Below are 286,080 nucleotides of genomic sequence, written 5' to 3'. Positions count from 1 at the left end.
TGGCTAGGCCAGTCTTAATAGAATCCTGGCTAGGCCAGTCGTGAAAGAATCCTGGCTAGGCCAGTCTTAATAGACTTGTTACCTTGTCGAATCCTTTTAATTAAGAATACGAACGGCTCTTTTTCTTTCCTCATCAGGCGAACTCAAGGGAATTTGTCCTCCAAACCAAGAGATATGTCCCATCTCATAGTTAACCTTAAAAGGTTCCAAAGCGTCCAAGCTCGTAGTTTTCCAAAAGAATTATATATTCAAATCAATCTCTCCTCAATGTCTGAACCGAACGGAAACCTTTTTATCACTGAACTTAAGCGTCTCCACGGACAGTAGAGAATCGACCAACAAGGATTCCTAAGCAACGATACACGTTTGTTTTTTTTTTCAAGAGAGGATCGCGAACAGAAGCCGACTCGGCTTAGCGGGACGTCGAAGGAAGAGGCTAGCGCCTCAAGCGTTCGTCTTAGGCACTAACGGCCTCTCGTAGCGCCTCTTCTTCCGGCGCGCTACGCGTCACTCGCGGAGGCGAATAAGACGCGAGAATTCAAACGTCAGAGAGTTTCCCAAACAAATTTACATTATAATTTTAAGCTGCACTTTGTATTTTAGACGTTTTGGAATTAACAACGCCGCAGTGGATCAATAATAGCGAAATAGGTCGTTATTTTCTTGAATTTAAAGGTACACATTACGTACCAAATAAAAGGCTGGCAACCATTTATCCTCACGATTCTGCTATAACTGCCAAGGAATAGAAGTTTTCCTGATTTAATCATCGGTTGGCCTTCAACTTCCAGTGCTGGATAAGATACATTTAAAATGTATCTCGATACAGATACATATACGTTTAAAAGAATATATGTAGATACAGATACAGACATACAAATTAAAATATGTATATGGTTACAGATACTCACGGAGACTTACGGAAGTGTAACTCACCGAATTTAATGAAACTTTGCATACTTGTAGAACATCGAAAAATAATCGACACGTATTTTTTTATTTCGGCAATGGTTCGGGTTTAAGGGTAAAAACTACCCTTTGACGTTAGCGGTCTCCAAGCATAAACAGAAAGCAATCATTTAATTTAGAAGAAAAAATACTTCCAGGGAGGTTTTAGTACAGTTGATTCCGAATCTGATGTCAAAATTACAAAATTTAAAATGGCAGATCCAATATGGCGATTACATCTCATGATAAAGGGTGATTTTTAAAATAGAAATCAGAAAAAAATCTCTCACTATAAATCCCTTGTAGAAATTTATCACTAGTAACACTAATTAATCACTTATTTCAAGTACTTAAAATACTGATATACAGTAATTTAAGTACTCGAAATAAGTAATTAAGTACTCGAAATAAGTGATAAATTGGCAATTTTAATGCAATTTTAATTTTCCACTGGTACAAGTTTCTACTTTCACTTGTCGCAATTTTTTTTTTATTTCATTACTTTTGTTACGATTGTACATGGGTTTATAATCAATAATTTTTCATACAATTTTATTGTACATGGGTTTGCAATGTAGGATTCTACATAAGTTTGCAATGGATAATTTTTAATACAATTCTACATGGGTTTGCAATGGTTAATTTTTCATAGGATTCCACATAGGTTTGCAATGGGTACGATTCTACATGGGTTTGCAATGGTTAATTTTGCCTAGGATTCTACATGGGTTTGCAATGATTAATTTTTCATAGGATTCTACATGGGTTTGCAATAGGATAGGATTCTACATGGGTTTGCAATAAATAATTTTTGTTAATGGTTTAAGTACTCGAAATAAGTGATGAAGTACTCGAAACAAGTGAATTGGCTTTACTAGTGACAAATTTCTATAAGGGATGAGCACCCCGAATAGTGAAATGTGAAGAGACTTACTTTAATCAAGCATCCCATTAAAATACGTACAGAAAGGGGTTTAAAATCGGTCTGCAGTAAACTCTGAAAACTATAATTTTTCTTGGCTAACTGCAGAGCGTTTCAAACCAGAAGAATTTTTGTAATTTTAATCATTATGTTGAATCCGCCATTTTAAATTTTGGACTTACACTTCCGTAAGTTTCCTTACACACTTACACACATATATATATTGTGTGTAAGTGTGTGTATGTGTATAAACAGGCCTATCTATAATAATTATAATTGATTATAAAGTAAATAATTCTTTGTAATAAATGATTTATATAAAAGTATTTTAGAGATTGAATACATAATAATGCTATTATTATCAAAACAGAGCAGTAGTTAGATAAGAATAAATCATATAAATCATTTATTTATTACAAAAAATTATCTACTAAAACTTTGTAATTATTATATTCATAAAAGATTTTTATATATTTTTAGATTATAAATTTAATTATTTTTACTTTTGTAATGTACAATATTTTTAAAAAATTATTATATACGTGTGCATATATAAAAGAATGCAATGTAGAAAAGAGAGAAGAGACAGATAGATCGATAGATAGATAGATAGATAGGTTGATCGATATATGATAGATAGTTCGATAGATAGACAGGTTGCAAAATAAATCAATAGGTATGTGTATATATTATATATATATATATATATATATATATATATATATATATACAGAGTGTCCCAAAAAAGATCGGAACACTGAAGAATCTCGAAAAGTATACGTTTTACAGAAAAAAGTCTCTTTTATATATATATATATATATGGTAGATTGTATATTTTCTTTGAAAAATACATGAAAATATGCATATATCATCAAAATATATAAAAGAGCAATATTGAAATTGTGTTCAACTATGTCATAAAGAGACACATTTATATATGTATGTTTTACTGTCATTGACACGCTTAGATGCGTATGCGAGATGATTCGACAGTAAAAATATATTATATTGTCTGATTTCAATATGTTGAACATACTAAAGCGGAGGTTCTGGTCCAAAGGCCCGAAAATTAACGTAATTTCAGGAATTTTTTTTGAGCGAACGTAAATCTTTTTTGAAAAAACTGTTTGTGGCATTTATTAGTACATATTTGACGAATCATACAAAATTTTGTCGAACAAAAATAATTAAAAATGGTGACTCCAGCCCTCACTGAAGAAAGCCGTGCGCGGCGATAGTGAATGTGCGCGAAGCACTCTACAGCCCTGCCAAGTGATTTGAAACGTAAAAACGAAAAATATTCTTAAACTGGATGAAATTCGGGGGGCCTTATAAATTTCCGATTTTTACAAAACCCTTTAAAAAAAAAATGGCGGCCATTTAAAAAAAAAAACCTGTTTTTCCTATTTTTTTTGGCTTTAACGTTAAAAAAAAAATATTTAAAAATTTTTTTTTGAAAAAAACGCTTTCTGAAGGCCCCCTAAATTGAATAAGCTTTAATTTGAGCCGTCAAACATCAAAATCGGTTTAGTCGTTGAAGCGGAATCGTGCTTCGCGCGCAAAAAAAAGATGTTTCGAGAAAAACGCGTTTAAAGTTTGACGAAGAAAAATAAATAAATAAATAAATTAGATATGAAAATATCCTTTTGCCTACACATTTTCAAGACCCAAAAAATGAAAATAAAGCAACAAAAAAAATTCTTTTTTGATCGATTTTGACCAGAACCTCCTTTAAAATGGCTTTTTGACATATATACAAGGTGTCCCATAATTCGCGAACTACCGCGAATGGGCAGATAGAGCGTGTTGAACTGAATAGAAAAGTCCTGTATTATTTTGCGATATTCGCAATAATTATTGAGTTATTTATTAAAATATCTAAACGAATAAGCAGGTAGAAAGCATTATTTGATCGAGAGGCGGCGTCATGCAGCAAGCGGCGACCAATGTAGTGGTGCCAAAAAGTAAGATGATACTTTTGATACTAAGCGGCATATAAAAAATAAGTCATCCGACATGCACACCGAGTCCGGCCTACCGCTTTCTACCCGCTCATTTGTTTAGATATTTTAGTTAATAACTCAATAATTATTGCGAATATCGCAAAATAATACAGGACTTTTCTATTCAGTTTAACACGCTCTATCTGCCCATTCCCGGTGGTTCGCGAATAATGGGACACCCTGTATATATTACTGTCGATAATAGCAAAATTAAAATTGTCGGTAATTATCGACAATCTTTTTGAAAAAGTTATTAAAGATGACACAAGACAAACCAACAATATAAAAAGACACCTCATTTTAAACTCTACTTGATCGAAGAGTGTGCGTGTTTATATATGACCTAATATCTATGTTTAAACCGTTAATGTTCTATTTGTCTTATTATTATTTATTGTTCGCTAATTTATCCAAAATATCAAAATACGACTCGCTGAGTAACTCAGTATCTTTGTTTAAATTTAGCCCATGTTTTTGTTCATTAATCTCGACACTGAATAACTAAAATTAAATTCGATATTATGTGAATTTTTTTTATGATTTTGTATTTTAATAATTATACTGAAGAAAACCGCGTGCGGTCGAAACGTTTATTTAATTATTTTAGAATAACTGTATTTTTTGCGTAAGTTGTAATATTAATTGATTGTAACTTAATAATTTATACATAAAATAAATAAATAAATATTTATACAAGATTCTTTATTTAATATTGAATTAAAACGAGAGAATTACATGTGTTTTTATCTGTTTTATAAACTACGTATTTGCCGTCAATTGTTTCCAAGAAAATTATTTCAAAGAAGACATTATTTAACAAACTTTTTGTAATTTTTTTATAAATTTGTAATTTTTAAATGATAAATTTTACAAAAAAAAACAGCATCTTGACATAGAGGGTTTATTCCTGAGTAAGATAATTTTATGATATATACAAAATCTGAATATAATTTTTAAAAAATTTTAGTCCTTGTCTATTATTTATTACAAAAATTTTTTATTAAAAAAAATTTATTTATTAATGAATAAAGTTGATATAACAAGTATTAATAGTAATAATATTGACTCATCGAACAAAAATTTTATATTAGTCGCACGTTTGCATATCTAAATTAATAGAGGTGTGCAGGGGAGAATCTCTTTCTGCTTTCTCAACCTGAAAAAAATTTAACTCAATTCAAATATAATTTTAATTTTAATTTTAAATAAAAAATAAATTAGAGATATGTTAAAATTTTGAAAGTGGCGACGCAGGAAAAGAGAAAACTCACTCTTCCGATCATGCATTAATTTTATAATAAAAATATAAATAATAATTTAGTGCTTATAATTAATACGATTTTATATCATTTTTATGTTATGGTGATATATACAGGGTGTCCGGTAACTAACGGACCAATGATTAAGGGCGAATTCTCTGGCCAATTTGGAGACGATTTTTCCTTAGCAAAAAATGTAATTTTCGAGTTATAAGCGATTGAAAGAAATAGATTTTTTGAAAACTAAACGTTTTGGAGTTAAAAGTTTAACATAATTACAATCTTCAGTTAATTTTAAGTAGAGTTTATTATAATAAAATTTTTATTTGAGGCTTAGTTATAAAAATACATAATGACAAATATTGGAAAGTTGTAAAAAATGATGACCTTTTTCGACATTTTCGCTGAGGAAAAATCATTTCAAAATTGACTAAAGAATCCATTTATATTCGTTGGTCCGTTAGTTACCGGACACCTTGTGTATACACAATATATATGATTATATACAATATATATGATTTTTTACGACGAATAAAATATATGTTCTACTCATTTCTGAAATTTGTGTAACATTCTAAGGCACTATCAACAATTCTCGATATTAGTTTTAGCTATACATACATCTATAATTTAAAATATCACAGGAATTATAAGAGAGCGCAGCCTAATTTCGAGCGTTTGTTACTCAGGATTGAATCCTCTATATGTAAGTTTTTGTACAGATTTATCGAAAAAGAGTTACAACGTGCATTTATTTAGAAAATTAAATATATACATATAAAATTAAATTAATAAAATAAATTAATCTCATGAATTTCGCAACGTGTCAGCTTATAAAAATTGCGTAATATGTATTATGATTTCTCAAGGTATTAAACATTGCGATAATTGTTCCAGATCTGAGATCAGCACGCTTGTCTTGGATAAATTGGGAGAATCTAGGAGTGAATCCAAATCGGCGATCGGTGCTTACAACCCTTGCGCTGACAACCGATAACATGAATTGAATATTCAACAAAAGACTTTTTCGTAAAAAATCGCACGGCAATTCCTCTTTTCTTTGTAAATACATTCGAGTTAAGGTATAGAAAGAGGGACGGAGAAAGAGACAAAATTTCAAAAACTCTTCTGCGATTTTGTTTAAATTTCACGTGCAATACAAAAGAGACGAGTATTGTATTCAGTATATCTATACATGTGTAAAAGAACTAGTTAGTACAATTTATAGCATTTGCTTTGGAATGAAATCGATGCTATTTGCGACTCTTGCCTATCTTTATTCTTTATTATTATTATTATTATTATTATTATTATTATTATTATTATTATTATTATTATTATGATTATTTTTATTATTATTCCCTATTATTATTATTAATAAATCTATTTTTAGGTCTAAAAATGAGCCGTTTCCGAGTTATAGCTACTTTTATGTTCAAAAATTGTAATTTAGAATCCGCTTGGCATTCCTCTTTCTTAATTATTTCTAAAGTAAAAAATTTTTATTTTTTAATTTTTATTTGTTATTTTTATTTAATTTTCAATTTTTAATTTTTATTTTTACCTTTTTAAATTATAATTTTTTGGGATTTTTTCAACTCATTTCCGGAGTAGGCGATTTTTCGGACACTTTGTATATAAAAGCGATCTTTTGACTGCTGCACTGTTTTAGGGCCAAATTGTCAGACCAAATCAAACTCTTCGATTCTCTGTTTAAAGCCCTTACACAATGCCATGCAATAAGCGATAGAAATATGGAAAAATATAAAAAATAAATAAAACAAACTAGGACATAAAATATATAATAAATACATCAAATAAATCAGAAAATAATATCTATTCTCTTTTCCAATTGTTGGACACTTTTTATTCCCTGTTCCTATTATTGTCTCTGTTGCCTTGTTGTGCAAGGACCTTTAGGATCTTATTCTAACGATCTATTCTTATACACATATCTGAATGAGTGCAATAGAATCGACAAATTGTCATTTTCCGACCCAGGTAGCACGTGTACGTTTCAGAAATGTTTCCTACGAATTTCTTGACTGTTTAATTTAAGAAACATTTCTTTCACGTTTAAATTATACCTCCACGGCACGAAATATTGCTAAAATATTGCAATAAAATAAATATTTCAACATTGAGCTATATTAAAAATATTGCAACAATATTATGCAAATATTATAAGTTAATATTTTATAGGAGACATTGCAAAATTTTATTGCTATATTATAATGCAATCACATAGTTCCTTTATTTACCGCTATGCGCTGCAAACTGAGCTATCTATCTCGCTATTAAGTTTTAATCAGAACATTATATAAAAATATAAAGCATTCAAAAAGTAACTATTGTATTACAATCATCAATTTTTATCAGTTTAATTATTTTGATACAATCCCAACAGATTAAATTGATTATTTAAAAACTGGACAAATAATTGAAGAAAATGAAAAATAAGAAATATTGTGCAATATTTCATAAATGTTATATTAACGTTGCAAAAAATATTTTACAGCATTGCAAAAATTATTGCTCAATATGCGATTTAAAACAAACTCTAAAATAAACGGTTTCTTAAACATTTTTGAGTGAAAATTTTATCCAATTAATAAACGTTTCTGAGAGCTGGTTATGAAACGTTTCTAAAACGAATTACTGTACTACCTAAGAAGTTTCCTTTTTTTTTGTAGACCTTTTAAGTCTTAGGGTTTTGTTCAAAATGACAAATATACAGTTGAAATATGTTTAGGACACCCTGTACGTATATACATATACAGGGTGTCCCAAAAGTCTGGAAACGGTTGAATATTTCCTATTTCTATACAATGCATTTTTACCCTCTAGCTTTCCACAGATCTGAACGTATAACAATACAACTGAATGAAAATATTCTCGTCTTATGAGTTTCTTTTTGCTAAAGTTACATAAAACATCAAAATTGCACATTAAAAAAATTTTTAATTACATATAAAAATAATAATAAGAAGAGAATATTTTCGAATTAATGTAATAGTTTATAATAAGGGTATACGATTCTTTGATGCGTTGTAAATACACCAAAGATATTCTTGGTCAACGTTTTTTTTTCTTGAAAAAGAAATAGAAGAAGAAGAACAGTAAAACACATAAGAATAATATGTTGCAGTAGATTAGTCTAAATAATAAATTAATTATACGAGAACAATTTGATGTAAAAATCGATTTAATTTAATTTTTTTTTACATTCTACTACACATAATATCACCATCAAGGATATCAATAACTTTAGACGCACGTGCACGAAATTCCGAGAGGCTGCCAAATATAATAAGCATAAAAAAAAAAGTTTTATCAGAGATAATTTTCACTTTGTTTGTATTTTGTAATTTGTTTTTATTAATTTATCTTGCAGTGCATATAACTTATGCAAAAAATTTATTGTATAAAAATAAAATAAATAGAAATATTAAAAATTAAATATAATATAAAAAACAAATAAATAAAAAGATTCTAATAATAAGAGATAAAATCAATAAAAAAAGAATAAGAAAACAAGCTAATAAATATATACAAGGTGTTATACATAAGATGTCACATCGAAATTATACAAGTGTAGTAGATCTTGTTATTTGGAAACGATTTTTCTTCAACAAAAATCTCGAGGAACGCCATCATTTTTGGCATGTTTTCAATTTTTGCTATCATATATCTTTATAAGAAAACTTTAAATTAAAATTTTATTAAAATAAACTCTATTTGAAAATTATTGGAGAATGTGGATTTTTAAATATTTTATTTTCACAAGGCTTAGTTTACAGAAAATTCTTAATTTTCTAACGCTTATAACACGAAAATTATTGATGCTTTAATATTTTTGCTAAAAAAAAAATTATCTTCAAATAACAAGATCTATTTGTATATTTTTGGTGTGTTCTTTCCGAGTGTTTTTCCAATTGACACCATCCAGGAAATGGCCAGTTTCCAAGATATCAAATCTAAAAAGTCCTAACTCTTTTGAAGAAACCAGGGTCGCTGTAATCCGTAATGAACGTTTACCTGAAGAACGTTTTTTTTTTCGTCCATTCTTAAATTCTTTAGACGAGGAGGGGAAGAATTGTTCCGTAGTCCCTCATCCCGAGGGATCCCTAAATTTCCACCTCGGCATTTGCTTAGTCTATAAGTTAAAAGTAGAAAGCCTATAAATTAAAAGTATCTTCTCCAGAGTAATTCTTAAATTATTTGTTACCTTATTAATAATAATATTCACACAGTTACATTATATTGGGTCTCGGATATCAATTCTAATTTGTTCTGTCGAGCAGATTTTTGAATACAGAATACAACATCATTGAGTTTTCTAATGATTTTATAAGGTCCTTCCCAATAACTTTGAAATTTAGGAGCCTTTCCTATTTTCCTTCTGAAATTTTAGGACATTCCGAACGACATTGTTCATGCGTTCCACAATGCCAACACTCTATTTTATTTTTTCTATTAAATTCCTTTTTACTATAATTTTCCTGTTCTTTATTCTTTTCTTTACTTTGAATTTCTGAATTTTTATTTTTACCGTAAAAATTCCGCTTTGAACTATTATCATTATTATATTTCTCTTTTTTCTGAAAACTATTCTCATTAATTATCTTGATGGCCATTGCTCTTTCTATTGCCATTTTAAAAGATGAAACCCCCTCCAATTGTAACGTTCTCTTCATGAAACCCTCATTAATAGCATTGATAAATTGCGCGCACGCTATTTTTTCGAGGATCTCTTTTGCGCATTCGGGATAAGCCAATTGCGCTAAACACTCGATATCACCTCCCAAAGTTACAATTTCTTCATCGAATTTTTGTCGCCGATTTGTAAACTGTGTATAATGAGTTCCCGAAAGATGTCTCTCCCCGAATCGCAATTCTAATTTCGATTTTAATTCCTCAAATTCTAATTTTTCTATCTCTTTTATACAATCTAAAACCGATCACGCTTTTCCTCTCAGACTAAATGCTAATATTACAGTTTCTATTTCATCCGTCCATCGATTCGCTCACGCTATCATTTCAAACTGAGTAAAAAACTCCCTCAACGACCCTGTCACATCAAAAATATCCGGCTTTAAGGTAGTTCTATCGTTTTTCACAATTTTTACGAATTTTTAGAAATTTTAATATGTTGTAGACGGAGTTAATATCCATTCATTACAAAATTTTGAAGTCGATTCACCGTTTAGTTTAACGATTTTAATAAAAAACCAGTGGGGTATACAATATGAGTGTGGGATTATTTAAAAAAAAATTAAATTTTTTCCACCGTTTAGTTTCAAAGATATTACTTTTTAAGGAAATGAATTTTTTTCCAAACGGAACATGGAGAGAAATTGCGATAATGATGTGTATTCATACATGAGCTGTTTTTATGTGATGAAGTTTAGACTGTACAGACTCAACTAAAATTGTTGCTACGGTAACATTGTATAAACGATGAATTTCCTTATCGATTAGAGGCGAAACTTTTAGTTGATATTGTAGCGATAGAACTACCTTAATTTATACCTTAAATTAATATTCGGCTGAATATTTAATCGTTCCGGAACATTCATACGCTCATTCTCGACATTCACAATACGCTCGTTTTCGGTATTCGCAATATTATTAGAGCGACTTATTTGGGCGATTTCCTGCTCTAATCGGTGTAACGTTTCATTTCTCTGACGAAGCTCCTGTTGCATCAGCTCTCACTCCATCTTCTGCTTCTCTCTCATCTGTCCTATCCTGAAGAATTGTCCGCAACGGATTCATTTCTGTCAAGTTCGCCGCCGGAGTTTGTGTTTTTCTTGGTGAATATACCGTCGACATCCTGCTGCTCGTTTCCTCTCGTTGATCCCGGACGAGCCTTCAGATTTCTCGAACGGTTCGCAAAGAAAAATCCGCACTCACTCACTCTCTCACACGCGTTCGGTACGAATAAACTCACGAAATGAAAGCCATAAACTTTAATGTTAAAATCCAATACAATGAAACGATAACGAACAATATAATTGATACTAAATTTGAAACTCTAAAGGCGCGTAAAGTGGAAATGTGCATTCTGCATTTTTTCTTTTTACATTTGATGCAAAATGCACTTTTCCTTTTTTTTATTAAAATGCAGATGAAATCTTTAAGCAAATAAGCTTGGAGAATTTAAAAAATACTTAAAAATAAAAATAATATTATCGCGCTATTTTTCAGAACTTTATTTAATATAAAAATAGTTATTACATATTATTGAAATCTATAGAGTGACAAAGAAATATTAAAAAAAAATTTATCTCAAATTTTAAGAATACAGTTTAAATTTTAAACTTTAAAGGCGCATAACGTGAAAATGTGCATTCCGAATCTTTTCTTTCTACATTTGATGCAAAATGCACTTTTTCTTTCTTTTATTAAAATGCAGATGAAACCTTTAAACAAATGTACAAAATAAACCTAGGTAAAAACGACCCTTTCATGGGCGTCCGCAGGATTTTTTCCAGAAGAGAACATATGAAATTTTTAAAATTTCTTGTTCTTGATTTTTTTAAATTTGATTTCTTTATTATTTTTTTTTTTTTTATATTAAATGTGCAAATAAATTTTAGTATTAATTACTGTTGTCAAAAAAAAGCAAATGCTTAATTTTTTTACTAATTTTAAGGGGGAGAGGCAAATGTCCTTTTTGCTCCCTTATGCGGACGTCCATGGACCCTTCCTATTTTTTGACCTGACTTGTTTCTATTTTGAAATTTGCATGTATCGAATTGTCTTAAATATTTCTTTATTACATTTTATCATATTATGTGACAAAAACATTTTGGAGTTTTTTAATTTGTATATGCAATCATTGTCTACAAATACACTAAGAACGAATCAAGCAAATATATATACATATATACATGATGTCTCAAAAGTCTTGAAATGGTTGAATATTTTTTATACAATGCATATTTACCCTCTATTCTTCCACAGGTCTGAACAGTACACCTGAATAAAAATATTATCGTTTTCTGTGTTTCTTTATTTCGTTTCTTTTTGCTAAAGTTGCATAAAACTAGACACTATATAAGTTTATATAAATTAAAATTAATGTAATATATAGACATTTTTATTAAAACATATTTTATATGCCACTAACAATACATGAACGTACTAGTTCATAAAAATATGCGTTTTTATGATATTAAACTTCTTTTAAATTCATAACTCAAATAATACAATTAAATTTCGTATGCGATAAGTATTTTTTTCGCTAAAATCTATATATTTTATTTTTACGTATAAATTTTGTTTTCAAAATAAAAGTTTATCTAAATAAAAATGAAAAATGCTTATTCATATTCAGGAATCGGGTTTGTTTAGAAACCGATATGTTTAATTTTAATTTCAAAAACTTTTATTATTAAAATAAACTTTTTACAATAAATAAATTTGATGCTATTTTTTCACGAAAAAACTTTCAAAATTCTTAATTTGTCAAATCAATTTGTACGTGCGTACAATTAACAGGCTATGATGAGGCTTTCGAAATACGACTTTATATAATAATCTATCATAGACTAAAGTGTGATTCATTTCTTCGCGAAAAATTATTTAGGCCGCTCATGCATTTTCATTAATTATTCTCAACTGATATCGACCATCTCGATCAATCTACATAATTTTATTTAATCTTGAATATAGATTACAATACACTTTAAAAATTAATCGAAATTGATCCCCTTTAAAGTGAATTTTATGTTTTCTTTTTCGTTTGAAAAATATATTCGGTAAATAAAATTTCAATAAGATAATTGAGATTCTGTCAAAGACTCTTTAGGAAATCGTAAAGAAGATTGAGAAAGTAAGGTATGTATATATTTTCGTAATTTGGTAAGATACTACATTAATTTGCAAATTTATTTCTATTTTTTTATCGTTCATAATTAATAATTATTTGTTTTAGATGCAAGAAGTATAATAAAATGTAATTAATAACATAAGTTAAATAAGAGTAAATTTGCAGTATAAAGGTCTTTAATAAGCAAATAATTAACGAATAAAAATAAAAAATTTTTTAAGAAAATAAAATTTCTCAAAGAAGAATAAGCAGAGATAAGTGTAATTATATTATTGTAACTTTAATAACTGCAAATCTTAACATGTTTTTATAAGCTTAAACAACTTGACTACGACGTAACTAGCAATTTTATTTGATTATTTCACGACGTTTCGACCATTTGGTTGTGGTCCTTTTCAAGTGAAATTTCATCAATTAAACCGAGGTTAACATAACATCACACCGGTGTTATTTGAAATTGAAAGTTAAACGTTAAAAAAGGAACACGGAAGTCGTTGACGAAACATCATAACGATGGGACGTGTTCCTCTTTTAACTTTTAACTTTTAACATCATAACGATGGGACGTGTTCCTTTTTTAACGTTTAACTTTCGATTTCAAATAACACCGGTGTGATGTTATGTTAACCTCGGTTTAATTGATGAAATTTCACTTGAAAAGGACCACAACCAAATGGTCGAAACGTCGTGAAATAATCAAATAAAATTGCTAGTTACGTCGTAGTCAAATTGTTTAAGCTTATTTTCACCACTAGCGACAAATATTAATTTTGATTAATATTAATTTTAATTGATCATGTTTTTATAATATTAATTGAATTCTCTTTCTCTTTAATATACTTTTATTCTTAATAAAAAAAGATATATAATTTATAAATTTAGATACTTCTTAAGAAGTTACAATAAAATATATCAAATAATGATAAATTTTTCTTAAAAAATAAAACAATAATTATTCAAAACTACAAATTCGTTAAAGAAAATGCTTCATTATTTACGATGTCTTTTATATAATCTGTTTCTTCTTCAACCTGGTGTGGTACTAAAGTATCTAAAAATAGATTTTATCAACCTCAACAGATTATTTTTTCCCATCGCGCTTCAAATGTTTCGCTTGTCGATTAAAGGCAGTTCTATCGTTTTCACTTCTTACGAATTTTTTGAAATTTTAATTTGTTGTAGACGGAATTAATATTTATCAATTACGAAATTTTGAAGCCGATTCACCGTTTAGTTTAACAATTTATTTATAATTAAAAATAACTTTTGATGGATATTGTAGCGATAGAACTACCTTAAAGCCAAAAAAAAGAATAACTATAAAAGATAGAGATTTGTCGTATGCCAAAGTTACATGGAACACTTACTTCCATTACGAAAAAAACTACAAGAATAAAAGAAGTACTCATTTAACAATAGTTTTTCAATAATATATTATTGTTATACTAGTAATTTTTTCGTATTCTTGTAGTTTTTTTTCGTAAGAGTTGTCCAGAAATAACACATCCTTGCTTAGGAATTCGACTGCGAAATCGAGCGGCGAAGAATCCGCAGCAAAAGACAGCTTTAATTCAGCCAATTTGGAAGACTAAAATATTTATATCAATCTCAAAAGGAGCGTTAATCATTGTCATCAATTTGCAAAAAATGGATTTTGCTGATAGACCGGCTTTAGACCACGAGAAATTAGAAGTTCTCGAGGGAATGCAACAATAAAAGAAACGTCTAGAGAATCGTTGGACAAATGAGAAAATTGTCCAGACCACAAAAGAGAAAGTTATAAAATAAAGATTATATATTAAATTATAACAGAAAGACAATTTTATTTTAAAATAAAACAAGAATATCGTTTTTTTTTAGAGATATATGTAGAGAATTTAAAAAATACTTAAAAATGAAAATAATGTTTTATAAAAAATTATGCTAAAAAGTGTTTAAAGATGATTGCCCCCCCCCCCCCTCTTCCCCCCCCCCGACTCTTCAAGAAATCTATCGTCATCAAGAAATTTATCGCGCTATTTTCAAGAACTTTTTTTAATATAAAAATAATTATTACAAATTATTAAAATCTATAGAGTGATACAAAGGAATATTAAAAAAAAATATATCTCAAGTTTTAAAGATACAGTATAAATTTTAAACTCCAAAGACGCATAGAATGGAGAAATGTAATCTGCATCGTTTTTTCCTACATTTTATGCAGAATGCATTTTTTTTCTATATTCGCAGGAAAATGCAGGAGAAATACAGAACCTTTAAGCAAATGTCCAAAATAAACCCAGGTAAAAACGACCCTTCCATGGGCGCCCGCAGGATTCTTTCCAGGAGGAAGCATTTTAAATTTAAAAAATTTCTTGTCCTTAATTCTTTTAAATTTTATTTTTTTATTTTCATTCTTTTATATTAAATATGCAAATAAATTTTAGTAGTAATTAGTGTTGTCAAAAGAAGAGCAAATGCTTAATTTTTTAAAATGTTTAATTCCAAGGCAAAAGTCCTTTTTGCTCTCTTATGCGTACGCCCATGGACCCAATCCTATTTTTAGAACTAACGATTCGATTTTGTACCCTTACCAATGGGAGTAGTGTGGGGCGAAGGCAACTGCAGGTTGTAGAAAAATTTATGGTCTCAGTGTCATGGTCTCAAGGTCAGTGTCTCAGTAGTTTTTCTTCTGAAATGACATTTTTTGTTAGATTATTGTAAATGCACTAAAAATCGTGGCGATTGTTACGAGGACCACCTTTATAACATTAAAATATAAAATATATCGTAAACTATTCACTTTTTGACTACCTTATCCTTATAATTTTTTATGCTGAATATTGTGAGAAATCAATTTACTTAAAAAAATATAATGGTTTCATTTAAAAAATTCAAAGTGACATTAATTTGTTAAAAAAATTTTTTTGTAAATTTTATTATTGCATATTATAGCTTGCGTAAAGTAGATAAAGTTTCACTGCATAAACTTTTTTTTAAACTGGCGGAAATGTCCCAAAAATCGTGGCGACCGTTACGTGAGTCACCCTGTATACTGCATGTATATATATATATATATATATATATATATATATATAATTTCTCTGAGAATTCTCTCTGATAATTACATACATTTACATACAAGTTAAAAATATGTATAATTAAGTGTTATGTACTGTAATTTGTGGTTGTGTAACGTGTGGTTAATGCCGATAAATTACTGTCGTAATTATCAAAAGCACGAAATATTTTACATAATTCTAAACAACAATAACGAACTTTGTTATATGGGAGAAGGTATGAATATCATTTAAATATGTCTTTATCTAAGTAACTCTGTATCTTTTTTTAAATTTATACCGTTTTCTTGTTCTATTATATCCCATACAGCACCGTTAGATTGCAAAAACATTACAACAATCTTTCACCGCAATATTGCAATATTGCAAATTCACTGCAAAATGTTGCTACATCATTGCTGTTGAATTGCAGCAATGTTAAAATGTCCGCTTTTTGGAAGATAATAAAATTATTGATTATCGTTAACATCTTTTATTGTACAATATTGCAAAAAATTATTTTATTACAGTATTATACCCAGCAAATACCAAGTTACAGTTATATAATTGTTAGTTGTAATTTTCCACTCAACAATATAATTGTTATAATACACGTATTATATTTTTGAGTGGGAAATTACAACTAACAATTATATAGCTGTAACTTGGTGTTTGCTGGGTATATGTATATATATTACAATATATAAATTATAGAATTTGGATTACATGCAATATTTCCGAATATTAATGTCATGTTGCTACAAGTGTGCTGAAAATTTTGTGCACCTATATCTCTACAATGTCTTTATAATGTTGCATTGCAAATTGCAACATTGCAACGTTGCTGCAATATAATTGCAATAATCTGTGCTGTATGGGATGTAGCATTTCGGAAATCAATCTTTTTTGGTAATTTATTTCATGATCTAAAATTTTAACTTTATTCCAATTGAATTGTATGCTGTTCCCTAATTCTATGTTCAGAGATAACAGAGTGTCTCTTTGAAACCAATTTGATGTTATTCATATGTTGTTTTATCCTTGTCTGTAATTGTCTCTTTGTCTGACCCACGTATGTTGCATTGCAATCTTTGCAACTGATCTTGTAAACCACATTGGAATTATGTGAGACTTGATTCTTATCTTTATGAGTTTTTATGATTTTATTGAGTTTGTTTAAACATCGATATCCTATCGTTGTATTAGATTTATTTATCGAAGAGACAAACATTTCTGAAATCTTGTAGATATAGGGAATAACTATAATTCTTTTTTTTGTTTCTTCTTTTTTTCCCCGTTATTAATTTGTGTTGTTTTATGTTTATATTTGTCCAACATAATTCCATTGGAAATGAGATGTTTAATTCGGTGATTAATGCTGCTGAATATCATATCAAGAGGATAACCGTTACTTGAGAATATATTGACCACTAAGTCAAAATTCTGGCTATAAAATTGTGGGTGTGATAGAATCAAACACCTGTCTGTTAAATTGTATATTATTCTGACTTTTTGGCAATAAGGATGATTGGAAAAATAAGATAAAACTCTGCCTGAAAACGTTAAAAATATGGATGAATAAAGTCTATATTAACAAAAAAGAATATTACAAGTTATCCTCGAGCGATTCTCTCCTACCAAAAGCCTATGGACTGCCGAAAATCCATAAAGAAAACACCCCTTTCAGAATCATAGTTTCCTCAATCAACACAACATTACATTCTTTAGCATCCTTTATACATAAAATTCTACATTCCAGTCTCCCACGGGCAAAGAGCCATATTAGCAATAGTTGTGAAATGTGCAGTATCCTATCGGGGAAAATGATCGATGATAATGAGGAAAATTTTATTGCTATATTATAATGCAATCACATAGTTCCTTTATTTACCGCTATGCGCCGCAAACTGAGCTATCTATCTCGCTATTAAGTTTTAGTCAGAGAATTATATAAAAATATAAAGCATGCAAAAAGTAACTATTACAATCAATCATTTTTATTAGTTTAATTATTTTGATACAATCCCAACAGATTAAATTGATTATTTAAAAACTGGACAAATAAATGAAGAAAATGAAAAATAAGAAATATTGTGCAATATTTCATAAATGTTATATTAACGTTGCAAAAAATATTTTACAGCATTGCAAAAATTATTGCACAATATGCGATTTAAAACAAACTCTAAAATAAACAGTTTCTTAAACGTTTTTAAGTGGAAATTTTATTCAATTAATAAACGTTTCTGAGAACTGGTTATGAAACGTTTCTAAAACGAATTACTGTACTATTTGAGAAGTTTCCTTTTCTTTTGTAGACCTTTTAAGTCTTAGGGTTTCGTTCAAAATGACAAATATACAGTTGAAATATGTTTAGGAAACCCTGTACGTATATACATATATAGGGTGTCCCAAAAGTCTGGAAACGGTTGAATATTTCCTATTCCTATACAATGCATTTTTACTCTCTACCCTTCCACAGATCTGAACGTATAACAATATAACTGAATGAAAATATTATTGTCTTATGAGTTTCTTTTTGCTAAAGTTACATAAAACATTCGAAATTGCACATTAAAAAAATATTTAATTACATATAAAAATAATAATAAGAAGAGAACATCTTCGAATTATTGTAATAGTTTATAATAAGAATATACGATTCTTTGATGCGTTGTAAATACACCAAAGATATTCTTGGTCAACGTTTTTTTTCTTGAAGAAGAAAAAGAAGAAGAAGAACAGTAAAACACATAAGAATAATATGTTGCAGTATATTAGTCTAAATAATAAATTAATTATACGTGAACAATTTGATGTAAAAATCGATTTAATTTAATTTTTTTTACATTCTACTACAAGAAGTTTAGACTGTACAGACTCAACTAAAATTGTTGCTACGGTAACATTGTATAAACGATAATTTTCCCTATCGATTAGAGGCGAAACTTTTAGTTAATATTGTAGCGATAGAACTACCTTAATTTATACCCTAAATTAATATTCGGCTGAATATTTACTCGTTACGGAACATTCATACGTTCATTCTCGACATTCACAATACGCTCGTTTTCGGTATTCGCAATATTATTAGAGCGACTTATTTGGGCGATTTCCTGCTCTAATCGGTGTAACGTTTCATTTCTCTGACGAAGCTCCTGTTGCATCAGCTCTCACTCCATCTTCTGCTTCTCTCTCATCTGTCCTATCCTGAAGAATTGTCCGCAACGGATTCATTTTAGTCAAGTTCGCCGCCGGAGTTTGTGTTTTTCTTGGTGAATGTACCGTCGACATCCTGCTGCTCGTTTCCTCTCGTTGATCCCGGACGAGCCTTCAGATTTCTCGAACGGTTCGCAAAGAAAAATCCGCACTCACTCACTCTCTCACACGCGTTCGGTACGAATAAACTCACGAAATGAAAGCATAAACTTTAATGTTAAAATCCAATACAATGAAACGATAACAAACAATATAATTGACATTAAATTACACAAAATTACACTGTGATTATATAATACGTTTGCGTAGTTTGACGAGCGTCAAACCAAACCGGAAGTCGCGCTGTTTTTTTAAAACAAAACCCTAGCAACGCGCACAGAGACGATACTCTTTCCACAGATGACCGATGACACTTGACATAACGGATAATGAAATAAGAGGTAATCCAAAATGACACATAACGGGTAATCCAATAACGCGGGACGTTACAATATATATATATATATATGCATATATACATATAAATAAAGGTTTTACATCAAATATATATGCATATATACATATAAATAAAGGTTTCACATCAAATATAATATACATATATTTAATGTAAAACCTTTTATGTCAGACACTCTATATATATACCAGACACACACACACACACACACACAGACACACACACATATATATATATATATATACGGTGTCTGACATAAAAGGTAAATTATATAAATGTAGATCTTGTTATTTGGAAACAATTTTTTTTCAACAAAAATTTCGAGGAACGCCATATTCTATATATTTGTTTATTTTATTATACATTGGTTATATATTTTGTTATTATTTTATTTCGTTTTTTTTTCTTTTTTAATTTAGTTATTTTATTTGTTATATTTCTTATTTTATTATATTATTTTGTTTATCTTAGATATTATAAAAATTACTCATATAACAGTAGTTCTTCAATAATATATTATTGTTATAACTTTTTCGTATACTTGTAGGTTTTTTTTCGTAAGAGTTGTTCAGAAAAGACAGATTCTTGCTTAGGAATTCGACTGCGAAATCGAGCGGCGAAGAAACCGCAGCAAAAGACAGCTTTAATTCAACCAATTTGGAAGACTAAAATATTTATATCAATCTCAAAAAGGGCGTCAATCATTGTCATCGATTTGCAAAAAATGGATTTTGCTGATATACCAGCTTTAGATCACGAGAAATTAGAATTTCTCGAGAGAATACAACAATAAAAAAGACGTCTAGAGAATTGTTGGACAAATGAGAAAATTGTTCAGACCACGAAAAAGAAAGTTATAAAATAAAGATTATATAATAAATTATAACAAAAAGGCAATTTTATTTTAAAATAAAACAAGAATATCGTTTTTTTTTTTAGAAATATGTAGAAAATTTAAAAAATACTTAAAAATAAAAAAATTGTTATTGCGCTATTTTCCAGAACTTTATTTAATATAAAAATAACTATTACATATTATTAAAATCTATAGAGTTACAAAGAGATATTTAAAACAAATATATCTCAAATTTTATAAATACAGTTTAAATTTTAAACTCTAAAGGCGTATAAAATGGAAATGTGTATTCTGCATCTTTTCTTCCTACATTTGATGCAAAATGCACTTTTCCTTTCTTTTATTAAAATGCAGATGAAATCTTTAAGCAAATGTCCAAAATAAACCCAGGTAAAAACGACCCTTCCATGGGCGTCCGCAGAATTTTTTCCAGAAGAGAGCATATGAGATTTTTAAAATTTCTTGTTCTTGATTCTTTTAAATTTTATTTCTTTTATATTTTTATTCTTTTATATTAAATATGCAAATAAATTTTAGTATTACTTAGTGTTGTCAAAAAAAGAGCAAATGCTTAATTTTTTTACTAATTCCAAGGGGGAGAGACAAATGTCCTTTTTGCTCCCTTATGTGGACGCCCATGGACCCTTCCTAATTTTTTACCTGACTTGTTTCTTTTTTGTATCCTTACCAAGGGAGTCACGTGACAACGGCAGGTAGTAGGAGAGCCTAGATCAGTGGCTCAGCAGAATCCAGAGCATGAATTTAATGCAAAGTGTGAAACGCGAATAAAACGTCTCCAGCTGAATTTTAAAGTTAGGAAAAAAGAGAACACAAGATTACTATTACAGTGATGTGTCAGAAAAAAGTAAGAAATTTGTCAAATAACTTATACGCGAATAGTGTTATCATCGACTTTATTTAATTCGTTTTTATTTTTTTGCAGTTAGTAGATACGAACTTACTTCTCGAGATGACCGGCATTTTAGGTTGCAAAAGTGGTATCCTATTCGCTAGAGACGCATTAAATGACGAAAATAAAGAAAAAAAGTATTCTAAGAGGTAACTCTCATTTTGTTTATAAATATTTTGTAACTTTTTTCATTAATCTATCACTCGCAATATATTACTTTTACAAAAAATTTTATAAGAATTCTAGAAAAATAAAATCGTTATAAAATATTAAAAATATCATATAAAACAGTAATAAATTCAAATAAAATTGATATAAAAAACGAGTAGGAAAATAGAAATACGACTAATGAGAGATAAGAGAAAATAATATATTCGAGCAGTCGAGATCTTATAAAATTTTTTTCAATTGTTCAATTTAAAATTTACTTTACTTATATGTTATTAAATTTAGTTAAATTTATTTTCTTTAATAATTAAAATTTTTATAAATAACATCTCGCATATTCCTTTTTTTATATTTTGGCTTTTATTTTTCTATTTATTTTAATAAAATAATGTTTTTTGTTTTTTTTAATTTATTTACTTTCAGTTTTATTTTTCTCATACATACATAAAATTTCAAAAAATTTATTGAAATAATTTATTGAAAATTCATTACTGCTGCGATAGTATTTTATTACAAAATGTTTTGATTCAATTTTAGATGGCCGTCTCCAAGAAAACTAACTAACAAAGAGTCTACTGCTAGCTTTATAATCAGAAGCGTAAATTCTATGATAGAATTACGAGAAATTGTGGATGATATGAAGAAAAAATTTTTTCCAAAATCAAGTATTTTTGATCATAATCAATATATTTGTCTAATAGATAATTTTATAAATTTTACAGACATATTTGATGTAAATGATAGTTTAAGTTTAAGATATTATTTGTCTGAAATAACGACTGCGCCTGAAAAATACCCTTATATCATTAATGAGCTTAAGAACATGCTTACAAATACTTCACGGTAAGATACCATTTTTCAATACCATTATATATAGTCCTATTCATTTTATAAATTAATGTACTTATTGCACAGTATTAATTTTTTCAGAACTGATTGCGATTTAACCGAAAGATATTGCATTTTCAAATTATTTCGCCATTTAAAGCAACTTTTCGCGGAAAAAATGTTTCTTAAAGAAGGTATTTTCGAAAAGATTGCTACTGCTCTGGCACAATGGATTAAACCCGAAGAGGATGTCCTTTATGAGTCTATAGAAACATCAATTGATAATATGGTTACGAATGTGCTGAATTCTCTCAAAAGAGAATATCCCGTACATTCGATACACTCGACAGCCAATGAAATTTTTTTCCGTTGGAAAAATAAAAATCTTATGGTTTTTGAAAATCATTGGAACGAAATAGAATCAATGGAGATTATGAATACAATTCATGAATATATATTTACCAAATTAAACTTTCAATTATGCGGCGAACACTCCGACATAAAATATTTATGTATAGATAATGTTAGTTTTATATATATAACTTTTATAATATATATTTAAATTAAAGGATCTAATATTTGCACTCTAATTAATTTCTGTATTTTGTGATTTTTGACGCAGGTCTTAGAAGCAAAATGTGGCGAAGAAATAATTGTATTAATAATATGTAAAAGTGTGGCCAAAAGACTTGGTATAGATTGTATAGTACTGAGAGACGACAAAAATTGCAAGTTTCTTTTACTTTGGAAATTGTAAGTGTAATATTAGATTTGAAATTATCTATACCTTCCAGTATTTCTCTTATTATATACACACATGTATATATACATAATTCTTTATTGTTCGCAAAACCAGAAACCCGGACCAAATAAGGTGCTTTAACAAATTTTCTAAGAATATCCAAAATTCTTTTTACAGTCAGCCTTTGACAAATGACAATTCTGAAAATTATAACTTAATTGTAACATCTAAAGAGGTAAAAATTACTATATCATACATATATAATTTCTATTAATTTTAACACTAATTTAATTAATATGTTCGTAAAAATGTGAATCAATGAGACACGCTTTATACGTAGGCTGAAACTGCTGTCTTCTTTAATTTTCATTTCTTTTTTATTATTTTCAGATAATGGTAAAATTGATGAAAATATATATGAATATAACAAAAAATTTCTATTTTTGCATACATCCTTTGTCTAATCCGCATAAATGGAAATCCTGCGAAAAAATTACGGTATGTTAAGCACTATATAATACATGTATACATACATACAATGTATTTATATATATATATATATATATATATATATACATTGTATGTATATATACATGTATTATATAGTGCTATATATATATATATATATATATATATATATATATATAATTTATTTGAGAACTCTCTCTGATAATTACATACATTTACATACAAGTTAAAAATATCTATAATTTAAGTGGTATGTACTGTAATTTAACGTGCTATAAAAATCTGTTTAGGAATTAAATGACAAGAAAAATCATTTAAAATCGAATATTATATTTTCCAGTTCCAAATACACTTCAACAAACAAATGAATATAAGTCGGGAAAACGTAAAATTTGCGGTTGGAATGATAGTAAAACATACAAATGGTGTTAATAGTTGTACAGGTGTAATAATCGGATGGCATCGACACAAAGATGAACATATTAAGTTCATCAAAAAAGAAACAAAAAGACTTAAATGTAAGGTTGGATTCTGCTTGACACGTGAGCACAAATGGTTAATGCCGATAAATTACTGTCATAATTATCAAGAGCACAACACATATTACATAATTCTTAACAACTATAACGAACTTTGTTATGTGGGAGAAGGTATGAATATCATTAAAATATGTTTTTATTTAAAATTATATTTAGTTATTCTACGAACTCATGCATCCCCTGGTAGCTTTTAACTTATTTATTTCTATTTTTTATTTTATTATCTATATTTTACTGATTATGTTGTTTATATCGTAGTTATTAAACTGTTATTAAAAATTTTGAAATTTATATATATATATATATATATATATATATATTGAATAGAAATTTGAATTTAACTTATTAAAAGAGTGTAAGCAGATAATAGTGTCAGTGATAACGAAATAAATTTTTTGCTGTAACTGAATAATTGTGTTGTACACATGAATTTTGCTTGATACGATGCTAAGAGTTACTTGGAATTAAACCTCAACTCGAGACTTAAATATCATTCATATGTGCGGCTTCTAATCAATTAAAAAGAATAGATTCTAATTTACATAATAATTTTAAGCTGCACTTTGTATTTTAGACTTTTTGGAATTAACAACGCCGCAATGGATCGAGAATAACGAAATAGGTCGTTATTTTCATGGATTTAACGGTGCACATTACGTACCAAATAAAAGGTTGGCAAGACTTTACCCTCAAGATTCTGCTATAACTGCCAACGTATAGAACAAGAATTTTTCTTGTTCAACCGATTGCCCTTAAACTTCCAATGCTGGGTAAGATACATTTAAAATGTATCTTGATATACATTTAAAAATAATCGACACGTATTTTTTTATTTCGGCAATGGTTTAAGGGTAAAAACCACCCTCTGACGTTAGCGGTCAAGCATAGACAGAAAGGAATCATTTAATTTAGAAGAAAAAATACTTCCAAATGGAATCTAGTACAGTTGATTCCGAATCTGATGTCAAAATTACAAAATCCAAAATTGCGGATCCAATATGGCGATTACATCTCATGATAAAGGGTGATTTTTAAAATAGAAATCAGAAAAAAGTCTCTCACTGTAAATCTCTTGTAGAAATTTATCACTAGTAATACCAATTAATCATTTATTTCAAGTACTTAAAATATTGATATACCGTAATTTAAGTACTCGAAATAAGTGTTTAAGTACTCGAAATAAGTGATAAATTGGCGCTACTAATGACAAATTTCTATTAGAGATAAGCACCCCAAATAGTAAAATGTAAAGAGACTTACTTTAATCAAGCATCCCATTAAAATATGTACAGAAACGGGTTTTTCGGTCTGCAGTAAACTCTGAAAACTATAATTTTTCTTGGCTAACTGCAGAGCGTTTCAAACCAGAAGAATTTTTGTAATTTTAATCATTATGTTGAATCCGCCATTTTAAATTTTGGACATACACTTTCGTAAGCTTCCTTGCCAGATACACAAAATGTATCTAGATACTGTATCTAGATACTACCCAACACTGTCAACTTCGAAACATATATATAATATCTGAAAACTAACATAATAAAGATAAATATATTACATGTAATTCTGAAATGTGTGTGTATATATTTAGGTATGTATACGTAAATGTCTCTATTTTTCTCAAGAATTCTTTCAAAAAATTGCAATACAAAATACCTAAATAGAATTTCTCTAAAAATTACACATGTACAATTATTACTGATTTTACAGTTAAATATTATTGCCACAATCCGTTGAATATACTTGAAACACAGACATTGAATTTTAATATTTTTATTATCGATTATAATTTGTCATCAAAATATATTAATATATTTATAAAACTATTAATATATTCATTCTTATACAGGTTGAACCAATAATTTGTCCACTTGGAGTATCTTCGTTATTTTTAAAGATACAAAAATAGCGTACAAGGTGTTTCTAATTAAATAAAAGAAAAAATTGCGATAAGATGTATCCGTTGAAAATATACAGATGAAGTCTGCATGTATCAAATTGTCTTAAATATATTTCTTTATGACATATTATCATATAATGTGACAAAAACATTTTGTAGTTTTCAAATTTGTGTATACAATAATCGTTTACAAATACACTAAAAACAAATCAAGCAAATATATATACATATATGCAGGGTGTCCCAAAAGTCTGGAAATGGTTGAATATTTCCTATACAATCATTTTTACCCTCTATTCTTCCACAGATCTGAACAGTACACCTAAATGAAAATATTATCGCTTTCTGTGTTCCTTTTCTTCGTTTTTTTTTTGCTAAAGTTGCATAAAACTAGACGCTAAATAAGTTTATATAAATTAAAATAATGTAATATTTAATCATTTATATAAAAATTTTATATTTATATGCCATTAAGATACATGAACTAATTCATGAATAAAAATATGCGTTTTTATGATATTAAACATCTTTTAAATTCATAACTCAAATAATACAATTAAATTTCGTATGCGATAAGTATTCTTCTCGCTAAAATCTATAAATTTTGACGTATAAATTTTGTCTTCAAAATAAAAGTTTACCTAAATAAAAATAAAGAATGCCTATTTTTATTCAGGAATCGGATTTGTTCAGAAACTGATATGTTTAATTTTAATTTCAAAAACTTTTATAATTAAAATAAACTATTTAAAAATCAATTGATACAAAGTTTCGCTCGTATATTGAAATACAAAAAGTGATAAATGAAAAACCAACTTATCGAGTAATTATTAGAGTTGTTCAGTCCAATAACATTTATTTCATGTATAAATTATTAAGCTACAATCATTCAATATTACAACTTACGCAATAAGTACAGTCATTCTAAAATAATAAAATAAACGTTTCGACCGCACGCGGTCTTCTTCAGTATAATCATTAAAATACAAAATGATAAAAAAATTCACATAATATCGAATTTAATTTTAGTTATTCAGAGTCGAGAGTTTATGAGCAGTTAACGCGTGTTTTAATCCGTCATGTCCAACAATGTTCGCCTCGATATGATCTTTGATTTTAATCAGATCTCGAAGAGTTTCATCGTTAATATGCGAGAAATTAAAACGTTCTGTAGGCGCTGCGATTAATAAAAAATTAACGATTAACATATGTCAAAATTACAATATATATCCCCAACAATTAGCAATATGCTTACTTGACATTGTCCTTCTTGACAATTTTAACCACGTTATTTTGAAAAAGTTATTGAAGATGACACAATACAAACCAACAATATAAAAAGACACCTCATTTTAAACTTTACTTGATCGAAGAGTGTGCGTGTTTATATATGATCTAATATCTATGTTTAAACCGTTAATGTCCTATTTGTCTTATTATTATTTATTGTTCGTTAATTTATCCAAAATATCAAAATACGACTCGCTGAGTAACTCAGTATCTTTGTTTAAATTTAACCTATTTTTTTGTTCATTAATCTCGACACTGAATAACTAAAATTTAATTCGATATTATGTGAAATTTTTTTATGATTTTGTATTTTAATAATTATACTAAAGAAGACCGCGTGCGGTCGAAACGTTTATTTTATTATTTTAGAATGACTGTATTTTTTGCGTAAGTTGTAATATTGAATAATTGTAGCTTAATAATTTATACATGAAATAGATAAATAAATATTTATACAAGATTCTTTATTTAATATTGAATTAAAACGAAAGAATTAAATGTGTTTTTATCTGTCTTATAAACTACGTATTTGCCGTCAATTGTTTCCAAGAAAATTATTTCAAAGAAGACATTATTTAACAAACTTTTTGTAATTTTTTTTTTAATTTGTAATTTATAAATGGTAAATTTTACAAAAGAAACAGCATCTTGACATAGAGAGTTTATTTCTGAGTAAGAAAATTTTATGATATATACAAAATCTGAATATAATTTTTTAAAAATTTTAGTCCTTGTCTATTATTTATTACAAAAATTTATTTATTAATGAATAAAGTTGATATAACAAGTGTTAATAGTAATAATATTGACTCATCGAACATAAATTTTATATTAGTCGCACGTTTGCATATCTAAAATTAATAGAGATGTGCAGAGAAGAATCTCTTTCTGCTTTCTCAACCTGCAAAAAATTTAACTCAATTCAAATATAATTTTAATTTTAATTTTAAATAAAAAATAAATTAGAGATATGTTAAAATTTTGAAAGTGGCGACGCAGGAAAAGAGAAAACTCCCTCTTCCGATCATGCATTAATTTTATAATAAAAATATAAATAATAATGTAGTGCTTATAATTAATACGATTTTATATCATTTTTATGTTGTGGTGATATATACAGGGTGTCCGGTAACTAACGGACCAATGATTAAGGGCGGATTCTTTGGCCAATTTGGAGACGATTTTTTTTTAGCAAAAATGTTGAGAAGTCAATAATTTTCGAGTTATAAGTGATTGAAAAAAATAGATTTTTCGAAAACTAAACGTTTTGGAGTTAAAAGTCTAACATAATTACATTCTTCAGTAAATTTTAAGTAGAGTTTATTATAATAAAATTTTTATTTGAGCCTTAGTTGTAAAAAATGATGACCTTTTCGACATTTTCGCTGAGGAAAAATCATTTCAAAATTGACTAAAGAATCCATTTGTAATCGTTGGTCCGTTAGTTACCGGACACCTTGTATATATATATATATATATATATATATATATATATATACAATATATATGATTTTTTACGACGAAGAAAATATATGTTCTACTCATTTCTGAAATTTGTGTAACATTCTAAGGCACTATCAACAATTCTCGATATTAGTTTTAGCTATACATCTATAATTTAAAATATCTCAGGAATTATAAGAGAGCGCAGCCTAATTTCGAGCGTTTGTTACTCAGGATTGAATCCTCTATGTAAGTTTTTGTACAGATTTATCGAAAACGAGTTACAACGTGCATTTATTTAGAAAATTAAATATATACATATAAAATTAAATTAATAAAATAAAATAAAATAAAGTAATCTCATGAATTTCGCAACATGTCAGCTTATAAAAATTGCGTAATATTATGATTTCTCAAGGTATTAAATATTGCGATAATTGTTCCGGATCTGACAGCACGCTTGTCTTAGATAAATTGGGAGAATGTAGGAGTGAATCCAAATCGGCGATCGGTGCTTACAACCCTTGCGCTGACAACCGATAACATGAATTGAATATTCAACAAAAGACCTTTTCGTAAAAAATCGCATGGCATTTCCTCTTTTCTTTGTAAATACATTTGAGTTAAGATATAGAGAAAGGGACGGAGAAAGAAACAAAGTGTCAAAAACTCTTCTGCGATTTCGTTTAAATTTCACGTGCAATACAGAAGAGACGAGTATTGTATTCAGTATTTATACATGTGTAAAAGAACTAGTTAGTACAATTTATAGCATTTGCTTTGGAATAAAATCGATGCTATTCGCGACTCTTGGCTACCTTTATTCTTTATTATTATTATTATTATTATTATTATTATTATTTCCTATTATTATTATTATTATTATTATTATTATTATTACTATTATTATTAATAAATTTATTTTTAGGTCTGAAAATAAGCCGTTTCCGAGTTATAGCTACTTTTATGTTCAAAAATTGTAATTTAGAATCCGCTTGGCATTTCTCTTTCTTAATTATTTCTAAAATTAAAAACTTTTATTTTTTAATTTTTATTTGTTATTTTTATTTAATTTTTAATTTTTAATTTTTATTTTTAATTTTTTAAATTATAAGTTTTTGGGATTTTTTTAACTCATTTCCGGAGTAGGCGATTTTTCGGACACCCTGTATATAAAAGCGATCTTTTGACTGCTACCCTGTTTTAGGGCCAAATTGTCAGACCAAATCAAACTCTTCGATTCTCTGTTAAAAGCCCTTACACAATGCCAAGCAATAAGCAATAAAAATATAGAAAAAAATTAAAAATAAATAAAACAAACTAGGACATAAAATATATAATAAATACATCAAATAAATCAGAAAATAATATCTATTCTCTTCTCTAATTGTTGGACACTTTTTATTCCCTGTTCCTATTATTGTCTCTGTTGCCTTGTTGTGCAAGGACCTTTAGGATGTTATTCTAACAATCTATTTTTATACACATACCTGAATGAGTGCAATAGAATCGACAAATTGTTATTTTCCGACCCAGGTAGCACGTGTACGTTTCAGAAATGTTTCCTAAATTTCTTGACTGTTTAATTTAAGAAACATTTCTTTCACGTTTAAATTATACCTCTACGGCACGAAATATTGCTAAAATATTGCAATAAAATAAATATTTCAACATTGAGCTACATAAGAAATATTGCAACAATATTATGCAAATATTATAAGTTAATATTTTATAGGAAACATTGCAAAATTTTATTGCTATATTATAATGCAATCACATAGTTCCTTTATTTACCGCTATGCGCCGCATACTGAGCTATCTATCTCGCTATTAAGTTTTAATCAGAGAATTATATAAAAATATAAAGCATGCAAAAAGTAACTATTACAATCAATCATTTTTATCAGTTTAATTATTTTGATACAATCCCAACAAATTAAATTGATTATTTAAAAACTGGACAAATAATTGAAGAAAATGAAAAATAAGAAATATTGTGCAATATTTTATAAATGTTATATTAACGTTGCAAAAAATATTTTACAGCATTGCAAAAATTATTGCTCAATATGCGATTTAAAACAAACTCTAAAATAAACGGTTTCTTAAACATTTTTGAGTGAAAATTTTATCCAATTAATAAACGTTTCTGAGAGCTGGTTATGAAACGTTTCTAAAACGAATTACTGTACTACCTAAGAAGTTTCCTTTTCTTTTGTAGACCTTTTAAGTCTTAGGGTTTTGTTCAAAATGACAAATATACAGTTGAAATATGTTTAGGACACCCTGTACGTATATACATATACAGGGTGTCCCAAAAGTCTGGAAACGGTTGAATATTTCCTATTCCTATACAATGCATTTTTACCCTCTAGCTTTCCACAGATCTGAACGTATAACAATACAACTGAATGAAAATATTCTCGTCTTATGAGTTTCTTTTTGCTAAAGTTACATAAAACATCGAAATTGCACATTAAAAAAATATTTAATTACATATAAAAATAATAATGAGAAGAGAATATCTTCGAATTATTGTAATAGTTTATAATAAGGGTATACGATTCTTTGATGCGTCGTAAATACACCAAAGATGTTTTTGGTCAACGTTTTTTTTTCCTGAAGAAGAAGAAGAAGAAGAACAGTAAAACACATAAGAATAATATGTTGCAGTAGATTAGTCTAAATAAGAAATTAATTATACCTGAACAATTTGATGTAAAAATCGATTTAATTTAATTTTTTTTACATTCTATCATAATGTTTTTACCCGACGAGGTGATAGACGTCATTATTGGCTACAGTGGTATCACCATCGAGGATATCAATAATTTCAGACGCACGTGCACGAAATTCCGAGGGGCAGCCAAATATAATAAGCATAAAAAAAAAAGTTTTATCAGAGGTAACTTTTACTTTGTTCGTATTTTGTAATTTGTTTTTATTAATTTATTTTGTAGCGCATATAACTTATGCAAAAAATTTATTTTATATAAATAAAATAAATAGAAATATTAAAAATTAAATATATAATGTAAAAAACAAATAAATAAAAAGATTCTAATAATAAGAGATAAGATCAATGAAAAAAGGGTAAGAAAATTAGCTAATAAATATATACAGGGTGTTATACATAAGATGTCACATCAAAATTATACAAGTGTAGTAGATCTTGTTATTTGGAAACGATTTTTCTTCAATAAAAATCTCGAGGGACGCCATCATTTTTGCATGTTTCCAATTTTTGCTATCATATATCTTTATAAAAAAAAACCTTAAATTAAAATTTTATTAAAATAAACTCTATTTGAAAATTATTGGAGAATGTGGATTTTTAAATATTTTATTTTCACAAGGCTTAGTTTACAGAGAATTCTTAATTTTCAAACGCTTATAACTCGAAAATTATTGATGCTTTAATATTTTTGCTGAGGAAAAATCATCTTCAAATAACAAGATCTATTTGTATATTTTTGGTATGTTCTTTCCGAGTGTTTTTCCAATTGACACCATCCAGGAAATGGCCAGTTTCCAAGATGTCAAATCTAGGAAGTCCTAACACTTTTGAAGAAACCAGGGTCGCTGTAATCCGTAATGAACGTTTTTTTTCCGTCCATTCTTAAATTCTTCAGACAAGGGGGGGAAGAATTGTTCCGTGGTCCCTCATCCCAAGGGATCCTTAAATCTCCACCTCGGCATTTGCCCAGTCTATAAGTTAAAAGTAGAAAGCCTATAAACTAAAAGTATTTTCGCCAGAATAATTCTTAAATTATTTGTTACCTTATTAATAATAATATTCACACAGTTACATTATATTGGGTCTCGGATATCAATTCTAATTTGTTCTGTCGAGCAGATTTTTGAATACAGAATACAACATCATTGAGTTTTCTAATGATTTTATAAGGTCCTTCCCAATAACTTTGAAATTTAGGAGCCTTTCCTATTTTCCTTCTGAAATTTTAGGACATTCCGAACGATAATGTCCATACGTTCCACAATGCCAACACTCTATTTTATTTTTTCTATTAAATTCCTTTTTACTATAATTTTCCTGTTCTTTATCCTTTTCTTTACTTTGAATTTCTGAATTTTTATTTTTACCGTAAAAATTCCGCTTTGAACTATTATCATTATTATATTCCTCCTTTTTCTGAAAACTATTCTCATTAATTATCTTGATGGCCATTGCTCTTTCTATTGCCATTTTAAAAGATGAAACCCCCTCTAATTGTAACGTTCTCTTCACGAAACCCTCATTAATAGCATTAATAAATTGCGCGCACGCTATTTTTTCGAGGATCTCTTTTGCGCATTCTGGATAAGCCAGTTGCGCTAAACGCTCAATATCACTTCCTAGAGTTACAATTTCTTCACCGAATTTTTGTCGCCGATTCGTAAACTATGTATAATAAGTTTCCGAATCGCAATTCTAATTTTGATTTTAATTTCTCAAATTCTAATTTTTCTATATCTTTTATACAATATAAAACCGATCGCGCTTTTCCTTTCAGACTAGATGCTGATATTACAGTTTTTATTTCATCTGTTCATCGATTCGCTCACGCTATCAATTCAAACTGAGTAAAGAATTCCCTCAACGACCCTGTCACATCAAAAGTATCCGACTTTAATTCATATTAATTCCAAATTCCCAATTCCTGAAGAATTGCCCGCAACGGATTCATTTCTGTCAAGTTTGCCGCCGGAGTTTGTGTTTTTCTTGGTGAATGTACCGTCGACATCCTGCTGCTCGTTTCCTCTCGTTGATCCCGGACGAGCCTTCAGATTTCTCGAACGGTTCGCAAAGAAAAATCCGCACTCACTCACTCTTTCACACGCGTTCGGTACGAATAAACTCACGAAATAAAAGCCATAAACTTTAATGTTAAAATCCAATACAATGAAACAATAACGAACAATATAATTGACATTAAATTACACAAAATAACGCTGTGATTATATAATACGTTTGCGTAGTTCGACGGGCGTCAAACCAAACCGGAAGTTGCGCTATTTTTTTAATCCAATAACGCGGGACGTTACAATATATATATATATATATATATATATATATATATATATATATATGCATATTATGGTATACATATAAATAAAGGTTTCACATCAAATATAATATACATATATTTAATGTAAAACCTTTTATGTCAGACACCCTATATATATATATATATATATTCTACACAAACACACACACACACACACACACACACATATATAGGGTGTCTGCCATAAAAGGTAAATTATATAAATGTAGATCTTGTTATTCGGAAACGATTTTTCTTTAACAAAAATATCGAGGAACGCCATATTCTATATATTTGTTTATTTTATTATACATTAGTTATATATTTTGTTATTATTTTATTTCGTTTCTTTTCTTTTTTAATTTAGTTATTTTATTTGTTATATTTCTTATTTTATTATATTTTTTTGTTTATCTTAGATATTATAAAAATTACTCATATAACAGTAGTTCTTCAATAATATATTATTGTTATAACTTTTTCGTATACTTGTAGGTTTTTTTTCGTAAGAGTTGTTCAGAAAAGACAGATTCTTGCTTAGGAATTCGACTGCGAAATCGAGCGGCGAAGAATCCGCAACAAAAGACAGCTTTATAATTCAGCCAATTTGGAAGACTAAAATATTTATCAATGTCAAAAGGGGCGTCGATCATTGTCATCGATTTACAAAAAGCTGAAATTTGCCGATAGACTGACTTTAGACCACGAGAAATTAATAACAAAGAATAATCTATCTACTTTAAAGATTTCACGAATTTTTCGAGCAAATACAACAATAAAGGAGACGTCTAGAGAATTGTTGGACAAATGAGAAAATTGTTCAGACCACGAAAAAGAAAGTTATAAAATGAAGATTTAATATTAAATTATAACAGAAAGGCAATTTTATTTTAAAATAAAACAAGAATGTCGTTTTTTTTAGAGAAATATGTAGAGAATTTAAAAATACTTAAAAATAAAAAAATTGTTATCGCGCTATTTTCAAGAACTTTATTTAATATAAAAATAATTATTACAAATTATTATAATCTATAGAGTGATACAAAGAGATATTAAAAAAATAATATGTCTCAAATTTTAAAGATACAGTTTAAATTTTAAATTCTAAAGACGCATAGAATGGAGAAATGCATTCTGCATCATTCTTTCCTACATTTTATGCAAAATGCATTTTTCCTTTCTATATTCTCAGGAAAATAAAGAAGCAACCTTTAAGCAAATGCCAAAAATAAACTCAAGTAAAAATGACCCTTCCATGGTCGTTCGCAGGATTTTTTCTAGAAGGGGACATATTAGTTTTTTAAATTGTCTGTTCTTAATTCTTTTAAATTGTATTTTTGTTATTTGTATTCTTTTATATTATGCAAATAAATTTTAGTATTACTTAGTGTTGTCAAAAAAAGAGCAAATGCTTAATTTTTTTAAATGTTTTATTTCAAGGCAAAAGTCCTTTTTGCTCCCTTATGCGTACGCTCATGGACCCTTCCTATTTTTGGAACTAACGATTTGATTTTGTACCCTTACCAATGGGAGTAGAGCGGAGGACAGGCAACTGCAGGTTGTAGAAAAGTTTATGGTTTCAGGGTCAATGTCTCAGTAGTTCTTCAGAAGTTAAAGAAAATGGCAAATTGTGAAGAACGTGTAAAGCTACAGTGCTCTGTAACAAAGTTAAGCAAAAAGAGAACAATAGAATACAATGACAACGGTGTTTCTAAAAAAGGCAAGAAATTTGTCAAATAACTTATACGCGAATAGTGTAATCATCGACTTTATTTAATTCGTTTTTATTTTTATGCAGTTATAGTAGATACGAGCTTACCTCTCGAGATGACGGACATTTCAAGTTGCAAATTTATGGAGAATATCATTTCCCAATACAAGAATACCCGATTCGTTCGATATGAAGAAAATATAGAAAAAATGTTTTCTAAGAGGTAACTTTTTTTTGTTTATAAATATTTTGTAACTTTTTTCATTAATCTATCACTCGCAATATATTACTTCTACAGAAAATTTTATAAGAATTCTAGAAAAATAAAATAGTTATAAAATATTAAATATATTATATAATATAAAACAGATAAAAAATTCAAATAAAATCGATATAAAAAACGAGTAGGAAAATAGGAATACGACTAATGAGAGATAAGAGAAAATAATATATTCGAGCAGTCGAGATCTTATGAAATTTTTTACAATTGTTCAATTTAAAATTTACTTTACTTAAATGTTATTAAATTTAGTTAAATTTATTTTCTTTAATAATTAAAATTTTTATAAATAACTTCTCGCATATTCCTTTTTTTACATTTTGGCTTTTATTTTTTTATTTATTTTAATAAAATATTGTTTTTTGTTTTTTTAATTTATGTACTTTATAGTTGTTTTTCTCATAGATACATAAAATTTCAAAAAATTTATTGAAAAGTTTATTGAAAATTCATTACTGTTGCAATAGTATTTTATTACAAAATGTTTTGATTCAATTTTAGATGGCCGTCTGCAAGAAAACTATATGACAAACAGTCGATTACTAACTTTGTGATCAAAGGCATAAATTATTTGATAGAATTACGGAAAATTGTGAATGATATAAGGAAAAATATGTTTCATAAATCAAGTATTTCTGATTATAATCAATATATTTGTGTAATAGATAATTTTATAAATTTTACAGACATATTTAATGTAAATAATAGTTTAAACAATTATTTGTCTGAAATAACGACTGCGCCTGAAAAATACACTTATATCATTGATGAGCTTAAGTACATGCTTGCATATACTTCACGGTAGGATACCATTTTTCAATACCATTCCCATAATTCGCGAACCACTGGGAATGGGCAGATAGAGCGTGTTAAACTGAATAGAAAAGTCCTGTATTATTTTGCGATATTCGCAATAATTATTGAGTTATTAACTAAAATATCTAAACGAATGAGCGGATAGAAAGCGGTAGGCCGGACTCGGTGTGCATGTCGGATGACTTATTTGTTATATGCCGCTTAGTATCAAAAGTATCATCTTACTTTTCGGCGCCACTACATTGGTCACCGCTCGCTGCATGACGCCGCCTCTCGATCAAATAATGCTTTCTACCTGCTTATTCGTTTAGATATTTTAATAAATAACTCAATAATTATTGCGAATATCGCAAAATAATACAGGACTTTTCTATTCAGTTCAACACGCTCTATCTGCCCATTCGCGGTGGTTTGCGAATTATGAGACACCCTGTATATAGTCTTATTAATTTTATAAATTAATGTACTTATTGCACAGTATTAATTTTTTCAGAACTGATTGCGATTTAACCGAAAGATATTGCGTTTTCAAATTATTACGCCATTTAAAGCAACTTTTCGCGGAAAAAATGTTTCTTAAAGAAGGTATTTTCGAAAAGATTGCTACTGCTATGGCACAATGGATTAAACCCGAAGAGGATGTACTTTATGAGTCCATAGAAACATCAATCGATAATATGGTTACGAATGTGCTGAATTCCCTCAAAAGAGAATATCCCGTACATTCGATACTCTCGACAGCCAATGAAACTTTTTTCCGTTGGAAAAATAAAAATCTTATGGTCTTTGAAAATCATTGGATCGAAATAGAATCAATGGAGATTATGAATACAATTCATGAATATATATTTACCAAATTGAACTTTCAATTATGCGACGAACACTCTGACATAAAACATTTATGTATAGATAATGTTAGTTTTATATATATAATTTTTATAATATATATTTAAATTAAAGAATCTAAAATATTTGCACTCTAATTAATTTCTGTATTTTGTGATTTTTGACGCAGGTCTTAGAAGCAGAATGTGGCAAAGAAATAATTGTATTAATAATATGTAAAAGTGTGGCCAGAAGACTTGGTATAGATTGTATGGTGCTGAGAGACGACAAAAATTGCAAGTTTCTTTTACTTTGGAGATCGTAAGTGTAATATTACATTTGAAATTATCTATAATTTCCAGTATTACTCTTATTATATACACACATGCATATATACATAATTTTTTATTGTTCGCAAAACCAGAAACCCGGACCAAATAAGGTGCTTTAACAAATTTTCTAAGAATATCCAAAATTCTTTTTACAGTCAGCCTTTGACAAATGACAATTCTGAAAATTATAACTTAATTGTAACATCTAAAGAGGTAAAAACTACTATATCATACATATATAATTTCTATTAATTTTAACAATAATTTAATTAATATGTTCGTAAAAATGTGAATCAATGAGACAGTGAAGTAATGATACATCACAGCGAATTTCTGTGATGCCCTTGAGGGATGTGTCAGTTTGTAAAAAAGGTTATAAAAGAAAATAGACAAGTAAAAAAATAATGAAAATAAATGAAGAAAATCACAAAATATTAACAAAAAAAAAGGAAAATAAGTTATGAGCAAAATAAAGGTCAGGTGTATGATTTTGTAAGTGTAATGAGACATCACAAAGAATATCTGAAATGCCCTTGAGAGATGCTTTATACGTAGGCTGAAACAGTTATACAATCTTACATTTCTTGTTTGTAATTAAAGCTGTCTTCTTTAATTTTCATTTCTTTTTAATTATTTTCAGATAATGGTAAAGTTGATGGAAATATATGTGCATATAACAAAAAATTTCAATTATTGCATATATCTTTTGTGTAATCCGCATAAATGGAAATATTTCGAAGAAATTACGGTATGTTAAGCACTATATAATACATGTATACATACATACAATGTACATATATATATATAATTTCTTTGAGAACTCTCTCTGATAATTACATACATTTACATACAAGTTAAAAATATCTATAATTTAAGTGGTATGTACTGTAATTTAACGTGCTATAAAAATCTGTTTAGGAATTAAATGACAAGAAAAATCATTTAAAATCGAATATTATATTTTCCAGTTCCAAATACACTTCAACAAACAAATGAATATAAGTCGGGAAAACGTAAAATTTGCGGTTGGAATGATAGTAAAACATACAAATAGTGTTAATAGTTGTACAGGTGTAATAATCGGATGGCATCGACACAAAGATGAACATATTAAGTTCATCAAAAAAGAAACAAAAAGACTTAAATGTAGGGTTGGATTCTGCTTGACACGTGAGCACAAATGGTTAATGCCGATAAATTACTGTCATAATTATCAAGAGCACAACACATATTACATAATTCTTAACAACTATAACGAACTTTGTTATGTGGGAGAAGGTATGAATATCATTAAAATATGTTTTTATTTAAAATTATATTTAGTTATTCTACGAACTCATGCATCCCCTGGTAGCTTTTAACTTATTTATTTCTATTTTTTATTTTATTATCTATATTTTACTGATTATGTTGTTTATATCGTAGTTATTAAACTGTTATTAAAAATTTTGAAATTTATATATATATATATATATATATATATTGACTAGAAATTTGAATTTAACTGACTAAAAGAGTGTAAGCAGATAATAGTGTCAGTGATAACGAAATAAATTTTTTGCTGTAACTGAATAATTGTGTTGTACACATGAATTTTGCTTGATACGATGCTAAGAGTTACTTGGAATTAAACCTCAACTCGAGACTTAAATATCATTCATATGTGCGGCTTCTAATCAATTAAAAAAAATAGATTCTAATTTACATTATAATTTTAAGCTGCACTTTGTATTTTAGACTTTTTGGAATTAACAACGCCGCAATGGATCGAGAATAACGAAATAGGTCGTTATTTTCATGGATTTAACGGTGCACATTACGTACCAAATAAAAGGTTGGCAAGACTTTACCCTCAAGATTCTGCTATAACTGCCAACGTATAGAACAAGAATTTTTCTTGTTCAACCGATTGCCCTTAAACTTCCAATGCTGGGTAAGATACATTTAAAATGTATCTTGATATACATTTAAAAATAATCGACACGTATTTTTTTATTTCGGCAATGGTTTAAGGGTAAAAACCACCCTCTGACGTTAGCGGTCAAGCATAGACAGAAAGCAATCATTTAATTTAGAAGAAAAGATACTTCCAGGGAGGTTTTAGTACAGTTGATTCTGAATCTAATGTAAAAATTACAAAATCGAAAATGGCGAATCCAATATGGCGATTACATCTCATGATAAAGGGTAATTTTTAAAATAGAAATCAGAAAAAAGTCTCTTACTATGAATCTCTTGTAGAAATTTATCACTAGTAATACCAATTAATCACTTATTTCAAGTACTTAAAATATTGATATACAGTAATTTAAGTACTCGAAATAAGTGATGAAGTACTCGAAACAAGTGAATTGGCGTTACTAGTGACAAATTTCTATAAGGGATAAGCACCCCGAATAGTGAAATGTGAAGAGACTTAGCATCCCATTAAAATGCGTACAGAAAGGGGTTTAAAATCGGTCTGCAGTAAACTCTGAAAACTATAATTTTTCTTGGCTAACTGCAGAGCGTTTCAAACCAGAAGAATTTTTGTAATTTTAATCATTATCAGATTCCCCCTTCAACGACTTTTCGGACCTATATTTTTCGCGCCAATTTCTCTATATGTAAGTTTCGAGATTAATTTATATATGAAACTTTGTAATCACGTACCAAGAGATACAGTTCCGAATAATTAATTTTTATTGATATATACATGTATATACATATACGACTTTTGTAGATAAATACTATGCTCTATTTTTGTATGCAATGTTAATTGAGAATCAACGACGAATAAAATATATTTATTTTTCTCTGCTATATTTATTGTATTAATTAATATAAACAATAAAATAAGAAAAATTGTGATTGTAAGAATTTGAATTAGTGCAGTAGAATTTATAAATTTAAAAATTTAGAAAAATTAATTAATTTATGAACTTCTTTTTAATACTTTAAGTATATGCAAAGTATGACATAATTAAAATTTACTATTTATTAATATCTAATATTTTGAAACTTTTATAAACGATAGTGTTGCATTTGTATAAGTAAAAACAGGTATATTAATAAAAGACAATGATTTTTATATTTTGAAATATATATAATACTTTTGTGTTGAAGGAGACAATAAAAACGTATTAATGATATTAGATTTTGTATGATATATTGTATGATAATTGCAGATATTGAAAATTTGTGCAAGACTTTACAATTTGACTAATTCCAATAACTTATATCTCTCTTTTATATAGAGGATTTCTTCAATGAATAAGGCAATATTTTAAGAAATATAACAAACTACGTTAAATATATATTAAAATATATTAACATGTAGGTAATTGTACAAAGACTTATACAAAAAAAAAATTGTTTATATATCTGAAAATATAAAAAACACATAATTGGAGAAACACATGTTTAGTGATGAGACAGCAAATGTACTTCGCATTTGGGCACAGAACACATTTAATGTCATTAAAATGTAACACTTTAATTTCCGTTTCTTTTAAACTTCTGTTAAAACACTCATCTTGTATTTAATTTTTTAAAAATAAATTTATTAATTTTACAAATATGTTTCTTCAGTGATCGAGCGATTTAAACAATATATAATCCTCTATATCACGTTATATAATTGTTTACACCCTGTATATACGCGCGAGTAAACTACATAAAATTGTCGAAATTCTTAAAATTTGTACATTATTTATTAAAAAGAAAGAAAGATAGACAGAAAGAGAGAGAGGAAGAAAGATTGAAATATATTTCATATTATAAATAATGTCGTAACGATACTAATAATTTGTATAAATATTCGTATTTATAAATTGAAATAAGTTTAAACAAATTTAATTAAATTAAGATTAAAAATCTGAACATTAATTTAAATGTCTGTGCTGTATTTTTTAAATTTATAAATTCATTCTTTGATTTTATTATGCGGCGCATTTATCATGATGTGAATTGAAATATTTTAACTAATTTCGTTAGACAATCAAAGGAAGAACATAAATTTAATGGAATAAAAATTATAACAAAATTTAACATAACTATTAACGAAGAATGTTTTCATCGTATCATTTATGCAGAGAATCTCTTCAATGGATGTGGCATTATTTTAGAAGGTATAACAAACAACGTGGAGCATGTGATATTTGTGATAAAAATTTCATCTTATTATCTATCGATACATTTCTGATATATCATATAAGAATAAAACATAAAGAAATTTATACATAATGTTTCAAGTGTGCGGCATTCTTATTCTATATCAGGAAATATATTAAAATCCGATAATTGTACAAAGACTTATACCAAAATTTTTTATATATATCTGAAATTATAAAAAAACATAATTGAAACACACATGCTTAGAACAGCAAATATATTCCACACTTGGATATAAAACACATTTAAGGTCATTCTGAAACGCAAGATTTGCGACAAATTTAATAAGATAAATAATTCTTTTAAATTAATGATATTTATTTCAACTTCATAATATCTCTGCACCTCTCCAAATGCTACCAAAGAAGTAAGTGAAAACCCGATAAATATGAATATTACTATTTAGTTGTTTTTTAGTGATTAATATAAACTTTTGAAAAATAAATGAACAAATATACTTAATGAATAAGAAAGTTAGTCTCGAAATAAACAAGGGTATGCGAGCTGAACGCGAAAGTTTATGTTTTAGATAATAAAAATAAATTTTTCCCTTATGTCTTATAATTGTGCACAAGGCACGAAACTTGCTTAGCATAGTGCTAACAATAAGCCTATTTAGGAATAAATCTCAACTTGGTTCTCAATTTTAGAATCTTTATTTAAATTCCTGAGTTCCCGATTCAGCAACTTTTGGACCGATATATTTTGCTCCTTTACATCTTTTTAGGAGGATCAGAGGGAAACATAAGAACTAAAATCTCGAATTGAAATTTATTTATCCGCGTTGAGTTCGCATAGTCTGTTCATTTTGAATTTGCATTTAATCCATGGAGTTTTTATATTCTTATAAAGTTTAGATTTCTAGAATATGTACACCCCGTATATACGCGCGAATATAACTACATAAAATTGTAGAATATTCTTATATAAACTATGTACATACATCAATTATTAAATATTTGTATTGTAAGTCGAGGATTTTATTTTAGCTGAGAATTTTATCTGTAAAGATTTGAAGAATGAAAAATGTAAATCTCTCTCTTTCTCTTTCTCTCTTATCGAGAAAATTTGACAATTCACAACACTGGAGTTTAAAACTGTAAAATATATATACATGAATATTATTGGTAAAATTTAATAAAATAATTGATAATTTGAAATAAAATTAGTTTAATTAAGTTTAAATAATACATAATATAAATACATAGAAATTAATAAAATTTAAAATAACTGATGAATTTGTAAAAATATATTATATTAATTAAGCTTAAATAAAGAACAATAAATAAATAAATAATAGTAACAAAAAACTAATAATAAATAAATAATTTATCACGTTCTATCTTTCAAGTGCATAGAAGAAAATGGTAATTTTTGCTAGTTCTAAATTTTATTTTCTGCGCATGCCGTGACAAGTCCTTATATTTGTATCTCATTGTTAGTGGGAAGAAGCAATAAGGCTTTAGAATCTAAGGTCAAATTTCATAATACAGAACAGACCGTCTGTAGTGTGGAAACGTTTCTCGTCTACATCAAACACATATTTGTGCTCTTTGTAATCGGCAGATTCATTTCGTGTACTGTGAAAAGCAAGGACTTAATTACGCGAATAGTATATTGCAATCACTTTAATTTATATTCCTTTCTTGTGTTTTATTTTTCATAATGTCTAATATAACGAGCTTACCAAAAGAGATAATAGCCACCATTCTCGGCTATAATGTTATCACTATGGATGATATCATTAACTTTCGATGCGTGTGCAAGCAATTTCGTTATGCAGCCAAATATGACAAGTTCTTGGAAAAAAAGTTATCTCAAAGGTAATTCTTGTAGTTTGTAAATCTTTTTGTTATTTTGTCTCATTAACGCTTGTCGCACAATGTATATCACTTCTGCGAAGAACGTATATCATAAATATAAAATAAATTAAAAATATTGAAAATATAGTGAAAAAAATAAAAACTTAAATAATTTATAAACAGATAGAGAAAAATAGATTATATATATGTATAAAAGAAGACAAACGCACAAATTTTATTCTTTATACTGATTCAATTGATAAACTTATTTATTTATAGTTTATAGTAATTAAAAGTAATTCAATTTTTTAGATCTTTTAGTTCACATTAGCACATTGGTTTATGAATTTTATTGCATTATTTATAAAAATATAATATAATATGTAATATAATATATAATATAATTATATATAACATATATAGTATATTAAAAAAATGTATATATTAGAAAAATTAAGTATGTAAAATTTATGTTGCATATTAAATTACTGTACTTTCATTGAATCACTCAAATTTAAATCTTTTATTTTATTATTGTATTTTATTTTATTTAATTATTTCTTTTATTGCTCAAAAATAAATTTGAAAAACTCTACCATTATATATACATAAATACATATATGTATGTTTGTTCGGAATGTAAACATCAAATAATATACTGATAAGAATTCATAATTTTCGGCTGTCAAAAATTAAAAGACTAAATATTTTTCGACCGATACTTGCCAATTGATGTTTGTCTCATTAATCACACACCGTTTCGACCACGGTGTTTCGACCATAATTTTGGTTCTTCGCACACTTGACAGTACACTTGAGAACGACAGAAATTCTATGAAACGTTGTGTGATTAATTAAATAAATATTAATTGGCCTGTATCGGTCGAAAAAGATTTAATCATTAAATAATTTCTTTTAAATTTTTAATTACTAAAAATGTAACGTAAAATTAACTTTGTTTATTTATTTTAATGTGTATTCTTCAATATATTTAATTGTATTTCAAAAATAAAGATTATATTTTTGATATATATTCGTGATTAAAACAAACAGGATTGATATTTTTTTATCTGTTTTTTTAATAAATAACACTAAAATTATAATAAAATCTTCATAAAAGTAAAAGCATGCCAAGTAACATTTATAAACACAGTCAACATTGTATGTAAATATGCTTTCGAAAAAATTGTTCTAAAATTAATTTTTAAAAAATTTTAATATATACACAAACGCACATTAGAGTTTATTAATAGCATATAGAATACACATATAAAATTACGCAATATACATATTAAAGTCAAAATGAAAATATAATTTTAATATACTTTTAGGAATATGTAGTTCAAAAATAAATATTTACATAAACAATTACAAATTTAAATTGAATATTATATATTTTATTTTTCTGATTAAAGTATAAAAAGAAGTGACATATATATATTCATACTTTGAATTGTATACTTTAAAAAATTTATTAATTTGAAAAATTACTTGTGCAATCACATTGTTTACTATTATCAAAGTTTGCTGTGTGTTATCTAAATAAAATTAAATGAAAGAACTACTGGCGTCATCTTATCTGTATATAGATAATAAAAATATGTATTATCTTTATATCTGCATTTTACAAGTAGATAAGAAAAAAGTACTCTTTACTATATTATTTATCTAGAGTAATTTTCAGATAATTTTGGTTTAAAATCATAGCACATAAAAATACTTAAAGTAGACGGTAAACCGATAAAAATTTATAAATATAAATAAATATATATTATTGTGTCCTTTTTATAATTAACATTTTTTTATAACTATGTTTTTCAGATGGCCCGATGTAAAGAGACAATATAAAATTTTTAAGGAAACAAAGGATGGAGAAAACATGAACTTTCTTGCAAGAGGCCTAACTTGTGCGACACAGGTGCGAAACTGTATTAAGTAGTTAGTATAAACTAATTAAATAAATATTAGTTGGCTTGTATCGATCGAAAAATATTTAGTCATTAAATATTTTTTTTTAGATTTAATTGTTAAAAATAAAATTTAAAAGTAACTTTGCTTATTTATTTTAATGTGTATTCTTCAATATATTTAATTGCATTTTTAAATATAAAAATTATATAGATGATATATATACGTGATAGAAACAGATTTGATATTTTTCTATCGGTACTTTTTTATAAATAACATCGAAATCACAATAAAATTTTTATAAAAGTAAAAACATGCCAAGTGACATATATAAGCACAGTCGACATTGTTTGTAAATATGCTTTCGAAAAAATTGTTCTACAAAATATTAAAAAAAAACTTAATCTATACACAGAACTGTGGCGTCATCTTATCTGCAAATAGATAATAAAAATATGTATTATCTTTATGTCTGCATCTTACAAGTAGATAAAAAATGTACTACCTTTACTATATTATTTATCTAGAATAATTTTAAGATAATTTTGGTTTAGAATCATAGCACATTAAAATACTTAAAGCAGACAGTAAAACGATAAAAATTTATAAATAAAAATATGAATACATATATTGTTGTATCTTTTTCATAATTTATATTTCTTGTATAACTGTGTTTACATAAGCAGTCTTAAATATTATTATTTAAACAATTATCTAAATAAATCGTCATATAATTATATCTTTTATCTAGATATACTTAAAACAAAATCATCTTTATCCTATCTAAGATGAATTTATATACTTTTATTTCATCTTTATCCAGCTAATTTTAAATTAATCTTGACACAACACTAAGTATCATTATCAAAAATTTATTACAATATTTTATGGTCGTATTTTAGATGGCCCTATGCGAAGAAAAGATATGAAAGTCTTAAGGAAACAAAAGATGGAAAAAACATAAACTTTGTTACAAAAGGCATAAATTCTGTGATTCAATTGCGAAATTATTTGTCTCTAATTCTTTTTTATGATTATTATTATGACTATAATGAATCAAATGAAAATTACTTCCACTTAATTGCTAATGTATTAACATTCAAAAATGTCAAGAAATTCAGCGGTAATATTGATCAACTTGTTCCTAAACGTACACAAAAGCATATAGATGTGCTGAAATATATATGTTTTATATTGAGGAGGTTAAATGCTTGTTAACACAATTTCCACAGTAAGATCTTTATTTATATCATAATGCTACTATTATTACAATTTAATGTATTTATTCATTAGTTAATACTTCAATATATAAATTTTTTAACAGAATTGAACGCAAATCAATCGAAAGATATTGCAATATAGAAATGTCTCATTATGAAAAGCTATCTTTGATACGAAATAAATTGGACAGATATATAGAGAAACCTGAAAAAAAACAGCTTTTAGAAGAAATTTGTACTTTCATAGCACAACGTATTCAACCTCGAAAAGATGTATGTTACACGAATGTAAGTGCATCATTGGATACAATCGCACAAGAAATACTGAATTCTCTTAGAAAGAAGCATCCGAACCATTCGATATTCTCCACGTCTGATGAAACTTTTTCTTATTGGAAAACCAACAATATCAAAAATAATCATTGGAATGAAACAGAAAGTACGCAGATTATGGATACACTTCAGGAATATATATTTAGCATCTTAAACTTTCGAGCAAATATCACCCCATGTTCACCCCAAGATATCAAATGGATTTGTATAGAGCATGTAAGTTATTAGAGATTATAATATATATAATTATGGGCCATATATGTATATATTATATATTGTTCTTAATATTCTCTCGCTTTGATCAATTTGTTCTGTATTATATTTGGCACAGGTTTTACAAAGTAAATCTGGTCAAGATATCATTGTATATACAATATTTCATAGCGTGGCTAGAAGACTTGGTCTACGTTGCGATGTACTACGAGTTTCTAATCAATTCTGTGTATTTTGGAAACCAAAATAGTAAGTACAGATTTATTAGAATCGACATTATCATTATTTCTCGATAATCTTTCTTTTTTTATTATACGCATACATATATAATTTTTTATTATAAAAATTTTCATATGATTAAGGTTTTATTTTAATTGTTTACAGCGTCACGAATAATTTAGAAAATACACGATGTTTTTATATAAAAGATTATCCGAACAATTACCCGAATTGTCTTCATGATTCTCTACCATATTACAAGCGTATTGAAACACATCGTGACGTCACCAAAATAGGAACTGAAAAGGTTGAAACTTATTTATTACTTCTATTAATTTTAAGTTATTAATATGCTTGTAAATTGACAAGGAATTAATAAATTACATTATATGTGTATAGAAAGAAGAGAAATGTACATCTCTCATTTCTTAATTTATAATTAGATCCTTGTATACATTTAATCTTTATTCATGTTTAATTAATTTTTTAGATGTTGGTTTAACAAAAAATACCGTTGTAGATTTTATAGCGGAACATAAAATGAAAGCTTTGCGATTAATCGGAATTAATTGTAATAGGTAAAGAACATACTCGCACTAACAATCGCATATTAGTATATAATATATATACAATTGTAAAAATATTGAACTTTGTGAGATTCTTTTAGATAACAATATGTATAATTTACAATTTTTTATAATTTAACGTGGTTAAGTGTTTATTGAGACATTTATTCATAAAAAAATCAATTAAAGTACAAATTTTACAGTTTGTGTCTTAGATTTCGTTTTAAATAGTAGAACAAATAAATAAAAACGTAAAATATGCCGTAGTTGCATAGACCAACATAATAGACAGATGTTATATTGATATATACATGTATATACATATATATGTTCGACTTTTGTAGATAAATACTATGCCCTATTTTTGTATGCAATGTCAATTGAGAATCAACGACGAATAAAATATATTTATTATTCTCTGCTATATTTATTGTATTAATTAATATAAACAATAAAATAAGAAAAATTGTGATTGTAAGAATTTGAATTAGTGCAGTAGAATTTATAAATTTAAAAATTTAGAAAAATTAATTAATTTATGAACTTCTTTTTAATACTTTAAGTATATTATGCAAAGTATGACATAATTAAAATTTACTATTTATTAATATCTAATATTTTGAAACTTTTATAAACGATAGTGTTGCATTTGTATAAGTTAAAACAGGTATATTAATAAAAGACAATGATTTTTATTTTTTGAAATATATATAATACTTTTGTGTTGAAGGAGACAATAAAAACGTATTAATGATATTAGATTTTGTATGATATATTGTATGTGATAATTGCAGATTTTGAAAATTTGTGCAAGACTTTACAATTTGACTAATTCCAACAACTTATGGTATATCTTTCTTTTATATAGAGAATTTCTTCAATGGATAAGGCAATATTTTAAGAAATATAACAAACTACGTTAAATATATATTAAAATATATTAAAATGTAGGTAATTGTACAAAGACTTATACAAAAAAATAATACTTATTTAATTTAAATTATTAATTTATATAAATAATTCTAAATTAAATATCTCGATAAGAAACTTTTTCTGAATTTCATTTATTGTTGTAAGATTTAAAATGTATCAACGTTTCGAACCTACTTTGCATAAATATATTTTTTTTATTACTTTTATTACTTAATAAATTATTTAGAGTTGTGAAGTTCTTCATTTTTTTAAAATAAATTTATTTGTAATTTATACAAAGTCTCATGAAAATTTTAAATTTTGTTCCAATATTGTTTCTATCAATTTATGCTAAAATGCTTCAAAATTATTTACCTCTGCGATCATCTCCGTTTCAAAGCTTTTATTAAAATTAACAGTATCTATCAAGTCACATTTTTCCGAGACTTCCGTTAAAAAAAGGATTTCTTTTAAGTTCTTTTCGATAACACCACTGGACGTAAGATAAGCTAAAAATAGTCCTTTATATAAGTTATATGGACTGAAGGCAAAACTGTTTTCCGAATTGTAAAACTCATATTTATGTAGACCTTTGATCGAGAACTTGAAAAGCGCCTCCGTGACTATTTCTTCTTTTTTTTTTTTAACAATAAAATTCGTCAATCTCAAGTTTTGCATAATTAGTATTTTTAAATATAATAGCTGGTTCTTTTCATTTGTCATGTATTGATCGATGTTCAAACGTAGCAGTGTTGTTAAATATTAATAACAGTATACACACATTAGTTATTTTACTATTTTTTTATAGTCCCGGGTGTCTTCACATATATATTATTGATTTTAATTTTAAAATTAAGCGTGAGTTATAATAAAATTTGATTTTACGCGTTTAAAATAATTATCGAAACATTTCATTATATTATGCTTTTGATTTTACACATATGTTTACTTACATAAATTGTTAATTTAAGATATTTATTTATATTTTTTATTGTAATTTAATATAATTAAATTACTATAGCTATACATAATATTCGTTTTTTTTCTTAAGTTTATTATTTATTCTGTATCTATTCTATTCACTGGAAGAAACAATAAAGAAAGGACGTTTTTCTTTCGCGATGAAGTGTCTGCATAAGATTTTGGGTGCCAATCACAATAAAAATTTTGTATTCAGTCCGTCTTGCCTATATGATGCACTTTTTCTGACATATTTCCTGATTAGAGATGCAATTTCGGAGCGCCTAAAAGAGATTCTTTGTTTAGGGATTCTCAGCAAAACATATTTTATGAACTATTGTTCTCATAAAAAAGACAGAGGGGTAAATATTCTTGACACATTTTTGCATTATATAATATATTCCGCCATAGAAAAAAGTAAAATTTGCAGTTGATGCATAAAATATATTATGTAAACACCGTCAATCTGAATGATTATTAAAAGTTTCATTGCATTGACAGAAAATGTTTTAGCGAAATTAAAATTCAACGCCTTGTCACAATTTAAATTCGTCAGTGACCAATTTTTGTAACAATAGATTCTTCAATTTTAGACATTTTTCTTATCCGAAAAATCTATAATTTTGGCCTTTTCATGTTAAATATATATACTGTAAAAATATGTATACTAACATATAAATACAATGATTGCAAACAAAAAATAAAACTCGAATGAAGCGATTTATTAATAATTGCTGTCTATTATGTAGAAAAAGTGAATATGTAACAGACATTAATTCTATATATTTGGTTTCAGCAAGCATGGATACCCTATTCCGAGAATTGCAATAATGACGTTAGATGTTGGATTGACCTTAACAAAAAATATTCCAAATACAATAGCTAGGACAATATCTTATTTCTTTGACAATCCAATGATCGACTCAAAAACATACATAAATTGTGAGGCACAAATAAAACACGTTAATAAATTATTAAACAGATCGGTAGAAGGATTAATTAATGAGCGCATATAACATTACCTGATGACAAACAAGATTTTATATTGATGACCTCTATCAGTGACAAATTCAATTATGACGAACCAGCTGCCGCACAGGCAAATCGATCTGTTAGCTGTAAGTATCACATATATCTTCATTTTATTTAACATATATAATCTATATTGTGCTTAGATAATTTTATAAAATTAGCTAAATAAAGATGAGATAAAATATTAACTTAGTTTAGATGTGTGAAGATGATTTTGTTTAAAATATATCTAGAAAGAAGATAAAAATTATATGGTTGTTTATCTATAGATAACTTGTAGATAATACTAGTTTTAGACCGCTTATGTAATCGTAGTTATAAAAAAATGTAAATTATAAAAGGGATACAAAAATATTTTTATATTTTAAATTGTAAGTTTCTTACAATTAAAGTGATTATCACACATTTTCATTTTATTTGACATACATAGTATAACATTTTTTATAATGTAACCTTTTTTATTATCTATAAATAAAATATATTATGTTTTCTAAAGGAAACACCACCTCCAAATTTAATATTCAATAAACTTCTGTCCGGGTACATTTTTAATGAAAGTTAAAATATTAGTAATATACTTCGTAAAATTTTGTCGTCTCTGACATAATATGATAGAGATGTTCGATGCTTAGCAGCTGCTGTAAGAAACATGTAACAGTTGGAATTTGTCAAAAAAACTCAATTGATATCTGGATATCATTGCATTAAAAAAAAGGAAATAATTATTGTATTGAAACATTATATATGAAAGAAAGAATATAGAATAAATATAATTGTAATTAAATGTTTCTCTCTCTCTCTTCAAAATTGTTCAAAATATATTTCTGATTTTTACTTCTTTGACAATTACTCCATTTTTAATTATCCACCGTATAATCAAAATGTGTTTACGTAAAAAAACATTTTGTTCGAAATGTAATGCTATCGTTATTATAAAAAACAGAAGAGTAAATATTCCTGATGCATTTTTTGGATTACATATAATATATTCTATCATAGAAAAGAGTAAACATTTACAATACTCGTATACTAATTAAATGCTCTTTAATTCAAATAAAGTATTACACATATGAAAGGCTAATAAGAGCAGAAGTAATATTACGGTTATAAAAAAACTAATTTATTACATTTAACCAATATGTAGCTGATATAAACAATAAAATTAATCTAAAATTATAAACTCGAAAGTTAAAACAAATGAGAAAGCGAACCAATTTTTGATCCAATTTTTCGGATCTTCTTCAGCGCAGTACAAAAAGCAAAATTAAAATCAACAAAATCTAAATGTTTTTAACGTATAAACGTCTAATAAACATATTTAAACGCGGTTACATCAGTAAACGAAATAAAACGTCGTAAGATTAACATTAATATGACTCTCACTGAGCCATCACATTTACGTTACTGTGGGAAGCGATTCTCTCTAGTTTTCTGACTACGAGGTTGGCAGGTGTTAAAATATAAATCGCATTTTATAAAATAAAATAATTTCCTCAATACATCTCACTAATTATAAGATCCAAAATCAAATGCGTTATAAAACAATAATCAAACACATTGTATAAAAAAAAAAAAAAAAATGCTAATAAAAACTTACATATATTTATGATGTGACAATATTTTAGTTGTAACAGTAACAAAAGTGACGCTAGTGTAATCCTCATGTCAGTAGAACGGCTTAGAGAAAACTGAAGCTCAGTTGGAAACGAAAAGTGACAAACAATCATAATCATTTTGTATTTGTTATTTAATCTTAGAGTTTAGGTAGTCTCTCTATAGCTTCGATATAAATATCAGATAGATTTTCAGTATCAGTCTGTAGATTGAGACTATTATTTTGTCTTTTTATGTATATCATTTATGATACTGATCTTTTTCCGTAATATATTTTTTTATCTAAAATATTAATGTTCTCCCAATCAAATTCATGGTTAAAATTAATGCGGTGGTCCGTTATTACTGATTTAGCATTACTATTTCTAACTAATGTGTTTTTTATGTTCAGAAATTCTTGTGGTCAGTCTTCTACTAGTCTGGCCCACGTAAGAAGCGTCACAGTTTGAACAATTAATTTTGTAAACAACGTTGGTATTATTCATTTTAGAAATAGTACCTTTATGTACTCGTATATATTTATTTAATTTATTAAAACTAAAAAAGGATAATTTAATATTCATGTTCCTAATAATATTTCCAAATTGTTCTGTCAAACCGGGAAAAAATGGTATAGTGAAAAAAGACGTTTTTTATACACTATGACGTGTTACAGTAAGACGTCTCTTCTCGTCGCGCGCATCTATTCGCGTGGATTGGCCGATCTTTTTTATTTAATAACTCAATAATTATTGCGAAAATCGCAAAACGGTAGAGGACTTTCCTATTCGGTTTAACTTACTCTACCTGCACACGACGGTTGAGGCAACACTTACCGGACACCCTGTATATATGTGTATATGTTGCATATTTGATATACATATAATAATAATAATAATATCTCTGTGGTTTCTCTATGATAACGCACGTACAATTACTACAAATTATATATTATTATTATTTATTATTTTAATGTTATGTACTGTAATTTAACGTGCTATAAAAATCTATTGAGGAATCAATTGACAAGAATAATTATTTAGTCTAATCTTGCACTTTCCAGTTCCACCTTTGCTTTATAAAAACCAAGAAATTAAATATAAGTCACGAGAACGTAAAATTTGCGATCGGAATGATCGTAAAACATAGTGATAAACATCAAAATAATTGTAACGGTAGTGTGATAATTGGATGGTATCGATCAAAAGATTTATTATGTACTACATATTTCGAAGAAGGAGAAAATCTTAATATCAATTTTACACAATTAAATAATATAATGCCATTAATTTTATATCGTAATTATACTTCTGCAAAACAACAAATAATAAATTACATAATTCTTGCCGAAAATAATGAAATGTGTCTCGTGGAAGAAGGTATATGAATATCATCATTAAGACGTGCCCTTATTTAGAATTATATTTGTTTATTTTACGTATCCATCTTAGGGGGATGTGGGCTAGTGTTAAAGTGAAATCAAGGTAGGGGTATGGAAGTATGGTACGTTGGGTGGTAAGGGTGTTATTCTATCTCTTTAATGTTTTCCTTTTTGTCCTCTCTGTCTCTCTTGGTTCTCTCTTTGTTTTTCTTTTTTTTTTTTTCTTTTTCTTTTATTCCTTTCTTTCTCTTCTTTTCTCCCGGCTGTTCCCCCCCTGGCCGCCCCGCATTTTCCTGGACGCTTTTTCTTTCCCCCTTCTCTTTTGCCCTACTCTACCTCTTTCCTCCTTTGCCCACTCCCTCGGGCCTCCGCCCTCGCCTTTCCTTTCCTCCTTCCCTCGCTCTTATTCCTCCCCCTCCTTCTCCGTTGGATCGCATCTCCCCCTTCCTTTCCTCCGCCCTTTCTTTTCCTCCTTCTTTTTTCTCTCGCCCCCTTTTTTTCTCTCCGTCCTCCTGTCTCTCCCTTTCCTCGTCTCCTGCCCCCCCCCCTTCCTCTCCCTTTTTCTTCGGCCCTTTTGCCTCTTCCCCTCCTTTATTAACTTCAAATAGTAAAATAATATGATAATAATAATACGACTAAATTTCATATATGGTAGTATTTTTATTGGAGGTGTATTTTTTCGCTAAAATCTATATATTTCATTTTATTGTATAAAATTGTATCTTTAAAATATTTAGTTTAATTTAAAAAATGCATATATATTTTTAGAATTTGTCAAGTTTACGAATCTATATATTTACCTAAAAAAAAGTATCAAGATTTTTAAATTAAAATAAATTATTTACATTCTAATAAATCTAACTAGAGCTCTAAAAAAATTCTAACAAAAATTCTTATACATTTTGAGGACAATTTTAGGACATTGATAATAAACTTCTTTTCAATTTAAAGTAAAAAAATATGATATTAATAATACAATTAAATTTTATATGCGAGGTATTTTTTTTTGCTAAAATCTAGATATTTTACTTTATTATGTATAAATTTATATCTTTAAGACATAAAAGTTTAATATAAAAAAATGCATATCTTTGCTCAGGATTTTATCTAGTTCACGAAACTGTACATTTACCCTAATTTCCAGATTTTTAAATTAAAATAATAAAACATATTCACGTTTCCCGATAAATATGACGCTCTCCTTTCACGGGGAGAACCTTCAATTGTCGATCTGTCAAACAGGCCTTGGACGAGACGAGACATCTGAAAGGCGACACTACCGTGATAGCTGACGTGGACTAAACTGTGCTCCGTTTCGTTTTGCTCCGTGTTTTCCCTTAATTATTCCCGATTTATATGGATCATCTCTCGCTTAATCTGGATAATTTTACACTCAATCTTGAGTGTACATTTCGAAATACTTACAAGAATTAGCCGGTGTCGGTTGCTTTCCAAGTACACGAATTTCTCGTTTTGTTGTAACGAAAGATGTATATTCGGTGAAGCAGAAATTTTACTAAGCTTATTGAGATCCTATCAAGGAAATCGAGAAGAAAAGTGAATAAAAGTTAACAAGGTATATTTTAACACCTTTTTGAGACTGATTTATTTAATCATTATATTATATTTGTATATAAAAATTGTATATAAAATTTCAATGTTTCTTCTTCTCTTTCGTTGAGTATTATTTTTTGATATTTTTAATAATTTTTTACATACTTTACATCATAAAACAATTATATATAAAAAAATGTAATTGTATAATTTATAATATTTCTCAAAAATATATCTAAAGTTTAATTGCATTATTTTATTAATTTATTTATTGCTTACGAAGAATTTTCTTGCTCTAAATGCAAAAAATATATTAAAATGTAATTAATAGCATTTTACATTTTACTTTCTATATTTTTAATTATCTATATAAATACACACAAGATAAAGAATTTTTTTAAATAAATCTAATTATAAATTATATCAGAATGAATGTTGCAGAAAAGCAAACTCTATCATGAATTATTAATCTTATATATAATTTTAATCTTATAAAATAATAAATCTTATATAATAATTAACCTTATAATAATTTAGGTTAATGGACGTATCGCCGAAAAATTCGCACGAACAGTGCTTCTCCCAAGGAAAAGAGGAAATCTCGAAGAACATTGGTTCATCTGTGGGGAAGAATCAAAATGAAAATATCGAAAATGCAACATACATTCCGTATCGTAACTTAACTTGATCTCGAGTTTAGCGTCGATTAATCATATCGGGAAGAAAATATCTGACAGAAAGACGGAGGTGACTTTATTGAAGCAAGAACCAGCTGGTCGTCAGCTGATCGAGCTGAGTGACAGCGATTCCAAAATGATGCTGCGACAACAATTTGGAGGAATGGCAGAGAGTGAATTTAATTTGCAGCACGACGGGTCGCATTATGAAAATATGGAAATTCTACGAAAATTACCGCCTGATACGGTCGTGATAAGACAGGAAACAAGGACAAGCAGGGAGGATAGCGATTGCAGGGAATTGATGGAAACAAACAGCAGTGGAAGCAGCTCGACTTCCGGTTGCATAGCTGCTAAAGCAAAAAGATTTATCCGGGCCAGGAAAAAAACGTGAGCATATTAAATATTTAATATTAAAAAATATTCATATTAAAAGATATTAAAAAACATGAAAAGATATTAAAAAATATTAATATTAAAAGATATTAAAAAATATTTAATATTGAAAGATTTTTATAATAAGTCGATGTAAAATCATATTTAAAGTAACAAATAAATTTACACATAAAATTACCCAGGTAGCAAGCTGATATCAAAATGACGTCATTCGATGTCAAAATGTCATTTTGACGTTTAATGTTGTCAGCTTGCTACCTGGGTACATTTTCAAAACTGTAATTGATTAAAATATAATTATTGATTAATTATAACAAATTTTTTATTCATAGAATTTTTTCTATTTTTAATAAATATAATACTTGATTTTTTAAAAATTCTATTTAAAATTAAATTTAATAAAGAAAATAATTATATATGCGTTATATATATGGAAAAAAGCATAATATTATATAGAATATATAATTAATTTTCTATTAATTTTCATGAAAATTTAATAAATAATATTTCAATATTTTAATTAATTAGATTTTAAATCATTTTATCGTACGCGTTTTAAATTCTCAAAATTGTTTTTATTAAATTTTTTATTTAATACTTTTATTAATTAATTTTAACACCTTTTTGAGATTGATTTATTTATTATCTATATAATAAACTTTAATATATTCAACATCTTTTTTTTTAAGTATTTATTTAATTTTTTAAATTTTTAATATTTTTTTACATTATTTACATTATAGAGTAATTATATATAAAAAATCTAATTTATACTACTTGTCAAAAATATTTCAAAAACTTAATATTAAATGAATTAGAATATATCTCTATGCATTTTTAGTCGTGATATTGTAGAAGTGAGACGAAATCCCATGCGAGTATCCAAGAAGAACAAGAAATTTCCTCCATCAAAACAGCGATTATTAGTCAACAGTAGGAGAGAAATTTGCGCAAATTATGAATCCGCTAAATATATTAAATCAGTCACGATGCCATACATGAAAACCAGATCCGTCACGCGAAAAATGTATACTGTGGGTGCTACTTATCAGGCACCTACCAAAAAAGATGAGACCGAATGGAAAGAATGGCCTGCGCATGGAATGCACGAAAGACCAGCTTTTCATCCCCAAGTAAGAAAGATCTTTTCTAGCAATATATAATATTATTATCAGGGTAGGGTAACAACTAGTTGATTAGTTAAAAGTTTTTAACTTTTAATTTAGCTTAATTAATTTAAAATGTATTAATTTTTAACTTCAACTATATATTTTTCACCTTAAACTTATTAATTTTTTTCCTCAAGTTCAATTTTTTTACCTCTGAATACCATTATTGTTTTTTTATAAGTTATAAACGTATTAGTTTTAAATTTAAGTATTATTAATTTTTATATTTATTTGTCATCAATTGTAATTACAAAAGATATATTTCTATATAAAAATCAAAATTTCTTTGTTATTTGTAATTATAAATTTTGAAAGAATTAACAAATAAATTCTAATTTAATATAATGTTTTTAAAAATTAACTTTTTATTCAACTTTAGTTAATTTATTTTTAACTTTAACTTTAACTGAGAGTTAATTTTTTGTTCATGCAAACTTTTAACTTAACTAAATTAATTTTGTAATTTTTAATATTCCTTCAATTATTGTTTGTATCAAATTATAATCTTAAAAGGCTTGTCATCTAGATGAAATGTTATGATTCTCATTGAAATAATTAGTCTTGAATCTTTAAAAGATTGATATTTTCCAGAATTCTATACATTTTTAAATTCGAAAAATCTTAAATCGTAATATTTATTTTATAGTAAATTACCATTATATGATAGATAATTTAATTATAAAAGTCTCTATTATTAACAATAATTAATGGATAAAAATAGAAAAATCTTTTTTAATAGGTAAAATACTCCATTATATAATCAAACAAATAATTTATTTTAAATATTCTTACTCTTTATTAGTAATAAAAGGTAAAGAAAATTTACTAAAATTTCTCAAAGAAAGAAAATAAAAGTAATTGTTATATAATCTTAACAGCTGTAAATTTTAAAATCTTTAGATACAATTAAAATTAAATATACTCTGTTTCTCTTTAATATAATTTATAATACGCTTTAATAGAAAAATTCTTAATAGAAAAAAATATATAATTTATAAATATTTTCATCAATAATTTTTTCTTTCAATAAAAAAAAAATGTTCAATATAATACAAATTAATTTTAAAAAAATTAAAAAAATCTCATTAATTTAATTTTCCAGGCTGGTCTGGCAGTGGAGTACCTAGGAAGATATTTCACCAGCCTCGACGGATTTTCCCTCTGCGAGATAATCGACGAGCCGGAAATCGAAGTGGTCGCGGTCGATCCGCATCGCGATCGACGGGCCTCTTCCGCCGAGAAGAAGCCGAAGGGAAGGACGAGGGTGAAAGGCAGAGGTTCGTCAAACCCCAAAGTTACGTGGAACGCTTACTTCTCCGGGAAAGACACCTCTTTCGAGACGTGCATGCACGGAAGTCTTCACTGCGTGCTCGGTTATTGCTCGCAAGTGATGGCCCCAGCTTATATTATAAGCAAGCGGTAGAGGAGCAGCTGAAGTTGACAGGTCCCGCATTTGCGGAAGCACCGGCAAGGATGGCAAATTTCAAGCCTAACCAAACCGCGAGTTCCTCCGAAACGGCAAAATTGATCGAAGCCATCGCTGTAGCTCGGAATAAAAATATTCCGAACCGTCGAAGACCCGTCGCGACTTGTCCATCGTCTTCGGCAACGTTTACACCGGAAGCACAGAACAGCTCGAAAATGATTCCACAGAGCCGAGAGACAATCGGGATGAATTTGAAACGTATCCTGCGAGACGCCTCGAGCAGCTCCTTGATCCTGCTGAGGAATTCGGGGAAAGCCAGCTGCGAAGACTCCTCAGCGAAGGACAGCTTCGATCCAGCGAAGTTGGAAGACGTCAAGACACCAAGTGAGGTGTCGTCGATCTATAAGAACCTGGTTTTTGCCGGCAAACCGGTTTTGGAGCACGAGGAATCGTCGACGAGGAATAATCTGTATCTGTACACCTTGAAAAGATATTCCGCGAATACGACGAAGAAGACCTTTCTGGATGACCAGTTGGAGAACGAGAAGGCTGTCCAGGTCGTGAAAGAGAGCCATAAAGGCAGAAGCTTTGATAAAATGAGGATTGTTAGAGAATCGGCTGATGAAGTTCTGATGATGAAGAACAGTACGAACGAGGCTTCGGAGATCGCCAGAATTCTGTCGGAATACAACAGTGGCACGTTGAGGAAGTCCGCGATACATAATCGGATTTACGATTCGAGTGCCAACAAAGCTTTGCCGAAAAACATCTGGCAGAAAGGTGCAATAACAGCGGAGGAAAATCCAAATTTCGTGATTCCGGATGAAAATTCGGACCTCGATCTCACGCAGGAAAAGTGGAAGAGATACAATTTGATTTTAGGGGAAAAGATCAGAAACAGTGAACTGCCTAGGAGTGTTCAAAATAGCCAAAACAGCTGTTCGATGTCATCGGACCAGGGTTGGGTAAGTTGATTTTTTTAAACCAAGTTAGTTGCTTATAAAATTAATTTAGTTGCAGGAACAAAAAATTAACTCACACAGTTAATGTTCAGTTAAAATTAAATTAACTGAAGTTAAACCAAAAGTTCATTTTTAAAAACATTATATATATATATATATATATATATATATATATATATTCAATTAGAATTTTATTTGCTAATTCTTTTAAAATTTATAACAATAAAGAAATTTTGATTTTTATATAGAAATATATTTTTTGGTAATTACAATTGATGACAAATAAACATAAAAAATTAATAATACTTTAATTTAAAAATAATACATTTATAACTTGTAAAAAAACAGTAATGGTATTTAGAGATAAAAAAAATTTAACTTAAAATTTAAGTTAAAAGTATTATTAATTTTTTAATTTTTTTAACTTTTGACTAATTAACTAGTTATTATCCAACTCTGCATCGGAGAGTAACCAAGTCCCTCTCGTTGATCGGCAAATGAGCTTAAACAAATACATAAGAGAGAAGTCCGCTGTTAAATCTTGCAAGGAGCGCAAAATTGTTGTGACTGAAGCAAAACTGGAGCAGAAAGGGACCTCGTTCGAAGACGAAATCGATATGTCGACTACGGAACCATTGCAAGAATTACTAGAAAACACTGCAATTTTGTATTGTGCTGCCACTGGGATTCATCAAGATGACCTGTCAAATTATATTGACACTCTTGATAGCAAGCAGAGCATTCAGTGGCTGGAGAGTTGGAATAACTCCGTCGTGTAAAACGTTGAAGATAAAATAATCTTTTACTATATGCGCGTTATGTTGAATTTAAAGTTATGTTTACTTATTATAAAGAATTTTTTTTATCTACAAGATAATTTCGTAGAGCAGTTTACGCACTAATAAGTTGCGATTTTATTCCATTTATTTTATTTTTCATCTATAAAACAATATACATGAAATATATATTGATATACATATATAAAATATGGATAATATATATATTAATAATTATATAATATATATTTATATTTTAGTTGTAACAAGTATGTCATTATTCTCTCTTAAAACGTTTTATTGAATAACATTATGTTGAACTCTTAAGATTTTTGCAATTCTCTGTTTTTGCTGTGTGTAAACTCCTTAATTATAAGAGTATATCTTAGTACTATATAAAGTTACACTCAAATTAAATTTTTAGGATAAATGTCTGTAGATATGCCACCAAGATTTAAAATTGTGCTGGACAGTTCAACACTTGTAAATATTTGACATATATAAAAGGATATAAATAAATAAATATAGAGTATAAATAAAATTAATTAATAATAAAAAATATATATAAATCATACAACAATAAATTATAATATAAAACTATATTTTTATTTATATTTATCTATGTATTTTTATCCTTCCTTCTCTATGTCTCTCTTGTCTATCTCTATCTCTATCTCTCATCTCTATCTCTCTCTCCTTCTCCCTCTCTCCACCTTCTCCCCTCTTCTACGTTTCTCTTTTTTTTCCTCCCATTCCCCTGCTGACGCCATCTCTCCAATACTTTCTCCCAAAAAAGAACTAATCTGGAAATAAAAAATAATAAGACTTGTGCATTATAATTATATGTAAAATTTGCAATTAATAATAATAATAATAATTGCGAATATTTTTTTTTTGCCAAGGCACAATCTGATAATATATTTTTTTATACAATCAGATAATTGAAAGAAAAATTTAAAAAAATCTTCTCTATATATTTGTTATTCAAGATATTCATTAATAAATACAAGTAAAGATTCATGTTCTATTACTCAGAAAATACTAAGCAGCTATATAAATTTCTTTATTTTTATAAATATTTTTAATATTATTTAAATGTTAAATCTCTCAGGATAAAACTGTCTCGTTTTCGTAATTAGTATTATACCGTCATTAATTCCAGCGTAAATGAAGAGAATATAAATGATAAAAATCGCAGAATAAATAAACAATATTATAATACTCAAATTCCGTTGTCAATCTCTATCCTGCCTTCGTTTTCGATGTGTATATTTACGAGCACTGCAAATGTTAAAAAACAAATTATTTACATAAAGATATTAAAAATAATGTCATACTTTGTAACGAAGAGAATACAAAATTCTAAATATTTTAAAAATATATTTCTAAGTTTTTTGTTTTAAAAAAAGTTTGCGATGATTATCAAGTGCAAATAAAATATACAAATAAAAGATTTAATATTAAAACAATTTTGAAAGAAAAATGAATTGATTAATATTCTATATGTATATATATGTGTATTAAAAACATGTATTTATATATATAAAATATGTTATCAAAAATTAACTTCAAATTTTTGAAAATTGAAAATTACTCTTTCGAAAAAATGAAACAAATACTTAGTTTCTGAAAAAGTAATCTAACATTAAAAATATATAACGTATATTAAAAAAATGGTTATAATAGAAATATAAAGTTAAAAATTCATTAAAAGCTCTCCCTTTCTCTCACTACTGTAAAATATATCTTTTTCTTTTTAATAATTCTTTACAAATTTATATTTTTTAATTTCGTAAAAATTTAATAATATATAGAAATTAAAATATTGCTTTTATTGGTAATCTATATTAATATGTTTTTTACCTGTTTCTGTCAAACTCCGATTCGCTATCTTTACTGATAGTCTTACTTTCGGTCAGCTCGCTGGAGGACTCATTTTCGCTGTCAAACTTCCGATTGGAGCTTTTACCGGAAGCATCATCAATCTTATTCTTTGACTTTCTCTCGCTTCTTTCGGAAGATTTCTTGTCCTCTCTTCTCTTACGTCTCTCCTCGTCAGAAGAATTATTGTGTCTCGTCTCTTCTTTACGCGACAATCTTTTCTTCCCTTCGCGCTTTTCCGATTTACACCGTTTGCTAGAATTACGAGAACTTGACGTGGAATATCCAGTATCTTGACGACTTTTCCTACAATCACATAATAAATATAAAATATATATTCTATATTAAATATAAAAGATATATTAAAAACTATAATAAATATAAAATAATATTCGGACAATAATTCTTAAGGCAAAATGTACAATTTCATCTTTTGCAAATTTTTATTTCTCTTTTAATTTACTATTTTTTCTTATATAAAATTTATACAAAACAGTTTGTTAAAAAAATGTTTAAGCTATATATTGAATCTTATATAATCTATCATTTATTTAATCTTTGAATTTAATAATTTAATTATATAGAAATAATTTGAAAGTATGCTAACCGTTTGGAGCAAACAACATTTTTCGGGGATAAATCAAATTTATCGATATCCTCCGTCGAGTTTTCAGTTTCACTGTAATTTGCCTCTACGTCCTTATCTCGTCGCCTTTTGTGCCTATTGTCATCTCGCGAATGTCTCACTCTTACGTCTTTATACATATCGCCTCGAGAAATAATGCTGATATTCGACACTTCGATTTTGTTATATTTCTTGTTCCGTTTGCTTTTATTTTCGCTTTGCACCACGTAAAGCCGATACAACTGCAGCAGTATAACAAGTGTGTTTTTGCATGTAAAAAATATGTTCATGTAACTGACAATCTGATAATGAATTATCAGGATCAAGCGAAACGCCAGAAACGGTCCGTCCTGCAAGATAAAGAATAAAATATTTGTTAAATAAAAATGATCTTAAAATTATGAGACCCCTTTTTTATCTTTTTATCAGAATTATATTTATTTTTAAAAAATGGATAATTTTAAGTATAAAACATCTCCTTCTCATATTATTAATAAATTGTATACAAAATGTTCTAATAAAAAAAATTTATTTACGATTATTTACTTATATTAACAAAAAAAATTAATCAAGATAGCCAGTGTATAAAGTAATGTTCTTTTATAAATTTTATAAATACTACTTTTATTAACTAAAAATATTGACATAGTATATATATAAATAATAATAATATTAATTTATTTATTAAGAGAAAATTAACAAAGAAAATTAATCAAAATATTATATAATATTAACATATAAATATGAATATAAATGTAAATACCTGAAGAATCATGTTCAGAGCGATTCCCCACACATCGATACTGCAACAGCTAGTTTCCGACCGGGTCTTCTTCCTGGCGACGCTGCTGGACAGTCGGGACTTTCTTGATTTAGTAGCGGTCAACACGACTGTAAATTGCATCAGGGACCATGCCCAGATGCTTAGAGTCAAATATACAAGTACAGGTTCCCGCGCTATCCTGTCTTCCTTGAAGGAATCGAAGAACTCGATGATATCAGCTGCGGTCCCGATGTAGACCAACAGAAGCTGGCTCAGCTGATCGCGGGTTAAATCACCCTTCGGTAGCATCCACCGACCGATTATTAGAACTAACATTAAAAACTGCTCGATCAAAGTGACCCACGTTTCCGTGGAAATCTGAATATCCGGTAATTTAATATCGACCTGAAGAATAAAAAAACGTAAACTTTGTGTTTTAATAAATCTTGGACTGTCGCTGCAAATTAATTATTATTGTGTATTTATTCCTTTCTAAAAATCGTGAAGATTAACAGTTTGACGGTTGTAAAACGAAAAATAAAAATAATATCAATAATGCGCGCGAAGCGTACGCTTGTGTTGTCTGATACATAACAAAAATTCAGAAATTAAAATTATATATACATAATTAAAATTCGGCAAATTAAAATTATCAGACATTCGAGAATTAAAATTAAAACATAAAATATATAATAAAAATTATTATTGCAATCAATGCATAAAAAATATATTAATTATGCAACGCATAAAAATTCAATATTTGAGCGCGAGACTCTACACCCCACACATCCGTCACGCAGCGCGGTTCGCGCGAAACTGATTTTTATGCGAGGTACTGTGAGTGCGAAGCCAAGATCACGTGACCACTAATCATGTGACCATCGGTTCCGCGCTCGCGATAGTCGCGATACCTCGCATGAGAGTCAGTCCCGCGCGAGCCGCGCAAGGTGATAGATGTGTGGAGTATATAAACGTTTTGCGCTGCTTATTGATGTTATTTTTATTATTATTTATTTAAGAACTGTCAAACTGTTAACCTTCACGATGACAGTTGCTTGATGCTATATTAATATAATATTAATATAATAATTAATATAATAAATTATTATAATTAATTTATATAATTTATTATAATTTAATGCAATCATTTATTAGAATATTAATATAATAATATTAATATATAATAATTTGCATGCTTTTTTTAGAAAGGCATTATTATTAGCCAAACACTTACATTTTCCCCCATCAGTTAATTTTTATTTATTTTTTTATTATAAATATTATAAATATTATAATTATTTATAATAAATAAAAAGTAGATGATCAACCATTCTCTAATAAAAAAAAGTATGGTTTCTCATCTAGTTTTATAAAAAAGAGCGATAAAAATCACACGTACGCCCAAAGCTTTTTCCAGATGCTTTAAATCACTGGCTGCTAAATTGGACAAATCCAAATTCTCGGAAATGTTGATATCCATTTCACGGGGTTTTAATCTTCTATCCACTTTGTCCAATTCCAATAACCAAATTGCAGGTACCACACTACTGAGATATAAAAATACAGATGGACAAAACCTGAAAATATAATAATAAAAAATAAAAACTTATCGAGTTATGCACACATAGACACATATGCATATATCTATTTTATACATCCATTCATTTTAATTTATTTTAATTGTTAATTTATATTATTTATTTTATACATATACATCAAAATTAAAACCAATATAAAAATAACAGTTATATCATTAAATTAATATATAATATTATAATTTGTGTTATAAAAAAAAAAATTTATCCCAAAAAATATCATCTTTTATCTCATATTTTTTTAATTATTTTTATACGTCTTATATTTTAATATTATTTATTTTATAAAGATTCCAGACAAACCTATATTTTTTCATATATAAAAATAATATTTTTATTTTATTGTCACGTTATAATACTATTTTTTATATCGAAGAATTTTTTCAAGAAGACACAGATATGCTCAGCGATGCAAAAATCTACATCTTTAACTAACAAAATTGATGAATCAGCATAAACGCAATCGGGTTTATTGCGGTTTGCTTTCGAAGATGTCAATTTTTGACATTCCGGTTTGCATACAACACACACATCTTTAATAAAGTGGATTCTCTTCAGCGCGCTCATGTTACTAATGTTCCAATTTCCGTCTGTCAAATCAAAACGTTCTCACAATATACACACCCTTTCCGAAAGCATCCCTTTACACTAATTTCGCAATGACACTCCTGTATTTAATGCAATGTTTGATCTATTTATACTTCCTATATATGCATAAAATAATCCTTAATACATAAAGCTAAATCGAAGATTAAAAAAGATAAATTAAAAGAGAATAATTATAAATAAAGATAAATTAAAAGAGAATAAAAATTCTTATATCTTTTATATAATAATAAATAATTATTAAATTATAATAAATAATTATATTAAATAATTAATTGATTAAACAAAAATCAGAGAATATCTTTATTATATCACTTTATCTTTATATTAAAGTAATTACTTTTAATTATACTTTTCTATTTTATTATATCACTTCATCTTTATATTAAAGTAATTACTTTTAATTATACTTTTCATATACTTTAAATTTTAAATATTACAGAATTAAATTATTAACATTAAAATTATAGCATTAGAGTCATTAATTTTATTTGAATAATTCTTTATAATTTATAAAACAAAAATAATTATAAATATGTTAAGTATATATTACATATCAGTTATTTATTTTATCTACTTGATTTTAATTTGTTATTACATAAAATTTTATTTATAACAATCACTACATATAGGAATAAAATATGTAAAAATAAAATAAATGAATATATATATATATATATATATACATTTATAGTTTATATGTAATTTAAATTATATTAACATTGTAAAATTAAATAATTTAATAATTGAAAATAAATTGAAATTAATAGTTATTGTTTATTTAAAAATAAATAAACAATAACATTATTTATTCTTTCTTTTTGCCTTTGTTTCGTAAAGTCAAATAAATTTTATTTAATGTTATATCTTTTTCGTACAATGAAATATTTCTCAAAAATAAGTTCGCATCGATAATGATCGACTCACCACTTCCATTCTTGACTTTCTTTTATAGTCAGCGTGAAAACGCCTTCGAAAATCAGCAAGACGATCGGAGAGCTCAGGTACCAAAAATATGGATTCTTCTTGAAAGTTGTTACTTGCCAAATAGCGATGAAGCCATGCGAGGCAAACACCAGGCGCGTAATTATTGCTTTAATTGTCGCCAAGAATTTTGTCATAATTAAAATTGTTACTTTGTACTTCGATAAAATAATAATTTCAAAAACTGACTCTTTAGCATAGACACATACACGTCACTCGTTTAATTTGTATATATATTTATTTAAACATATTTAATTTATCTTTTTATATACTTTATATTATATTTATTTATTTAAACTTTTTCTTATACACTTAAAGAAAAATTTGCAAAAGTTGAATATAAATTTTCGAGTATAATAATCGAAGAAATATACACGAAATACGAGAAAATAATCGGAGAAGGAACAGGATCGAAAGACGACTCGCTAAAGAGCAGTGCGAACTATCTGCTAAACGCGATGCGCACATGCGCTCTTTAAACAGGAACAAAGTCGTGACCTTCTATGAATCTTCTCTCCCTTCAGGATATGTAAAAAAAAAAAAATTCTGCAAGAAATTTTCTATGCAATATAATTTTATGCTTCATATATTAACATAAAAATAAAAAGAAATTATTTTATAAGCTAATGTTATATAAGTTTTAATCTCCGCTAACCGAGAGTTCGAGTTTCTATATTATATAGTATTTTTATTATAATTTTAACATTTTAGAGATATAGTATATGGAATGAAACATATGTACATATTACATATATATATATATATACAGGAAAAAATAGAGAGTACCAGCAGTCTTTTAGTACAATATTTTCATAATCCATTATCCATTCATAAAAGTAACATTATATAAATCGTCGAAATGTATAAATCTTTTTCCTTTTATTTTAAATTATATATATATGTATATATATGTGTGTGTATGTGTGTATGGGCGCGCATGTGTATGTGTACATAAATATATATACTCACAATTCAATTGTTTAAAAAATATACCACGAGTTTTTTATACTTGATAAAAAGTATATTTAACAAAAAAAGGCGAAAATAAATTCTCATCTGCTACTTAATAAACGAGATACATGATCATATCGCATTGCAATTTTCTTGTAACATCATCTAATGATCGAGAAATAAAGAAGAGAGACAGAAAGAGAGTAAGAGAAAAACAAAGAAAATGAGAGGGAGTAACAAAGCCTCTTCTTTGCTTTCTCAAATATATATGATCGAAAATACTTCCTAACAAAAATTACTTTGGCCTCAAACTATAGGTAGATGCGGACAATGACGAAGGAGTTGTCGGTATACACGTGAGAGAGGATGTTTCGCCTATGATAGAATTTACGGAAGCGCTCGTCTCGCTCTTGTAACGAATATTAGTGTATTCTCTCCCTAACTGAAGTGATTTCTGAAAAGAGAGACGCTCGATTAATCAGAATAAATCAATTATTTATGACATCGGCACACGATAATAAATTATTTATATTAAATTCCGTACCTGTTCTGCTTGCATTCGCTGAGATACAGTCTCGATATAATGCAGAACGGCGAGGTAAACAAATTTATATTGTGCTTCCGTCTGGACCATTCCTGATCTTTGCGAACGTATTCTTTGTATCGTGCGTTGAATGTCAATTTCGCAATCGAGACCTAAAGAAAATATCACCCGCAAAATTATTAATTGAAATTAATTAAAATAATATACTATAATTTTAAATATATATATAAAATTAAATTATATATTATCATATATTAAAATTATTAATAATAAAATTAATATATTAATTAATTAAAATATACAATATTAATATATAAAAATATATTAATTAATTAAAATATAAATTGATGAAAATTTAATAAATTGATTAAAATATTTTCTAATAAATCGTAAAAACTGTTATAAACTATTATAAAATTATGATTTGCTATGTATATAATTTTAGTAATATTTAATTGTTTATTCGTTTTCGTTATTTTACTTACCATGACGTTTGATTTGATCTAAAATCATGTCAATAACGATGAATGTGCCGGTCCTGCCAATTCCAGCACTACAATGAACAAGAATGGGTCCTATGCATGGTACATTCTGATTATTGGACGCCAAAGATGTAGCGATCGATTCTTGTCTGGCGTTTACATCGTGCAGAAAATTCAGCACACAGCCAGGATCTGATGGAACACCATGATCAGGCCATGCCTATTAATTAATTATGCCATTTAATTATTAATTGTATTTAATATTTTTAAATCTCAATGTTTCTATTGATAAAATTTATTATATATACTTTTTATATATTTAATTATCTTAACGGAATGACTTATTACATTCTTTCCATGTTATTATATTAAAAATCAATATTATTGTTAAGATAGTTATTACAAAAATATTTTAATAATAGATTTCTGCGATTACTTAAGAATAAAGATAAAAAATAATATATTAAAATGTTTAGATTAATTCTAAAAAATATTTATAATTATATCATCAGATACATTACTTGAAAATGGTAATGATAAATTCTCCTAGACTCCGAGAAGTTCGATTTGGATCCTTGTAGGAGAAATTCACGCAGAGTATAATCAGCAGTCGAGGTTCGCGATACAGCGCGCACTTTCCATTCGCCATATTCAATTTCTCCTTCTTCCGGCCAGTAACGCGCGCATTTATTCTAGAAGAAAGAAATAAGATATCCTCCGCAATTTAATTTTCTGTTCCGCAGCACTTAAAGGTTTATATACCTTTGCTCTCTCCACCTCCTTTGTCGTCATAACAATCACACGAGTATTCTCTTGATAGATCATGTGCCAAAAATCTTGTATGGTATTCAGAAGACAACCTTGTGTGGCTATGTAACATTTGCCAAATGACGTCACGTCACCGCCACCATTAATTGGGTCACCTTCCTCGTTCTGCAAAATAATTTTATATTAAAATATATATAATTCTAAAATTATTGAATATGTTCTTTCTTTGATCAATTTAAAATTATTTTCAATTAAATATTTCAAAATATCTACAATTTTAAACAACTGAAAAAATGAAAAATTTATAATAACTTAGATTCAGGGAGAAACGAAAAAAATAACAGTTATATATTTATTCAACTAATCTCAAATTAAATTTAAACTCGAAACTTAGCTATAAAGATATGTTCAATATTAAAAGAAAATGTGAAGGCAGGATAAATGATTAATCCATTTAATATATAATCTTTCTCGGGAAAAATGTAAGACATCCTGCGGATATAGAAATGTATTACCTTTATATAGTTAGCATTAATATAATCAGCTCCAGGTATGGTTGGATCCACGTCTTTTAATCGTACCCTGGTATGATCGAAGGGTAAGATATTTTTGTAACGATTCTTTGCACGATTCTCTGAACGTAAACCTTCCTTTCTCGAAAACAAATGTCGACACTCCAACTGCTGCAACGATTCAAATTCTTCCCAGAAGCCAGCTTTTCCTTTAGCACGACCTACTCCACCCTCGTTATTTCCAGTTGCTCCATTCCAGCACAGCCAGCCATTGGAACAGCCATTTTCTTTGTGTAATTGTTTGACTCTACTCTCAATACCACTAGCATTAATACGTGTTGCATTGAATGGTTGCCTGTAAACAATAACATTTATCAGGTAAACATTATAATTTAAATATTATATTATAATATATCATACATATTATAATTTAAACCTAAAAAATAATATATATAGATGTAAAATGAGAAAAAATAAATTTGAAGAAAATTTGTTAAGTCTAAAATATATTATTTTATTAGAAATATTACATATATTATTTGTTATAAATAAGTTTCTTACCGAAGATGAACAACACTCCCAGTTGTTTCAACCATTGGATTTCGTTTATAATGTTCTATTAAATCACTGAGACTGTCGAATTTATGGCCACCACCTACGTCATATTTGCCATCCTGCAATATTAATTAATTTTTATATTACATTTATTTTTCAACATTCATGTATACATATATATATATATATATATATATATATATATAATTTAATTTCATAGAAATTTAATATCATAGAATAATTAGTATATAAAATATTTTTAAATGTATATATGTATACACATACATATGCACAATCAAATGTCCCTTTTGTGAAGTTAAATATAATGTTTCATTATAATGTTCAATATAATTTTAATATAATTTTCAATAAATTTTGCCTTTATAAATAATCAATATAAAAAAACCACAGCAAAAATTTCTATTAATTATTACTGTTTTCGAATTATTTTTTTTCTTTATGAAACATACAATACTTTTATTCCATGCACATGTATCATCGAAATAAGAATGAGGCCTAAGAGAAAAATTCACAACAGAGACATTGTTTAGTTCCCCGACGAGCTCGCAATGCATACATTCAATTGTAATCTTAAATATGAGACCATTAACCTGTGATCGTATCATAACATGCGTGACGCGATCGTCGGTGCGTACAGATAATACAAAATCGCCAGGTTTGCTCTGAGATTCGCGCACCAAGAAGGATCCATTTTTCCCGCGTTCCAGCATCAATCGTTCCGCTTCTTTCGCCGACAGATGACCGTGAAACCACCTTGAACCACATTTTTACTATTAACATATATGATGTACTAAATCGGTACATGCAAAATATTACTAAAGAATAGATTCAAGTATGTTAAAAAAAATTACTAAAATAGACTTGAAAAAAGTAAATAAAACAATAAAGATATCAATAAATAAAAAATATATATACATATAAAATAAGTATAAAATAAAATAAAGATATATAATATAATATAAATATATAAATAAATAATATATAAATTAATCACACAGATTGAGAGCAGATATGTATAAATATGTCTATACAGAAATACGTAAAAATACCTTTCAGTTGTGGGATCGGCACAATTCAGAGGATATTTAAGCTCGATGATTTCGCCATTTTTCTCGCGCAATTGCCCACCGTTTTCCATGTAAAACTGTACCAGCTCGGAAAGCGTGGCAAATTTTTCACCGCCATAAAGATCGTAAAAGTCTCCTGTATTCTGTATCTTAATATGAGTCACTTCGCCATTCCGTCTGAGAAGAAGATAAAAATATCTCATGTTAGATATGCGATGTATATATACATAATTCGTAGAATTGTGTTTTTTTGTTGTAATTACCTGACAGATAATGTGAAATCACCAGGATTCGAAGAGCTTGGTCGTGCTAAAAATGAACTGTCATATCCTCGTTCCATTAATAGACGCTCCGCTTCTAATCCAGTGATATTGGGATGAAACCATCTGCAATACAAATATATTAATGTTATTTGCACTTCTCATGCACATACATATATAATATTATTTTCTTTACATGATTCCTGATTAATCGCTGAATTGTCATTGAACATTTAACATTTTTCTTTCCTCTTAGGTCTCTTTTCCCCAAAAATCTGACAAAACTACAACACTTCTCTCATGTTCGGAACGATCTCAAGGCAATAAATGCAACAGTTGCAAATTGGAGCAAGCGGAGAAACAGCATCATACCAAAAATGGTAACAAGCACACACAAATGTCGCGCTTTGCATATCAATTAGCGATGACGATGTATTTGCAGCTCGTTCCTTTGTCCTCGCAATTAATACAAAAATATACGCCACTAGTTAGAAAACGCGAGTTCATTAAAAATCGCGTGACGTTTGAACTGTCAAAAATAAATACTCAAGTGCGGATTATTTAATTTCACACATGGAAGAATTCGCGGAATGTCGAGTGACACTTAAAAAGAGCGAGGACTCTATTTTGTTCCGATATAGTGCGGAGAGAAAAAATCTCTGACGAGTCGACGAGAGAAGAAAAAAAAAGACGAGATCGCGAAATCGCGTATTCTCGGAATAATAATAAAAAAAATCCTGCCTTTTTACCTGCGAGATGCCATATCGCGATTTTGTTGGGAAGCAGTTCCTTGCAAATCGCAAATCCAGGAGTGTCGGGTTAATTCATAACGACGATCCCTTCGGGAAGACCCGCGCGAATCCGGTCGCGCGACACTTTGCGAATTCGGGGATCGAATGTCAGGCCGAGGACAGCGCGGTCGCCGTTGACATTTTTGACATATCTCGTGAGATATTCAGCTGTATTTCGGTGCACGCGAAAACAAAAAAAAGGGGAACCATCATTTGATGCGGCACGAAAGCATAAACGTACGAAAATGCATGTAGATCGGCCTGTTCTGCGAGAGAATCTTCAGGGAGGAGTAAGTGTGTGACGTAATGTCCGGTAGCCAATAGAACGCTTTCGTGCCCAAAGATCAAAAAATCAGTAGAAAATTAAATAGCGGAATTTAGGGCGCAAAAAGCAAATTTAAAAATGAAATAGGGAAAAAGAGAGAGAGGGGAATATATTAAGATAGGAAGATAGAGATTAGTTATCTATAGTAAAATAGATCTGAGATTAAAGGGGGAATATATTATACGGATGATATAAGTAGATATATGTAGATAATATATGTGATAGTAATAGTAGAGAATAGAGAGAGAGAAGGAGTAGTAAGATATATAATAGATAGATATAGGTATATATATATAATATAATATATATTATATTAATATAACATATATCACATATAACATTATTAATTAATTATATTAAATATATTATAATATATTATTTATTATATTATAGACTTAAAATATGTCACATTCAACTATTTAATTAATTTTACATTCCTTCTTTTATTTTAATTTTATCAATTGTTAATTCTAAGCTATGTAAATATAAAAATATAAAAGTTCAATTATCTGACAGCTTGCCAATCAGCTGTCAAGCTGCCTTGCTCTGATTGGTCAATTCGCAATCCGCAATATAACACGATTTAAACAAATTTGCATTTTTGTGCATATGCATTATGCACATTTGTGCAATTTTGTTGTATAATGAATCCCAAAGAAATAGAAATAAATAATTTGAAAGAGGCTTTTCCGAGCGAGTAGCTAAATTATCTAGGCTGCGCAAATTTTCGACAGACTCGGCCATCTTCGATACTACTTTATCGATGCTTAAACGCGACGACATGTGTATATACATATATATATATATATCACTAGTGCCACGTTGGCAGTCAAGTTTGTAGCAGCACGCGATTTTCGCGAGGAGAGAGAACGCGTGAACTGCGTCGATTTTCGCACCGGCGTTCCCGGATTTTCGGACGTCGAAAATGTGAAAACGTCAAAGTGAGGAACTGTCAAATGAGAACTGTCAAAACGATCCATCCAAGCGCGGACGGGAGACGGTTCGCTCCAAAGGTGGGGCAAAAGTAAGTTCGACGGAGTGCTCGTGTGCGTGTGTTTGTGAGAACTTGTGTCGGCTCTTCTTCGAATTATATACCCTGCAATTTTACGTTCGCCGGAGAGAGGATCGCGCAGTCGAAAAGCGGGTTTAATGGCAGCGCGGTGGTGAAAATTCGCGCGACACCCGGGCTTTCTAACGTCAGATCAGATAGTTATGTCGTCGGACATGAACCTGTTCGATTTGCTGGACGACTCCTTCCTTAAAGGAGACGTCAAGGATGAGCTGTTCGTCGATGATTATGGCGACGACGTCATCGCGGTAAGTTATTGCCTCATCCTCTCTGGAATTTCGTTTCTGACAAATCTTGTGCGGGATTTTTATTTTTAATCGTCGTCAGAAAGACGTTCGCAATCTCTCTCGCTCTCCTTCCTCTTGTTTACTCCACAGACGTCTAATTATAGAAATTTATTGAGCTATATATTTTACACAGCGGTTCGTTTAATTTAGGGATTGTTTCAATAAATAATAATATTTATAATTAAAAATATAATATTTTATATTAATAATTAATGAAAATTAAAAGCGTAATATTTAAAGAAGCCTTCAAAAATATTTACTTTCTACATCAATTGTATATCATTATAGTAAATCTAAAAAAAATTATTACAGCTCTGCGAAATTTAACACGTTTTGTAAAATCGATTGTTTTTATTTTTTATGTTCTCGAAGAAAGTGATTTACTTAATTATTGTGATTGTATTAATTTACGCGAAATATGTTTCGTATGTTTTTATATAGTATATACAATAACATTTTATATATATATAATATATATATATATATATATATATATATATATATATATATATATATATATATTAGAATACTTTATTTGATTTTATTAGACAATTAGTACACATATTAAATTAATATTTATTAATATCTATTAATATATGAAGAATCTCTATGAGCTTATGATTACATATAAAATAATATATTAACTTTTATTTTTATCTCATTTTTTTGGTTAAATGATACTTAATTACATTTATATCTCACAGGGAAGAAATAAATTAATAAAAATGTATTACAAAAAATTATAGCAAAATATTTTTGTATTATATTCTATTTATTTTTTTTTATAATAACTAACAAATAAAAACTTTTGTACATGAGAAAGATTTAAATATTTTAAATTTCAGTGCCTTTAAATATACTGTGAAAAACATTGAAACTAAACTGGAATCAATTTTTGTGTGAATTCACTGATTAAATCGATTATCACGTATTTAAAACAAAACGTGATTTATTATTATTAATTAATTAATTAATTAATTAATTATAATGTATATATGTTTGACCTTTCGTGCATATTCGATCAACTATTCATTTAAAAAACAAATAATACATGATGGTGAATTATTAATTCATTGATTAAAATTCGTGATATAATAATATTATATTGTACAATTTAATTCATTATTAAAAATTACGCGCGCCTTTCATTAATAAATCCGGTTATATCGCGAAACCGCGTTTGATGTACGTTAACATATGGTACGAATAAATTCGCACGTGCTCTCTTTAATAAAGACGCGCCGGCACTTATTAAAGATAAGGAACGGAATCTCATTCACATTTATTACTTGCGATATTTATTACATTTCTTTCCTTGTTATATGTGAAACAATTTACACCGCAACTCTTATAATAATACGATTATGTCCGGTTTTATTGCAAAAAATCACATGTCATCCTTAATATGTCACTTGAATAATGATACGATATTGTTATAAAAAATATTGCAAAAATATGCACCTTTTTCGTAGCAAAGTTTGTCAACAAACAGTGTCGCAAATGCAGATGTTTTCTAAAAATATTTGATTAGAGTCGACTTTTTATTTGACATATGGTATGTAATATATAGGTGTCAATTCATTTTTACGTAATATTTCACGACTAATTTATATTTTTTTATCTGCCAATCGATGATTTATATCAAACGTAAAAGATTTAAGATGCTTCTTTATTTGGTGCGTAGAAAAAAGATACATTTTATAAAAACAATTTATTTTACTTAAAATATTTTATATATTATTTTATTTTATTATTTATATATTTTAAAATAATTTCTTATTATTAGTGCATATTAAAATCTTGTTTCTTAACATTTTATCATATATTTGTATATTATTATATGTATTGTTTCTTGTTAGAACAATGATATGTTAATTATTTACTAAAATCGTAATAATTATTTGGATTCTAAATGATTAAATAAATAATTTTTTTCTTCGGACAGATATAAATATATACAACACTTTTATATGTATATTTACAGACTTCAAGTCACTTTAAAGATTTTTTTAAATCTCTTTCAAAAATATGTTTGGACTGAAAACTTATCACGTACAGAGTTTATACTTCGGCGAATGACCTTCGAACAAGTACAGTTAGATTACGGAACTTTTCGATGGCTGTCTTAAACTCTACATTACATACCAATACACGATGTAAATTGTTTTATTTTTTTTTCATCGATACTACGAACGTTATCAATAAAATTGAAATTAATAATACATTTTTATTATAATAATATCAAAATAATTATTATTACGTTATAATTTGAGAAAAATATATATATATATATATATATTGCTATTTTTATTTATTCATGCTTTTTTCTGATAAACAATATTTTATTATTTTATTTTTATCAATGTAATAATATATGATAATATAATACATATTCGAGCAAGAGGTGAAACAACATATTCTTATTTATTTTTTTTTAATTTATTTTAATTTTAGATGCTTATTTGTTAATCCAATTTAAATAATATATCAGTGCATAGATATTTTTATCAGCATAAATAATTTGTTAAATTTCATACTTTATAATATTAATAAAATATTATATATATATATATATATATATATATATATATATATATATATACATATCGATAAAAAAATTATATGTATTAAAAAAAGAGCAACAAATACATGATTACAATATTACAGGCGGAGGAATGTCCGACGAATTCCGATGACTTATTCGCCTCGATCTTGAAGATGGAGGAGGATTCTCAACTGGACTTCAACCTAATCGGCAAGGATTTGGACAGAGTCCCGTCCTCTTCATCGGATAGCGGACTCTCCAGTATACTGAGTCTTCCCTATGAACAGCAATTGAGTCCGTTTCTGTCGAGGGCTGACAATAATGAGGAGGAGCAGATGGAGATGGAGATCAGCAATTCCGATTTAAGCAGTTCGCAGGACCTTGCGGACCTCGAGCTCGCAGTTAGCCCTTCTCTGGGCAGCGTAGATAGCCCCATCAGATCCGGGATGAGCTCCAATATCGGTTCACCGGCCAACGATGCGGTCGAAGAAATGGATTATGAGCAAACCTTGGTTGCTGTTGTAACACCAAACAATACTACGCCGAACATAAGCGCTACTGTTGCCACAGAGCAGCCGATTTTCGATATTAGTAAGATAGATAGTAGATATTAGTATATTATTTATTATTTTATTATTATTTTATTTTTATTTTATTTTATTAGTATATATTTTTATCTTATTAACAAGAGATTTATTATTATTATTTTATTTTTATTTTATTTTATTTTATTAGTATTTATTTTTATTTTATTAATAAGAGATTTATTATTTTATTTTATTATTTTATTATTATTTTATTTTGTTTTATTTTATTAGTATATATTTTTATTTTATTAACAAGAGATTTATTATTATTATTTTATTATTATTCTATTATATTCAGCGAAATATTTCTTAATAATACTTTTTCAACTTTTACAAATGGATGTTAATTTTGTTTCTTTATATATTTATAAGGAAATATATTTATATGAGGAAACTTCAATAGTTTAGCGGGTAAAGTGATAAAACAAATTGTTTCAATCGTTACAGATCCGGCACGTAAACAAGAAATTCGTATCACGCCGCAGGAAAATACCCTGAATGTTCGCAACTTGGCGTGTAATAATGGGAAGCAGAATATTCGACAATTGATACGCGTCACTCCGGTAGGTTCTGGTAATCCACGGTCTATCCTGTTGCCAGTGAGTCTGAAGGACATGAAGGAAGTTCGGACCATTAAAATTATGACTGCAACTCAGGCGAAAAATCTGAAAGGCTTCAAGATCAATCAGAACATTATTAACAAACCTGTTCAGGTGCGCAATATTTAAAAGAATCTTTACTTATCACCTAAAAATCATATAATCATAATGTATCCATATATTAATAAATTATTAATATTATTATTATTATTAATATTAATATTATATAATATTAATTATTATTATTAATATTAATATTATATTTAAAAATAAAAAAAATATTTTAGTATTATTAATAAATATAATTTAAATAAAAATTAAATTAATAAATATAAATTAAAATTATGTTAACACATCGATATTATTGTTTCTGACATATGTAAGTGTATTAAGTGACTTTTCCACGTTGCTATTAAATCAGGTGAGAATCAAACAAGAGGATTCCAGCAGCGATAAAGGTAGCAACTCGAGCGACGAGGTGCCGTCGGAAACGGATTCGCCGTATCCGCGGTTGAAGTTGAATGCCGAGGAGAAGCGACTGCTGCAAAAAGAGGGCATCACTTTGCCCAGTCATTATCCACTGACGAAGCACGAGGAACGCGAATTGAAGAGGATCAGGCGTAAGATTCGCAACAAGATATCCGCGCAGGATTCACGTAAGAGGAAAAAGGAGTACGTGGACGGCTTGGAGGATCGCGTGAAACAGTGCACGGAGGAGAATAAAAGCTTGCTGAAGCGGATCAAGGTCTTGCAGTCGCAGAATCAGAGTCTGGCCGGCCAGTTAAAGAGACTTCAGGCGCTCATACAAAAGGGCAACAAGAACGCCCAACCGGCGACTTGCCTGATGGTCCTCCTGCTTTCGTTAGCCCTCGTCGCGTTGCCGAATTTGCGACCGCACTCCAATAATAATAATAATGATCTGACGCAAGACCAGGAGCAGTCGGAGAAAACATCATTGGCCGGTAAGTTTTCTTTTCTTTTTATATTTAATAAAGTGTGTATAAACTAATTATTTCTGTATTAATTCTACATTTTATTGCTGATAATTTCCAACTCTGTAGATGGTTACATTAATAATGATGATATTTTAATAATATATTCAATTTTACAAAATTAAAAATATAATATTTTGTATTTTTATTTTGCTTTTTTATGTTTAATAATATTACATATATTAATAATATTTATTGTTCTACTTGTGCTAAATTTTTTATTTATATATTAAAATAGTATTAGAAAAGAAAAGAAAGATATTTACGAATTATATCACTTATTATTACTAAAATACAATTAAATAAAAATTTAAGAATAGCATTATCGTAAATATTTTTTAAATAATATTCAAAATTGTTGTCCTTGATTTACACATCATTATTATGTAACTACAAAACAGACAAAGTGCCAACAACGATAGTAGAATATGACAGACATTGATAAGAATATTTACAAGGCTTTATATAATAACAGATTAATGTGCCGTTTCAATTGGGATTTTTTACATTAAAAAAACCAAAATTATTAAAATCTTGTTAAAGATATTGCAAAGTAAAATTATTATTAATTTATATAATTTCTGTAAAAATATATACGTTTCTCTTTATTTTGGTAATAATAATATATTATTAATTATCATTTGAAGAAAAACGCTTTCTTACGTACATAATATATTGCGTATCGATTTCTTATCAAGTTTTTTTCGTTTATTTCGTAGTATTGAGCATGAGCAGAGCACACACAGCAAATTCTTCAATGTTGTCGTAATTGCATATTGCAAGAAACAGCCGACATGGAATTTTACATGTTGTTTAAGCTCATAAAATAAAAAGAAATAATAAAAAGAAATAATAAATTTTTGTTAGGTTTGAAGACAATATTTTATTATTTTTATTTTATTTTTTATTGTTTTTAATTATATTTTCTTTTATATAATTTATGAAAACCCAGTTGAATTTTTCGAAGTTTAACATTTTTTAAAATTTGATTTAAAAATTACTTGATTCAAATGTTAAAAATAGGACAATTTTTATTAAATATTATATATATATATATATATATATATTTTTATATATTTTTATATATTTTGTATATATATTTTTTTAAATATATTATATATTAGTCGTTCACATGAAGCAAATGGAAAATAAAAAAGTTATAGATAGCCTTAATAGATAAGATAGTCTTGATGTTATCTTAATAGCTATGTTATTTTAGGAATTATGATTAAGAATGTTTTAATGTTATCTTAACGATTGTTACCTTAAATTATTAACGATAGGTCAAATTTATCTATCCGTTTCAAATTCCTTTTTAATTCTAATTTTTATCTGAAATATTTTCTTCCTGAAAATGCAACGTATCTAAAGTATTCTCCTATATTATCTTCAATGAGATACTCTGTAAGAACCGAAAGATATCTCTATAAGATATCTCTATAAGATTGTTAAAAAGTAGTTTCTCTACTTTCTTAATAAAGTAGAACACTGATAGGTCAAATTTATCTATCCTTTTCAAATTCCTTTCAATTCTAATTTTTATCTGAAATATTTTCTTTCTGAAAATGCAACGTATCTAAAGTATTCTCCTATATTATCTTCAATGAGATACTCTGTAAGAACCGGAATATACCTAAAGGATTGTTAAAAAGTAGTCTCACCACTTTCTCAATAAAGCAGGAGAGCATTGATCTCCTTTCGCTGACCTATTTATTATTCAGATCATTTTTTGTGCACAATTTGATATATAAATATTTTTTTTCAATTAAAATATAGCAGCAGTAATAGTTTATTTTATTGTTTATATATATGCAATATCAATTAATTAAAATTTTATATTTTTTTAAAATAAAATATTTTATGTAATAAAATAAAAATAATTTTATATTCAAAAAATATTGCAAAAAATATGCAAACATTTTATATATGCATATTTATTTCATACTATAATTTTACTACAATTATATATAAATTATAAATTTAAAAAAAAGTATTTGATAAATATATATACAAATATATATTTATATATTTTTCTCAATTGTACCTCTGATCTGAAAATAAATTAATTCCATTGCACGAGATTTTATGACAATTGTGTTTAAATTTTAGGCCGCTCGAGGACGCTATTGTACACGAAACAGCTAATGGACGAGGAACTGCAGCAATACAGCGAGGAGCTGTTACAGGAAGTCGAGGGCCTTCTGGACCACGATTACAGCCCGGCCATGCAGATGCCTCTCTACAAACGTGCCCGCATCGAGAGTGAAGCCGTAAGCACCAAGTACGTCTCCTCGATGAACCACGTGGGAGGAACGCTTGGTTTGAAACCGCATCTCATCATCTCGAAAACGAATAAACAATATATCGAGCCGCCGTTGGACGATGTTTGGCCGCCGCCGAATCCTGGCGGGCAGAAGACCGTCAAAGTGATAAACAAGCTCGAAGCTCTTGCTAATAACGAGCTGAAAATCAACATCTCTGACACTGACGGTACTAGAACAGTTCTTGTCAAGATGCCTCATGATAAATAAAGCGAAATACATTTCTCAACAATGGTATGCTATAATAATCTATGAAAAATAAGTAGAAACACACAAGCAACGATAAATGAAACAAAAATTTGTTTCCTTTGTTTTAAGATATTATTATTGCCAATTGTTTTAGTATTAAAGGAAATCTTTCATCTGAGCTGCATTCAGAGAATACAATGGTTTATATATATATTAGATGGATCTGGCAATTCAAAATAATTTCTTAAAAGCCCAATTATAGTGCAATCAATGTATTTTCCAAATATATTTGCTATTGGCTTTATTGTTTACTTTACAATATAACGATTTATTGATTGTTAAACTGTAAACAGACCTCAACAGTTAAATATACTAAATTATAATTAAATCTGAATTTTTAAAAATATGTCCGCCACATTGGACCCGCAATATTGTTTTTCGTATTTTTACTCTTTGATTTATAATCAATGTAATTTAAATTGGAGGACATCTTTATATTTCGGTCTGGTTTTTGAGATTTGGGATCACTGTGGCGGCCATAATCCAATTTTTTGCAGAAATATTTTCTTTGGCTAAGATAACATATATTATATACATATGTTGTAGGCCTTTTCGGAGCAGAGAAAAAATATCGGGGCCATGATCCGCGATTTTTCTCTCAATAGACAGTCTGCCATTCATCGTCCTATACCATATCGTATTTTCTCTCTGCTCGCTCGCATATTTTCTACAATATACTGTGAAAATTGTCCAAGAATTTTTAAAAATTAGACAATATTAAATATTTATTTATAAAAAACTTATACAAATACTTATTATCAGAGTCTGGAATTATATATATATATATATATATGAAAAATTTTTGTAAATAATTATAATGTTTGTCATAAAATTTATGACGTATTATTATAGTTTTAATGTTAATGATAAATGCAATATCACTCTATTAATTAATGAAGATATAAACAGACATGTGTGAATCACATACATTTATGATTAGATATCTATGTAAATAATATATTCACACATATAGGAGTAACACCTATTGTCAAAAAGAAGTAAATATAATAATAGGATAATAGGATGATGTACACATGTGCTAAAATGCTAATGTGTTAATTGTATAGTCAATAGTTCCAATAGTTTTTATTTTATTTTTTTTTATTTTACTCAATCTCTGAACCTACTCGATCCTTCCTCAGTTTCATATATATTTAATATTGTCATTTTATAATCAAGGTACAATTTTAATATTGCCTACAACATTTTGATGTCCAATATAAGTTTTTTTCCTATTTTATAAAAATAAGGATAATAAAATTGAGGAAAATAATAACTTTGTGGTTGGGCTACGATCACAAGTTGTATTTTATACGTCAAATACTTAAAAATATCTTAAGTAATTTAAGAGTGTTTAAAATACCTAGCATTACGTATATGTGTGTTTATGTGTGTGAATACAATATGGACAAAGGAATCTTTTTTTATAAAAAGGACTTTGCTCCATTTCCATTAGACTTCATGAAATTCAGTTAACGTATACTTGCATTTGTATATGTGTGCGTGTTCTTTTTTATTTATAAAGTACAATTTTATTGATAAGATGCCACCATATTATTTTCCTCGATTATTATTACTAATACACATGTATGTGTGATTATATAGAAGTGTGATTGACAAAAAAAAAAATATATATATATATATATATATTATATATGTCAATCATGTCTATATATTTATTTTATTAAAACCATGTTTAGAATAAGTAACATAGATATAAGAGTTATGATATATGATCTACATGCAAATGTGACGATATAAGTCATTGATATGTGTAAATCACTCATGCAAATATTTGTGTAATATTTTCATTCACACGAGTTACACAAAATAATGAGAAACGAATTATTTGACTCTATAATTTTGCATGTAACAAATATTTCAGGCGAGTAGAAACATGGCATGATTTTTGTCGAGTTTAAAGACTGTATTATATAAAGGAAATATATATTGATTTTAATTTTCGAAATATTACTCGCTTAATATAAAGGATAATTTTTTCTCTTTTTATATTTTATTAAGTTAGATTATATCACAATTTATTTTTCACTTATATCTATACTTGAGAGAATATATAACACACGAATAAATGTATACATATATATGCACTACGTGCACGAAATTGTAAATAAAATATGTTATTAAAATGCAAGTTTTTATTATATTTATACACACACTATTATGTAGAAATATTGATAAGATATTGTCAGAAAAATCACTGAAATAATGTAAGATTTAGATTAATAACAAATTAATTTTGTATATATAAACATTCTAATGTATTCAATGATTAAACTTTACTAATTAATCAAGTCGTTAAGTTGGCCTTTTAATTTATAACTTATTTTAATTTTACACGAGCCGAATTTTATTTCTTATTATATACATTTAATATTAAATAGATTTTATATGATATATAAAATTAATTATTATTATAAAAGCTTAAATTTTCTTATTTTAGTTGGTTCTATATTTATGATACAATAATAAATAATTCAATAATAAATTACATATAAGAGAATCTCAAATACAAGTGTAAAATTTAAAAAATTAACAGAAATTTATTTAAAAAAAAATATATATATATATAACAAAAATCTGATTATTAAAAAAAAAATAATTATATAATTATTTTTAAAATAATTAAAAAAAAATGAAATATAGAAACGAAAAATGCAACAATCCTATAAACAAGTTATTTATTATAACCCAACCTAACTTAAATTAATCTAACTTGATCTCAGTGTATCAAGTGGTATAAATTTCGCGCCAATTTTCTGTCGTGTCTCTCCTTGATTAATCTCGATTTTTGTTGATTTTTCTAACTTGATGACAAGTATAGTTTACGTATCAACGTAAACACATAATATTATTTCAAATGATATTTAAAAGAGAACAAAAATTACAATAACAAGTGAGATATATTCGAAGTTGTATATGTATAACCTAATATAAGCACACCTATTCTCGTAAACAGTATCAATTAACAATATTAATATGGGTGATGTGTCGGATTTACTCGATTTATTGCCAGTTTATTATTCGAGATTGTTTCCATTTGCTGATTATTATAGGTGGTTAAGTTATGGAAATGGTGAGATTAAGATTTGTATTTATTATATTAATTTATTATATATATTATTATTATATTATATATTCTATTATATATTTCTTATATATTATTATATTGTATATATAATAAATAATAATGTTTGTCTTTAATTAATTAATTTCTTTCTTTCAGCGGGTACATTCAGCAAGAGAGAATTCTCCTTCACTCTTTCAGATGATATTTATATACGTTACCAATCATTCGCTGATCAGAAGGGACTGTCGGATGAAATTAAAAGATTGCTGCCACATAAAATTGATATAGGAGCGGTTTATAATGTCCAGTAAAGTATCGGAATAATATATAAAATATATTTTTTGTCACATTTTTCAATAAATTCTCTCTAATAGAGTTTATTTCTAACTTAAAACAGTTTATCATTATTTGTAATAATTCTCTAATTTTTTGACATCAAGCATTTTACTAATTAATTCATTAATTAAATTCTTTTAAAGTAACATACATAGTAATGATTGTTTTTCAAAATACTAGTTAAAAGTAGATAATAAAAAAAGAAGATACCATATAATTGTTTGTATTTGTATTTTATTGAATGTTCTTTCATTGACTCTTTCACTTTTATATATTTTAAATGTAATAGATAAGTATAAAAGATAACATTTTGTATTTATTCCAGGCCAAAAGATCAAAGAAGAGGTCCTAATTTTCAGCCAGTAGAGAGAGAATTAGTGTTCGACATAGATATGACTGATTATGATGAAGTGCGGACATGCTGTAAAGGAGCGGATATATGTGGGAAATGTTGGAAATTCATGTCGCTTGCTTGCAAGATATTGGACAATGCGTTGAGATGTAAGATATCTTACGATCACATTATATTGCCTTTGGTGTCAATAATTTTGAAGTAATTAAATATTCGATATTTACAGTGGATTTCGGCTACAAACATATTTTGTGGGTTTTTTCTGGCAGAAGAGGTATTCATTGTTGGGTATGTGACGCAGCAGCTCGCAGCTTGTCAGGACAAATACGTGCAGCAGTTGCTGAATATTTACAAGTCATAGGTGGAGGTGAATTTATGAAAAAGAAGGTACATCTCGCAGGCGATAAGATTCACCATTCCATTAAGTAGGTCTATAATATATTAATGCCCAGTATAATATCCTGAATCAGAAAAATCAGAGATAAAAGTGGGATTGTACATATTGCAGGCGCGCTCTCGATATAATTGATCCTGTCTTTGTCGAAATGTGCGTTAAAGAGCAGAATATGCTGGGTACAGAGGAAGGAATTGAGAAATTCCTTCCGATACTGCCTAATGAGGAAGACAGACAAGACGTAAAGGCATTGTTCAACAAAGAAAGTACCAGCGAAGCAAGATGGCACACATTCGTACAATATATCGAATCTAAACGAACGGAGGTACAATTATAAACAACTAATATAATACAGGGTGTCTCATTTTAATGTCCCACCCTAAATAAGTTTTTTATTTTTGATTGTAGAAAAAAATGTTTCAGACAAAAGTAGTATGGTTTTGAGGAGGACATAAGATGGTGCCATTAGTTTGACCTTGAATAGTTGCTTGAAGGTCACGTAAAGGTCACCTTGAGGTGAGATCTTGTCTTATAACTCAAAAAGTACTTGAGATAAAAATGTTTCATTATAGCATTTTGGAAAGCTCTCGATGCCAGCTACAAGAATATGTGGTTCCATTTAAGAAATTAAAGGTGACCTTTTTACATGACTCTCAAGCAACTATTCAAGGTCAAACTAATGGCACTACCTTATGTCCTCCTCGAAACCATACAACTTTTGTCTGAAACATTTTTTTCTACAATCAAAAATAAAAAACTTATTTAGGGTAGGACATTAAAATGGGACACCCTGTATAATACATGATATTCTTATCATTTTTTTTTTTTATTTTTTAAATTTTATTTCTTTAATTTTTTTATGATATTTCTTATTATATCTTAAATCGAAATAAATTGAAATAACTTAATTTATATATATTTCAGGGAGATCGAAAATGGTACTTGTACCGTCACTTGATAGAGGAGATAAAATTGCAGTACTCGTACCCCAGATTAGACATAAACGTGAGCAAGGGCTTAAATCACCTGCTGAAATCTCCCTTCTGCGTTCATCCGAAAACTGGCAAGATCTGCATACCGTTCAATGTGAATGTGGTGGACAAGTTTGACCTTGACAAGGTTCCCACGATAATGACCTTGATAGACGAGATCAACGCGTACGACATAAAGGACAAGGCCGAGGAGGAAACGTACGACTTGAATAAAAAGCGAATAAAGGATTACAAGAAAACAAGTCTGAACAAATCGCTGCACGTTTTTCAAGAATTCTTGCGACACTTGGAAGCCGAGCGCCGGGAGCAGAGATTAAAGGGAAAACGTGAGTATTAAATATTATTTCATTTTATTTTTATTTTAGTTCTTATTATTTCATTTTCTTTTCTACAATCGCAATATTTTGCTTTTTAGTGTCAACCGACAGTATGGAATTTTAAGAGATGATCTTGACAATATATTATTTCTTCGCTCCTGTGCACATGATATAATAATATTATTTATAAGATTAAAATGTAAAAACTTTTGTAAAATTAAAAGCAACGAGTATCTTACGATCTCCGAGTTTTGCTTTTACTTTTACGTATATAAAATCAATGCACGTAAGTAGGGCCACGCCGGCTTGGATCGAACAAAAATCGTGACTTTCGAATTTTTCCAGCGAAACCGAAACGGCTTAAAAATCGCCTATGTGAGGCGCGTTAACGAGAGATCTTTCTCTATCTTGGATCGCGAAACGAGTCTTTACTCCACTTTTTGGATCAACTAAAACTAGATGAAAGATTCCGGACAAAAGTTAATTCGCTCTTTCGCATATGAATTATCGTGTGAAATTTCTTTGCCGGCGGTGGTACATGTTCCCGTTAAATTAGATTGTACGAGTTTATATTAACAAGCAAATATACACAAGAGAGTTGAATTAATCGCCTCAACTTTTTCGGTTCTCATGAAAAGGTGTATTTAGCCGTGTCGTTTTTTTATTGATTTTTTTTATTGCATCGAGATTATGTGTTTCTGTCATTTTAATATCGTTAAGAAAGAACCGAGTAATGATAGAATCTCTCTTTTCTTTTTACTTTTTATCGCGAGAGGAAATATAATAATTAGAAGTAAAAAATTGTATTTTTTTATTAATAATTTATAGAATGTATATTTAAATAATGGTGTCACCTCATTATCGCCTTTATTATTAGTAAAATTTGATGCATTTTTACTATTTTTAAGTAATTTTATAATATATTTGTGCAATTATCTTGAACATATACATACGCAGGATGTCATTTTATATATTTTTCAGAAAATTAATTTGTTTTTCGAAAATAATAATAATTTTTTTTTTTCAAGAAATAATGTTTTAGACAAAAGTTTCTTGATTAAAAAAAATTATTAGGAACTAATTATTTATTTATTAAGAAATTATTATTATAACTAAAAATTCAATGCATTTTTTACTATTTTTATTAATAATAATTTTAATTATTAATTTTATCATATATTATCAAATTTAATATAAAAATTTATTAGGGAATAATTAATTTATTAAGGAATTATTATTATTAATGCAATGAAAATTTAATTTGACTTTGTAAATTGTGAATTTTCCAAGGTCATATCAGGTTACTTTGATTTTTATAAAAATTTTTATTTTTTATTTCATAATTTTATAAATGATATCAAGACGTATTTTCAAAACGTAATATATTTTTTTATTTAGTACTTTCCGAGTTATATGAAATTTGAAAGATACTTCTCTCTTTCTAATATTAGGAGATCGCGTGATTGGATTTAACAAAAAAATTTTTTTTTTATTTATAATATATAAGCGTGTAATAGCGTAGAAAGAAAAAAATTAAAATGTTGCTTGCCCTTTCTTCTACTTATGCTCTCTCGCATATAAAATGTACACAGCATTTCTTTCTCTCCTTCCATCTCTAAATTTCTAGTGTGTGTATATATGTGATATAGAATTAATACACATACAATATATATAGACACGTATTTTTTTATTGGCCTAATTAGAGAGATCTGTGCAAAACCATATAAACATTCTGCATATTCATATAGACTGTTTAGCCGTTTTTCATTCTGGTTACAAGACCTCGTTTCAATAAAAAGAAAATAAATATTCAAATATATATTACCTAAAATAGTAAATCATTATTAGAAGACAATGTATTTTACATATTTTAATATATTTATAATATACTTATAAAATATAATATTTTATAATATACTTATAACAATATATTTTATAAAATAAAATATATGATTATAAATATTAGTAGATTATCATATAAATATTATATAATTATACAAATAATATATATAATTATGTAATATTTATATAATATTATTATAATATTTACATAATATTATTAATATTAATTATATAAATAATAGTAGATTATTATTAGAAGCTAATATAAAATATATTATCTTCTATAATTAATTTACCTATATTTTATAAATTTATAAAATATAGGTAAATTAATTATAGAAGATAATATATTTTATATTGTCTTCTAATAATAATCTACTATTTTTGCGAAGGAATCTGGATAAAAATAAAATCACGAAACATATGATGCGGATCATAATATAAATGAATACATTTTTAAGGAACTGCATCTATGCATCACATTATGCATGTAAGATGCGTGTACACTATCTATTCGTAGATTGACATATTGCATATATATGCGCGTGTGGCCGTCTGCAAATAATTACATGCCCTCGTAACTCTTAGATCACATAATTACAGGCATCACGCAGCGATTATAATTTAAATGTAAGAGCACGCGTTGTTGCTCATATGTTTTTATCATAATAAATATAAACATAACTATTTTTTTTCCTCAGAAAGCGCGACTGCCCAGGTAGCCATTTTGACGTCATTAGACGTCAATTTGACGTTTAATGACGTCAGTTTGCTACTTGGATATTTGCTGTCACTTTTCGCCGATCATTCAAACATGATTGTCATATATGGATCATGTTAGAAGTCGTGAGAGAGATTTTTCTCTCACGAGATAAATCTGGGTATTTTAAAAATAATTATAAATTATTATAACAATAAGATTTTTTTTTCAAGAAATAATGTTTTAGATTTTAGACAAAAGTTTCATGATTTAAAAACAAATTATTAGGAAATAATTATTCATTTATTAAGGACTTATTATTATTATTACTAAAAATTTAATGCATTTTTTATTACTTTTATATTAATAATTTTAATTACTAATTTTATAATATGTTATAAAATTAATAATTATAATTATAATTAAATCTTTATAATTTTAAATTATTATTTTAGAGATTTATGTAATATTTATGTAATATTTGAAAAATAATTTATAAATTTTTTAATCATACACAAACATTAATTGTAACAATGATATACGGTTCATGCATCTACACCTCTCTTTTTGTGTGTTATTATAAAATTAATTATACACAAAAATCCATATTCCATTTTAGTTTGACAATGGATGCGGAACTTTTAATTCGGATAATTAATAATTAGCTGTCCAAAATGGAATAAAGCTACACCGACCGAAAATAATCTCTTTTCTAGATAAGAAATATGTTTTCTCTTACGCGCTTTCTCTCTTACCAATAATACCGGAACAAAATTGGAATTGTACGAATTTATAATAAAACTTTTTGCGTACATGATTTATTTCGTCTCACGCAGCAACTCTGAATTAATTTTGTTTTCTGATACGAGACAGTCATACATTTTTGACAAATTATCAAGCTCCATTATTTTTCACTAATGCGTGTGCAACAATTAATAATTCTTAATTATATACATTATTAATTATTTATTATAAATTATAAATTATAGAAATTATTTAATTATATAATAAAAATTAACAAATCCGGTTTTCTCTTTCTCTCTTGCACAGTAATTAGAATTTTTGTATAATTTATCAATATTTGATAAATTTATTTTTTAATATTTTAACAAATATTTTTGTTGATATATTCTAAATTTTAATTAATTTATTAATTTTATTAATACTTTTTATTATTTTTGATACCACATACTTATTAATATTTTTTTTTATAATTGATTGATGAAATACTATATATATATGTTCTATTTCTATTTTATAAAAACACCGCGTTCTTAATATCGTATTCTTCTCGTGCTAAATCCTTTTTACGTAGCGGAATGAGAGGAGCGGAAGTCGTTGTTAATAAAAAATGGCAAAAAAGAAGGAAAAGAAACATTGCAGACACAGAAAGCAAAATATCCAACTATCTTTGCGTTTCAATGTTTGAATAAGTTGATTGCGCTTGGTATTCGGAAAACGATGCTTCTTCTCGACGAACATCGTCATTTCGTGTCTCGTTTTCATGTTTGCCGTTAAATTATGCGGATCAGCGCAACGATAACACGTCGAACAAAATAATAAATAACGTCATGCCGGCGGAGTTTCACGCGAGAAACCGAGTCCGCTTTAGCAGCTTTTCCCGTAAATACAGCGGACTAGATTTTTCCAGATCAAGGATAGGTATGTTATCTCTGCTACCGGAGATTGCATTGTCGAAAGCTGTTACCGAGTAGCGTATCATCGTCATCGCGTGTGAAAAAAACGTGTAATATGAATAAACATCTGAATAAAATGACATTAGATCACGTATCATCTCGACAAATAACCGAATAGCAAGTTATTGCAAATATATGCATATGTATAATGTTAGTATTTTTTATTTTTTTCACTCTTTCTTAAGAATGCAGTCAGGATTGATTAATTCAAGTATCAGATTTTTTAAATAAATATAATTAATATTTATAAAATTATCATTTTTATTTATTGATTTCATTATTTATTTTATAATTTATTAATTTAATTTATTATTTATTATTTAGTAATTTATTAATGTTATTTTAAATCTTTACTATTTCTTAAGAATACGTCAGTCAGAACTAATATCAGATTTTTAATAAAATATTAATATATTAAAATTAATTAATTCTGATGTATATTTAATGTTAGCAATTTTATAATCTTGGTTTTTAAAAATCACGTCAGTCAAAATTAATTAATTCCAATATCAGAGTTTAATAAGGAACTTTACTATCTTAAAATTAATTTTAACTAACATATATTTATTGTTAATGACTTTACTATTTTTTAAAAATACGTCAGTCAAGATTATTTAATTCAAGATTTTTTAACAAGAAAACTTTAATATTTTATAATCCATTATAATATGTTAATTCAAGTATTAATATAATTATTAACATTTCATATTAATACTATAATTAAGAAAACTCTAATATTTTATAATCTTCACCATTTCTTAAGAATGTCAGCCAAAATTAATTAATTTAAATACCAGATTTAATATAAAGAACTATATAATATATTAATTTAAATATTAATATAATTATTAAAATTGTATATTAATATACTATAATTAATCTATAATTATTAATATTATATATTTATACTTTAATATTATTATAATTAAAGTTCTTTATTGAATGCTTTTTGAATTAATTAATCCTGATTGATTTCTAAAGAAGTAATAAAGATCATAAAATAGCTAATAATATATATATGTCTATAAACACAACTCAAAACACATACATATATATGTATCTATTGAATAAATTTTATGTCGCGGTGATATATTTTAAATTTTTTTCACGCTACTAGCATATTGCTTATTGGTGAATTATAATAAAACAAGATTGAAGGACAATGTATAAAACGAAGTTATAGGCTGTTTAAATATTCCAAAGCAAAATTGTCCTGTCTTCGCTGTCTTTGCAATGTGTTCGCGCTCTCGCTATAGGATTAGAAATTTACTGCGTAAGTGAAGAATGTAACAATAGTGTGCCAAGGAGTCAATAAAATTGAGAGCGCGATAATTTCTGACTGGAAACTCTATTTATAAATCTTAGTAAATTAGATTGTGCCTATGTGCGATAAATATAGCAATTTCTCTGCGCGAACGTTCGTCATTTTTGAGGAAATAAATTGCGGGCATAAATCTCGAAATACAATTTCGGTCATGTGAAAACGGATTTGTTACTAATCATCGTTCATCATCATCTTTCTCTCAATGATGATTCGAAATTTATATCATCTGCTCCGTCTTTTTGAAAGTTTAACTTTACGATGTATTTCTTATTTCGATATGAGAATCATAAATGTGTCCTTGACGGAAATCTGATTTAAATACATATATATTATATAAATAATATATTTATTAAAAATAATATATAATAAATATATAATATATTCCATATATATATTTTTTATTTAATGTATGTGTATATATATTTATAATATATAACATTATATATTAATATATATATATATATATATAATATATATATATATAAACATATATTATAGAATATATTAATATAATATATAATTATATTATAATATATGTATTATTATATACACAATATAATATTGTGAGAGCCGATCTGTGAAAACTTTATGTCTATATAATTTATATAATATAATTTAAGTACTTAATTTGATGTGAAAATATTTATTTGATATAAGAAAATTCTTTTTCAAAATAGATAAATATTTATTTGTGTCAAATACATGATTTATTAGGTAGTATTAAAATAAATATTAATTATTTAATAATTTTTTTTCAGTGTGTGTGATTTATTTATTTATTTATTTATGTAATTTATTTATTTATTACAGAGAGATACTGGCCAACTTTATTAAGTGTACAGCTTGTCAAATTATTTCATGCACGTGTTCGCAATAAAATAATTAGTTCTCTCTGCCGTTAGACTCGTTAAGTACTTTAAGTATCCAAATGTATAAAGTAACAATTCATTGATATAGTGAGAGTGCAGAGAAAGTTGATGATTTCTGGGATCAGCCTTAGTAAAGGTTCAATATAGAAGACTTGCGATGATCAATCACGAGAAGAAAATTAAGTTCTATTCCACTGAAAAAAAATTATTAAGTTCAAATAAATACTTATTTTAATACTGCCTTATAAATCATTTTTTGAAACTAATAATATTGATTTGATTGTGAAAAAATATTTATTTGATATAAGAAAATCCTTTTCAAAACATAAATATTTATTTGTTTTAAATAAATGGTTTATAAGGCAATATTGAAATAAATATTTATTAATTTAATAATTTTGTTTAGTGTAATTTTTATCAAATGACATAAAAATACTGAAGATGATCGAACACGTGATCAAATGTAATAATTATATAATAATTATAAATGTAATAATTATATTGCATAAATATAGCGTAAATAATCAAACATTAGTATTGTGATCAAATTCGGCTCTCGAAGAAAATGAAAAAAATGTGAAAAATTTGCAGAGAATCCTCTGCTGAAGAATAAATCACAGAAAATTCTGAATTATTTTACCAGCGAAGATGACTTCTTCATTTCTTTCATGGAAGTTTGGAAATTTCAAAAGCCCCTTTCAAAGCAAATATTATAAAACTAATTTAGGTACAAATGACAAATAAATAAATAAATTTCTTCACATTTAAAAAAAAAGCGAGCTGTCAAGAGAAGAAAAACGATTCGATACAGCAAATTATTTTACGAGCGAAGATGACTTCTTCATTTCTTTCCTGGAAGTTTGGAAATTTCAGGAACCCCTTTTGAAGCAAAAAATCTATAAAACTAATTTAGGTACAAATGACAAATAAGTAAATAAATTTCTTCACATTTAAAAAAAAAGAGCGAGCTGTCAAGAGAAGAAAAAAGATTCGATACAGCAAATTATTTTACGAGCGAAGATGACTTCTTCATTTCTTTCCTGGAAGTTTGGAAATTTCAGAAGCCCCTTTCGAGCAAAAAATCTATAAAACTAATTTAGGTACAAATGACAAATAAATAAATAAATTTCTTCACATTAAAAAAAAAGCGAGCTGTCAAGAGAAGAATAAAAGATTCGATACAGCGATTGAGTCATCGTTAAATTGCTTTGCTGATTGATTCATTGTTAAATTGCTTCACTGACAGATTGATGACAATCGAACTTCCTCTGCATGATTGATTTCGGTCCCGAGCAAAAGCAAAAGTGTCTCGTGAAGAGTGAAGCTGCATCGGGAAGAGTGAAGCGTCGCGTCGTCGGCCTGAAGAGGTGCAAAAACGAACGAAAGTGTGCCGAGGTGGTTCTGTATCGAACTTATTCTAGGGGGGAGGCTAGAATTCTTCGAAACATCACACACCAAGTGCGTTTCGTCGCCACTCATAGTGGGGGCAGCAACATAAGTACAAGACGGCCTTAAGAAAAGCTTTCATTCTGATAGCGGAAGATCGCGCAAGAATCCGCGGAACCAGGTGAATTTGTGCGCTCGAGCGTCGTCAGCTGTTCGGGAAGAAAAAAGTGCACAAGACTGAAAAATATCTTCCTGCTCTGGGGAAAATCTCGGACGTTCTCGGATGCATTTTGGAAGAAGAGATACGCTCACGAGGGAAAAGAAGAGACATCTCCACTTGTCTGCGAGATTCGGATAACGCGGTAAGTAATTAAGTAAGTTTCTTTCGTAATCTTCCTTTTTTCGCACGAATCGAGTAATTGCTCTGAAATTGCGCGTTTTATATAATTACGAGTAATTGCGAATAATTGTATAGAAATTCTACGAAATTATATGATTTTGTAGACCTCGATCAAAAAAATGCAATGTGGATATATACACTGAAAAAAATACATATTTAGTTCAATACTGTCAAATTAATCATTTATTTGAAACAAATAAATATTAGTAGTTTCAAATAAATGATTTATTTGACAGTATTGAAATAAATACTTATAAGAATTAACTAAATTTATATATATATATATATATATATATATATATATATACTGAGGAAAAAATTTATTAACTAAATTTTTCAACTATAAATATTATTTTGTTAATTAAGCATATAAATTATTTAAATTAAATCTAACAAAATGTATATTTGACTTAAATTCTAGTATATGTTCAATTAACAAAATAGTAATTTAGTTGAAAGATTTGGTCAAGTTAACGCATTTTTTTAGTGTGCATGACATAAAAAAGTACAATTTATACACTGAAAAAAATAACTAAATTAATACATATTTAGTTCAATACTGTCAAATAAATCGTTTATTTGAAACAAATAAATATTGATTTGTTTTGTGAAAAGGATTTTCTTATATCAAATAAATATTTTTCATATCAAATAAATTTTATTAGTTTCAAATAAATGATTTATTTGACATTATTAAAATAAATACTTATAAGAATTAACTAAATTTTTTTAAGTGTATTAATATAGGATTTATTAATACAATCACGTGCGACCTTCCGCAAGTGATCGAAATGATAGCGACATGTCGTCACGATCTCTATCACCGTTCTATCAATTGAAATTCCAATAATGTCCAACAAAAGATCCAAAGACAGCTAGTTGAGCATGGGAAAATCGTGAAGAATTCTTTTTTTTTACGTTAGCTACGTGATCGATATCTTTATCATGCGTCGCTTGTGAATGATAAAATACATTTTGTCTTCTTCTGCCCATTTTCTCGCCATTCCGTCATTTAACTCACGATTTATTATTATACGATTATAAAAAATGGTGTATCCTAGAGTGCGCTGCTTCTGCATATTTTTTCAACTTAAAAATTTTGAAATTATAGTGGGACAATATTTTAAAGTATCTTATATATTTTAATTATTTTTTTTTAATCTATTGATATGTATTATAAAATATTAGGTGCACTCGGTTAAAGTATATTCGTAAAATTTTAATAACTAAAAAATATTAAATAATCCATAAAATTTTATTTTTTAAATAAAAAGCATGAAGTGATAATAGAAATATAAAATGCATAAATTTTATAAAAACAATACGACATATTTTTGGTTCGCCATTGATAATATTAATAAAAGTACAATCTATTTATAAAAAATTCTTAAATTATTTTAGCTTAATTTATAAATTTATAAAGAAATTTATCAATTTTAGATTTTAGCTACCTATATCTATTTATTCGTAACTTTCTGTAATATTTGCGTAGATGTCAAAACGTCCTAAAGTTCCTCTGCATGAAAAAATGTATAATGAAAACTTATGTTAAAATTCAAATTAATGAAAAATGACTTATGCCTGTTAATCGATGTATCGATCGATTATTTGTCGATTGACGAAATTGTTCCAAATTATTTTCCAGTCTTGGTATATTTTTTCAAATTATTGGTAAATTAATTTTCTACGTGAACCATATCATTCCTCACTTTTATAATCGTGAATGCGACGTAAAAGTTCGTTTTCTATTTGCGGATTCGTTCGTGAGGTGGATCATAAAGTTGATCGCTCGTTTACCAGACGAATTAAATTTTGTATTCGCTGGTAGTAGAACCGGTTTGAGATTCGGACATGAGAATTTCACTTCCTAACGATTCCAAGTATAAACAAAAAAACAAATCTAGTAGCGTCCATAATAAATAAGCATTTTTTCACGAGATAAATGGTCAATGTCCAACTGGCCACGGTGTAGTAAATCGAAAGGAAACATTTCACGCTTCGGAAATTATATATGTGTATATATAATATTTGGAAAACGAGGTGTGCAGGTTATATTTTATTATATAATATATATATTTTATATATATTTCATTATTTATGCCTTTCATGCCGGATTTAATTAATTGGATAATTTATGCAAGAGAGTAAAACACTATTTATTTATTACAAAATAGTATTGATTGAGAATTATATACACATTTTAAACAATTCATAATTTAATTTATTAATTTAAATTATTAATTTAGCAATTTCCTATATCTATTAAAAGGAATCAAATGAAAGTTTGTAGATGGCACAGAAAAAATATTTAGATATAGTATTATATATATTTTTTTTAAGTAATATACATATTTCAGTTTGAAAAAATCGACGTTTACATCAATTTTATTATGTGGAGAAAAAAATCAGTCACAATATAGCGAAATATATTGGATTTAAAAAAAAGCATCTTATTTGATGAAACAGACGTTTAATCGCATAACGGATCCCGAAGTTATGTAATGGAATCAAATGGATCAAATTAATTTTATTTGCAAATAGGTAATTATATAGGGACATAATAATGTAGAAATTATTGAAATTGTATAGTCTCACAATATAAAGAAGTGAAATATGCGATAATAATATAGGAAATGATTATCGTATTTATTTAAAATACAATCTATTTTTTATATTAATATATTTTTATATTATTATATTTTTATATTAAATATTATTATATTATTATATTAATTATAAGATGGAGTCACAAAAAAATTAGGCATTCCTGGACTCATCAGAATCCGTAGATCAGTAATTTCTAATGATCTTAATCAACCAAGAATTTTTACAAGCAAAATATCTCGAAATAATTTATGGGAAATTATTCCAAAATTAGAAAATAATGCATTTGTCTTATTAAAACATAAAATTAAATTCTTGCAAATCAAACTGCTGAATTTCGAAATTAACATTTGTTTACATTGTTTACATTGTTAGCCTCGGTGAACAATCGACATTTCTCAAATCGAGATTCCTATAATTCGCGGTAATAATGAGAATGACGAATGATAAACGGCAAATAGACTCGCTTGCACGATTGTGATCTACAGAGGAAGCACCTGCAGTTTTAAAAAGACCTTCGTTGTTGTATGTCGCAATTATGTGAAAGAACCTTGTCGCTCATTAGGAAAGCCACGTGCTATTCAATCCTAATTAGGCGATATCCTTCACCATTCTTTAATACGTACATACATGTGAAAATCATCGTGCATGTTGAATTGATTTTATTTAATTTAGTTTTCAATTAATTAATATATTTTTTTATTATTTGTTATTCAATTATTTATTATAATTTTGTTATTAATTAATTATTATTAATTAATTTATTTTTTTTTATTAATTTACCAATGATTATATGCGCAAGAAATAATAAATGAAGGAACGCAGTAGATAACAAATAATATAGAAATTTGTTTATTTTTCAATTAATTAATTTTTTTCATTAATTTATTGTTTTACTAATTAATTTATTATTCTTATTATTAATACTAAATTATTTATTATATTTATTATAATTTTTTATTATCTATTATTAATTAATTATTATTAATTAATTTTTTTAAATTAATTTACCAATGATTATATGTGCAAGAAATAATAATTGAAGGAACACAGTAGATAACAAATAATATTTTAAATTGGGAAAGAAGCCTCGTAATTCTGATGACGATCATTGAAAATTATGTTCTGTAAAACTGCATAAATATTGGAGATGACATATTATATACTTGGATCCAGATTAAGGAATCTTATAAGATAGAAAATTCTTTCTTCTCAATGACCGATGAATCACCGCCATGAACTTCTGCTCTACATCCTGCAAGGATTCCATGTATGCCTACATCATATCGTGCTGAAATCAGTAGCGTAAAATTGGATGATTAGAGAAACAGCGAATATAAGAACGAGTATCTCTATGAATATCTCCGCGCTAAAATTGTGATCGCAATCTTTACTTCCTATATCCTATGTTTTATGCCGAAGAACGACACTAATGATTTATTCGAATGTCAGATTAATCATTTCCAGGGTTGGGTAAGTTGAGGATTTTTTTAAAATCAAGTTAAGTTAGAGTTCATTGCTTGGAAAATTAATTTAGTTAAGTTAAAAGTTGCATGAATAAAAAATTCACTCAGTTAAAGTTAAGTTGAGATTAAATCAACTGAATAAGTTAATTTAAAAGTTAATTTTTAAAAACATATATTAAATTAGAATTTATTTTTATATAGAATAATTTTTTTGGGTAATTACAATTGTAACTTATAAAAAAAACAATATGGTATTCAGAGATAAAAAAAATGAACTTAGGAAAAAAGTCGAAGGTGAAAAATAACTAGTTAAAATTAAAAATAATTACATTTTAAATTATAACTGAGCTAAGTTAAAAATTATTAACTTTTAACTAATTAATTAAAGTTAATTACCCAACCCTGTCATCCTTAACTGTATAATTAAAACAATAGCGAGAGAACTTTTTTTGACAGCATAATATATCTATTTTATTTATTATGCACCGCAGAAATTAAGAAGTTCTCAGTTATTCACAGGTCGAAAATAAGTTTCCCAAAAACCTCCCGGTGGCTATTTAGTGTTTCTCCGGCAAAAAAAAAAGAAAAGAAAGACTTCTGTGTGTGATTTTCACCAAACATATGTACCATCCTTCTTTGCTCAGAGACGGTGAAAAAATGGCCCCGTTTCCGCTTGACGGAATATAAGTGCGATTAACATGCAATTATTCGGGTCAACAATGGGATCCCGGGGCTATGTGTTTATTACCCGATAGCCAACTCTCTCCCATCTCGGCTTCCGTCGAAATTGAAGGTTGACCGTACATATATATGTGAAAAGGGGAATCTATTCCGAGTATGGAACATGTGTAATGATACAACTTCTCGTAGAAAGTATGGCTGTCTAAGGTGACGTTTAGTGGCTATTGTCACTGATGCATCGGCGAACAGGGGTAATTTCGGACTAATTTCGCATTTGGTTCCTTGAAGAAGCCACGTGGCACGCTTCGATAATCAGTGGAAATGTCGAGGAAAAAAATACCTCGGATTGTTTTCCTATTTTTAGGTAGACGCACACTGAAGAGAAACATTCATCGAATTCGAATAAATATTTATTTAATAATATTGATTTGATGTGAAAAATATTTATTTTAAATTTAAAAAAATTAATTAATATAAATATTTATGTTTATTTTTTTATTTATTTGATATATAAGAAAATTCTTTTATATATATTTATTTGTTTCAAATAAATGATTTATAAGGCAATATTAAAATAAATATTTATTAATTTAATAATTTCTTTTTTAGTGTACGAATACATATATTTTTTTTCATTGTCAACAAAAGATAATTAACGACCGATAATCGCTCGATAAAATGAAACATGTGATGAACGAAGATTGTGATTTAGGTAGACGCACACTAAAGAGAAACATTCATCGAATTCGAATAAATATTTATTTATAAATCATTTATTCGAAGCTAATAATATTGATTTGATGTAAAAAATATTTATTTTAAATTAAAAAAATTAATTAATATAAAAATTTATGTTTATTTTTTTATTTATTTGATATATAAGAAAATTCTTTTATATATATTTATTTGTTTCAAATAAATGATTTATAAGGCAATATTAAAATAAATATTTATTAATTTAATAATTTCTTTTTTAGTGTACGAATACATATATTTTTTTTCATTGTCAACAAAAGATAATTAACGACCGATAATCGCTCGATAAAATAAAACATGTGGTGAACGAAGATTGTGATCTAGGATAAAAGACTTAATTCAATGTTTTGTTATTATTATTGGATTTTTCAATGAAAACACATTATTAGACGTAAAATAGGTCAGTGTGGAGAAAATAGCGATAGAAAAATAATTAAATGCAGTCTATGACGACAGAAAATGATATCTGCTTTCCTGTTTTCCTCTCTTCAACGCTTAGTTAAATGCAAACTAAATATCTATCCCCAGCTGTTATTGATGAGAAATACGAGATTCCATTTGCCGCGACTTTCTAATCGATATCTGCCTTTTCTTCAGAAAGGTGATACAGAAATATTATGCTAATTATTGCGGCACTTAATCTTTATGTGATATCTTTATAAGATTCTTACATATATGCTCCATATATGAATATCTTTGTGTAGAAATAAGGATGTTAAAGTCAAATAAGGGAGAGAGAGAGAATAAATAGATAATTCGAATATATTCGAAAATTCCTTTCTCCTTTTTATGAATATTTTTATGATAATGTCCTCTATATAAATACGCGCTTTCACAAACCATTGTACTTAAAAGAATTAATGGCATCAATAAAATTTAATACAGACAATGTTTTTTAATGTAATTTTCGATTTTATGTCAAATCAAATATACTCATTTTGGACATGCAATTTTTATTCAATTTTCTTTAATTGTTTATTATAAATACTTCTGTAAAAATGAGAGAAAACAAAGAGATTTGAATTTAAACAATTTTATACTTTTATTTTATGTATATATTATAATTTTTTCATTAATATCTAAAATATCAGAACCTTTACCAGAATCAGTTTCAATTTCAAGAATTTTCAGTATATCTATTCATATGCAAATGCATTACATATTTATGATTGCAGACTTTCTATTAATATATCTAATCGAGGAAATTAAGATTAATCGTTCGTCCAGTTTCAATATATGATTTTGTACAAAAATTCCTTTATATTATTTTTATCACATACGTTCAATATACATATTTCATAGATTATTAAAAAATTATATTCTTTATTAAATTTGATTGGAAAAATATATTTTGCAAAAATTAAATAATGCATTAGTAACACGTATCCTTAAATATTATTAGATTATTTACTTCGCAAAAATTCCTTAATGAATTAATTATATTCTTCAATTAACACAGTTTGGAGTCATTTTATTCTTTATGAAAAGTATCTAAGAAGATCATTTTCAGCCATGTATTTCTATATATTTTATTTTGATTATATTTTTGCATTAAAAATTTTTTCCTATAGATGTATTAATTTCAAATTACTTAAAATATTTTTATTAAATTTTATAGAATACTATTTATTAATATAATTAATTTTGCAGAATAATTTTCGAAATTACATTTAATTAATTCAATTATAATTTAATAAATAAAACTTTTATATTATTTTATTTCACAAATATAATTTCATTATAATATTTATATTAATATTTATTAAAATATTTATATTAATTAATTAATTAATTATTTTTTTATTTAAAATAAAAATTTTTTTACATCAAATCAATATTATTAGCTTCAAATAAATGATTAATAAATATTTATTTTCATACTACCTTATAAATCATTTATTTGAAACAAATAAATATATATAAAAGAATTTTCTTATCAACTAAATACAAAAATAAACATAAACAGGTATTTATATTAATTAATTAATTTTTTTTATTTAAAATAAATATTTTTTCATTCTTCCTCTCGCTCGCGAAATTGATTGTGAATATTTATGATGCTCGCCTCGCCTTTTGCGATACGAAATACCACATTATTATGTAGTACTCATAGTGATACATGTATGTACGTACATATATCTATGTACCGGTGCTTTGTTTCAGAGAAATAACGGTTCGTATACGCGCAATGCGTACGATACGTAACGCGATAAGATAGCAGCTAAGTAAAGCGACGAAAAATTAAAGTAAAAGTGTGTCATATATGTTGCATATCGAATTTAATTAAACATTTCAATATACGTGTATTATTTTTCTATACACAAAAATGAAATGTCTACATATATTATGTAAACTAAAATCAGAAGTGTCATTTGTGTACAACATTAAATAAAATTAATTTTGGGTATATATATATATATATATATATATATGCAGCGAAGAAACAATAGTTAAAAATATAAAATATATAGAAAATCCGGATGTGTATAATCGTATTTTATTTTTATATAGATGTTATAGGTATCGCAATAACTTAAGAATCGATAAAATTTCTTCGATGACAGTTTTACTGGGATTATTAATTAACATATAATCTGATACATATTAATTAATAAATACGAAATTAACAGTTATAAAATAAATAGAGACTATTAGAGATAAATGGATATCACATTTAATATGTCGTATATAGTTTTATAAATATATAATTATATATACATGTATGTAGAGTTTCTTCCCAGAAATATCGTATTATTTCTTTTCACTCATTTATGAAGTTGCTTGAAAAACTTTTCTAATTGTTTAATTATATTTATTTATTTGTTTAATTTATATTTTAGAAGAAAAAAATAAAATTTCTAAACTTATTCAAAAAAAGTTGATGGCTTTTGTATGTGTATTAAAACGTATATTATATGTAATTTATTAATATTATTATTTTTTACATTTTTTACATGGAATCAGTTAAATATCGACTGATGATAAAATATTTACAATATATAATTCTCATTTGTCGATAATATTGATAATTATATAAAAAATTAATATTATCTAGATTCGAAAAATGGTCAGCATTTAAATAATGTAATACAAACTACGTTTAACGTTGTATGTATCAATAATAAGTAATCAATGGAATATGAATTTTTCAAAGTTTTTTACATATTTTATTTTTTGTTCACATATATGTTACAATTATTTAATTTAAATATAACTGTACGATTTTTTTACGAAAAGTCAATAAATATATACATATATATTACATATTATGCTTATATGCATATATTATACATTATTTAAAACAATATTACCTTTTTTCATTTAAAAATTTTTAAAAGTGAATCTAAATAATAATTTCTCTACTAAAATTATTTATATCTTTTGTGTCAATAAAATTTAAATCGTTTATACATAAAAAATACATCACAATTGAAATATAATATACACATATATACAAATATAAGTCTAATTTTAAAAGCCTTTATTTTTATTATTCTGAGAAAATATATATAATTATATAAAAAGAAAAAGCTGTATAATTTTACAAGCTGTACAATTTTTTTCAAATTTAGTCAATAATTTCATATTATTTATTTTCATCTATAGTAAACTGATAATATGATATATATATATATGAAACAGTATTTAAGTATGATATAATTGGAAAGTTATATAGTTTTAAATGCGGAGCAAAATCACAGTCTTAAAATTTATAAATATATGGAAATGATATTTTAATAATATATAACAAGTCTAAAAGGTTGACTGTACGAGTCATTGAACGATTAATGAAGTTAGACGAACTTGCTGGAGCAAATTAGATTAGCGAATAACGACATATAACGCCGCGGCTGTTAATAGTTAATGTACATATAATGACGAAGCTACTAATCTATACAATGAACATCTGTCGAGGGATTCCTCCATCGAGCGATCATTGAGTGATGAAAAACTAATAACCGATGAAAAAGCTACCATTTTCCAGATCGCAAAAAGCGATAAGTATAGATAAGCCTAAGCATAGAGTAGAAATATAAATATCGCAAATGTGTATGTACTCGGCAAAAGAACAAAAATGCTAAATGGGACGTTGAAGGAAGAAAGAGAACAGCTGAGATAATCTGGTTAAATCTAATTAGTATTTTACTTCTAGAAAATTATTAGTATAATATACATATAATATAGTAATAAAATATATGTAATACAATATAATATATGTATATAATTAATATAATACAATTATAATATAAATATATAATATATACATATATATTATATGTATATAATATATTAATATAATATATACAATATAATATATGTATAATTAATATAATGCAATTATAATATAAATATATAACATATACATATATTATATATAATAATATATTATAATATAATAATATAATATAATGATATATAATATAAAAAAATAAATATATTAAAAAAAATATATATATAATATATATAATAAAAGCATATACAATGTAGACAAAAATATATAAACTATAATTATTCTTGCGAAAGTACGAAGAGCAGAATAGAAAAAAATATATCTATATACAGCATTGTCTCCTGATTAATTAAAAATAATATCTACGAAAGGGTGAATGCGAGAGGGTCAATTCCTATGCGCTCTGTTACCCGACCTTCTACAAGGTCCTCCAGCGAGCACGGAAAGACTTCGCGAGCGGAATGCGTGACTCGACGATTTTATAACTCGCTTTCAATTACTATTCTTGGTGCTCTTGTTTCATTCGCTTCGCACCACCACCGGAGGAAAAAGAAGAGGAAGAACAAGAAGAAGAAGAAGAAGAAGAAGAAGAAGAAGAAGAAGATAAGGAAGAAGAAACCTCCGTGGAGCGCGAAGCGTCCAAATGCCGTCGCATCACGTTTGTCTCCCTTTCTTGTCTGCCTTTTTCTTGTTCGTACTCTACATAGGGACGTGATTTATTCGACGTCAAACGTACAATTGCGAGTGAGAATAAGGAGAGCCCTGATAATAGTGCGGCTAGACAGGAAACGCGTATTTCTCTCTCTCTCCTCCAAGAAAATCATCCACCCCGACGAGCGAACAATTTGTTTTGGCTCGTTTGCTGCCTCAGCTGATCTAGAATGACATTTGCGCGATATTTAATTGGACACGCGAATATAGATTTCTTCTGCGTTCTTCGCGAAAATAAAATCATTTCCAGGTTTAATTAAAAAGAGGAAAAACACCGCGATGCTGATATCTTGGACATGTCCCAGGTAGCTAATGTCATTAAACTTCAAAATGACGTCATTATGTGTCAATAACGTCATTAGATGTCAAAAGAAGTTTGCTACCTGGGATCTTACTTAGAAATTGCTTTATGTAGGAGATAAAATATATCTGTATAATTGCCAATTATTTATATAATATACAGAAAATAGTTTTTGTGACGTCAATGGCGTCAAAATAACGTGTCAATTTGCTACCTGGGATCTTACTTAAAAATTGCTCTCTATAAAATATATCTAAATTTTAGATCAAATATATCTAAAATTGCCAATTATTGATATAAAATACAGAAAATAGTGTTTTTTAGATAAAAAAAATAACAATTCGCGACTGATACTTAAAGGATTTTACAAAAATAATTCGTTCCTTTTCAGATACTATACGACGATGGTACTGGTCTTGTTGATACCTATAATCGGATTTGCAACGGCGAATCCTTTTCAAGATACCTTGGACGATCGATTGGCCCTTCAGGTCCAAAAAATGCTGTTGCAGCCTCCTACGGAGAGTCCGGGTAAAGCGGATAAAATGGTGGAGAATCTAAATAAAACGCTGTCGAGCCTGAAGCGTGCGACGAGTCGTCTCAAAGATTCCGAGACACGCGACAACGAGGCCAATGAAAAGTTAGTGACGCAAGGAGGCACGAGGAAGCACAAGGCTCTACTTTTGGACTATCCTTTAGTGTCGCGGGTCTCATCCCACTATCCGAGAATACCATCCCCGTTCGAAGTGGACTATAACGACGATTCAGAGGTCGCGAGGCAGGACCGACTGTCGAAGGAGTTTCAGAAGAGGTACCAGGAGAGCAACATCTTCTACATCCGACTCCCACCCACTCCGTACACGTTTGTGCCCGGTTTTGGCTACATCTCGCAACCACCCACGTATTCCACCGCGGCCTTAAAGCCCCAATTACCTCTCGTAACCCAATTGCTTCAGCTACCCTACGTAAGACCCGCAACTCGGCCTCAACCGACCTCTCAGCAGACCCTCAATCCCTTCATCAAGGTGCCCGTGGACTTCGTGAGCAACGGCAAGCCTACTTCGGTCTACCAGTGGCAGAAGAAGCCTAACCAGAGACCAGCTGACAGCCCCATTACGAACTTGGACACTCTGTCAGCTGATTTTGTGACTAACGGCAAACCCACGTCGATTTATCGGTGGCCGGCGAATCACAAATTGCCCAAGAGGCCGGATGATGCGCTTAACAGCCTCGATATGGATCCTTATACCTTCAATGGCAAATTGACGAGTTTGTACCTACTTGGGCCGGACGGATCCACCTCGATGCACCAGTCAATCCGATATCCCGATTATCAGGACGGGTATTATTGAATTCGTATATCTGGTCACGTCTAATGATATATTTAATTTAAACACACGCGTGATAAATAATTGGACTATGAATTTGAGTGAATTTTTATATAGTTATTTGTCAAGCTTGAATCGATCTGATGAAACCAATTTTATCTATGATAAAATTATGCTGAATGAAGTTCTGTGTTGCCTATAATTAACGCAATAATATTTGTAATTTACATATTATTGTTATATTTATTATTATTATTATGTTATATTAATAAAATCATAATTATTGAAATTTAATTAATCGTATATAGAAACAAGTTAAAAAATATGACATTCAGAGAGAAACATTATAATTGTTCTCCAAGTTAAATGGAGAATTTATTAAATTGTTTCTGTGCGATAGCTTGTTAAAAATTATATTAAAAGTGTTTTTTTATAGCTCTCATTTTTTTACAATAACGTTTGAAATTTCGACATAGAATTGCATTATTTATATTATTTTATTATTATTGGTGTGGCAATGTGAATTATTTATAAGGATGATAAGTCTGCGATTCTGTATGTATTGCGCAATAATTTTCAATAATTAATATATAATTTTATAAGCCTTTTGTAAAATGTACCAAATGTGCAATTTTAAAAATAACTTATTGTCAATATATTTTATAATGTTTATATATATATATATATATATATATATATATATATATATATACGTGCAAATGTGTATATTATGTTCTGTGCGTTTATATTCATGATATATATATGTATGTGTGTGACACATCATATATAAGTAAATTAAATAATTTTAGAGAATTTTAGAAATTTATATTGTTTAAACTTGTTGTTTTAGTTTTTATATATTACAGAATATTTATTAAATACGACACGAATGTAATTAAAAATTTGTAAATATGTGAAATATTTGATGTAAAAGTGGTTTTAAAAACTAGATTACATATGTTGTGTGTATTATTTTTAACGATATATTTTTTTTAATTATTCTATTTTTTAATTATATATATTATTTTTTTAATTATACTTTATTTAGTTTTATATATAATACATCCTATCTTTTTTCAATATTTTTAGTCTATCAACTCAGTAATTATTTTCTAACAAGATATGTTTTGATATAATAATAAATACAATTACGAATTTTGTTAAAGGGGACGAAAAGATTGAAATATTGATAATGATATAATTCTCACTTTGGCCGGTTAATGTATACTTTGTCGTTGAATCTTTGTCACGAAAAAAAAATTCATATATGGATGTAATCTGTGTAATCGTTCGGTAATAAAAGGCTCTTGCTCATGGTTATTACACGTAAAACACGTTACGGGAGTAATGTAAAAGAGCGGTTGGCCGCTGCAAAAAGATGTCCTCTCCTTAGTATTTCAAATTTATACGGTCAATTACCAAAAAATGTGGTTCGCAGGCGAGCGACTCGTCGTCGGCACAAGCTGTTGCTTGTAGATATTAAAGTAAATGCGTTGTAACGGGTTACAAATGGTTCTCATTCAGGTACAAAGCAGTCGAATAAAATTATATCAATAGAACTAAGCAGTTTCATTAATTCATTTCCGCACCTTAACATTTTTTTCAACACTTCTTATTGATCGAATAAAGCTAGTTTATGGGTGTTGCATTTTTTTCGAAATATAAAATATATGTTGCAATTTAATAGATTTTATGACAATATACATATATGCATAAAACATTAGTGAGTTATCCATATTTAATTAAGTAGTTTATTATTTAATGAATATTTATGCACTGAGGAGATTAATTTTTTATGCATAAATTTGTGGTTAATGAAATTTTATAAAAGAATAGCAATAAAGTTAGTTTAAAAAAATATATTAGAGATTACAGGATTAAAATGCTAGAATATTGATTACTTATTAATCTTAAATCTGTATATTAAACATTGATGAAAAACTCTGATTATTGTTAATATCAAATGAAGAGATAAGACCGGTTCGCTCTTCTTAATAGCTGCAATTTGCATTTAATAATGTAATTTGATCTGTAACTTTATTATCCCATGTCGTGATTATAAAAACAGTTCGTTCAATTACCGCAATTGTAATTAATACACTTTAATGCATCGCAAGTTTATGATCAATGAAGAAACAATCATAATTCAAATAAGAGCAGGAAGAAATAATCTTATTAGACGGATCTTAATTAATAAAATTCTATTACCTCAAATAACTCAATTAATACCAAGAAATTGAAAAACTTCTCACGTAGAGTTTATCAGAGATATTGCTTGATAAAATTGCCTCAAATTAATGTGAATTTTACAGTTTATGATCTATTAAAAAAAAATTTACGTCAAAAATCACAAGCACCTATATATTTACTAAAGCGCATCAAATTTTATGAGATTATTTTTAATTATTAATTATAATTAAATAATTAAAAAATAATTATTAAATATAATTTAATAATTAAAAATAATTATTTAATACAATTTAATAATTAAAAATAATTATTAATTATAATTTTACCTCATAAAAAATTAATAATATATCTACATATATGAAAAATAAATTGTCATTTTGACAGAAAACAAGAATTTCTCGAAATATTATCCATAATTAAAAAACCACTAATATATATATTAATGAAAAATATATACGAAATAAAAAATGTGTATATGGATATTTAAAAAGCTGAAACAAGCTATGTATACAAAGGATTATAAATATTTTTATTCGTTATACTGAATACCTTATTACAATCGAGCATTCTTATCTACGACTTATAAAATACGTACGAAAAGACATAGAAAAAGGACATAGAAAAAAATATTTAGTAAAAAAGATTTTCGTATCAATGTACGTAGATCTACATATTACGTAAAAATATGTATTGTCCAGTCTTCATAAAAAGTCCGCCTATCACGTCAAATACGAGATTCTGCCAAAAATTCCCGAAAAATATTAATAAAATAAATTATATTGTAATTTATAATTTATCATAACATATTTCGGGAATTTTTGAATAGCCATCTCAAAGATCAAATATTCGACAGATTACATATATGTATATGTAATCAATCATGTATTATGCATGAACGACGGACGTAGAAATAGTATATCCGCATGTTATACTTATAAAAATATACTATACAGTGTTAATTAGCAATTAACAATGTTAATTAACTTAACTTAGCGACACAGGATTTGATTATTCGATATCGTAAACGATCTTTCAGTAGGAAGAAATATTCGGAATGCGATCGTTCTGATTTTTTCTCTCTTTCTTTCTCTCGCACTTTAAAAAAATTCGATCAATTGCAAAACTTGCGCTTAATCAGAGATTCATTAAAAAATCTAATCTACTTGAGACTTAAGCTCTGTAGAAAAAATGTTAATTTTTCTCTGCTTTTCTTTTGTAGTAGATCAACATTATAGCATGGTTGAATTAATCTAAGAAATATAACATTTCCTAGCATTTTTTATGAGTTTTGTATAAATAAAATAGGAAAAGGATAATAAGGATAATTTTTTACATGTATATATATATATATATATATATATATATATATATATGTATGTATGTATATAAAATATTTTTTAAATGCTGAACATTTTTCAGTCTAGATGCACAAATTTTTTGCTGCAGTCTGCAAAAAATACGAAATTTCTTGTTCTAGAAAAACCTCATTTTTATTAATCAATTTTGAATGCTTCATTAAATGTATCAGTTATTAATTTCGAAACAGAGATCGAAATCATCACCTTAAATAAATTAAACAATTGATTAAAAATTATTTATTATTAAAAATAGCATGTTTTTGCCTTTTTTCGGTAATAGAAAAGTATCAAGTAATAAAAATATTACTTTACTTTTTAATTTAAAAATTGCAGATAATCGTGAAAAAACTTAAATGTTTTTACGACAATTTTTGCTTTATTAAAACTTTACCTTTCAAACTATGTATATATGTTAAATTCTTTAAATAGCTTTCTCTCTCTCTCTAAATGACATATTCAATCATCTATTAAAAATCATTATAAACTTCTATGCAAACAATTCAATATATGTATATGTGTTTGTATGTATCATATATGTATTAATAGATTTATAATTATAACTTTCCTTGTGAAAAAAGGTGATATGCTCATTCACTTCGTAAAGCATAAGTTTAACTATGAAGCAATAAAAATCTAAATGTGTGTTGCCCATTTCAGTTTTTTTCGTGATTTATGGAATAAATTATCAATTTAACATTGTACACTAAAAAAAAAAATTATTAAATTAATAAATATTTATTTCAATATTGCCTTATAAATCATTTATTTGAAACAAATAAATATATTTTTTTCACATTAAATCAATTATTAGTTTCAAATAATTGAAATAAATACTTATTTAAATTTAATAAATTTTTTTCAGTGTATATAAAATTAAATATATATATATATATATATATAAATGTTAATTATCGACGAGCTGCGACAATGAGATATTCACCCTTGCATTAGTGCAATACTCGCTAATCGATAAATTTTTTTCACCAGAAAATAAGGAATAACGATAGATACATCTATAACAGAACTGAAACAGCAAAAAATGTACGCGATCTTAAGAGGATGCTGACTGAGTCTATTTTGTCGACAAATATTATTTTTATTTAACTATTTATTAGCTACACAAAATGAAAAATCCTTTATTAGAATTGAAGTATTCACAATAACAAATCTGGGCTACTATAAATGTAAATAAAAAAGACAAGAAAACTAAATAATTACAGGTTTTTAAGGGGATGCTGCCGTAGTTCTGTTTTACCGACTTTAAGTTAGGTTAGGTTCACTTTTTATTTAATATACAGATTGAAAAATCGTTCACAATAAAATATTATTCTTCAGTATTATTCTTTCAAGTCATCTCTATTGGGAGCGCCATATTTTGTGCACAAATAAACTGCAGAACTTTTGTATTAAATAAGTATTGTTATGAGCTGATGCAAGAGGCCGATAAAAAACTGTAATTTTTTAACATTTATTATTTTTTTTATACAAAATTACAGCACTCTCCGTTCATTATTATCAGTGCTTTAATTGTGGAGAAGGATTTTTCAATCAGTATAGCCAATAAAAAGAAAAGCCCTTGAACTCAAAGTCGGTAAAACAGTCATGGTCAGCATCCCCTTAACAGTCTTTTGCATTAAGTCAACCTAACTTAATCGAGAAAAAAATTATAATTATTTAACTTACTTTTTTTATACATAGTAGCCCATATTTGTTATTATGAATATTTGAATTCTAGTAAAGGATTTTTTATTCTGTGCAGCCGACAAATAGTCAAATAAAAATAATATTTGTCGATAAAACAGACACAAGTCCAGTACATCCCCTTAAGTAAGAACTACCAAATAAGTATAAGGAAGTCTCTGTTTCTCTCTCTCTCTCTCTCTCTCTCTCTCTCTCTCTCTCTCTCTCTCTTCTGTCGTTGTCTCTATTAAAAAACGGCGACCCCTGACCCTATGCAAACAGAATATTATACCGCGTCTACTTAGGCTAACAGAGGCTCACGGGCCACTTAACACATTACATGATTGTGCACAATTACACACGACAACAATCAAGGATTAAGGTAGGAGAGGATGATAGTACACCGGTTTGCGGCTCTTCTCCATGATGTAGAAAGCCTTGGGTTTGCCGTTTCCGGGAAAATTTTTGTGGATGCTGGTGGAGCCAGTCTTGACACCAAGTGGCGCGTAATAAGACATGGCGGCCTTCTTCCGGTGCTTCTTCATCTTCGGCGTGATGTTTTTCGAGCCGTGGAACTCGTTGGCCAGGTGGATCCTGTGCAAGTTATTGAAATCGTCCAGTCTGTAGATCTTATTATCGTTCCCGTTCTTCTTCGTCAATTCGAGCTTGAAATCGTTACTGTTCTCCGGATAGGTGAGCCTCTTGTCGTTATTCCTCACGTGCTTGAGCGCTGGCTTCTGGTAGGCATGATGATGCAGCTTATTATCGTCATTGACACGATTATTCTTGCCGGTCGCGTCCGGGGGATGAAATTGATTCGCGGGGGACGTTTTCTGCCGCTTCCTCGCCTGGTCCATCATCAGCTGGCTCAGCTGGAGACGCTTCTTCTCCGTAATTTTCTTGACAACCGGCAAATTCCAGTGATAAATCTTGGCGGGTTTACCGTTTCCCTGAAACCCCACCGGGAAGCTCGGCCCGGTCTTGGTCACTTTGTCATCGCTGACGGATTTGTGGGGCTTCGTGATGGTGTAGTACGGCGGACTGGCCGGGAGCTTCACTACGTAGATGTGGCTGTCCCGGTGACTGTGACGACGACTGTAAGGCTGATGTATGCGCGTCTGCGAGCCGAGTCGCGGCGGCTCCGGCCCGGCCAGCCGCTTCTTGTGATGACCGTCCGGTATTTGGAGAGGCGTCAGCCCGAGTCGGTTCAGGACCGCCGCGTTGCTCGTGTGAACCGTCTCGAAGTCGAACGGATTTTCCGCGGAAATCGTCGCAGTGACGAGGTCGAACATCAGCAGGAGGCCGCTCAAAAGCAGTAATCTAGAACGAAAATTACATTCAGAACTCATTTTTCATGCGAACAAATTTTTTTGTTCAAGAAAACTACCGGAAAAGTGTTAAGTTTTAATTAAAATATTTATTTAAAATTTGTATACAAAAATTAAAAAAATACAGTTTTTTAATTTTATTTTTAAAATGATATTTTAATTATTAAAATATATCATTTAAATTTTAAAATTATAAAAAATAAAAAATTATATATTATTAGAATTATTTATTAAATTATTTTGGAATTTATATTACAATTAATTAAGATAAAATTTAAAAAATTATAATTAAATAAAATAATTATTTAAATAATAAAAATATATTCTGAAATTGGAAAAATAATATCCAAATACTTGTAAAATTTTATGAAATCAATTAAATAATTATAATGAAGAAGATAAAATAAAATATAATAAAGAATGAGAAGTATATATAATTTAACAAAAAGAAATATAAAATTATAGAAATTTTTAAATTAAAAAAATTAATTAGAAATAATTGTAAAGTGTAATAATTCTGGTTTTTTAAATAAATAATTTATTCTTACTTTTAAATATTTTTTCAAATATTTATTTTCCTTTAAATGCAAAAGCGTTAAATTCATGAATTAATAAGTAGATTTCTTCTGTCTTGCAAAATATTTAATAATATTGCACTCGAGATCTGGATGAAGAAAAGGTAGAGTTACATCAAAAGACGATTCATCATGAGTCATGATTGTTAGAACCGACAGAAGAAGTCGCCTAACTATGACCCCAAGCACAAGAAAGGTGGTACAAAAAATTCAAGGAAAGAAACGTTTATAATTCTTCAGCCGTCTCTAGTTGTCCGTATAAACCTAGCTACGCATGAAAAGAATAAGTAAAAGAAATTTCAGGACAAGGAATTATTTATCCTTCCGTGTCCAGAAATTTTATTTATTTATTTATTTATTTATTTATTTATTTATTTATTTATTTATTTATTTATTTATTTATTTCGTTAAACATATTAGAAGTGGTTATTAGAGACAAGAAATCTAGATATTTTGTGAAAAAAAATCTAAAATATTGCGAGAATAAATATATGTCAATTTGTTCTGCTTTCATATTCAACATATTGTCTTCTTGGTTACGCGATTAATAATTGCTTGCTACATCCAAAATGAAGCACGTTAATTATTTCGCATTTCTCTTACATTTTTATGAGAAGGCAGCTATAATAAAATGAACAGAATGCTTCAACAGCTCGTCATTTACGATTCAACTTGATAATTAATTTTAAAAAATTGTCAAATAAAGTTCTCTATTATTCTAAAATAAAATATGCACATATTATAATAAGAATTGTTAGAGATCGTCCTTCTCTGATTGGATTACGATCTCGAGTGCGTTCGGTAACGACATCTTGCTGTCATTACGCCGTTAGGTGTCGCTATCTTTTGGGAACGGGACGTTCCCCTCTTCTTTTTTGTTTCACTAACGTTGTTACTGTCTGTACCCCGCGACTCGCGTGTGACTGTCTCGTAATTCTTTTCTATTCTTTCTTGTATCTTTGAGCCAGAGTAACAATTAAATAATCTTACTTGAGACTGAAACGCATTCGTTCTCTCGATTAAGTTGAGTACCTGTCCTACTGTCCCTCTCAACAGGTTATGGGCCCAGGACACACGACTTACGTACGCGATTAGTGTGATCGAAGTGGACATTTTTTCTTTCTTTGTGTCTTCGTCCAAGCAACGTTACAATCCGGCAGAAATGATGAGCTCTACCCACGTTTCGCGATTTGAACCTCTTAATCGCGAAAATTACGACACGTGGAGGATTCATATGGAGGCGCTACTCATCAGAAACGACGAATGGGATTACGTGAACGGGACCTGCGTCAAACCCGAGCCCATCGAAAATAACGCCGAAAGAACCGCCGCCATTGCAGCCTGGAACAAAGGCGACAGCAAAGCCAGGTCCGACATCGTCTTGTCAATCAGTGCATCGGAACTAAAACCGATCAAAGGATGCAGTACATCGCGAGAGGTCTGGTGTAAGCTACAATCCATATATCTATCTAAGGGACCGGCGAGGAAGGCGACTCTCCTAAAACAACTCATGTTACATCGAATGGAAGAGGGCGACGACGTGCGCGAACACATCGCAAAATTCTTCGACGCGGTCGATAAGTTAGGAGACATGGAGGTAAACGTAAACCCGGATGTGCTCGCGATCGCGCTGCTGTATAGTTTACCATCGAGTTACGAAAACTTCCGTGTCGCGATCGAGTCGCGCGACGAGTTACCCGACCCCGAGTCCCTCCGCATAAAAATCGTCGAGGAGCACGATGCTCATCGTAACGAACGTTCCGCGTCTAGTGCAATGTACATTAACAAAAAGAATCCGTTTTCGAAGAATCAACAAAGTGCGAAATCCGACAGCTCCGGAAACGACAAAGCACAATCTAAGAGGAAAAAGAGGTTACGATGCAATAAGTGCAAGATGTTCGGACATAAATCCCTGGAGTGCCGCAACAAGAGCGTCGCAAGCAACGAACCTACCAAAACGAGCGATCAGGTATCATTATGCGTGAGCCAGGCATTACTCGTTAGATCCGCGGGACGCGAGCAAAAGTGGTGTTTGGACAGCGGTGCTACTTCGCATCTGTGTAACGATTCCGCGTCTTTTTCGAGCATCGATCCTTCGAAACGCGGAAAACTTAACCTCGCAAATAACGAGTCCACTCAAATAGTCGCCGAGGGCATCGCGAGTTTAAAGGCGGACGTGTTCGGTACCACCGCGGACGTATCGTTGAAAAACGTCTTGTACGTCCCCGATTTGCGCACAAATCTTTTGTCTGTGGGAAAGATTACAGAACGAGGTTTCAAGGTCGTGTTCGACAAGAGCAGCGCCACCGTTCTAGATCGCGACGGAAAACTAAAAATCGTCGCGGACAAAATCGACGGACTGTACTTCGTGCGCGAGGGGTCGAGACCCGCGCGTGCTAAACCCGAAGAGGAGGTATCTCTAGCGGCTACATCTAAATCGAACGTCTCGTGGCACCGACGTCTCGGACACCTCAACGCATCAGATCTTCGTGAAGCCGAGCGTAACGGAACCATACACGGCATAACCCGAAAGGACCTAGGAGACGACGTCGAATGCGATGTGTGCGCAAAATCCAAAATGTGTCGAAGCCCCTTTCCTAAGAAATCAACGCGCGAATCAGAACTACTCGACTTAATTCATTCGGACGTGTGCGGCCCCATGCGCGTCGCATCCATCGGCGGAGCGAAATATTATGTCGAGTTTATTGACGACCATTCGCGCTGGTGCGAAGTACGTTTTCTTAAGACAAAAGACGAAGTGTTCAAGGCAACAATGGAATACATCGCTCTCGTCGAAAATCAAAGGAACCGAAAAATTAAATGCCTACAAACCGATAACGGCGGGGAATATCGGAGCAATAAACTCGAAGATTTTCTGAAATCACGCGGGATCGCGAGACGTTTCTCCGTGGCTTACAATCCGCAGCAAAACGGCGTCGCGGAACGTAAGAATCGTACCTTACTCGACACAGCGCGATGTCTCCTTATTCAGGCGGGTCTACCACCCCGTTTTTGGGCCGAGGCGGTAAACGCGGCGAATTATATTAGAAACCGTTGTCCGACGAAGAGTCTCAACGGCAAAACCCCTCACGAAATTTGGACCGGAAAAATTCCCGACGTCGGCCATCTTCGCGATTTCGGTAACCGCGTATTCTGCCTTGACACTAGACCCGACAAATCGAAGCTGGAACCTCGCGGCAAAGAGGGCATCCTAGTAGGCTTCTCTGAAGAATCCAAGGGCTACAGAGTCTGGCTGCCACAGGAGAAAACGGTTGTAATATCTAGAGACGTCAAGTTCTGCAACACGTCTCGTTCAGAAGCCGGCGAATTTCAAGAATTCCTACCGGAAGATTGCGACTCGAATCAACCCGCCGACAAGAACGAACTCGGACAGGATTACGTCGAAGTGACGCTGGACCCTCATATTGATAATATCAACGAGAATGGAGAACCAGCGGAGGACGACGAAGATCCGCCTGACATAGACGAGAATATTCCCAACGCAGAACTGCCAGCCATGAGACGAGGACCGGGAAGACCGAGGATCGTCAGAACCGGACAGCGCGGTCGGCCAAGAAAAGCATACAACGAGGTGGTGCAGCACGCTGATCTGGATTTGATGGAAAGCGCACTGGTCTCCGAAGTACCAATACGGCACGCGCTAGCGGGTGCCGACTCAGAACAGTGGTTCGAGGCCATGTCACAAGAGATTCAATCGATCATCAAAAACGACACTTGGGAGCTGGTCAATCGTCCGGAGGGCGCTCAAATTATAGGAAGCAGAATGGTCTTGCGTAACAAATTCGGACCCGACGGTCACTTGGAGCGGAGAAAGGCTCGGCTTGTAGCGCAAGGATTTGCGCAGAGACCGGGAATCCATTTTACGGATACCTTCGCACCCATTGCCCGTCTAAGTTCTATCCGTTTGATTTCAGCTTTGGCCGCAAATTACAAGATGACCATAAAACAATTTGATGTAACCACCGCCTATCTCAACGGAGAACTAGAGGAGAAGATTTTGATGGAACCTCCGAATCAACTAAAAAACATCTTAAATGCTATAATCAAGACCGAAGGAGATCACGCAATTAAAATGAAGGCGGAGAACATGCTGAACAAGCTGATTCAAGGCGACAAAGTGTGTCTTCTCAAAAAGTCTATTTATGGGCTACGTCAGGCCGGAAGACGATGGCACGAAAAGCTCCGCGAAGTCTTACTCAGTTTCGGAGCTACGGCATCCAACGGCGACCCGTGCCTATATTACAAAGGGCAAGGGGAAGATACCATCCTGATCGCTGTCTACGTCGACGATCTCCTCGTCGCTTCAAAGGATCCGAAGTCGATTGCAGAATTAGGACAAGTACTCTCCAGTTGCTTCGACATTAAAGATCTCGGATCTGTGAAACACTGCCTGGGAGTGAAGTTTACTCAGGAAGAAAACCGGCTGACACTGAATCAGCGCGGATACATAATGGATCTCCTGAGACGTTTTAACATGACTGACGCCAAACCAGTCAGCACTCCCATGGACGTCAACAAGAAATTAACCAAGGAGCCTGAACCGTCCGAGCTTGACGAGGACGTTCCCTACAGAGAACTGGTGGGATGTCTTACGTATTTAGCAATAACAACTCGACCAGACATAAGCTTCGCGGCGAGTTGTCTGGGACAATTCAATAACTCATACAACCATACCCATTGGATCGCAGCAAAAAGGGTACTCAGGTATCTGAAGGGAACTCTAGACCTTGGCCTGAGCTACACAACCGGAACGCTGAAGGGATTCGTCGACTCCGACTGGGGAAATTGCAGCGACGATCGGCGATCTTACTCCGGATTCATATTTTTGCTAGGTGGCTGTCCAATATCCTGGGATTCACGGAAACAGAGGACCGTAGCCTTATCCTCCACCGAGGCAGAGTACATGGGACTCACCGAAGGAGCCAAGGAATCGATCTATTGGACGGCTTTTCTCAAGGAGTTGGGTTTCGGCCACCTGGCCGATACAATCATCTACAGCGATAACTACGGGGCCCTTAGGCTTGCTGACAATCCAGTATTTCATGCTCGTAGTAAACACATTGCAATACGACACCACTTCATCCGAGAGACACTGACAAATAAGCAACTTCGTATCGATCATGTCTCTACCGACGACAACGTGGCCGACATGTTCACTAAGAGCCTCCCCAGACCTAAATTGGAGAAGTGCATACAACTGTCTGGAATGCTGGATGTCAAAAACTAACCATTGACGGTCGTACGCTCTCGTATCGAGGGGAAGTGTTAGAGATCGTCCTTCTCTGATTGGATTACGATCTCGAGTGCGTTCGGTAACGACATCTTGCTGTCATTACGCCGTTAGGTGTCGCTATCTTTTGGGAACGGGACGTTCCCCTCTTCTTTTTTGTTTCACTAACGTTGTTACTGTCTGTACCCCGCGACTCGCGTGTGACTGTCTCGTAATTCTTTTCTATTCTTTCTTGTATCTTTGAGCCAGAGTAACAATTAAATAATCTTACTTGAGACTGAAACGCATTCGTTCTCTCGATTAAGTTGAGTACCTGTCCTACTGTCCCTCTCAACAAGAATGAGATAATTTTTTAAATATTCGCGTCTTTATTTATAATATTTGCGTCTTAGAAATAATAATGAAGTACCCATACAGCACAAAATATTTTTTTAAATCTTTTAAAAATATTTCTTAAAAGATAAAATAATTCTCGGAAATATTTTTAAAATGTTTCCCGCTTTTTCATGTTTAAAAAATATTTTTAAAAATACTTTTGAATATAGATTTAAACTAATATTTCAGAAATATTATTTGAGCGATAAAGAACATTTTTAAAAATATGTTTAAAAGTTTTTTAAAATATTCTAAAAATGTTATAACAAAAAATGTTTAAATCATTTTAAAATATTCCTAAGACCATCTCAAAATGTTTTTCTGCAATATTTTATCGAAATATTTGTTAAAAACAATATTTTGTGCTGTATAGATATTCACTTGTTTCGGGGAGTGACTGTATTTAATAAGTCGCAATGTTCATTGGTCCTGAAAATTGGAACGTCCGTCATGCAATAGTCATAAATTAATATGCCAGCCAAGCATCTCCCTCGTTGTGAAATTATTCCTCCATCCAGAGAGATACTTGACGTGGTTATTTACAACGACGCGACGCTTATATAGCCGCCAGGAAAGAAGCTGGAAGAATGAATATGAGAAAGGAAGGGAAAAAGAAGGCTACGTTGCTTTGCAAGTAATCAAATATTTTTTTTTACAGCTTAATGGTTAAAGATGAAATTGTGAAATATGATGGAAAATTGTTTAAGAGTCGTAAACAAATAATTTGAAATAAATATACAAAATGCCGATTATAAATGTTTATCGCTATGTGACGCCAGAATATGACTAATAGGAACGGACTATCATTGTAGAACATCAAAGTAGTATGAGTAATAATTTTGTAAAATTATTTGATATTTTATCAAATATAAATACGGTGTTAATAAGCTTAAAAACGGTGTTTCGACCTAAAAATGTATTGACCGAAATATAATGGCATGTAAATAAATGCTTTTTTGCTCATTAAAATTATAACACAGTTATACGTCAATTTAAAAATTTTAAAATTATGTGCAAAAAATTTTATATTTAAAATTATTTTTATATATATTTTTTATTTTTTATTTTTTAATAAGAACAAGTTTTAAAAATATCTGAATATAGGTACACAAACACACACAGAAATAAAGTGCCCCAGCATAAATCATCTTTTATTATCTCCCCTATTAAAGTACATGGATCATAACAGATGTACATGAAATTAAATGATTTTAAATTTTATTGTATATACATGTGCATAATTTGATAGAATTATTTTAGAAATTATACAAATTTTTATCGGTTTAAAATTTTGCATTTGACTACTAATTTTTCATTTAATGATGTCCATGCAATTATTGAAAAGTTAGTAGTCAAATATAAAATGTCAAATTTACATAAGTTTTTAAATTATTCTATCAAATCATGTGTCATTGTATTCATTTCGAAAGAAAACAACACGTTATAACTTTTTTATTATATTAATATATACTTACATACATATTCATTCCTATAAAAAATTTTCATATTTCTCCGTTCTCTCATACTTAACTTTTACGAGTGATCACTTTATAAAGTTCAATCAAATTAATATATAATAATTATGATCTACCTGTTTTACACTAAAAAATAATTATTTAATTACTCGATTATCAATATTATTAATCAATATTATTAGTTTTAAATAAATGATTTTGAAATAAATATTTATTCGAATTCAATAAATTTTTTTTCAATGATATACATTAAAGGTATGTATATGTATATGAATCAAAAGAGAGACGATATGAATGCACACAAGTTTGCAGCAATATTGCAACAACATTGCAATATTGTACATTGCATAGCAATATTATGAAAATAAAATTCACGCAAAAAATATTAGATACAGAACATTCAGTCCGATCATGTATTTGGCACATTTTCAATAATCCAATAGCAATATTACATATATATTTTATTGCATTATTGCTGCAATGTTATAAAATAATATTTCTGAAAGTGGACATTTTACCGTTGCTGCAACCTTGCAGCAAGATTGCTGCAACATTTCACAATGTTTATGCAATGTTGTAATATTGCAATGAAATGTTGCTACAATGCTGCTGCAATCTTGTTGTGCTGTATGGGATACATGCACACAAGTTTGCAGCAATATTGCAACAACATTGCAATATTGTACATTGCGTAACAATATTGCAGAAATTTTATATAGGCATGAATTTGCAATATAGTTTAATGTGGCAGCAACATTTCAGAAATATTATAAAAATAAAATTCACGCAAAAAATATTAGCTACAGAACATTCAGTCCGATCATGTATTCGGTACATTTCCAATAATCCAATAGTAATATTACATATATATTTTATTGCATTATTGCTGCAATGTTATAGAATAATGTTTCTGAAAGCGGACATTTTACCGTTGCTGCAACCTTGCAGCAAGATTTTACAATGTTTATGCAATGTTGTAATATTGCAATGAAATGTTGCCACAATGCTGCTGCAATCTTGTGCTGTGTGGGGAATAAATAGAAAATCGTCACAATTTTTGAAAAATATTCCTTTTGTTATCTTGTCCAAGTACACAAAATATACATTTGAGAGAGGTAATAGTTCGTAGAAGAGTGCACAGGCTCAGCAACTTGAAAGAACGCGGAAGAGAATATTCAAAGAAGAAAGTTCGAATTAGCTTGACGAGGGAAGAGCTCGAGAAGAGCGTGAAGAGGAGAGTGAGAGCACGTGCATGCGCATACAGGTATACGTGAGAAAAGCTCACATCTGAAAATCTGCATGCATATACAGGGTGTATCTAAATAAGTGCGACAAATTTTAGAAGACGATTCTTTGTCGAAAATTAAGAGGGATTTCTTATATAAACATATACTCTTATATCTGTCCCTGAAGAGTCACATTTTTCTATAAAGAGGAAGGTATAAATAAAAACTAAGTTTTTATTTTTTTTCTCAAATTTCAGACAAATTAAAAAAAATGAAACTTAGTGGATATTTTCCACTAATAAAAAGAACATTTATTAATATTAGAAAAAATAAAAACTTAAATTTTTATACCTTCCTCTTTAAAAAAGTATGTTTGATTTAATTTTCAATAAAAAATAATCTCCCTAAAATTTATCGCACTTATTTAGGTTCACCCTGTATATCGATGGATAAAGAGAGAGAGAAAGAGAAACGGAAAGGTAACGCCTAGCTGTGGAATGAAGGATGGCGAGGAATACCAACATTGGCAACTGAAGATTAATCTTCGTGATTATCGGATCGCGATCATCCGGAGTTGGGCGACTTAACTCGATTTAACGACAGATATCGAAGATAGAATCATTTGACTCTCGAATTTTATTGCTCACATAGCTACCTGTCAGAGGTAGCCTGTTATTGATTTCTTCTTCTTCTTCTTCTTTTAAGGAATATTATACCTGCTATCAGTGTTTGCTGTTATCTAAATTAAATTATATAGATGATTCTTTAGATGAAACTTGAATTTGCTTTTTATTTAGCTAATTTTAAAATCACTTAAGCACAACACTGCCCTGTTATTGGTTCCTATTCTAACTACGTGAATCTTCGCGGATGATTTGATATTTCGTGAACTTATATAACCCATGTGTAAGGTACATTCACCCTATTTTGTTTGTCGACTGTACACACAGGGTATTTCAACATTTATTGAGAGTCATCTTGAGTTTATCTATGAGCTGCGACACGCCTTGACAAACTTGAGTATCGAAGGTGTGAAAAGAACCTTTTAACACAAGTTGTGTTGGAACGTTCATGAATCACTATCTTTGCTATGTAGGATAAGTCTCTGGATTCTATGTCCCGGTTCATTCGAGTTGAAGTATGATCAGCATCACAAAAATGTTCAGAAGTATGCACAAACGATGCTTTTGTGCAAGAAATGTACGAGATAGAAAAAGAGATTCATTTAAAAAAAAAAAATAAGAATATTTATTCATACAAAAAGTATCAAAATTATTCAGATTATTTGCATGTTATTTCTTGCATTTCTTTATAATTGTTGTTTAAATTATGTTACAAAGAATGTAAAATATCACAAATAAATAGGCTAGATATAAATTTCTATTATATATATTAATTTCTGCGACAAAGTTTATAATATATAATATATAAAAAAAATTATATATATATGTATATTATATTGTAATATATAAATAAGAAATCTTCATATTTTTCTCTTTTTTCTTTCTGTCCATTTATACAAAATTTTATACATTTATAAATCAGTCAAAAATTACAACTTCTCTTTATATTTTTATGATGAGAATATTGCGCTTTCATATTCAAAAACAATTTCTTATACAAGATAAATAAAGCAATCATTAAATTAATGTAAAGCAATTCTTACCTATCTGCGCGATAAATCCTGTTATGCACCGCGAGAACTTGCAATAAAAGAAATAAAGAGAAGAAAACACGTCTATAACAATAACAAATAGGTATGCGTAACATTCAATTTATCGACATGAACGGAGCAATTTATTGATTTACCTATAACGTGACTATATATACATAAAACCGCAAACACGTTGCATTCGCGACACGTCCATTTTCAGGTTTACGTTGGAAACGTTGGAATTGAAGAGAAGCAAGCAGATGTGCTGTCCATAAATTTCAATGCACTGACAACTTGTTTGAATTTTGTCTCGGTCGAATTTGCTACAAAAAAGTTATACAATTTTTTCTTTTAAAATATTGTAAAAATCTAATCATTTGCGATAGATTATTTCCGCAGATAGATTACTGAGAATAATAAGAATAAATACTACAAGGTTTCTAAACTTGATTTTATGCATCCAAAGAAGCCAAAATAATTATCAATCATTTAACAAGATCACAATAATTATATAATTATATTTAATTATATAATTATATAGTTATTTTTAATTATATAATTATGTAATTATATATACTTATATAATTAATTATATAAATCAATAAATAAACGAACACAAGACAATAAATTAATCCACATAATATAAATCCCATAGAAAAATCAGAAGGGCATCGATTTTGCACTGCATCAACCATATATATATATATATATATGTATACTAGGATTGGATAAGTTAATAATTGTTTAAAACCAAGTTAAGTTAAAGTTAGTTGCTTATAAAATTAATTTAGTTAAGTTAAAAGTTGCACCTAAATCAAAAGTTACTTTTTAAAAATATTATTTATATTAAATTAGAATTTTGTTTGTTAATTCTTTGAAAATTTATAATAACAAATAACAAGGAAATTTTTATATAGAAATATATTTTTTGATAATTACAATTGATGACAAACATGAACATAAAAATTAATAACAAGGATAGAAAGAATATACGCTGTGCGAGACTAATGCTTAGCCATTCGATAAAAATTAATAATACTTTAATTTAAAAATAATATATTTATAACTTATAAAAAAAAAAAAACAATAATTGTATATATTCAGAGATAAAAAAACTTAGGAAAGAAGTTATAAAAGAGAGTTTAAGGTCAAAAATAACTATAGTTGAAGTTAAAAATTAATATATGTATTTTAAATTAACTAAGCAAAGTTAAAAGTTATTACCATTTTAATTTTTAAATAATTAACTAGTTATTACTCAACTCTGATATATGCGTGTGTACTATATATTATATTTGTAGTACTAGTCTCTTACGGCTCATTATCATCCACAAGCCATTGCCAGGGAACAACATTGGTGGGCAGACATACATGAAAGAGGGAAAGAGACTAGAACCGAGAGGAGAGAAAAAGAACTTGGACGACTCTGCGTGCTCGCGCGCAGGCATGTTTCTCCTTTAGGTTCCAAGCGGATCTTGAATTGAAGATGGAGCACGGAAGTAATGAACGACCGTGCTTTTTGCCGCGGAGAACTACGAAGAGGAAGGAGAAGGACGTTCAGTGGACGTATTAGCGCGAACGACTCTCGTTAGAGAAAGCATCGTAATAACTCTACCTCTCGTAGTAATCAAAGACGGTGTAGCCTTAATCATCGCCATCAACATGCGCTACGCTTTATTATCACACGAGTTAGCTCGACGCGACGATTAAACTTCGTATGCGTTACTAATTAATCTGCGGCTCCGATTTTCCACGCTCCATTCCGGTCGCTAATTTCCGGTCCGCGAATTAAAGTCCGAGCTGCGGTTAAGCACGCGTGTATTACCAAGCTGGTGAAAAAAGAAAACAAGTGCAGGAAAACGCAACCGAGCCTCCGAAGTTATTCTCATCTCGACCGAGAGAAGCAATTAAACTTATAATAATCGATATAAACTTATGTTAGGGTTTAAAGTATTGCATGCAAACGTTCGTGTATAAATTTATGGCTTCAAGGGGTTCCGAGAGTTAATTACTGAAGGCGAAAGGGAGATTATAAAGGAGTCAGGTTTCCGGAAAGTTAATTAAACTCCTATTGTCATTATTTGATTACTCGATTCAATCTAAAACCGATTCTTTCGTTATTAAATAGATTAACAAGGTACACAAGAGAAGAGAGATAGAATAAATAAACAGAAGAAGAAATAGATAAAGATAATACAAGGAAAAATTAATAAATTGAAATCAGCAAATAAAAGAAGAAATACATAAATAAATAAATAGAAGAAGAGACATATAGATAGAAGAAGAAGAAGAAATAAATAGATGGAAGAAGAAATTAATAAATACAAGAAAAAACAAATATATAGAAGAAGAAATAAATATATAGTAGAAGAAATAGATAGAAGAAGAAATAAATAATAGAAAAAATAAATAGACAAAAGAAGACATAAATAAACGAAGAAATTAATAAATAGAAGAAAAAGCAAATAGATAAAAGAAGGAATAAATAATAAAAAAATTAATAGATAGAAGAAGACATAAATAAAAGAAGAAATAAATAGAAGAAATTAATGAATAGATAGAAGAAGACATAAATGAGAATAAATAAATAAAAAAGGAAATAAATAGATAGAAGAAGAAATTGATAAATAAGAAAGAAACGTATAGAAGTAAAAAAAGAAGAAATAAATAAATAGAAGAAGAAATAAATAAATAAAAGAAGAAATAAATGAATAAGAGAGGGAGGGTGAAGTGGAAGAAAGAAACAGAAAAGAAAAGTTTAACAAACACGCAATACAACGCGGCTCACATGAGCAGACTTGGTTTCTCTTAGGTATTGTTTCGGTCACGTAAGCCCTTCAGCCGTCTGTGCTATAAGAGACTCGAGAATCTCGGATACGTAATCTCGCGCATTGATCCTCTCCTGATGGTCGACACAAAACCTGTTACTTTCCCCGGACTTGCGGAAAGACTTGCGCGGCTAAGAAATTCGCTGCAGCGAAATTTCCGACGGCGGTTTTCTGCGCCGATAAACGCGCTAATTGGCGCGATTACATGCTCGCGGATGTGCACGCTTTCCACGTTAATTAACTAATTGGATTATTATACCGCGGGGACCTCGCGTATAAACGCTGACGCGATCTGTCGCTACGATCGTTTTGTTTAATATCTCGACAACGAGCGCACGATAACTTGTTATGCTTGTTGCTTCAACTGATAATTTCAGAGGAGAAAGGAGACGGAGGAAAAATAAAGAAAATTATATATTCATCAGTTGTAGACCAGAAGAGCTGGGGAACTCTCGCAAACGCAAACTCGTTCTCGTGCTTAAATGAACGCTCATAGCTCTTTCTCTTTCTCTTTTCTGAGTCTAGAATCCTGTGTATAAGCTGTGTAATTGGTTTCGATGCAGACTCTCTGGACCCGGACGCGAAGCCAGATCTCTCTCATGCAGTCTCCTCGCATGAATAAAGCAGAGTTGCCAACTCGAGGATTTTGCCGCCAAATTTACGAGGGGAATTTTAGTAAATATAATTCCTCGACGCTCCGACAGAATAAAATAGAAAATCCAGCCTGAAAAAAGGCTGGATTAAATTGTTTTTAAATTTCTCTCTAATTATTTTGACTCTAAATAACTAAAGAGAATTTTAAAAACAATTTTGTCGCATAATTTTGTGTCTAAATAGTAGAAGAAATAAATAGACAGAAGAAGACATGAATAGAAGAAGAAACAAATAGATAGAAGAAGAAATAAATAGTTACAAAATTAATAGATAGAAGAAGACATAAATATAAGAATAAATAAATAGAAAAAAAACAAATAGATAGAAGAAAAAGAAATAAATAGTAAAACAATAAATAGATAGAAGAAGACATAAATATAAGAATAAATAAATGGAAGAAAAAATGTTCAATTTATTATTTTTCAAAATAAAATAATTATGCACGCACACGTGTATTTTTTTCACATAAACTACCTGATTAATTAATACTTAATGTTTAATGAATATTTAGCTATATATAATTCTGAGTTTACGACATTAAAAGCGATGATAAAAATCCTCTTTTCTCTAAATCATCAGTTCAGATGTAAATTCTCATTAATATTTATAATTTCATCTTCTACTTCCTCAAGTTATCTCTTCTCGAGCCAATTTTATGAGTATAGTTTTTAAAAGAGTAGAAATACTAGTTATTTTCCTTATTGGTTCGTTATATATTATTAACTATATATGTGTTACAATTTTGAATTAGAATTTTTAATATCTTTGTTTCATTCATTTCGGTTTTATCGAAGAAAATAAATAATAGCTGTAAAGAGTTCTTTATCAGAAAATCATTAGTTTTGTAATATTAAAAAAATATCAGTTAGTATAAGAATTATAAAATATGCAAATACAGGTATATAAAATGCATTTTGTATAAACAATTTCGCATTTATACATATAGCTTTAGAGAAATAAGAGAGAGATATTATACTTATAATTATAGCAATTATTTTTGTAAAAGAATGTGATGATCGAAAATGTGATGATCATCAAACAGAGAACTGTTTTAACGGAGCTTCTTATACTCTAATCATACGAGGAAGTGCGAACGATCTCAGGAATCTCGTTCTCACGAGCACCATTTTCCATTCTGTTCAAACTTCCGCCTGTTCGTACTCAGCTGCAATTGCATTCTTTTGATCATGTTGCGCGAGAAACTATGTAATAAAAAATGCTGAGGCTAAAATAAGCGTCGAAAAATTCAATTATTTGCTAATTTCTCGAGAAAAGAGGAATTCATTATTTTAGATCAATTTTGGGCTGCTAAAGCTGCACTAAATGTGTTATAATAATGTACTTTTTCATTTAATCATAATCTTATTATTCTGCATATAAAAATATTAAAATAAATCATCAAAAAGAAAATATTTCACGACATATTATCTTATATCGCATTACTTCATAAACTATTATTATAATTTTTTATCTTATTTTTATCTGCTTTTTTCCCTTCTAGAAGCCATTAAATATTATAAAAAAATAATCGAATCTCATTTAGTATTTCTGGAAAATATATTTTTTATTTTTCCTTAGTAATTTTATTAATTCTATTTGTTATTAATTTTTTATCTTATTTTTATCTGCTTTTTTCTTCTCAAAGCCATAAAATATTATAAAAAATGGTCGAATCTCATTTAGCATTTCTGGAAAATATATTTTTTATTTTTCCTTAGTAATTTTATTAATTCTATTTGTTATTTTATTCTACATAGTTATAATTTATCGGGCATTCTTTACGTTACGTCTCGAAGTACCAAGTCTTATAAAAAGCGTGACATTGAAATATAGCTCCGTATAAGACGGAAATTCAGGCTAGAGGAAGAAGAATTTGCCATTGGACTGTAGTGTGCTTGGAAACAATAAGAGAAACAAGAATATTTGCCTAGAACAGCACGAGAGCCATTAGTTGCTTACAGTCATGCACATGTCCATTGATAGATTGGTAGAAGAAACACAAAGGAATTCTATTGTTGACCAGGTGAATAGGTTCCTGTTCACCTTTTTACTACAAGAAAACGAATCATCGAAAGGTGGATAACCTTGGACTCGCATAGCTAATTTCAAAAAAACAATGCAAAAGGAAATTTAACGTTATGTAATATTGGTTATTTTTATTTTGTTCCACTATTCGTATTAATTTCCCATACAGCACAAAATATTTTTAAAATCTTTTAAAAATATTCTTTTAAAATCTTTTAAAAATATTCTAAAAAATGTTATCACAAAAAAAATTTTTCAATTATTTTAAAATATTTTTAAAACCATTTTAAAATGTTTTTATGCAATATTTTATAGAAATTTTTATTTTTTGAAAACATTTATAATATTTTGTATGGGTTAACAAAAATCTTTAATAAAATTTAATAAAAAGTAAACTTTTTAAAATTAACTATTTTATGTCACATTTTTAATTGTATTCTAATGATATAAAAAAAGTGAATTTAAAAAATATTTCATTATATCTCAAAAATATGAATGCTGGATATCGAAATTATTATCGAAAAATAAATATTAATTTTATTTGATCAATGAATCATTTTTTGACAAATATTAATGTAAATAAGCGGTAAAAACAGAAAGTGAAAGAAGAAAGCAGTGAATAAAATAAAATTATGTAGTCTCGAACTAAGAAGAAGTTAGGCCATAAAAAACGAGAATATAAAACTGGAGTCTGAAGCAGTCAGCCACGTCAAAAACATCCGTCTGCGATATTTTTTCTTTCTCCAATATCATATTTTTTTCATTTTGCCATCTCTTCCATTTGTCTTAAAAATCTTTTTTTTCTTCTTTCTTCTTTTTTTCTGCGACTTCGAAATTTAACTTTTAATCGAGCTACGATCGGCAAAAAAAATCAGAAGAAGAACTTGCCCGGTGAATCATCTATATAATTCTGATTCTGATTCTGGTTAGCTGAATTATTATCATTTATATCGTCGAATGCATTTGATCGAAAATATTTTATTCGTAAAATATTTTTATAAAATATTATATTCCTCTCGGTTTGTTTTAATTATAAAAATAAATTTTATTCATTTAATTGCGTTTTAACACATAGATGCATAAAATATAAAATAATTTATATAAAATAATGTATTAATTAATAAAAAGAAATAAAATATTTAAATAAATATATAATACATAAAATTTTTTTATAAAATATTTTTACAAAATATTTTATTTATTATATATTTATTTAAATATTTCATTTCTTTTTGTTAATTAATACGTTATTTTATTTAAATTTATGCATCTGTGTAACAATACGATGAGTAAATAAATCAAATTATTTTAATAATTAAAACAGACGGAGAGGAAATACGCCGTTTTCATTCGTGTTTTTTTTTGCAGATACGTATAATCTAATTGTACGATCAAAAATCCGTACAATGCCTGGAAGGTTCGAGATTCAGATTGTAAATTCCATGCTAGACCTAACCCTGTCATTACGTATCTTCGGCAGTAAACTGTGATTATACGCTTCACGCGAACGTTGAGGGGAAAATTCGAAAAAGTACAGAAAGAAGAAACCAGAAACGTGAGAGAAAAAGAGAGACGCCGACATTATCACCGATAAAAATTCTGAAGAAAGTAATTGTATTTTTCTTTTTCTAGCGCCAACTTTTTCAAAAGTTGGAGATAAAATTTATTTCCTCTTTCCTCAACTTTTTTGCCAACAAATTATCAAAGTTTCATAAAATACTTTACTTCTGTCCTCGTACCGTGAATAATTTAAAGAGAGTTTAATTTAACATAATTTATAAATTCATAAATTAGTATATGTGTATACATATACACACGTTAAATATAAAGTGCATAATTATAAAACTTTGTGGCTTTGAAGCCACTCGGTGGAAATATTTCAATTAATTTCGTAATTACGTTAATGAAAAGTGGAAGTATACAAAAGTAAAAATAAATATAAAACGATACGAGTTAAATTTTGCGCACAGCAAATATAAAAGCACATATACTTTCGAGTAATTACATCAATGCTACCATTTAATTATTCCGTTTAATTATAAATTACTCTAAAACACTGAAAAATTATAATATATGTATATATACTATTAAATTCACGTATATCAATTGAAATTAATAATTAATTGGAATAGATTTCGGTATTTAGATATAGTTTGTCATATATTGAAATTTTCTAAAATAGAATTTTTCTTAACTATTATTAAACTATTATTATCATTAACTATTATTAATTATTACTAACTATTACCAACTATTATTAACTATCACTAACCCCTAACCAACTATTATTCACTATTACTAACTATTATTAATTATTATTATTAACTATTATTATTTTTATTTAACTATTATAAACTTTTTGTTTTATTTTACTTCTTTGTACTTTAATTTTTTGTCTGATTATTCAGGAAAAAATTCATATATAATCAAATATAAATTATTATCTATTACTGACTATTACTAACTATTATTAACTATTACTAACTATTATTATTATTAACTATTACTAACTAATATTATTAACTATTATTAATAATTACTAACTATTATTATTATTAACTATTACTAACTAATATTATTAACTATTATTATTATTATTAACTATTATTATTATTATTAACTATTATTATTATTAACTATTATTAACTATTATTATTATTATTTAACTATTATTAACTTTTTTGTTTTGTTTTACTTCTTGTACTTTAATTTTTTGTCTGATTATTCAAGAAAAAAATTCATAAATTAAATATAAATTGTATATAAAATGTGTCCATACAATTTCTTTCTTTTACATAATTTGTGTATGTATGTACAGAAAAAATAAGAATAATTGAAAAATAATTACAAAAATACTACAATTTTAAAAAGCAACAAATTGCATAAACATATATATAATTTATATATGAGCCTCCAAAAGAAAGAAAACAAACACATATTTTACATATAATTATATATATACTTTTTTCCCGGATATATAAATTAATCATTAGAAACGTCGATGTGTCGGGATAATATAGCAAGAGCTGAGTAGATAATTTTGTAATAGAAAAACCTCTCGACGCGATTAATCGATAATAATCATCTCCTATAATTACGTGTTATTTCTTCCGTCATTTTGCGGTCAATTAAGTTCTGTATTACCAGTGATTCAGGAACGTTAACAGTACTTTCACGGCGGTCGTGTGATTCGTCAATCATGGTTTAACAATCTCGTGAGAGAGGTGTAGCCGGAGTATCTATCAAATGGCTTTAATGGCCATAGTGCCATGCAAACGAGCGCGCGTGCGAGTCGAGAGAGTGCGTGCATACGCATAATACTTGAGCACATGCCTGTGTGTAACGAAAATGCTCGTCCGAGCACGATCGATGCTTATTAAATCAGTGTCAACAACCGGGATTTAAGTAATTTCAAATAACATTTTACGACAATTTAGCATCCTCAAGTACACGACACGATCAGCGAAGATCTTTCTTCAAATTATTTATTGAGCACGCAATTAAATGTATTTATATATTTCAACGAAAGTATTGCAGCAATTTTTGCTTAAATTATTTTATGATAAAAAAATATCGAAATGCACACGCAAAAAATGTATTGTTTACAAAAATGAGATTTTGTATTTATTCGAATATAATTTCGTTAATCGAATATTTGAATGTATTTTTTATAATATATTCTATTTTTGAACAAACAATTATTATGGAAATAAATGTTTTGAAAAATTATAATTTTGCAATTACAATATTTTTTATTGGTATTAATTCATATTATTTATGCATACCTATTAATTTTCAATTATTCTTGAAACTATACAAACGCTTTAATAATTGAAAATTTATAATAAGAAATTCTGTCGAATACCAATTTATTAAAATTATATAAATTAATGCTCATTAAATGCTTTAAAAAGATAAATTGTCATTAAATGTTATATTTGAAGTGATTGCCGACACTATGATTTAATAAAATCTTGATTGTCGACTGTGACACTGATTTAATATACCTATATATATTTCAAGGACAAACATATTATATACTGCATTTTGGCAGAATTATTTTATCAATTTTCTACTCAAAAAACCGATTAAAATTTACATGTAAAAAATATGTTTAAAAAATCAAATTTTGCATTAATTCAAGAATAATTTTTTTAAGAGGATGCTGCCGTTGATTTACCGACTTTAAGTTAGGTTAGATTCACTTTTTATTGAATATACAGATTGAAAAATTTTCCGAATTTTTTGATACAGATACTTTTAATCTCATTTTTATTACTTCTGTATTTTATTCTTTCATGTCATCTCTATTGAGAGCGCCATATTTTGTGCACAAATAAACTGCAGAACATTTGTATTAAATAAGTATTGTTATGAGCTGATGCACGAGGCCGATAAAAAACTGCAATTTTTTAACTTTTATTGTTTTTTTATACGAAACTACAGCGCTTCCCGTTCATTATTATCAGTACTTTAATTGTGGAAAAGGATTTTTCAATCTGACGTCAAAATGACACATTATTTTGACATTTAATGACGTCAGCTTGCTATCTGGGTAATTTTTTTTATTAAAGGGATGTTGACAATGTCTGTTTTACTGACTTTGAGTTCAAGGGCTTTTCTTTTTATTGGCTATACAGATTGAAAAATCCTCAGGTAGCAAGCTGACGTCATTAAACGTCATTTTGACGTTTAATGCTGTCAGCTTGCTACCTGAGTATTATTAAAATAAATCTTTTGAGGAATCATGATTCTGCAATTGTTATTCATTTATAATTTAATTAAAAAAGTAGAAATAAAAATAATTAAAAATAAAAGATGCTGCGTCTTCTCCTATTAATCGAATCTGCGATCCAAACGCATTAATTCAAATAGTTATACCGCCAATGTTGTTGAGTAAAACCGTACTTGGTCATTTAACCGCATCCCTTATTCGCTTTGTGAAACTGTTAAAATATTCATGAGTAGTGAATCAGCCGAATGAGCATATTCGATGCACATACTCGGAACGAATCCCAGAGACTCCCAGCTTCTTCCCTCCCATCTATATCGGCTCTTTGACCTCAGCACCATTCTGCATAACGGTGCATCGACCTGGACGTTTGCCTATTATGTCACTATATTCATATAAGGATAAATCGCCGGTATATACCGTAAGTTCGGTGTCTGGACAAAAGATTCTTGAATTTCTTAGAAGCCGATCGATCTTTGCGCGACACGAGAAAAATGCACGATTCGTGCCTCGCTTGATGAGATCTCAACCGCACGAATAAGAGATTTTATATATTGAATCGCGCAATTTAATTTTTTCTTTTTTTTTTTTTGAAGCAAAATGGATACTAAAAGGCAAATTGTAAAATAAAATAATTCTTGCAATATACAATTTATATATAAGTATAATTGAAAGCTAAAATGTTTCCTATGAAAAGGTATATCGCTACCTAGCACCATCTCGCGCACGTAATAGAGCAATTCAGTCATCTCAGGATTCAATACGCATATCATCCGGTGAAATGCCGGCGTATCATTGTATGTTCACGAGGCACAAGTCTGCAATTATTTCTAAATACGTAGGAGTAGCATTTATTTCCTTCGAGATCTCTCGTACGATAATTCTATACTAAGCTGTTATTTGCGATTCGTTCTGCACGGAGAGAATTTGAATCATCGTGCTGTCTGCGAGAATTTGCGTACAGCCATAAATCTTGTATGACACAATTTTCCATTTTTAATTCTGACTTCGACAGAAATTTTCAAATACATGACCTAGCTAAGAAAATACCTTCTTTTAACTCAAAAATTCAAAAATTTATTAATATATACTTTTATATTAATATATATATAATTTTATATTAATATATAATTAATATATTATTAATATATTATTAATATATTTTTGATGAATAATTCGCTATTTTTATATATATATTTTTTTTATAAATAATTGGCTATTTTTATTTGCTGTTCAAAATTTACTCCAAAGAAATAATTTCAATTGACAACTACAAAAAATAATTTTTCCTTTATAACGTTAATAAAAATTTTAAAATACATTATAATACTTTAGGTAAAAAAAAACACCTCAACTCAAAAATTCAAAAATTTATGTATCATTAATATATTTTTAACGAATAATTCGTCATTTTTATTTGCTACTCCAAATTCATTCTGAGGAAATAGATTTAATTGATAACTATAAAATAATTTTATTCCTCTATAATATTGATAGAAATTTTAAAATACATGATCTAAGAAAATACCTTTTAACTCAAAAATTCAAAAATTTATATATTATTAATGTAGTTTTGAATAACTCGCTATTTTTATTTGCTGCTCCAAATTCACTCTAGGAGGAAATAAATTTCAATGAATTAAAATAACATTTTTTTATATTGCTTCTTTCATTTGCGAATGATAATAAAAAAACAGAAATAAAAAATAGCTAAATTTCGAGAATTTATTCTATCAAAGTGATTTCGAGCAAAAGGCAACAATAAGAATTGTCATAATCCTTTCGTATCAATAATAACCCATACAGCACAAAATATTTTAAAATTCTTTTAAAAATATTTCTTAAAAGATAAAATAATTCTCAAAAATATTTTTAAAATGTTTCTATGTCCGTTTTTTCACGTTTAAAAAGTATTTTTGAATATAGTTTTAAAGTAATATTTTAAAAATATGTATCAAATATTTAAGAAAATATTATCTGAGCGATAAAGAACATTTTTTAAAAATATTTTTAAGTTTTTAGAAATATTCTAAGAAATGTTATCACAAAAAATTTTTAAATAATTTAAAAATATTCCTAAAACCATTTTAAAATGTTTTATGCAATATTTTATAGAAATATTTAGAAATATTTTTTAAAAACATTCATAATATTTTGTGCCGTATGAGCCAAAAAATAGATTATTGATTAAGTATATATGCAAATATAAAAAATATATAAAATAATATAAAAAATATAAAATAATATCAAAAAATTGGACAATGTTGGAAGAGGAAAATAACGAAGAGAAGCAGCGGAGGAAGAGAAAAACATGAAAAATCCTTTAAAACTTACATGTTCGCGCATCACTTACGTGTACTCTCGTGCTGTTAGACATGCGTTTACGATCTTATTTATATGCCTACTTGTGTACATCAGAGGAGCACGTACATACGTACGTACGTGCCGAGCACGTAATATATCGCGTGTCCTAATCGAAGTGCTACCCCACGTTTCGTTCACTCCTCTTTTACTTAAGAGGGTCTCCTACCCAACAAATAGACCTGCCGTCTGGAAATGGTCCCACTCTGTTTTCTCTCTTTCATCTCTTTTTCTCCCTTTCTTTTTCGTACATATACATATATTTTGCATCCTACATACATTGTAACATATCACTAAAAAAATTTGTTAACTTGACTAAATCTGTTTAAATTAGGTAAATCTTTTTACTAAAATTATTATGTTAATTGAACATCTATTACTATTTAAGAGTCAAATTTTGTTGGATTTAATATGTTATATTTCATTTAAATATTTTTATAATTAGCAAAATAATATTTAATTGAGAGGTTTAGTCAAGTTACACATTTTTTTTAGTGTACAAAAACTGCGAATGCATTATTTTCACTGCAATAAGATGCACATTTTTGATACGTTCGTTTTCAACGATTAATTTCTTAAATATTCCAAAGAAGACTTTAAAATAAATATTTTTTGTTAATATTAATTTTCTCTACGTTTAATTTTAATGCTATTTGACATAAGAAATAAATAATGTGATTTTTTAGTTTTTCACCCTTTTTTTTATTGAAGTTAATGGAGTAATTTTTAACATTTTAAATATTATCATTGATGTTAGAAAATTGTTGAATTGTCATGCATAAAAAGAATTGTTTTATGACAATTCAACAATTTTCTAACATCAATTATAATATTTACGAGTTATTGAAATATATTATTTTATTTAGAGACTAGTGGAATTATATATGGCATTGGAAAAATTTTATGAGTTTTTCTAATTAATATTTACCACAATAAAAAATATTAATATGTACACAGTAAAATTAATCGAACATATTTTATATCTTATTGTAAATATTAATTAGAAAAACTCTTATAAAATTCTTCCATGATTTCCAGGGTAAATTCTAAGAATAAATTGTCTCTATGTCTTAAAATGAGCTAATTGTAAAGATATTTTTATGTAACGCATTTGGTCCAAAAATTCCAATATATATATATTAATATTTTCCATACATATCGCGCTTAACATCTGCTTCAAAACGACGTGTTCTTTTAACGAAGAAATCTGAGGATAATTAAAAGGACGCGGCGGGAAATTACAAGAAAATAAAAACTAAAAAAGAGAGAGAGAGACGAGCATCGTGTAAAGTTTCCATCGTCCGTGTAATGATCCGCGACAGGGATGATTATGTTCTTGACATGCAGTTCGCGTGAAAAAAGAGAAAAAAAGATAAATAAACGCACTTTGCGCGTGTTCACGGGTACGGATTTACGCGCTTATATACCACCTTTCTTCTTCGGGCTCATTTTTCCCCCCACATAACGATGGGGGACCCCGGTCTTTTCCACCCTCTGTAGTCTCGGGTGACTAACACGGGAGGATGATGGTGCCTTTAGCGGCGATTGCCTCATGAGGAGAAAAATAACGCTTGTGTACGCGTGTGTTTATTTGTGTGCGAAATAATGCGTGGGCGACCCCTGGCAAAAAATGCACTTGTACCTCCATATTCGAAATCGTGTGCGGCTTCTCGGAAATTCGTTGCCTCGATATAAAACGCGATTTTTTTTTTCGTGGGATAATAATAGAGTCGAAAAAACTACGCAATGTCACGCGATCCGTCCGGGGAATTTTTATATCCGCTATTTTCGACAAATTACTGTGAAACGCGATGTGCATGTAAATTTTTTTTGCCCGAAAAAAATCTACCCCCTTGCTCGAAAATATTTGTAACATCTTCGGGATTTCAAATATATTATGTATATTCAATATATTATAATATATAATATATTATATATATATATATATTTCAATTATATATATTACAATATATATTATTTATTATAATATATTATATATTGTAATAATATAATATATTATATAATATATTATAATATATTATATATTGTAATAATATATTATATAATATATAATATATTATATATTATAATATAATATAACCCAGGTGGAAATTTTGTCTAAAAATAATCAGGGCTCCATATATTTTTTTAAAAATATTTCTAAAAATCAGGTAAAAAATCTAACTAGAACCTGTGTGAAGTTTGGGACGCCAGAATAGTACAGACCCTATCGCAGAATCCGGGTGGGTTACGCCCAGAATTTGTAGAAAAATTATTTGGAGTCTAACTAGAACCTATAATTTTTGTAAATATTTGTTTGATTTATATTATAATTATTTCTATAAGCTAAATTATTCGATCCTGGCCCCATATATAGTTTCATATTTATTCTAATTTGAGAAAAATATGTCAGTGGCAATCTAGAACTCATGCAGATTTTTCCGATTATCTTATTCCTCAGTAAAATAAAGGTACATTTCTAGGATGTATTCTGGACTTAGACAGATATTTCAAACTGGATTTTTTTATCTAGGCCCTGTATTTAATCTCGGCAAATCGAGGCAGATTCCTATCTTGGGAACATATTATATAATATATTATATTATAATATATTATATTATAATATATTATATACCCATACAGCACAGATTATTGCAAATATATTGCAGCAACGTTGCAATGTTGCAAGTTGCAATGCAACATTATAAAGACATTGCAGAGATATAAGTGCACAAAATTCCAGCACACTTGTAGCAACATGACATTAATATTTCGGAAATATTGCATGTAATCCAAATTCTATAATTATATATTGTAATATATATGAATTAACTACAACGTATTTTCATTAATGATTTATTTACATTTATATACCTGTATATGCAACATTAGTTTATGGTTGCAATAACAATACATTATTGCAAACTCATAACATATTGCAATATTGTTGTAATATTTTGTTGCAATCTTCCAAAAAGCGGACATTTTAACATTACTGCAATTCAACAGCAATGATGTAGCAACATTTTGAGTGAATTTGCAATATTGCAATATTGCGGTGAAAGATTGTTGTAATGTTTTTGCAATCTTTCGGTGCTGTATGGGTATATTTCATATATTAAATATATTATATATATTATATATATTTGATCAAGAATTTGATTATTTATTATATATATATATATATATATATATATATATATATATATATATTATTCAAATATATAATTTTTTCCCCGAAAATAATACGATACACGATTTTTTTGCATGCATTTATTACGAAAATATCTATGATTTAAGAAGCTTTGACTTGTAACGCGATTTAATTCTCCCTCGACAGTATTAATTTCCCTTCGCTCGAATATCGATATTAAGCCGCCAAACGCTATATGTATATATACATATTAAATGTCTATACGCTTTACTTAAGACAGAGATGGTATCGGAGCGTGACAGCTGATCAATGATGCAATCAATGATGCAATTGGAAATGTGGTGATCGCTATATATATCTGCTCGCTTTAAAAGTAATGCAAAAGAATCACTTAATGATGATTTATGCATCGTGTAATTCAAAAGCCTCGCGGCAAACAGTCTCGATCTGTATTCCCGCGTGTGCTCTCATCTCCGTTCGGCTCCATTCGAAGTTAATATTGACCATACTCCAGTAGAGACTCTGGCGCCGCCAGTAGACATTCGATGCGTAATCTACGTAAATTCGATGAAGGGGATGCTCGCAAATATTTGTAACAACGTCTTCAAGATTCCAAATATATACGCGAGATATCCGTCAGATTCCCTCTTTCTTCAAATATATTATATATATTTAATATATGTATACATATATATATATATTATATTTTTATATATATATATTATATATCATTTAAATATATTAAATATATGTATATCATTTCACATCCATCTTGCACCCTCTTATAAATGTGTGTGTATGTATTAAATATATAATATATTTAATTTAAAATTATATATAGGGGAAATATATATTTTATGTATATAATATATAATAAAATATAAAATATATAAAATATAAAATATATAAAATATAAAATATAATATATAAAATACATATATATAACATATTATATAATTTAATATATTATATAATATATTATATATAATATACCATAAATGTATAAAAAAAGCAATATATCTTAAAATAAGGGCACTTAAAAGTCATCTAGATGTTCCGGTGTCTGAAGAAAAAAATATGAGACAGAGCCAAGCGCACTAAAGTGAAAAAAAGAAAAGGAAAGAGAAAAATGAGACGAAATGTATGGAAACGAGCGAGACGGGCGAGTGGGGTAAAAGGGAGAAGGAACAGGCGGAGAGACCGGAAAGTCAATATTGTGCGCGATGGGATACGTCAAAATTATTGCTGTATTAAAATTTATCGGATACCGGAGGTATATCTGCGTCTGGGTGAGCCTAACTTTGTATCGTTTATGGGTTTTCAATATTTCATGCAGCGCGAAAAAGCGCGAGGCTGAGATTGCGAGGATATTATATATATATATAATATATATATATATATATATATATATATATATATATATTTTATATATGTAATATATACGGCGGATAATAAACCGCGAGATTCTTCTGTTCGCTCGAAATTCAAATTCATCGCGCGTTCGACCATCAAATAAAAATTCGAATTATCCTTGCTTGTAGACCAATTTTTTCTTATGCTCAAATATGGTTCATATATTTTTTTATATATACAAATCCAGTAATATTTAGTTATATTTTTTTTATATATAAAAATTCAGTAATTCTAAAAACAAACCCAAAATATTGCGAATAATTAATTTGTGCATAAATGTGAATGAAAAGATATAAAGTAGATATTAGATGAAGAAAATAAATATTGAAATCAAGCTGCTGCAGCAATAAATGCAACGAACAGAATGTCATTCGGACTATTGATTATAAACAACGCACACGAAAATAAATAAATAAATTCGTGAGGTTCGCGCGCATTTCTAGCCGCGTTTATTTTATGGGCAGACATTGTTAAATCGATAGATATTTTGTGTTTCCCCGAAATTCGCCCTTACAAATTTCACCATTTTATGTATGTATAAAATATTTTTACGAGAAAAAATCTCCCTTAAAAAATTGTCAAATGGTTAGAGCGCAAAAACGCTAATGTTAAATTTAAAAAAAAATACAAAGCAAAAAAGTGCTTGAAAAAAAAAAAGCAAAATCGAGAGAAAATCTTACCTGAATTCTCTGCACATATTTTTTCAGCGATGAATAAATAACCTCGGCGAACCTCCTTCAGGGTCGCTGCTTCCAACGTTTGCGCGAAATTAGGAACTCACTGGAATCGACGTAAATTCGACGTGAACCTGACAAGCGCACCACGACGACTGAACTCCCCGCTGACTTCAGGAGGTAGTGACTGGCCTGAGGCCTGAAGTTGGGCACGAAGCGCGTCGGCGAACGCCGAAGGTGGCCGAAGTCCCATTTGAAAAGCCGATTGTATCGCGATCTCGCGAGTCTTTTATTTGGAAACTTTACCATATTCAAACTCTGGAGAGAAGAGAGGATGCGACAGTCCTTTTATTACACAGCTAATAAAATATGCATGTCAGGTCCTTCTTCCTCTTTCTTTCTCTCTTTCGCTTTCCTTCGCGAGAGACAAGTTTTTATGCCGCAAACAATGTTAGACACGTATAAAATATATTTGGGAACTTCAAGTTTCTTTATTTCAAATTTAATATATCTAAATAATTGATTAAAATACTATTTTTATATTAGACATGTATAAAATATATTTGGAAACTTCGAGTTTCTTACTTCAAATTTAATATATCTAAATAATTAATTAAAATACTTGATATTTTTATAACTTACAATTTTTACTCTTCCTCTTTCTCTTGCCCTCTTTGTAAACTTAATTAAAATGTGGAGCCTTCGCATTGCAATTAAGTTAAATTAAATTATTTATAATGCGCTCTAAAAAAATATCAAATAAATCTAAAAAAGAGTAAGATGCATTCTCCAAATTTAAAAATAAATAATATCAAAAAATTATTAAATTTTGAAAGATAAATTTTAAATATTTTTTTATATCATATTTGGTAATATCTATAGAAAAAAAACGACTTAATTAAAAACCAAGCGCCAATTATTCTTTCTTGTCAAATATTATTATTCCAAATATTATTATTTAATATTATTCAATATTATATACTATTGTTTCTCATAATAAATGGTCCCAATTTCGAAGCATTATAAAGAACTGTCAAATTAGCAGATAAAATAAAGATAAAATCTAATAAAACGTGGATTAATAGACAATTTGCATACAAATAACGTATAATTTACGAAATATAAATTAAAATTCACATATAAATGATACATAAAATTAGATTAAATCATGCATGCGTAAATTAGAGTCCATAATCCACTTTATAAGATTTATTTCGATCTGTATTTGATTGATAGCTGCTAATATGATGATCCGAAATTGAAACTAAAACGTATAGACACAATAATATTTGACAAGAAAGAATAATTTGCGCACCGTTTTGGATCTTATAATTAATTAGTCGCGTTTCCCCTTTACTTGAATAGTCTATATATAAGAGCTTTCTACTTTAAAGATTTTGTCTCAAATATATGTATAAATATTAATCATAGAATATACATAAATAAACGATAGAATATATAAATAGTTATAATTGGAATACAGAAAGTGGGATAAGGTGAAGCAAACATTTTTAATATCTAAAAATAGATCAAAACAATTATAAAATATTCCAGTAAGATATGTGCGTTATATAAATTAATGTATCCATGCTATATATCTACAACATATATTATATATATATATATATATATATAATTTTTTATTGTATAAATAAACTATACCCACCTTAAAAAATTATAAAATAAATCGTATATAACTTAATCAGCTGATTCTAAATATTTTCGAAAGTAACTATATGTTTTGTGCATTAATAAAATAAATTATTAAATAAAATAATCGATTCAAAAGCGTAATTAACAAACAAAATAATAACTACTAGTTTTCCGGATGAAAAATTTATTTCAATAAAAATTTTCGTAACGAGATGTTCATCAATTTTATATAATCAAAATCTTCAAATAATTTTCAACTTAAATTAAATAAATTATTTAGGCAATAAGTTTTGTCAAAATATTTAAGCAAAATAAAATGAAATCCCGCATAAAAATGTGTAGAAATCATCATAATAAAAGATCCACAAATTCTGATAACCTCTCTGTCTCGGCTTCCCATAATAAAAATAATAGGTGAGTAATAGATTATTGAATAAATTAAAATTATTAAGTTTTAAAAAGTGAAATTCTTGTGTAATAAAAGTAAAGTTTCTGTAATACTTATACAAAATAATTAAGGATGTACAAATTGTAAAGATATCATGTATATATTATTTTCAGAATCTTTGTTTAAAAATAAATGTTTAAAAAAATATTTCAAATTGCAAAATAATATTTTTAATATAGTATTTTTAGATTTAATATAAAAGTTTCTCTAATATAATTTAATACACATATTAATATAACGCACATATTTATAACAAAAATTATATTTTCCATTTTTAGTACAATGATAACATATCATAAATATTTTATTTGATTTTTATATTAACTATTTTTAATTTTATTTAGATATTTATTAGTCAAGTCAAATGAAAATTATGAATCAATATCCAAGCATCCACAATTTAACCCGAGAACGCTCAAAAATACAGCAGTACATTTTGGAGATTTTTATAATCTTCAAAGTAATAATAATGAAGGAAAAGAATATTGCAATAATTTCGTAGGAGAGGAAACAGCGTCGATTAAAAAAAGATGTAAATCGAATTTCACAAGGCAGATGGTGCACAAGTAAAGAAATCTTTCTCTACGAAAGTAAAAAAAAATAAGAATGAAAATTTTTCGCTAATTGTTCTGATAAAATTTTCGGACTAATTATTTCCCTCAGATTAGAGCGAGCAACTGATGTAAAGGATTACGCGCGACAAATATCGATCTTTTTGAAAGAGACCGTAGAGCCGCCCGATTTTAAATTAAATCCATTTCTGTCCGAAAATTCCATTTTTCATGGAAGTCGAAGATATTCGCGTTATCCATTCTGGTACAAAGAACCTCACAAGAGAAGCTTATCGTTAATATTCTCAAATCCAATTACTGAAATTAATGCATGATCCATAAGACTTGATTATTAATAAAAAATAACATTATGTACCATAATGAAAATAATGAAAAAAAAAAGCTCATTAGTCGCATGAAATAGGTATTAAAAAAAGATGCTGAATACATGTTTTTCTTATAGCGTCTATTAAAATGTAATTATTATTGTACCACGACGAAAATTAAATTATTACACGAACAAATAAATATTAAATACAATAAATTAATTTACTTATATAATGAATTATTTAAATACGCAATTTTAATTAATGAACAAAATAATAAAAATAAAGAATATAAAATCCCTCGTAATCTGAAAATTAAAAAGTGTCACTCGATTTGAAAAATTAACTCTAACGAATATATAAAATTCTTTACAAAATAATTAAAGATCGCGTACACTGAAAAAAAATTGTTAACTAAACCTTTGAACTAAATTACTATTTAAACATATATTAATATTTAAACCAAACATACGTTTTGTTAGATTTAATGTTTATTTCATTTAAATATGTTTATATGTTTAATTAACAAAATAATATTAAGTCGAAAGGTTTAATCAAGTTAACAAATTTGTTCAGTGTGTAATTTATGCAACTGTACGATTCTATCTTTAAAATAAAAAAGGATGAATCTTTATATTTATTTGTTTTTCGTCAAGAGATGTTTCGGATCGATCTCGAATTTCTTGTACGATTGCAAATAAATATTAATTCGAAATATGTTATAACATTCAGATCGTACAATGGATCTGTTGCATTCTTCTCGTAAGAAACATGGCAATTAACATTATAGCGGTATATAGATTGAGTATTGTTCAAGTTATATGCATAGTGGCGAGACAGGATTCATTTCAGTATTCGTTCCGGAGCGCTAATTAGGAGCCGCGATCATTAGTTCACATGATGTTATGCCGTAATTAACCACTAGCGTACTATTACGAGAGATTACCGCTGCTGGAATAATTAATTAAGTTCAAAAAAAGCAAAAGATACACGCGAAATCTGAGTTCCAAATGATGAGCAGACGGGAAATTCTTGATCTATTTCTAATGTTGAAATTGCACAAAATCTGCTGTAGAGAGCGTTGAAAGAAAGATGAAATATTTTTCCTGAAAAGAAATTAAAGTCCTAATAAACACGAGTCCGCAAATGAATCATTTCTGAGTTATTTGTAATATCTCAATAATATAATTTATTAGTTTAATTAAATTAATTATTGATTAAATTGTATTTAAATAATTTATTTATATAATTAATTTAATTTACCTACATTCACATGAATAGAATAATAAAAAAATTATAAAAATAAAGTATATAAAAAAATATAAATATCTCAAAAATAATTTATTTGTGGACCCAATATTTATTAAAACTATTCGATTTGTTTTTGGGGATACTAAAATCTCCTTAAAATATTTTACCCTTTTTTCAACACCCTGTATAATAATTGTACATGCAAAAAGCGAAAAAATCGACAAAAAAGATCGGACAAATAAATTAATAAAATCAGAAAAAATTATGCACTTTACGGTTGAATAACAAAGATTGATGTCCCTTTTTTCCAAAAGGCCGATACGGGTATTACTTTTCGCTTCGGTGGAAATCTGAGGGGACACACAATAGGGTGGCACTTATCGATTATTCCGTCCAACAGGATAAAGACGAATTATACGTATCTTTAACGATCGACAACGAAAACAAAGCATGAGAATGCCAGCGTCGCATAAATAGACAAATTTGTTTGATCGAAGCCGAATTTTATATCACAATATGCTAAAAGAAGTTAATTCCAATCAATTAAATTTCTAATTACAATTGTATATACTATATCAATTTTAGCAATTCACAATACGAACTTTTTAATATCCGTCAATAATTTATATATATTATTAATTTTTTTATTATTAATATATTTATTTTATATTTTCTTTTAAATTTTATTTCATTTTTTTATATAAATTTTGTTTTGTGTATAAAAATATTAAAACAAATTCAAAAATAAAATAGAAGCAATTAATAAATCAAAAATTAAATATTTTAAAAATATTACATATTTTATTATATCAAAATAAAAATATATAAATTATTGATTTTTTTGGATAATTTTATACTCATGCATACTTTTATGTTTATTACTTACTTTTGCGAAAAATGGCATGTGAAATTTCTTTTTTATCTGCAAATTTTACTTTTTAGTTTTTGAACAATTTATATAAAATCTGCTTGACTGTGTAAAAGAGAAAGAAAAAGAGTAAACAATACCTACTTTTATATATAAATAGATGTGTAAATAATATTTATATAAACTATGTCTAATATTGAATTTCATATCAGTTTATATTTAAATTTCACTTTGCTTGAATTGTCATTTGTTAATAACTTTTTCATTTTTGTCATAAAACTATTTTATGAATTTATGATGGGTAGTAGTGATTTTTATGGAATCATCCTGTATTATTTGTGCATCAAATCTTGGAAGTCAATTTATATATTAGAAGAAGTTGATGTAAATAAGTTGAACAGCATTTTGTTAAAATTAAAAATGAATTGAAAAAAAGAATAAATCGAAAATTAAACATGGCATTTCTTAATTTCTACTCAAATTTAAATTATTTCAAGTTTTAGTGCGCATCCTGTTTTTAAGATAAACTACTAAACATCTATATATATATATATACATAGATTTATTCTTTTTCTGTAGACTATACAGAATGGTCCATAATATGATTGCGCTTGTTTAAAATAAGTTAATGACTATGGAGACTATTGAACGATGAAATAACACATATGAATACATGAGAATATATAACGTATACCAGTTATAAATCCATTTAACTTCTGTAGATATTATTCAGTATTATGTGACATGCTAATTGCAATTTTGCTATAGGCTTCATTCATATACACATATTTATCTGCTGCTTTAATTCAAATTTAAATAACATTTGTACATCCTTAATGCTATATATATATGTTCACTTGCAATTCTAAATTATCCAGATTAATTGTCAATTCTAATATTGATTTCTTCAATTAATGATCAATATACATATTTATTTTGTTAAATAGAAATAATTTCTTTAAAGTTGACATCGAAATTCATAATAATGAGTCTATAATTGATATGCAAAACAGAATTTTCATGAATTCTCTAAAATTTAATTTAAGTATTTATATAATATGTATATGTTATAACAATATACAGGAGTTACATTCCTAATAGCACAACATATTTGCAAGTGAACTCAAATCTTAAAATGCCAAAATATGACTTTAATTGTTTGTATATAATATCCATGTAATTAAATAATATAAAAAATAATGCTTTAACTATACAGAATTTCATTATTAATTTATAAAATTTAATTAATTTATATTAATTTTTTATATAAATTGCTACTCTGTTTTAATGGTCTCTTAGTATATAAATAGTTAATAATAAAATATACAGAATATTGCAAAGTTATCACATTATTTTTTAAATACAAATTTTTAAAATGTAATTATAATTTACTAAATATCTAATATTTGAAAAAAGAAATTTATATTTGATCTTTTATACAAAATACGCGTTATGTAACTGCATTCAAAAACATCAGGATGTACAATGCCACTTAAATCAGTATTTATTTCAGTTATCTTATCTAACTTTTAATCAATGGATTATTGAAAATGAATTTTGAAGATGTTAAAATTGCACTGTCGATGATTATGAAGAATATTTCTTATACTATTGTGAATCAGATTGAAATTGGAAGTACAGCACAATGATATATATTTTTTTCATACATTTCACTGTATATATTTTTAATACATTCCACTGTACTTCATGTAATAAAGATAATTCATTCTCATCTTTGGAACAAAGCGCAATTAGTTCCCATCAGATTGATATTTTCGAGGCCTTCCCTAGGTCTTTTTCCACGAATAATACATTTCCAAAGGTCGATTGACACGCCAGAATTTATCGTTCACTTGTCGTAAGGTCTGCGAGCCACTTAGTACCACAAGCTGCCCCAGCGAGGGAGCAATATAAATGCAAAAATTTAATAGCCTATCCGATTCCGATAATTCAGTATCCAGATCCAATGTCAAACGCATCGCCAAATATTTGCTTAAATGATCCACTGTAAAAATAAGCCTGTTAGTCTGCCTTAAAAAAATGTCTCTTCTTCGTTTTTATTTATAGAGTATATTTATGCCTTATGTCTTGACACATATATTTCTAATAGAAAATGAATTTTCTTTTTAGAATATATTTATGCCTTATGTCTTGACACATATATTTCTAATAGAAAATGAATTTTCTTTTTAATTGTATAATTTCGCAAAATATTTTATACATACCTGTGGCATTTGCTGTTGTTTTTATGTACCGAATACTATTTTCTTTCAAGGCTTTTATTAAAGAATTGTCCCCAGCCATCTCCGTAGGATGTGGCTTGAAAACAAGTTCAATTTCGTTGAGCATTAAAGGTTCACTAGGACCTTCGCCTTCTGTGTCCACCATGGAATCACCACCACCAGTCTCGGCTTCAGCACTAGAAGAGTCATTCTCCGAATTTTGAAAGCTTTTCTGTCTCTTCGGCACTTTCGGAATTTGATTTGCAGGGTTTGGCGACGGCGTGGTGGAGTTTCTAGATGTTGTCCCTAGACAAAAACATGTAAAAATAAGATGTAACAAAGGTAGCTTCACAAGTTTACAAATTGCGATCTCACCGGAGAATGTTGGACTAGTTGCGGGTTGAGAAATGCTGAGATTTTGAAGATTAGTCATACCTCCGCTATTCAAAGGTCCTGTCGCGCTTTGAGAAGAATCGCTCTGATTCGCTACATTTGTGGATGGATTTGGCGTTGTAGGTGCACTAATATTTGGCGTATTGTTGTATAACGTTGCATTACTCGCGTTTTCAGATTCGTTGGCATTCTTCCTCGAACGTTGAGGACGATTTTGACTTTGTAACTTTATACCTTCCGTAATAGAATTAACAAGCGCAGCTTGTGAATGTGATTTATTTAATTTGGCCAACACTCGTTCCTGATGGGCCTCATATTCATCTCTGCTCGGATAGATCTTCGAAATCAACAAATCAAAATTTGGATCTGGTCTGAGAGATCGTTTGGAGACCAATTTCTTCCTGCATGTTGGACATTCCTGCAAAGACAATAAAAATTGTTGTAAAAACTGCGTATAGAAAATATAGAAAAATGCGTTGTATTTTTATATAATATTTTAGCTTTTATTCTATAATAAAATATTATTTTTTGAATGAAATGTATATAACTCTGTAATATAATGTTATAACATTCTTGTAAAAAATTTTGATGCTCTGAAATAAATTAAAATAATATAAAATAAAAATAAAATTAAAATAAAATAAAATTTAAATTTAAAATAATATATAAATTAAAATGATATAGTTTTTACAAAATCATATAAGATATTAAATAGACTGACACATTCCATGTAGATATATATTTATGAAAACTACAGCTTTCTTATGAAAGATAGCCCTTGTTTAAGTATATTCTAAAGTTTACATCAAGGATATACCTTGTTAAATGCATTGTATTTTTATAATACAAGCTACTTTAATTTTCGCTCTATAATAAAATATTTTTTTGAATGAAATATACATTTGTCAAAAAAATTATCACAACATGCAATTAATATCAAAATTTTGCGTAAATTCAAATAAGCGTAAAATTATCGTATTTGAAAAAAATTTGTAAGGTACTTTTTTCAAAAAATTGCAACATTTAATGAACTCTATGGAGTGAAATAAATTTTTCCCGCAAATCTTATCTAAATTTTCGTAAAATATCGACTTTTTCCTACAAATTAAAAAAAAAGCAAAGTTCGTACGATTTTTTTTCGCAGAGTTACGTCATATCGAGTTATCTATGTATTTTTGTGTAATTACCGCCAACATTAACATTATCCGATGCGCACCAACAATGATTATGCGACAAATTGCTAATGAAGTTTTCCTTCAGAATCAGTAATCAAACAATTAGAAAACGTTTACGTGAACGTGGTTTAAGATCGCGAGTTCGATATTTTCCTCTCCTAATGTATGAGAAAAATGTATAATCCATACATTTGGAGAGAACATTTATCAACATCCATACATTTGGATAAGATTTGCGAGCAAAATTTATTTCACCCTGTAAAGTTCGTCAAATTTTGCAATTTTTTACGCGAAATTTTGATATTAATTGCGTATTGCGATAGTTGTTTTGACGAGTGTATATCTGTATAATATTATAACATTCTTGTAACAAATTTTGATGTTCTGAAATTAAAATAATATAATTTTGACAGAATCATATAAGATATTAAATGGGCTGATACATCACATTGCATATATTTATGAAAACTGCAGCTTTCTTATGTGAATGATATGCCTTATTTACATATTTTCTAAAGTTTACATCGAGGATATATGATACTTTAGCTTTCGCTCTACAATAGAATATTATTTTTTGAATAAAATATATGACTGCATAATATTATAACATTCTTACAACAAGTTTTGAAATTAAAATAATATAAATATAAATTTAACGTATAAGACGGGCAACAAGAGCCAAATCGCGGATGACAATGCGTTATCCTAACGAAACTAAATAATTTTTCGTTAGAAATAAATACCGGTGCACAAGGCACCAAATTTTTACTTGGACACGGCCAAGATTTTAAATATGAAATAATCTCATATTTTGAGATTTAATTTCAATACCCCTTTAACCCCCTTACGGAAAATAAATAAATGAATGCAAGAGAAAAATATAGATCCGAAAATCGCTGAATCGGGAATCGAACCCGAGACCTTTCGCTTGCCGGGCGACTGCTCTTCCAGCTGAGCTATTCAGATCCTTTCGATTCTATACTTTTCTCTGTTATATATATTAATGTTGGTAAACAAACGCATTTTTTAAGCCAGCGTGTATCAAATATAAGAGTTTTAACAAGGCTCTGTAATATAAATATAAATTTAACGTATAAGACGGGCAACAAGAGCCAAATCGCGGATGACAATGCGTTATCCTAACGAAACTAAATAATTTTTCGTTAGAAATAAATACCGGTGCACAAGGCACCAAATTTTTACTTGGACACGGCCAAGATTTTAAATATGAAATAATCTCATATTTTGAGATTTAATTTCAATACCCCTTTAACCCCCTTACGGAAAATAAATAAAATAATATAATTTTGACAAACACTCATATGAAATATTAAATGGACTGACACATCGCATTATATATATATTAAAAACTACAGCTTTCTAATAAAAGATAGGCCTTGTTTACATATTTTCTAAAGTTTACATCGAGGATATACTTTGTTAAATGCATTGTATTTTTGATACAAGCTACTTTAGCTGTTGCTCTGAATATAATATTATTCCTTTGAATAAAATATAAACTGTATAATATTCTAACATTCTTGTAACAAATTTTGATGTTCTAAAATCAAAATAATACAGTTTTTACAAAATTGTATAAAATATTAAATGGACTGGCACATCGCATTGCATATATTTATGAAAACTGCAGCTTTCTAATGAAAGATAGGCCTTGTTTACATATTTTCTAAAGTTCACATCAAGGATATACTTTGTTAAATGCATTATATTTTTGATACAAGCTACTTTAGCTGTCGCTCTGAATATAATATTATTCCTTTGAATAAAATATAAACTGTATAATATTCTAACATTCTTGTAACAAATTTTGATGTTCTAAAATCAAAATAATACAGTTTTTACAGAATTGTATAAAATATTAAATGGACTGGCACATCGCATTGCATATATTTATGAAAACTGCAGCTTTCTAATGAAAGATAGGCCTTGTTTTCTAAAGTTCACATCAAGGATATACTTTGTTAAATGCATTATATTTTTGCTACAAGCTACTTTAGCTGTCGCTCTGAATATAATATTATTCCTTTGAATAAAATATAAACTGTATAATATTCTAACATTCTTGTAACAAATTGTATAAAATATTAAATGAACTGTCACATTGCATTGCATATATTTATGAAAACTGCAGCTTTCTAACGAAAGATGCACCTTGTTTACGTATTTGATAATGTTTACATCGAGGTTATACCTTGTTCCCGCTTCTCAAAGCTGTGATAATACAATCGGAGCAGAAGCGATGAAGACACTCCTTGGTGGTCATGGTTTTCTTTAACATATCCAAGCAAATAGGGCACATAAGCTCGCTGTGAAGGCTCCGAGGACTGACTGCGATTTCCGTGTTGTCGGTGATCGCGTCCTGTGGAGTGCGGTGCAATTCGTACAGTGACAATTCCCAGGTTTTGTTGAGGCCGACCTGTTCCGCGGATGCCATCTCGCCCAAAGTAGATCGGAGAATTCCAGAGCGTTCAATTCACCAAATTCTACCTTTAGAAAATCAAGGACAAGCTTCTCCGCCGCTTGTTTTTTGCTTTTGGACTCGAACTCTCGGAGCGAACCGTAGACTCTGGAAAACACATAGAGAGGTTTTCAGCGAGAAATTTGATCGCGTCGAACGAAACGTCAGAATTGGACCGACCAATCGGAAACGAGGATCTCCACGCCCCGATTGGTCGATCGAGGATTTCACTATATTTTAAAACACGATCTGAAGCGAGCTGTCAGCTGTCATCTGTCATCCGATGTACTACTTTCGAATTATTAATGTTTGCGCGTCATTTCCGGTTCTTCCGGGAAATATACGAATGTGAATTAATTAATATTAATATTATTAATACTTAATAATATTAATTATTGTTAATATTTATATTAATATTATTTATATATTATTAAGAATTATTATTAATATTAATAATAATAATAATATTAAATTAATATTAATTAGTAGCTTTAATTACATTGTTAATTACCGTATAAATTCCTCGCGCGCGCGACCTTGGTTCCCCGTGACGTCACCTCGAGCCGCCGAATATTGGCGCGTGACGTCATCAGCTGCGACGCGAGAGCCGCCGAAAATTCGCGCGCGCGAGTTCACGTGGTCGGATCGGCTGCGCTTTCGACGCGAAGTTTTCCGAGTTTTTTGACGTTATCGATAATATTCCGTACTTCCGGGTCGTCGTGTTCGAGTATCATTTCGCGAGTGTATATATATATATATATATATATATATTTGGTGTTCCGAAAACGCAGATGTGGTTATATTTCTCACATATTTATTGGCGTGAAAGCTCAGCTTAAAGGAGATCCTTCACGATTATCTTTTATCGACACAGTCGTATATTTTCGTACTTTTAGGATTTCTCTGCATTAATTTGTCGGAATATAAAATTTGCTGAGGGGTCTCTTTAAAGGTAAAGAAATTTTATTATGTTTATTTTATTAATATTTTTCACAGTTAAAATTATATATAATAATTTTAGAGAATTTTCTTAGAATAATTATAAATAATTTTTATAATATAAATTTAATTTAAAGCTTTTAGATAATTCTAAAATATTAATTCAGTATCTGCTAAATGAGTTCAGTTGTTCATTAAAAACCCGATTATTAAATATATAGTAATATAGTGATTTATTCCCGAGCAAAATGTATAACCGTAATATAAATAATATAACGGTATGTAATTCCATGTAAGATGGGCGTAGGCTTGACCATTACTGTGCACTATAGATGCATCTTCTCTCCGAGAACGACTGGAAATCTATTTGCGAGAAGATCTAACGCGGCAAACTAGACCGACAAAACCTTCGTCTTTTTCCATTGACCCTAACTGTAAGAGACTGTAATTGCAGCTGTCCATACATGTGCAAGGGAAATAGCTTTCATTACTTATTTTTGTTTCTTTCTTTTTTTTACCATGAAACTCATTTTTGTGAGTTGCTCATTTTTATTAGCAAAACTTCTTTAGTGAGAAATGAGAATTTTATTTTAATAGAAATTATAAAGATAATTTAATTAATAATTAATTATTATAATAAATAATAATTATTAAGTAATTATTTATACAAAAATTTATAGCAATAATTTTGATGAATATTATCTTAACAATATTTCTGATAAAATCTGCATTATTTTTGGAAATAACATTATCGAAATTTGTGTTAACTATATAATATTTAATACAAACAATCAATAATGAGAAATAAGAATTTTATTTTAATGAACAATAGAAATTATAAAGATAATTTAATTAATAATTAGTTATTATAATAAATAATAATTATTAAGTAGTTATTTATACAAAAATTTATAGCAATAATTATGATGAATATTATCCCAACAATATTTCTGATAAAATCTGCATTATTTTTAGAAGTAACATTATCGAAATCTGTGCTCTCTAATTATATAATATTTATTAATACAAACAATTACTTAGAGAATTGAAAAATTTCAGCAACGAAATATATAAAAGCCTTCAAATTTTACAAACATATATATATATATATATATATATATATATATATATATAATAAATCTCAATTTTCTTTGAAATAGAAATCAAAATATTTTTCTGATCAATAAAAAATGATGAAAATTTTTTAGGTAATTATGCTATTGTCATAAAAAATACCTATTAAATATCGATTCATTGCACGTTCTTTTTCACAAATATATTTATTTAATATTAAATAATAATTTTAAATTAATTTAAACTATAATTTTTGCAATGTTATACTAAGTAGAAAAAAAGGCGCGAGTCAGTCATTCGGAATTTTTATCTTACAAAGTATGTAGAACAATCTGTATCTATAGGTCACCCTGTGTCCGATCGCAGGGCATTACCTTGTTCCACTTAATGACGATCTTGCTCCGACAACTTTTTCAGTCTGTCTAATTAATTCCTCACGGCAGAGTGCAGCATTCTCCTTCCGAATTCCGTGCGGTCATTCGATAACATTTATATTACATTTGTATGCGAGATTTTATGCACCTGTGTGTCTCTGTAACGTGACTTTTTATCGTCAAAATATTCGATAATTTTATTATACAAAATTTGCCATATGTATAAAAAATTAAGAGGCGCGAATTAATTTATATTACAAATCTATGAAAAATCATTTTAAAGAACATAATATATTAGTAATTTTCTAAAAAATTTACAATTTAGGGGTTTTTATTATTTTTCATAGATTTGTAATGTAAATTAATTCCTGGATTTTATTTCTTTTACTAAAATATTATTTTATATATATTTGCAAGCTTTTCATAATATTAGTAATTTTCTGAAAAGGCGTTTATAATTTATAGTTTTCTTCTTATAAAAAAGCTGAATTTACAAAGAGTTTGCGATATATATAATATTCGCAATATAGTAATTAATAAATGTAAACCAGAGAGTATATATAAATATATTCATATTTTATTTATACTCATTGATTATTATTATTTTAATTTGCAAGAAAAAACTGGATTATAAAGGCTAAGTTTTTTTTAGGAATAATTAATAATTAATTTTTTAGGAATAAAATAATTAATTTAGGAAAATTAATATTATAAAAAGTTTGTACATACACATATATTCTATATAATATAAAACTTATAAAACGTAACTTGGGTCACAGAGAGAGGCTATAACTTTCGCTTGATAATATAGTATAACACTATATTATATTGCTCTGATATGATCAAGTGATTTAAACAGTATACTTACAATCAGTAATAATATTTAAATATCCGTGCATCATTATTTAAAAAAGTTGCAAGTTAGGATCAAGAAATTATCTTCTTTTATAATATTTTTTTTCCATTTCTCAATTTACAAATTCATAAAATTCAACACAAAAAATTTTAATTAATTATATTATTCGTAAGAAATTAAAATAAAATTTTAATAAAAATTAAAGTAAATTAATAAATAATATTTTAAATAATATTTTAAAAAATTATTCTTTTATAATATTTTTTTCCATTTTTTAATTTACAAATTTACAAAATTCAGCACCAAAAATTTTAATTATAATTGTATTATTTATAAAAAATTAAAATTTTAATAAAAATTAAATTAAATTAATAAATTAAAATAATATTTTAAAAAATTAAAATAAATAATATTTTATTTAATATCATATATGTTTAATCAGCTGTATGCTATAGAATATCCAATATTTCGTTAATCTAGTTTCTTAAGTAAAAACAACGTAAATATTAATTAATACAAAAAATTAAAATAAAATATTAATAAAAATAAAATTAATAAATAATATTTTAAATAATACTAAAAAAAAATTAAAATAAATATTAAATAAAATAAATAATATTTTATTTAATATCATATATGTTTAATGAGCTGTCGAATATCCAATATTTCATTAATCTATAGTTTCTTAAGTAAAAACAACGTAAATATTAATACAACAAGAAGCTAGATTATCGCCATGATATGTTTGCCGATACATATGCTTTTCTCGCGGAAGAAAGAATCTCTTGTGTAATAAACGCAACCGCAATCTCATTCTGGGCTGTCCAGAGCGTTATCACGATACAAAACCGCGCTCGCACGGATATTATAAGCATATTATGCGCGTTTTATGTTTCCTTTGGATCATTCTTTTTTCTCATAGAATTACAGATTCCATTTTGCGCAAGATCATATACAGACATGAGGCATGCTATCGTAATGTAGATATCATAATAAATGCATATATTATTCTTTTGTTATGCACGATGTGATTTCAAGGTAAAACGTTTCACATCTCTGTGCTTTCTATACCATGAGAATTGGCTCGAAGGTGACGACAGAGATAAATCATATAGACAGATTTTTTATATATTTTGTCAGCGTTGCATACGTATGATTACATATTTGCCATTGTTTGCAAAATAAGTTCCTTAAGTAACAATGTAGATATGAAGTGATAAATCTTCATTACTTTCTCCGATATATATACGGTGGATTAAGAAAAATTATAGCATCTGTGCAATATCTTCGAAACCACAGAATTAGAGAAAACTTTCTTAACAATATTTATTATTAATTTCTAAAATTATTATATATTTATTTATCATTTTTTATAATTATTATTTTAAAATTATTATTTTATTAATTTATAATATTTTATTTATTTATAAAATTATTATATATTTATTTATTTATTATTATTTTATAATTATTTTATAATTATTAATTTATAATTTAAATATATAATATTTTATTTATTTATAAAATTATCATATATTTTTTTTAAAGAAAGACGATAAAAAAATGTGAATCAGCTGTTCATCACGAGATAACATCAAATTCCTCGTAATAATTCACTCGAGTGATTTCGTTTCTCTGCTATACGATTAGTTTTATTAGACATCTGTATAATTATCATGTCTCTCGTTTTACTTCTCGGTTCCTGACATTGCACAAGCATCCGGAAGCGGCGGAGCTTCTTGCCGCTTGATACATGGCTACACGTATCCGTTGAACTCGGGTCAAGCGTGAATTTGACCTACTGGTATTACCCGTGCGCGTTGTTCCTGTTCTCATCAGAGATCACTCGAAATTTTACTTTTCAATCCCGGATGAGCGACGTCGTTCCTATTTCCCGGTTTCGAGATAATGGGTTAATCCGTACTTTCATATGCAGCAATTTCTCATCGAGCGTTTTACACATTCGACGTGCGGTCGCTATAAGAGCTCAAAATTGCGTACAGCAATTTATGACACATTAAATATTCATTTTTCTTTTTTATTGTTTTATTATATTTTTATTCTTTTTTTAATTGACAATTTTTTTACATTTATTATTTATAATTAAACATTTTTTAATAAATTTATCTGTTTTTGTTATTATCTTTTTTCTCTAATTAATTAATTTTATTTTTTTTTATTTTGATTTATTTTATTGTCAGAGCCTTTATATAATTAATTTAGTATTTGAATTTTAAATATTTAGAGCGCGAGATATCGCAATAAATTACTTTTCACTAAAATTCTGTGAATTAAAATTATATAATATTAATAGAATTAATATTTCTGTTATTGAAACCTATAAAAAATATTAGACTCAGAGTCGCGTATTACGGAATTTTATACAAATTAAATATAGACAAAAGTGTCTATTTAAAACAAAGAAAATTTATTTAAAAAATAATTTCCGTGTCGAAAACAGTGAAATAAAATTACAAGGTAATATTTTAAACGACCGAACTGTCAAAAAACTTAGTCATAATGTTTTTTGACAGTTGGGTCGTTTATAATATTACCTTGTGAAGGAATAAATTTAATTGTCATTAAAATGTTAATTTTTTAATTTTAATTCACTAAGCAAAAATTTTGGCAAAAATTAAATGCGATTTTCATAATCTGTAATCGCGCGACCGTCAATGAGGAACATTGCGAGATCCTGAAGAAGTGTTTTCAGCAAGAATAAAAATAAAATAAAAATTAATATCACTTAAATGACAGAGCTCGTTCAAGATGGCGTACCTCATCAATTGAATTTTAAATGCTACATGCTAATATGGCGGAAGTAAATCGGAAAGAGGTAAAAAATATGTTTTTTCAGAAGCATTGATAAAAGTTCGAAGTTAGGAAAATTATAATAAGAATTTGTCACAGCAAAATAATAAATAAATATACGTAACAATTTCATAAATCATTGATCATAAATTTATTACAACTCAATCTATGTATAAAGTGTTATGAATAAATTTTTGCAAAAATTTCTGCTTAATAAATTTGCTTCCTATTATGTTCTTGCAGGTATTTCCTTATTTTCAACGCCATGTAGACACCCGTTAGTGACATTCTTACGGAATGATACACGAGTGCGAAGACTATCTCCGGTCAAGCATGAATCTAATTCGTTAAAATGTTCGAGATTTATGTCTCTCACGTGACTTGTAAGACTAAAGTGGGGTTCTGACATAGCTTTTAGTTGTAGAATTTATCAATGTTCAATCCTAAATTATGCCATCGATGTAACGCGACGATGAAGCTTAAACCTGTTTATTGAGAGATATATCGCCTATTAGTGTCTACGCTTTTCTCTTAAGTCAATTATAAAATGTGTGCAACTAGTCAACATATCATGATTAATTTTCATAACACTTTATACATAGATTGAGTTGTAATAAATTTATGATCAATGATTTATGAAATTGTTACGTATATTTATTATTTTTTGCTGTGACAAATTCTTATTATAATTTTCCTAACTTCAAACTTTTATCAATGCTTCTGAAAAAACATATTTTTTTATACCTCTTTCCGATTTACTTCCGCCATATCAGCACGTAGCATTTAAAATTCAAATGATGAGGTACGCCATCTTGGAAGAGCTCTGTCATTTAAGTAATATTAATTTTTATTTTATTTTTATTCTTGCTAAAAACACTTCTTCAGGATCTTACAATGTTCCTCATTGACGGTCGCGCGATTACAGACTATGAAAATCGCATTTCTTGTGAGTTCTGTCTGCAGCGGTACTTGATTGCCTTTCGTTAAGAAACCTCACCGGAGCGAACTGACCTAGTAAAATTTGTAACGCGCGGAAAATAAAATATACGACTTACATATCCATCAAAACTTTATAGAATAATTGGCAAATTCTCTGTCTGTTTATTTCGACATAAATTTAATTTAATAGAAAATACCGAGTAGTCGTTTGGCTAATTGCATCGCAATACAAAACACAATTTTCTGCTATCAACTACTAACTACATCTTTTCGAATTCATTTTCATTACATAGGTATTGTTAATAATTTCCATTAAAAATGAAATTAAAAGTAATATACACCAATATCTTTTTAAAAATTGCAGTATTTTCTAAATGTCAATTTGATATATTGAGAACAATTGAATAATTTCCATTTCTTAAACAATTGTTTTGCCTTCAATAAGTCGAACGAATTTTTTACTTAAATGAGGCCATTTGTTCTCAGAGTTACAATAGGAAGTAGTTTTTTAAGTTTGCATATTAAGTTGGTGCAACTCGCGTGCGTAACAGAATTAAATTTGTATAGCTGTGGATAAATAATTTATTTTTTATCTATTATAAAAAATCGCAAGTTGAATTATATTTATTAAAAAAATTACGTGAAGAATAGGAGGTTTTCTGATATATTTAATATAATTTTTTTAAATTAATGTTCCTACACATTAGTAATATAAAAGACAACTTTAGACAATTTTAATCAATAATTCGTAAATTTGTAATAGAATTCTATTTATAATTTTATGTGTCGTATAATGCAGAAAACACATTGTGTATGAAGAAGTGAGAATACACATCATATAATATAAGATATATATCAGAATACATATACATTAAGGAAGAGATATGTGGAATGTAACATTATAAAAGTAATTTTATCTTTACTTTTATCTCGTGAATTATAGAATCATCTAAAGAATTGCTTAAAGTATATGTGTCAGCGTGACTAAACTACATAATTGAAATCTACCTGAAAAATAACGAAATCTTCAAAAATTCTCTCTTTTACCTTAAAATTATGATATAATTTCTAATTGTATTTTTTATATTTTGCTATTATCATCTATATAACGGGCTGCTTTATTGATTTATTTATTATAAATTTATTTATTTGTTTATTATAATTTAAATTAAATTCTGAAATAATTTTAAAAACAAATTTGTTACGTCCAATATTAACGCCTGGCTTTTTTTATTAGTCCTTTTCAGATATATTTAATTTTATATTTAATTTTTATTATCATCTTGCGTATTTGTGCAAATTTAAGATAATGGTATATAGGTATTTCAAACCCATTAAAATGTTCGTTGCTGCGAGAGAACCGTTTATTTCCGTTCCACATAACAACGAATTATGATACGTTGCGTGTCACGTTACGCCCAGCGTCGGCTCGTTAGTTCTTAATCTCATAAAAAATCACACCCTTCGATCTGTCATTATGTATTCATCCAAATTATGCCTATTAAGCGTCGCTGGAACAAATTCCACTTTTTTTGCGACGACGAAAGAAAGACTCGGTGTATTCCGTTTGGTTTGCGTTCCTTATTACGCGAGATAGCAGGCTCGGATTTAAAAGCCGACATTGGTATGTTCGCAAAACATATATAGAATCCCTATGTGCATCCTTTCGATTTGTGCTCTGCATCCTCGTCGCTGTCAGTGATAATTGCGGAAAGATAATGACTCTATGAAATTAGTCAGAAACTTGAGCGTTACGAACCGTAAAAGTATACGAAGGTAATTGTACTATAATAAGAGTTGAATAGATTCTAATATGTACAAATACAAATTAAGATACAGATTAATCTTGTCACAAAATATTTATTCTCTATTTAAATGGAATATTTGGATCCTTTAATTTTGGATTATTTTCAGTAAGTTGAGAAAAATTAAGATGATTAAGAAAAATTTGGGTGGTTTGGTATGTCTTGATCTAAAAGTCATTCCACACTAGATTGCAAATGGTTGTCAGTCGACAGTTGCAGATTGACTAATCGGAGCAAAGCAACTTGCTAATTGGTTAATCTGCAACTGTCCACCAAGACATTTGCAACTTATTGCAGAATAACCCATAATAATCTCAATAGCCAATACTATTTTGTATACTTATCATTGAAATCAGGATATACAAATCACCCAAATTTTTTTTAGTCAACCTGCTGAAGATGATCTAAAGTAAAGGGACCGACACATTCAATTTAAATAGAGAAATATTTTATGATAAGATTGTTGCTCCTAATTTCTCGGTTTTTATTAGCCTGTATCTATCTTGAATTTATTCTAGTAATAGCGTGTCTCAAATCGAAAGCGTTTGAACAAAGGCGAATCAAAGCTTGTAAGTGCTCGAGAAGCCAGGATCCTTTTTTGGATTATTTTCGAGATTGATTCATTTAAATTCAATTTAAATGAAGAAATATTTCATAACAAGATTGTTGCATCTAATTTCTATGCTCGACTTTTATTAGCCTGTATCTTGGAATTTATTCTAATAATATCGTGTCCCAAATCAAAAGCGTTTGAATGAAGTTGAATCAAAGTTTGTTTTCCGAGTGCTCGAGTTGCTCGAGAAGCCAGGATCATTTTTTCAGTAGGTTGATTAAGAAAAATTTGAGTAATTTGGTATGTCTTGATTTTAATGATTTCAGTAGTTGATACCGTTTTGTATAGAGTAGTGACACCACATATCGCCTATCCTAACTATATTTGATCCCTGTAACCACAAAAATAATCGAAAAAAAGTTCTGATAGAACCTAAAATGACAGATAGACATTACTTTATCTGTCACCAACTGAAAAATGTAAGCGTTTGCTAACTTAGTTCTTTTCGCAAATTTTGTAACAAAATGGAAAATGTCATTTTTTGAAACGCGTTCCTAATATGGCTTACTGTGAGTTTAATAACTGACATAGTGTTTTGAGTATACGTTTAATTGTAATACCATTATTCAATTCTCTGATTGATACTCTCTAACGTGGTACTCTTGGATTTGGGAAAAAACAAGCAATAATACAACTACACTATTTCCCATAAGCCCCTGTCACTAGGAAAGTGTCATTATCGTTATACAGCTATTTTAAAAAGAAATATTTAAAAAATAAGTACCGATGTTGTTCATAAAATAAGCTAATTATCCTACTTTACACACAATTCTGCCCACAGTTATCAGATATCAATATTAGTTTCGCTAAAACGGCGCTGGGCGATATTAGACAATATTTGGTGAAATATTCACCTTATCACCTTATTACTGAAATCAGGATACATAACCCAAACAACATCACGTCTATAAAAACGGGACATAAGATGCCTTAAAGATATCTTATTGACTTAAAGATATATTTTATTATGATGTCTAAAATACATCTCAATGACTCCTTTAAGACGTCTTATGTCCCGATTTTAGACGTTTTGTTGTCTGGGAAGTTACCCAAATGTTTCTTAGTCAATCTTCTGAAGATGATCCGAAGAAAAGGGACTAAGACAATCAACATTTAAATTGCAATTTAAACGGGGAAATATTTAATGACGATTTCATGAAGATCGTCGCATCTAATTTTTACGCTCGACTTCGATTAACCTGTATCTACTTCGAATTTATCCTAGTAATACCATGTCCCAAATCGAAAGCGTTTAGAACAAAGGCGAATCAAAGCTCGGCGATCCCTCCTGCGTATCCCGAGTGCTCGAGAAGCCGACAACCCACGGTGCACGTAGGTCGCGACTTGACCCACAGTCTGAAACTGGGAGTAGTAGTACAGTCCTCTTCTCGTCGGGCCGAGATCGCGAAGTGCACATGATGCACTGGCACGGCCGTAGCGCACCGGCCGAGAAAGAAGACGAAGAGGAAGGCAACTCGCGTTGGAGAGGCAACCGAGAGAGGCAATGGTGCACACACGTGCACCTCGGGGCATTCGCAGGTTGGCAGTCGGCTCTTGAAAGCCGCTCCGTGAATGCCTCTCTCGCGATTCTCTCTCATACACGCGCTATTTTTTTTATTTTTTTCATTTTTTATCGATCTCCTGGTGATCACCTAGAGTGAAGTTCCTAGTGTCCGCGAAGGAGTTTTGCGCCAAGGGAGGGCGATTTTTCATCGATATAATCTTCACGGTGGCCATAATGTACGGTGTGTTGAATGTTCACGCGAAGCTGTGGAACGAGCGAGAGAAGTGCAGGGCCGGTGCTAAGTGTGATTTTTTAGCAAATGCTAATCGCATAGATGGTCAGGAACTCGCTTTGTTTCGCCGCGTGCCGGTCGGTGATAAAATTGATGGCGCAAATGGGATGGATGGTTTCTACTGATCATTGCTGGGGACAGGAAAACAGAATGAGAGAGTTCGATTAAATTGTTTCGAGGGTATTGGAAGTTGTTCTTGTGTTGTTTAAATCTTCGAAGACAAGAGCATTGCTGCACATTTCAGTGTATTTACTGTTGCACGTGACATATCCTTGGTGTGAGTAAAAAATCTGTACTTAATTAACGTTTCAACAATGCTAAGATGTTGCAATGTCGAAATGTTAATCATAGAAATTTGTATATTCTAATTATACAACATACAAATATCAAAATAATACTCTTATTGTTTTAAGCAAAGTTGTATTAATTTATTGTTGCTTTATAATATTCATTATATTCAATCAAATTATAGACCTGGATTATATATAGATTTTGTGTATAATTACGATAAAATATTTTTTAGCACACAAAGAACAATATAAGATTATATAACAATGCAACATTTATTTATACATATATGTATATAATAATATAATTATATACATTATAATTATATGCATTATAATTATATAATTATTATATGTGTGTATGTATGTGCATACCTGTTACATTTAACCATGTATTATGTAAAAAAATATATCAAAAGTATACATAAAGAAGCAATATTATAACAGAAGTTTCTACAAAAATTTCTGTTAATTATTTTTGCATCAGTTTTTATGTTTAGGTAGATTATTAAAATTCAATAAAAGTTTAAAATAACATGTATATCTGCTAAAAATTGCTTTCACTTTTGATACTATTGTTTCAAACTTTCGAGAGTAAATAATCTTTTGAAAAGTTTTCATAATTTAAGATCTAAGAATTTAATGTTCTCAAAAAATAAGTGCACTCACTAAAAACTAGAACATAATAAAATTAATATGTAAAACATAGTAAAAATCTACAAACATAGTAAAAATAATATGTAAAAATAACTGCAAATTATTAAAATTTATGCAAGTTTATTGAGTTTTAATAAAATTATCTTTTTTCATTTATTTTTGGAAATAAACACGGTTAGTTTACGATTCTTTTCTAAAATAGGCCAAATTATAGTCGATAGAATTATCTGATAGAGATTAAAACACTTCCTTATATAAAACACTTTAAATAAAATATCCTTTCGCTTTATATTAACTTAATAATTAAATGATAAAACTAAAAAAAGGAGTCTAAACTTCGATAACGATGATATACATATATTGTCAAAATAACTTTTCAAAAATTTTAACTGTTGCTTATTTATAAAAAAAATTATTAAATAAAGTTGAACATGCAATACGTAAATTTTAAGGATTTTAAGTGAGATAATGAGTTTTTCTAAATTTGAATCTCTTACGCAATATAAAAATTAAATAATAATATATGTTTTTAACATATATTTTGTGTTAATTATAATGAAGTACATTATTTAAATTTTGTACATATTCAAAAAAAATTTTTAATCTAAAAAGAAACCTAATGACAAAATCAATAATTTAATCTACATTAAAAAACAAGCAAACTTTTGTGTAAAATATTTTTTCTTAAACCGTTTCTTTAAAAGTTACAAGTATTTCAATTTCAAAATTAGCTGACATAATTAAATTGACATAAATTAAAAAAATAAGTAAAACGCAAAATAACATTATGTAATTCAATTTCTTAAATTCTCAAAATATTGACTATTTACATGTTAATATTTGTTTATTCTAACAATAAGATTAACATTTCTAACTCGAAACATTTTGAGAGTTACTGCAGCACAGGCCTTGCATATTCATTATTTTTGTCTTTTGTTATTGGTTCTTTAAACATTAAATTTTTTTTCAATTTTTATATTTTTATTAAAAAAGTCGAGGGGTTTCAGATAAAAAAAACTGAATAAACTTTCCTTATCCATTATTCAAATTTTTTGTTTAATAATGTGCGCGTTAGTTTTGCAATAATATAAATGAAGTTCCATTCTGTTAAAACCACAGCATTTTAATGAAAACGGGACATAATTACAAGAATTTAATTAAACGAAAGAGAGCCGTAAGCTGACGAAATTTTTTCTTGCATGTATTATATATTATATTTATTTGTTAAATATAAAAACGAATTAAAAACAAGAAACTGTTTGTCGTTTTTTGCATTTAAAACAATTTTATTTTTAGAGTGTTTACATGTAAATAATTCAATAAATTGAATTACATAACATTATTTTTTGCGTTTGTTTTTATTTTCAATTAAATTCGATTTAATAAAATCATCTATCAAACATTTGTAATTTTTAAAGAGAATTTTTACGAGATTGAAACATATTTTTTTAGACAATTATTTGTTTTGTAAATTACAGAAATAATTAAATTTACATAGGTACCTATTCAAATTTTAAAATTTTTGCTTTATCTTCCAGGAAGGTTAAAGGAAGATTAATCTTTACTTTTATCTTTAAATTTAATAAAGGTCTCCGAGATCTATAAAATTCAATAATATAATTCGTAGATAATATAAAGATTGTTGTTTAATTTACATTAAAAAAACAAGCAAGCTTTTTTCTAAAAATATTTTTCTAATGTAAATTAAATGATTGATTTTCTGATATTAGGTATCTTTTTAAATTTTAAAATAGCTTTCTGCTTTACGCTTTGTAGATATTTTTATATTAAAATTAGTTGTGAGAAAATTTAAATACACAAATATACAAACAATTGACAGATATTTTCAACGAAGAATACCGTAATGAAATCAAAAATTTGCTCTAAAAAATTCGTAATGAAGATATATAGTAGCAAAAAAAGATACTTAAACATAGAATTATCGAAATAAAAAGATACAAAATTAGAAGAGAAAGTAGTAAAATAAATAAAACGAACGCTTTATAAATATAGATTTCTATTGGAAAATAAAACATTTTCACGTCAATATCGCGAGTATATAATTCATGGAGATTTTCCGTGGTGAGAGATGTTAATAAAATTCGGGTCATAAAAACGCACTTTAATTTCCTTTACCATACGAAGAAGTGGAACATGCGTGCATTCTATAAATGTTACTTTCAAATCGTTGCCTCGTAATTACAAGTGTGTAAACACAATCGCATAAGCAATGTTAATAATACATCTGCAGCGATATATGAACACACAATGCGCATTTATGATTTAACAATAGTCGTTCATGACAAGTAAACAATTGGAACAGGAAATGAAACCAGCCATATATTAGCGTAGAAGAAAAAGGAACGCCTTAAAAAATAAAATCTCAACAAGTATTCACGTATAAATAAATCAAAATATATATATATATATATATATATATATATATATATGTATTTATGCCGAGGTTTGGTAGAGCGAAAGAAAATAAAATATAGTACATGTATTTATTTTATTATATAACAAGAAAACAAAATCAGGTAGAAAAAAAGAAACGCAATAGAGAATTTACAAATCAAATCTTAATAAATATTTACGTATAAAATAAATATTTACTACACTGAAAAAAATTATTAAAAATTAATAAATATTATTTTATAAATTTATTTGAAACAATTAAATATCTATGTGTTCTTACATCAAAGAAATAATTTTACACATCAAATTAATATTATTAGTTTCAAATAAATAATTTATGGAGTATTGATAAATATACAATACATTTTTTTCAGTGTATGAGATTTGTGTAGAGCGAGAAAATTTGAAAATAAAACGAGATGATGTATATGTATATATTTGAAAAATCGAAAAAATTCGATACTAAAGGAATGATAAAAATATGTAACAAATTGTAAAAATCTGCTTTCAGGATTCTCCATTCGAGACTGTTCCTATGCACATAAGCTATTACTTAAGCTGTTACACGACTCTGGCACGACCTAACCGAAGACCAAGGTCATGGCACACGAAAATCCCACGGCTTTCACGGTTAGTCATGCGATCGAACGTAATTCTTGCGCTACCTGGAACGCAGAAGAAATGTTTTCTGCAAGAACTACAGATCAAAACAAATTCTCGTCTACACCAGACAATTGAGAAAATTAAAAAGTTCTACAAAGTGTGTGAAATAGAAATTGGTGCGGAATGTATATAAATAATATAATTGATAATAGAAACATTACAAATTTATAGTGCATAAAAATGCGCGAAGAGGACTAGATAAAACTTGTTTTTAATTTATTTTTAATTTAATGCGGTGTATTTGTGCTACGTAAAGTGAGAGACTCGACGAGAAGAAATAATAACAATGGGAAATGCAAGATCGCAATCATGTCGACGAAACAAACCGCTCTACCTGTTCTATCTTATCAACCGAACCTGGAGCATCGTCGTAGATCGGAAGGATCAAGATCGATGCGACGAAACCGACCGAGAAACCGATCTCTCGTCGAAATGCAGTATCTGCAACGTTTACGATTACCAACGGAACAGCCTGATGTTCGACAGGTAACATGAAAGTTTTCAAACATTTTATTATTAGTATATAGTATATAGTATTAGTATATAATATTAGTAGTATATAGTGTTAATAGTATATAGTGTTAGTAATATATAATGTTAGTAGTATATAGTGTTAGTAGTATATAGTGTTAGTAGCATATAGTATTAGTACTATAATATAGTATTAGTAGTATATAGTATATGTAGTATATAGTATTAATAGCATATATAGTAATATATAGTATTAGTAGTATATAGCAATTAGTATATACATAGTATTAGTTAGTATATAGTATATTACTATATAGTATATAAATCAAGGTAAATATCTACACGTGACGATTTAGTAATAAGATGTGCGACTGCACCGACGAGATTATTATTTTAATTATCATTAAAAATAATTATGAAGAACAAACAACAAGTACCGCAATCCATAAGATTCAATGTATAAGATTTAGCGTTAAAATAATGTCGAAAAGTGTACATAATGCCACTTTTGTAACGTATGTACACATTAAGTGCAGTTTTCTAATCTGAAAACTGCACTTTCTTTATTTTCAAAATACATTCATGCAAATATTTAATTTGAACGACCCGCGTGTTGACGTTAAAATGGCGGATGATTGCGGTACTTAGTTCATCTAGTGACTTTACTCCATTTTGACTGAAGATAACGTAAGTATTTTAACTTATCCTGCGTCGCTGTTTCACCATCGAGAATGTTACCGATCTTTTATATAGCTTCAAATGATAATGCAACGAACAATTTATCTTATCAATGAATTACTATATTTTCCATTGACGAGATTATTATTTATTAAAAACGGTCAACCATAAATAAATTTTCGTGACTGTCAAGTGAATTTAATCTACACGGAAGTAATTAAAAATTACTGATATAATATAATTTTGATTGTATTGAAGACAATACATTAATTATTTTAATCATTACATAAATCATAAATATATTTTAATTTATCCAATTATTATTTTAACATATAAAAAATGAACAAATTACAATTTTACAACTGTAATTACAACTGTTGCCTCATTTTACATTTATTATAAGATTAAAATATATAGTACTTGATTATTATTGATTCAATAATATAATCAACATTTGAAAAAGTATATGTATGTATGCACATACATACAAAAATAAAATGTGTAAACACTTTTTAATCTAAATATAATATTTATTATACTTATGATAATTTGGATATCTCTAATCTTAAATTATTGGAATTTGAATTATTCGGAATTTTGAATTATTTCTAACGTTTTTTAATAAATGATATTAAAATAAGTAATATTTTTATTTTAAATTTTGCTATATTTGATAATAAATTCATTTTTAAAGAACATTTTGACACGTATTTTACAACAAGAATTGTTTGCATTTGTTAAGTTTTAATTTCAATTAAACGTTCTTTTAGTGTTTAAAATATAAGAAAAAAATTAAGTGCATTTTTATTATTAATAATATTTCTTTCTGAAAAAGAAAAAAATATTTAAACTGTCAAAAAGATATCCATGTTTTGTAACACAAAAAACTGAACTTATTTTCACAAAACTGAACTTATTATTTTGAAAAGAGAAAAAGGCAATGTATGGAAAATGTTTTAGTGCTCGTAAAAATCTTCATAAATTATAAAGACACACATTTTCTCTACGCGTTTCCAGTGAAGTAAAACGTACTATGGATAAACTTGATATTATTATTCTAACTGCTGATTTTTGTCGCACCTGTATCCGAAAGGAAACTACCCGTAGAAACCGTTTGATCTTGCCAAGCGTTTCACCTAGATCAATAATTCTAGTTTCAGTAATGCATGATATTACGTGGGAATTCCTAATAAATCTAATACAATAAATTTGCAATCTTATAATTTTCAAATAATATTTATATTTTAACTTTTTACTTCAATTCAACATTCCATTTTGATAGATATTATTTTATCTTCGTTAGAAAATAAAATATACATATATTTAGAATATCATATTATTTCTATAAATTTAATATTTTATTAAAAAATAATTTAGAGAGGGATTTTTTATATAAAAATCGGCCTTTCTGAAAATTTGACTTTTCATGAAAGAGCTAATTTGACAAAAAATCTGGATAGAAAATTGAATAAGAAACAAATTTTTGAATTTAAATATGTTTAGAATATCATATTATTTCTATAAATTTAATATTTTATTAAGATCTAGAGAGAGATTTTTTATAAAAATTGGCCTTTCTGAAAATTTTATTTTTCATGAAAGAGCTAATTTGAGAAAAAAATCTGGATAGAAAATTGAATTAGAAACAAATATTTGCAAAACTTTTTATTCAAGTAACATCATTCTAATATATCATTAGATTTAAATCAATTTAGCTTTTAATTATTTCTTATTTCATTCAATATAGTCCTTAATTTACTGAAATATAATTAATACTTATATTTTGCGCACGCAAGTCGATTATAAAATTAATGATAACCAATTCCACCCAGTTAATTATTTCAATCTCACGATGAGCCATTATTTGCATTTGATTATAGAAGAGAGACTTCTGATAGCATAATATATTTATAATTAAATATTGATTAAGTATTGATTATATTGAAAGTCCATTGTGTGAATATTTATACAAAGTGTCCAATAAAATAATCATTTAATTCATCGCGTAAATATGGATTAAATGATTATTTTATTGCGGATTAAGCCGAGCAAGAAAGTCCCCTATCGTTTTGCGATCTTTTTTAATTAATTTCTCTCTCCTTAATTATTAGGAAGATTGCAAAACAAACTTTCCTATTCGATTTAATTCGTTATCCGAGAATATTTTACAATTTTCTCTTATGATGAAACATCACATTTTTATATAAAGTTTTATAAATAAAATTTTATATTTCTTTATTTAAAAAAATCAATTAATATTAAGCAAAAAAATACCTATATATTTTTTTTGTCAAGTGACAATATTACAATTCTATCACACACAATTAATCGCATTAACTTTGACATATATTGTATGTGACATATCGATTTTGTCTTGATTCTTGATTTACAAGCATCATGTTTCGTAGAAACCGATGCGCTTATTTTGCATTTATTGATAGGGTGTTAAAAATTAGATCGACAAATTTTAAAGGAAAATTAAAGACTTCAAAATAAACATTTTTTTATTAATACTATTTTTTTCTATGACGTTTTTAGTTTTATACTACATAGTATACAAACATATAAGTGGAAAAATTAAATTGTTTCAATCTTGAATAAAATGGAAGAAATAAATAAAGGAAACTCACTCTTTTTACACTGAAAAAATTTGTTAACTTGACTAAATCTTTCAACTAAACATTATTTTGTTATTTGAATATATAAAAATATTTAAATTAAATATAATATATTAAATCTAACAAAACGTAACTATATTTGACTTAAATACTAACATATGTGTAATTAACAAAATAGTAATTTAATTAAAAGGTTTAGTCAAGTTAATAAATGTTTTTCAGTATACAATAAAAATGCTCCAAAATTCCTCCATTAACTTCAATGCAAAGTTGACAAACCAAAAAATCACAAATATATGTCTCATATCATGTATAGTATTAAAAATAAACGTTGTAGAAAAAATTAGTATTAACAAAAAATGTTGATTTTGAGATCTTCTTTGCTTCTTCAAAATTTGCCGATCTAATTTTTTAACACCCTGTACATACAGACAAGAAACGGTAGATTATCGATCATAAGCATCCCGATACGTGCATATACATACATGCAGGGTTGGATAATAACTAGTTAAATTAGTTAAAAGTTTTAAAAAAGTTAAAAAGTTAATAACTTTTAACTTAGCTTAGTTAATTTAAAATGTCTTAATTTTTAACTTTAACTAGTGATTTTTGACCTTAAACTTATTAATTATTTCCTAACAATAAATTAAATTTTTTATCTCTGAATATACCATTATTGTTTTTTTATAAGTTATAAACGTATTCTGAATTTTTATGTTCAATTGTCATCAATTGTAATGATCAAAAAATATATTTCTATATAAAAATCAAAATTTCTTTGTTATAAATTTTAAAAGAATTAACAAACAAAATTCTAATTTATTATAAACAATATGTTTTTAGAAAATTAACTTTTGATTTAACTTCAGTTAATTTAATCTTTAACCGAGTTAATTTTTCGTTCGTGCAACTGAATTAATTTTCTAAGCAACTAACTTGGTTGCAAAAAATCATGAGCTTCCCCAACCCTGCATGCATGCATTTTGTCCCTTCCGTCGTGCGTGTGAGGTGTCTCTTGCGGGGCATAAACTCACGATAAACTCTACTTACGTTACGAGCAGGTGATGGCGCCTCATTACGCCGCTCGGCGCTGCAACGCGCCGGTCGCGATCGCGTCGTCGAGTCGTCGAGTACGTCAGTGAGCCTCCGGCCGTTCCGCGGAACGGAGCGCAGAGACCCGACGTGTGACGAGAATCTTTTTTTCCCCGATTTGTAATCGCGACATGTCGATCGTTTCGACAAGTTTCGCGATCAACGCGGTGGATCGTGGTTAAAATCGGCAGCTTTTTCTCCGTGCGTTCGCGACAGAGCGTCTGACGTTAAACACCTTCGATTAATCGATCTAGGTAACGTAACTTTTTTACGTATAATTATTTAACCCTTTTGTCGATAATAATTTTTTTACGCTGAAACAAAATTATTAAATTAATAAATATTTATTTCAATACTACCTAATAAATCATTGATTTGAAATAAATATTATATCTGTGTTTTGAAAGAGATTTTCTTATATCAAATAAATGATTTATTTGGCAGTATTGAAATAAATATTTATTCGAATTCAATAAATTTTTTTTCAATGCACCAACTGCGTGTTTTCGACACATTTCGCTCTCTATGACAGGTTTTTTATTTTTTTTTTGAACAGTCTTTCTCGGTATATTTTTTACATAAAATACACAAAGGTTTTTAGGATTTTATTCTGGCTGAGGAAAATTTTCGACACCTTTTTTTAATAATTAAAGCCAGTTTTTTTTTAATAATAGTTTGAACCATTATTAAAAAATCAGCTCTTATAAATATGTTGCTGATTTGAATATCTGTTCAGTAACAGAATTAATGTCAATCTCACTTTATAACACAATTTTCTCATGAAAATTAATAAAATTCTACAGAAAATTATTACATTAAAATTAACATATATAAAATATTATATCGTAAAATCCGAAAAATATTAAAATTATTATAAAATCAAATTTCTCAATATTTCAAAATACTGTAACTTTTCCTTGTAACGATAATTCGATATATATGCGCAGGCACAATTAAGGCAAAATTGATAATGATAAGCGAAGAGAACTGGCTTTAAATATTAAATAGCAGCTTCGATATTAATTATTTTAATGAGAAACGTATTAATATAAATCTATAGACGCTAGAAAATTATTTAATTTATCGCCTTTCATCAAGAATACGAGAATCTAATTGGTAACGCGCGGTAATCAGCACGCTACTTCGGTGTATGCACGCACGCTGACGATTTTATTTAAATTTTTTGCTCGATAAGAAGCCCCACAATCTCATTTGAACTTCCTCGACGATTACGGGGCGAAGAAATGGCGTGCGCATTCTTCTCTTTTTTTTGTACGCGCGTGGTCGCGCGTCTAACGAGACGAGTAATTTAATTTCCATATATCCATATAATATATATATATATATATATATATATATATATGTGTATACAGGGTGTCTGACATAAGGTGTCACATCGAAAATATACAAGCAGATCTTGTTATTTGCATCAGACAATTTTTCCTCAGCAAAAATATCAAGGGAGGCCATCATTATTTTGCATGTTCCCAATTTGTGCCATCATGTATCTTTATAATTAAATCTTAAATTAAAATTTTATTAAAGTAAACTCTTGCAATTAATTGGAGAATGTGGTTTTGTTAATATTTTATTTTCACAAGGCTTAGTTTGCGAAAAACTTTTGTTTTCAATCGCTTATAACTCGAAGGTTATTGATGTTTCGATATTTTTAATTTTCGATATGACACTTTATGTCAGACACTATATATACAGGGTGTAACTAAACAAAGGTATACGAAGCACACCATCTGGTGCAGGGCGACAAACTAAATCGAAAAGTCCTGAGCTATTTTTTAATGTGAGCTTTATTTTTCACGCTATAAATTGTTAAAGTTGGCCAATTAGCGCGTGGCTACAACGGAAAACAGCGTAGGCCCCGCCTTAGTAGGCGTGGCCACGCGCTAATTGGTCAATCTTTAACAATTTACAGCGTCAAAAATAAAGCTCAGATTAAAAAATGGCTCAGGACTTTTCGACTTAGTTTGTCGTCCTGCACCATAGATGGCGTGCTTCGTATACCTTTGTTTAGTTACACCCTGTATATATATATATATATATATATATATATATATGGAATCGTAGCATAGTAGTAAAATGTACGAGAAGATACGGCAATGAATGAAACGCGAAATCGCGCATTCGCGAGCGCGAGTGTAAAAAGCGCTCCGGGTCGTTCCTTTCGTGCCAATTACCGCCAATTAGAGAAATACAACTCGGCTCTTTAATGTAAAATCATCCGGTGCATTTTCTCATCGCGTATGATTGCGATTAAATGTAAATATACGGCAAGCGTGTGTAAGTACACCATTGTTTCTCGCGCTCGAAATTATGGACGCGAGAAATATGTCTATATATACGTTTTCAGAACTCGAAAAAAGACAACGCACAAAAGAAATGACTATTTTAGTTTAATTATTATTGTTCATTAATTATTGATTATTATTGTTTTGTCGATCTATACTTTCGATTAATAATAAAATAACAATAAAAAATAAATAATAAATATTAATGTAATAAAAAATAAATAAATATTAATATAGTAAAAAATTAATAAATAATATATAGATAAAAAAAATGCGTATAAAATACACATTACTTGCATTTAATCGTGTGTTTTACGGATCGTGTTTAATTTTCAACTGTATTTTATTTTATATGAAAATCTAGTAAAGTAAACAGCTGTATTTCAGCTGTGTAGGATCACAAATATGATATTCTCCATGAATAATCTTATCATTGATGTGTACTTTGTAACTTTTATCATCTCAATTGCCATCATAATTCCGCAATATGTGTACAAAACTAAGTGACTACGTGGAATATAAAACGATATCTTTATGACACAAGTTTATTATGAACAAAAGATTAAAAAATTAATCATCGAAATCCGAGAAAAATTCTAAATCTGCAAATTTCATATTTCCAAGATATAACCGACTTAAGTTTCAACACGCTTATATATTTGATTTAGAAAAATATCTCATATGTGTCGGATGATAAGGATTCGTGTTTTCCCAATTAAATTCTCTACTACGAGTTTCAAAACAATTTGATAGCAAAAAAACGTCTTTCGACTCCGAGAGAAAGATTTTTTATTTTGAAAAAAATGCAATGAGTAAAAGAAAGAAAATTCAAGTATTTTAGATTTAAATTCTGAAAATATCTTTGTAGTAATTTTTATGGAAAATAGATTTATAATAGACTTGGTGCATAAAGCCACCTTAATCAACTGATTCTCTCAATTTTTATAGAATTATTCGAAATCAATAATTGCATTTAAAATGCAATTTGTATTTCTCTAATAATTTCTAAATTATATACATTGTATAAAAAGTTGTTACATACAAAAATTACATTATTTTTGAGGGAATTTTTACATACTATAATTTTTTTTATAAATAAGGGCGTTTCGAGATTTAAAGATCAGCTTCGTTTTTTTTAAATAGAATTCTTTTATCACAGTTAAAAAGTTGAATAATATGTATACACGTATACACCATTATATGTGCATAATTTTATACATCAGAATATTTTTTATGATATAAAATAAGTAAACAATATTTGCTTCATTAAAAAAAATAATTCGATAGAATATAGGTGGGACGAAGGTAAAAGATTTGAAAAAGATTATATCGATTGATGTCATGGTCGCTTTCATATTAGACTAATCGAACCATAAGTCGAAGGACATTTACGTCAACCTACGTAATTCTTGTTCTTATATAACGTTCCTTCAAACGTTGTTTTTTCTTAAGTGTATATTATTACGTACACTGTGTATGAAATATATATTGTTAATTTGTTAATGCATATGCTCGTAAATAATTTTTTATGCAAACAATATTTATCTGTTGATGTCTCTTTGCAGATATTTTGTATGCAAATGGCAACTTTATCTCTTTTTCGTCTAATGTAAAATGGAAAATTAATTTGCAGACAAATGGTTTTACATACTAAATTTTTTTAAATAATGATATACGAAAGGATGTATACAATATCTTTAAAAAATATAATTAAGATTATTTTTACTCCTTCCACAATTAAAATTAACTTATCGTTTGTGTTAAATTTAGTGTGTAAAACAATTTGTTTACAAATTAATTTCCCATTTTAGATGAAAAAGAGACAAAGATGCCATTTGCATTACTTATTTTATATTTTATAAAATTTATAATTAATTCTTTATAATTATTTATAATAATTTGTAACTAATTATAATAATTTTAATATTATATAATTTTTCTATAAAAATTGCACACACGTCTGCAATAATTTTTTATAGGTATAAATTATTTAGAAATCTTAAAAATATATGAAAATAATAAATAATTCACTGTCATTGATTAAATAAGCAACTAATCTGATTGAGGCAGAAATTATAGAACAATACTTTGTATTTTGTCTGTGAATTTCGAACTTCCGTTTTCTATCCATAAACGACTATTGTGTAAAAGTATTTTATCTCATTTCTCTTTTTTTCAACTATAAAAAGCAAGTATTCTTATGGCAAATTCCAGCAGCAGTTTTACTCTGCGACATAGTTTCTGTGACTGAACACGTCGGAAAAAGTGACCACCAATAATATACATAATATATGCAAATAATATATGTATATAATATATACATGCAAGACTGTAGAAATCGGTCAATTATAATGTTTATAAAACAGCTCATCATTACAATCTTGACACAAATTTTCAAGTTTTAAGAACATACTTGATTAAAATTTTAAATATATTTATAGAGTATATAAGTAATATTTATCAATAAAAAGTTGCATAAATTTTATAAATACGAACAAGTTTTAAAGTTTGTTGAATTTAGGATATATATTTTTATATAAATACCTAAATCTTTTCGTAGTTGTGTTTAACATAAATTTAGTTTTAAAATAATAACACTTTTCAAAGATGACTTTTAAAATACAAAATATATAATTTGGTACTAATAAACATCGTATCGTACACGATGTTCCACGTAATTTAATCCCATTTAATGCTAATTAAACCGCCATAATCGGGGCGCATACGAATACTAATCGTATGCATGTATTTATCAGACATAAGAATCGATTAAAAGTTGAATTGAATTATGCGCTAGGAACAATAGAAAGATTTGGTTATAAAGTAATTTACTTTAGGAGGCATTTTCTCCATTTACGAACAGTTTTATTTTAATTCGTGCTTCACTTAAAGAGAAAACAAATGTGTTCCGTCCTGTTTTATCGACAAAATGTGAGATTAGGTAAACTATAAATCTATTTATTGGCTATACGGATTGTTTTTTACCTGAAATTAGAACGCTTTGCTCTTTGTTAATATTAATATTTTAATTTGTACAGTAAAAAGATTTATCGATGTAGCCAATAATAAGATTTAGTTTATCTAACCTCACATTTTGTCGATAAAACAGGAAAGAAACAACAGATTTTTCAAGAACGTTTAAGATCCCCTTAATACATATTGTATATATTTTTATTATTCTATCTAAATAATTATTAATTATTAACAACGATTGTGTATTTAATCATTTCTAATATAGTCCATAAAATCCACGATTTAAATATCTCCAATTTTTTTAAAGAAAGAATTACATAGTTTGGGAGAGCAAATTTTTTTTCAAAGACATTCTTTTAGAGATTTTGAAATTCTCAAGATATTTTATATATAAATGAATATTTATTTATATAAATAACTTAATTACATAGTAACTTTTTTCTCTTTCTCAGAAATGATAGTTCGAAAAGCAAAAGTGTGTATCTATATATATAAAAGAAAAGTTTATATTATAATTATATTAGAAAATCAAATATAAAAATTATATAATTATATATAAAATATATACATATATTTTATATATAATTATATATACATATATTTTCTTTGCTGTCTTTTTTTTCAAATTTTTCTTTTTCTAAAAAAAGAATACAAAAATTCTTTTAATTTTTTTTGTACATATGGACAAAAATTATATAAGAGGAAAAAAAACAAATATATATACATATATTTTATATATAACATATGTATGTTTATTCTCGCAATTATAAAGAGATATTTTTTTTTGAAAATATTAAAGCAAAATCGCCAAAAAATAATAGCTTATGAAATATATATTATAATTTATCTTATATGACATACATATTGTAATATAAAATACAAAATACTTTAAATAATTTTCTCTACTCGTTTTCTTAGAATAGATCGAGTGATAGGCAAATACAAGTCTTTGGACATTCGTTAAGTGCTCTTACAATACATTCCTTTTAGTATTTTTTGTTTCCGTAATGAAACTAGTTTCGATCTTTACTTAAAGTCTTTCTCAGAGCCAATGGAAGGCAATTAACTGATCCGAACTATAGTCAGCGGCCTCGTATAACGGTGATATTGCAAACAATATTTACATATTTAATTCATTATTGTCTACAAGAGCTTGGTTTTTTTTCAAGAATAAAAACTACTTCATTTCGCGAATTTCTCAATGATGGGAAAATATGCTCAATTCAATCTCGATCTGTATTTTAAGCCAGATTTAGATTTTTAGATTCCATTTTTTTGCGATTGAATCTTGAGATATGTTTTAGTAAATGTCTTGTAAAATATTAATTCTTTGATTAAATCATTAAATTTTTTCTCATCAAGTTATTTTTATTTATCGCATGTGGTATAAAAATAAAAGATTTTACACATTTTTTATGTGGTGTTTATAAAAAATATTTTACATATTCATCTTCTATTTGCATATTTCATATTTTTTTATTTTTTTTTACAAAATCATAAATTTCTGAATTTTTTTAAATTGCTCGATAGACATTTTGAATTCGTGACAAAAAATCTTTTATATTATTTATGCTCAAAAATATATATTAGGGGGATGATGGCAATAAAAAAAATTTTACAATGATTTAATCTACACAATATCGTTTTTAATAATAATTAAGTATGAATGTAAATAGATTATGAACGTAAATACCGAATTGCAAGATGAGCATTAATTTAAACTAATTGTAAATTATGACATATCTGATTATTTCGTTAGCTTTTTGTTCGTAGAAATGTTATCAGATTTTTTCTTCTGTTTCAAGGATCACTTTATTCTCGTAACATTCACAAATATTGTGAATGTTGCGATGAGACGCGTGATACCTTGCAATTACAAAGTATAATCTATCTACAATGGTTGTAATTCACTAACCTGTCACTTGCACTCGTAATGAGCCAAGAAAGACAATACATGTGCTTCAACGTAAAAGCAATTGTTTCATGCGCATTAAATGCGATGCGGCTTATAATTATTCATTCCTTACTTGCTTTCGACACTTCATTTATAATAATACATTGTCGTCAAACGAACTAGATTGAGACTTAGCCAATTAGACTTGCACTAAAATCCAGTTCCCTTGAATTTAGTTCACTCTAATTGCAATGTGACACAAATCCTTTTTTTTGGAAGTAAAATTTTAAAAATTAAAAATATACATATATATATTTTTATAAAATATACATATTTTTATATATATATTTTTTAATATATATATTTATATATTTAAATATATATGTATTATATATGTATATATATATATATATATATTTTTATATATATATTTTATATATATTTTAATATATATATATGTATATATTTATGAAAAAAAAATATATAAATATATATGTATAAAAATATATGTATATATATATATATATATATATATATATATATATATATATATATAATCCATATACATATATAATCCAAAGCTCTTTAGAGAGAATTAAAATGTTATTATTAGGTACATATTTGATCTGTGAATTTCTGAAAAAATATTCCTAATATAATTAAAATTTGTAAATTTAATTTTGCATTGAAAAAGTGAGCATTTTATAACATATAAAGTGTTTAATTTTTCACTGAAAAATGAAAAATATGTGTGATAACTGTACTTTCTATTATAAATGAATTTAAATACGCCTCGTAAATCCGACGTTAACGATATGCAATGATGATTGCGAAGACGAAGATTAGAAATTGTCGTGTGATTTCTTATGCAGAGCGTGACGGATTAAAATCCTAAATCCTGCTGGAAGCATTATAGCGGTACTCCTTTCCATATATATATACATATATGACAATTTTGTAGGATGATTTTTCGTGCGCGCGCGCATGCAAATCTCTCTACTTCTGAATCTTCCTTTGGGAAAGTTGACAAGAAAGTTGTCGCTTTTAATATATGAAAAAGTAGGTCGATCGCTCTAAACTCCAAATGCAGTTTAGCAACATGAATATTAAAAAATAGTCTCTTTGGTGAAATTAGCTCAAGTTGTGAGAATTGATAGTTTATGATCTTCTGATTATAAGGTTTCTACAGATCGTGAAAAGTTAGAATGAAATAGTTAAACTACTAGAGCGCATCGCCGAGAGATCATTTCGAATTTTATTTTTATTTTTACAGCAAGATTAGGTAAATAAATAAAACGAAAATTAAAATATTTTAAATATAGCTGCAGTTTTATTACTTTATATCTTTTATCTTTGAAGGTAAAATGAAACAAGAATACAATCAAGCAGAACAGTATAAAAATATATCATTAATTATATTAATCTTTATAAATTTAAGAAGGATAATAAAAAGAATATCAATATAAGAGTTAAATAAATTTATTATAAATTAACAAAATGCAACAAACGTTTCGATCTTTTCTTTGAATCTTAACGCATTAATAAAAATTCGTATAAAGATTATATTACAAATATTGAAAATGCATTAAGGAGAATTAAATTGATAATAAACAAATGGGATAGTAGAAAAATAAATGTATAAAATTGTCGGTATTGTCCTGTCATTATTTGTTTAACATAAATGGTAAATCTTGTTTTTTTATGTAAAGATTTAAAAAAATTAGAAATTAGATTTACATATTATGATACACGTGTAAAAGTGACAACATTTTATACTGATTTTTAGTTAATGTGCTTTAGTAGCTAGGATATATAATTTTTCATGATCTTATCATTATGGAAACTTTTAATTGGGAGTTTATAAATTAATTATTAATAAATTATTAATTGTTTTAATTCTCAATTTAAGCTAATATTGCTACAAATATTCTATATAAATTATGCAAGATATTTTTTCAGATTGCAATTCAGTCAATAAAATAAACATGATATTTGCTAACATTAATCTGTACTAATATTATTATATATTATTATATCATAATATAATAATATTCTATAATATAATTTATTATATTAATATATTATATTATTAATATATTTATTAATATATTTATTAGCATTAATCTGTACTAATATTATTATATATTATTATATTATAATATAATAATATTCTATAATATTATATTATATTATTATATTAATATATTATTACATTAATATATTATTATATATTATACCATATATTATATTATATTATATTATTATATTAATATATCACAATATTATTATATATACAACTAAATAAATATATGTATATATTGCATATATTTTTTTGTTATATATTTTTTAATATAGATATTAGTTATACTTGTAAATAAATGATTTATTGTTGTGACGCAGCAACAATAAGTCAATTGTCTCGAAGAAATGGGAGAACGGGGATCGTTCTCTAAATGAACAAGCATAATACGCGATACTATCGCGCTCATCGTCGTCATTACCGCCAGTTAATTGCGAACATCCAATTACGCGGTATATCTCCGCATTTTTCTTGAATACGGAACGCTCGAGCGTTTCTTTTCGATTCCGTTCGCTGTTACCATTTCGCGTCAGCTCCGATTCATCTTGCACATCCTGCTTGCAGGAACGACGATCATTTAGCTCTCCATCGTCGCGATTTTTCCATCAAGTTCATGCGGTATTAGAGCAAAATATGCCCCGGCCAATCGTAGATTATTCTAACTCGAAGGAAGCTCGCGGGTTCGTTGACAGCGATTTATGAATGATGCTGATCCAATTACTCACGGAAATGCATAAATCAAATGTTGAAATTAATTTGCTGATAAGTACGGAAAGCCGCGAAATTGTGTTGCAGATGGATCTACACGATTTTTCAAAGCACAGTGCAACAAATAATCCTCATAGATTTCATTGCTTCTGATTATATATAATACCTAATTATAAATTTTGTGATATTTCAAATATTCATTAGAAAAGCTTGTGTATTATATATTATATGAATTTTTAAGGTATGCTGAAGAATATTTTAAATAATTATTGAAAACATTAGTCTTAAACAATATTTTAATTTAACAATATTTAACAATATTCACACATATAAAATATATATTTACGTGGAATATTATAAAAGTTGTCAATTTTTTTAACGAAATCAGGAAGTTTTTTTGTAACTATTTTTAATTGAAAAATAAGCTATACCTACATTTAAAAAAGCATTAAATATATGTGTGACTAAGTTCAATGAAATGTTCAGAAGTATTATACAAATCTCAAATTTTAATTTTAGAAAAAATTATTATTATTATGTGATAAAAAATACATATACACTATAAACTCTCTTAACAACTTATTTTCTCAGTCAAGCAAAAAAAATGAAAGTTGCATCAAGACTGATTGTTTGTTTCTAATCATTATATCATTATTATTTTAGATATTATCTCATCCATCTGCAATTAAGACATTAAAAGAAATCATTGAATGTTTATATTAAAAATTTGATTTTCATGAATATCTTTTATTAATGTGACATTTTCTAATAGATATCGACGGATAAATTTCATTTTATTTTATTTTTATTTTATTTTATTTTATTTCATTTATTTTATTTTATTTTATTTTAAATGAATTATTTATCTCTTCAGAATATACGAATATTAAATACATATATAATTAAGACACAACAAATCTCACATATATGATTTTACTTAATTCTTAATTAGAAAACCTATTTTTTTATTAGTTTATGAACTAGTTTCCAACAAAAAACAAAAAAAAAGGAAATCTATGCTACGATAAATTTAAAATTCTAAAATCCAACCTACGCATGTTTATGTGAAAAATTTCTGAAATATATTGTCATACATTAAAAATATTTTCCCCTCAAGGAAGAATTGAATGATTCAACGTGGAGTTTTGTTCGCAAGCTCTCCACATGAAATTGCATCGTATAATCGTATTATGTATAGTGCATCCACACGTACACATATATGTCATGGGATTTCTCGAGATAGCCGTACAGTATTAATGTTAGGAAATGATTTCTCACGTAACTAATATGCTGTAATCTGGATTCATATCGGCTTCTAACCGGCACATCGTATAAATTTCACGATATCGCATGCACCATCCGAGTCAACGCTAATACGATGCGACATTTTTTTCGCCTAACGAGATATGTGAAGATTATCTTAGACATGTTAATTCTCCTAGGTATGTATATATTCTTTTTTTATTTACTTTTTCTCCCACAATTCCTGATTGTGGGAGAAAAAGTAAATAAAAAAAGGAACGTGCACTAGGGATACAATAATAATCAAATTATTATTTGTATATTATTCGCATAGATTTTATATAATTATACCATAATAGCGAAAGCAGAGTTATTGTTTATATATAAAATTATTCCAGCAATTTTTTATTATTTCTACCTTAAAAAATAATATAAAATAATTTTCTATTAAATATATCTATATTTTATATATAGATATAGAATAAAATATTATTTTATATTATTGATATAAGAAAATCCTTTTCTCAAAACAGACAAATATTTATTTGCTCTAAATAAATAATTTATTAGGCAGTATTGAAATAAATATTTATTGATTTAATAAGTTTTTCAGTATACAAAATATTCCAAACTCATGTTCTTTTAATAATAAATTTTCTTAGAAATTTGGAAAATTGTTTCTCAAAAATCGAGACATCGATAATTTTCGATTTTTTATAATAGAAGAAAATTTAATGCACAATATTATGTGTAAAATTTTTTATTTTAATTTAAAATATATTTCATATTATTTTATGTAACAAAATAAAATAAAATTGTATATATATTATTTTATCCTATTTTGTTATAAGATAATATAAAATATTTTATATTATCTTATAACAAAATAGAATAAAATAATATATATACAATTTGTTCTAAAATAATAAAAAATAGTATTTTATTTTACCTCATGCGTCTGAAAAGGGTAAAAAATGGAGAAAAAATCTGAAAAGAAGAAAAGAGAAGAATACATAAAGCTACGTGAGAAATGACGCAGTCTCGGTCACAGAAAACCGCAGGCAGATCCTCGCCGAGATCTTACTCGCTCCCATCGCGATGTTACCCGAGAATATCTATAAATCATGCGGGTCACGTCGTCCTCTGGATGCCCGTGCATGTTGTCATTCGTGCGATGGATGTAAAACGCGTCTCACGTGGGCGTCGACACACGTCACACATATACGGAATACGGAGGGACGGAAGAAAATTACGGTCGGAAATCTCTAAATTTCCGCCGGTGCATATATAACTTTCATTCTTCACATTCCATACCCCTTGGCGCTTGGAATTCCATCGTGAAAGCGACGGAACGCTTAAAAGCCTAGCAGCGCATCTCTCTCTCTGTCTCTTTTTCCCTCCGCATTTCTCTCTCGTTCCTCCGCTCTTTGTTTCTCAAGCGAGAAGAAGAACAAAAGTATAGTATCCGCGTATATGGCGACTGAAATGCGGCGGAAGCGATGCTTTGTAACGCGAAATCGTTTCCTTCGACACGCAAGCGAATTCTCACGAGAGCGTGTGTGATTTCTTCAACAAACAAGTGGATCGATCGATAGCGCTCGACGTTTTTTTCTTCTTTTTATACACTCACGGCAACGAGGTCTAACGAGGTGCCAATTGAGCCTATTTCTCGTTTAATTGAGTATTCTATTATTAAAGAACCACGTCTCAATATCGAAGCTATTTCATGGAAAAAGGAGAAAGATTATTCGGGGCTTAAAAATTCGAATGCGACACTAGTGGTGGTCGCGTGAACTATCATAAATGGCCGTTGCAAATATACTTATGGATTCTTATTCTGTAATCAAGAAATATGAAACTATACAGATTGATAAATCTTTTTTCTACGTACAAATTAAAGTATTAATATTAACAAAGGGCGAAGCGTTCCAATTTCAGGTAAAAAACAATCCGTATAGCTAATTAATAAATTTATAGTTTATCTAACCTCACATTTTGTCGGAAAACAGGAAAAAAAGCAACAGACTTCTCAAAAACGTTTAGGATCCCCTTATTAAGTGTTGTGTTATAAGTATTAGAAACATCGTCGTTATGATTAGATATTACGTTGATTGTTTTGTCTTTATGAGGTATTACAATGATAAAAGATAAGATGTTACAATTGTGATTTTATCGGTTATTAACTCTTCTATCAATGAACGTGTACCTATTTTTGAATGTTAAAAATATATCGGAACTTTTTTGCCCAAAGGACCTTTGTATTTAAAAACCTAAATATATAAAGTAAAAAAGAATTATTAAATCAATAAATATTTATTTCAATACTGCCTAATAAATTATTTATTTAAAACAAATAAATATTGATCTGTTTTTGAAAATGATTTTCTTATGTCAAATAAATATTTTTCACATCAACTCGATATTATTAGTTTCAAATAAATGAAATAAATATTTATTTGAAAAATTAATTAATAATATTTCAGTGATCACATGAGATTCTGATGTCAAGGCAAATATAGACATATACAATATACACACAATATTGTGTATTCAATTTCCTTCTATTATAAAAAATCGAAAATTATCGATATTTCAAATTAAAAAAAAAAATTGTCAGAAAATCCAAAAAGGATATCTAGTGATTTTAGGACACACAATATTAATATTACGTATTAAAATCACCTCTTATGTTATAAAGAAATAGGAAATTATCGATATCTTAATTTTTGAGAACAAAATTTTCCAAATTTCTCAGAAAATTTATTATTAAAAGGACATGAGTTTGGAATATTTTATACATTAAAAAAAATTATTAAATCAATAAATATTTATTTCAATACTGCCTAATAAATTATTTATTTGAAACAAATAAATATTTATCTGTTTTGAAAAGGATTTTCTTCATATCAAATAAATGATTTATCATTCAGTACTGAAATAAATATTTGTTCGAATTAAATAAATTTTCTTTTCAGTGTACGTATATACACATAATATATTTAATACTGCGTCTTACATCACTCACACTGTAATTTTCTAACATCTTTGTCTAAAGGTCCTGACGCGAGCTCCGCGTGTTCCTTAATTAGTCTCGTCGCAACTCTTCGTTTATGATTTATCGCAAGTACCGTGTAACTCGCGCAAATAGTTTCGCAGGTTCTAGAAAGCGTTTTTCTTGCGGGAAAACAGAATCCCGTGCGTGGATTCTTATTTGCCCTTATACCACTGCGTATATATACATATATATGTATATATGGATATTCTCACACGTGGTATTTTCCCATTCAGGAAGCATCGCCGCGTCGATTTTATTACCGGCGTGTTTAGCCAATAATTCCCTACCGGTGTTAATTATTGCGTCCCGTTATGCCACTGGATGAATAATGTTGCTACCGCACGTGGTTATATATCCTCCGATGTAAATTTCGCAATTAACCGCCGTGCAAACGATTCTCCTTTCATATAATTATCTCGATTATTTTTCTCTCCGCCGTAACTATTATATCAACTAATATATAAACTCTCCCATGTTAAGGGGATGCTACCGTAGTTCTGTTTTATCGATTTTAAGTTAGGTTAGGTTCACTTTTTTTATTGAGTATACATATTGAAAAATCCTTCACAATAAAAGTATTATTCTTCTGTATTATTCTTTCATGTCATCTCTATTGGGAGTGCCATATATTGTGCACAAATAAACTGCAGAACTTTTGTATTAAATAAGTATTATTATGAGCTGATGCAAGAGACCGATAGACTCGAACTCAAAGACGGTAAAACAGACGTGGTCAGCATCTTAAGTGGGTATAAAAAAAGATAAATTATTGTCAATTAATATTGATTTTTTTCCCGCATTCCACGTCATCCAAAATCTCTGATGAATGAAAATAGCAGTCGACACTATGTGTGTGACGAGTGCGCTTTGGGATGCTGAATTAAATGTCATCTCGCTAAACGAAGCGCATTGAAGTGTCTAACGGTGCAGAGGAATTATTATGGTTCGTGTCGTGACGCTGTAAATTAGATTTCTCCCGTACGATAAACTGTCGAGCACTGAATTCTCGCGCGTCTCTTCTTCGCTTATATTTATTTATTTTATTTTATTTTTTTTATTTATTTTTTTTCGAAGAAAGAGATCTTCTCCCTTCTTCCTTCCTCTCTCGCTCGAGCACTTGGACGCAGAATCGCGCGTTATATAGGTATACGTCCGTGGAAGAGATACAGTTATACACTTTGCTCGAGAGAAAGAGAGCGGATGATGATGATGAGGAAGAAGGATGGGATGTGTATCTCTCCGCCAGACGGAGGACCCGTTTTATAACTAGAGATTCATAACGGCATATATATGCGCATGCGCGCGCGCGAGCACGCGATTTCACAATGGATGACATTCGACTGACAAGTGGCAGACAAAACGAAACGGGATCCGAATCGCCATATTTCACGCGATGTTAGCTTCTCACAGCACGTGTTGGATCCTCTTACAAGTTTTATTTTGTATATAGTAAGCAGCGGTTGCTGTTATCTAAAGAAAATTATACGGGCAATCATCTAGATGAAATTTGCCGCCATTTTATCTTTACGCATATAGATAATAAAAATATGAATAATAAAATATAATAAAATAGATGATAAAAATAAAATATGGATAATGAAAATATATATCTATTATTTATATCTTATTATTAGATGAAAAAATGTGTTATCTTTATTAATAAATTAAAAAAAATATGTATTATCAAAAAAGTGTTATCTTAATTAAATTTTCTAGAATAATGTTCATAATCATAGCACATGAAAATATTTCAGTAGTAGAACTTGAGCAGTAATTAGGCGATAAAAACTTATAAAATAAAAGTATGAATATATTTTTATATATTCTTTTATAATTATTTATAATATATTATAATATATTATAATTATATATTATTTATAATATATAATTTATATTTACATAAATAATATAATTTAATTAAACATGCTTTAATATTTTTAAATCACGAATTATGTATGTAGAAATTTTTAATTTACATTGTATAATTTCCCTTTTATAATTAACATTTTTTTTATAATTATATTTATACAAGCACTCTTAAAAATAATATATTATCAGGAAGTTACCTAGATAAATCGCCATATAATTTTATCTTTCATCTAGATATTTAAAACAAAAAAGATGAATTTACATATTTATATCTTATCTTTATCTATATACGTAATTTTAAAATTATCTAAAATCAACGCTGATGATATATGTAGTAACGCGAGGCGACTTTAATGCGCGGAATAAGGACTCGTGCGCGCGGAGAGACTTTAATGCGTGGAGTAAGGATTCAATTTCACGCACGGATCTCAATCTCTCGTTGATCGACAGTTTTTATAATGGAAACATGTCCGAGAGGGACAAAAACTACACACGCCTTCCGGCTGTGAGATTCCAACGGAAAGCTTTTTGATCTCTTGAAAAGTAGAAAGTATACCCGCGCATCTCTCACGAAATGACTCGACGTTACGCACAATCCTTCTCTCTCTTTCTCGGCCAATCTGGGCGTTACTCGTCTCTTGGTCTCGAGCATTAATGACTTCAATTTCCTGCGAGTACGCGGCAGTTGTGTGTATCATCAGCATATACGAATCCTCTTTTCCCGTCAAACTGTAACTCGATTGAGTTCCAAGAATTGGCGTCAGTATCGTCTTCATGATCGGTGGAAGTGTGACGTTTATTCCAAATGTGCTCGATTTCTACATGCATAATTCATTATTTGAATATCAAGCATGTTTAATTAAATTATAATTCTGGAAATTATATTTCTTATGTAAATATAAATTATATATTATAAATCATATATTACAATATATTATAATATATTTTAATATATTATAAAAATAATATATTTTTATAATTAATTATATTTTTTCTATTTTTAATTATAATATTAATATTATTTATATAGTATAATATATATAGTATAAATTATAATTATATTAAATTCAATATTAATCATCTTTTTCATTTGTCATCTTTGTCTATTTTTGAAAAATCTTCATGATTATGGATGATCGAGCCGATCGATCATCCAAAATGATTAACTAGATGATGAATTAACTGATGGGTCTAACTTTTTAGACCGTTTGTACGTTGAAAAAAATTTATTGAATTCAATTAAATATTTATTTCAATACTGCATTATTATAAATCATTTATCTAAAACTAATAATATTGATTTGATGTGAAAAAATATTTACTTGCTATAAGAAAATTTTTTTCAAACAGACAAATATTTATTTGTTCCAAATAAATGATTTACAAGGCGGTATCGAAATAAATATTTATTAATTTAATGATTTTGTTCAGTATATAAGTACGATATTTAAATAATCTGGGTTTTGTTGCTTGCTCGAGCGAGTCCACGTTAATAAAACAAGCAATCGGATTTGATCTTGCATGATCTTGGACTGCAGCTTCTTTCTCAACCTTGTTTCCTCTTCCTTCTTTCTCGTTCTCATTAAGTATTTTTTTCCTTTTTTCCCCCTTTTTATTCCGCAACTCATCGGCGATTCATCGGCAGGAACCGAACTCTCTAATCAATATACTATATAGTCCAATGGCTTTCTTGTTCAAGATCCTGATTGCCATGCATCCTGAATCTTCCTCTTCCTAGATCGAGGTCATTGGGCCTTGTTTAATGTATTTTACGATGCATGACGAATAAAGTGTTTTGATGTGCCAGATATATTCGATCAGAAGCGATATAATCGATACGATCAAAATATTGGATATATGTATACTCTAAATAACAAGATTAAGGGGATCCGAAACTAACCCAAGTTTCCTTTCTGTTTTATCGACAAAATGTGTGGTTAGATAAACTATCAATCTAATTATTTATGAATGCTTAGAATTCATAAATCTGTAATCAAGATATATGAGACTGAAATTAAAGTATTAATATTAACGAAGGGCGAAGCGCTCTAATTTCAAGTAAAAAACCATCCGTATAGCCAATAAATAGTTTTATAGTTTATCTAACCTCACATTTTGTCGATAAAACAGGCGAAACCGCGCAAAAGCAGTTTCTTGATTATTTAGGGAAAAAAACGTGTTCGCGGAGATGTCGAGAATTTATTTTCATATAATTATCTAATATAAACGTAATGTAGATTGTATGATATCGTGATTACAATATTCCTGATGATACCTAAGTAAAGGAGCGATTTCCTTGATCACAAATTTACCGCTCGATTTAATATATCCTAAACGACTCTAGCAGTTCATTATTCCGAGCTAGAATGTGAAATTATCTTAGAAATCCCATGACAAGTAATTCGTACGTAATTATTTGAGATCAGATAATATATCGCAATTATTATTATTATATACGGAAAATAAATTTATGTCGTATGACATATTTGTCGATGCAAGTTTTTGCATTAAAAAATTATTGTTTTATATTTTTCTATTAATAAATCGACAATCGATTGATTTTAAACATTCAAAGATTTATTTTTAATTTTAGTTTTAAGATATCGGTTTTTTTTTGAACAAAAATATGCATTTGTATTAATATCAAGCTTTTTCATTTTAATCAACATCTTAAAAAATACAAAGAACCCTATTTTTTTTAAAAATTGCTTTCATTGAATTTAAATTATTTTGTAGTTTACATAGATAAAAAGTCTTTAGCTTCAACTAAAAAAAATGAACAATTTTCGTCTCCGGTTCGTCTATGGTCTTTATTGACTCTAAAGCCTTTCAGCTATCTATGCGTATGTGTGTATGTGCGTATGCACATCTCACATGCCATAAACACGACATACATATTTCATGGTCATAAAATATGATGGAAATGACTAACATAAAGGTCTTCTTATGCGCTGATAACTTGAGTGACGAGATGTTAGGTTTGAACCGCTGTAGCTCGAAAATTATTCATTTTTTTAACTTTGACTGCGGGTAGACTTTTTATCAGAACGATGCAAACTGGAAAATAACAAATTCAGCCGAATCCACTAAATATCATTTTCAATAAGAATTTAGTGCAAAAAACGAACAATCTTTTATTTTTTTTTCTTATATTTATATTTATATTTTTCTTATATTTATATTTATATTTTTATGACGTCAGTTTGCTACTTGGGTATCTGTAATAAGATAACGCCAAAGTTTCATCCAGATGATCATCTATATAATTTTATTTAGATACCAGCAAACTCTGCGTACAAGCAAAAGCTTATAGATGAGTCTGCGTTTTGCAGGCCGCATTTCTTCGGCAATCTGCGAGGAATCAGGATATACGGGAAGCAGATCGACTGCATTTCCGGGCGTCGCGGTTCACATTCCGCCGTGCATAACTCTGGAAACAGTCATAACGGAAGAGTCCCTCTTAGGGACTCACGTGTGCATCCCCGCTAATGGCTGTCAAGCTCGACGATCCGGGGTCCCGAAGATCGCTTCTTCTTCGTCTTCTTCCTTTCGCTTGGAAAAGAGAAGAGACGCGCTCGTTCCTTTTGCCCGACCCGCGATATCTGATGCGGCATGAACGCTCAACGGAAAAGCATTACGGGCATCGTGATGCTTACAATGTCTTCCTTCCCCATCGCGTTCTCCAGCGATGACCCCTTCTTGTATTCAACCGTACCTTTCGACCGCGTGTTCGTGTGTGTGCGCGACTCCGACTTTAATAATCGTGGAACATGGATCCAATACCGTTGCTCCCACTGTACACTTTCCGGATACCGTGTCACGGATTATCATCGTTGTGATAATTGCATGTCGAAATACGTTTGACTCTTCAATTGATGATCAATTGGGTTTTAAATGCGAGGGAGAGAAGGAATTCAATTTATTAATGCTAATACACTGAAAAACATTTATTGAATTAGTATTTATTTCAGTACTGCCTAAGAAATCATTTTTTGGAACTAATAATATTGATTTGATGTGAAAAATATTTATTTGATGCAGGAAAATCTTTTTCAAAACAAATAAATATTTATTTCAAATAAAAGAATAAATTATTTATTATTTATTAAAAGTTAATTATTTATTGAAATGAATATTTATTAATTTTATAATTTTTTTCAGTATATTAATAATTATTTCAATATTGTTCTTTGTGTTTTTTTTCTTTGTATCCCTGCATGGAAAAAATTAGCTTAAATTGATGATCAATTGGGTTTTAAATGCGAGGGAGAGAAAGAATTCAATTTATTAATGCTAATACACTGAAAAAACATTTATTGAATTAGTATTTATTTCAGTACTACCTAATAAATTATTTTTTGGAACTAATAATATTTTTGGAACTAATAATATTGATTTGATGTGAAAAATATTTAGTTGATCTAAGAAAATCCTTTTCAAAACAAATAAATATTTATTTCAAACCAAAAATAAATGATTTATTAGTATTGAAATGAATATTTATTAATTTTATAATTTTTTTCAGTCTTCATGGAAAAAATTAGCTTAAATTGATGATTACTTGGCTTTTAAATGCGAGAGAGAAGGAATTAAATTTATTAATGTTAATACACTGAAAACAATTAATATTGATTTGATGTGAAAAATACTTATTTAATATAAGAAAATCTTTTTCAAAACAAATAAATATTTATTTCAAATAAAAAATAAATGATTTATTAATATTGAAAAAAATATTTATTAATTTTATAATTTTTTTCAGTATATATTAATAATTATTTCAATATTGTTCTTTGTATTTTTTTCTTTTTATCCCTGCATGGAAAAAAATAGCTATTACAGCTAACTTTTAGCTAATGTGACTATTAAAATGTTCCGTGTCTCTCTTTATAATTATATATCATACCTCTTATTGATCTTTCTAAAATAATTTATTGATGCAGATTACACGTAATATTTAAAATATATTCCAAATAATATTTGAAATATAAGATGTACATCATTGTGTTGTTATGAGAATATTTAAATTAGAAAATACTATTCGTTATTTTATAGTCCGAATTAAATTTTCAAAATTATTTGATGATTTAACACAAATATGAAAAGAACATATAGTACATTATTTGTTTAGAATTATCATTATTATATTTCACGAATTTGCACGATGTTTGGACATGTATCTGTTGGAATGTGCTGGTTGAGACAAGAGACATTGTTTTCCTTTTATATATATATACACGCATCATTGTCTCGCTTTGTTTTGGTCCTATCACGTGAACGAAGAAACGGTCAATCACGTGAACATGAACGGTCTAAATCAGAGCTGCCAGAATGTGCTAAAATCCGCCACTAGAGCGCGTTGAGATAGCCCAAAATTCGCGCGAAAAATTAAAGCCCAAAAACCTCGCGCTCTCTAATAATATAGCCCAAAATGTCGCGTTTTTCCGCATCTCACTTGTTGGTATAGAATTATATCACAAAAAGTGCGCATGATGAGGGAATAAAGTTAGAAACTTAATCTTTATCTTAATATAATATAATAATAAGCTTTATTTATTTAATATCAAACTTAATCTTTATCTTAATATAATATAATAAGCTTTATTTATTTAATATCAAAATTATAATGACTTCATCTTCAAGATCATTTTCAGTGGATAGTGTAAAATGAAATATTTTTATTGGTCACATCCTGTCGAAAGTTATTTAATTGGCAAAAATAGGTCAAATTTATATTGTCAGCATAATATTACAACTATATTTTCTAAAAAAACATAAATGAAAACTTTTTCTATTTAAAAAATAGTATCATACATTTTAAGTCTTTTCGATTTTAATAATTTAGAATAGTTACTTATTAAATACAAAATAAATATATAAATAGAAAGGGAACTTTTCCACTTGTGCAGCTTTAATCTCACAAATTTTCCATTTTCCAATAATAACTTAATCTTATATTATTATTATGTAATTGCATTATATTTATGTAATGTAATTATGTAATCAGAAATTGATTGTGTACACAATTAATGTTTTTAATCAAATAAATTTTAATTTTTCATCAATTTCCTTAATATATTGTTTTTATCTCAATTATTATTTTACAATTAAAATAAAAATGAAAATTATTGATCCAAAAACTATGCACAAAATGAGAAAACAAGTCAGACATCAGAAATTGATTTCAAGAAATTGACATCAGAATTTTAATTTTTCATCAATTTCCTTAATATATTCTTTTTATCTCAACTATTATATTTTACAATTAAAAATGAAAATTAAGAAAATTATTCGAAGAATATAAAATTCGTCCGCAAACGCGTTTACGATGGAAGGATTTTATCGTAGTATTCCCTATCGTAGACAACTAAAAGTTGCCCGCGGGGGTGGGCGGGGGAGAGGGTGGGTTAATGTACATTACGGAATTCTGCGGCGGATACAGTGGCGAGAATTGTTTTAGAGGCGCAGCGGTAGCCGCGAAGAGATATAAATGAAGGGAGTGCGCGCCGTTTAACGCTATTAAAGCGCCGCGATGTACGTGTATCGTATATATATATATACAGGGTGTCCCATTCTACTGTCCCACCCCAAATAAGTTTTTTATTTTTGATTGTAGAAAAAAATGTTTCAGACAAAATTGTATGGTTTCGAGGAGGGCATAAGGTGGTGCCATTAGTTTGACTTTGAATAGTTGCTTGAGGGCCATGTAAAGGTCACCTTTAATTTTTTTAATGAAACCACCTACTTTTCATTACATATTCTTGTAGCTTGTAGACATCGAGAGCTTTCCAAAACACTATAATAAAACATTTTTATCTCAAGTACTTTTTGAGTTATAAGACAAGATCTCCTCACCTGTCAAATTGATCAACTGTCAAACTAATGGCACCACCTTACGTCCTCCTCGAAATCATACAATTTTTGTCTGAAACATTTTTTCTACAATCAAAAATAAAAAAACTTATTTAGGGTGGGGCATTAAAATGGGACACCCTGTATATGTATATGTACGCATGTATATATGTGTGTGTGACTAACCGCTCGCGCGCGGGTCAATGCCTCGGCTGTCTCCTGAGCAGTAGGTATACGTGCCTTTTTTTCCTCCGCCGTTACATCCAAGAACGCGTTTCAAGTATACCCGCGTGTATGTTGGACGTGCGTACGTAGGTACGTACGCATGCATGCATGCATGCACGCGTGCATCCGCGGTGCTTCCGCGAGAGAGGCCCATATGCGCGACTTTGTTCGAGAGAGTGATCTCCTCTGCGATTTCCGCGATCCCCATCCTCGGAATTTTCGTCGAATTTTCGATGCTTGTTGCAAGCGGTGTTCTTTAAAAAAAAAAAAAATCCAGAGATTTTTTTAATTGGTTTGATATATATGGTTAATTTAAGAGATGATTGGAAGATGACTTTTTAGTAAAAATTTTACATTTTTGCTGCGAAAATTCCAAAACTTTTTATGTTCAGAATGTTTTGCATTCGAAAAAATTATGTTAAAAATTTTTTTTAAAGAAAATCGAATAGGGTTAGAAAAATTTTTGGACAAGTTTCCATTTTAATCGCAATTTAAAAAAAAATTATTACGTGTGCGAATTTTTTGAAATTTATTGAATTCGAATAAATATTTATTTCACCTACTACCTTATTGGAAATGACTGATAATATTGATTTGATGTAAAAAAAATATTTATTTGTTTCAAATGATTTATAAGGCAGTATTGAATTAACAAATAATAATTTCTTTTCAGTGTATAATTAAATGGAAATTTTGAAATAATCAACTTTTCATGTCACAATACATTAAGACATAAAATCGATCATCTACAAAAAAATTGATGAACGAGTACTTAGCTGATAAACAAATAAAGTAAATGATTAATAAGACAATCGTAACAATTTCATTGTTCTAAATTAATTCTCTGTTTTTAAATTACTCTATATCTACTATCTTACACTCACACGCGATGAAACATCTATGATTAGAAAAAAAAGTCTGTCAACGCAATTTAATAAAATATTTAATAGTCTAAAAAATAATTCAAGTAAAAATAGTTTAAATAAAAATTTCATAAAATATTTAATATAGTCTAATAAAATATATTAATTATAATAATGACGCTATTATCATAAAGAAGACAAGTCCGCCTTACTGTAGTACTGCAATTTTTTATTTACTCGGATCATCGAATCATCGACGCGCGATCGATATATCCATCGTGATCGCGGCACGATCATCGTGACTTCCATTATTGCATCGCGGTTAACCTACAAAACTAAGCATCCATGATCCGTGTCCTCTCGTAGCATCCTATCCTCCGATCTAGCGGAATCATTACGTTACTCGCGGACCGTGAAATGTCAGCGTTCGCGAGAAGAGTTCCTTATCTCGACGGATAAGATATTAGCTGCATTTTACGGGGCAGGCAAGTGCGCGAGTGTGAAATCGAGATAACCGAAATAATCTTTGCGTTAATGCAATTTTGATTGCCAGGATTCTTTCGCAAGATTTATACTTCGTGAATCATCGATATCGCATTCGCGTGAAATGTCGATTATCGCAGTTCGAATTTCGCGCGTTCATCGAATTAATTTCATTTGTCGAATTTTTTACAATTTTATTAATTCAATAATAATTTTAAAAGTTTGATAGAGTCGGGTGAATGTATATATTTTTTCCACAGAGAAAGGATAAAGAAATTTACATTACATATTAATATTTATAAATGAAATTAATTAAATATTATCTCGGTCAACATTTACTAGATATTTCAAAGTCTTCCGCTTTCATTGCATTAATTTTATTTATCGAATTTTTTATAATTTTATTAATTTAATATATTATATGATATAATCATTTTAATAATTTTTAAGAAAATAATTTTGCAAATTTGATAGCGCCAGAAAAAGGATAAAGCAAAATTTACATCGGACTTGATTAATTTTATTTTTCAAATTTCTAATAATTTTATATTTTATTTTCAATAATTTTTAATATTTTAATTATAATTAAATAATAATTTTGTAAGTTTGATACACTAAAAAAAATTATAAATATTTTGATTTCAATATTGCCTTATAAATTATTTATTTGAAACAAATAAATGTTTATCTGTTTTAAAAAGGATTTTCTTAAATCAAATAAATATTTTTCAGATCAAATCAATATTATTAGTTTCAAATAATTTTTATTAGTAGAATTTTATCAGTAGAAATAAATATTTTTTGGAATTCAATAAATTTTTCAATGTAGAGAAAGGATAAAGCAAAATTTACATCGGACTTGATTAATTTTATTTTTCAAATTTCTAATAATTTTATATTTTATTTTCAATAATTTTTAATATTTTAATAATAATTAAATAATTTTCTAAGCCTGATACATACTAAAAGAAATTATCAAAATAATAAATATTTATATTTTAATACTGCCTTATGAATTATTTATTTGACACAAATAAATATTTATCTGTTTTTTAAATTACATTGATTCAATGGAGCAATTAGATGAGATGGTTGAGAGAAAAAATTAAATGTTCACTTAAAAATAGTTAAAATAAAATAAAACGCAGATTCGGAACTGACGCGCGCGATCGCCTTCATTCTGGCGGAACGTATCACGTGAGTGAGGTACCGTTTGAAAATACCGCGAAGCAAATTCCGTAGAGCCGTTCTACAACTCAGATCTGCGCGATCCGCAGCGCTATGTGTGTGCGCCATTCGCTAATTAAATACAACATTCCGCGATCGATCGTAGAAAAAAGCGACGAAAGTACTTCTCGGGAAAAGCAACGCGTCATTTAACCCTTCTATCAATGAACGGAGAGCAACTTCAAGCGTTAAAAATGTGTCGGAATTTTCCTCTGAAAAAATAAACGACGATGGAATAAAATTGCATACGCACATAAATCTGTGTTTCTTCTTCGAATCGAATAAATTCTGAAATTCACGATTATTCCTTAATTAATGTGTTTTTCTATTTTTTTTTCAGCGAGTCGGACATGGCGCCCAATGCGGAGGAAGAGCTGCTGGTCGTGAAACCATGGGGACCTCAGCCGGAAAAGGTAAAGTAGAAATTAGTGTTTGCTGTTATCTAAATAAAATTATCTAGATGATACTTTAATGTTATCTTATCTTATCTTTATACAGATAATAAAAATCTGTATTATCTACATCTGCATTTATACTTTAGATAAAAAAGTATTATCTTTACTCAATTATCTAGAATAATGTTCAGATAATTTGATTTAGGATTATATGTGATCCTTTAAAAAAATGTAAATTATAAAAGGATATAAATTAAAATATCCAAAAAATTGTCCAAAAAATAGGCAAATTTTAAATAGTTGTAACTTTGTTTCGAAAAATAATGATTCAAATTTTAAAAAAGGGTTTTAAAGGTTGAAACCTCCACTTTCGAAAGATCGTAGCTTTTTTCATTTTCTTCAATTCTGATATTTTTTATATACAGAAAACAACGAACATAACAAAATGGAAAATTTTTTCTCACTTTGTAGACATGTCGCATGCACAAGAAGATTTGGAAAAATCTTTTGACATTTTCACGTTAAAGTCTGAAGTTTTCCCTGCAAAATCGTTTTTTAAAATTTAAATTTCGATCTTTCCTTATCAAGTTACTGCAAATTAAAGAGAAAATGTCATTTTTACTTTAATCGTTTATAACTCCCTTAAAAATTATTGTACAGCGATTTTAAGAATAGATTCTTAAAGCTGAATTTTTGCTCTATATTATGATATAAAAATTAATTTTTTTTTTAGAAATACTTAAGCAGTAAAACCTTAAGCAATACCCAAGTGGCAAAACCTTATAAATAAAAATATGAGTATATTTTAATATATATATCCCTTTTATAATTTACATTTTTTTATAACTATGTTTGTAAGCGGTCTTAAAAATAATATATAATATTATGTGCAAGTTATCTAGATAAATCGCTATATAATTTTATATATATTTTTAAAAAATCATCTTCGCTTTATCTAGCTAATTTTAAAATCATCTAAGCGCAACACTGGTACAGACGTTAAGTAAATTACGGTGCAAAACATATAAACGACGGCGATTTTGCCGTCGCGTGCCGATCAGCTGACGCGTAAACGGCGAGGAAGCTTTATGACATAACTCGAATCGCGTCTTCGCGGCAATCTAGATTCATAGGATGAAATTCCGATGGAAAGAACAGATATGCCGAACAGCCGATCATCTGGTTTTACTTTGGTTTTACCGTGAGAACACCATCGCCCCGACTTACATTAGTTGACAGATGTATATGTGCGTGCAGGAAAGAGAAAGAGAATATTAACTTGTGAGAGAAACGACCTTCTGCTAAAGTAGCAAAGTCACTTTCCGCCTTGACCTTGTCGCTAACGGCATATATGTACGCACATACAACTTGATGCATTGCGTAACGTCTCGTAAATATTCTTATATCAACATTTTCGACTATTATAATACACTTATAATATAATAAATTTAAGAAATATTTTTGTTATTTATGTTTATATTTATTTCATATTTTTACATTTTTATTTTAGATTTTATATTCTTACATTTTAAATAAATATTGTATAAAATTATTATATACAGGGTGTCCGGTAATGGTCGCCTCAACCGTCGTGTGCAGGTAGAGTAAGTTAAACCGAATAGGAAAGTCCTCTACCGTTTTGCGATTTTCGCAATAATTATTGTGTTATTAAATAAAAAAGATCGGCCAATCTAAGCGCGCGACGAGATGAGACGGCCCCCTGTCACACGATACACGGCGCGCGGCAAAGCGGAGGGAGGAGCGAACGCGATGGCTACGAACGGCGCGTAACGCTAAAGCTCCGCGACAACTATTTTCTCTCTTTCCTTTTTCATCTCACTTTCTTTTCTATAATATTTTTATTATAGTAAATATTAATCAGAAAAATTCTTATAAAATTCTTTCAATACCATTGTCCCACGATTACCATCATTTTTAGAGTAAATTTTAAGAAAAAATTTTCTCTGTGTAGTATTCGAATACATCCTATCAAAATTTTACGTTTTTTAAAATAATCAATAAATGATAATAATGAGAGAGGGAGAGAGAGAGAAAGAGAGAGTGAGTGAGTGAGTGAGGAACGTTATCATTTATGATAATAACGTTCCTCACTCTCTCTCTCTCTCTCTCTTTCTCTCTCTCTCTCTCTCTCTCTCTCTCTCTCTCTTGTTATTATCATTTATTGATTATTTTAAAAACGTAAATTTTGATAAAACGTATCCGAATACTACACATAAAAAATTTTCTCTTAAAATTTACCCTGAAAATCATGGTAATCGTGGGACAGTAAGGTACTGGAAGAATTTTATAAGAATTTTTCTGATTAATATTTACCACAATAAAAATATTAATATCTACCACAATAAAATAAAAAATGTACTCGATTAATTTTACTATGTTCATATTAATAATTTTTAATGTAGTAAATATTAATCAAAAAAACTCTTATAATATTTTTCCTACACCATATTATCCCACGATTACCATGATTTTCAGGATAAATTCTAATAAGAGAAAATTCTCTCCGTGTATGGTGTGATTTGCATCAGACTCTTATTTTGCTTTGTATGCATGTTAAATTTTAATGAGATACATCGTCGAAAATGATGTCAATGCGATTATTAATTTTTCAAAACTGTACTTTACAATAATTAATCAAGATGCCATTTTGAAAATAAAAAGATTCGTTTTTAGTAAAGAAAGTGAGATGAAAAGGGAAAGAGAGAAAATAGTTGTCGCGGAGCTTTAGCGTTACGCGCCGTTCGTAGCCATCGCGTTCGCTCCTCCCTCCGCTTTGCCGCGCGCCGTGTATCGTGTGACAGGGGACCGTCTCATTTCGTCGCGCGCTTAGATTGGCCGATCTTTTTTATTTAATAACACAATAATTATTGCGAAAATCGCAAAACGGTAGAGGACTTTCTTATTCGGTTTAACTTACTCTACCTGCACACGACGGTTGAGGCGACCATTACCGGACACCCTGTATAAATATATTTATATATAATATTTATTTTATATTTTTATGTATATTTATATTTTATATATTATGGCCATTTAATGTAATTAACATACGCTTTTATAGATATCAATGTATACCATGATAGCGATGCATCGCAATTAATCCCCGAGTGATTCGATTAATCGGAAATAGGCTATTATCGTATCTAATTAATTAATCTATCGCCTGATAAATTAATGCATATATAGCATAAAAATTAATACACACGATATATGTTTTCACTTTAACGTTTCACGTTGGACGTGAAAGTTTTACACCAAGATCAGCTCGAATAAAAATGGAAATTGTTCGCGGATGATCTGGAAATTAGATCGACTGTGACGAGTACCTGAAATATGCGTCATACGCGATGCTCCATCGTTTTGCGAGAAAGTCAGCGAAAAACGCGCGGCGATTTCACTTAAATTGCGGAAGGAATTCGTAAAAAGGCACATGAAATATTGATGACTTATTGAAAGTTCTTATCAATAAATCATCAGTTGTAGGCGATGGCGCATGTCAATTTCACATTTTTTTTTAATACCGCGCGTTAAAAAACGGAAGTAATAAAAGATCGGCTCTTTTAATTAATCCCCTCTTTCAATTAAGCCTTCTGTTAATATATAATTTCTCATCTTTTCATCAATGTACGGATATCCGGATAGCAATTGCGTGTTTTCAACATATCTAATACTGCGACAATTTTTTATAGTATTGACGAAAGAAACGTCCACCGCGGTAAGAGAGGCGCTGCTGAAGCAAAACAAATATGGCCGCCGCAAATATACAACAACAGTTTTAAGTGTATAAATAAATTTTTTTCATGAAAAAGATGTCATTATGATTAGACACACTCTGTTATACAAAAATTAAGAAAACTACATTCTTTAGTTAATTTCAAGTAAAGTGACTTTAATTCGTATATTTTCTATATATATAATAAACTTGATAATTATTGAAACCGCCTCTTGGATTTTATAAACATTTATTGTGCAGTTTTTATGTGAAGTTTGCAGTCACACGTGAGATTCTCGATTTTCAAGACAAAAGACGCGATAGTTTTGTGAATAATTTCTTTCTTCCGGTCTGTTGGCGAAAAAAACGTCCACCGCGGTAAGAGAGGCGCTACTGAAGCAAAACAAATATGGCCGCCGCGAATATACGACAACAACAGTTTTCAGTGTAAAAATAAATTTTTTTAATGAAAAAGATGTCATTGCGATGATCATTATTAATTAATTTTTCAAATAATAAAATACTGAAAAAAATTTATTTAATTCGAATAAATATTTATTTCATTTTGAAACTAATAATATCGAGTTGATGTGAAAAATATTTATTTGATATAAGAAAATAATTTTCAAAAACAGATCAATATTTATTTGTTTTAAATAAGTGATTTATTAGGTAGTATTGAAATAAATATTTATTAATTTAATAATTCTTTCGCTTTATATATTTAGGTTCTCAAATACAAAGGTCCTTTGGGCAAAAAAATTCTGATATATTTTTAACATTTAAAAATAGGTACACGTTCATTGATAGAAGGGTTAATAACCGATAAAATCACAATTGTAAAATCTTATCTTTTATCATTGTAATACTTCATAAAGACAAAGTAAAAACAATCAACGTCGTATCTAATCATAACGACGATGTTTCTAATACTTATAACAATAACACAACACTTAAGGTATAAACATATATAAGTTCCTAAAACTGATCTTTAAACAAAAATGTTTTTTTTTTAATATTAAAACTTCTTTTAATTCATAAATATGTGAAAAAATTCAAACATAAAATAAAGCGAAATATCTAGATTTTGTCGAGAAAACGTTTTATACCTACATGAAATTTATTAATCGTATTTTCTAAAAAAAAATTCCTCAACATTTTTTTTTGTTTGAAATAATATTGAGAAAGATTTTTTTGAGAAAATTATGATTAACGTGTAAAATATATTTCTTGCTAAAATTTAAATATGTATAGCTTTATTTTATAAATTTATATTTTATAAGATTGAATTGAATTAAAAAAAACTTAATAATAATACGTATTTTTGTTTAGGAATTAATCTTGCTGAAGGACTAACATATTTACCTTATTATTACGAAATTAATTGTGATTATTAATTATCCTTGCACCGTAAAATTTATTTAAATATGTTCCTGAAATCTTCGAGTATCAGTTCTTTTCTCTCGCACTTAAAAATCTTTTTTGTGTATTTTGTGGTCATATCCAATAGTTTGACTCGTGTTATGATTGCAGAACGATTCTGCCGATAAAATATGACACAAGAAACACGCGATCGCAAACCAGAAACTCGACAACATCGTAGAATTTTCTTATATTTCCTGTTTATTTCTTTTCGCGAATTATAGGGTTGGATTCAAAACTAAAACTCTTCTGCCACTTTCTACAATTTCTTTTTAATAAGACCGCGAATATATAAACAAAATATATCTAATATATCAAAATCGCATATAATTTTTGTAATTAAATTTTTTTTTAAATGCGTTCTCCAGCGATTTCTGGCTCTTACGAATTTTCCAAACATCGCCCAACCATTCTGCTGGTTTAATAAATCTATATTATATCGAAAGAGAAGAGAACCGTACTTCAGGAACGGGAGTCCGAAAGTAATTAACTCATTTGAATAAATACTACTTCCGCGTGTACATTAATAGTGGATCGCTTCGTAATTTATACATTTCTACGTAAACTACAAGCATGAAAGTAAATAACAAATTTTACGTAATTTGTTTGCGTGTGCCAGCGAGGAAACATCGCTGATGAGAGACTCACGAAAGGGGAAAAAGACCTCTCGTGTATTTTTTTATCATGGCCATCGAGTCTTTGAGGGACAAGTATATTATTTATACAAATTTATGCAATTATAGCATGCATTATAGATCCTGTAATATTAATACAAATTAACGCATTGTTACACGATAGATAAATTTATCTATCGTGTTCGTGCATTTATTAGACAATAACGGAGAAAGTGGAATTGCGCTCTTCCGCTTGATTACAAAAGTTTATCTAAATCAACAGATTTCAAACTATACAATGATTGTGTAACTTCTTAAATTTATCACGGCATTTATCATCTTAGTTTCTTAAAAAAAAAACTACTACTATTACCCTATCGATTTATGATCGGAAGCGTCATGAAATTAACTGCAGATATCTTCTTACCTTTCAACATGAATATATTGCACCTTCTTCATGATTCACTCAAAGCATACAAGGCTTCTTTACTCCTTTGTTCTATTATAATTTTAAGCAAATTAATAAATCAATCCTAAGGCGATTATTCCATTCCATTTTTTTCATTATTTAACGATTTTAGAAGAAAAGTTTTCGTCATAGATATATTTATTATACAGATAAAAATTAATTACTATTAGTATTAAAATATTATTATTTTATAATTTTCTATATAAAAATATATATGTATATTTTTATATAATATATAATTTTAATTATATTTTATTATATTAATTATATTTTTTAATTTCAATTATATTAAAATTATATTTTTTTGTATTATACATTTTATATAATATTTAATATAATATACATTTTTATTATATAATATATTTTTATATATTATATATTATATATTATATAATATATAAAACTATATTATATAATAAAAATGTATATTATATTAAATATTGTATAAAATGTATAATATAAAAAATATTATACAAAAATATAATTTTTATATATTATATATTTTTATATCTGTGTGGGTATGATTGGAAAAAATATCGTTAATCATATAGATGAATATATTTTCGTAGCGTAAAAAAATATTAGACATATTCGTTTTGTATTTATAAATGATCTGAATCTGTTCTTAGGAGCGTTTAAGACCACCTACGTACAACGCTGAAGATTATGCAATCGCCCTGAGACGATGGGGAAGACGCCCATTAGGAATAGTTCAAGATTCTCAAGGTACCCTGCCGTCGACAACCAGTTCGAGTTCCGGTTACGCATCCGGAAGTGGCGAAATGACCTTGAGACAATTTACATCGGTCAGCGAGCTGTTGAACAAACTCAGGACCGACCTCAGGCTTGCTTTTCCCAGGTTAGTGCTTATGAAAAACTATTCTTATTTATCGTTTATTAATGAATAACATAGTCCGACAAGAAACTTTTACATGTATATAAAAATCTGATATATTTTTAAATTTTGACATTTTTCATATTAATGTTCTCATATTAATATATTAATATATTATATTAATATTAATATTAATATTAATTATAATTATATCTTTAATTATAATTTCAAATGTGTTATTTGATATTAAATATTTATTAAGATAAAAAATTTAAATTTAAATAGTTAACTATTTAAATCTAAATTTTAAATAGTTAACTAAAAAATATTCTATACTTCATCTTCAGTCTTAAATATTTGGCCGATAATTAGATGATTGTCTTGACTTTTCCCCCCGTTAATTTATCTGATCTATATCATAAAATCTCTTAAATGTTCCAAGATCAAAAATCAATTAAAAGATTACTTTTTTAATTAAAAATATAAAAGAGATGTAAAGGTTACAAATGAGGGAAATTAAAGTGATTTCAATTTTAATCAAATCACTGTACGAATGTTTATTAATAAAGGAAGTGACTATGCTATGCACGCATGCATATTGTGTACGAGATGTTTTATAACTGGTGGTATAATTGAATTGTTAATAATTTAAATTGTACCTAAAAAAATAAGTCGAAAATATACTTAAATAACATTTTTTTATACGAGGCTCTATTTCCGAGATAATTGATTTTGAAATTTATAATATATTTTTTAACTTAAAAATATGTATAATAAAATAATTTTAAATAATTTAAATTAAATTAAAGAGAAAATGAAAGACAAAAAATTATGTATAAATTATTATTTAACAGAAACAATTTTTTGTTAGATATTATAATTATTATCGAAAAAAATAATATAAAATCTTCAGAGGTCTTTCAAAACTTAAAAATGTTATGTCATTAATTTACTGAATGTCAAAGCCAATTTTATCGCAAATAAATCCATGTATTGAAAAAAAATATAAATGTCTTATTTTTTTCTTGCAATATCATTACTTTTTCCGATTATACCACTAATTTCGCATCTTGTATATCACATGGTTGAGTATAAAATTATTATATCTGTAAGAGTTCTGGAAGAAGTGATTACTAGTTATATTTATAACATGAGTTATTTCACATTCTCAAAGAACAGTGAATTTTCTGATTATACACACGAGAAACACACGGAAGAGAGCCGGGATATGAATTATTTGCGAATGATTAAAATATACGCTCGCTGTTCGTGCTTTCCAGGTGGAACTAATGACGAAAGGTTATAAGATATTTATCTTGCAAGAAGACTCAGAGTATAAATGAAATAAAAGTGTTAAAAAAGAATCCACCGACGTTGCGCTAATTTAAATTTCCACATTTTGTTGATATAGTAATTTTTAAATTTGAGTTATATTAGGGATGATATATACAAAAAAAAATCACGCAAGAGTTGTTCATTAAATAAATAAAAATAGGTAAATGAACCAATGTACAAGCAAGACAGATGCTTATTTATTTAGCAAACAATTTTTTAAAAAATGATAAAAAATAGCTGTTGAGCGAAAAAATATTCCAATCAATTGCAAATAATTCGCATTTTGCATTTATACACTTGAAGCAGAAAATTATAAATATCTTAAAAAAGATAGGTATCATTAAAGAAAATTACAGAATTGCGAAAACTACTTCATTAATTTTTAAAAAATAATTAATTAAAAAAAATTAATTATTAAAAAAAACAATGTTTTTAAATAATTTATTTAACCGCAAATAATAATTCGATAAATTAAATATCTTGAAAAATACATAATTATTTCTCTAAATAAGGGAGATTTATATAGAATAGCGAAAATTGCACTGAAAATGCTATAACTATACGCACGTCTGTTAACTTCAAAGATGATTAAAAATCGCGCATTATCGTTAGACGTTTCCTCTCCCAATGTTTTATACTGCCAGACAGAAGATCGATGATGTTTGTCTCGCGCCAAAGCGCTCGAGGCACGTTTATCTATATATATTGATTAATAGCGCTTACAATCATAATGATTTCAAGATAGCTAATTGATTGACTGCGGCAATAATGACTGAATTGGAATAGCAGCTTTTGACGCGAATAAAGCTCGTAAATTTAACGATCGAACACAAAGCGACATCCAATCCTTCAAATCCAATCTTCTCTAATTTATGTGTTGAATGAACACATTGGTGAGGTTTTTTCCATTTTTCACGCAATCGAGAAATGAGAACGATATTCAAATAATTGAACAAGTGAAATAATTTAATTGACAAAGATAAATTGCGCGATATGTGAGCTTGTTTTGTACTTAATTTTGCTGGCAATTATCCTAAAATATAGTTTTTGACAGAAATTTTTTTGGTATAAATAAAATCTTTTTATTATTCTACATATAAAAGTAGTTAAATAAAATCAATCATTTTTACGACATTTTATAATTTATTGTGATATATTATAAAATAAAATATGCAATACCTTACAAAATATACTGACTCTTCCACTAAAATATTTGTTAAATTTTTCACATAACACAAATGAATAGCATTTATTGATAGCTCTATCTTTACATGCGAAATGCAATTGCACATTTTTTTATATACAATTATATATATTTTTTTATATCAATTAATTAATTTAATTAGTCTCTACAAAAAAATGATCGAAAACTTTATATTACAAGATTCATTACAATAAAAATCATGTCAAAATAAATTCAAAATAAGAATATTTCATAAATTTGCATGATTTTAGTATTTGAGTATCTTCGTGTATAAAATAATCAGAAAAATAGACTCTTATGTAAAAAAATTAAATTAAAGAAAAAAACAAAAATAAAATTTAAAAGTATTTCGAAAGCATGCTTATCTGAAACAAAGTTGTAATTGCAGAATATCCTTCTGTCCACAAATCAAATTTTATTTTCTATATTTTTCTATATATTTTTTTATTATATACATATATATAATATTATATTAAATTTTGTATTTTATATATTTTTTTATAAAGTCATATTTTAAATTTTATTATATAAGAATAATAATAATTTACAGTGATTCTCGCTTTGTATATTGTATATGAAATATTGCATCTCAAAGATTCGACATACATACATAACCGTGAGAACAAAAAAAAAACAATTTGCATCTCATGCGGCAATTCCGAAATTAAAGATATATTTTCTCCCCGATTACAAACGACGTACACGATGCAGATAATCGATCATAAAGAGAGGTAGAGGAAAAGACAGGAAAAGAGAGGAAAAAACGTGGATCCGTTAGTTGGATGATTAAAGACGCGACGCTTAATATTAATTTTTTTCAAGTCCTGGTACATCACGTTTAAAATAAAACTAAAAAAGAAACGCGATGTTGACGGCTCTATCCTCGCGCGCGCGTCATATGGCGGACAAGAATGTCCTAGATAGATGAGGTATAATATGTGCCGGTGTCTTTAAGATGTTGGCGGATAAGCTGAGGCTGCAAAGTAGCGGCCTCGGACATAATCAAATGCCGATATTACGGTATAACTGTATATAGTCGCACGCCATTGCAAATCGATCTAACCGAACGAGCCTTTCTTCCTGATGAAACACCTAAAACGACAGGTGTATCGTTTACCCGAAGCCCTATCGGAGTGCTCGATCGCATTTCCATGGACTCTATCCACGCAGATCGGCTTTTTTGTATATTTTAAGGGGATTCTAAACGTCATTGAAAAATCTGTTGTTTTCTTCTTGTTTTATCGACAAAATATGAGGTTAGATAAACTATACACCTAATTATTGGCTACACGGATTGTTTTTTACCTGAAATTAGACCAGGCCGGATTTGGCATTGAATAAAGGAATATAAGTGAATGTTTAGATATCAATTTCACGTGCACAAAAATGTAGGATGAGTTATTTTCGTTTACTAGGCTTCCAAATTAGTATAGATATCAATTTCACGTGCACGAAAATGTAGGATGAGTTATTCTCGTTTACTAGGCTTCCAAATTAGTATCTAAACATTCACTTATATTCCTTTATCCAATGCCAAATCCGGTCTGGTCCAATTTCAGGTAAAAACAATCCGTATAGTCAATAAATAGATTTATAGTTTATCTAACTTCACATTTTGTCGATTAAACAGGAAACAAACAACAGACTTCTCAAGGATGTTTAGGATCCCCTTAATAAAGGATGAGCAAATATAAGTAAAGCGAAAATCGGTTATTAACTCCAGTTTTTATAGTACGTCGCTCTATTTCTTTGCAACAATTATATGAAAACGTGTTATAACTTTCTAGTAAATTTATGATTGATGAGTGTCTTCTTTTGTGCAAGAAACTCTCTCTTGAAAAAAAAAAAAATATATTGATACTCATTCGAAGTCACCTCGAATTAAATAAAACCGATAGCATAAAATTAAATCATTCTACTTTCTCTCAATAAGATCTAGTTGTTACTGAAGGAAATATCATCTTATATATTTTTTTTCATAGCCAGTTTTTCTAAATCCTGATGAGAATGCATATTTCATATATGAAATTTATAATTTATTATTAAATCAAATAAGTATAAATTATATTTATAGAAACACTTTGACTTACAATTAATATAAAACAATATATGAAGAAGAAAAATCTAAACAAAAATTTATTTCAATTTGAATTGACAGAGAAAAATATTGGTAGGCGATATATCTTTGCTAGAGTATCTCTTATTTATTAATTAATATACAAAAAAAATGTTTAAATTAAAAAATGAATAAAGTAAAAAAAAAGGAAAAGTTTTCGGTTGTTCCTCTTTTTTTCTCTCTTCTCCTCTTTCGAATAATTAAATATTAATTATTCTGCAATGACAGCCTAGATGTTCAATTGTATCGTTAATTCACTATTAAAATTCTCAGCTGTCAAAATTATAATTATAATTATAAAAAAATTTTATAAAACAAAATTATATAAAAATAAAATAAAATAATACAAAAATATATATATATAACTAAAATAAAATAATAAGTAGAATTGTTCACCGTAAAATTCGAATAATTAATTATTAATTATTCTGCAATGACAGATGTTCAATTGTATCGTTAATTCACTATTAAAATTCTCAGCTGTCAAAATTATAATTATAATTATATAAAAATTCTATAAAACAAAATTATATAAAATAAAATAAAATAAAATAATATAAAAAATATATATATAAAAATAAAATAATAAGTAGAATTGTTTACCGTAAAATTCTGAGCTGTCGAAGTATACAATTCTTCCTTCTCCCTTTTCGTATAATTAATTTTTAATTAAATCTGCGATGACAGGTATACCCAACATATTGTTATACAGACTTAAGAAAAGCATATTATTATAGAATTTTTCGTAATACGAGCAGGGGAATCAGTCGCCTTGAAGGCGAAGAAGCCTCGACCGGCCACCGAACCCGAACGTACACAGGTGCTTCGCCGGGCATATAATAGTGAATGCATAACCGCATCCTACTACACACAAATGAAAAACGGGGAGATCTTTTTCTATAGCAATATCAGACGCCGTGCCGGCCGCGCTGCCTTTTTGCCGCCATACATCTGTCATTGTCTGCCTCATTTGCCTCCTAAAGCGCGCTCCTTTTCTCTCTCTCGCTGGTTATACCTCAGTGGATTCTACAATGTATAATAATATATCCTCTCGTATCCCGCTTCTTCATTCTTCTTAAAAGTGAGGCTGCACATCACAAGCGCACCTTTATACGCCTCGTTCAATTAGTTGGGCCATCGTTCAATTATAACTCGGTTAACGCTTTCCGCGTTCATCGCGTTTGTTTCATCATTAATCACTCGGAATAACATGTTACGATTTTTTTTAGCTTTCGTATTAAATTAGATATAAAATTGATATATGTATAATGAGAAGTATATTATACAATTTTACGTTCTTTGAAAGTATATTAAAGGAATACAACCACCCAAATTGCTAATTAATTCTTTTCGTATTTAAAAGTTGCTCTTAAAATTCTGAGCTGTCAAAATATACAATTTTGCAATGACAGATGTTCAACATATTTGTATAAACTGGAGAAAAATTCGTTACAATTTTTTTCGTTCTATAAAAGTATATTAAAGGAATAAAATTACATTCACACTGCTAATTCATTCTCCTCGTTAAAATTCTGAGCTGTCAAAATATAATTATAATTATATAAAAATTTATATAAAAATAAAATAAAATAATAAGTAGAATTATCAATATATTGTTATATAAACTTGAGAAAAGTATATATTATACAATTTTTCGTTCTTTAAAAGTATATTAAAGGAATACAATCACACTCATACTGCTAATTAATTCTTTTCGTATTTAAAATTCACTCTTAAAATTCTCTGAGCTGTCAAAATAGAATTATGAAATATTATATAAAAGAAAATTAATTAAAAATTATATAAAAAATAATTATATAAAAATTCCACAATGACAAATATTCAATATATTTTTATATAAACTTGAGAAAAATATATTACAGTTTTTTCGTTCTTCAAAAGTATATTGCAGGAATAAAGTCATATTGCTAACTCTTTTCGCACTATTAAAATTATTCACGAAACCAATCAGTAAAAATTGCGAAAAAATGACAATAATTCGATTTTATACTTTAAATTTTTCAAAAAAATAAAAAAAGTGCGTCGAAAAAAAATGTTTTCGATGCGTTTCAATTGCATTTCAATATTCGTTTCTTACCTTGCTGTCACTCTCATCTTCATTCTTCAAAGCTTTTGTTTTCTTCGCATTCAAATGCGGTCGCCGAGGAGTTTTTACGACGATGACAAGACACCTTTAGAAAGATTCTGGTCTGCCCTCCCGTCCGTATTTCGTGCACGTATTGCGTTATCTCGCGCATTATGCATAACACACGCCGGTAACATAATGTATCCATTGTTAAAAGGGAAAGAGAATCGTTCCGTCCCTCTTTCCTCTCCTCTCACCTTTCTTTGTCGCCGGAGACGTCGGTGACGTCGACCACAGAGGCCCTGTATATCGTGCAAGCGCATAATACACGGGCGTTTAAGACTCATTTGCATATCCTCGAGAGACGTGTTCGAGAGGGTTTCACCGTTCTTCGTTTTTCTTCCTTTTCTTTACACGCATGCGCTATTTATACACTTCCCTCCGTAAATAACACGCTCATTCTAGCGGAATTTTTTTTTTTTTAAAGTTATACGTCATCCCAAGTAGCAAACTGACGTCATTAAATGTCAAAATGACGTTATTTTGACGTCGTCACATTTCAACATCAATGACGTCAATTTGACATTTAATGACATCAGTTTGACGTTTAATGACGTCAGTTTGACATCGATGACGTCAGTTTGACATTTAATGACGTCAGTTTGACATCGATGACGTCATTTTGACGTTTAATGATTTAATGACGTCAGTTTGACATCGATGACGTTATTTTGATGTCGTCACGTCATTTTGACGTTTAATGACGTCATTTGCTACTTGGAGGGATATAAAACCCCCAGGATGTTGCACAACATGTTGCGCGTATTTAAATTACTGGTGCTTGGAAATATTTTTGTTTCGTCGTCATTTTAATTAATGCTCGATTTCACATCGATGAAATTACATGGTTATATCATTAGCAATCAGCGAGACTATATACTTTCATCCTATATAGTCGAGAATTGTTTCGCGAGATGAAGTAATGAAGACATTATTCCCAGCATTGTTGTTATTTTACGCGAAAATGTGTCGGGCGAACACAGATGGTGATTAAAGGGGCATGCAAATGAAGAAAATGTGTTGCGAAAGATAAATAAAAGTGCCGATATAATCTTCCTTTCATCAGAGGCTTCCTTACTGCAACGTATTCATTCTCCTTCTTAGTCTTTTCAATATTAAATAATATGGCTATTCAAGAAAATGTGTATATTAAATTAAGTATACAAAGAGAACCTCATTATACATTTGCATATAATTTTTATCCATTATATATTAAAAAAATTGATTTTTCAGAAAATTGAATGTTATCTTTACTTGTCAAAAATTTGTCGAAACATTATCTTTTCAATTAGCGATATATCCATAGAGAAGCATAACCCATCTATTGCACATAATTTATCTATTTGATTTATCTATTAAAAATAGATGTTTCAGAAAATAAAACATTTTTTATTTGTCAAAAATTTATTAAGAATTAATAAATTAAATTAAGACATTATTTCTATATGTGTCTTTTTAATTACCGATATACAAAAAAGCATAGAATACATCCGTTGCACATAATTTATATTTTTTATAATATATATTATATATATTTATGTATATATGTATGAATATATATACAATATATAACATATATAATATAAAAAAAATTAATTCGTCAGAAAAATAAAGCATTATTTTTACTTGTCAAAAACTTGTCACATTATTTACTTATCTTTTAAATTCGCGACTATAGCAAATTTTACAGCTTCTCATTAGCCGAAAAATATGCCGATTAATTTAATGCCGCTTGATTTACTGTTTACATGTACCGTTTTTTATATTTTTTTCTCCTCTGCCTCACCATATATTGGTGAATAACGGAATGTTAACGCAACCGTTTCCGCTATAAATGTCAAGCTGGTCCTTCCTTAATCTCGACAATGCTCGTGCTAAATTCGCAAGAGCGTAAAACATGCAAAAACACCTCGCCGTAAAACTTTTTAAGTCTCGACAAAGCATTCTCGTTCTCTTCTACGACTACAATAAAATTATTTGACAGCTCCTGGAATTTTTTTCTCCCGCGCAATGTGCGTTAATCATCCGCGAAATGAATGGCGAAACGTCAATGCCCTCGTAGGAATTTAGAATATTACCGTTTTTAGAAGAAGAAAAACAATTCCCTCTCTCTCGCTTTCAAGGAATGACAGAAACTTTTATTGTGCGACGATTCCCACGATAATGGTGAACCTGGGTGTGCAAATTCTTCTCGTCAAGCCTTTATTAAAGATTCATTTTTTCATCCTTTTCTTCTCATTTAAAATTTTTAATTACAAAATTGTATTGTATGTAATTATTTATATATAATTTATATATACATATAAATAAAATTTCATGTAATTATAATTGTATCTACTTGTATCTTCAATTTTTTAAAGCTTTTTATATTTATTAAAAATTAAACCTACATATAAAAATTAAATTTTTAATAAATATAAAAAGCTTAAAAAAAATCGAAAATACAAGTATAGAAAATTAAATTTATATTACATATAAATTATATTTTTAATAAATATAAAAAGCTTGAAAAAAAATCGAAAATACAAGCATAGAAAATTAAATTTATATATACATATAAATTATATTTTTAATAAACATAAAAAGCTTTTAGTGCAAATTCTTCTCTTTCGTAGGAAAAGACTTTTTATTTCTATCTCGCTTAATCGCGATTAAGGAAACTGGAGATCGATACTTGTATCAGGAAGACAAAGAGACTCTATTACGATGAGTTCCAAGCGTTTCTACAAAATCGAGGAAAAAATTGCACGAGTATGGACTTGTCACTGTGTGACAAGTATAACGTGCACTTCCTCGTTCTTGCACCTGTTTACCTTAAGGCGTCGCAAATAGTTGCAAGGGAAGAGAGAGAGAAACTATTTCATGTCTACTCTTTGCATCGAAGCGTTTGCTTGGACACCTGGATCGATCGAAGAAACGCTAGTCAGGCTTGATTTGCATTATTTTATACAGAGTCATCGACTGAAAAAATCGTACAATTTTTTACCGATTTTTCTGTTTAGTTTTCCATTAAATATTCAGTAGAATATAATTTATTAATTTTGGTGGATGGATTTTGCATAGAAATAATAATATTATAAATAATTAATTTAATAATAATAAATAATAATAAATAATGATGATAATATTTTAATAATAAAAAATAATAATTATTTATTATTATTATTACTATTATTATTATTTTAAAATAAAAGTAATAATAATAAAAAATAAATATAATAAAAATAATAAAAAATAAAGATAATAATAAATAAATATAATAAAAATAATAATAATAAAATAAATAATATTTACTGATAATAAAAAACATTGGAACGTGTTAAAGGAAATTTTATAAGATCAAAAATTAATAAATAATTTTGAAAAAGAAAAGAAAAGGAAATTTATTTATTCTACAACATGAATGCAAATTGCAACATTTTTTGAACCCGTATAAATGATACTCCGGTTCTTATCCAGTAGCCGTGCGTGTCTGGAAGACTATTCCGCGGACAGGTCTTGCAACGTCTTTGTTAATATATTCCATATCGATGATGATCGATTCCTCCGTCCAATCACGAAGCTGTCCTCCTGTTCGCTTTCGTGGTGACAATCTCGAAAAAAAATTTCCGCCGCGAGCTGCACGTGCATAAAACCGGATCGGTCTTCTTGTCGAGCGAGAAGCTCCGTAATTATGTAATTACTGTCCTTTTTTTCTTCGCGTTTTTGCAATATCTTCACCGTTTATACCGATTTTTTTCAGCTTAAGAGTGAGAATGTTACTCCCGATATCCCATTGGCGTAAAACTACTCTGCTACCCCTCCGATATTCATTGACGTAACTATTGCTTGGGCAAAAAGTTTTCTTATCATAAATGCTTTATATCTGAAATATTATAATTAAATAGTGCAGAATGGCGGTAATTTTTTCAATGACATTAACTTTAATTTTTCTGCATTTAGAAATTCTTATTTTCATAATTTATTCTTTTAATTAATTAATAATTAATTAAATTCTTTATTAAATTATTTATTATTTAATAAATTAATAATTAATTAATAATTTTGAATTCTTATTTTTATTATTTATTATAATATTGTGATTAATAATTAAAAAATTGATATATTAAAGAAAAATAAATTTTTAGAAAATTAAAACAATTTTTTAAAAAACAACGAAATTTTGTAATAATAAATCAAGCTAAAAACTTAATTTTTAAATAATATAAATATATTTTAAGTCGGCCAATAGGCTCAATTTTTATTTTGCAACATACACATGTTTAAATTTTAATCTTTTTTAAATTTTTAGTATGTATACACTAATGTATTTATATTTTCAACTAATCTTTAGATTTAAAGGTTTATTCACGGAGAGAATTTTTCATTATATTTTACCGCAAAATTCACCACAAATTTTATCATGTTTGATTAATAAGTCGATCATGTTACATTGTAAAATTTATATAAAACATTTTATTTATGTTTATCACTTTCTTGATTCCCATCTATTTTATTTAAAACACTTAAAAAATCACAAGTTTTTAATATTATAATAAGTATATTTTAAAATTATTGAATGTTTACTATTATATTTTGGTAAAATTAATCAAACATATTTTATATCTTATTGTGGTAGATATTAATATTTTTTATTGCGGTAAATATTAACCAGAGACACTCTTATAAAATTGTATACTGTCCCATAATTACCATGATTTTCCGGATAAATTCTAAGATAAACTTTTCTCTGTGTTAAAATTAATAAATTTTTAGATTTAAAGATTTATTTTTTTCTCTTTGTCTTCTCATTTTTTAATTTTTAACAAAAAAATTATATTATATATAATTTATACATATATACATATAAATAAAATTTCATGTAATTATAGCTACTTGATATTTTCAATTTTTAACGCTTTTTATATTTATCAAAAATTAAATTTACATATACATATAAATTATATTTTTAATAAATATAAAAATAAGCTTTAAAAAAATCAAAAATACAAGTAGCGAAAATTAAATTTATATATACGTATAAATTATATTTTTAATATGTCAATATTTATAAAATGTTGCAATTTGCATTCATGTTGTAGAATAAATAAATTTCCTTTTTTTTTCCTTTTTTAAAATTATTTATTAATTTTTGATCTTATAAAATTTCCTTTAACACGTTCCAGTGTTTTTTATTATCAGTAAATATTATTTATTTTATTATTATTATTTTTATTTTTTATTATTTTTATTATATTTATTTATTATTATCTTTATTTTTTATTATTTTTATTATATTTATTTTTTATTATTATTACTTTTATTTTAAAATAATAATAATAGTAATAATAATAATAAATAATTATTATTTTTTATTATTAAAATATTATCATCATTATTTATTATTATTTATTATTATTAAATTAATTATTTATTATATTATTATTTCTATGCAAACTCCATCCACCGAAATTAATGAATTATATTCTACTGAATATTTAATGGAAAACTAAACAGAAAAATCGGTAAAAAATTGTACGATTTTTTAATAAATATAAAAATAAGCTTTAAAAAATCGAATTACAATTACATGAAAAACATTGGCTGGATTTTTGCAACATATATTTTTCTTTTTCCAGCTTCGTGCAGGAGTTCGCGTCTCCGCCCGCGGACGGGATCACTTTGTTGCTGGAGACTCTGCGGGGCGTTCAACTGGCCCAGAGCTCGCCGCCGAACTCGGGCCAGACCGGGCCCAGAATCGGCACCAGAAGGGCCGCCCTGGACGAGCTCGGATGCGTGGAGTGTCTGGCCGCGTGCGGCGAACGATGCGCCGATGCGCCGCGGCTATTAGTGCAGGCGCAACCCGGTCTGCTGGCCCTCGCGGTTTGTCTGACCAGTAGTCTGAACCGGTCTCGGGTTCTTGCTCTTCAGGTAACAATCGCCACTTCCGTCCGTCGCGATACCGTTAGATCAAAAAGAACAATTAGAGACTCGCCGTGTCGCGCGAAATGTCAGCGAAATTCTTTGCCTTCTCCTGTCATCGTTCTCCGAACTGTCAAATTCACCACGATGATGTAATCCAATATACATATATATATATACACTGACAAAAATTTATTGAATTCGAATAAGTATTTATCTCAATACTGCCAAAGAAATTATTTATTTGAAACTAATAATATTGATTTGATATGAAAAATATTTAAATTAATATTTATTTATTTCAAATAAATGATTCATTTGGCAGTATTCAAATAAATATTTATTAATTTCATTATTTTTTTTTAGTGTATGAAAAAAATTTCTTTAACAATACAAATATGTATATGTGTATTTGCCACTAAACATATAATTGATTTTAATATAATAATGCTGCAAATATTTTTTTTAATATACATTTTTTATTTCTGCACAATGAGTATTATTTTTTTTTCTTCCTTAAAATTCGTAAAATGTTTCTATGTTTTATTTCTGTGATGATTTACGGATTTTAAGAAAGGAAAAAGAAATAATAGTCATAGAGTAAAACATTACATATTTTATTCTATGATAAACTATTTTATAACTTTTTATATTAATAAAATAAATTACATGTACATAATTGATAAATTTAATAGCAGTAATAAGTACAATTATTTATATATTCGCATCTCGATTAATTCTAATTATTTCTAAAAATATACGCGACGATAATAAACACAGTGCTGGAAAAATAATAAGACCGATGGATGCGCTTTTATTTCAAGGAAGAAAAAAAATAATCATCGGAGAAATGAAAGAAGTCAAGTTCGCCTCGTGGAATAAGAGTTAATGCTCCTGATTCGGTTATTCAGTTACTTTTCCGGGACGCTCGTAAACGCGTGTCTCGAATCAAAGTAATCCACACTCGACCCGTTATATTTCGAGGGTACTCACCGACGAAACCAGTTTTTATCGTTTCATCCACCAAACGTTATTCGGTCGACGTCGTTTTGCCAGCCGCACGTGTTTACGATTTTATTTTTTTTTTCTCTCTTCTCTTAACTTTTCTCAGGATATATCTATCTCTCGCGAGAGAGCGCGGATATCGCGCAGTAAGATCAGGAATGGTAATTACTTCCACGGCACGCGAGCAGGAAGACTTTGCAAAAGCGCGAACGTATATTAGGAGTTTATTCGCGATAATGAAGTTAAAAATAAAAATCACGTCCCTCAAAAGAAAAAAAAATTAAGTAAATTAAGTTGTATGGGATTCTCTCTTTGCACAGCTCTTGACGAAAGTGTGCCAGGCGCCAGGCGGACACGAGGCTGTCTCGGAAGCGGTTTCGACCCTGAGACTTAAATACGGGGAAGGTGGAAGATTTCGATTTTTGGCGGGCGCCCTTTTAGCCCCCAGAGCAGCTATCGCGTTGAGAGTCGCCGGGGTTTCGTTCTTAAACGCCTTCTTAAAATCCGCCCCTCGCACACAAACCAGATTGTATATTCAGGTGAGAGCATTCGTCATCATTAGACAAGAAATAAATGTCACTCGATTTTCGTCATATATATTTGTTTCTATTTTTCTATTTATTTATATATAATAGATTTAAAGACGATTTTATATAATATATTGTAGTTACAATGTTTATTTATATTAAATAAATTTAAATAATATATACATATACAATTATAATATAAAATATTTATATTATATTATTATATCTTATATATTTTTCATATTTTAATTATATTATATTTATTTATTTATTTACATATATATAAAATATAGAATATATAATATATTAACATATAAAAATATTTATAAGATATTTTTAATATATAGTATATTAATATATGTATTTATAATACATATATATTTTTAATATGTAATTAGGATAAAAAATAGAAAAGAAAAAGAAACATAAGAAATTTTAAAAATGCTATTTTGGATGCTGTTTTTCTGCTTTACCGACTTTAAGTTAGGTTAGGTTCACTTTTTATTGAATATACAGATTGAAAAATCCTCCACAATGAAAGTATATTATTCTTCTGTATTATTCTTTCATGTCATCTCTATTGGGAGTGCCATATATTATGCACAAATAAACTGCAGAAATTTTGTATTAAATAAGTATTGTTACGAGCTGATGCAAGAAGTCGATAAAAAAACTGTAATTTTTTAACTTTTTTTGTTTTTTTATACGAAATTATAGCGCTCCCCATTCATTACTATCAATACTTTAATTGTGGAGAAGGGTTTTTCTTGTATTGCCAATAAAAAGAAAAGCCCTTGAACTCAAAGTCGGTAAAACAGTCATGGTCAGCATCCCCTTAACTCGAAATATTTGGCTTTCCTTTAGGCTGAAGCCTGCGAAGCTGGCCTAGAGCCGCAGGTACTTCACGAATGGCTGAAGGAGTTTGACGGGCGCGAGGAGGACACTCTGACCGATTTACTGCACAAGGAAATCCAAAAGTGGACGCACAACTGCGTGGACGTGGACGCTCTGCAGCGCAGGATGATGCGCGCGGAGGAAACCTGCAGGATCCTCAGTAAAAAGGTATCGCTCCTGCAGATGCAGCTTGAGAAGCAGAACGAGTGTAATAACCTGGAGGAGCGAAATAACAAATCCGGGACGACGATCCTAAACACCATCAAAAGTCAGAAGGTATCCTCGAACGGGGAGGACGAGGGTATCAGCTCCTCGGAGAGATCCAGCAGCCCCGAGGACCCGAAGCAGCACCAGGGGAAGGTTCTGAATCGGCAGAAGACCTCGCCTACCCAGAGCAACGATCAGGAAACCACGATAGACGACGTGATCGAGGAGCTCAGGATCATTGTGAAGGACGCCGAGGAGGAGTTCAGTGAGAAGACTCAGCAGGAGCTGAATCGTCGCGATCAGGAGACGATCCATAACGAGCAGGAATCGCCGAAAGCCAAATTATATAGATCCAATTCCAAGATCTCGTTGAACAACTCCGAGAGCTACGTCTACGAGAAGATATCCAAGAGGGACCAGTATCGTCCCGGCTCGAACGCGTCCCAGAATCAGACCAAGGACGAGCAGGTGACGTATTTCGGCAACGATCAGGATTACAGCACGGACTCGAGCGGCGGGAAAAGGCCTAACTCCTCCGGTGGGCCGCGAAAGACCTCCAAATCGTCGATGGAGGGTAGCGTGAAAATCATCGTCAAGGGACCGGACGTGGAGGAAGCGATAATTCCGGCCATTCTGCATCCCCAACCGCCCAGAAGAGCCCCACCCTGCTTATCCGTCATCATGGCGGCCAGACACTGCGACCTCGTGGAAACCTACAACTCCCACGACGAGGAACTCGAGGAGGAGACCTTGGGCGACGGCAGCGACTCTCTTCTGAGCGCTTCCAGGCTCAAGTACAACGGCAAGCATCATCATCAGCTCTACGAGGGACAAGTTAGAAGTGTCAACGCGACTCAGCAGCCGCAGAAGTCAGAGAAGAGCGAGGCTGCCAAGTTCGAGAAGGGCAGCGACTTGGATGAGAGCGAGAACACGAAGAACGGAAAGGTCGGAAGGGGCTACGAGACCCCGAAGAGGATCCTGGCGGGCATCGAGCCCAGACAAATCGACGTTTACAGACCAGGGTTGGTGGAGAACTTGTTTTTTTCATTTTAAACAAAAAATATTGATGTTTTTATTTAAATTATTTTTGTTTAAATTGTTATATATACACCGGGTGTCTCAGACCACCCGTACACCTCATTTTAGACAAAACGTTTTAGACAAAAATGGTGTGGTTTTGAGGGGAACATAAGATAGTGCCGTTGATTTGACCTTGAAAAGTCATTTGAAGGTCACGTGAAGGTCAACTTCAATTTCTAAAATCTAACTACCTATTTTTCATTACATATTCTTATAGGTTACCTCGACAGCTTTCCAAAACCCTATAATAAGTTTAAAAAACAAATTGTTGAAAACATACCAATCCTGTTACAGGCAGTTCGAGTCCGGTGCCAAAGGATTCGAGGTCTCCTCCGGGAAATCCGGGGAGCAGCCGCGCGCGATTCGCCGACACAGTTCCAAGTACCGGAGCGAGATCGAGAAGAGGAAGCACCTGCGTCGCTCGGCGAGCCACGACTACCTGGAGTCGAGTCTGCCGAGTCCGTCATCCGGCAGGGTGGAGTGTCGCATCCGGAAGTTTGAGAGCCTGAACTCGTTCGACGAGCACCGGAGCCTGCAGAATTACGGGGTCAGGTCGAACGGCTCGGAGAACCTCAGCAAACGGGAGCAGCAGGCGTTGCTGCTGACCGACCTCTCCAGATCCAGAATGCGGCGGTCGGAGTCCTTCCACCAGGTGTCCCATCGGGCGAAGCGCGAAGGCGACGGCGACCTCTTCTACATCACGGATTTTAATCTGGAGCCCCTGGTGACCTCGAGGAGGCCGCGCTCGATAGACGCGCCCAAGTCCCCGAATGCGCTGACCAAGTCCCTGGACAGAATCGACGAGGGTCTGGACTCGATGGTCGACATCGTCATCACGCAGGAGCGGAATCAGTGGCTGAGCAAGGGCGGGAGACGTCAGTCGAAGACGTCGACGAAGTCTTGCGACGAGAAGCAACTCGCCAGGTCCAAGTCCATCAGACTCGACGACTTCTGCGGCTCCCTGGAGTCGGGTAAGCAGGCGAAGCGGGAGAGTTTCGCTTCCAATTCGAGGAACCGGCATTCGAAGAACGAGGAGTCCCTGATGTACCACGTGAACAACAAGCAGTTGAGGAACGACGAGTTTTACGAGCAACAGAGGACCCATCGCGAGTGGAATTACCAGAACGAGTTGAATTACGCCAAGAGCAAGGACGATCTGAGCTCCGAGGAGTCGCCGGTGATTTTGTCCAAGGGCATGAGACACAATTCCTTCTGCCAGAAGGATAACAACGTCGGCAAGTTCTCCGGCAGATCGAACGAGTCGGCAATCTTCGCCGGACGAACCTACGACACGTTTGGCCTCGGAAAGAATCGCTTCAACGCCGGCAAATATTCCGGGAATCAACAACAGGTCAAGGAGAGCGTGATCGGCAGAAGAAACACGACCTCCTCGTTGATTGGGAAACGTGGAAAAGTGACAGACGTCGTCTCGGGCCTCTATTGAATTTTCTACCAGGTTCTAAAGAATCAGTATAAAGATGGAAAACATTTTTTTATATAACAAATATATCCCAAATCGCAAACTGACGTCATTAGACGTCAAAAGGAGATAATTCTTTAATTTAAAAACAAAATAACTAATATATCAAGTCATATTTTCAAGTAAAATAATCAAGTAAATATCAAGTAGAATAACAAATTAAATTAATTTGCTAAATTTCAAAGCTCTGTTTTAAAAATCATTTTGAACGCATTCTATTAGAAAAAAGAACGTTAGCTTAAATAAAATTTGACAGTAAAAGAAGTTTCAATATTTTCCTGTAACGAAGCAACAAGATGTTAGCTCTGGCAAATTGTGATTTCGAGAAATTTGTATATAAGAAAGCAGAAAGAGACAAAAATACGAACGATATACATTTCATACATTATTTTTTATCAAATGGAAATCGATTAGAAAGTAAGAACGATTTTGAGTGCAATATTTTTGAGTATTATGTTGTTATATCCTTATGTATAATTATAATATTTACATCGAATATTATGCAACGAATAAATGTTTAATGATAAATAAATTTTGGTGATGGGCTCCTGCGTGCCTTCACTACGTTGTGTGATATGGTTCATTATTAACAATGATTTTACATATGCAACAGTAGTTTAAGCACTAACCCAAGCCTATAATTCTTAGATTTCTATATATTTCATGTATATAATAAATATAAAGACAACAGAAAAATGTATCCTCCTGATTCTTATGAAAATAACATTAAGGTCAAGCAGCAAAGTTATAAACTTCGAAATTACAAAAATTGTTCTTTGCATTGAGGGAAATAAGAATAAAAACTCGTATATGTTAAGAAATGACTTTATTTCTATATCGCTTTTAATTTATTGTTTTGTATGCTTAATATCAAATAAAGAGATTATGTTATATTCTAAAAACTTAATTAAAACTGTTTATCCTGCATTAACGTTAAATAAGATCGAATGAGATTTGATTTCAGCTCGCAGTTGCATGCAACAAGGTGCTCGTAACTTCGCTGAGCTCATGGCAGGAACCACGCGCATTTCTATGAACCATTTCTGAATTATTCAATGCTAAAGGCGCATACAATTTGTCATGGGTTTGTTCCAGAAACTGGTGCGAAAATTTATCTGAAAGTAGAACGCATAAATATATCTCCTGCGTATATCAAAATGTATTTTTTTAAATTTTAATATCATAGTGTTTGACATTTTATATTTATAATTGATATATGTCGATTTCCTTCATCTTAAAATCATTGAAAGCATTTTTTCTAAAAGATTTTTATCATTTTGTAGACATATTACAAGCATGTAAATGTAAATAAAACCACGAGAAAAAAGCTTAATTTGAAAAATCTTATAATTAAAAAAAACTGAAAAAAATTGAAATAAAAAATTTTTATATAAAAGAAATCGACTATATTACAATTATAATAGATGACTAAATTACCTTGAGATGTCGATAATAAGTAAGAGAGCTCTTCTTGAGTCGAAACATACTGAAACTCGTCGCCGCAGGCACCTTTCAAGACGGTAACAACGTCTGATCTTGGATTGTAGAAGTACAAAGCCTGTTTACGGCTACTGAATTCATTAATCAACGTTTTTATCCCCTAAATTTGAAAAGGCAATGTTAAAAATTTTTTAAATGTGACTCACCATGTTATATTTTTAATTTAATTTTATTTGTTGCATCTTCACCTATATTATGTGATTTTTAAAAAGATTACCTTGGCGGCCGTAAAATCTGCTCCCAAAATATATCTGCAATCGACCACAACTGGTACTTGACTAGATCCTTGCTTTATAGCAGCATTACCAACAGACTGCTTTATAAAATCGACAGCTGGGAAATACAAACTATTTCCTGGAGTGACCAACAAGTAATCCGCGCCAGAATCAGTCTATAAAAACGATATAAATATCATTAAAATATCTAGAATTGTTAAAGAATTTAGACAAATTCTAAAATTAAATAATTAATTAAAAAATAATGAAATTGTAATTACTTCATAAAAAAACAACGTGCATATTTTTCAAGTTTAACTCTTTTTTTCACAACTAATACCTTAAACTGACGAACCAGAAAAAAAATATCCTTTGAGTTTTTACTACCTACTGTACATTTGTCGATGTGGACTGTAGGTCTTGCGGAGGGATACAATAAAAACATCAAATTTATGCCGACACCGGACAAAATACCGTATTCCACACCGATGATGAGGCAAAAAAGGAAAGTCACGAACATCGGTATAAGATCCTTTTTGCTCGATTTCCATATTAGTTTCACAACTTCGTATTCGATCATATATATAACCGCGCAAATGATCACTGCTGATAACGAAGCTAAAAAGAAAAAGTGTAATAATTATGCCAAACTGCAATTTAGTGTATTATATAGAGTTGCATGTAATAAAAGCAGGGTGTATACTCGAATCTTATAAATTTCATGATTTTCCAGGTACTTTTGTTCAAAATTCCAAGTAAAATTTAAGTATTTCAAAAAATTTTAAATACAATTTTAAATTAAATCATACATAATTTTTTAACACAAATAAAATATTGTTTAATATATTTTATAATAAAATATATATTAATACTTTATATAAACTTAATAAATTTTATATTCTTTAAAGGTACATTTGAAAATCAAATCAGAGGCAATTTTTTCAAAAATTCTCTGAGAATTCCAGATTTTTCCAGGGAGTATACACTCTATAAAAGGTTCGTACCTTTTGGAATAAAGTAAAAGTAGGGCGTGAGCAGGCTGAGAGCCAGCAGAATCAGAATCCCGGTGTACAAACCACCCATCGGTGTTTTCACGCCGCTGGCGTGATTCACCGCCGATCTGCTGAAGGAACCTGTAACCGGCATAGAACTCGCGCAAGAGCCGAGAACGTTGCAGATTCCGAGGGTCAGGAGCTCTTGGGTAGCATCGACCTTACCCTCGTTCATGAAAGCCTTAGCTATGGCTACGTTGCCAAGCACAGCTATGATCGGTACTAATACTATGGCGGTATTCAATTCGGAACACATTTGCGTGAAGGTGTAGGTTTGATTGTTCACTCGTGTGGTGAAGGCTGGAAGACCGAACGGTGGAAGACCAGATCTCACCGGACCCGTCAGAATAAACGGCGATCCAGACTCGGACGAGTCGTATTTGTAGGCGATGAAGGAGCAAATGATGACGACAATGGCATTTCGCGCGGTGGAGATCAGCCATATCGTCTTCGTGAAGATCTTCTTGGATTTCTTGCTCACGTTGTTTAATTTGACATCCTTCATTTTCTGTAAAATACGTGTAAACCTTATTTCGAGAAAATGTATCAAATATAATACAAATATTATATATGTAAATACAAGTATCATATAATATTATTGTAATATTAATAAATGTATAATATATATTATATAATTATATGTTAGATATGAAAGATGAAAATTCACCCTAAATAACAATAGAATTACGATGCAAGTAAAACTCATCCCAGCATCCCATGGATTCGTATCGCCGATATTCTGAAAAACTTTTGTCAGGGTATCCAAAAATCCCTGCGATGAGATTTTTAGACCTAACAAACCTTTCAATTGCGAAGCGACGATTATAACAGATGTTGCTGACGTAAAACCTACAGTCACTGGTATTGAGATAAAGTCTACAAGTACACCTAAAAAAATTATTTTTTATGTGAGAAATTAATAATTAAAAATGGTACAATCAAAAGCACAAAAAGAAAATTTCCCAAAATTGCTAAAAAATGACAGGAACCTACTTGAAAGCTTTGGAAACTTGCAATAATCTTGCGCAAATATATCCCTCGCATGATTTATATCTTACATTTTAATTAATTCAATTTATTATTAAATTGATTTAAATAAAAATATTTTATATATCGATAATTTATATATTTTATTATATAAATATTTTATAAGAAAAAAATGTATATCGAATATATTTGCGTTTATTATAAATAACAGCATTTTTCTTATTCGTTGTTGTGTGTCAACGTACCTAAACGTAAACATGCCATTAATAATTGCAGGCAGCCAGATAAGAATGCGAGAAGTATAGCGAAGTCTGCATTCTTCCCTCGCACATAATCATGAGTCATCAAAGCCATAAGTGCGGTGGGCCCAATTGTGATATCCTTGCAGGAGCCAAATATCACGTAAATTATCGCTCCCATGAACGCCGAGTAGAGACCATACTGAAAGTAGATGCCGTATTACTATGATATATATTCCCAATTGTAAGACAAAATTGTACGAAAGAAAATGCGGTATTATATTCTTAATAATTATAATATGTTTCTTTAATATTAATAAATATGCAAACACACTTGAATAATATTTCAAAATATGGAATGATGTTTTGTATTTATTATTGTATACCTGAGGCTCCAAACCAGCTAAGGTCGCGTATGCAAGTCCCTGGGGCATAACTGTGAGACCAACCGTGATGCCGGCTATGAAATCGCTGAGGAATTTTTCCGAATCGTATTTCGGTAGCCATGCTAGGATGGGCAAGCGTCTCACTACTAATTTACGTAGCCGATCGGTGCAGGTTTTCCTCTTCCAACGCTCGCTCTCAGTCGCCATTCTGAATTAAACAAGCTTCATGAGTAATATAATGAGTAAATAAATAAATATATATATATAGAATCTTCCTATTATTTTTTATATAGAGTCTTCCTATTATTATTCTTCTACATATTTTTCTTCATTTTTCTATATAGCAATTATATATTTCTAAAGGATGAAAAAATTGTAGATCAAAAAGTATTTTAAGAAATATATATTTCTACTAACTATATATTTCTTAAAACACTTTGTTCTGATGTAAGTCGACCAACTGACAAGAATTTATTTCTAATAACACGACGTTTCAATCGTTATATTTTGGTCCTTTCAAGAACCTTTTTGTAGCATTAGCTTTACATATAGCTAAACAATCCAAAATTTGCATCAAAAACAAAAAGATAACAATAAATAGTAACGAATAACTAGTAACCTTAACAAATCCGGAAATATATATTTCTTTATAGCAATTTTAGGAGAAACATCTAATAAAAATTTATGATTTTCTAAAAAACCTTAAGGGTTTAACGTATTGAACAATTTTCTCCCATTAATAATAAAACTGAATTTACATTTATTTATTAGTGTATTGAAAAAAATATTTAAAAAATTTTGAGATAATTATTATACATAAATTTACATTAATAACAATGTATATGCATTTATTCGATATATGTATATCAATATGAAGAAATATAAATAATGAGGCAGCTTGCAATTTTGTATTCGATAATCATAATCATTAATATACTTTGCACTATAAAAAAAAAGAGACGTGCTACTTTTCTTGTTTAAATATTCCCAAAAAATATAAAAAATTTACTGTCACAAGCATGATCGCTATTTCAGAAATAAATTTCAATAAAACGCGCGAATGTATTTTTAATATAAAACGTTGTCAATACAATTATGTGAATAAAGATATTAAGTTTCATTATGATTTTATGTATGACTGCTTTTATTTAATATTAATTTACTTTTAAATAAAATTAATATTACATTAATTTTTATTAAATTAAAATTAATCATTTATATATGTATAGTATAAACTGTATGTATAATATAATAAATCATCTTAATGTAAATGTATGACAGCTATTTATACAGTCTTGTTATATACAGGGTGTCCCATTTTAATGTCCCACACTAAATAACTTTTTTATTTTTAATTGTAGAAAAAAATGTATCAGACATATTTTTTCAACAATTAAAAATAAAAATAAAATAAAAATTTAAATTTAAATTTAAAAATAAAAAATTAAATTAAATTAAATTAAAAAAAAATAAAATGAGACATCCTGTATAATTATCTATGTATTAATATATGTTACATTTAGATCTCGATCGTTTATAGATATATAAAAATACATATATGTACTGTGATTAATTATTCCCGAATGAATCAATCACGTTATTATCTGGATCCGCGCATATGTTTATTCGTGAAAGAATTGATAGTAGAAATTATCATGGAACTCATAAACTTGTATAAGATTACATATCGCGTGTCCTTGGAAAGAGACTACTAATTAACATTTACCATAGATGAGACAAATGTAGAATTACAACGATAATAAATAAATGCTTTTACTAGGAGAGAAACGGATTTCGCCGAACATGTATATATTTCGTTCCTCTCTTTTTCCAAGATCACTTTTTAATTCATAGAATTTCCGTGTTGTGAAATTTATTATTTTGTCGAAGTTGCACTCAAAGTTTACACTCGCGATTGCAAATTCCGGCAGATCCGGTAGACTGAAAGTTCGTATGTCTCGTTGGGCCCCTTATATACCCGGATAACGAACCGAACTTATGTTGGCCGGGGAAAAGTTGCTGTTAACCTTCGGACTTTTTTACAGAAATCACGAAAAATTACGCGTTAAATGTGTGATCGATATTCTTATAAATGTATATCCTGTTAAATTATATCTATTCGTTTTAAAAAAAATCTGCTTTTTTGCGTCTTAAAAATTTTCAATCCTAATAAGTAATCGTATCAAAAAAAAAAAAAAAAAAAATATATATATATATATATATATATATAAAGAAACAATTATATTACAAAAAAAGCGATCACTCTAATCTTTATTGTAATATAAAATATTTAAAAGTTACAAGTTATGAGAAATTAGCAAAACACTGTTCTTTAGAAATTGTTTTTGAAAATTAAATATACAAGATTATTATTTGGATAAAAATTATATATATAATTTTTATATTTATAATTATATTTTATATTTTTATATATATAATTTTTATTTAAATATAATAAATATAATATAGATAAAATAAAAATTATATTTCATTGTATATACATATAAATCTTATATACATATAATTTTTATCAAATAATCTTATATTATAAATATATTTAATTAGAAAACATATATGTATATATTATGAATACATTTAAATTTTTCAAAAAAAAAACTAAAGAATAATTTGATTTTTATAAGCCTAATAAAGAATTTTGAAATTTATCTCTTTTTATCTCTTTCTAAAATATTACATATATATTACATAATAGATGAGAGAATAATCGTCTTATTCTTTTCTAGAAGTGTTTCTAGTTATTAGAAACTTGTGTGAATTATTTTAGACAGAGTGTTTCATGACTGTTCTATTAATCATCGATTATCAATTTAAGCCGCGTAATACTTTCCAAAATAACAAAAAAGTGATGCAGATTACGTGCTTAATGAACACAGTTACTAGCCTTCGATGTTTCTTTTTTTTTTGTCATCGATCAATTATGCGTTCAACGCGCGATTAAAATGAAATGCATCTTCGTGCACACATACCTGATTGAGAATTTCTACTGATCAAAATGTTATTCTCTCCAATTAGAGTCTCCAAAAAAACAAATTAGGAGTCGTCGAACGGCGTGTAAGTGTGAACGATGTCCGGTAATATTTTTCGTGGAATACCGTTTATCCATATTGACCCCATTGTTCACTAGATCGTCCGAAGGAGCCGATGAAAAGACTCTGCACTAATCTGTTCGAAAGCGAATATTAGCCTTGAGTCATTTGTTCACATGAAAAAAACATATATATATATATATATATATATATATATATTAATATGTATTTTATTGTAATATATATATATATATATATATATATATATATATATTAATATATAATTAATTATATTATATTAATATATAAATTATATTATTAATATATATATATTAATAAAATATATTATTAATTACTATAGCTAAATTTTTAGTGTCTTTTATGTTGCATCTGAATTTATATTATGTCTAAATTTTAGCTACGATAACTAATATTTTTCATTATAGTTTAACAGGGAATTTTTTTCCTATTAAACTGTAGTTTGAAAATATTAAATAAATTATTATTTTATTATTATATTATATTAAATTATTATTTGTATTATTTTAAAGTATTAAATATATATTTATATAATATTTATAAATATATGAATATATAATATAATATTAAACATAAATAATTATATATAAATATATAATATAATATAATAATCTATAATACAATATATATATTAAATAATAATTAATAAAAAATTTAATTTTCTAAGTTAGTTTTAAAATACATTTCGAATTTTGTTAGAATATGGGCACGTATTTTTTTTCTCTCTCTCTCTCTCTCGTCGTGGCTTTCTAAATAAAGAAGAAGCGAAATTTCTATGTGGATGTTACATGTAATCTAATGATAACAATTGTCCGCGATACATCTTATGACAGCCCGAATGTACTTTACACTGTATACATCATCTGTCAAATCAGATAAATTGAGCTAAATTGTGACCGAAATATGCGACTATCAATAATAATAGTTAGCCAGATGACGTCAGCAATAGAGGCGAAACTTATTAAAATTAAAAATGCATCAATTACGAATCAGAAGAGGAGAAACATCGCTTATTTTCAATAAAGAAGTCTTTTTTCATTGTTTTGTAAAAATATGTGTGTATGCGAACAAAAATCAATCATTTTCTGCAGTTGCCAATCATTTAATTTGGAGCACATAGTATATGCAATATACGTGATAAATATTGATTATCGAGCATTATAAATAACTTGAAGAATGTGCTGGATTTGTACTGACAATAAAGAATTTCAAGACTTCCGTAAACAGAGCAGCTCAAGATTTTAGTAATAGGAACTATTAATTAATGATATATTACGAAATATTTTAATATTAATTAAATTTTATTTTATCTAAAAACTCTTACACGAAAATTTTTATAAAATTGATTTCGTTATAATATCGGGATATAAAATATAATTTTATATTATGATAATAATAGTATTGATGTTTCTTAAAATGAAAATATTTCATTAAAATAGTTGCATTCTAGAAATAAATAAAAAAATTATTTTTTTAATGTGATATTTTCGTTTCAAAACGTGAACATCAAAATCATATATATATAATATAAATTTATATATCATACTAATAATAACAATAATAAAATTTTAAATTTTCGCAGATATCTTTTTAACAAATTCTCTGGTCAATTTATTTTCCTTCATAAAAATATCTAGGCAATAAATAATTTTCGAAAAAACAAAACTATATTCTTCAATTGATTACAAACAAAGATATATGATAATAAAAATTGGAAACTTGTAAAAAATATGATGAGCTTCCTGCACATTTTTGTTGAGAAAAACGTCTCCAAACTAGCTAGAAAATTTGTTATTAAAAGGATTTGATTCGATCTTTTGAGACACTCTATATATATATTTGTGTGTGTGTTTATATACATATAATTTGTATATCTATAATGACATAAATTAAAATAAATACTTTTAACATAAATGTATTCCATTTCAAAATTTAAAATACGTAGTAAATTTATATTTTTTAAATAAAAATATATAATTATAATTTCAAATATGCTATAAGTCGATACATTCAATTCTGTATGTCATATATATATATATGTGTATATAATTAATTAATTAAACTTACAATCAAAAAATTAATAAATAATAAGCATATAAGCAATTTTAAAAATCGCGACACTGTCGCTTGATTAAGTGTTAATTATAATATATTTCGTGAAAAATGTTTTCCTCGTAAAAATATGTTTATTATTTTATTTAACCTAAAAACACTTACAGAGAAGATTGCTCCGTCATCGATATGTCAAAATCAATCCAGGATATATTCGCGAGAATATCAAGAAAATATTTTCATCTCACGCGCAAAAATCGTAACAAAAGTCACTTCACTTATAACAACAGCCTAGAAGATTCTCGTCGAGAAACCGACCCAAATTCCAAATCGCGGACACTGAACGACTGGTCACTAAACCGGCGTCTGACGTCAGCAAGTCCATAGTGACGCAGGGCCGCCAACCCTAGAAAAAAAAATACCATATTGACAGGTCTGTTCGTTTTTTATTTACACTTTAGGGTAAATACGAAAATGTCAATACAAACATTTTCTTTCCAATTTTTTTATACAAAATATATTTTGTTTATTAAAAAGTTATATTTATTAAAATTAATATTACAAATTATATATTTGTTATGCTTATTTCATTATATATTTATTTATTTATTATATTTTATTTTATTTTAATATATTTTATTTTATTTTAATATATTTTTTATTTTATTTTATTTTAATTTATTTTTACATTTATTATATTATATATTTAATATATATTTTATATATTTAAATATTTTTATATATTTATTATTTTTATTATATTTTTTCAGAGATGTAAAAAAATTTTTTTGAAAAATTGTTTTTAATATTTTTTTATAATAACTTGGATAATAATTTCTCAATATCGAAATGTCAGACTTCTCTCTCTCTCTCTCTCCCTCTCTCTCTCTTTCTCTCTCTCTCTCTCTCTCTCTTTCTTTTGCTGCAAACAGAAAAATATTTTTATTTTTCTTATATAAATTTTAATTATAATTTTAATGTACGTATATATTTGTGAGTTTTATCGAAAAAAATGTCTGCCTTATAATATCGAACATATATAAATATAACATTTTAACATATTTTAATAAATGCATGTTTAAACTCTAATTACGTAAACTAAAGCTTCCGCATTGTAGGTTATAAATAAGAATTTTCACAATGATAAAATACAGAGGATTTATCTCAGAACGTGTAAACATTGTAACATTATCTTAATTTATGAGCGAGGTATCTGATAATGTTATCAGTATCAGAATAAAAAGAATTACAAAATCAATACTATAAAAAAAAAAAACTCCACTTTGAATATCTTCTTCATTTCAATTGTGACTAAAAGCTTGTACTGTGTTTTAGAAGTCAAACTTGGATCAGAGGTCAAAAAGTCAGTTGCGAGAATTGTGAATAGCCATGTGCATTTTATTCATCTATCGCAATCCCAATGCTGATGTTAAATCTTATCGATTGATAGTTGCAACAAATAGAGATGAAACTTATAAGCGTCCTGCAGCATCCGCTCACTATTGGAAGGAGCATCCTGAATGTTTAGGAGGTGCAATGAAAAATTAGGAAATTTATATCCGGAGTAACATTGCAATATTTATGAATTTTAATTTTAAAAAATTTATACTAGGTATCGACATGGAACCTGGTAGAGAGGGAGGTACCTGGTTGGCTCTATCGATGAAAGGGAAAGCTGCGGTTATTTTAAATTTAGTTGATAAGGAAAACAAGCTGAATTCATCAAAGAAGAGTCGTGGTTCTCTCATAAGCAATTTTGTTACTTCCGATGATTCTATAGAGACTTATGTGGACCAATTGCACAAAGAAAATGTTAACGGACAACCATACAATCCTTATAGTTTGGTCTTCCTAAATTTAAGGTACGTAAATAATTAATATATTGCGTTGTAAGCCTAAATATACAACCATCTCTATTTAACTCGAGCAATGTAACACTTTATATTTTACTGAGGCATGTATAATATTTTTCCAGTAATGCAAATATACATTATCTAAGTAGCGATGTAAACTCTACTCCCCAAATGTGTAACAGTGACATTATAGGTGTTGGAAACAGTGGAATCGAATGCCCTTATAAAAAAGTTGAAGTGGGCAAAGAAGAATTTAAACATATAATAGAGAATGCAAATGTATCGAAACAAAATAGTCTTATCGAAGAACTTATTAATTTTTTAAAGTCACGGAAAAGGTATATTTTACACACAAATTATATTTATATGAATACATTTCATACTAGAGTTATTTAAAATGTTTATACAATATTTTAAATTTTGCATTAAAGATGTCTACCAGATCCTGAGTTACAAAAGAACAATCCGACAATATATGAAGAGCTTAGTTCAATTTTTGTTGCTGGAAATGAATATGGCACGAGGACACACTCCATATTATTGGTTGACGGCTCAAATCATGTAACATTTGTTGAAGAGACTCTCATGTCCGATTCTACATGGAAGCGACAGCAGTTTCAAAATGAATTAATATCTGATGATATATATTGATATTCAATTTAATATTTTAGAGAGTTATTTATGTAAAATAACATATTTTATTAGCACTATTTCTATCAATGAGGAAAAAGATTAAAGAATAGTGGATTTTGATATAACTATTTGTACTTAAGATAATTTTTTTATTCTTGAAATCTTATCAAACATATAAGTCATGTCAATTAATATTATATGATAAGAGAAGAGATATTGCATGTATGATACATACATATTACCAAAACTTGATAATTTAGAAAGAAATTTTAAACTTAACTATGTTGCTAACATATTTTTATATATTTCAGTATCATTTTATATTTATTGTAAAAACTTTTTTTATAAATTCTTCAAAAATTGTACACATATGTATCTTATTTGTATAAAGATACGATATACATACATATGTTCCTTTTTATATACATATATAAAGTCAATAATTAATATTATTAACTTTATATAAGATCTTTTTGTAATAATATTTTATTACTGGTTATATAAATAAAAGTATGTAAAGTTTATCACGTTATTTTTAATTTAATATTATTAATTATTTTATTATTATTAATATTTTATCATTTAATATTATTACCCTAATATTTTTGTTATTATTATTATTATTAAGTTTATTATAGTTGATTTATATTAGAAAAATTGAAAATTCTTTAATTTAATAAAATATTTAAACTATTTTCGAATGTAGGAAAAGCCAATAAAATAAATAAGTTTTTTATATATTCAATGAAATAATTTTTATGCTTTTGATATATGTAATAAAAGTTTTATATATATTAACGAAAAACTTTTTATATTTTATGTATATATCAATTATTCAATACTATTATTAATTATTGTGTGTAATATCAGTTTAATATTATTAGTAATTCTAATAGCTAAAATTGCAGAATCCACTTCTATTAAGATATTGCTAAATACTTATTTTCATCATCTTCAAAGTGAAAGTGATAACTGTATCGAATAACTAAAATAATAATTAATTTAAAATAAATATTCTCTCGAATGCAATCAAAGATAGAACAGATAGACACATTTAAAATAAAGAAAAATTGTTTAATTTATTTTACTGATTTTCCTTGTAATTTTTAATTATGAATATATATGTACATATATTGATTGTAGATTTATAAAAGGTTTAAATTAGATTTACTATCATTTAGGAAGATCTTATAATCAATAAACTCTTAGTTTAATTAGATTTTAAATGAATATCATCTAATAATTCATTTATGTATTTGAAAGCTTTTTTCGTGAATTATATATTTTATATTTTAAACGGAGACATGCATCAATCATCTGTAAATAAAAAATAATTTATTATAAATAAGAAATTAAAAATGTAAATAATGAATTATTTTTCACTTACATTTAAATTATGGATAAAATATACGTATATCCCTAACTGTTTAAAAAAAGTTTATATATAATATGTATATATTTATATATAAAATATATATATAAATTATATATATAATATAAAAATATATAATATATTATAATATATATTTATATATATAAAATATACCTATATTTATATATAAAAATATATATAATATCAAAATATATATAATACATAAAAATATGTAATATATATTTATATATATAAAATATATATAATATATATATTTATTACATGTGAATATTTATTGGGCGTTTAAAATGGTAAAAAATCAAAGGAATTATTGGATTGCAACGATTATATAAATTCGATCATTTATCCTATGCCTGCAACGACCGATCGGCGATATTCCCATGCAAGCTGCAATCCTCTAATATGTAATGCCCGATTGTGCATCGCTGCAATCCTAATGTAATGCCATAAAGGTGCGCGGCGCAAGAAACTAACAAAAATGTGAGTGAATGTTCTCGCGGTATATATAAAGAAGATTCGCGTTCGTGAGATGCTGCAACACTCCGGAACGTTGCTTGTGCTCGAGACGTCTTCGCGTTCTCGGATGATCGGATCGCGAAACTTGCGAAGAACGAAAAACAGTTCCGAGGAAAAGAGTATATGCGTCGATCTTACGATAACTTATTTTTTCATTAAATTTTTTTTATTGAAAAAAGCTTTTTTCATTTTTAAACCACGCATTTATCTGATTAAAAAAGCATTTCCGTGTGAAAAAAAATGTGTGATTAAAAAAAAATAATATATTATTAACGAGGAAATCTTGAATTTGTGCTCTCAGCATTCACGGATTGCAAAATGTTCTTCATTTTCCGGAAATGTAGTTTAGAGGAAATCATCTGTAGTATGGTTAGTATTTTACAAATATTTATTACAAATTATTACAAGTATTAGATTTTATTCATATATATATTTTTATGGTACTTTTAATTTTTAATATATGTATATGCCAAATGGATTTATTGTCGTTACGAAAATTTCACTTAATTGTTTCTATTATTTGTTTTTTAATTAAACTTTTAGGCAGATATCTCAAGAAAACTAACACGATCAATTTTAATTATTCTGTTCTCCAATTTTAGAGCCATCAGAGGAGTCTATAAATTTTTAAATAAAGATTAATCTCCCTCCGATCTCCTCTGGAAAGTAAAAAAACAACTTTAAAATTCCAAAGTATGCAAAATCAATTATTTTTGTTATAATCTATATTAAAGAAAAAAACAAGTAACTTTTGTTTAAAAGATTTTTTCTTAAAATCCTTAAAAAATTACAAGCGTTTAAATAAGTTTGAAGTAAACAGATGACTTTTAATTGTATAAATCTGAATGGACTATAAAATAAATGTAAAACACAAAATTAAATTTATTATAAGTACTGAAAATTTTTATTTTAAACAAAGTTACTTATATCTTTTAACATAGATTACGGAAATAATTGATGTATATCTACCCTGTATTTTAACTCTCAGAGAGTTGCAACATTATTTGCACGAGTGCGACTTTTTTCCTTGTATAAAATACCGCGAACATTTACTTCTTGGTTTTAATATTGAATATTGAATATTAAACATCTTTATAAATTTTAATATATATTTTTCTTTATTTTTTTTAATATTGATTTAAAACCGAGCGACAACATTTTATTGTTATCGATTTGTATATAAAAGATTCTTAATTTGTTGGCATATTTTTAATATTTACCTAAAATAAAATGTATATATGTAATTATTGTGTGTATATCTATTGTACGTAATGATAATTCTTAAAATTTATTTTAAAATACGAATATTATTAAATTTCCTTACAAAATAATTATTCGATTCATAATAAAATGATTTTGTATTATAATTATTCAAACAGTTGACTTTCACAAAGAATTATTTATTATTAATGATTAATTAATAACAATTTATCTATTAATTTATTTGTTATTTATTTATTTAATGATTTTTCAGTATCAAAGAGATATAAATCATAATAATGTATTTATACAGCTTTGTTTACATTACAAAAATTAGAAAATAAAAAATTGCATTAATAGATTTGAATTATAGAATTATAATTTTTAGAAAGATGTTTTAATTAACATATATTATACAATGGAACAGATTATTAATGATTGGCGCCATTCTTTTTCCATACATCTATGTATCTATATTCATGTATATATATATTCAGATTTATATAGATAAATAGAGCTATAAATTCTCTAGATTTTCTCTGTAAACAATATATAACAACGTTATATATTGAATCTGTTTATTCCCATAAATTATCATAATTAAAGGTATATGCATTTATGTGTATGTGTGTGTGAGCGAGAAAGAGTAGAGATCTATAATTTAGCTGCATAAATCATTTCAATTATGCAATAGAAGCATCTCACTAGTTGAATAATAATTCTTATCCTTCATTTTTTCGCATGTTTATCTAAAAATGTATCTCGAGAAATCGTCTCACGTGTGTGCCTGCTTTTTTTCTGTTCTCAGATTTTTCTCTCGTGCACTTTGTCGCTCGGTTTTGGTCGAGCGAATAATCTTCCTCAAGAGTAAGTGTCGAAAAAAATTGAATTAAATAAAAAAATTATATATATGTTACATATAATATAAAATATTTAATATATTTAATATATAAAAAAATATATATTAAATATGTATATATATATTTAAAAATATTTAAACATTTAAAAATATATATAATATATTAAATATATTAAATATTAAAAAAAATTGTGAGTGAGAGATGTGAAAAAAATATATAAATATATATACATTAATTTTTTTCACGAATTTTCTTCGAACGAATAATTTGTTGACGGAAAAAAATAAAGACAAGTAAAAAAATATTCCATATTTTTTTGCAAAATATATAGATATTCCTCTCACCCGCTCTTCAAAAACTCGAGGCGTGCATACCTGTGCACTCCAGTCGATGCAACATCATCGTCGTCGGATGCATTCGGGCCGACTATCGCGTGCGCGTTGAAATTTGCATCATCGCCGATGCAAATAAGCGGTGCCTCCGGATCGACGAGCCATTTATCATCGCCTACTTACGTCAAAGTATCGGCGCCTTTGTTGTACAAGCCCTTACCGAGGACGTCTTCCCTGGTGTACGTTGCACCACCCATCGTCAAATCTGCATCGGCTGTTGTAGCCACTGAACCGAAACTGGAAAATGAGGACATTCAGCACACGGTAAATTATTAATATAAAATAAAAAAGAAAAAAAATGAAAAATAAACAGACAATTAAAATTTTTGATAGGATATAAGCACTATTTTTTGTGCATAAAATTATCTATATTAATATATTAATATATAATATATTATATATTAATATATTTAATATAGAATTATAATACATATATATAATATGTAATATAATATAAAATACTTAATATATATATTTTTTTATATATTAAATATATATTAATATATTTATATTAATATGTAATATATTATATATTAATCTATTTAATATATAAAAAAATATATATTAAATATATATATATATTTAAAAATATTTAAACATTTAAAACTATATATTTAATATATTAAATATAAAAAAATTGTGAGTGAGAAATGTGAAAAAAATATATAAATATATATATATATATATACATTTTTTCACGAATTTTCTTCGAATGAATAAATATGCAATAGTGGATACAAACCTTCTGAAATATATATATATATATCAAGAGATTTGATTATTTTTTTCTTTTATCAGGCGTATCCCAAATATTCCTTTAATTACGGCGTAGTGGACGGATATACCGGCGATTCCAAATCAGCATGGGAAGAACGAGATGGAGATACAGTTAAGGGAGAATATTCGGTCGTTGAAGCAGATGGAACTATTCGTACTGTTTCTTATACGGCGGATGATCGTAATGGCTTTAATGCTATTGTGACTAGAAGCGAACCTCCAAAGAACACAAAATCTGCAGCAGAATTAAAAACATTTATACCCGGTGTTATATTTACAAACGATAGACATACAATATAATTTAATAATTAAATAATATTAACCTACTGCTACTGGTTTCCTTCCTATAAAATATCATGTATTTTTTCTATGCAATACATATACGTGTTATTCTTTTATTTTAGAGTAGCACTTTCATGCAGTAAAGATATATTTAATTTATATATCATCTAAATTACACGTATAGTTAAATTCGAAAGATTTTATTACAATACACGAGAAGTGTTTTCTTTTGTAAAAATAAATAAAAAATGTAGAATAAAATTTTGTACGTATATGTGTAAAGCATTTTATTTTCAAGAAAATCAATTTCCAAAATTGAAAAATTAATAATACATTTACGTTTCTTCAACTTTATGATTTTTAACAATTTTGTATTAAAATTATTAATTTTTTTCAAGAATAATGTATCGTATAAAACATATTCTATATTTTCAATTTATTTTTACATAAAGAATTAATTCTTTCCTAATTATATGCACTACAATTTCAAACGTGTTATTATGTAAAAATGCTGTTTTCTTCTGTACTATGATGTGTAATTTTCTTTTTTTTTTTGTATAACATTCAATATATATTTATTCATGTATTCTCAGACAATTGCGTTTCTTATAATTTTAAGTCTTCTATTGATCAAGCAAGTTAGCTCTTATATGTAATATGAAAATTTTAAAAAATTGATAAGATATAAAAAAAAATTATTTTTATAAAAATATATGTAAAATTATATACATATATACGTATTGAAAAATTAAGATCTCTCAGCAACAAAATTAAATTAATTTTTACAGATCTTGAAGAGATTTTCATTTATTATATTGTGTATATCTATAACGGAAAAAAATGATATAGAGTTATTAATATATAATAATATATAGTTTGCTGTTGTTATATGCATTATGTAAAGAATATATTTTTATATTAATTCGTGCATATATTATGCATATACTTTTTTACTAGAAATTTGTACTTTTTCAGCAAATCTAAAATAGCTTTTCAAAAATCAATATTGCAATAAGTATTACATATGCAAACAATTCTTTTCATCTTTTTATAACGTGTATATTAACATGCTAATTTGCTTATTAATACATATACATGTAATATAAATTTATTAATTTATTAACGCGTAAGATAAAATGTATTAACTTAATCATATTCTTAATACAGTTTAAGTTAAAATGGAAATGTTTTGTTTGTTATATACAAAAGCGAATATCTAAATCGCTTTCCTAATACGTTTCATTGTCAGATATTATGCACCAAATATATGAACCTAATGAATATATTATAAATGAAAAGATTCTTAAAGCTAATATCTCTAGACTTGTCAAATGACAGGTGCAATGCTTGTATCGCTTAATACCATGTAACAAAGAGTCAATGAACGTGTCATTAATACATTATGTATAATTAGAAGAATTTCTACCTATTCCTAGATCTTTTATTGCTATTCTTTTTCGCGCTATTTGTAGATTTAGTTTTATTCGAGTCTTTGCTATTACTGTGACACTCTTTCACAGGTATCGTAATGTGTTCTAAATTTCCATTGGACATTGATCCATTTGTAAATTGGATCAAAGCATTGTCCGAATTGTTAAGAGTGCCATTATTTTGCGCATATCCACTTTGTATATTAGTATGATTTTTCCCGCTAGCTTCTTTATTATTGCTAGAAGAGATTGCATTTGAATTGCCAAAGTTGCAATTGTCCTCGCTTCCGCTATTTCCAATTTGAGATTCCGATTCACTGTATCGTTCAACTGGAATTAAGCATCTCATATTACACGGTATACAAATGAAGAGAAAAGCGAGAGGAAAATAGATACTGTCTACAGATGGAGCAACACAGGTGCATAAGCAAGCGTTAGAAATATAGAGAATTTTTTTTACTCGGACTGTGCTCACAGCGAGTATGATCTTTTCTACATCAGAAAATAAACGTTATTGCATAATATAAATACATTTTACGTGTATTTTTATTTTAAATAATTTATTTGTTTCTTGCTGTAAAGTTCATATCAAAATACTCTCTTAAAGCATGATCATTTACATGATCTCAAAATACATGCAATTATTTATAAAGAAATTAATAGGAAAATAAAGAATAATACTATTAAATATAATTTATAATAAAGTATTATTTATGTACTATTAAACATAACAGATATACAACAACTACATCTATAAAATTAAAAGAATTATTTAATTTAAATGCAGCACCACTTTAGATTTTTGATATTCTAATATCAAGTTACATTAATATTTAATATATATATACATGTATATGCATATCAAATGCTATAAAATCTAGTATTACTCTTTTAGATGTAAAGCAATTCAAATAAGAAAAAAATCAGTGCAAATATATTCTATTTACACAACATAATAATACACAATAACACAATCAGATAACTTAATCAAACATAAGTAACTACTTATGCATTCGTAAAATTATAATTGTTTCTACAGAAAAGAGAATAATAAAAGAAAAGTGCATGTACAAAATACAAGATAATTATGTTCTATAAATAAATAATCATGACATAATCATGAATATCCATTCAGGTCCTTACTTTTTTCTTGTGTATTCTCTACAAGTCCGCTAACTGCCTGTAATCAGAAATGATTAGCTATCGCTCTAACAAAATTAAAATAATATATAAAACATTGCAAAGAAAATTATAAGAATCAAGTATAATTATTTAGTTAAATAATAATGTAATAGTAATTTTCTCTTTCTTTCTGCGATAAAATGTGTATATACAGAAAATAAAATTTTAGTAAAAATAATTAATTTACTTACTGCCATAGATGTAATTGATGATTTAGAAAATAATCTCTCAGCCTCTTTAAATTTTCTGTTACGTTTGTCTGCTTTACTATTAGTATTTTTGTTGCTTGCTAAATACCTATCCCAACCTCTGATTATGTTTCCATACAATTGCGTATCTTCTAAATAGCTTCCTTCAAAGGCATATATTTGACGTTCTAAGTTGGCTAATGTATCCTGCAAAAATATTAACATCAAATAAGAAATATTTTTATCGGCTCTCAGTATTAATAATAATATAAATATATTTATAAATTTATTTATATTATAAATTATATCAATTTATTTATTTATATTATATTTATATTATTTATATTATATATTTATTTATATTATAAATATTTATATTATATTAATTTATATTATATTTATATTAAAAATATTAACCTTTGTACAAATATGCATCTAATGTATTATACCTTATATTGCAAAAAAATATTCAATATTGCTTTTATTAGAAAAAAATGTTATGTTTATACATCATGTTATGTCATTTTTTTTGACATCTTTAATTTTGACAATCAGCTGTTCGCTCTATCAGCTTAAGTAAAGTAGTACAAAATAAAATTGTGCAAAAAAGATTTGGTTTAATTTTCCAAGTTTTGTGTGAAATAAATAATCAACACGAGAATTTGACGTCAAAATTGTTGACATTTATACTCACTGCGATTTCGGCTTTGCGTTTTACTAATTCCGCCAGCTCCGCTCGCAAATCCACCGAGGATTTCGTAGACATTCTTCCGATACACCGCAGAAGGATGCAGTATAAATAATAGATTGCTGTAGAATGTAGAAAAAAAATACGAAGAGACTATTCCAAATTTGCTCCAAATAATCAGGAACAACAGAATAATGAAGTTCGTTGAAAGCATAGATTATAAACGCAGATTGAGAAAGGTCTCGCGCGTTTCGACTCGTAATCGGCGGCGATTGGTTGACAGTTGACAGTTCGATCAATCAGAACGAAGCGACTTTGTTCTGATTGGTCGAGCCGCGGTCTTGAAAACTAATCGACCAATCAGTATCGAGCATTCTCGCTTAATAGACATATCTTTATTCTATTGCCTAACCGCAGGCGTGAATGACGTTTCATATATAGGATGTCCTGAAATTACCGACTCTTTTATTGAGAATACAATCGCGTAAGTTTTATTATAGAAATAGAAAAGAAAAAATATTATTTTAATAAACTTCGAAAAAATCTATTTTTTTAAATTTGCTTGTAAATAGATTTGGACGATTTTATCTTCCAAATTATTATGTAACAAATATTTTAATTGTCATGCAAATTGCATATTCCGATTTTCCGAAATTTTTATACAAACTTCAAACTCGTCGATTCTCTGCTTTCGAGCGGAAGTGACTTTCTCTTGTTTATAATTACAATGTATGACTAATAGAAACGTGTTGCATAATTTCGGAGCATCTTGTAGAGCGATAAACACAAGATACCGGCATCATATGAACAACAGATTGCGAATTCAAGGGCGTGTACGCGCATACGACGTGCGATAAAACGTGTGTTTTCGTCTCTCGCTATGTCGCTCCGCTCCTAGCTTCCATCGAGACGCCTATTATCCTTACCTTTTGCGTCCAAATACGAAGGAAAGATGGGCCAAAGCGTTTCCAGAACCGACTTCGAATGGGTTTATACGGAGGAGCCGCACGCCACGCGGCGCAAATTAATCTTAGGTATTGGAAACTATTTTAAAAAAAAAAGAGTTTTTCATATTTCGTCAATTGCAGCAATTACTTTTGAAATTAAAAAAATATTTAAAATTAGTTACACAACAAAAATGTCAAACTGAAAAGAAAAAGCAAAATTATATAAATATAACATATAGATTATATTTATATTTTTTAATTTATTGTCAAACATGTAATTTATAAAAAAAATTACTTATATTTGTTACAAAAATAATACTACTTTTTGTTTCAGAGAAATATCCACAGATAAAAAAATTGTTTGGGTACGATCCGAACTTTAAATGGGTTGTAATTGGGATGGTATTAGTGCAGTTCCTGTCGTTGTTCATTGTCAAGGATTTAAGTTATCCAAAAATTTTGATATTAGCATATTGTTTCGGCGGTGTAATAAATCATTCGCTTATGCTTGGTATGTTTTTATTTTGTTTAGAAGAACCATATATATTTTATCAAATGTCATATATTCACTAATGTATAATTAATGTTCTACATATGCACAAATGTATAATTAATATCGTATACACTCGCTAATGTATAATAATGTGTAATACATATGTATAATTTCTAATACATTATTAATTGTTTTAGCGATACATGAAATTTCTCACAATCTTGCCTTTGGACATGCCAGACCCATGGCTAATCGACTGTTTGGCTTTTTTGCAAATTTGCCAATAGGAATACCAGTATCTATTAGTTTTAAAAAATATCATCTTGAGCATCATCGTGTGAGTATTACAAAATTTTATGCAAAATCTACTGCGATTTGCATTTAATGTAGTGATATATAGTGTATATATTTTCAATCACACATACATATTAATAAACTATATTGTGATATTTAGTATCAGGGTGATGAGAAATTAGATACAGATTTACCAACTTTATTAGAGGCTAAATTATTCAGTACAACCTTTGGGAAGTTTTGTTGGGTAATGTTGCAACCATTCTTCTATGCATTTCGACCTCTTGTAACTTATCCAAAGGTTCCAAGTTTTCTGGAATATGTTAATTTAGTTATACAATTGATATTCGATGCTTGTGTGTGGTATTTTTTCGGTAAGTTTCAGAATTTACATACAAATCAAGTAATAAATAATATTAATTTGTAAATTAAATATTTATAACTTGTAAATTGTTAATAAAGAACAAAATATATATAATTTCAGGTGGTAAAGTATTGTTTTACTTGCTTATTGGCGCATTTATGGCAATGGGATTGCATCCTGTAGCAGGACATTTTATATCGGAACATTATATGTATAAAAAAGGTTTTGAAACATATAGTTACTATGGACCCTTAAACTTCATTACTTTCAACGTTGGATATCACAATGAGCATCATGACTTTCCTGCAGTGCCTGGTTCGAGATTGCCAGAAGTAAGCAGAAAAATTACACAATTTTAACATAACTTTAATTATTACAAAGCAATAATATAATTTATTTATTTAATTTATTTTTTATGTATAGGTGAAACGTATAGCTTCAGAATTTTACGACAAATTACCACATCATAATTCGTGGGTTTCTGTTCTGTACGATTTCGTGATGGATCCTGAAATTGGGCCATATGCAAGAATGAAGAGAAGGCATCGTGGATTAGATCAATAAATTTAATTTTTCTCAAATTTTTCTAAAAAAATTGATATATAATTATATAAAACTTATATTTACATTATTAATTCTATTACTATGAAAAATTGTACATTTATTGGGGAATATAATCTAGAAATATGCTTTATCATTGGAACAAAACAACGTATGTCGGAAAATATGATAGCGTATTTTCCTATGTTGTAAATACAGGAGAGATTAGGGATGATATTATGGCAAATATCTCTTCAATATTATCAAGTATATCTTATCAAGTTATGTTTTATAAGTTTTTGTTTTCTGGACTCTAGTCATAATAACAACAGTTTTTGATTCATTATTTTTTTCAATTAGCACAATAAAGAAAATAAGATTTATTTTCAATTCTTTCTCGATAATTATAGCTACTATAATAATTCACTTCTTCCTTCTAATGTTCTCTTGTTAATTCTAAAATAATTAAAAATATCTATTTCTGGAACTTGATATTCAGATAAATATTTTTAATTTTAGTTTGAATTTAACAAAGATTGAATTCAATTGCTTCTAGAACAATCTAACTCGTGTCAAAAGTGTTTTATATCTCATTTGCTATTTTGATAGCGAATTTATAATGTAAAGCTATTCTATACTTATTTACATAAGTATATATATAATGTAACTTTTTTGGATTGCTGATGACATTGTCATTAAAAACTCAGGTCATATTAAAAAAAGTGCATGATGGTATATTACGCTGTATGTGTATAATACAAAATTGTACATATTGTGTTTTAATGAAATGCATATTGATATAAACTGTTTTTCAATAATTATATGTTTGAGAAATTTAAGAAAATAGTGAAAAAAAATTTTTTTAACTAGATTTATATAAAATTGATTTATATTAAGTAATATTTTGTTTACTCAATTATATATTAAAGTTAAGATATATATTCGTTTCGTAATTAAAAGTAATTATTAAATGATTTATTAAAATAATGATTATGTGTACTGAAATTATTTTTTATCGTATTTGATGTATTTTAATTTTATATTTTATATATATATACATTTTTTCTGGAATTCTTGTTCCAGTTGAAACAAAATATGAATATTTTTTATTACGCAGAGACAAGCGATAATAATATAACACACACATAATTGAGATATATAGTTTAATTAATATAGATGATTAATTAATTGTAGATAATTTGTATTTTTTTATAGAAAATAATTTAGAGAGAGAGAGAGAAAGTTTTTGCTAAGAATATCCAGGAAACATTTTGGTTTTATTTATGAATTAAAAATTAAAATTTAAAATAGTGAAATTAGAAATAATATGATAAATATTAAATTATACATATTAATTATTATATATATATTTTTTTATAATTATTATATATATTTTAATATATTAAATAGAAATAATTATAAATTATTTATTTTTCTTTCAATTTATAATATACACGTGACGTCAATATTTTATACTACAATCAGAGAGAATCGACCAATCAGGGAAGCCCTGAAGAAGGGGATTCTAGCCGAACCTGAAGAGGTTTAAGAACTCCATGTGGACACACGATTTTATGAAAGTATGTTACATTTTCTCTCAATATTAGCAAATATATAATTATTATAAATATTAAAACGTTGAATGACACATATAAATTAAACATTTGCCTAGAAATTGTTCCATCAGATGTATCGCGAGGAAAAGAAATGAAGAGAACGTTTGAGGATAACCACGCTGGAGGTAAGAAGAGATGGTACGAGGAATATTCGAAGGCGGAGAAGCCCTGCAGACACTCCGTGTCGGAAGTCGACGTGTTGCGTCTGAAGGACGAGGGAAAAAAATACTTGGACGCCGAAACCTCGACTTTTCAGCTGAAACAGTCCAGGTTGCACGACTCGGAGCAAAAATGGCTGAAGATGGCCTTGCAACGTGGTACCACGGCTGATAAAATAGCAGCCAGTATAGTAATGGTGCAGGATAATCCGAAGTACAATCTAGGTCGTCTGACGTCTGTGGTGTCCCAGGTGCGAGGGGCCAAGCAGAATCAGTGCGACATGGTGATTGCGTCACTGAAAGAGCTCTTCCTTGCGGACCTGTTGCATCCTAAATTCAGGTCAGGATTGGCGTGTTTCAAACAATTTGTTTAAAACTATTTGATTAAAACTTGCTTAAAACAGCGGACACTGTTTTAAACAGCAGTTTAAAACGTTGCGATTAAAAGATGTGATTATTTGAAAAAGAAACTGCAAAGGAGAACAAAAACAAGTAAAGACTAATAGACGTGCATGTTGCAAAAAGGTTTTTGTTTTAATTTTTATATAAGTATATAAAGTATATAAAATATAGGTATATATAAATAATGAAACAAAAATAATAAAAGATAGGTATTATTTTAATGGAATATTTATTTTTGGAATATTTAATATTATTACATTTTTAATTATTCAATTTTTTAATTATATTATTAAATTTTGTAATATTTAATATTATTAAATATTAAGAAGTAATAATCAATATATTGAATATATTAAAAATTATACATATAAAGCTATCTACAAAAGCACAAATCACCAACTATTAAAATCCAAATTATAACATATTGTATTTTACATTTTATCTATTAAAATAATAAAATAATGTAATTCCTTTAAGTAAGAAAATAATACATATTTAAGTTGGAAAAAATAAACTGTAAATGAACAATAACATATGGGAATTGCATTGCATATTGAGTATTTCTTTAATATTTACTTTTATAAATTGAATTAAAATTAATAATTCAAAATAAATTAAAGAATATATAATTTTATATATTAAATATTCCAGGTTACTGAAGCTGGAGGAGCAGGATCTGGACAAGCTGAACCGGGGAAATGAGCCAGACTCCATCGTCAGGACTAATCCTCCCAGGAATAGACTGCTGGCGCACTGGTACTTTGAGGATCAGCTCCGCCAGCAATATGAGTGCTTTATATCCAACCTGTCCTCGGTGGCCTTCGATACAGTGGATGCGAATCGCGAGAAGGCTATATCCGCAATGACAGATCTGCTGATAGGCAACGCTGAGCAGGAGCACAGGTTGTTGGAGATGCTGGTGAACAAGATTGGCGATCCACAGAGCAAGGTTGCGTCCAAAGTTGTGTTTTGTATCAATAAGTTGCTGTACGAGCATCCGAATATGAAGCTCGTGATTCTGCGGGAGGTCGAGAAGTTGCTGTTTAGGAATAATGTATCCCAGCGTGCTCAGTATTACGCCATTTGTCTGCTGACGCAATTTGCTTTGGATAGGAACGACGATGCGATAGCTGGTACTCTGATAGAGGTGTATTTCGCGTTCTTCAAAGCGTGTCTGAAGAAGGGGGAACCTGACAGTAGGATGATGGCGGCGATTCTGACGGGTGTTAATAGGGCATATCCTTTTGCTAAAGTAGATTCGAAGGTGTTAAACGAACACGTTGATGCTGTGTATAAAGTGGTACATCTTGGATCGTTTAATGTCTCCCTGAACGCCCTTAATTTGTTGTTTCAAGTAAGTGGAATCATATTTGTTGTAATTTATTTAATATTTAATATTTTATTTAATATTAAATATAAATATATATTAACGAGCATTTGTATTTTTTTTAGATTACAGGTAGGAACGAATCTCAGGCAGACAGATTTTATTCAACCTTCTACAGAAAATTATTGGACCGACAGTTAGGAATAGCAAGTAAACGGGCCCTATTTCTGAACTTGTTATATCGAGTTCTTCAAAAGGATCAAAGCGTGATACGGTTGTACGCTTTTATGAGAAGAATCTTACAAGTAACGCTCTATTTCTCCGCAAATATGGCTTGTGCTATATTGTACATCGTCTCGAAGATTCTTCAAGGACGCCAGGATCTGAGACACGCGTTGCTCGAGACGCACGAACCCGTTAAAATCGAAGCTGACGAGGTGTGCGAAATAAATGACAGAGAGTCGGACATAGAGGAGGTCTGCGTAGTGGAGAAAGCTAAGAAGAATGAGGAAGATTCAATTATGTTGTCGAATGTCACGATTAGCGCGTCAGAAACTAAGTCCGAGATAAAGGAAGAGACGGAGGATATCAAAGTCGACGTGCGGAATATAAAAAAAGCGTACGATCCTTTCTGTCGTAATCCACTCTTCGCGGGAGCGAGCGCAGGATTTAACACCGAACTCGCAGCATTGTCCAAGCACTTTCATCCGAGTGTCGCTTTATTCGCGAACCAGATTATTCGAGGTAAATTTGATTGATTTCATATATTTTTATTCAATGTAAAATATTGTCCCATTTTAATCGATCAATCCCAAAATTTTTTATATTTTTGATCGTACAGCAAAATGTGTTTCAAAAGTTGTTTGATGTGAAAACAAACGAGATGGTGTTATTGATTTTTTTTAAGGACGTTTTTCAAGGTCATTTAAAGGTCAATTGTTTTTTTAAATGGAACCACTATATTTTTTTATATAAATCGATTCTTTGTAATTTTTTTAAACACTGTTGTACGATCAAAATAAAAAAGTTTTTGGGAATGATTGATTAAAATGGAACATCCTACAGTTTATATATGAATTATTTTTCTTTATTTATAGGAAACCCGATTACGTATACGGGTGATCCGCTGGAGGATCTGACGTTGGTTCGATTCTTGGATCGCTACGTCTTTAAAAATCCGAAGAAGCTGGAGGACAAGAAGATGCAGAGGAAGAACGATCCCTTGGCACAACGCACAGGATACACGCCTAAAGGAATACGTTCCTTGCCCGTCGACAGCATGGCGTATCTCAACGAGGCGGAGGAGCGAATACCGGTAGACGAGTTGTTTCTATATCAATACCTGAAGAGAAGAAACGAGATGAAGCAGCGTGTCAAACGAGAAGATGATGATGATGATGATGCTGATGATGATGCACAAAGTGTTAATAGCGAGGAATTCAATGATATGCTGGATCGTATGGGCAGTGGTCAAGATGTTGATGATTTAGACATCGCAGGAAATATTGTACCTGAGAAGAAAAGTACTATTATATATTATTTTTGTAAACACATTATTTATATATATTATTTTTATCATTTTTTCAAGCATATGAAATATGCTTTTTTGTCTTTATATGTCTTTAAAGAGAAAGAATTTTTTTTTTATATTCAAACTTAATAACTTCAATGTTTCATGTAATTAAGGAAACTATAAATAATATACAATATATAATATTAAAATGTTACATAATATAAATATATATATTATAATATAAATATATAATATTATATATATATATATAATTTATTTTAATTATATTAATAATTTCAGAAGCTAAAAAGAATAAAGAATTGGATGACAATGAGGAGGATGATGTTGAAGATAGCGAAGATCAATCTGAAGATGAAGATATTGTTAATAATGATGATACATCGGAAGATCTTAATGAAGATAATATTGATAATGAGTTGCAAGATTTAAGTGATATTGACCTCTCAGACATGGATAATGATGGGGATTTGAGTGATATAGAGTTTAACGATTCCGATAACGAAGAGGTTTTAGATGACGAATTAATTTCCGATTTGAATAGAAAGTTAATGACGAAAAATTCGAAAGGCAAAGAGAAGGGAGGAAAAATCGACAGCGATATATTCATGTCGGCAGAGAAATTTGCCGAGATGTTGGAAGAACAGAGCAAAACGAAGGGAAAACACGGTAGTAGTAACACTTTTAGCAGCAGCGACGGAGCTAGCGCTAAGCAAATAGATTGGGAAGTGAAACGGCATCAACGATTGAGAGGATCATTCGGGAAAAACAAACGAAAGTCTAACCAATCTAATAATAAACAGATTAAAAAGTTCAAACGATAAATATGTAATAAACATATTTTATAGATGTAATTTTTACATTCGTTTATATATATAATAGCCCCTTTTTCAATACAAAACAATTGAGAATGATAAACATTTATTTAATTATAATTATTTATATAATAGCACTTTTTTCTCTTCTCTTACGATTTTTAAACATAATCGTCATGATATATATTTCACTGTTATGCCATTTTTATGTAAAACAACTTTTAATATAGATATTCCTTTTTCCTTTATTGACACAACATTTTTCTTATATATTAATCAAGATAACTTCAATAATGGAGCACAATAAGTCATCTTTAAATACAATAATAAAATTAAATCATTCCCAAGTGAGTTAAGAAATATAAAATTATATAAGTAAAAAATAAATAATTGTAATCATTTTTAATCTTTTCTTTTTGATGATTTATTAAAAAACATGATGTTTTATTTTATAATTTGTAATTTATGTTATTTGGATTTAGAAATTTAAAATCTTTATGGACACAAATGATTTTTGTTCAATTCACATTTTTCATTTAAAATGTAATCTAGAAAAACTGAAAAAAATTTAGAAGAAAAATGAAAAGAAAACTGCATTACAATTGATATTTTGTCACTATTTATTAATGTACATAAAGCTATTATCTTTGAATTATTATTCAAATGAACTTTTGAATAATTATATAGTTTATTTCAAAATATTTATATAACAGACTCCTCTTTGTGTCTTTGAATATCATTAAAATTTTTTCAAGGGAATTTCTAAATGACAAGGTCTTTGAAAAATTAGATCAAAATTGTTTTGTCCTTATCAAATATCAACACAAATGTTAAATACTATTATATCTACACGAATTACCCATTTACCTTCTAGATTTTTAACAGCACTCTCAATTACTTAAGATATACATGCTATACAAATTCCAAATTTCATGAATATATGCTGTAATTAAAATGTAATACATGTAAAACAATATAGTCTAAACAATTATTTAAACGTTCCATTGCATTACTTGTTACTTAAAAATTTTCAGCAACATTATGTACATAGGATACAAAATTAGAAGAAAGTAGAAGGGAAAATAGGTCTTTCACATAGATAAAAAATAGCCATCTGATACATCTGATGTACAACACGACTGTGACAGCTCGCTTAGTAAGTCTCTGAGATTTGTAAAAAAATGTTAAATCTATTTTATATTTGCAGTACGTGCAATGACAACTTTGTAAGATGTTCATTTGTTTCCTCTTTCTTAACGCGCAGTTAAAAAACATCGCTAAATGCGATATATCCTAAAGCGAGCGGTATATGTGTATCTGTAAACTGGACGCTACTCTGGATCAGGTTTGGTGGAGTTTTCCTCGTCATGGGTAGGGCTGTGCCATGTAAGTCGTTCCTCGTAAAACTTAATTACAATCTGTGGACATTTCTCGTTGGCAATGCGCGCGGGAACTAAATCGGCGTCGTCCGTTCCTTTCCATTTCATCAAGAACATCAGCTCGCCACTGGAATCTGTCGCACCGATGATACGTTCGGGTTCCAGATTTCTGTCAAATCCTATAATATAGAATAACAAATTAATCTATTGAAAAGGAAACAAAAATTGAAATTACAATTGATTTAAAATTAAAATGAAATTCGAGTTTATTTTCATTAAAGCAGGAACATACAGGGGCTTTAATATTTTCCAAAATAAGGGGAAAAAAAATTGTCGATGCTTCCCTCCTTTACCTTCCGGCTTCTTTTCTTCTACTACAGACTTCTTCTTAGCTTGAGTAGGCGTCGGTGTGCTGGCGCTTTTTCGTTTTTTCTGTTCCTTTTCCTCGTAACGTTTTCCTGACGCCGCTGCCTCCTTCTTCTTTCGCTGTTCTTCAAACTGTGCAATAAGATCCGGGCAGTCTAAATTTTCTTCCGGTTCCCACGTATTTTCATCATTGGAATATCCCTTCCATTTTAGGAAATATTCCACCTGTAATTTGAAGAAATATCTATTTAGAATCATGAATCTTAGCAATTCAACAATGCAAATTATAAACAGGATCTTACATACCTTTCCCTTCACAACTCTTCTATCTAAAACTTTCTCCACACTGAACTCCTCTTCTGTTTCATTGTCCACCGTAGGTGAATCTTTGACTTTGCTCATTTTTGTACTGTAAATAAATGTCGCAATTAATATTCTTGTCCTTAATCTGGAAAATCATCATATATAGATACAAATGTAAGAAATAAAAGACAATTCATTAATATTCTTGTCTTTAATCTGGAAAATCATTATATATAGACACAAATGTAATAAATAAAAGAGATAAAGTTGAAAATGTTCAAGTTGTAGAGGCACAAAAGTGATGAAACATCACAGAAAAATATCCTTTCCCTCTATCGCTTTCTCTCAACAAAACAAAAGACTTGTCATCGACTCAGTTAGCAACAGCATAATATATATATGCAAATAAGCTGTTTCTAAATAAGATTATACGCCGAGGCGTATAATTTCCTGAAAAAAATCTATTGTATATATTCCAGAATTGTAAAAAAATAACAGAAAAAAATAACAAAAGTGAAGTCTAAAAATTCGCGCTAACCAACGCGACCGTACATAATTCTCGTTTTCCCTGTGATCGGACTCACGAGCGAGAAATCGGAATAAAATTGTCGGAAAATCAGGGAAGACTCACTGTTAGAGCGCGACTGCAAAATTAAGCGCGGACTTGCGGCGAGCAGGTTTCAAAATGGCGGAGTTGACGGCGAGGACGCGTTTTACCGGTACTCGTGACTCAATGACACTGCGTACTTGGACTTTATTTCGCGTTCGTGGAAAATCTAAACGCCAGACGGGGGATACTCGGGTACTCACCTAGGGCGTTATTACACCGCGTCCAAGAAATCTCGTCCTCGAGCACTCGAATCGCCTGTTGATTATTCCGTCGAACTACTCCGATGCGAGACCACCTTTTCAACTGTTTCGCAGTCACTCACGCGCGTTGCCGCGAAAAATCTAAGGTTGTCAACCCACCAGGGCGAAAAATACCTAGACTTTTCTCGACAAACGAAAATTCAAGTTCCATAAGGAATTTGGGACATTTATTTGGACACGTTTTGTAGGAATTTTTGGAAAAAAACAAATTGATTGAAGTTATTAAAACATTTATATTCAATTAGAATTTTATTTCTTAATTCTTTTAAAATTTATAATAACAAATAACAAAAAAATTTTGATTTTTATAATTATATAAATCTTATATAAAAATATTTTTTAATAATTTTAAATAATTTATATATTTTTAAATCATTTTTAATTTTAAATATTTATATATAAATATTTTTTGGTTGTAATTGCAATTTATGACAAATAAACATAAAAATTAATAATATATTTTAATTAAAAAATAATAAATTTTAAATTCACAAATAACTTGTTAATTCGAAAGTACCTTTTGTTAATTCGAAAATAACTTTCGTTAATTCGAAAGTAACTTTCGTTAATTTGAAAGTAACTTTTGTTAATTTGAAAGTAACTTTTGTTAATTCGAAAGTAACTTTTGTTAATTCAAATGTAACTTTTGTTAATTTGAAAGTAACTTTTGTTAATTTAAAAGTAATTAATTTTTTTAACATTTAAAGAATTTTTTACCCAACTCTGAACGCAGCTAATTACGTCGCTCGGCGGTCTAGGGACCCTAGGGTAATCGACCAATCGGAGGATTTCGTGTCTAATTGAGTACATGTCGAACACGTATGAACTCGACTTTGAATCGAACATCTGATTTCTGTGACGCGCTGTTGCTTGGCAAAGTTAAGCAAGGTCTTCGAGGTATCTCGTGTTAAAATAGCATTCGCCAAAGGACCAGTATGTATTGAATAATCATATTTTTCTTCATCGCGCAAAGGATTTTTATTAATGAATATTTCACACGTAGATTATTCACAATATAATAATAGGTCGAAATGGCTGCCCGTTCGGTTCTGAGATATTTGAAACCAAAGCCCGTGATACTCCAGAGTCACCGATATGCCTCTCTGTCCGGGTTCGATATTCAGCACAAGACTCCCACCGTCAAGAAGGTGATGGCCATACCAAAGGCCCAGTACGGTGGTAGGCACACCGTCACCATGCTTCCTGGAGCTGGTATCGGACCAGAGTTAATGAATTATGTCAAGGAGGTGTGTAAACATCATTTGGAACTTTAGGAGCAGACTGTCTTAAAGATAGAAGGCATATTGGTCTTCCATCCGGAGCTAAGATATTCAAGAAACTTGTGTGTCTCATTGATTCATTTATGAGGAATTTAAGTGATGGAAGATAATAAGAAACTTGTTTATAGATTTATTTACGAGAAATTTAAGTCTCTCTTATGAATGTATTTCGTAAAATTTGTTGCTAATCTATAAACCACAAGTTTCTTAAATCTTCCATCCGGTGCTAAGTTTCAATACAAGTTTCTTAAGTCTTCCGGAGCTAAGATAATCAAGAAACTTGTGGCTCATTGATTCATTTATGAGGAATTTAAGTCTCTCCTATGAATGTATTTTATAAAATTTGTTGGTGATCTGATTCTTAATAGAGTATATCAATTTATATAATTTTATATAATAATATTATACAATTTCAATATTTATTATCTAATAAGATAGTAAATATAAAAATTGTATAATTTTATTATATACAATTATATAAATTAATATATTCTATTAAGAATCAGATTGTCTATAAATTTTATTATCTTAATATACAATAAATTATCTTATTAGAATACAAAATTATCTTATTAGATAATAAATATTAAAATTGTGTAGTATTATATATAGAATTATATATAAATTGATATATTCTAATAAATTAGATTGTCAGCAAATTTTATGAAATACATTTATAAGAGACTTAAATTTCTTGTAAATAAATCTATAAGCCACAAGTGTATTAAATATCTTCGAGATTAGCTCCGGAATATATTTATTATAATTTATTAAAATTATTATATATATATATATATATATATATATATATATTTATAATATATTTATTAAAATTTCTATTTCTTATAATCTTGTATCTAATTTAAAATCTGCTTTCTAGGTGTTTAAATACGCTGGAGTGCCGGTGGACTTCGAGGACGTCGACATCGACCCGAAAGCGGACGACAACGTCGACCTGGATTTCGCGATCACATCGATACGCCGAAACGGAGTGGCGTTGAAGGGTAACATCGAGACCCACAGCACGGAAGCCAGCGTGATCTCGCGGAACGTCGCTCTGCGAAACGAGCTGGACCTTTATGTGAACGTTCTCCACTGCGTGTCCTACCCAGGCGTGAATTCCCGCCAGAAGAACATCGACATAGTGATCGTCCGGCAGAACACCGAGGGCGAGTACTCCATGCTGGAGCATGAGAGCGTCTACGGCGTGATCGAGAGCATGAAGGTCATCACGAGGTCGAACTCGGAGCGAGTTGCGCGTTACGCGTTCGAGTACGCGAAGAGGAACGGCCGGAAGAAGGTCACCACCGTCCACAAGGCGAACATCATGAAGCTATCGGACGGCCTTTTCCTGGAGATCTCGCGCCGAGTCGCCAAAGACTACCCGGACATCATCCACAACGACATGATCATCGACAACTGTTGCATGCAACTGGTCTCAAATCCCCATCAGTTCGACGTGGTGCTGACCACCAATCTCTACGGCGCCATCGTCTCCAACGTGGTCTGCGGGCTGCTGGGCGGTGCTGGTCTTCTGTCAGGGAAGAATTACGGCGACCATTACACCATCTTCGAGCCGGGGACCCGCAACACCGGCACCAGCATCGCCGGCAAGAACATCGCGAATCCCATCGCGATGCTGAACGCTGCGGTGGATATGCTGCGTCACCTGGGTAACAAGCATCACGCCAGCATCATACAAAACGCGATCAACAAGACTATCAATCAAGGAATTCATACTCGTGACCTCGGCGGCACCGCCACCAGCAGGGAAGTTGTCGACAATATACTGAAGCACATCAAAATCGCGACCGCTTAAGACTGAATTTTTATTCTAAATAGAAACCTCTCGTAGCGACTCTCTGTCCACGGAAAAGTGACGAGTTCAATATGTTATACTAAAAGTATTAAATCATTTCTCTTTCTCCTTTTTAGTGAAATAATGATAGCCAGGTAGAGCAAACTGACGTCATTTTGATGTTTAATGACGTCATTTAATTTCTCTTTCTCCTTTTAATGAAATAATAATTTCCCAGGTAGCCAACTCACGTGATGTCGACATCGATGACGTCAATTTGCTACTTGGGATGCTAAGATAGTTGCGATAATTATACGATTAAAACCTGCAAAATATCTCGCACAAAATCATTACGAATACTTTTTGAAGTTTTAACTTGCTATAAATTACAATGTGCTCTGTAATATAGCAATAATAATAATTATGTAATAATGTAGTAATAATTGGAATTTTGTATAAAAATACATAATGTATATTATAAGAATATTAATAGTAGAGCAGTTCCTACGGATAAATTTAACAAATATCAAAGTATTGTGACTATCGTTGCTGTGAGAATAATTTGTATAAAATGCGAAAACCACTTGTTATATATAGCTTGTTTATTAAAATACTCATTCATACTTAAGCAAAAAAATATGGTTATAATTTATTAAACTGTGACCAGATATTCACTTATATCGCTTTAGTACAATTTTATCTAGATGAATTAAAAATTCTAACACAATGTTAAATTACACTTTATTACTTTAAGATTACATTGTGTAAAATGTATATATATATATATATATATATATATATATATATATATATATATATGTATATACGTCGTGTTCATATGAATAAAATGTATATTTACATTTCTAAAGAAAATACTGGGAATTAATTTTGTAACAGCTGCAAAGCTAATTCCTCATCGGCCTGTAAATGAGCAACATTTGACGTTTTCTGCTTTTTTCTTTTATGCTCCTCTTGTGTCACCAATTTTCTTTTGGACGGCCTGTAAAAATAATCGTGAAGAAAAGTCCTTGAATTTATTCAATCTTATTTATTAAAAAAGAATTTTTACCTGTGAATGAGATTTTCTTCCTCAGACTCAGTTTCTTCAAATTCGCTAGAGGATGATTCTTCTTCATCTGTATTTCGTTGCTTGCCGTATATTTTATCTGGGTCAGGTAACCATGAGAGATCAGGACCTTCACCTTCACTAGATTCATCTTCGCTAACATCATTGTCTGCATCTTCTTTTTTGAGTAAAGAAGCACCTTCCTCTTCTTCATCATTTTCTTCTATCTTCTTGGCTTTCAGTTTTCTCTTCTCTTCTCTGTGCTTCTCTTTAATCTTTTCTCTGAATCTTTGTTTATCGAACTGATCCTCCTCGCGCAATATTTGTTTAGCTAATTCAATATTAATACCAGACTCGACTTCATCTTCATACTGTCGAGCTAATGCTGACATTTTCGTTTTCGTAGAATCGACTACTTCCTGAGGGGGAAAAAAAATTTCATTAATCTCTATTTTGATTTAGAACAGGTTTTTTCAGTTTGAGAAAGAACTTTTCTTTTAGACAATGTTCTCTTTAGTTTTCATTAATTTCTCAACGAGTGTGTAAGTCAATTATAAATCTGAGTTTTAATAGTTTAAAAATTATATATATATTATTGATAATTAATTAAATTGAAACTATTGAAAAATTATACATATAACATTGTTATATAAAATGCTTAATGTAATTCTTACTTGTCCCTCATCATCAAACGTGGTCTTTTTGTTAGGTACAATGTTCTTTCTGAGAATCTTTTTAGCCAGTGCAACCTTTGTAATGGGTTTCTTTTTATTCTTTGTCTCATCTTTTTCTATCACCGGTATTTCACCATCAATATCTACATTTTTCCTTTTTATAGTTAATATGTCATCATCATCACTATCATCTACAAAAAATTATACACGAAATTTAATATGGTTAATTAAATAAATTATTAATTTATTATCAATAACTATTTTAATTATTAATAAATTATTTTAATTGTATAATTATTTTAATTATTAATAAATTACTTATATATTAATAATTATATATTTTAATTATTAATAAATTATATATATACATATATATATATTATTAATTAAATTAAATTAATTAAAAATTGCATTTTGTGTGCAACAGAAATAAAATAGTCAGCTTTTATATATAAGATAATAAATATTTTTTCCTTTTTTACCAAATTGAAGAGGAACAAGATCTTCCTTTTTAATCAGTTTCTTTTCACTATTTGTTGTAGTATTAGGAATACTCGTGTCAGAACTATCTCTATCTTCCTGTTCACTATTATCTTCCGAATCGGTGGAAATTTTATTTGTCTCTTCTTGTCCAGTCTCAATGCTATTTTCAGCTAACATTTTTTTCTGCATTCTTTGTAAGAATCGGATTCTCGGAGGAATGGCTAAACCTAATGATCTGAAGAAAAAAAATCAATCTGCAAAATGCTCAACATATATATCTATTGATTTATATTTAATTTTTTAAACTTACTTGGCATACGCATCTGTGTCTAAAGAATGCACATTGAAGAGTTCTTTATCCTTCATTAAGAAAACCGATTTGACATATGCGACGAAAGCTCTCTGAGCTGTTTCTTTTAATGTCACATCTCGCGCTAATAAAGCTTCAAGTTTACGATGTGGCGACTGCAGTTTGCTTGGATTGATTCTATATATAAAAATAATTGGTGAAAAATTTTATAATTTTATAATTGGTGAATATAATTTTATGTTAGATGTAAAACTTATATATAATGTATATAATAACTAATATTAATAAATGTATAATAAATCTTACTTTATCATATTTATTGGTATTTTACGTTGTTTAAGCTTTTCAATCATTATCTCTTCGGATGGCAGCAGAACTAGGAGAGATTCGCCACAACTTTTAAATCTGGCGGTTCTGCCTGCTCTATGTATATAAGCGTTCACGTCTTCTGGACAATCCATTTGGAGTACCCAATTTACAGCAGGAAAGTCTGCAAAATTGCGATATTGTGTTATTTCAATTTAATGATAATTATAAAAAATTTTTATTCTATATATTTTATTTTTGTTGCACATAAAATGCAATTTTTTAACTAATTTAATTTAATAATAAATAATTTATTATAATTAAAATAATTATATAATAATTATATATCAAATTATAATTATATAAAAGTTCTCTGATAGAAATTTAAATATTCTAAGTAATGTTTTAGAATTTAATTACCTAATCCACGAGATGCAATATCAGTGGCGAATAAGACGGCGTGTTGCTTTTTGCAAAATGATTCGTAAATACTCATCCTCTTCAATTGATGAAGTGTACCATAAAGAGCTAATAAACTGATGCCAGGACGTAGTCGACAAAACGATTCGTGCATGTATTTCACCTATAAAATTGATTTTAGATAAGTAAATTATTTTAATCAACAATTAAATATTTTTGGCATTAATAAATAATAATTACCTGTTTGCAGCTGGAAAAGAACACAATAATCTTCTGCTTCAGATGATTTCGTATAAAGGACCACAGCATTGCTGTTTTATCTTCTAAGGAACATACAATATAACTTTGCTGCAAACTTTCCGGTGTGGTGTGCGTAGAGTGTTCATGCACAGACACATATAACGGATCCTTGAGACTTAATCTTGCTAGGTCCTTTACAGATCTAACAGAAATATGTAAAATATGTATAATATATTCTAAAAAAAATTCTAATTCCATGTAATTATCTTTAATTACGTTTATATATATTTACACATATACATACTTAGTCTGAGTTGCTGAGAAGAGTAAAGTTTGTCGTTTAGGTGGTAAATTTTCAATAATGGAATTCATGGTCCTTTCGAAACCCATGTCTAAACAACGATCCGCTTCATCCAACACTAATATCTACAATTTATCAATTTTATTAATCTTTTTTTATAGTTAAGAACATCATTTTCAATATTTTATGGTAGTTTTTTTTCAAAAAATAATATTCTTAAAATTTTAAATATTGACAATGGATAGTTTTAAAGAGTAAATATTCTTTTTATTGTTGATTTTTAAAATAAAATAAAAACTTTTTCATCTATTCAAAGTTTATTCAATATTTATCTTCTCAAAATAATTATACTTTTTCAATCTAAGACACTATTTTTTTAAATTCAAACTGCTTCTATAAAATTATAATTTAAAAATATTTTAATTTTATAATAGTATAACTTTTTGAAAAAAAAATTTTAAATCTTAATTTCAAGCAAATCTGTTTTAAGTTTTTAAATTTGCATTACACAATTAATAAAAATTATAAAATGTAAATTCTAGATTTAAAATGCACATACCATGTTTAATTGAAAAAGAAAGACATTTAATTACCTGCATATTTATACAATCAAATAACGGATTCTCATCCATATGGTGGAGCAAACGTCCTGGCGTGCATATAACTATGTTGCACTGATCCATACGTTTCCTTTCAAATTTCAAATCCTTCCCTCCTATAATCAGACCAGCTGAAATATCATGATACTGGCCTACTTTCCGCAGTGTCTCATAAATTTGATACGCCAGTTCCCTTGTCGGTGTTATAATTAGTGCGCCCAGACCATCCAATCTTGACCATTGTTTGCAGTATAAGAGTTCTAAAACCTACAATAAAATAACTAATCAATGCTGTATCGTATTGAAAATATATACTTGTGAGAGTCATCAGAGTTCGTACTGGAATGAGAAAAGCCAATGTCTTGCCGCTGCCAGTTTTTGCAGCTCCCAAGATATCGTTGCCCTGCAAAGCCAGGCCAATGCTTTGTCTCTGGATATCCGTCATATCCACATACTTATTCTCCGCCAAACCTTTTAGGGTAAACTTCGATAAAGGAAGGTGATTGAATTTTGTTGCTTTAGTGACATCTATCTACAATTAAGTTGCAATTAATTTTACATTTTTTTGACATTGTTACATCTATTTACATGTTTTGTAAAATCATGTAAGGTGTAAAGTATTAATTATTTTATTACTTTTATCTTCATTTTTACAAAGGTATATATTAGATCCCACATTATATTTCTTTGATGAAGAAGCATAATGTAATATTATAGACACTTAATTATATTTTTACACTTTTATTTTAAAAAATGAGTAATTATTTTTTATGTAAGGTGAAATAGCACATGTTTTGTAAAATTATGCACTTACTGTGTTATACTTGGAGCATAACTCTTGAATTATTTTCTTCTCTGGTATGCGTTTTTTCTTTACATAAGCCTTCACCTTCTTATTCTGCATTGTTATTTATTTTTTTGACGTTTCTTCGACTTTTAAATCGTATCAAAAAGCATCAATTATTATATTTCTACTTTATTCTTGAGGTTATACGATGCTAACAACACAAACACATGGCAGACATAAAAGAAAAAAGAAAATAACACCGGTGTGATGTTATGTTAACCTCGGTTTAATTGATGGTATGTTTATAAAATTTATACTTATTTTATTAATTTAACACTTAAATGAGTTTTCGTATGTTAAAAAATATTGTGTAACATTATGTTGTAGAAATTTCACTTGAAAAGGACCACAACCAAATGGTCGAAACGTCGTGAAATAATCAAATAAAATTGCTAGTTACGTCGTAGTCAAGTCGTTTAAGAAAAAAGAAAGTTCGATGTTCGATTAATCGATTACTGTCGATATTTCTAAGGTTCGATATATCGACTTTTGATTTAAAAAATAGATTTATTTTCATTTATTTTCAAATATTTTATGTAAGTTGAATATACAAAAATTGTTAATAATAATCAATTATAAAAATAATTAGTTTTTAAATATAAAAAAATAAAATCAATATATCGATTTTATTTTGTAATAAAATTAATTATTTTTATTTTTATTGATTCTTTTTATATTGTTTTTTTTTTCAATATTGCGCAACTCTATTATTTTTTAGATTTTTATCAATTTTATTAAAATTTTTTCTTGATTATTAATTTAGTCAAATTGATATATTAGTTAATCGAAAAGTTTAATTTAAACTACATTTTATTTTTGTAAAATTAAAATTTTTATTGATTCTTAATTTAGTCAAATTGATATATTAGTCAATCGAAAAGTTTAATTTGAATTACATTTTATTTTTGTAAAATTGACTTTGACCTGAAAAATCATCTAAAGAAATAATTACTCCTATTTTTTAAAATTATTTCTCTAAATAAAAGTATAAAAATAAAATTAAGTGTTTATGTAATATTACATTATAGTTCTTTAAATCATTTTTATTTTATTTTATTTGTCCTAAAATTTTAAAAAGAAATTATCATTTTTAGATGTTTTTTTTAGATCAGTGTCAATTTTACAAAAATAAAATGTAGCGCAAATTAAAATTTTTTATTGACTATTAATTCGAATTTTATTTTATTTTAACAAATAAATAATTTTAATACATATAATAAAACTAAATAAAACTGACTTGAAAAATTATCTAAAAAATAATTACTCATTTTTTAAAATAAAAGTGTAAAAATATAATTAAGTGTCTATAATATTACATTATGCTTCTTTATCAAAGAAATATAATGTGGGATATAATATATATCTTTGTCAAAAAGAAGATAAAAATAATAAAATAATTAATATTTTAGTTTTTTTATCAGAATTAAAAATAGAAATAAAAAAGGAATAATTAAGATAAAAAAACAGATTTTTATTTATTAATCTCTTTTATCTTAAAAATTAATTTTGCAAATTTTTATTTCCATATCTTTCCATTTATTTTTTTTTGCTAGTCAGTGTTACTTTGAATAATATATAGCAGTATTGCTTTGACAGAGAAGTGGGTAACCCCATAAATGCATTCTGCGGATGATGTTGCAGTATTATATGAATCAGTGTCAATAGAAGAGAGACATGGAACTGTTATTAAAAAGCATATGTGTGGAATGCGTTCGCGTCATCTAAGCGACAGTTGCATGTAAGCACATAGTGTGCTTAGATCGCAGAAGCAGAAAATTAAACTAAAAGAAGAACATTTTGTAATAACTTGGCACAAAAAAGGTTTCACACTCTCTCTCAAATATTATATATTATATATATTATCTAAAAAATAGGGAATGTTGAGCGGAAAGAAAACGAATAAAGTAATAAGAAGAGAAGAAGAAAGCGGGAAGAATTAAATTTTAATTAATTTTCTCATTAATTTTATTCCAAAAATTTTGAGAAAAATATGTTTTGAAGAGGAGAAGATACTATGCAACCAACAAATCACGCAAGAAGACAATGGAGAATGTTACGATCTTCATGGATCGTGCTCTTTGTGTATCTCTTGCTTCCAGCATCGCTCATATCTGCTTTTCATCCAAATACGACGGATATCCTGATGCAAGATATAGGTAAGTAAAATTGCTATACAAATAAATCAATTAAAAACAATTTTTTAAATTATTTCAGCAGTAGCTTCTTTTGAAAAAATTAATTCTTCTTCGATAGAAATGTCGAAGTATAGACTTTTTTCTGTAATTAGTAATTAAATAATTTTTTGAATTTCATATTTTTTTTATAATATAATATTATATAATATAATAATATTTTATTTTGCGGGAAAAAATATATTTTACTATAAATTAATATACATATAATTAAAAAAAATCATATAATTAAAAAAATAATTTTTTGAATTTTATATATTTTTTATAATGTAATATTATATTATATAATAATATTTTATTTCGCGGGAAAATATATTTTACTATAAAATAATATACATATATTTATAACTAGATATTTCTAATGATATACAATAGATTTGAGTTTTAATAATCTATACTTTTAAATATGCTTAAAAGAATAATGTAATTTTTTTATTAATCTTATTTTAACATAACTAGAATTATTTTTTTCAATCTCGATATTAATTAAGATATTGTTTCCTTTTTTTAAATATTTGAAAAGAATATAAAGAAATGTACAAAGAAAAAATTATATACATAGATTTATAGAAAAATTTTATTTTTGAAATACAATAATGTTAAGTTTTATTTACGAATTTTATTGCAGATATCAATTAAAAATAAGCTAAATATAGTTTCAGAAATATTTTCAAAGTAAAAAGTGCTATATGTAATAAATAAATATCAGTAAAAATATAAATATAATATAATTTTTAGAAAAGTTATAATAAAACAAGGAAATATTTAATTAGAATAAATTTCTATATATATATTTAGATTTTAAATAAAATTTATTGAATCAATTAGACAATAATCTTATTGTCAGTTAAATAAATTCTAAAAATAAAAATTTATTGCTTTCTATATATACAATTTTAAAATCGTAATTGAATAATTGTTTTAATATTATTTATATGAATCATCTTAGTTTATTTTATTATATACTTTCGAAATTGAAGAAGAAATCTATGTATGTCATAATTTTGTAACACATTATTAATTTATAATTAATTATATAATTATTAATTTATAATTAACAATTGCACATTTCACAATTCATTAGATATTTTTAAAATAAATTTTAATTGTATAAGAAGAAAAAGAAGACTATATAAAGAAAAAAAATTTTGTTAGAAAATATTAAAACACTCTGTAATAATTGTATTGTCTGACAATTATTGTAAAGAAGAAGAGGAATTAGGAAAGAGTTCTACTTTCTTTTAGATGGTGTGAGCTCATTGTTGGTAGATGGCTTCTAACTGATCTCTATTGCGCTAATTGACATGCGGCATGCAAAGTTGCATGTTGCAGTCGAGTTGGAGTCTTCTTATAAATTGATCCAGACAGTCGCCCCAATGATGAGTTATGACTGGGCCATGGGTTACTAGGTTTTTAGTTGTTCGTCGTATCTTATTATTGTGTTTATTAGTATTATTTTTATCCTCTGTTCTTTTTACTCAATTGCTGTATTGAGAAGAAAAAATAAATATGACTTCAAAAGTTTATGGACATCAAATAGACATTTTATTCCCATACAGCACAAAATATATTATAAATGTTTTCAAAAAATATTTCTAAATATTTCTATAAAATATTGCATAAAACATTTTAAAATGGTTTTAGGAATGTTATTAAATGATTAAAACATTTTTTGTGATAACATTTTTTAGAATATTTTACAAAACTTTTAAAAATGTTCTTCTTTATCGCTTAGATAATATTTTCTTAAATATTTTTTAAACATGAAAAAGCGGACATAGAAACATTTTAAAAATATTTTCGACAGAATTATTTCATTTTTTAAGAAATATTTTCAAAAAATTTTAAAAATATTTTGTGCTGTATGGGTTGTTTCTCTGAAAAAAAAATTTGCAGATGTAATAAAAATTAAATTCATCTCATAAAAAATGAGAAAGGCCAGATTTTTCTCCTTTTTTTAAATAATTGTTAATTATTTTTTATTTTAATTTTCTTTTAATTCTATTTCAGCAAGAAATGTAGTGGATCTAATTAAAGCCACAGGGATGCAAGAGCAACTTTTTGGAGTAACGACGACACAAAATCGTTGTGGAGATGACATGGTCGCGTACGAGATTACGGAAGCTGCGATATTGATGACTCATACTAATACGTTTCCATCCGGTATACCTCAAGATTTCTCTATTTTAATCGTCGCAAAGCCAAAAGCTAGTAAGTATCAGTTCTAGAAAATTTGTAATTATGCAGTAGTAATTAGAATTTAGATGCAGTTATTTCGATATTTTTGCTTTAAGTAGAACGTTTTTTTTAATTATATCAATGTATTGTTAATTATAACTTAATAAAAAATTGATGTAAAATTAATTTTAGAGTTTTTATTTATGGAAGAAATAATAAGAAAAATTGTTAATCAATATTTTTAGTATTATTATCAATATTTCAAACATTTAAAAAGACAGTCAATATTCCATAATATTATTGTTTCATTTGTTCTTACAAATTTAATTAAACTATGCTAAAATATTTCTTGAATTTTTCGAAATTATTTAAACGGCTTTGAAATCTTATTATAAAAAATACATTTAGATATAAATAAAATAAATGATTACATTAATACTAATCAAAATTAATATTTAATATTTTATTATATAGATATAGAACCTTTGTCTAAAATTTATTTATTATGTTATATTATATTGAATTATTAAATAATAATTATTTTATATGTATTAATATAAATTGTGTGATGTAATAAAAATTATTTTTATAATTTATAAATTATAAAAATAATTTTTATTACATTACACAATTTATATTAATACATATATAATAATTATTATTTACTAATAAAAATAATTTATAAATTATTATATTTAAATATAAATTATAAATATAAATTATATTTAAAAATAATTTATAAATTATTTTTATTTTATTTTTATTATCTATTATATATTTCTATTATTAATTATTCTATATTTACATAATAAAAATTATAATTTTATTATCTTTATTAATCTTTGTTTAAAATTGTTGATTGTAGATCACACAACGTCGATTCTCTTTACTATCTATGGCGATTCCGGCGAAGAACAGTTGGTTCTTTCGTTAGGACGCAATCTCAGCCTCATCTACAACACAAATGCAAATAAACAGAATGACGCAATTCTTTTTGACGCCGATATTTCCGATGGGGAGTGGCATCGGTTAGGAATTAGCATCAAGGGTGACGCTGTCACGATTATTCTCGATTGTGATAGATATATCACGAGGAAGCTGGAAAGGAATCGCGAAAAAACAATCACCGGAATTTTCATGATTGGGCAACAGCTTAGAAGTGGTTTATATCTGGTAAAAAGGAAACAAAATTGTAATATAACATTTTGATAGAAATTTTTTTTTTTACAAAATTTTTTTTCTGGAAGATTTTAAGCTAGAAACAATAAAAATTAAAATTAAAATTACGAAATTGTTGCACATATTTTGCATCATTTTAGGGGAGTCTCGAGATGCTGAAAATCGCCCCAAATCCAGATGCTGCTTATGAGATCTGCACGATATTTGCACCAGACTGTAAACATCAATATCAATTAAAACGCAGACTGAATTATAATGTATCATCAAGTGGGAATGACAATACTTACGAAAAAGAGAACGAGGAAAACTCGGACAAAGATGCTACGGATAACATATTAAGGTCAACAATTAATATTCCTGTAAGCATAAACATTAAGCAAATAAAATTAATATTTGAAAAATAATATAAATGAAGATTTATGATAATTTTATACACAAGTTGAAGGGATAAAATTATTATTTATTACAATAATATGTCCCATACAGCACAAAATATTATGAATATTTTCGAAAAATATTTCAAAATATTTAAATATAAAATATTGCATAAAAACATTTTAAAATGGTTTTAGGAATATTTTAAAACGATTAAAAAATTTTTTGTAATAACATTTTTTAGAATACTTTAAAAAACTTTTAAAAATATTTTTAAAAATGTTCTTCTTTATCACTCAGATAAAATTTTCTTAAATATTTTATACATATTTTTGAAATATTAGTTATCTATATTCAAAAATATTTTTTAAACATAAAAAAGCGAACATAGAAACATTTTAAAAATATTTTCGAGAATTATTTCATCTTTTAGAAAATATTTTTAAAAGATTTTAAAAATATTTTGTGTTGTATGGGGTTGTATATCTCAGTGTGTTTATACATATAAAATTTCATATTTATACTAAATTATTTTTTAATAATAAAATTGTAATTTATATGAATAAATGACCTATGTAAAATATTAAAGCTATAAAAAAGCTATGAAATTCGAAAAAAGAAAGAAAATAGAAAAAGACAAAAAGAGAAAATAAATAATAATTAATATATGCATATTTTTAAATTGTTTATATAAAATACAAAATACATACAAAAAAATACTTACACACACATACAGAATCTTATGTTTTAAATATCTCAGTAAACTATCTGAAAAATCACACGATGTCAAAAGAAAAACTTTTCAGCTTTAAAATCAATATTTTAAAAATATTATATAATTTACAAGATTAATGATTAATGAAGAATCTTCCCAAGTAGCAAGCTGACGTCTTTAAACGTCAAAATGACATCAGCTTGCTACCTGGGTTCCTAAGCTAACTTGGGTTCTTTACTGATGTTGAATGTTTCAGGTAACTTACGGAGCGGAAACAGTGACAATCACAAATATGTACGAGGTGGAAGCAAATAATCGACAGTATTACGAGGAATCGACAATCAATCCTTATAACGAAGAGTACATACGTACTCTTCCGGCGCATCTCAACAAAATGTATTACACTCGAGGTGCACCAGGTCCTCGTGGATTCCCGGGACCACCAGGGATACCTGGACCTCCAGGCCAGAAAGGTGAGCCCGGTCGAGATGGATTGACCGGATTGCAAGGTGTAATCGGTCCACCGGGCAACGTTTTTGTAATACCCTTGTTGAGCCAACAAGGCACCGATAAGGGACCGGATTCCCAAGTAGAACTGATAAAGCAGTTATTATCGCAACACATGGTTTCAATGAGGGGCACAGAGGGCCCGATGGGCCTCACGGGTATTTCAGGACCCGAAGGACCGCCTGGACCTCAGGGCGAAAAAGGAGAAGTCGGGGATATTGGTGAACCAGGAGTTAGAGGAGAGACAGGTATGGAAGAGAATTTGATGTAATTTTTATAAAAAGTTTATTAATATTTATTATTATAAAATTATTTATAAAATATTTATTGCTTAAATATTAAATAATATTAAATATTTTTATTTACTATTTAAATATTAATTATTTATAATATATTTATTACTATAAAATTATTAGTTTCTATTCTTTAACATCAAAGAGATTAGAAAAAAAATTTAATTTGTTTTATTCCTTGGTTTTATAAATTGAATTCCTAATTTTTAAGAATAAAAATTCGATTTTGTAACACAAATTCACAAATTCCTTGTTATTTAAAAAAATTAAATTGTAATTTATATAAATAAATAAAATTAAAAAAAAAGTTTATTTTCGCTAATATGAAAGCAATGTTTTTTTCGTAGGAATTCTTGGAAATCCTGGAAGAGAGGGTAGGAGGGGTCGTCCTGGCAGAGACGGCGAACGAGGCCTTACTGGACCTCCTGGGATGAAAGGAGAACAAGGACTGATAGGATTGCCAGGCTTACCGGGTGATAAGGGCGAACGAGGACCTTCTGGGACACCTGGAGAACCCGGTTTGCCAGGCCACGAAGGAATGCAGGGCGAGGATGGTCCTCCTGGTCTACCGGGTCTACCTGGTGAAATGGTGAAGTATATTAACATAATTATTATAATATATACATTTGAGGAATTTTCTTAAAAAAAAAATATTGATAAATAGAGATATTAAAAAAAATACAGGATATATCACACAATGGATGATATATAAATAACACTTTTCAAAAATTTAAGACCACTAAAATTTCGCTAAAAAATAGAATATGATATAATGAAAAATATTATAAAAAATAAAAATAATATTGAGTATAAGATCCTCTGCCACCTAATTTTTAAACATTATTTTTTACAAAGCATATATTTTATATATTTTTTTGTATTTACAAGTAAGAGTAGTTCATTCATATATTTAAATTTAAATCATTTTTAGAAAATAAACCTGAAGGATAAAAAATAAAATTTTTATAAAATATTTACTTTCGCATTTCACAGGGTCCGAGAGGATTTATTGGACCAAGAGGTTTCCCTGGTTTACCAGGAAATCCCGGTATTACTGGAAACGAAGGTCCGCCCGGTGCTAAGGGTAATTCTGGACCGCCCGGACCATCTGGTGCATCGGGTCAACCAGGACCTATAGGAGCTGTGGGATCTCCTGGACCTCAAGGTCTACCAGGACCGATTGGTTTAGTCGTAAGTTAGTGTTTTTATGTTTTTTTAATTAAAATATTTCTTTTCTAAAAAAGGCATACATCATCGTGAAGATTAATAGTTTGACAGTTGTAAAATAAAAAATAAACATATTATTAATAATGCGCCCGCTTGTGTTGTCTGGTACATAACAAAAATTTAGAAATTAAAATTATATACATAATTAGAATTCGACAAATTAAAATTATGTATGTAATAAACATTCAAGAATTAAAATTAAAATATAAAATATATAATAATATAATAGTATAAAATTAAAATATAACTGTTTAATTTAATATACTGTAGCATCAATTATACCTGCACTATTTTTTAATGAAAATTATTGAATTGTATTTCTCAAATATGTATTAGTATTCTACTATCAGTTTATTATATTAACAATAATTTGCTATTATAATTAAATTTGATAACAAAATTAAGTTTGATTTATGAGTTGACACAGTTACTTTTACTTGTAACTTCCTACTGTATTAACAAATCTGCTTATAAATACTAAATTTATGTAGCATATATATATATATATATATATATATAATTTTGTTTAAACCGAATATATTTACGCACGCGAAGCAAAGTTATATTATTTTTTGATAATAAAATATCAAAAATTGCGACGCATGCATGCAAAAATTATTATTGCAATCAATGCATAAAAATATATTAATTAATTATGCAACGCATAAAAATTCAATATTTAAATCTTTAACAGAAAATACGAATAAAAAAATAAAATTTTCTACAAAAATCTTGTGATCAAATTTCTACGCTTTTATTAGATTCGCGCGAGACTATACCCCATATATTCGTTACGTTGCGCAGTTCGCGCGAAACTGATTCTCGTTCGAGGTATCGCGAGCGCGGGACCGATAGTCACATGACCATTAATCACGTGACCACTGGTCATGTGACCATCGGGCCCGCGCTCGCGATACTTCGCTCGAGAATCAGTTTCGCGCGAGCCGGGCAGGGTGATGGATGTGTGGGTGTGGAATTTCGCACAAGTCTAATGAAAGCATATATATATTTGATTACAAAAGATTCTTATAAATATATAAATATATCATATTTTTTGAAATATTAGTTTAAATCTATATTCAAAAATATTTTTTAAACATGAAAAAGCGGACATAGAAACATTTGAAAAATATTTTCGAGAATTATTTTATTTTTTAAGAAATATTTTAAAAGATTTTAAAAATATTTTGTGCTATATGGGATGTATTAATCTGATGGAAAAGTTAGAAAGAGGCAGCTGCGTAGAAAATTATATTTTTTGTTTTCTGTTAAAAATTTATATATTAAATTTTTAGGAATCACGTAATTAATAAATATATTTCCATGCATGCATTGCAATAATAATTTTATACACGCATTGCAATTTTTAAGGTTTTATTACCAAAGAATAATATATAACGCTTTGCACACGTAATTATATTCGATTAAACTAAACAAAGTGAGAAAAAAATAAATAGCTACATATATACAAAATAGTTCTCAAACAATACAATAGAAACTCGGCAAATTAAAATTATATGTACATAATAGAAATTCAATAAATTAAAATTATACACATAATAGAAATTCGGGAATTAAAATTGTGTATAATAGAATTTCGGCGAATTAAAATTATTATATAGTCATAACATCTTATGGCAAAGATTAACAATTTGACAGTTGTAAAATAAACTATAGAAATAATATCCAAGGAGCACGCGAATGTTGTCTAGTATATATATATATATATATATATATATATAAAATAAATATTTTATTTAAGAAATAAAAGAATTTGATGCTTTACATACACACATAATTTCTTCAATGACTTATAATGAATTATTTAAAAATTATCATTAAATAAAATGTTTATTTTTTTTTTCAGATTTTACGTATTAATAACTATTGAAATAAATTCAATACATAACACAAAGTCGTTATAGATTATCCAAGTTTATAAAAGTTAAGTATCTCATTAAATGTACTAAATTTAAAGTTGATTCCCGAAAACAAAGTTTCGTAAAATAATTTTATTTTATTATACATTTTTTAATTTAATTTTGCAAAAAATTGACCTTTATTTCGATTATATTACAATTTTCAAATATAATAAATATTTTTTATTTATTATACATATTTATATTTATTTATTTACAGAAACAAGTTTAATGATTTACAATATAAGAACTATTCAAATTTATTCAAATTTTATAAAAAAAGAAAAATTATATAATTATATAAATCACAAGAAAGGTTCACGGTTTATTTTCCAACGAAAACTTAGTTTTGTTGAAAATGTGCGCAGCAACATCCGCGTATGGCTCTTTACGTCTTTCTTGCGATTTAGATTTATATTTAATATTACAGAGCCGTAATTTAATCTTAGTTGTTTATATAATTATAATTTTTTAATGCGCAAAATTTAATTTAATATTGCATAAAAAATTATTGTCGATTGACTCCGATTTTGACTACACATTTTATTATTATATAATATTCGAATTTTATCTAAAGGGTCCACAAGGAAAGCCTGGTATTCCTGGTCTTCCCGGTGCTGATGGACCTCCTGGTCTTTCGGGCAATCCTGGAATTCCTGGAATGAAAGGCGAACAAGGTCCATTAGGATCACAAGGATCAATAGGCTTTCCGGGTGTACGAGGTGTGAAGGGCGACGAAGGACAGCGTGGTCTGCCTGGTGAACGCGGCGAGAAAGGCGAGAGAGGATTAGAAGGTGAGAAAGGTGATACTGGTGCGAAAGGAGAGCCTGGGGCGACGGGACCTCAAGGAATTCCAGGCCTTGAAGGATTAGAAGGGCCGAAGGGCTTTGAGGGACCTCGCGGTGAAACTGGTTCTGCTGGTCCGTCTGGAGAGAAAGGGAAAATAGGTCCACCAGGATATGTTGGATATCCTGGACAGCTTGGAGAAAAGGGAGACAAAGGACAATTAGGGCCGCAAGGTCCTACTGGCGATAAAGGAGAAAGAGTAATTTTTTAAAGATTCTTAATTTCTTTTTTAAATAAAATATTACATTGCTTTTCTCTTTTTTTTTCTCAGGGAAACAATGGAGTGCAAGGAGAACGTGGTGAAACAGGGCCAAGGGTAATTTATTATTAAGGGGATGCCGGAGACGGTCTGTCCTATCGACTGAATGCGAATATTGATTTTGGGATATTTTTTTATTGATTATACAGATTAATAAATTCTTTTTCACGATTAAAGTACTTATAAAAACGGACCGCGTTAGCTATAATTCCATATATAAACTATATAAAAATGAAAAAATTACAGTTTTGTTATTGGCTTATTTTGTGTCAGTTCGTAACAATACTTATTTAATAAAAAAAGTTCTGTTTGTCGGTGCATAAGATATAGCTCGCGCAATAGGGATAACATGAAAGAATATTATTGAACAATTAGAAGTGAGATTATACAAATCTAATAAAAAAGTTATACATAAATTAATAAATTTTTACGCATATGTGGTGCTAAACCTATCGGAATTTGGTCGGTAAAACAGATCGTCTCCGGCATCTTCTTAATATTTATTATTAAAATTTACACATTAAAATTTATTTATACATTATCAAATTCTCTACATAAATAACTTTAGTTAAATTTTGCACAATATTATACAGGGTTTCAGAGGGACACGTGGCAGAAGAGGCGCGGAAGGCTTGCCAGGACCAAAGGGCGACACTGGTCAGCCAGGATCTCCGGGTGTGCCAGGCGAGGTCGGTCCTCCCGGTGTTGAAGGTCCACGTGGATTCGTGGGACCACCTGGTCCACCAGGTCTCGACGGGAAAGATGGCGTACCGGGACCACCCGGTGAACGTGGTCCAATTGGAGAATCCGGGCTCGCAGGATCACCAGGATCCCCTGGTAACATCGGTCCCCAAGGACCAGTCGGAGAACCTGGTCAACCGGGCGAACCTGGGGCACCTGGTAGTCCGGGAGTTCCGGGAGAAATTGGTCCTCCAGGTGAACAAGGAAAAGAAGGATCACTGGGTCCGCCTGGTTTAACAGGGACTAAAGGTCCTCCAGGTCCTAGCGGATTACCAGGATTTCCCGGCGAAAGAGGATTGAACGGTCTGCCAGTTAGTTGTATTAAGACGCTTACGAGATGCAAACTTATTAAAAGATTCTAATATTAAATTTTAATTAATATCTGTAATAAATTATGTAATATAATATTTAATTGTCGCATTAATACATTTTCAAGGGACTGCCTGGTTCGAAAGGAGAAATGGGACCTGTCGGAGCACAGGGACCGTCTGGCGATAAGGGTCTTCAAGGCGATTCTGGTAAAGATGGTGCGCCAGGCCCGGAAGGAAAACAAGGACCGAAAGGAAAGAGAGGACTTGTCGGACTTAAAGGCGAAAAGGTAAGGCTTACATTAAATAATTGGAAATATATAATTATGAATATTTTTTATTTACGATTGATCTAGGGCGATCCTGGATTACCAGGACCTACAGGTCGTGACGGTTTACCAGGTCAACGAGGCTTACCTGGTGTACCTGGACCAGTTGGATCTCCGGGTGAGGATGGTGACAAGGGAAACGTAGGTCCACCCGGTGAGAAAGGATTCAAAGGATCTCAGGGGGAAATGGTAGATATAATTAGATATATATTTGTCATAAATTATTAAAGTAAGCTTCATAGTTATCTAAAACAACTGAAAATGACAATTAAATTCATTTAATCTGGCAATTCTAAACATATAGGGACCTGTGGGTCCGCAAGGGACACAAGGACCACGTGGTGAACCTGGTTTAATTGGTCCACCTGGAGAGAAGGGACCGCCAGGTGAGATTGGACAACAAGGAGCAAAAGGCAAGACTGGTCTAGTCGGAGCGATAGGACCAGCTGGGCCTGTGGGACCGCAAGGTTTACCGGGTCCGCCAGGTGTGAGAGGAGAAGTTGGAGATCCTGGAGCGATTGGTCTCATGGGGCCACCAGGTATTTTAGGAGAACGAGGTTCGAAGGGACCGAGAGGTCTCAAAGGTGTCGAAGGATTACCGGGTTTAGAAGGTCGACAAGGTGAAAAAGGAGACAGTGGAATACCAGGATCTCCTGGAAAACCAGGAGCAGAGGGCAAACTGGTAAGATAAATTGTATGCATTCATAAAATTTGTGAAAATGTTTTATAATTATTTATTTAATTATGTATGCATGTAAACTTCTTAAAATATATTAGTGAGCAAAGAGATAAAAAATTAATAAAATTTTATTTAATATATTCTATAAATTATAATTATAATATTTATACAATTTTAATTTTGGTAATTTTTAGATTTGATGTAAAATAAAAAATAATAAATATAATATTTTTTAATTGTCATAATTGAATAATTTTTTAAAATTAGATGTTTAAGTATTTTATTGCGTCATGTTTGATGCATTCAAGGGAGAAAGAGGTCCTCCAGGACCGAAAGGAGAAGAGGGCAAGGAGGGACCTTCTGGATCTCCTGGACCACGAGGATTAATTGGCTTCGAAGGACCAAAAGGTGATATTGGATTACCTGGCTTTCCCGGTTCACCAGGAGAACCTGGTCTCATAGGTCAGAAGGGTGAGCCTGGAAAGGACGGCGAGGATGGACGAGTAGGCGATCCTGGTGCACCAGGTGAAGCTGGACCACCTGGCAAGGAAGGCTTACCGGGTCCTCCTGGAAATTTGGTATCAAAATTTTAATGTATTTATTTTAGGACAAAATAAGAAGTTTATTTTTCAAAACGAATTTTAGTTAAATTCTTAAGTACAATAAAAGCAAAATTTTTGGAATGTATAAAATATAAAGACTGTAGATACGCTACATTAAAAATATTTATTTGATCGCCGATACAAAAAATTGGAGAACAAGTTTTTCGGTTCATCTTATTCAAAATCTTATCACTTTGTTAATTTTTAATTATTAAATTTTTAAAAATATTCTCCAGATATTATTTTATTAAAAAATGCAATAAGAAAGTTATATAATTAATTCTCAAGAATATATAAAATTAAAAATACACATACATAAAATGACTTAAAGAACGATTTTTTTATTAATCATTTTATATCCTAATAAGCCTTATATTTATTTTATATTTTAATACTCGTTTAATTTCAATTGTTTATTTAATTATTGCTGATTCTAGGGTCCGGAAGGCCCGGCAGGTCTGCAGGGTAATCCAGGATTACCAGGAGACAAAGGAGATATGGGCCCGTTTGGAGTGTCGGGACTTCAAGGACAAATCGGAATCCAAGGACCATCCGGCCTGCCCGGTTTTCCAGGAGAAAGAGGTTTGCCAGGACTAGCCGGGGAAAATGGCCCTCCAGGAATGCCGGGAGCCATTGGTGCCCCTGGGATGGTGGGGCCAGTCGGTCCGAGTGGCCCAAAGGGTGACAAAGGTCGTAGAGGCGTTAAAGGACATCGAGGAGAATTAGGACGCGTTGGGCTCAAGGGCGAGCAAGGAGAGGCGGGAGAAAAAGGCGAACGGGGATCATCTGGACCAGCAGGAGCCAAAGGAAATGTCGGACCTGCGGGTTTAATCGGCTCCAAAGGGGAGCAAGGACCTCCCGGTTTGCCAGGAGAGCCAGGATTGCCCGGAGCTAAAGGAAACTCGGGGAACGACGGAATACACGGTAGTCCAGGTCCACCAGGTCTGCCAGGTCCACCAGGACCTCCTGCCCCACTGATGGAATCCTTTGATGGAGTGATGCTGCCACATCACTCGGCTAAAAGGAAACGCGATGCTTCGAAAGAGGATATGTAAGAATCTTATATGATTTAAGGGGATACTGAACATGACTGTTTTACGGGATTTGAGTTTAAGGGCTTTTCTTTTTATTGGCTACACAAATTGAAAAATCCTTCTCCACAATTAAAATACTCATAATAATAAACAGGAAGCGCTGTAATTTCGTATAAAAAAACAATAAAAGTTAAAAAATTACAGTTTTCTTATCGGCCTCTTGCGTTAGCTCATAACAATACTTATTTAATACAAAAGTTCTGCAGTTTATTTGTGCACAAAATATGGCGCTCCCAACAGGGATGACATGAAAGAATAATACAGAAGTAATAAAAATGAGATTATAAGTCTGTATGAAAAAATTCGTACTTGAATTAATTATGTATGTATATTTGCGTGCGAGATCGATGTCGAATCTAACTTAACTTAAAGTCGATAAAACAGAATAATAGCAGCGTCCCCTTAATCTAGAATTGTCTCGTTTATTTTTAGCGCATTATATATTTTCATTTTATTCTATATTATTTTTTAATTAGATTTGAAAATTGAAAAGTTTTAATTAGCGCAGATATTTAAATCCTAGGATTGCAGAGACGTATTTTTTTTGTTCATATGATTCTTCAATTATTTTTAATCTATATTTAGAAACGAAGAAGAAGCAGATTTGGATCCAAAGTACTTAGACATATATAGATCTATTTTCAATATACGCAAAGAATTAGATCGACGATACAGACCAACTGGTACTAGAAATAATCCGGTAAGAACATGCAGAGATTTGTTTTACGGACATCCTCATTTCAAAGACGGTAAGAGAGATCACCTTCTTTATCTAATTTTTAAGTCGGATATATAGAATTTGAATAGTTTGAAAACGTCTAATCAAATTTTTATTAATTTTATTAATTAAATTTTGTTTTCATTACATGACATCTATATTATAATATATTATTTATAATATAAATATTAAAAAATTATAAGAGACGTTGATTTATATTATTTTATTTGCACAAAGCTCTATTTTTTTATATTTTATTATTATAAAATATTTTATGAAATCCTCAAAAATTGCTGAGTATTTGTTAAAAGTTTGTCACAAATATACATAGGTTGGTACTGGATCGATCCAAATCTGGGCATGCCTGACGACGCTATCTATGTATATTGCAACATCTCGAATATGGGCGAGACCTGTGTATTTCCCGATGTTCATAGTAGTCACATGCCAAATATACCATGGAAGAAGGAAAATAATAAAACTGATTGGTATTCGCGTTTACGCGGAGGATTCAGAGTAAGATAAATATTAATATTTAGCCTAAAAAAATTGTTTCCATAAATGGATGAATGAAAATTCTGAAAGAGTTTTTATCGAAATGTAATTGATCCCTTTTCAGATAACTTACGAAACGATCGGAGTAGTGCAAATGAACGTCCTGCGTCTGCTCAGTCAAGAGGTCTATCAAAACTTTACATACACGTGCGTCAACAGTGTTGCTTGGAACAATAATGAGGATCCAACTCACGGTTACGATCTTTCGTTGCGATTGCTCGGTGATAACGAGGATGAATTCTCGTATAATCTTATCAGACCCCAGATCGTGAAGGACGGCTGCAAAAATCGAAAGGATAAGGCCGAGACCGTGTTCCTGATTCGCACCAAGAAGCCGCAACAGCTGCCCCTGGTTGACTTTTACCCGGTCGACTATGGATCACCCAGGCAGGCCTTTGGTTTTACTATCGGGCCGATGTGTTTCAAGTAAATAAAAAGCATTAAATATAGTTTAATCTTTGAAAGTTATTATCTCTTTTGGTAGATGAATTAGTGCAGAAATATATGTTGTGTGTATACAATAAATATTTCTCTAGCGTCTCCAATCAGAAACAGAAGCTTACTTAATGCATGATTCTTGCTATAAGATATATTTTAAGTTTTTCCTTCTTCAATTTTTTTATAGAAAATACTTTCTACGAGGCAGTAAAATTTATTCACTTTTTTCATCATTTTATATTACTTTATAAATTATGTCTATGCTTTTATGATGATTCATCTTTATTATGATATCCTATTTTTATAGAATAATAGTGGTAAAAAATAAAGAGATAATTATCTTTTTTATTAATTCTTTTCATTTTTTGTATTTAAAAAATATTTTATTTTATTGTATTTTTGTTCCGCATTTTACAGAAATTGATAATTTGCATATTTTTAATTTTATTATAATAAATCATGATTTGTATTTTAACTTTTATTAGATTCTATATTTGACTGCATTTATTAAGTTTTTTTATATGTATTTATATCGCAAAATTAAAAGTGTCGATTGACTCTTTTATGTTTTACTTTAGTGTAAAAATAAATATTATATATATATGTATATATATATATATATATATATATATATATATATATATAATTTTATTATATTTATAAATAGAGCACGTATTATTATTTATTATTTGTCTTTTCTTTCTTATTATTTGCTATAAATATATGTTATTGTATGTGTTATTTATTTTATTCCGTTATACAAATTTTTAATTAATTAATGTATTTTAAAATTACGCTTTATCTATAATTTTGATCTTGAGATATATTGCATAGGAATAAAATTCTAAAATTTAGATACTTGTACTTTATAATAAATATTATCAATAATTAATATCAATCATTAATATCATATATAACAAAATATTATTGATAAAATTTAGTAAAAACTCTAAGAGAACAAATACTAATTTAAATTTTAAAATATATTACACAATGTAGAATCTTAAATTGTAAATATACTTAAAAAAAATTAATACATTATTGCTATTAAATATATTTTAGTAAAATCTAAGAAGCTGAATATCGTCAGGTTCCGTGGTGTAGCGGTTATCACGTCTGCTTTACACGCAGAAGGTCGCCAGTTCGATCCCGGCCGGAACCACTTTTTTTTTTTAATCAGTCGTGAGAAGTACTAATAAGAGTCAAGTGCAGATATTAAGCGCAACAAACTTGTTTTTAAATTCTCTTTTAATTACTTTGAATGTTTCGGTTACTTTTTTTTGTATTTATATATCAGAGTTTTTTTAATTTATTATTATTGTTTTTTTTACTTTTCCTTAATATACTTTTCCATCTTGTCAAAATTTTTCACATGTTTAAAAAGTATATAATGTGTGTACACAAATATATTTAATATATTATATATATTATTTAACATTATTATAAAAAAATGTGAGGATAAAATGACCATTTAATATATTATAATTACGTAAAATGTTAATCAATTAAAAACTTTAATTTTAAAGTTTATTTATATTTTTAAAACAGATTTTCTATAAATAAAGAATTAATTAAGGATTAAGAAAATAGATAGTAAGTAGTAATGCTCAACTCTTCGAAAATAATTATTAAACATCATTTTCTATATCCATTTCAGTGTGCTCATATATTATTAAATAACATTATTTAATAATTAATAAAATAACTACTTAAATAATTATTTAAATAATTAAGCATTTTTTATGAATATACGAATACGTCTTACTATCTATTTTTCTATAATCTCCTCTTTATATATTTATAAAATCTGGTTTAATTAGAAAAATACAAGAAAATCGATTTCAATATATAATTTTTTAAAGTATTTATTTCTAGAAATTAAATAAAATCAAACTCGTCTCCCCGAGAAAATCGTCACTCTATGTACGAAGTGCTGGTAGTCGATGCCGCTATTTACTCTCAACGAGCGAGAGAGAGCGAGAGTATGAAAAGATCCGAGTGAGAGATGTATAAGGTGGATCGAAGGAATCTGCGAGAAAGGCGAGAGATATGCGTGGGCGAACCGTGAGAAACCGCAGGTGACACCTTGTCATAGCGGTCGGCGGTTCACACTTCGGACTCACACTTATTCGTTCTTTTTCTGGTGACAAGACAATTGAAGTAACGGTGCAGGGCCGCTTTCAGCGCAGAAAAGCTTTTGGTACTCGAAAAATTTCGCAAATATTTTATTTAATATAATATATATTTAATATATAAATATATAAATATATTTAATATATATATAATTTTAAACTGTATTTTAATTTATATTATCTAGATTTTTTATTTATATAATTTATATTTATATAAATATAAATTTAACGTATAAGACGGGCAACAAGAGCCAAATCGCGGATGACAATGCTTTATCCTAACGAAACTAAATAATTTTCCGTTAGAATTAAATACCGGTGCACAAGGCACCAAATTTTACTTGGACACGGCCAAGATTTTTAAAATA

The 286,080-nt window shown here is 28.3% G+C and overlaps 23 protein-coding genes and 1 non-coding gene across 38 annotated transcripts; 16 read left to right on the top strand and 8 right to left on the bottom strand.

The window, feature by feature from the left end:
• Nucleotides 1–24,201: 24,201 nt before the first annotated feature.
• LOC114937399 (F-box only protein 21-like) lies at nucleotides 24,202–24,954 on the top strand. Its single transcript, XM_029310836.1, has 2 exons — nucleotides 24,202–24,303; nucleotides 24,767–24,954. Exons 1-2 carry the CDS (start codon nucleotides 24,213–24,215, stop codon nucleotides 24,910–24,912), a joined length of 237 nt encoding a protein of 78 aa, XP_029166669.1. The 5' UTR covers nucleotides 24,202–24,212; the 3' UTR covers nucleotides 24,913–24,954.
• A 13,951-nt stretch (nucleotides 24,955–38,905) lies between these two features.
• LOC114937389 (F-box only protein 21-like) lies at nucleotides 38,906–39,764 on the top strand. The gene is made up of 2 exons (XM_029310822.2): nucleotides 38,906–39,115; nucleotides 39,575–39,764. The coding sequence occupies exons 1-2, from the start codon at nucleotides 39,025–39,027 to the stop codon at nucleotides 39,718–39,720; spliced, it is 237 nt and encodes a 78-aa protein (XP_029166655.1). The 5' UTR covers nucleotides 38,906–39,024; the 3' UTR covers nucleotides 39,721–39,764.
• A 3,724-nt stretch (nucleotides 39,765–43,488) lies between these two features.
• LOC114937644 (uncharacterized) lies at nucleotides 43,489–51,446 on the top strand. The gene is made up of 7 exons (XM_085488770.1): nucleotides 43,489–43,812; nucleotides 45,613–45,709; nucleotides 46,602–46,930; nucleotides 47,024–47,468; nucleotides 47,584–47,714; nucleotides 47,850–47,991; nucleotides 50,919–51,446. Exons 3-7 carry the CDS (start codon nucleotides 46,884–46,886, stop codon nucleotides 51,006–51,008), a joined length of 855 nt encoding a protein of 284 aa, XP_085344896.1. The 5' UTR covers nucleotides 43,489–43,812; nucleotides 45,613–45,709; nucleotides 46,602–46,883; the 3' UTR covers nucleotides 51,009–51,446.
• Nucleotides 51,447–54,239: 2,793 nt separating this feature from the next.
• LOC114937650 (uncharacterized) lies at nucleotides 54,240–61,188 on the top strand. Its single transcript, XM_085488776.1, is given in 6 exon segments — nucleotides 54,240–54,250; nucleotides 56,378–56,749; nucleotides 57,597–57,888; nucleotides 59,027–59,329; nucleotides 59,332–60,315; nucleotides 60,756–61,188. Coding segments are annotated over 6 exon segments (2,298 nt in total). The 3' UTR covers nucleotides 61,092–61,188.
• A 951-nt stretch (nucleotides 61,189–62,139) lies between these two features.
• On the bottom strand, nucleotides 62,140–68,017 carry LOC114937624 (transmembrane protein 26). The gene is made up of 6 exons (XM_029311163.2): nucleotides 67,486–68,017; nucleotides 65,757–65,934; nucleotides 64,358–64,762; nucleotides 63,577–63,944; nucleotides 62,952–63,275; nucleotides 62,140–62,369 (listed from the first exon to the last, which is right to left on the bottom strand). The coding sequence occupies exons 1-6, from the start codon at nucleotides 67,677–67,679 to the stop codon at nucleotides 62,324–62,326; spliced, it is 1,515 nt and encodes a 504-aa protein (XP_029166996.2). The 5' UTR covers nucleotides 67,680–68,017; the 3' UTR covers nucleotides 62,140–62,323.
• A 78-nt stretch (nucleotides 68,018–68,095) lies between these two features.
• On the bottom strand, nucleotides 68,096–73,730 carry LOC114937372 (tyrosine-protein phosphatase non-receptor type 11). Of its 3 annotated transcripts, none has more exons than XM_029310817.2 (11): nucleotides 73,444–73,730; nucleotides 72,706–72,828; nucleotides 72,425–72,619; nucleotides 71,966–72,128; nucleotides 71,361–71,473; nucleotides 70,803–71,154; nucleotides 70,282–70,452; nucleotides 70,041–70,211; nucleotides 69,523–69,739; nucleotides 69,038–69,189; nucleotides 68,096–68,947 (listed from the first exon to the last, which is right to left on the bottom strand). In XM_029310817.2, exons 2-11 carry the CDS (start codon nucleotides 72,780–72,782, stop codon nucleotides 68,789–68,791), a joined length of 1,770 nt encoding a protein of 589 aa, XP_029166650.1. In that variant the 5' UTR covers nucleotides 72,783–72,828; nucleotides 73,444–73,730; the 3' UTR covers nucleotides 68,096–68,788. The 3 variants fall into 3 exon arrangements, with proteins under 3 accessions (XP_029166650.1, XP_029166639.1, XP_029166645.1); XM_029310806.2 differs by having other exon boundaries at nucleotides 73,452–73,730; XM_029310812.2 differs by lacking the exon at nucleotides 73,444–73,730 and adding an exon at nucleotides 72,899–73,421.
• An 890-nt stretch (nucleotides 73,731–74,620) lies between these two features.
• On the top strand, nucleotides 74,621–84,619 carry LOC114937454 (uncharacterized). Its single transcript, XM_085488772.1, has 5 exons — nucleotides 74,621–75,135; nucleotides 77,842–78,310; nucleotides 78,754–79,019; nucleotides 79,327–79,867; nucleotides 82,007–84,619. The coding sequence occupies exons 1-5, from the start codon at nucleotides 75,031–75,033 to the stop codon at nucleotides 82,426–82,428; spliced, it is 1,803 nt and encodes a 600-aa protein (XP_085344898.1). The 5' UTR covers nucleotides 74,621–75,030; the 3' UTR covers nucleotides 82,429–84,619.
• Nucleotides 84,620–85,216: 597 nt separating this feature from the next.
• DNApol-alpha50 (DNA primase small subunit) lies at nucleotides 85,217–94,591 on the top strand. 2 transcript variants are annotated; one of them, XM_085488773.1, is made up of 7 exons: nucleotides 85,217–85,561; nucleotides 85,712–85,862; nucleotides 86,217–86,392; nucleotides 86,470–86,668; nucleotides 86,752–86,962; nucleotides 87,562–87,955; nucleotides 94,320–94,591. In XM_085488773.1, exons 1-7 carry the CDS (start codon nucleotides 85,465–85,467, stop codon nucleotides 94,409–94,411), a joined length of 1,320 nt encoding a protein of 439 aa, XP_085344899.1. In that variant the 5' UTR covers nucleotides 85,217–85,464; the 3' UTR covers nucleotides 94,412–94,591. The 2 variants fall into 2 exon arrangements, with proteins under 2 accessions (XP_085344899.1, XP_029166693.1); XM_029310860.2 differs by lacking the exon at nucleotides 94,320–94,591 and adding an exon at nucleotides 88,045–88,187.
• Nucleotides 94,592–94,757: 166 nt separating this feature from the next.
• LOC114937598 (uncharacterized) lies at nucleotides 94,758–108,449 on the top strand. The gene is made up of 2 exons (XM_029311116.2): nucleotides 94,758–96,126; nucleotides 107,306–108,449. The coding sequence occupies exon 2, from the start codon at nucleotides 107,319–107,321 to the stop codon at nucleotides 108,264–108,266; it is 948 nt and encodes a 315-aa protein (XP_029166949.1). The 5' UTR covers nucleotides 94,758–96,126; nucleotides 107,306–107,318; the 3' UTR covers nucleotides 108,267–108,449.
• A 2,491-nt stretch (nucleotides 108,450–110,940) lies between these two features.
• LOC114937464 (uncharacterized) lies at nucleotides 110,941–143,335 on the bottom strand. The gene is made up of 2 exons (XM_029310915.2): nucleotides 143,202–143,335; nucleotides 110,941–114,790 (listed from the first exon to the last, which is right to left on the bottom strand). Exons 1-2 carry the CDS (start codon nucleotides 143,216–143,218, stop codon nucleotides 113,848–113,850), a joined length of 960 nt encoding a protein of 319 aa, XP_029166748.2. The 5' UTR covers nucleotides 143,219–143,335; the 3' UTR covers nucleotides 110,941–113,847.
• A 1,847-nt stretch (nucleotides 143,336–145,182) lies between these two features.
• Nucleotides 145,183–146,182, top strand: LOC146720321 (uncharacterized). The gene is made up of 3 exons (XM_085488775.1): nucleotides 145,183–145,262; nucleotides 145,641–145,862; nucleotides 145,960–146,182. Exons 1-3 carry the CDS (start codon nucleotides 145,183–145,185, stop codon nucleotides 146,180–146,182), a joined length of 525 nt encoding a protein of 174 aa, XP_085344901.1.
• Nucleotides 146,183–149,928: 3,746 nt separating this feature from the next.
• Nucleotides 149,929–154,662, bottom strand: Sce (E3 ubiquitin-protein ligase Sce). 3 transcript variants are annotated; one of them, XM_029310873.2, is made up of 4 exons: nucleotides 154,295–154,662; nucleotides 150,890–151,325; nucleotides 150,518–150,820; nucleotides 149,929–150,297 (listed from the first exon to the last, which is right to left on the bottom strand). In XM_029310873.2, exons 1-4 carry the CDS (start codon nucleotides 154,535–154,537, stop codon nucleotides 150,080–150,082), a joined length of 1,200 nt encoding a protein of 399 aa, XP_029166706.1. In that variant the 5' UTR covers nucleotides 154,538–154,662; the 3' UTR covers nucleotides 149,929–150,079. The 3 variants fall into 3 exon arrangements, with proteins under 3 accessions (XP_029166706.1, XP_029166714.1, XP_029166700.1); XM_029310881.2 differs by having other exon boundaries at nucleotides 150,950–151,325; XM_029310867.2 differs by having other exon boundaries at nucleotides 150,518–151,325.
• A 10,971-nt stretch (nucleotides 154,663–165,633) lies between these two features.
• On the top strand, nucleotides 165,634–226,884 carry mwh (multiple wing hairs). 2 transcript variants are annotated; one of them, XM_029310929.2, is made up of 8 exons: nucleotides 165,634–166,045; nucleotides 169,639–170,276; nucleotides 200,764–200,836; nucleotides 207,686–207,915; nucleotides 220,311–220,602; nucleotides 221,919–222,137; nucleotides 222,990–224,248; nucleotides 224,601–226,884. In XM_029310929.2, the coding sequence occupies exons 2-8, from the start codon at nucleotides 170,077–170,079 to the stop codon at nucleotides 225,748–225,750; spliced, it is 3,423 nt and encodes a 1,140-aa protein (XP_029166762.1). In that variant the 5' UTR covers nucleotides 165,634–166,045; nucleotides 169,639–170,076; the 3' UTR covers nucleotides 225,751–226,884. The 2 variants fall into 2 exon arrangements, with proteins under 2 accessions (XP_029166762.1, XP_029166772.1); XM_029310939.2 differs by lacking the exons at nucleotides 165,634–166,045; nucleotides 169,639–170,276 and adding an exon at nucleotides 174,651–174,903.
• On the bottom strand, nucleotides 226,596–243,083 carry LOC114937485 (sodium-independent sulfate anion transporter). Of its 3 annotated transcripts, none has more exons than XM_029310949.2 (12): nucleotides 242,893–243,083; nucleotides 242,133–242,387; nucleotides 235,469–235,709; nucleotides 233,153–233,348; nucleotides 230,166–230,373; nucleotides 229,786–229,981; nucleotides 229,221–229,441; nucleotides 228,506–229,061; nucleotides 227,893–228,119; nucleotides 227,504–227,677; nucleotides 227,224–227,386; nucleotides 226,596–226,901 (listed from the first exon to the last, which is right to left on the bottom strand). In XM_029310949.2, the coding sequence occupies exons 5-12, from the start codon at nucleotides 230,370–230,372 to the stop codon at nucleotides 226,747–226,749; spliced, it is 1,899 nt and encodes a 632-aa protein (XP_029166782.1). In that variant the 5' UTR covers nucleotide 230,373; nucleotides 233,153–233,348; nucleotides 235,469–235,709; nucleotides 242,133–242,387; nucleotides 242,893–243,083; the 3' UTR covers nucleotides 226,596–226,746. The 3 variants fall into 3 exon arrangements, with proteins under 3 accessions (XP_029166782.1, XP_085344907.1, XP_085344908.1); XM_085488781.1 differs by having other exon boundaries at nucleotides 235,622–235,709; XM_085488782.1 differs by lacking the exons at nucleotides 233,153–233,348; nucleotides 235,469–235,709; nucleotides 242,133–242,387; nucleotides 242,893–243,083 and adding an exon at nucleotides 231,892–232,107.
• Nucleotides 236,200–238,120, top strand: Tango2 (transport and golgi organization 2). 3 transcript variants are annotated; one of them, XM_085488783.1, is made up of 5 exons: nucleotides 236,200–236,282; nucleotides 236,639–236,834; nucleotides 236,916–237,165; nucleotides 237,279–237,494; nucleotides 237,588–238,120. In XM_085488783.1, the coding sequence occupies exons 2-5, from the start codon at nucleotides 236,693–236,695 to the stop codon at nucleotides 237,805–237,807; spliced, it is 828 nt and encodes a 275-aa protein (XP_085344909.1). In that variant the 5' UTR covers nucleotides 236,200–236,282; nucleotides 236,639–236,692; the 3' UTR covers nucleotides 237,808–238,120. The 3 variants fall into 3 exon arrangements, with proteins under 3 accessions (XP_085344909.1, XP_085344910.1, XP_029166796.2); XM_085488784.1 differs by lacking the exon at nucleotides 236,200–236,282 and adding an exon at nucleotides 236,334–236,512; XM_029310963.2 differs by lacking the exon at nucleotides 236,200–236,282 and having other exon boundaries at nucleotides 236,552–236,834; nucleotides 237,588–238,119.
• LOC114937494 (uncharacterized) lies at nucleotides 239,731–243,492 on the top strand. Its single transcript, XM_029310976.2, has 4 exons — nucleotides 239,731–240,067; nucleotides 241,707–241,765; nucleotides 242,090–242,414; nucleotides 242,949–243,492. The coding sequence occupies exons 1-4, from the start codon at nucleotides 240,017–240,019 to the stop codon at nucleotides 243,225–243,227; spliced, it is 714 nt and encodes a 237-aa protein (XP_029166809.1). The 5' UTR covers nucleotides 239,731–240,016; the 3' UTR covers nucleotides 243,228–243,492.
• Eaf6 (chromatin modification-related protein EAF6/MEAF6) lies at nucleotides 243,174–246,930 on the bottom strand. The gene is made up of 4 exons (XM_029311017.2): nucleotides 246,704–246,930; nucleotides 246,013–246,216; nucleotides 245,783–245,819; nucleotides 243,174–244,969 (listed from the first exon to the last, which is right to left on the bottom strand). Exons 1-4 carry the CDS (start codon nucleotides 246,773–246,775, stop codon nucleotides 244,632–244,634), a joined length of 651 nt encoding a protein of 216 aa, XP_029166850.1. The 5' UTR covers nucleotides 246,776–246,930; the 3' UTR covers nucleotides 243,174–244,631.
• Nucleotides 246,931–247,112: 182 nt separating this feature from the next.
• Nucleotides 247,113–250,322, top strand: ifc (delta4-sphingolipid-FADS-like protein ifc). Of its 3 annotated transcripts, none has more exons than XM_029311004.2 (7): nucleotides 247,113–247,181; nucleotides 247,473–247,731; nucleotides 247,979–248,155; nucleotides 248,335–248,474; nucleotides 248,592–248,805; nucleotides 248,916–249,127; nucleotides 249,219–250,322. In XM_029311004.2, exons 2-7 carry the CDS (start codon nucleotides 247,650–247,652, stop codon nucleotides 249,357–249,359), a joined length of 966 nt encoding a protein of 321 aa, XP_029166837.1. In that variant the 5' UTR covers nucleotides 247,113–247,181; nucleotides 247,473–247,649; the 3' UTR covers nucleotides 249,360–250,322. The 3 variants fall into 3 exon arrangements, with proteins under 3 accessions (XP_029166837.1, XP_029166829.1, XP_029166821.1); XM_029310996.2 differs by having other exon boundaries at nucleotides 247,129–247,181; nucleotides 247,440–247,731; XM_029310988.2 differs by lacking the exon at nucleotides 247,113–247,181 and having other exon boundaries at nucleotides 247,213–247,731.
• A 510-nt stretch (nucleotides 250,323–250,832) lies between these two features.
• Noc1 (Nucleolar complex protein 1) lies at nucleotides 250,833–256,443 on the top strand. The gene is made up of 6 exons (XM_029311029.2): nucleotides 250,833–250,915; nucleotides 251,008–251,449; nucleotides 252,163–252,865; nucleotides 252,964–253,582; nucleotides 253,936–254,361; nucleotides 254,652–256,443. The coding sequence occupies exons 2-6, from the start codon at nucleotides 251,043–251,045 to the stop codon at nucleotides 255,191–255,193; spliced, it is 2,697 nt and encodes an 898-aa protein (XP_029166862.1). The 5' UTR covers nucleotides 250,833–250,915; nucleotides 251,008–251,042; the 3' UTR covers nucleotides 255,194–256,443.
• On the bottom strand, nucleotides 255,787–258,188 carry LOC114937546 (chromobox protein homolog 5). 2 transcript variants are annotated; one of them, XM_029311079.2, is made up of 4 exons: nucleotides 258,043–258,188; nucleotides 257,236–257,338; nucleotides 256,917–257,154; nucleotides 255,787–256,742 (listed from the first exon to the last, which is right to left on the bottom strand). In XM_029311079.2, exons 2-4 carry the CDS (start codon nucleotides 257,329–257,331, stop codon nucleotides 256,516–256,518), a joined length of 561 nt encoding a protein of 186 aa, XP_029166912.1. In that variant the 5' UTR covers nucleotides 257,332–257,338; nucleotides 258,043–258,188; the 3' UTR covers nucleotides 255,787–256,515. The 2 variants fall into 2 exon arrangements, with proteins under 2 accessions (XP_029166912.1, XP_085344892.1); XM_085488766.1 differs by lacking the exon at nucleotides 258,043–258,188 and adding an exon at nucleotides 257,864–257,945.
• A 717-nt stretch (nucleotides 258,189–258,905) lies between these two features.
• Idh3g (Isocitrate dehydrogenase (NAD(+)) 3 non-catalytic subunit gamma) lies at nucleotides 258,906–261,916 on the top strand. Of its 2 annotated transcripts, none has more exons than XM_029311043.2 (3): nucleotides 258,906–259,035; nucleotides 259,128–259,349; nucleotides 260,263–261,916. In XM_029311043.2, exons 2-3 carry the CDS (start codon nucleotides 259,134–259,136, stop codon nucleotides 261,199–261,201), a joined length of 1,155 nt encoding a protein of 384 aa, XP_029166876.1. In that variant the 5' UTR covers nucleotides 258,906–259,035; nucleotides 259,128–259,133; the 3' UTR covers nucleotides 261,202–261,916. The 2 variants fall into 2 exon arrangements, with proteins under 2 accessions (XP_029166876.1, XP_029166884.1); XM_029311051.2 differs by having other exon boundaries at nucleotides 259,106–259,349.
• LOC114937566 (putative ATP-dependent RNA helicase DDX10) lies at nucleotides 261,905–266,845 on the bottom strand. Its single transcript, XM_029311087.2, has 12 exons — nucleotides 266,394–266,845; nucleotides 265,920–266,111; nucleotides 265,574–265,846; nucleotides 264,984–265,105; nucleotides 264,680–264,881; nucleotides 264,440–264,602; nucleotides 264,020–264,203; nucleotides 263,714–263,890; nucleotides 263,403–263,638; nucleotides 262,921–263,111; nucleotides 262,250–262,665; nucleotides 261,905–262,180 (listed from the first exon to the last, which is right to left on the bottom strand). Exons 1-12 carry the CDS (start codon nucleotides 266,481–266,483, stop codon nucleotides 262,063–262,065), a joined length of 2,364 nt encoding a protein of 787 aa, XP_029166920.1. The 5' UTR covers nucleotides 266,484–266,845; the 3' UTR covers nucleotides 261,905–262,062.
• A 1,554-nt stretch (nucleotides 266,846–268,399) lies between these two features.
• Nucleotides 268,400–283,780, top strand: LOC114937443 (uncharacterized). The gene is made up of 18 exons (XM_085488785.1): nucleotides 268,400–268,582; nucleotides 270,629–270,829; nucleotides 271,662–271,969; nucleotides 272,116–272,334; nucleotides 273,322–273,820; nucleotides 274,213–274,454; nucleotides 274,859–275,056; nucleotides 277,589–278,056; nucleotides 278,129–278,173; nucleotides 278,710–279,168; nucleotides 279,294–279,455; nucleotides 279,522–279,683; nucleotides 279,799–280,176; nucleotides 280,482–280,751; nucleotides 281,213–281,826; nucleotides 282,455–282,618; nucleotides 282,919–283,103; nucleotides 283,207–283,780. The coding sequence occupies exons 1-18, from the start codon at nucleotides 268,441–268,443 to the stop codon at nucleotides 283,570–283,572; spliced, it is 5,082 nt and encodes a 1,693-aa protein (XP_085344911.1). The 5' UTR covers nucleotides 268,400–268,440; the 3' UTR covers nucleotides 283,573–283,780.
• An 889-nt stretch (nucleotides 283,781–284,669) lies between these two features.
• TRNAV-UAC (transfer RNA valine (anticodon UAC)) lies at nucleotides 284,670–284,742 on the top strand. Its single transcript has one exon. It is a non-coding gene; the product is annotated as a tRNA-Val (tRNA).
• Nucleotides 284,743–286,080: the final 1,338 nt, after the last annotated feature.

The sequence above is a fragment of the Nylanderia fulva genome, unplaced genomic scaffold (assembly GCF_048542155.1).
Source record: "Nylanderia fulva isolate GAGA-0341 unplaced genomic scaffold, ASM4854215v1 Scaffold71, whole genome shotgun sequence".
Classification (NCBI taxonomy): Eukaryota; Metazoa; Arthropoda; class Insecta; order Hymenoptera; family Formicidae; genus Nylanderia; species Nylanderia fulva.
This window is presented reverse-complemented; position numbering and strand designations above follow the sequence as displayed.

What these genes read in the sequence shown, in the direction of transcription:
- LOC114937399 (XM_029310836.1), top strand. Translation starts at nt 24,213, where the DNA reads ATGCCGATAAATTACTGTCATAATTATCAAGAGCACAACACATATTAC. An exon ending in ACTTTGTTATGTGGGAGAAG is followed by an intron (nt 24,304 to 24,766) that starts GTATGAATATCA and finishes TTTGTATTTTAG; the next exon opens with ACTTTTTGGAATTAACAACG.
- LOC114937389 (XM_029310822.2), top strand. Translation starts at nt 39,025, where the DNA reads ATGCCGATAAATTACTGTCATAATTATCAAGAGCACAACACATATTAC. An exon ending in ACTTTGTTATGTGGGAGAAG is followed by an intron (nt 39,116 to 39,574) that starts GTATGAATATCA and finishes TTTGTATTTTAG; the next exon opens with ACTTTTTGGAATTAACAACG.
- LOC114937644 (XM_085488770.1), top strand. Translation starts at nt 46,884, where the DNA reads ATGTTTTATATTGAGGAGGTTAAATGCTTGTTAACACAATTTCCACA. An exon ending in AATGGATTTGTATAGAGCAT is followed by an intron (nt 47,469 to 47,583) that starts GTAAGTTATTAG and finishes TATTTGGCACAG; the next exon opens with GTTTTACAAAGTAAATCTGG. An exon ending in CCAAAATAGGAACTGAAAAG is followed by an intron (nt 47,992 to 50,918) that starts GTTGAAACTTAT and finishes ATTTGGTTTCAG; the next exon opens with CAAGCATGGATACCCTATTC.
- LOC114937624 (XM_029311163.2), bottom strand. Translation starts at nt 67,679, where the DNA reads ATGACAAAATTCTTGGCGACAATTAAAGCAATAATTACGCGCCTGGTG. An exon ending in ATCTGGAAAAAGCTTTGGGC is followed by an intron (nt 64,763 to 65,756) that starts GTACGTGTGATT and finishes TTTATTCTTCAG; the next exon opens with GTCGATATTAAATTACCGGA. An exon ending in AATGTTGTTTGCTCCAAACG is followed by an intron (nt 63,276 to 63,576) that starts GTTAGCATACTT and finishes ATGTGATTGTAG; the next exon opens with GAAAAGTCGTCAAGATACTG.
- LOC114937372 (XM_029310806.2), bottom strand. An exon ending in GCCGATCCCACAACTGAAAG is followed by an intron (nt 72,129 to 72,424) that starts GTATTTTTACGT and finishes ATGTGGTTCAAG; the next exon opens with GTGGTTTCACGGTCATCTGT. An exon ending in AGGAGGTGGAGAGAGCAAAG is followed by an intron (nt 70,212 to 70,281) that starts GTATATAAACCT and finishes TCTTTCTTCTAG; the next exon opens with AATAAATGCGCGCGTTACTG.
- LOC114937454 (XM_085488772.1), top strand. Translation starts at nt 75,031, where the DNA reads ATGTCGTCGGACATGAACCTGTTCGATTTGCTGGACGACTCCTTCCTT. An exon ending in GCAGCCGATTTTCGATATTA is followed by an intron (nt 78,311 to 78,753) that starts GTAAGATAGATA and finishes CAATCGTTACAG; the next exon opens with ATCCGGCACGTAAACAAGAA. An exon ending in TTATTAACAAACCTGTTCAG is followed by an intron (nt 79,020 to 79,326) that starts GTGCGCAATATT and finishes CTATTAAATCAG; the next exon opens with GTGAGAATCAAACAAGAGGA.
- DNApol-alpha50 (XM_085488773.1), top strand. Translation starts at nt 85,465, where the DNA reads ATGGGTGATGTGTCGGATTTACTCGATTTATTGCCAGTTTATTATTCG. An exon ending in GTGGTTAAGTTATGGAAATG is followed by an intron (nt 85,562 to 85,711) that starts GTGAGATTAAGA and finishes TCTTTCTTTCAG; the next exon opens with CGGGTACATTCAGCAAGAGA. An exon ending in TCGAATCTAAACGAACGGAG is followed by an intron (nt 86,963 to 87,561) that starts GTACAATTATAA and finishes TATATATTTCAG; the next exon opens with GGAGATCGAAAATGGTACTT.
- LOC114937598 (XM_029311116.2), top strand. Translation starts at nt 107,319, where the DNA reads ATGGTACTGGTCTTGTTGATACCTATAATCGGATTTGCAACGGCGAAT.
- LOC146720321 (XM_085488775.1), top strand. Translation starts at nt 145,183, where the DNA reads ATGTGTAGAAATCATCATAATAAAAGATCCACAAATTCTGATAACCTC. An exon ending in TCCCATAATAAAAATAATAG is followed by an intron (nt 145,263 to 145,640) that starts GTGAGTAATAGA and finishes AATTTTATTTAG; the next exon opens with ATATTTATTAGTCAAGTCAA. An exon ending in ACAAGGCAGATGGTGCACAA is followed by an intron (nt 145,863 to 145,959) that starts GTAAAGAAATCT and finishes TATTTCCCTCAG; the next exon opens with ATTAGAGCGAGCAACTGATG.
- Sce (XM_029310867.2), bottom strand. Translation starts at nt 154,537, where the DNA reads ATGGCATCCGCGGAACAGGTCGGCCTCAACAAAACCTGGGAATTGTCA. An exon ending in CTTTGAGAAGCGGGAACAAG is followed by an intron (nt 151,326 to 154,294) that starts GTATAACCTCGA and finishes TTGTCTTTGCAG; the next exon opens with GAATGTCCAACATGCAGGAA. An exon ending in AACAACAGCAAATGCCACAG is followed by an intron (nt 150,298 to 150,517) that starts GTATGTATAAAA and finishes TTATTTTTACAG; the next exon opens with TGGATCATTTAAGCAAATAT.
- mwh (XM_029310929.2), top strand. Translation starts at nt 170,077, where the DNA reads ATGGGAAATGCAAGATCGCAATCATGTCGACGAAACAAACCGCTCTAC. An exon ending in CTCAGGCTTGCTTTTCCCAG is followed by an intron (nt 207,916 to 220,310) that starts GTTAGTGCTTAT and finishes TTCTTTTTCCAG; the next exon opens with CTTCGTGCAGGAGTTCGCGT. An exon ending in ATCGACGTTTACAGACCAGG is followed by an intron (nt 224,249 to 224,600) that starts GTTGGTGGAGAA and finishes ATCCTGTTACAG; the next exon opens with GCAGTTCGAGTCCGGTGCCA.
- LOC114937485 (XM_029310949.2), bottom strand. Translation starts at nt 230,372, where the DNA reads ATGGCGACTGAGAGCGAGCGTTGGAAGAGGAAAACCTGCACCGATCGG. An exon ending in TAATTCTATTGTTATTTAGG is followed by an intron (nt 229,062 to 229,220) that starts GTGAATTTTCAT and finishes CGTATTTTACAG; the next exon opens with AAAATGAAGGATGTCAAATT. An exon ending in CTTTTACTTTATTCCAAAAG is followed by an intron (nt 228,120 to 228,505) that starts GTACGAACCTTT and finishes TTTTCTTTTTAG; the next exon opens with CTTCGTTATCAGCAGTGATC.
- Tango2 (XM_085488783.1), top strand. Translation starts at nt 236,693, where the DNA reads ATGTGCATTTTATTCATCTATCGCAATCCCAATGCTGATGTTAAATCT. An exon ending in GCATCCTGAATGTTTAGGAG is followed by an intron (nt 236,835 to 236,915) that starts GTGCAATGAAAA and finishes AATTTATACTAG; the next exon opens with GTATCGACATGGAACCTGGT. An exon ending in TTGGTCTTCCTAAATTTAAG is followed by an intron (nt 237,166 to 237,278) that starts GTACGTAAATAA and finishes ATATTTTTCCAG; the next exon opens with TAATGCAAATATACATTATC.
- LOC114937494 (XM_029310976.2), top strand. Translation starts at nt 240,017, where the DNA reads ATGTTCTTCATTTTCCGGAAATGTAGTTTAGAGGAAATCATCTGTAGT. An exon ending in AGGAAATCATCTGTAGTATG is followed by an intron (nt 240,068 to 241,706) that starts GTTAGTATTTTA and finishes TTCTGTTCTCAG; the next exon opens with ATTTTTCTCTCGTGCACTTT. An exon ending in ATGAGGACATTCAGCACACG is followed by an intron (nt 242,415 to 242,948) that starts GTAAATTATTAA and finishes TTCTTTTATCAG; the next exon opens with GCGTATCCCAAATATTCCTT.
- Eaf6 (XM_029311017.2), bottom strand. Translation starts at nt 246,775, where the DNA reads ATGTCTACGAAATCCTCGGTGGATTTGCGAGCGGAGCTGGCGGAATTA. An exon ending in CATCAATTACATCTATGGCA is followed by an intron (nt 245,820 to 246,012) that starts GTAAGTAAATTA and finishes TTCTGATTACAG; the next exon opens with GCAGTTAGCGGACTTGTAGA. An exon ending in AGAGAATACACAAGAAAAAA is followed by an intron (nt 244,970 to 245,782) that starts GTAAGGACCTGA and finishes GCTTAATTCCAG; the next exon opens with TTGAACGATACAGTGAATCG.
- ifc (XM_029311004.2), top strand. Translation starts at nt 247,650, where the DNA reads ATGGGCCAAAGCGTTTCCAGAACCGACTTCGAATGGGTTTATACGGAG. An exon ending in TTGTGTGTGGTATTTTTTCG is followed by an intron (nt 248,806 to 248,915) that starts GTAAGTTTCAGA and finishes ATATAATTTCAG; the next exon opens with GTGGTAAAGTATTGTTTTAC. An exon ending in CTGGTTCGAGATTGCCAGAA is followed by an intron (nt 249,128 to 249,218) that starts GTAAGCAGAAAA and finishes TTTTATGTATAG; the next exon opens with GTGAAACGTATAGCTTCAGA.
- Noc1 (XM_029311029.2), top strand. Translation starts at nt 251,043, where the DNA reads ATGAAGAGAACGTTTGAGGATAACCACGCTGGAGGTAAGAAGAGATGG. An exon ending in CTGTTGCATCCTAAATTCAG is followed by an intron (nt 251,450 to 252,162) that starts GTCAGGATTGGC and finishes TAAATATTCCAG; the next exon opens with GTTACTGAAGCTGGAGGAGC. An exon ending in TATTGTACCTGAGAAGAAAA is followed by an intron (nt 254,362 to 254,651) that starts GTACTATTATAT and finishes TAATAATTTCAG; the next exon opens with AAGCTAAAAAGAATAAAGAA.
- LOC114937546 (XM_029311079.2), bottom strand. Translation starts at nt 257,331, where the DNA reads ATGAGCAAAGTCAAAGATTCACCTACGGTGGACAATGAAACAGAAGAG. An exon ending in GAAGAGTTGTGAAGGGAAAG is followed by an intron (nt 257,155 to 257,235) that starts GTATGTAAGATC and finishes TTCAAATTACAG; the next exon opens with GTGGAATATTTCCTAAAATG. An exon ending in AGAAGAAAAGAAGCCGGAAG is followed by an intron (nt 256,743 to 256,916) that starts GTAAAGGAGGGA and finishes TCTATATTATAG; the next exon opens with GATTTGACAGAAATCTGGAA.
- Idh3g (XM_029311043.2), top strand. Translation starts at nt 259,134, where the DNA reads ATGGCTGCCCGTTCGGTTCTGAGATATTTGAAACCAAAGCCCGTGATA. An exon ending in TAATGAATTATGTCAAGGAG is followed by an intron (nt 259,350 to 260,262) that starts GTGTGTAAACAT and finishes TCTGCTTTCTAG; the next exon opens with GTGTTTAAATACGCTGGAGT.
- LOC114937566 (XM_029311087.2), bottom strand. Translation starts at nt 266,483, where the DNA reads ATGCAGAATAAGAAGGTGAAGGCTTATGTAAAGAAAAAACGCATACCA. An exon ending in TCTTTTCCAGCTGCAAACAG is followed by an intron (nt 264,603 to 264,679) that starts GTAATTATTATT and finishes TCAATTTTATAG; the next exon opens with GTGAAATACATGCACGAATC. An exon ending in CGTTTGATGATGAGGGACAA is followed by an intron (nt 262,666 to 262,920) that starts GTAAGAATTACA and finishes TTTCCCCCTCAG; the next exon opens with GAAGTAGTCGATTCTACGAA.
- LOC114937443 (XM_085488785.1), top strand. Translation starts at nt 268,441, where the DNA reads ATGCAACCAACAAATCACGCAAGAAGACAATGGAGAATGTTACGATCT. An exon ending in TATCCTGATGCAAGATATAG is followed by an intron (nt 268,583 to 270,628) that starts GTAAGTAAAATT and finishes ATTCTATTTCAG; the next exon opens with CAAGAAATGTAGTGGATCTA. An exon ending in GTTTACGCGGAGGATTCAGA is followed by an intron (nt 283,104 to 283,206) that starts GTAAGATAAATA and finishes ATCCCTTTTCAG; the next exon opens with ATAACTTACGAAACGATCGG.